The 240,575-nt window shown below is 46.0% G+C and overlaps 3 protein-coding genes, 1 long non-coding RNA gene and 1 pseudogene across 27 annotated transcripts; 4 read left to right on the plus strand and 1 right to left on the minus strand.

Moving 5' to 3' along the window:
• Positions 1-20,070: 20,070 nt before the first annotated feature.
• esyt2b (extended synaptotagmin-like protein 2b) lies at positions 20,071-52,822 on the plus strand. Of its 2 annotated transcripts, XM_023838710.2 has the most exons (23): positions 20,071-20,928; positions 27,264-27,305; positions 29,157-29,291; positions 29,985-30,061; positions 30,157-30,229; positions 32,742-32,831; positions 39,891-39,946; positions 42,808-42,928; positions 43,534-43,710; positions 43,831-43,913; positions 44,129-44,177; positions 44,485-44,574; positions 44,748-44,843; positions 46,211-46,273; positions 46,796-46,870; positions 47,789-47,875; positions 48,357-48,506; positions 48,923-49,434; positions 50,137-50,238; positions 50,607-50,738; positions 50,892-50,997; positions 51,104-51,153; positions 51,256-52,822. In XM_023838710.2, the coding sequence occupies exons 1-23, from the start codon at positions 20,575-20,577 to the stop codon at positions 51,299-51,301; spliced, it is 2,766 nt and encodes a 921-aa protein (XP_023694478.1). In that variant the 5' UTR covers positions 20,071-20,574; the 3' UTR covers positions 51,302-52,822. The 2 variants fall into 2 exon arrangements, with proteins under 2 accessions (XP_023694478.1, XP_023694479.1); XM_023838711.2 differs by lacking the exon at positions 46,211-46,273 and having other exon boundaries at positions 20,072-20,928.
• Positions 52,823-53,276: 454 nt separating this feature from the next.
• Positions 53,277-75,563, plus strand: ncapg2 (non-SMC condensin II complex, subunit G2). 2 transcript variants are annotated; one of them, XM_023838708.2, is made up of 29 exons: positions 53,277-53,365; positions 53,621-53,714; positions 59,074-59,265; positions 59,940-60,054; positions 60,926-61,083; positions 61,651-61,785; positions 61,941-62,035; positions 62,200-62,269; positions 62,795-62,881; positions 63,115-63,207; positions 63,475-63,600; positions 64,013-64,192; positions 64,738-64,890; positions 65,078-65,300; positions 65,702-65,805; positions 67,826-67,999; positions 68,655-68,725; positions 68,956-69,109; positions 69,606-69,779; positions 70,122-70,238; positions 70,592-70,717; positions 71,453-71,552; positions 71,644-71,834; positions 72,190-72,333; positions 72,507-72,610; positions 73,461-73,561; positions 73,953-74,055; positions 74,743-74,807; positions 75,111-75,563. In XM_023838708.2, exons 2-28 carry the CDS (start codon positions 53,637-53,639, stop codon positions 74,792-74,794), a joined length of 3,420 nt encoding a protein of 1,139 aa, XP_023694476.1. In that variant the 5' UTR covers positions 53,277-53,365; positions 53,621-53,636; the 3' UTR covers positions 74,795-74,807; positions 75,111-75,563. The 2 variants fall into 2 exon arrangements, with proteins under 2 accessions (XP_023694476.1, XP_023694477.1); XM_023838709.2 differs by having other exon boundaries at positions 53,293-53,714.
• Positions 75,564-76,064: 501 nt separating this feature from the next.
• Positions 76,065-217,431, plus strand: LOC111857641 (uncharacterized). Of its 19 annotated transcripts, none has more exons than XR_011989905.1 (10): positions 76,065-76,252; positions 107,222-107,391; positions 124,482-124,660; positions 151,977-152,017; positions 210,464-210,677; positions 213,423-213,477; positions 215,171-215,399; positions 215,484-215,530; positions 216,918-216,984; positions 217,187-217,431. XR_011989905.1 is itself a non-coding variant. In XM_023838731.2 (9 exons), the coding sequence occupies exons 3-9, from the start codon at positions 124,536-124,538 to the stop codon at positions 217,195-217,197; spliced, it is 645 nt and encodes a 214-aa protein (XP_023694499.1). In that variant the 5' UTR covers positions 76,065-76,252; positions 107,222-107,391; positions 124,482-124,535; the 3' UTR covers positions 217,198-217,431. The 19 variants fall into 19 exon arrangements, 8 of the variants coding, with proteins under 8 accessions (XP_023694499.1, XP_072566753.1, XP_072566754.1 ...); XR_011989906.1 differs by having other exon boundaries at positions 215,514-215,530; XR_011989901.1 differs by having other exon boundaries at positions 215,171-215,682; positions 216,888-216,984.
• On the plus strand, positions 114,649-114,794 carry LOC111857655 (U1 spliceosomal RNA; annotated as a pseudogene).
• LOC111857646 (uncharacterized) lies at positions 203,809-221,845 on the minus strand. 4 transcript variants are annotated; one of them, XR_011989907.1, is made up of 5 exons: positions 221,570-221,845; positions 220,576-220,642; positions 220,403-220,482; positions 219,845-219,944; positions 203,809-204,007 (listed from the first exon to the last, which is right to left on the minus strand). It is a non-coding gene; the product is annotated as an uncharacterized lncRNA (long non-coding RNA). The 4 variants fall into 4 exon arrangements; XR_002841409.2 differs by lacking the exon at positions 203,809-204,007 and adding an exon at positions 221,467-221,497 and having other exon boundaries at positions 219,756-219,944; XR_002841407.2 differs by lacking the exon at positions 203,809-204,007 and having other exon boundaries at positions 219,756-219,944.
• Positions 221,846-240,575: the final 18,730 nt, after the last annotated feature.

A 240,575-nucleotide genomic window follows, 5' to 3' on the forward strand; every position in this document is an offset into this window, starting at 1 on the left:
TTAAATGAGGTACATATAATGCATCTACGTATACTTTTATTTCTAATTAATACAATTACTCATACAAGACAACAAAATGGGGACCAAAAATGCACAGATTATATTATTCTGACATTGTACTATTCATAAAATTAAAACTGTTAATGCTACAAGAATGAAACTTTTATCATAGCAAAAGGGACACATTGTATCCCAGAAAAGTTCAGTATTGTTTGACTTGTACATTATTTAAACTCTGTGATTACCATGTACATGTCCCTAACAGGGTGGAAAATGTCTAGAGAAATATATACAAAAAACATCCCATAATTATAATATTTTCAACCCCTGAGCTTGGCAAACATGCATTCCTCATAGCTAAGTATGGTATAGTCCTGACAAAATGTTTAAACTATAAAATACAATCATTCCAATTTTCAGAAAACAGACAGCCAGATATGTGGTCCAAAACAGGAATCAGCCACATGTATATTCTTCATACTGCATTTAAAAACTAAATGTTTAATTTCCACATCTGACTGCTGCTGTAAATATTTTTATCAAATACATATTTGCTGTTGTGATAAATTGTCAGCCAGCAATAAATATTCATAGACAGAAATAGCTATAGGCTACAAAACATATTTGCACAAAAATGGCACAATGTGTATGTATTGGGTTGAAATGGAGTGCGCGTCCCTTTAAAGACGAGCCTGTCTGTGTGTAATAGCTGGTGATAATTGGGCGCCGCTCCGTTGAAGGTATGTATGTCTAAACGGGGATACCCTGTGATCGTACTTTGTGATCAGACGTTCTAAGTTTTCCCTGTGAGCTAGGGCGCAGTTTGGAGTGCTGCTTCGGAAGCATTCAGAGACTGTGTCCGGAATTAGAACGCTCTCGTGCTGAACAGCGAGTGTTGCGTGGCCTCGTTGTTATCTGCTGGTATGTAGCCTCCTAATCAATGTGATGTTTACGTTAATCGGGCCCTGATTGACTTCGTACTGCCTATACCAATAGGCTATCTTGTTTGGTCATTCCCCGTATGAGCGGAGGAATTCCTTCTTCCGGACTTGTGGCATGTGGCTACGTTAACTCCTTTTTCTAATTTTGTCGCTTTTTTGAAAACTAGTCGCCAGAGAGAACTAAAAACTCGCTAAATATAGCGACAAAGTCGCTAAGTTGGCAACACTGCTTGCTCGCTCGGCGTTAAAATAGTGCCAAAAGTCGAACCACGCGCGCAAGTGCGCTCGCGAGCTAAAAACCCATCCTCTCTACGCGCTCGCATCTGTACAGCCCTCGCTCGTTCGACAAGATGAATTTTGACACTTTGGAGGCGGGAACAGTGCCTAATATCTTCGCTCCTTTGATTGTTTTTTTAAAATATTGACTACGATTGGCTATTTGCTTTGGTAGAAAAGATGATCATAACTTGAATATAATGGGAAACAAAGGGGTGTTAAAATTCATCTTGTCGAGCGAGCGAGTGCTGTGCAGACGCGAGCGCGTAGAGAGGATGGGTTTTTAGCTCGCTGCGCTTGAGTTTTTGTACTAATTTAACGCCCTAAGCTTAACCTTTACAGTATTTATGTGTCTCTTGCACATTATATTTTTCCACAGGTTGTAAGCTGCCAGTTACTGATTAGACCTGCTTCCTGGGCACCGGTTGATGCTGTGCTGCTATTTTGTTTCGAGCATTCTGACGTTGTGCGCGTCGTCGCTCCTGTGCTCACTGGCTCGTGTGGCTCCGCGTGTGCGGCCCGGTCATCAGAGCGGAACTAACTCTGTGTGTCTTGTATTTTTCGTTTGGATCATTGGTTCGTTGCTTTTTATTGATTTTTTTTATGGTTGCGTTTTTTTTTCTTTGTAAACCACACCAGTGGCTAGTCTGCCGCAATGCGTGTACATGTATTACGATGTAACTTTGCCTTAACATTTCCTGTGCGTATTACTTGAGTGCCGTGTGTGTGTGTGTGTGTGTGTGTGTGTGTGTGTGCGCTGAGGAATTCCTGTGATTGGTGTGACTACAATACTACCTGTGAATTTATCTGTACCTGCCCGGCCTGAGTTACTGGCCAGACTGGTGTGTTTGTGTAGTATGTGGACCCATCCTGATAAGCCTCATTCTGGTTAATTATGTTAGGGGCAGTGTTCCACCCCCCAGTAGGAACCAGTAGTGGGTTTGCATTGGCCATTGAAAATGAAGTAAAGGAGCTATTTAGTTAGTTTATTTGTCATCCCTGTTGGGTACAGTGTGAAAATAATACATTTTATTAGTTTTTTAGAATCCTGTCTCTGCTTCATTGTGGCAATGAATCTGTGAGCCTCACCTGTGCATAGGGTGAAGGTAAAATGCGGACTGTTTACAAACAATGGATTTTATGTTTATTAACAGATGTGTCGCAAAAGACGCACGCCGCGTAGACCGTTCACATGGCATAGAAAGAAACCCATACGACGTTACCTGATCACGGGGTGTGTTCGAGGTGTGTCTGCAGCTGACGTGACGTGGACCGCATTGCTGAGCTCCTCGAAGGCTCTTTTGTTTACGTCCGGCGGAATCCGCATTTTACCCTCACCACTGTGCATATGTAGAGTATGTGTGTAGATAGTGCACTGAGTTAATTCCTATTTGGTAGCTGTCCCCTAGGTGGCGTAGTCGACATATTCCAGTCTTTACCCTTGTGCCACTACATGTATATTTATAATTCTTAATATTTGTTCCTTTTTCCTAATTGTGCGAGAGGCAAACTTGAGAGCGAACAAGAGTTGACTAAGCTTCATACAAAGCCCCTCCCACCAAGAGTGGGTGGATGGGATAAATGGACAGTTTTGGTTTCATCGCGTTTCACTGTGGAACTGACTGTCAGGAATCAAGATGGGCAGCTTCTCTGTGATCGCTGTGTTCCTGCTTCTTCTGCTGGTGGTGAGAGGACAGTCCACAACAGGTAAATTATGTCTTAGGGGACGGGGAAGAAAGAGAACTGATTGCTACTCCATGATAGAATAATGAACAGTCCTGAGACATTATTTGACTCACAATTGCTGTTGAAAAATTGACTGTGGTGCAGCTTAGACTGTAATTTACTTCTGTGGTTCTCAGTCCACTTCTTAGGCAAACTCATCTTAATTAGATAACTAGTTACTTGTGTCCCTTCCTGCCCACCATGTCCTCGTGACCCCCCTGTCTCCTCCCCAGCATGGCCCTAACAAGCCTTACCTGTTACTCATTTGTCTTGCCTCTCATTCCTAACCCTCATGTTAATCACCTTCAGCTGCCGCTCCTTAGCCTCCGTTTAGTTCCACGGCCTGTGATGCCGTCCATGTGGTCACAGCATCGTCCGTATAGGATTTATGTATCAGTTGTTGTTCTTGTAAATGGCTTAATTAGCCCATAGCTAATTGTGTATTCCTGACAGCTGAATTGGGTAAACCCATGACGAAAGTCAAGGACGGGGGTTTGCTGGTCTTAGGGGGTAATCATCCAGAAATACCCCTGGCGTAAGATTTGGATGTGGCTACATCTGCTGCGGTTTATTTAAAGGTTACATACCCGGTGGTATGTAATTTAAAACGTGTTTTACCGCATTTGTAGTTTGTATGGAACCACTGAATAGGGCGTCGTAAAATTATGTCTGTCTGTAAATATTGTGTAAGGAAGAGCCCTGAGCTATGTTCTGTCAAATTGTACGTAAGTCGCTGACAGGTGCAGGTTTTTTTTTCTGTTTTGTTTAACAGAGTTATTTTGTAAATCCTTATTAAACCAGAAGATTTCTTTGGGTACAAACAGACCAGAGCGGGTCCATGTCAGCATAGGTTTGGCTCAGGTACGGCTCATTTAATACATGGGAAACCGTCAGTTTGCCTTACAGCTTGGTTCTTGGTGGCAGTGGGAAAGCGGCATAGGTCAGAATATAACCTAAGTCATCCAGATTGTGCCGCCACACCCAGTTTGGCAAATTTTATCAGCAGTGGCATATTTTTGTTCATCAGAGGCAGTGGACCTGGGCTTTGTGTTGCTGATGGAATTTGGCCCAACTAGTTGAGGCCCCCTTACCTAAATGGATTATATTCTTATGTGATTGTACCTTACATCAGTGACACTAAAACGCTTGGCACATATCCAGCTCCGCCTCGTTTGACCTCAACTGGCCCAGTAAGAACTTCGCCTCCTTTGACTACAACTGGCCCAGTTCCAGCTCCGCCTTTTTTGACCTCAACTGGCGCAGTAACAACTCCGCCTCCTCTGGCTACAACTGGCGCAGTAACAACTCCGCCTCCTTTGGCTACAACTGGCCCAATTCCAACTCCATCTCAGCCTCCAGGTAAGCTGCAGACCTAATAACTCCTAATATATTGCATTACGGGCTTGTTTAAATAAAACAAACATCATACTTATGAATTCTAAGCAAAATTTGAAAAATACTTATTAATGCCATAACAGTGCCATTCAATTTTGCATCTCCAGGACTGGGGGCTTTGAATCCTCTCTCCCCTCTCTGTGTAGAGATAGCATGTTTTCCTGGTGTCATGTGGAAAATGCACACAACTCCACCAGCATTCAGGACAGAATAAGGGCAGAGAAATAGCGCCTCTCTTTTCCCGTTACAGGTGTAACGGTTAGGGTCAACTTGAATCTCAAGCTCCGGGCTCCAAGTACCACCAACATGTACGAAGTAGACAATGCGATTTACATGGTGAGTACTCGAGCGCTACCCCCCCCACAGACATACCAACTTAAACAAAGAACTGTCTGGCCAATGCAACATCCTCTCAGATGTGACTTTAAGCTCACAGGCAGACACTGACCTACCCAGGCTCAGGCCACTGTTTTGATGTTTGCAGAGACATTTTTGGAGTCAAAAGCTAATACCAGCAGGGTATCATTCAGATAAATACTGTGATGTGAGGGATGTGTCGGAATCACAGTGACCCCTGCTGATGCTACTATTTCTGCTACAGGGTGCTGCTCAACTTCAGCAATTCTTGCAGCTCTACTACAACGTCAGGAGCCTGAGGATCATCGACATGGAGGCGGAGGATCCTACAGAGATCTATTATTAATATCTCATTATATCACACAATGATTTCTTCCTTCTAAAGGCCAATTCGTACTTCACTTTTCCACGTGCGCTTTTGGTTGCGGACGACAGGGCATGACATGTATTTCACCATCAGGGGTTGGCAGCGGACAGCTGTGATCGCTGCACGTGTGGCCCAGATTTTTATGTGTAGTGGAAACTTTGCACATCCATGCACATGGACCGTGTGTGTGCATGATAATTGATTAGATGTTTCCAGTAGATGGCAGCACTGACTTTCACGCATCAGGGCTCAACGACAAAAGAGTAGAGGAAGAATAGCTGCTGTTGTAGCAGTTTTAGTGAGCAGTTCTATCAGGAGGGTTAGAGGTATCTGCATATCTAATTTTTCATACTGTCTAGACATTATACTGAGGTATACAGCATTTGAAAAAGCCACACTGCTCTGGCATTTTGAAATCTTGGCCATAAAATTCGCTGAGCCGGTGAGGGGGGTTGGGGTCCCAGCTAATTTTGTCATAAGGATTTCAAAATACCACAGTATGCCTTATCACTGTAATACCGCTCAATCTAGAGTAATAACTTTAACGTTTCCCCGTCTCGATATACTGCTTGTATTTGTGTTTGTTGGAATACATCTGCCCTCTCCTGGTGTGATGGAATATCACTGCTGTTTGCAGCACCGAACACGACCATCCGCATCCGCAGCCAAATATAGTATGAACACGAGCTGGTTACTAGCACGACCGTCCCCAGCTAGAAAGTGCACGATAGTGTGCGCAGAAAGGTGAAGTATGAACTAGGCTTTACTGCATGACTTTCACAAGCCCGTTTTGGGACTTCAATCAGCAGAAATAATAAAGAAAATAAATTAATATAATGAAGTATGAAATTTAAATAATTAGCTTATCTTTTACTATTGGAGTGTAGGTGAGCAGGGATTCAGAACTTTCTGTTAACTGTTATGTGTTAATTTGGTATGTTTATTTATTCACGTAAACACGTGGGCATTGGGCTCAGTGCAATAGGCGCACATTTGTGTATATTGTGAATGAAAGCGTTTAATAAATCAAGCTAACAATGGGTAAGTTTCTCCAAATAAGAAAACACGCATCAAGCAGACTCTCCCAGCTGCGCAGCAGCACTATAGGACGAAGCGGCCAAGTTATACAGATAAGTTAAATAATACAAACTACAAATGCGGTAAAACACGTTTTAAAGCGGACATTACAGGAAAATCAATGAATGCTGCTATGGAAGATGAAGTACGGGGAAGTTGTTCAGCTGATATTGTCACTACAGGTCAGGTGGTCAGGGGAAATGGATAGTGATGATGAAGATGAAATAGGTGTTACTCAAAAGAGAGAAATAAAACTGACAGCGAAAGCCGTGGCTGCAAAAGCGGAAAGTACGAAGGGATCTACGGACGAATGTCAATAAATCGAAAGGTGAAATGAGATCGACCACAATGATGAAACTGCACAAAGGGTGAAACTTTTATTTACAACTATTTGCAAAGGTTTCTGAAATACATAGTTTGGTTATTCCTTTATGGTCTGTCGAGGAGAAAGACAAACAAAATAAATGGTTTACAAGTGTTGAACAACAGTATGAAGGTTTTGGTGAAGATGTGGTGCAATGGTTAAATGAGTCTGGTAAAATGTATTTTTATTAATGAAAATAATGTGTCCGATATCAAATCAAAAATAACGCACAAGATGCGGTTAATCCTTTGACAGTGTTTCTAATACCAACAGTAAAGGTTCAAAGCGAAATTCAGCACCGTCCAAGCCGAGTCCGCTTTAATATCTCCCGTGACTCTTAAAGCAAAAGTCGAAATGGCAGCTCTTATGGCACAGCAGCGGTCGCTGAAGGAACAACCCGTTGGAAGAGGAGGGATGTTTAAAGAGAAGGGAACAACTTGACTTGGAAACTCAATAGCCATGAGCCAAGCTGTGATCCACTGAAGGGTTAAATTCATCCGCGTAGAGGTCACCGGAGGAAAAGTTTGTGAAGCAAAGGTTTCACCTACTGGTGAAAATGTGTTATTACAGGAGATGTCTGTTCGGTCTAATGGTGCGTTCCATTTGCCCTGGGAACTCGGATTCCGAGTTGGATTCCGAGTTTCAAAGCCGGAAGTGACGACATGCGCGCTCCCGTTTCTCGGAGATCCGAGAATGATCTCGGATAACGCAGAGGATCCCGAGTTCAGAATCGAAGATGGCTGCGCCCTTTATCAACAGAAGGGAAAGTTGTAGTTTTATCCTGTTTAAGCACTACTTCTCATTTCTGGCTCATTAAATCGGTCGCACACACTATACCGTCCAACTTATCTGTGGACGTGTTGCTACGGAGTTTTATACGTGAAGCACCGCGCGTAATGTGTTATCAAGTGATATGGCTAACAATGGCTACCAATTAACCGGTCTAGAATTGGATTTCATGATTAGTCGGATTATTTGTCGGATTTAAGGTAGTTCGGGCTAATTGTAAGTGAACGAAAATAAAGGCCATTTAAACTGAGGTACCTTAAATCCGACAAGTTGTCCGGCTAAGCAAAAAATCTTGCTTTTTCATATGGGTCGATGGTATTGCTACTTCTTTGGCAAATGGAACGTATCCAACTCGGTTTTTCCGAGTTTTTACCGGATGTGACGTAATCTCGGATTCCGAAAATCGGAATCCGAGGCAAATGGAATGCACGATAATGGTGCGTTCGTTTTCTCTCGGAACTCGGAAATTCCGAGTTGAGTGACATCACGTCCGACAATCTCCCGTTCGAGCTACCCACATCTCGGAACAAACATGGCTGCCTCCATGAACACGTTGCTGTGTGTTGTTGCTTTATATTTTAGCAGATTTGGAGTTTTCCAAATGAAGAAAATGGAGAAATTTAGATTTTTCCGAGAGACAAACAAGAAACACGAACTAGTCAAACCACATTAAAAGCTTTATAAAATATTTTAGTACATTCATAGCGATATTCTTTTTCGAACAGTAAATAAACTACAAACAAACCAAGTCGCCATGTTGAAATTACGTCACTTCAACGTCATAAAAGAGGCGTGTTTCCGACGGGAAGTGATGTTTTTCGTGACGTATAGTGACGTTTTCATCCGAGTTCCGACTTGGAGAGAAATAATCGAACGCACCATAATGCCCGTGCTGAAGGAGTTGAACCCCAAATCGATACGTAGTTGCATCTTATCTGGTGGCCTTTATTTCCTGGACATGTGTCTGCAGCTAGAGAACAAAGCTCACGCCCAGAAGATTAGCTTAGAGGAGAAAGGTGTCTCTTTTAGTAGTAAGGAATGTAAGGCACATTTTGCATGTAGGAAGTGCAATTTTATGCATCTACACATAGACTTAAAAAAAGACTGTTCTACACATAGATTTAAAAGTTAAAATCACAAGGCAACAAGAGGTTGTTGTTTTTGTGTGTGTTGGAGAACCCACTGAACAGTCTAGGGGACTTACTGGGGCCATATGGGAGTTTTGTGTGTTGTCCATAGTACCAGTTCAAGTCGGAACATCTAAGGGAAGTCTGTATTACTTACCTATGCTTTTTTTAGACCCTGGAAGCTCTGCTTCATTTTGAACAGACTCGCCATGGGCCGTTATCAAGTATTGCCAGAACACAGAATACCCAGAAGAGATAAAAGGTCTTCAGGAAGGTGACTGTGAAAAGGCGTAGTCACTTATGCAAGCTGAGCCCAGTACTGAAAGATGGCACATTGAGGGTTGGTGGTCATCTCAGCAAAGCATGCATGCCTGCAGAAGTTAACCATTGCGTGATACCCCCAAAACATCTTCATGTCTCTTCACTTATTCTTAAACACATTCATGAGGAAGTTCGACATGAAGGCTGCAGCTTTATGGTTTCCAAACTGAGAGAGCGGTATTGGATTCCTGGCGCAAGTCATACAATATGACGCATTTTGTTCAAGTGTGTGGTGTGTAGGAGACTGCGAGGAATTGTAGGTCATCAGTTGATGGCAAATTTGCCAAAACAGAGAATTACACAGGATAATCCACTGTTCACTAAAGTAGGAGTAGATCTTTCTGGCCCATTTCAAGTGAAACAGTGCAAAGTGTGATTAAAAAGGTGTCATCTTTATTTATTTACATATCAGAGCAATTCATATTGAAGCAGCAGTTTCATGGGACACAGATTCCTTTTTCATCGATTTAATGCAAAGACAAGTTTCAGGAATATGATCTGATAATGGAAGGAATTTAGGAAGTGCCTATTAAGGGCTGGAACAACTCCAAGATTCATAAAGTTTTGCTGCAAAGGGAAATTAGGTGGAATTTGTATCCACCAAGTGGATTTCATCATGTTGGAGCCTGAGAGAGACTCATTCACTCAATATGAAAAATACTTGGACCAATTCTCAATATGCAGAACTTGGAAGAAGAAGGTTTCTCTACAGTTCTATGTAAAGTAGAGGCTATAATTAACAGCCGTCCTATTACTAAGGCATCCTTGTAACCAAATGATCTGGAACCTCTTTCTCCAAATCATCTTTTATTGCTTAAAACCAAGCCTGGTCTTCCACCAGGAATATTTCTGAAGGAGGATCATTACATACAACATAGATTGAAGCAGGTGCAATATATAGATTTGTTATGGACACAGTGGACTAATGAATATCTACCATTACCACAAGAAAGACAAAAATTGATGTACAGAGGGCGTAAATTTGCTCCAGGTGATGTGATGATAGTGGACGATTCAGCTCCATGTGGTTAATGGATTTTGGCTAGAGTCATAGAAACTAGCAGTTTTGCAAGGTTTGGTTCGTCAAGTTAATGTGAAGAAAAAGGCAGGAGTCTTGGGTAGGTCTGTTACAAAAATATGTTTACTGTCTGAAGGTCAAGAGGCTGATTAGATGGAGAATGTATTGACTGATTGATTGATTATGTATGATGGAAATAAGTAAGGTACTACTTTTGTTTATGTAATTATGGTTCCATTGTCTATTGATTATGTCAGTATGGCTCCATTGTAATAGAAATTGTAATTATTGTAATTAGAGGCCAATATGTACAGTAGGAGCCATATTTGTGGGTCACATGATGTGTCACATGGGTGGGGTAAAGGGTAAATTACCTGTTCACAGGTGTACACTATTGGAATGTAGGTGAGCAGGGATTCAAAGCTTTCTGTTTACCATGTTATGTTATATGTGTTCTGTTATAACTGATTGTTTTAAGAATACACGGGAAGTATGGCTTCACCCATAAAGTTGCCAAAAGAATTGAGTTTGTCAGTGTATCAATGTAAACTCATTTTGTGATTATTTTGTTATTCAACTTACTAATTTAACCGTGATACTGATCGCTTTACAGAAATTGATTTCGACAACATGTATACGCATTCATTTTCCCTTTAAAACCAGTTTAAATACAGCCCATAGATGTGGCTCCGTGCTTCACTGGAAGTAAATGGAAGATTCATGCATGCTTTGGCTGTGTCCAATTTAAGGGGCTGCATCCTTCAAAGGACTCAGGCTACACCTTCATAGACTGCGTTCTTCAAAGGTTGAACAGAAAGTGTTGTCAAATAGGACGGTCTGGCCTATGGATAATTTCCTATTTGTGCCACCAGCTATTGCCTTGACTCATGAAGCACCACTTCCTTCGTCTAGCCGAAACACTCACTCTACCTTCACACAATGAATCTTGGGATATATTGGGCTGCGAAGGATCTATCAGATGGATCCATTTCTAGACAGCATTTGCAGGGACCTTCCAAACGGGACAGCTTTGTCGCGCCGCTGTGATGCATTCAGTCTTTGAATGCAGCCTTAGAAGTCTGCAGCCGCTGAATTGGGACACAGCCTATGGCTACATCCCAAAACCCTCATAGGTGCCAGCCATTGCTACTTTTCCTTCGCCCTGGAAGTTTTTCCAACTTCCAGATGATGAAGTGCTGTCCCAATACCTTAGGAAACGAGTTATCAAGGGCCAATTTTCGCTGAAATCACTCCTTCACCAGGGGCAAAGTGGAAGTCTAGTTGAGAGCACCATTAGCAGTAGAGGAATTCACCTTTAGTGACACCCACGCATGATGAATGCACTGGTTGCCTGTATTATGTTAATTACTCAGTTTAGGTCATTGTGTGTCCCATCCATCCATCCATTCATTCTACTGCTTATCTGGGGTTGGGTCGCAGGGACAGCAGACTAAGCAGGGATGCCCAGACCTTCCTCTCACCAGCCACCTCCTCCAGCTCCACCTGGGGAATACCAAGGTGGTTCCAGGCCAGCCGAAAGATATGATCTCTTCAGCATGTCCTAGGTCTGCCCCTGGGCCCCCTCCTGGTGGCCCTGCCCGAAACACCTCACCAGAGAGTCATCCAGGAGGCATCCTAGATATATGCCTGAACCACCTCAACTGGCACCTTTCGATGCAGAGGAGCCAAGTTTGTGCCCTGAACTCCTCCCCCTATATCTAAGGCTGAGCCCTGACACCCTGCAGAGGAAACTCATTTCTGCCGCTTGGATCTGCAATCTCATTCTTTCAGTCCCTACCCAAAGCTCATGACCATAGGTAAGGGTAGGAATGTAGATCAACTAGTACAGCGTTTCTCAAACTATGGGCCGCGGACCGGTGCCGGTCTATGAGAGGGTTCCTGCCGGAGCCTCGCTTCTGCACCAATCAAAATTCAGTCAGATCAGGTCTGATCTCAGCGCTGCTGTCACTGCGTGTCCCTCCCCACCCCCCCGACTTCACGGCCCGCCCCTTGTTTCAGCATTCTAGAATGTTCAGCGTTCCCTCCTTGTCTTATTCACTCCAAACTTTTCACAGACACACACGCGTTATGAGAGCTGTCAATAAATCATGGCGTGTTCAAAGCAAGCGAGTCTGGATTCTTTCTTTCGGAAGCGTCCATCAAATGATGCCGACTTACAGGATGAGCCAGAGGCAAAAAAGCATCGCCATTTACTCGAAATTACGACATTTCATACATTAAATTCGGTTTAATTTCTAGCGATAGTTCCCCCCCGAAACCAATCTGTGTCATCTGCCAAGCTATGCTAAGTAACGAGGCTATGAAACCATCAAAATTACGCCGGGATTTGGAAACAAAACATGCACCTCTAAAAGATAAATCAGATGACTTCTTCAAAAGAAAACGCGATAATAATACACATAATAATAAAGATATCCCACACGGAAATAACCTATATAAACATATATGTTTTAATATAGGTTTTGATATAGGTTTTTAATATATGTGACATACTGTATATAAAATTGGCTGTTTTCCTATATTATATGTACATATATGCACATATATGTTCACCTATATGTTCACCTATTATTAAATTATTATTACTAAAATTATTAAAATCCATAGCTGCTAGACAACATAAATAAAAGGCCAAAATGTAGAAATTTAAATTTTTTATTTACATTTAGCAAGTGTCTTGTCACACAACGACAGTCTGCACCTGCAGGAGCTGGGATTCAAACCCCCGACCTTCCGATCATGGGATGACCCGCTCTCCCATCTGTGCCACTGTTGCCATTAAATTGCTTTTTCTTTTTCCTCTATTTCTCCCTCTCCCTCCGAAGGTTGGTGTGAAAAAGAAATGTTCTTCTAAATACAACTGCATAGTAAATGTTTCAGGAAAACGTGTAGACATCATAGCTTTCCATCTCCTCTCACTTATTTGCCATAGTTAAATTCCATAACATGCCAATTACATGTGATACCAATTTCACGTGTTCGCACATAAGTTTTTTTTTTTTTTAGTTAGTTCTTAGTTATTGCCTTGATAATAGAAAATATGAGCTATAGGCATCATGTATGACAGTTGCCAAAGTGAGATATGAGCTAAAATGACCAGATCCTGCCATGAGCTATATAGGAGACATATCTTGTATGTACATATAGGGCTTATATGTGGATATAAAGAAGCAATACAGGAGACCTATATGGCCTGTATATGCACATATATGCACCTCAGTTTTGCCTATATGTGGCATATATACGCATATATGCAGCATATATATTATCATATATATGCATATATACTGCATATAGGTTTCATATATGCGCATATATCCTCATATAAGTTCTTTCCATGTGGGTAATAATAATAACAACAACAGCCTAATTAAAATATACCTGTATATTTACTTGGCAATAATATATTTATTTGGCAATAATCTCAAATTTAGCCAAAGCACTCCTGTTAGGTCATGGTTAATATTGTTTTTACATAGGCATAAGCCATAATAATACTAATAATAGTAAAAATAAGTTTGAGAAACGTTGAACTAGTATATTGAATCCCTGCTGTAAACAAGATGGGTAAAGCCCTGGTTGCCCCTCCAGAGTCACCTGATGATTTGCCAGAATCTGTTTGAGGCCACCAGAAAGTCCTTCTCCATGACCCCATTGAAACTCCCACACCTGAGTTTTTGCTTCAGTAATTGCCAAAGCTGTTTTCCGCATAGCTTTCCAGTACCTGTCAGCTGCTTCAGGAGTCCCACAAGCTAACTAAGCTCAGAAGGCCTCCTTCTTCAGCCTGACAGCTCCCTTTATTGCTGGTGTCCACCACCAGGTACCGGGATTTCCACCATGACAAGCACAAACAACCTGTACAAACGCCTCTGCAATGGAGTTCCATAACATAGCCCATTCAGGCTCCATGTCCCCTGACTCCCTTGAGTGAGAAGAGAAGTTCTACTGGAGGTGTGAGTTAAAGATCTCCTGGACTGGGGCCTCCACCAGATGCTCCCAGCACACTCACACTATGCATTTGGGTCTATCAGGTCTATCTGGTATCTTCCCCTGCCATTGGATCCAAATCACTCCCAGGCAGTGATCAGATGACAGCTCAGCTCCTTGTTTCATCAAAGTGTCCAGAACACATGGAAGCAGATCCGATGATACGATATAAAACTCAACCATGGGCAACTCCAGAGTGGAATAGAGTCCAGCCTCTCTCCAGGAGTTTGGTTCTAGAGCCCAAACCATGCGTTGAGGTGAGCCTTACTTCCCGCATCAGCTCAAGCATTTCACCTGCATCTAGAGCTCCTTTGACCGCATGTGGGTTTACAGCAAAATCTTTCAAATGCAAACACCACACCTGGAATCAACAGCAGACCTTTTTTTCTGCTTAATTGATGATGAAATAATGAAGTATTTGCCGACACCTGTCCATGAAATAGTTTTTAAGTCAATTGTCTAATTACTTTTTTGTCCCTTTAAAAAGAGGGTGGCACATATTAAAGAGCTGTAATTCCTGAACCCATCCTCCAATTTCGATATGGGTACCCTCAAATTAAAGCTGAGAGTCTGTACTTATGTCCTTGTTCATTATATATCTGTAATATGAGTATGTTTCAGTAAACAGGTAAAATAACAGAACTTGTCAGTGTTCAAATATGTATGGACCTAAATGTAAGCCATGAAAATGAGTCATTCCAGTGGCCCACACAACCCATAATCCGTCCCTGGTCCCGATACTGCTTTTTGTACGTACTACCTTCCTTGCTCACATACTCATTCCTTCCCTTGTCAGCTTCATGAACTTTAATTTAGACAGCGAGTCATCGAGGGAGGGAGCGAGGGAGCCATCAGAAAAGGTTTTGTATCTCATGAGAGCTTCATCATAGATTTTGCTTAGGCAACATTAATTGGACAGATAGACTTTCAGTCAGATATTTTAGACCTGCCTGGAAGCCAGGATTCTCTGCATGGAGACCGGGAGACATATCGACAAGACAGGATAAACTACCGATAACATTAATGCTCACAAATGACAGGTTTCACATGCTGTCGGCGGCTCGCAGTATTCTTTCATTCTGTTGCATGCTGGGGTGCAGAAGCATTTCGTTGCAACCTATAGTGGCAGCTAATTGTTCTGTATCTTTCATCAGTGACATTTGTAAATAAATTCATTATCTTTGAGTTTGATCATTGGTTAAATTTTTGGTGAAAGTTCAGTGATTTTTAGTAGACTAGTTTGGTAGTTTATTGATAGCTAATTATGTGTTTAAGATAAGATAATCTTGATTGTCATTGCCACTTGATAATGAAATTACGAAAGTGCAGACGACTCAATGTGAGACATGAGTAATAAAAGAATATATTACAAAATATACAAATTGCACTAACTATACATATTGCACTGGAGAAATATATGAATTGCACTTGTGAATATGAAAAATTAACAGTTCTGTTTAGAGTTTAAGTTTAAGGCCATGATTGCTTTTGGATAAAAACTGTTCTTTAGCCGGTTTGTCTTGGTTTTTATGGCTCTGTATCTTTTTCCTGATGGACAAAAGTTGACAGAGACAGTGACCGGGATGCGATGAGTCAAGTGAAATGTACATGGCTTTTTTCCAGCATCGGGAGGTGTAGATCTGTTCCATTAAAATGATCAGATCGATTGAGAAAGATCCTGCTGGAATGGCAGGGTAATAGATCATTTCTTGGGAAAAGGAAAGGAGAGCAGAATTTACATATAAGTAGCTGATGGACTAAAATAAGAAAAAAATACCTTTTTTTATTATACTGCCAACTCGACATTGTGATTCCCTCATTTTAAAAATTATCATCCGCCTCGGCTTCAGTCAGACATTCTGCGAGATGAAACAGCACTTTAAAAAACAGGCGATTTGTTTCATTTCATATCGAGATTTCAGGGGCTGGGGTGATAACAGCCCAGATATCAGCGAAGTAAAGAATTGCTGCGATAACATGATGCAAGTTATTCATCAATTAACATAATGTGTTCAAAATGTTACGTTCTGTATAAGCATCGGGATCCAGTGGTTAAAATCTGAAATGGATCAAATGGGGAGATAAAGGAAATAACCGAAGACGCTCACAGGTCACGCATTATCACCACAAAAAAGCGGTACACAGGCGCCCACTAGTGGCGAAAGTTTGGTAGCACTGGGTTCGGTCCTGCTCTGAAGTGTTATTGGGTCAATGACGGACACAGAGAAGGAATGCTGCAGAACTTCTTGTTTATTTCGTGTACACTAGAGCGCGCCATATCGACGTCCCTTTCTGTTATTACGTTTTACTTCAGCTCTATAACACATTACAGCATGCCCCCTTGTTTAACTTGAGTTCCGCTTAACTGATGCACTTTTGCAAACGCCACAAGCTTTAACAGAATGTACATTAAATAATATCAAGCAATAACCAAGACTCTCCACTCAACACTGTGTCTGTAAAGTACAGGTTTCTGCTTGAACATATTACATTTGTGCTCCATTCCTTATTGTATAATGCTATCTATTATAATCAACCATAATCCTTGTAGTGGGCTGGTTTTATTATAACTCTCCCAGATCTTGTGTCCATTACTGATGAACCTCTGGGGCCTGCTGTATAGGTGTTACCACCACAAGGTGGTACAGTGGAGGCTTCATTTTCTGTGGTTTTTCTGTTTCATTCTGAGTTTGTGGTTCAGCAGTGTGGATCCTCCTTCCGGTCGGTTGTTCTTGTGGGTTGTACGGCCCATGTAGGTGACATCTGTTGCGTCTGATCGTGTTACCAATTGGAGTTTGGACAATGTAACTCTGTGGCAGGACATGAGTACTTGTCTGCCCTTTAATATGACTCCTGCTTCCATTGCAAGTTCATCCTTGAAAGACCAGGATGTACGCAGGTTCCTGGGCAGGTCTTGTATCTCTCCTGACCATCCTTGGTGAATCAGCTCTTTCTATGCATTGAGCTTGGGATCCTCGGCTGCCTCTCTACATAGGGCAGTCTGTTTCCCATGGGAGAAAATTTATGATGGCAAGTTTGTTTACCTGGGTCCTCGATCTTGGCATCAATTCCATCTATACGGTCGTCTAGCTCGATGTCGCCATGGTTCTCTGGTTTTGGCAGTCGACTGAGAGTATCTGCTAAGACCATTTGTGGTCCAGGTCAGTACTGGACTTGGTAGTTGTACCCTCGCGTTTTGATCAGCATGCACTGGAGTTGTGGGGGAGCTGCACAGAGAGGCTTTGCACAGATGGTTACAGGTGGTTTATGATCTGTTATTACCGTGAATGATTTTCCATATAGGTAGGTGTGATATCATTGCATCCCTTAAACAATCGCAAGCGTTTCTCGTTCTATGTTGCTGTACCTTGTCACGATCACGGTAAACGGGCAGGCAGGAAGCGGGGAAGGATGAGGCAGGAAGGCGAAAATCCAATTGCAAACAGGTTTATTCAGACGAACAGGGCAGACGGCGACGAACATCAATGACTGATCTGGGGAATACTGACTCAGACGCGGACTAAATACACAGGATAGGCTGAACAGAACAGGCAACAGGTGATCACAATCGGGAATTAACATGAGGTAATGAGGGGGGCGTGGCACACAGGAGGATCAGACGGGCAGGTCATGACACCTGGCTTGGCAGTCTGTTAAAAGTTTTTTAACCAAATGCAGTGGGTTTGTGATCCTACCCCAGTGCACTGCCCTGCCCTTTCTGTGACACATCGACTTTAAGGGTTAGGGGTATGTTCGCATTGTAGTATTGTAAGCAGGCATCTTCAGCTACTGCTGTTTTTAAGTCTACAAAGCACTTCTGATGATCTGCTTTCCATGTCCATGGTATTTCATTCTTCAGTAGCCCTCTCAAAGTGTCAGCTTTCTCCACGAACCTCGGTATGTAGGTTGCTAAGCATGCCCATGAACCTACGTAGGTCATATTTGTTCTGGGTGGTCATCATTTTCTGGATGTGCTTTATTTTGGCGGGGTCAGGTTTGATGCCACTGTCTGTGTGCATGTTTCCGAAGAATGAGATGCAGTTTTGCTTTATTATTCATTTGTCACTGTTGAATACCAAGCCTGCTGCGGCTGCTCGTTCCATCAAGCCAATCAGGTTTCCGTCATGTTCTTCCTCGTCCTTGCCATGCACTGCAAGTGTATAACCAGGAGTGTGGTTAATCTGGTTAACCTTAAAACGTAGGCTCACATCCGAGGAGAGGCCTGGCTGTTGTACAGTAAGGTACTGAATGGCTCTGGTAAATGCTATCAACTTCAAGTCTCAGTCTTCCTGTTTTACCGAACCCCAACCTCTCTCATGAGTACTTTGGCTAAACCCTTTCAGCCAGAGTGGAAACCCCCACATTCGGCAGCAGGAGGCGCTGTTCTCCGGGTGGCTAATTATGTTTCCACAGCAATGAATTCCAGCAATCTATGAAAATATTTTACCTTTTCAGAACATATGTAGGATTGTTTTTTTTCCTGTTTGAAATCCCACGCCGTTTCCTGAGATGACTTAGATGCTGTATTTGCATCCATGCCACCTTGACGCCGAATATATGCACTACGCATGCGTTCTTTGTAGAAGCCAGGTTACCTGCGTTATGTCTTTTACAGACAGGATAAGTATGTCATGCAGGGGCGTAGCACCAAATTCTGGGCCCTATGCAAAACAGTGCCCATGCCCCCCCCCAAAAAAAAACAACCTAATCACACAAGACTTCACTGGAATTTGGTTTTATTTGTAGAATGGTTAAAAGCTATAACATAACATCATAGGCATGCATGAAAATTGAACACTTTTGAAACGGTTTCACCGCTGCGTTGTTCATCAAATTACCATGCGAATGCGATTTCAATACGCGGAAGTGCGGCTGTTTAGAATGTGAATAGCGATCTTCACGCGAAGGCGGTACTACACGCCCCCCATGCAGGTAAAACAAAGAAAGGTGACATGGTTTACTTTTTGCCGATTTAACCTAATTTTAAAAACTTTCAATACCTCCGATAATGGACGTTTTGAAAAGAAGACAGATTACAGATTTAGCCAGCGTTTTTTTCCATGATTCTACACGAACATTTCAGCGAGATATAAACTGAAATAGACGAGAAAGATACGCGGCATCGTGGAACCCAGGGGGTTAAATAAACAAAAAAAATATTTAGACTTATCTAGACTACATCATGTTAAGCTATGTGTAATTTCGCGGTGGTATTTAAGTGTTTAAAAATCACAGTTTATTTAATGTAGGCTATTTGCTTTCATATTTGGGCTCACCTTTCTTGGGAAAAAAGTTTGTAAGCAGTTGCTTTCCCTCATTTCTTTTTTTGTTTCTTTCCTGCCTCTTTTCTTTTTTGAAAACCGGATTTAACTTTCTTTGGCATCATCTTCCAGCCCGGATTCAGCTGTTTCAGCAGAATGACCGCTAAATTAAATGCGCCTATTTAAAAAGCCCGGTGAAGACTAAACCATTGCAAGGGGTGAGGGTGCTTGTCCTCAGGCACTGTAAGCTAGGACACAATTCAATCCGTCAACCGATTTATTTTCCCACAAAAATTACATTTACATTAGTTAGCAACATTTATTGTGATCTTTGAATAACATTAATATTTAAAGGAAAATAAAATTCCAGATTCCTTAGGGGCCCTCCCCCCACATGGGGCCCTGGTAACTCAGTCCCCTTTTTCCCCCCACTACGACGCCCCTGATGTCATGGCAGGAACATGTATGCAATTAAAAATCCTCTCCAAGAATGATGATTGTGGAAGCGTCAAAAAGCTGTTATGTCCTAAGATTTATGTTTGAAACATTTATGACAAGAGTATATGCAGGTTGGTACAAAATGATTATAATTTGAAGCAAGACTGATAGTTTTTAACTAGGTATGCGAACAACAATTCGGTTAGCTGCATACTAGGCCTACATTTTGTCATTTTGCACCGCATCTTATAATGCTCTAGGCAAAGTCAAATTGTATTAAACGCATGTAACATGATATATTGCCCTGCATTTGTTATATCAATTTATTGCGCTTTTTTCTAACTTTACAATGGACAACAAATCTTATCCCTTTAAAGTGCATACATCTTGTATCAAATTGGGCTCTAATGTCAGATATCTTTACTCATGTGTGGTATGTAAAGTTTTAATTACCCACATACGACTTTTTCAGTCACAGGATCGGTCTGCAGGGAATCCCAGCATTTTTAAATTACCGCCTGTGGTTTCCGGTTGAAGACGTGGGGTGGCGCACTTGAGCCGCGTCATGATCTCTTGCTCGGGGCCGACCCGTGAAGCTTGCTGTGGGGAATGGAGAGGGACTGAACCGGTGACCTGCGGGGAAGGAGTGGGAGTGTCGCTGGGGAGGCGCGCCGTCCCTGATGGGTGTGACAGGGAGACATGAAGGCGGACAGGTGTCGGGGAGCGAAGGATCGCGTCTCTAACAGACTCCTATGCGTGTGACAGCGAAGCGCACAGAATCTACATGGATTATTAATAACTCCGTGCACCTCGTAGGGCACAATCGCCAGTGGTATCCGGGTGATTTGCGTGCATAGATCACCGCGACGAGACTGTGCTGTCATTCCAGGATATTAGATGGATGCGTTTCGGACAAACAATCGTGGAAATGCTTCCGCAAGTTAATTCGCAACTTTTTTTACTCAGTCAAATGAAATTAACGATATGTTTTAAGTGTGTTATACTCGAGATCATCCGCGCAAAGTAATTTTAGCACGTCCAGAGGGGAAGGTGGAAGAGTGCGGCGCCTCTTCTCATATTCTTGACGGCAGGTTTTGTGAAACTTTGGAAATGACCAGCGTGGTGGATGATAAGGTCCGAGGAGCAACACCGGGATCCCCGAATCCGAAGGAGAAAGAGCGCAAAGTTGAACCGGCGCCGGAGCCGCAGTCCGTCATAAGCGACGCGGGGAAGACATGGATGCAGTTTGCGAAAAGCTTCGTGCTCATCCTCCCTGTCTATGCGATGGGCTTTTTGGGCTTCAGTTTCAGCTGGATTTTGATCGGGGTGCTGGCGCTCTTGTGGTGGCGAAGGAACAAGGGGGAGAAAAGCACGCGGTTTCACCGGGCTTTGGCTTTCCTGGCCGAGGAGGAGGAGGAGGTCGCCGTAAAATCGAGCCTGTCAGCTACCGAGCTGCCGTCCTGGGTGAGTGGGGAGATAACCAACCTGCCCGGATAGCCTGGACCAGCCTGTCTGTTTTGATCACAACACACGTTGTCATTTAGCACCCCGTGGCTGGGGCGTTACAGTCATCGTAGACTTTAAATTCTTATTCTAAACCCAGCAGCACAACACGCCTATGATACCCTCTGGATTGTATTTAATTTAACATATGAATCCTTCTATCTTGTATTTCGTTTAGTATTTACCTGACTTTATTTTGTTTCGAGTATGGCTGGAAGTCAGAGCGTACGAGGAGTCAAACGCGCTTCGTTTTTGCCAAATGACAAAAATGTTACGTCTAAGTAAGGAGAGCAGTAGGAGCGTTTTCGGCAATCCACGAAAGACACTGAAACGAAATCCTGAGGTGTTGCTGCATCTCAGGCTAATTATTAGGTAATCCATCTGCTTACTGCAGCGTGCACTCCCAGTAAAGAAAGTGATTCATTCCCCGAGCGCGGGGCAGGTGCGCAATATAAAAACGATATCTAAATGATCGTCAGCTAATATGCCTAAATAAATTAGGGGCTCTATTCCAATAAATTAAGCATCCACAGTCTCTGTCCTGGGGTACGGCTGATCTTTGTTTTTGGAAACATAGTGTTAAGTGTGCGAAACGTGATGTTCATAACATTACTGAGAAATATATTTGTCCAAACCTAAAGATCAAGAGTAGGGGATGTCGCGGTTTTCAAGGCACTTTCCAACTGATCACTAATAACGGAGAACCCCTGGCCCACCAGCTAAGTCTCTTTGTACAGTGTTTGGTGTCCGTGGTTTAGATGGAGCAGGACACGTCTTCGCAGCTTATTTCCAGCCTCTGTAATTACAGAGTAACTTCCTACACTAAGGTCGTACTTGTAATTGTGCGAAGGCTTCTTACCTTTTTCTGTTTTTATTTCTTTCTATTTTTATACAGCCACATAAGGGTGACACAGAGATACATTTCACTGCATGTTGTATGTATGTGACAGATAAATCTCTTGACTTGACTTGACTTGACATAGACTATACTGCGCGTACTCGTTTTCTCCAAGCAAGACAGGTCCAGCGGGAAATCTGAGTTGTAACATGACTCTTTCGTTTGCAGCGCAGAGAAACTGCAGCGAGCCCGATCCCTTCAATCGGCACAACCACTGGAAAAAGTACAATCCCGGGATAACACGTGGGTTATCCTGTCAAGCATATTAATTTGTCTTAGACTCTACGTTGGGCCCTGGGGTTATAAACAAAGATTAATATGCCCAAATGATGAATGATAGTAAAATTACACTGTTAACAAAAGTAATAGACCTATTTCAAAATCGTTGCTTCTCCTTGAGCTGTTTTGTCTCTGACTAGTGAATTTGTCAGACTTTGACTGTCATTTTGTCCCAAGTCGGGTGTGGAGGAGGGCTGGACTGGCCGTTTTCCCAGGTGTGGAGCATTGCAATTGAAGTGTGGAATTTAAGGTTTTTCATAAGCAGTCTGTATGTCTGGGGGTCTCCTGGCATCTGAGCTCACCATTTGTCCCTGTACTGTTATGCTTACTTGAAGTGCTCCTGGTCTTCATGCATCATTATTTTGTTTAAAGAGCAGAGGAGCAAAACCCCATTAAAATATTACTGGCTCAGCAGCAGCTGCTTTAATTCGGTTATCAACTCGCCATGTCTGGTTTCCGTTATTAAGGTGAACAAAGCCTTTTAACATTTTTATATTTTGCACACCAAGAGGGAGGTGCCCTTTGTAAAAGTGGACTCACGGAGTCTCATGGGTCTCCAGTTTTGCAATCCAGGTGCCTTAATTAAGCTTGGTAGTCCACTGTAGCGTTGCACTGCCTAGACATGCCTAGCTAGGGCCTGCCGAGGGGCGTGTAAGGAAATAGCTCAGTGCAGTGCAAAGATGCTCTGACCCTATTGGCTGTTGAATGCAGTGCCAGCCAGGGTCCAGACAGTCAAGGGCGCTATGACCCTTAGTCTTCAGAACTTGATCTTATTGCTGCCGGGCCTGGCGTGGGTCCAGGCCAGTGTCCTTGGTGCAGTGAGACTGTCTCCAGTAGTTATTTTTATTTTGATACAGTGTTGAGCATTTAGGACTCTCTTTTTTATATAGCATACTCAATCATATTCTCCTTTTCTCCCTATATTCTTTCTCTACAGAAAGCACTTAGTCGCCCTGCATCAGTTGGCTGGCAATACTAAACGACAGCTGTTTACTTACATTAACTTGAAGCTCTCTGTACTGTCTGAAGGGCACTCTTCATTTCAAACATCCTCATATTAACCTGATCTCAAATTACAACCCCCAAATCATATTTTTAGCCACATTAAATCTAAAATATCACTTAGTTTATATTTATAAGCTGCTGTTGTACGTAGTTTTTAAGAGGTTTGCTTCGACATGGTTTAAGCACTGTGTGATTCTGTGATGGCTTTGATCCATTCAAAACTCTCTTCACTTATTCCTATTTTGAGAAAAGTTAAATATTTTCAGGGGTGAGGAATTTGCTGGCTTCCATAAGGGAATTTGTTAGGTAACAGCAGGCAGGATGATAATCGAGAGCTCTTTCCGGTGTTCTGCAGCTCACATCCTAAGGACCTGTTTTGTAAAGAACGCCTTTGTCGGCGTGATGTTTGTAGTGGAGTCTCGTTCTCTGCCCTTCCCTGGCATAAACACCAGCAGCCGTAGGTGTCTCATGCTGTGGCAGACAGGAGCCTTTGGCCATATTTAGACTGTCCCGTGTGTGGGGAATGTGTAACCCTCTCATCATATGCGGGAACTGCTACGTGTCTGCCTTAAACTTAACTGTCCCTCTGAATTGTGTCTTGAACATGACCCAAAAGTGAGACGCTTGTGTTTGGGAGAATTTCGGTACCATAACAGACATGAATGCTGCTCTATTTTATAATAAAAGTAAAAGTTGGCTCTGTCCTGGTTTACTGTGGCCTTAAAACATGATGCACACTTCCTGAATGGTCAGTTATTTTTAGGTATGCCTCCTATCTCTTTAGGATAAAATGTGCACAGAATTCCAGTTATTGTTTTGGATGATGCCGTCTTGTTGTTCTGTAACGGCAAGCTGGGTTATCAGTCGTATCTGTGTTTCACGGTCTCAGTGATATCTGCAGCTGCAACCCCCCAGAACTCAAGCTTGTTTCTCATAACACTAATCCTGCAGGAAATATTAACACACGGGGATTGGGGGGTCGGATGATTCCCAGGGCCCATGATTGACAGGGGCTGTAAAAAATTTGGAAGACAATTGGATTGGTCTGGGTTAAAGGCCCAGTGTGATATGCTTTCATGGGGCTCAGAACCTCTAGTACTGCTCCTGATAACACATACAGTACAACTTGATTAATTCCAAGCCCTTAATTAGCAGCGTGGTATCAAAGGACATAAATATTTGAGAATTTTCAGGCTTGACCATAAATTAAGCAGCATGAGGGCTACATGGTCCTTTTAGCTTAAGAAAACAGCAATTTCCTTTGCCATTTCTGCAGTTGATCTTCTGGGGAAAAATCCACATTCTTCTCCTGGGGTGGTTTACTTATGGAACTGTTCTGTTCTTGCGGTGTTTTTTTTTTCACCCATGAAGTCCGAGTGGGGAATAGGTGATGATGTGCAAACTCATGGTATTTCAGAACTTCAGAAGGCTTGAAATTTTTGAAGCTTCTCCTTATCTCCTTACACTTGTGCATTTCTGCTCAACCATCTCCCTGGACTTAAGCTGTTTTGAAAATATCACTCATTGTTTACCACATATGTGTGTGCGGGGAGGGGTGTTTCCTGTGGTCACCAAAGGTGAAGAGGATTTCCCTCCTGTTACTGGGGTGGGGGAAAGATCACACAAGATAAAATTAAAATAGTTTTAATACTCAAATCAGGTTTCATCAGTGGTGAGTTTGTACTTGCGTTATGGAGTGTATGTTTGGATGGGGGTGAATCAAAGGTTCAGCAGCAGCGCCCGCCTGTTCGGGGCCCTGCTTCAGGATGCTTCCCCATTCTATCACTTTGCAGGGCTGCTTCCTGAGAGAGTTTGGGCAGAGCCGTCCAACAGGGTAGAACATAGAGCTGGGTCAGAGTTCACACAAGGGTGTGAATGGTATGACAGCTATGATGAGATGAGCAGCAGACTGTGCATCTTACTGACTGACACTTTTATCCAAAGCGACTTACAGTAGAGGGAAGGGTTTACAGGCATTCCTTGGGATTTGAACCCACAACCTATCCATTGTTAGTATAATGCTTTACATGTTGAGTTTCAGGAGCGATTGGTGAAACATACAGCAGTCATCCTCTTAGCAGACACATGTCTCCAGAAGCGACACCTGCTGTTCCCTAGAGAATAAGGCAAAGATTGAAAGAATCAAGGCCTGCTTAGTCCTTCGTTGGGTGGCGGGTATCTGCCAAGCCAATGGCTGTCTCCTCAAGAGTGTCATGTGATTCGCTGGTGCCGTGAGCCACACAGCAGCCTAATTTCACACCGCTGACCCAAAGCAGTGGCGTTTTCTCCTGATTTCAAACCTTACCTGTGGCTCGGTGTATTTATACAGGTGGATATTTGCACTTAAGTTTAATTCTGCCGTTTTCTAATTCCTCAACCACCACGTCCTCTGCTAGCTGCAATAATGGTTGATGGATGCTGAGGTTTGATGCCCCACCCATTCCTCCCCGGTGAGCCTGGCCCCTGGGGGCCCTGGGGAGAGCCGAGGCTCCACTGGCCGGCCCCCCGGAGAGAAATCTGCATCGCCTGAGACTCGGCCCTTCCTCAGGATATGTGGCATTAATGGGGAAAAGAAAACGGCGCCGGTTTCACCTGTGCGGCCTTTGTCTGTGGACCTGCGGGGAGTCTTTGGGCTCTCGCTGTCTCCTGGCAGCAGCCGACGTGTCCCAGCGCCTGCCTGGGCATCACCAACCCGATCGGACACGTTCTACCACTCAGACTGGTTCTTTGGTCAGGGAGTGGTTCCGGTTTTTGCTCTGAGCGGCGGCTGCCCGAAACGTCACCGTGGCATCGTACAGAAAGGGAAACCGTTTCCGGCTGTGTGAGCTTTTGTCGTGCGGAATGCCGCTGAAACTCGGATGGAATTCCCATATGTGAAACCGGCATGTCTGACTGCAGCAAACTATGTGGGTGGGAGATGTAATTGTTCCGCTGTTTGTCTGACACCCGGCGTTGCCGGTTCCCCCAGGACAGTGACCCCCCCCCCCCCCAGCAGTGCCATGCAGGCGCTCAAAGCCTTTGACAGGCATTAAAGTGGCACTCAGTGTCTTTTAATGAGAGGCACATTAAATAGTGTTGGCTAATGGATCCGGTGCTCAGGAGCCCCTAGCTGCCCCCCCAGCACGTGCCTGCTGCTTGGGGTCATGAGATCACTGTTACCTGAGCCGCCCTGAGCCTTGATCCGCCGCCGCAGGTCCATGTTACCTGGCCTTCTAGGTGCCAAGGCCCTGATGACACTGACTGGCCTCGCAGCCGGAGCATGTTTCTGTTTATGCCTGACTCATCTCTCTGCTTGTCAGCCACGCGTTGGGGCCTCGAGGCTCCGGGCTGGGGGCCAGGGATTCTGAGGGCCGGGGGCCAGGGATTCTGAAGGCTGGGGCCCTCGAGGCTCCGGGCTGGGGGCCAGGGATTCTGAGGGCTGGGGGCCAGTCCGGAAGGGTGCTACTAAGAGAAATGCGTTGATATAGTCATACAGAATCAGTAGTAAAGCGTATTGGTGCCGGGGAAAAAAATTGGAACATAATTGGATTGGCCTGTGCTGGGGGCCCAATACGTTCTCTTTTGATGCCCCTGGTCCAGTAAATGCAGGTTAATAGTGCATTAATAGAGCAGAAATAGCAGCATGAGACAGTAAGGATCAGCTATCAAGTCAGGTGGTCATACCATCCATATACATGTATACAGTCGCATGAAGTGAAGTTTCCCCCCAGGACCACGGTGCGACATACAGACAGGAAGTGACTAGGGGGGGTTTCCACAGCGATTCTCGTACAAAAACACAGGACAGTGTGAAACAGAGGGACTGGACCCAGTGTCTGTGTAAACAGTAATAGAGCAGCAGCATAACTGGGTGGAATAAACAAGCTGAGACATAAAGTCTGAAGTGCTGAGGGTGAAAACATCGACTCGCCAGTCGGTGGCGCTGCTCCTTGTCTGGCTGTTGTTTCATCGTCAAGGTGAAGCACACTATGTCTGGGCGGCTATTGTTCACTGTAACCCGAGGAATTGGCCCCCGCCCCCCTCCATCCCGCAGTGCTATTCTTTATCACCTTGATCACCGTGTTTCTCTGTCATTTCTTACTGAATCATGTTAACCCGCCGTTTTCTGTTTCAGGTTCAATTTCCCGACGTGGAGAGGGTGGAATGGTTAAACAAGGTAAAGATTATTCCTCCCCCGTGTGTGTGTGGGTCAGATATACATTATGTTGTGGGGTCTGAATGTCCCCACAGTGTGATAAACATCTGTCATTTTGACGTTGTGGGGGCCTTTTTTTCCCCACAGGGGGAAATTCAATTTCATAAAAGTCTGTGATTGCAATAAAAAAAAAAAAAAAAAAATGCCAAAAGGCTTGAATTTTGTTTGGTTACTTATGGTTAAGGTTAGGGCTGGGTAGGGGTTTAGGTTGTCATTTTTGTTATTAGGGTTTTGCCCATAGAAATGAATGGACGGTCCCCACAAAGATATGAGAACAGGTCTTTGTGTGTTTTCTCCCAGAGCCACAATGTCTCTGCGTATCCTGGTGTCTCCTTTGCCAGGAGGGGGCGGAGCCTCAGAGGTGTGGGTTATTAATAGCCAGCCCACGTGTGGACGTCTGCTTGCCAGGCTCTGTGGGCCTCTCTGGGGAACTGGGAGGTTGACTCGTTCGCGGTCCCACTGCAGCGTGAGCCAGATTTACACTGGCCATATGCCTTGCCTTATGGTGCAGTGTGTTCCCACTTCCCTGTGTTTCCTGTATAGTTGCAGTGTAATTCCAGTTCAGACACCGTACCACCTATATAGCTGCAGTGCAATCTCAGTCCAGACACCAAATCTCCTGTATAGCTACAGTGCAGTACCAGTCCAGACACCAAATCTCCTGTATAGCTGCAGTGCGGTCACAGTTCAGACACCATATCTCCTGCATAGCTGCAGTGCGGTCCCAGTCCAGACACCGAATCTCCTGTATAACTGCAGTGCTGTCCCAGTCTAGACACCATATCTCCTGTATAGCTGCAGTGCTATCTCAGTCTAGACACCATATCTCCTGCATAGCTGCAGTGCGGTCCCAGTCCAGACACCGAATCTCCTGTATAGCTGCAGTGCTGTCCCAGTCTAGACACCATATCTCCTGTATAGCTGCAGTGCTATCTCAGTCTAGACACCATATCTCCTGTATAGCTGCAGTGCTGTCCCAGTCTAGACACCATATCTCCTGCATAGTTGCAGTGCGGTCCCAGTCCAAACACCGAATCTCCTGTATAGCTGCAGTGTAGTCCCAGTCCAGACACCATATCTCTTGCATAGCTGCAGTGCTGTCCCAGTGCAGACACTATATCTCCTGTATAGCTGCAGTGCAGTCCCAGTTCAGACAGCATATCTCCTGTATAGCTGCAGTGCTATCTCAGTCCAGACACCATATCTCCTGCATAGCTGCAGTGCTGTCCCAGTCCAGACACCACATCTCCTGCATAGCTGCAGTGCAGTCCCAGTCCAGACACCATATCTCCTGCATAGCTGCAGTGCTGTCCCAGTCCAGACACCACATCTCCTGCATAGCTGCAGTGCAGTCCCAGTCCAGACACCACATCTCCTGCATAGCTGCAGTGCAGTCCCAGTCCAGACACCATATCTCCTGTATAGCTGCAGTGCAGTCCCAGTCCAAACACCATATCTCCTAGATTCTAGTTCAGACACCGTATCTCCCGGATAGCTGCAGTGTCAGTCTCGATAAGATATTGTATCTCCTGTATAGGTGTAGTGAAAGTGACGCAGCATGATCCCAGTCTCCTGTGTAACAATCCGGGGAGGTGACTTACTCTACAGTGACCTCCTTCTGGTTGTCAGCATGCCCCTTTACTACTCCGCCGTAGCTGGTGCCAGTAACACTAATGCAGTGTAGAGTTAGAGTAGGGGGAGCTGCCTCCGTGTTACATGCATGACATAGCAGGCCGCTTCTCTGCTGACATGAGGGTTCATCTGAAGCGGCGCTCACACTGACCCGCCTCTCTCTCCCGCTTTGCCTCTCAGACGGTCAAACAGATGTGGCCCTACATCTGTCAGTTTGTGGACAAGCTGTTTCGCGACACCATCGAGCCGGCAGTGAAGGACGCCAACGCACACCTTAGTACCTTCTGTTTCACTAAGATTGACTTGGGAGACAAAGTGAGTGACCCCCCCCAGCTTTCACACTGCCCCCTAGATACATATACAGGGTTCTTCTTTTCCCACAGCTACTTCTTTGTGTACCTCCTGATCATTACCATCTCCCTGTCCATCTCATCTCCCAGACATATAGCTCCTCGTCTTTCCTGTACTTCCTGTTCATGCACTCTAACCACATAGCCCCTCCCTCTTTCCAGCGTGTGCCTGTGATAGGAAGGTCGCCGGTTCGAGCCCGGCCTCAGCACATCGGCGGGTCCTTGAGCGAGGCCCTTAACCCCCCAGCTCCCTGGGTGCTGCTTTGGGTGGCTGCCCTTCACAGCCAGCTTGCTCTCGCCTACAGAGAACAAGTTGGGGGAGGCGTAAAGAGAATTTCCCCATGGGGATCAATAAAGTATCAATTATTACGCTACTTCCTGTTTATGCATACTAAACACATAGCTCCTCCCCTTTTCCCATAATTTTTTCCTGCTTGGTATACCTTCTAGACATCAGTGTATAATTTTGCATGTTTATTCTCATTTATGTAGCTCTGTGTTTAGCGGGTTTGTTCCCTGTTTCAAGCCAGTGATTGGTTCGGTCCTCCCGAGCATTGCTGCCACCTACACTTACAGCAATATCCACTGCCTCTGCGCGGCACCTATTGTACGTGTGACCCGTAACACGGAGACTCAGTACGGCCTCTCCCCTGTTTAGCCACTCAGGATCAACGGTGTGAAGGTGTACACCGAGAACGTGGACAAGCGGCAGGTGATCATGGACCTGCAGATCAGGTGACCCAAGAGCCTCCATTTGTTCCCGCGCTGTGATTGGCTGGCTGCCGAGCGAGGCCACTTCAGTGCTGTGTCTCCCCCCTCTTCTGCTGTAGCTTTGCGGGAAAGACGGAAATCAACGTGGACATCAAGCGATATTACTGCAGAGCAGGGATCAAGAGCATACAGGTTTGCGGGGGGGGGGGGGGGGGCGGGGTCTCAGTCCTCTGTAAACGGACGGGGTTCAGATTTAGTCCTGTACATGAGTGGTTCTCAAACAGTGGGTCGTGACCCTTCCTGGGGGGTTGGCAAATAATTGAGAGGGGTCGCAAAATATATTCTCAGTATGCTAAATAAAGATTTGAATCTTTTTCCTTTGCTCCACATCCTGCTTGGCAAAACTTATTGAAAGAGAATGTGAGAATTGTCCAATATTTTTTGGGGGGGGGGGGTCTCAGGACAAAAAGTTTGAGAACCAGTGCTGTATATTAGACACCCCTGATGTTCTGAGTCCTTTCTGGGTAGGGGATGGATGGATGGATGGATGGATGAGACTGATTTAGCAGCCATGATGGATCTTCAGCTGTCAGTGCTGTCTGGTACCTGAGCAATTGGGTTCCTGAAACTGGCCACTGATATTGACCTTTGTGACCTCGTAGCATCAGTGATTATAGGGTTGATTGCGTACCGTTTGTTACATCAAACGCTGCATACGTTCATTTCTCGGAATTCAGCTGTCATTCATTATTACTCTGATCTGTAGAAACTCCAGGCTTGTATGTATAATCATCAATCAATGATTGTAACCAGCTACGGTTGCAGGGTTTCTTGCTAAGCGAGATCACTAGTCGGATTTAAGGTAGTCTGGGATAAATGTAAGTGGGCAAAGATAAATTCATTTATACTGGGGGACCTTAAATCCGACGAATTATCTTGCTAAACTAAAAGTCCAGCTTTGTGACGCAGGCCCCTGCTGAAGGTCCAGGTGGGGGTCGGTTAGGGCGTACAGATACCATGACCCACACCGACCCCCTGGGCTCTGGTGCCAGGCCTCCCGTGTCCAACATGCCACCAGCGTGAGCGACAGCAAGCCCCGAATCCACCTTGGACGCTGTATCGATCCGCTGGCTGTGATGAGCTCCCGGGGCCAAGGGAGGATTTCATTACTGCATACACCATTCGGAGATCAGGGTTTCTCTTTTTTTTTAGTGCTCTGATGGGACTGCTTAGAGACAAGTGCAGAGTGCCTATGTCAGCACTTCAGGTCATAAAGCCGAACAAGCACAAGGCTCAGATGATGAAGGTTCGATTATAGCGTGTAGATGCTTTTTATTCAGCACTTTACCAAGCTGTCCCCAGGAGGCTGCGGGGTGTGGCTGTTTACTCATTAAACCATGATTGTTCCAGTGCTTCTTCCCCTATAAGATGTGGCCTTTGTTTGTTCATTGTTTAAGCTTTTTTTGTTTTTGTTTTAGTTGTGTCACTCTCCAGGAGTATTTCCAGGGGACTTAAATGAACGATGATAGCGTCGATCTAGGTTGAAGGAGAAGATTGAGTAAACTACACCACATTCCTCTGGCATGTCCGGAGTACATTTAAGAAGCATGACGCTGCATTAGATTGTTTCCAAATTAGGGCAGGTGAACGTGTGTCAAGCACTATGTTTCCGTGTGATTCGACCATGAATCAGTGACATTTCTGTGTCAGCTGCTTGATCTTAGCTGTAATGTGAGGCTTTAGGTGTTCCCCCCCCCCCATGTCAGGGATGCCCCCACATGTGTCCAGGGGTGTAATGCAGCATGGTCACTTCGCTCTGGCTACGTGACAACAGGCTCTCTGACATCATCAGAGCTCCTTCGAGGGGGAGGCTGATGGGCAGCGGCATTCGGTCATTGTCAGGAAGATGTGGACCACGGGGCGGGAAGCGAGTCGTTCTAATCCTGGACGTGTGTGTGTGTGTGTGTGTGTGTGTGTGTGTGTGTGTGTAGGTTTGCATAGATCACATTTGGGGACCAAAATGTCCCCAAAGTGTGGCAAAAACCTGAAACTTCCTTACTTTTGGGGACATTTTTCAGGTCCCCATCTGGGACTGTGCTGGCTTTTCTAGATGTTCAATCTATCCATTGTGTCCTTCAGCCTTATGGGTGGTTTGCACATTACGGTGAACCCTCTGTATTAAACTCAATTTAATAAAAATCCGTGAATGCAATCTAAAAGTAAAAATGCCAAAAAAACTTGTATTTTATTTGGTTATTCATGGTTTAAGTTAGGGCTGGGTAGGACTTAACGGTGCTATGATTGGGATTAAGGTTTTGCCCATGGAAATGAATGGAAGGTCCCCATTTAGATACTGTAGGTACACCAGCGTGTGTGTGCGCACGTGTGGGTCATGTAAACATTACATTGTAAGGACCTAATGTCCCCACAATGTGATAAAAACCTGCTATTCTGGTGTTGTGGGGACCATTTTCTGGTCTCCACGAAGGGAAACTCAGTTTTCTAATAATCTCTGAATGGAATCAAAAAACTAAAAATGTCATGTCTTGTGTTTTGTTTGGTTACTTATGCTTAAGGTTACAGCTGGGTAGGAGTTAAGGTTCGCATGGTTTGGATTAGGGTTATGCCCATAGAAATGAATGGAGAGTCCCCACAAAGATACAAATACCTGGTCAATGTGCGTGTGTGTGTTTGTGTGTTTCAGCTCAGTGGCATCATGAGGGTCGTCATGGAGCCGTTGCTAGGCGACATACCGCTGGTCGGCGCGCTCTCCCTTTTCTTCTTGAATAAGCCGGTGAGTCCATTCCCCCCCCCCCCCCCCCCCGCCCACATGTTCCTCATAACCCCCCCCCGGCTGCCCAGCAATGCAGCTGGGTGCATTTACAGGGGACACTGACCTCAAAGATACGACAGCAGCCCTCCTGACAGACTCTCCCTTCCTGCAATCCGCCCCAGTGCTGCAGACGGGCAGCAGGTGGCACTGGGCGATGGGGGGTCAGGACCCCTTGCCGCCTGCCTCAGCCATTGAGGTGCTGTTGCCATTGAGCACACATGCCTGCTGTTCCGTACATGGCCCCTGGGGGAGCTCTGTGTCCCGGGTGACTGGGGAAGGCTCCAAGCTGCTACTGTTCCAGGTGACTTATTGATGTCATTCTCCTGGACCAAGTTGTCAGATATTACTGCAGAGACGTACTGCACTTGCAAGCAGTATCAGGTGAGCTGAGTCCTTGTGAGGACCGATGTGAGATGCCCGCCCCTCCTCCATTTTCATGCCTCTTAAAATCCAAGCACGCCTCAAAGATCTCGAGACCTGCTGCCCAAATTGGGAAAATCACTGACTTGATCTGGTGTTTGTCCTCAGTAGAGGCGCTGTTTGACATGTAAAAACTGTGGTCTGTTAAGTAACTCTGTGTCGTCGTCCATCTTTTTTACGCCAGTATGCCGAAGGTAAATGTTGTGCTGCGGCAAATGTCCCAACCATTTGTTTGTAGGGAAATGCAGAGAAGGACCCAGCCAGGGCTCTGTCTCTGTGAGCGCGCTCTGCCCCACCACCATGCCCTACTCCGGCCCGTGTCTGTGAGGGCGCTCTGCCCCACCACCATGCCCTACATCGGCCCGTGTCTGTGAGGGCGCTCTGCCCCACCATCATGCCCTACTCCGGCCCGTGTCTGTGAGGGCGCTCTGCCCCACCACCATGCCCTACATCGGCCCGTGTCTGTGAGGGCGCTCTGCCCCACCACCATGCCCTACTCCGGCCTGTGTCTGTGAGGGCGCTCTGCCCCACCACCATGCCCTACTCCGGCCCGTGTCTGTGAGGGCGTTCTGCCCTGCCACCCTGCTCTGCTCCAGCCCATCTCTGAGCACACTCTGACCAGCCACCCTGCGCTCCTCTGGCCCATTTCTGTGCATCACAGTCATTTGGTCCATTTCATGACTCTTCAGTCTGGTGGTTCAGACTGTCTCTGTAGCTTGTGGTGGTTCGGTCCATGTATTTTTGCCATAGTTGTTCCACCGTCTCTGATCCCAGTGGTGCTTCAGTCCCTCTCTGTGCCCTGCGGTGGTTCAGTCCATCCCTGTTCCCTGCAGTGGTTCGGTCCAACCCTGTTCCCTGCGGTGGTTCGGCCCGTCCCTGTGTCCTGCAGTGGCTTTATCCATCTCTTTTTGCTGCAGTTTTTCACTGCAGTGGCTCAGTCCATCTGTGTTCACTGCAGTGGCTCGGGCAATCTCTTTTCACCCCTGTGGTTTGGTCCATCTTCTTTCACTGCAGTGGCTCAGGCCATATCTTTTTGCCGCAGTGGTCCATCTCATCTCTTTACCCCAACGTTAACAGCCAAGGGTGCTGAAAGGCACGCAGAAATCGATCTCCTTCGCAGAGCTGAGAAGAAACAAGAACCCCCCCCCCCAAGCACTGCAAAGTGAAATCAAGAAGTCAGATTGCAGATGCCCTGTCTTTCTGCCGGCATGTTTCGAGGTTCAGACGATGCAAACGGAGCAGCATTGTTTCTGTGCTGCCCACGAGAGGAATGTGACCGAAGCAGCTCTGGAATGGGCCTAAAAAGAATATGTAGGCTTCACCAGCATGCAAGGAATGCCAGCACCTTCACACAGCTTCCGTGTAAATGTGGCAGCTGCCCCCTGTCTTTAACCTCCAACACTTCAGCTATATTGATTTCACCTTTCTTTCATTCATTAAAAATTTTCTTTTACTTTTTTGCCCATGTGACCTGCTCACTTCTACACAATTACACAACCTGGAAGCTCTGCTGCTCCCAGCCAGGACACCTTGATCCTCGATCTCTCAGGCCTTTCTGTTGACACGTGGTTCACCGTGATTCACTAATTTAATTTGCACGGCTACCTGTTTCTCCCTGGGCCCAGCATGCCTGCATGACCGCTGGCTTTCTAATGGACCGTTATGCTATCTTGCCATTTGATCCCAGCTTTATTTGTTCATTGCAGGCAGGTGTGAAGGTATGAGGTAAATTTAAAAATCACTAGATATATAGGTGCGGGGGAGGTGGATTACCCAGATTCTTATATTCAGGAGTTGGAGAATGAGACTGAAACACTGGCTAAAATACTGCAGTATCACTGTAGTATTTGAAGTTTCACGCTTATGTACACGTGGTCTGGTGGCCGATCTTCACTGATTGCACATTAATCAGTAAGAGCAGAATGTGAAGGTTGAATTAGCAGAGGAATAGCACAAATATACATGAAATATTGCAATCCACACAACATAATGGGAGACATATCAGAGTTCCAAAGAGGACGCGTTGTTGGTGCACGTCTCGCTGGTGCATCTGAGACCAGGATAGCAAGTCTGGGTGGTGTTTCAAGAGCCACGGTATCCAGGTTAATGTCAGCCTACCACCACGAAGGAGGGACCACATCCAACAGGAGTACCTGGACGCAAGAGGAAGCCGTCTGAAAGGGCCATCCTGGTACTAACCTAGACTGGACCCTAAAAACATAAACCCAGAGCTGCCCAACTCACTGTAGAAATAAATACACACCTCGACTCTCCTGTTTCCACCAGGACTGTTCGTTGGGTGAATATTCATGGTCGGGCTGCTGTAGCCAAACCCTTGGTCACTCATGCCAATGCCAAATGTCGGTTTCAGTGGTGCCAGCAGCATAAATCTTGGGCTGTGGACAATGTGAAACATGTATTGTTCTCTGATGAGTCCAGTTACGGTGTGTAGAAGCCTCAAAGAGGCTTACCGCCCGGACCATTGTGTACCCAGAGTGCAGCACGGGCATGGATCAGTGACGGTTTGAGCTGCAATATCTTGGCATTCCCTAGACTCGATAGTCCTAGATGGGCATGTCACTGCCAAAGACTGCCGAACCATTCTGGAGGACCATGTTCACCCAGTGGTCCCAACATTGTATCCTGAAGGTGCTGCTGTGTATCAGTGTGATAATGCACCAATACACACAGCAAGACTGGTGATTGTGTGGTGTGATGAACATGAAAGTGAAGCTGAGCATCTCCCATGGCCTGCATGGTCACCAGATCTGAATGTCTTTTGAGCTACTTTGGGGTGTTTTGGAGGAGCGAGTCAGGGAACGTTTTTTTTTCCCCAGCAGCATCACGTAGTGGCCTGACCACTGTTCTGCAAGAGGAATGGCTCAGAATCCCTCTGGCCACTGTGCAGGACTCGTGTATCCGCCATTCCCAAGGCAAATTGATGCTGTATTGGCCACAAAAAGGAGGCCCTACACCATACTAAGAAATTATTGTGGTCTAAAACCAGCTGTTTCAGTTTCATTGTCCATCCCCTATTTATATGGTCGACATATTAGCTTACCGTTTTCATTTGGGTTCTCCGGTTTCCCCCCCAGTGTCCAAAACATGTTGAGTTTAATAGAAGTTGCTAAACTGTCAGTAGGTGTGACTCTGTGTGTGGATGCTGTGTGTGCTCTGCGATGGGTTGGCACCCCGTTCAGGGTTATTCACTTCCAGAATAGGCTTCGAACCCCTACAACCCTGAATAGGACAAGCGGGTAAAGGAGATGGATGGATGGATGGATGGATGGAAGGATGGATGGAAGGATGGATGGATAGCTTACTGTTATTTACTGATTTAACCTTAAAATGACTCCACCTTTCGGCCTCCAGGACTATATCCATCCCTGAGCCCCTCTTCCATTGGCCCGCCTTCTGCCCCAGTCTGGTCCCGCTCTCCATACCGAGGCCCCATGCAGACCCGCAGCCTGGTGTTCGGACTCGGGTTTGGCGGCAGGCTACTCTGGGTTGTGGGCAGCCGCCCTCTCTAGCTGCCCTCGCCATCTCCGCAACCATCAGCATCAGTGCACATGCGTGTCTCACTGAGCTTCTCTCTCTAAACAAGCTCGTGTTCAGCATCCTGTTCAGAGGTCCAACAGCAGTGCTCCGTCCGTGTGTCAGAGCTACTAGCAGTTAGCTTAGCATCTGCTCTGCTGGCATTACAGATGCACATTGATACTGACCCTGTTTCTCAACAATTTTGTATTTTATTTTGTTTATTTTAAGGTAGCTTTAAGGTAGCTTTTCTATCAGCTCTGGAAAAAGACTTAAAAGACCACTCTATATTTTTAAACAAATCTGCATTTTTAAATCTTGACTTAAGCCTGGTTCTGCTGGCAGACGGCCACACTGAACTGCAGGTTGCTTCCAGGCTCAAAGTTTCTAAGACGGCAGTGAAGGTGAAGCAGGAGACACCGGGAACGACCAGAAACCAGTCAGGTAAAGGGCGGAAGAGACATTCTAATGCCAGAGATGACCGTCAACTTATCTGACAGTTTTCCATGAATCGCAGGATACTATCGAGTGACCTTCAAAAGGAATGGGAAACATTAAGTGCAGGTGTGAAGTGCACTGCTAGGACAGTTTGTATCAGGATCCTAGAAGCAGGACTGAAGTCCCATAAAGCAAGGAAGAAGCCCTTCATTAATGAGAAGCAGGGAAGAACCAAGCTGCAAAAAATGCATACGTTACCCAGAAGCAAACCCATAAATTGAGAAATGAGTGAAACAGGAAATTATGCTGTGGTCTCTGGATTTTTTTCCCAGAGCTGTATGTAGAATCTTAAAATGCTGCTACACCTGTTATTCCCACATATAGGTGAATGCAGCGATACACACAGGTACGCACAGGTTTGCAGGTGCGTGTCCCATACCTGAGTGAGCGACAGGCCTTGGCAGGCGGGCAGGTGGGGGGGTGACGCTCAGCCTCGTGACTCACAGTGGGGAAATGTCAACAGGTGCACAAGCGAGACAGCGTTCCAGGAAAACAGCCAGAGGCTCACAGGTCCTGCTGGTAGAGCCCCGCCCCAGTGAATAGGCTTCAGGTGACATCGCCCTCTTCTGCCTGCTTGGGCTTCACTTCCCTGCACAGCACAGGGTTAATCCTAAACAGCCAGGAGATGCTGTAATTGGAGCAGGGGGCAGGCAGCATGCAAATTAAGAGCGTGTGTGTATATACACACACTGCTCTAACAGTGCTTTTATAGTGAAAGTCTAACTGGGCAAAGTGTAGCAACTACAGACTTTTATTTTGACGACAGAAATCTGCATGTGGTTTCATATTTGAGCCTCGTGTCTGGGCTGTGTAGTTCTGGGAGCGTCATGTGACTCATCCTGTCAGCTGATTGGGCAGGTGCAGCATGAAAAGGGCCAATGGCTAGAACTGGGCCTGCCGGACAGTGCCAGTCATTTATGAGGCTGCGTTGTGATTGTGCCAGTAAAGTGGGAATCATGACGGATCAACCCCAGCAGGCGTGTAAACGACTAGGCCCATCAGGCATGTGCGGGGGGGCATTTAGCCAGAACTATTTAATGTGAACTTGTGCATCGGCTTTAAAATTACTCGGTGCTTTCTTAACTTCCGAGTACCTGTCCCTCAAAAAGTCTCGCCGCAGCCCCGAGGCCCATGTTCCGTAAATTACCCCCCCCCCCGACCTCCCCTGCAGGCGGAGCAGAGGCCAAAAGGCTTTTTCGTTGCTTTTTTTTTTTTTAAACACCCTCCTCAGCGTTTCCCACAGAAATTCCGTCCACAGCCCGCTCTTCCAGTCCATAAAACGTTTCTTTTCACTGTCCTTTATTCTTTCATTACTTTTGGTTGAACCCTATACTGTTTCTGAAGCCAAAGGCGCAGCGACAGGAGAGGCAGGGCGGGGAAGGACGGCCAGTTACACAGCACAATGCCATGACAAATCTGTGTTATAGCTGTATTCTTTTTTTCACAAAAGTGAAAAATGAGTTTATTAAATTCTTACTTGATATTATAAATTTACACTTCACAGTAAATGAAGGTACTACATGTTACCATGCTGGGGGAGGGGGAGTTGAGGGGGCCCATGGAGATTTTGCCTAAGCCCCCCCAGAGTCCCTAGAATCTGTCTGTTCCATACTATATCTGTACCAGGCTTCCAGAGAAGCTACAATTTCTCTTTATCTTATGTTTTGCAGTATGACAATAAATCTTATTTAAATCTAAAAAAATCTTTACAGACAGCTGTTAGCTTTTAGCCAGGTGGTAACTGAATGTTTCGGCTCACTTCGTTATTCCTGCTCAGGTGTGCTGGGACAGGGAGAAATGTACGAAGGTCCTCATTACAACTGAGAGTATTCCAGAGTGTGATTATGAGGGACACAGATTTACCTTGGACATACCTGTATTCTTTCTTCTCACGGCTTTCTTCTCTATGGCCTTTTTAAATTAGCATATTTATTTACCTTTTCGGACAGTTGTCCTGCTGTGTACCGGACACTTACTGCATCTAGAGCTACTAGCTTACTGGGGAAACCTGTGACAGAAAGACGGCAGTGTGGTCTGAACGGGACTTCTGATTGGACGAGGCGTCTGATTGGATGGGAGGTATTCCCCAGGAGTGTCACCTGACACCCTTTCGACCCTGCCCTCCACTGGTGCAGGTGGAGCCCATAGCTCTGTTGGGTGGTTCCTGAAACCAGAAACCCTGCTGAATATATAAGTATTTTTTTTCTTCCAAAGCATGGAATGTGCTGTCACTGAAGTGACCATCTGCATCATGGAAGGAGGTGTGGAGCATTTGGAGCTCTAGGGAGGGACACTAAAAAAGTCACCCTGTTTCTGGCTGATGTTTACTTGTAAGCATGGAGCCTCTGCCCTTGATTAGCTGTCACTTTGTGCCCCTTGACCAAGCCGTTCGGCTCGCCGGTACAGCGTGGCGTGCTCCATATTGGCATAGACCCCAGCGCGTGAGTTACAGGGATGCTGCTGTCCGTCCTCATTAGTCTGTCTTAAGGAAAACTGCATTATTGATTATTGGGCTAAAAGATCCCATGGGAAGGACTAAAGTGTGTTTTCTCTCTCCCTTTCATTCAGTTACTAGACATCAACTGGACAGGCCTTACAAACATGCTGGATATTCCTGGGATAAAGTAAGTTAGTTTCATTTTTACCTGTTTTCCTGTTAATTTACCTATGTAGACATGCCTCAAACACAGTGTAAATGTCAATGACCCTCACAGAACTGCTAGGCTCATTAAAGCAGTCATGATGCTTAAAGGTTAGTGTTTGCACTTAGCTTCAGGTGTATATCTGCCATAGTGTCAGTCACATCAGGGGCTGCCATTGGGTTGACCATAAACCTGCCTGAGCCTGATTGGTCAAGGGCGACTATAAGAGTGATCAAGCTTCTGCCTGCATCTGATTTGTCAGGCTGCTATCGGAGTGACCGAGTGCCCGCCTGGGCCTGATTTGTCAGAGGCTGCCGTTGGGATGACCGAGCTCCCGCCTGCACCCTATTGGTCAGGGGCTGCTGTCAGATGACCAAACACCTGTTCACACTTGATTGGTCAAAGGGTGCAGATGAGGAGACTGAGCTCCTGTCTGCATGTAATTGGTCAAGTTGCCATCGGAGTAACTGAGATGCTGCCTATGCCTGATTGGTCAGACTTCCGTACTGACTGAGGTCCTTCTTGCACTTTTTTTTCCATCTGAAGGACTCTAAATACATTTCATGTTTCCTAGATTTTACCAAAAAGAATTCTTTACCCAGTTCTTTTTGCAAACCTTTGTTTTGCTGTGCAGTGACACGGACCTTTGGCCTGCTAATCTTGCCCCGTGGCCGTGAGTGACTGCATCTGCAGAAAAGCCAAGTTTCGGCTTCATGCGTGGGGGCGAGGGGGGAGGGGGGGCAGTCCACAAACCTGTCGGCCCCACCCACTGCTCAGCCTTCTGTGTTTCATGCTTGGGAGGGAGCTCTGTGCCCTGGTTCACGCAGGACTGTACCCTGTTCAGCTTGGCTCAGTCCACTTTGGAAAGGCGCTCTTCCCTTTCTCGCAGCTCAATAGCCCCTTCATTCCGGCTTGTAGTGAAAACGTTCACGAGAGGTGAGTCAAGGGAAAATAGCGCAGACCCGCATGAAAAAGGAAACAAGGAGTGATTTACATTCCATTTGCTTTGCAGATGCTTGTACACAAAGCTACTTTTATGTAGCATCTACTCTTTTCATGAAATGATTTACTAGAGCAGATCGTCTCTCAGCAGCGTGTTTGACCTTGTGATTCATGCCAGACCGCTTTCTGCACTTGCTGTGGATCTCAGTCCTTTGGCCCACGATCCGACCTGCTGTAGTAAAGTGCTGTGTGGAGGGTACTATGTCTATACATTCTGCTTCCCCCTAATGGCCAATGGGAGTACTTTTATGTTATTGAAATTCGCACAGGCAGGTTGGCTTATTTGGGGCCCCAGCTGAGAGCAAAATAAACCAAGTGATGGAAATCATTGTGGCTGCTACAGCTTGGTCAATATGATATAGATTATAACTGTGATGAAGGAAAATAACTAACCAATCACTGTCAGTCTATAGCGTGACCTTTCTGATTAGCTAGCGCCAAATAGTGGTGTGGTCACGTTAGCCTAGGCTATGTGATCACATGTCCAAGACAGGATTTACACTAAGTGCATTTCCAGTGTATATTTAGTAGGGGTGTAGTGGTGCATAAAATTCAGTACAGTACGAACCTCGGTTTTGGATTCACGGTTCGGTGAAATTTCGGTACAGCATAGAATAGAATTTGGGAATTATTTATTATTGAAACTGCACACAAACAATTAGGTACAGTTGCAATCCAACGGCAGTATGTTTGTCAACACGCCTGAATAACAACCCTAACGTAGAATTGTTCCCAAACCGCCGATTATGACTGACTGTAACCAGCATCCATAACCAACTCACAGCCACGATTAGTATAACATTTCTGTGTTGATCATCCAACTGTGAATTTAGGTCCCACCCATGTAAAAAAATGCAGTAATTTGTTTCATTATGCGTACCAAACAGAAAATTATTTACGAAACGGTTCACAATGAATACGTATATCCAGGGGTACTGCTAGAGATTTTGGACCCCATGAAAGCCTATCACATTGCCCCCCCCCCCCCCCCAACTGAGACCAATACAGTTATGTTCCTCAAAACCATCCTAGCTTTTCCCCTTTTAAGGCTCCCTGCATGTTTCGTTACAGCCCTAACGTTTAACAAAATGACACATTCAGATGAAATGTGGCTGCATATTGTGTACAATAAATGGAAAAAAAAAATGTATTTATCCTATCATTATCATGGGAAGTTTCTATTTTTAGCGGGGGCCCGTAGTGGGCGGGGCCCCGTAGTGGGCGGGGCCCATTGCGGCCACACTAGTTGCACCGGCCTAAAGATGACTCTGGCTCCGGCCAATGGCGGCGCACCATTGCTGCCAGAGATGCGGCTAAGGTGCTAGGAGACAGATGGACAATTTGGAAGGATGACCTCACCTCCGCCCCTCCCCCCCACACTCTCAGCCTGTCCCGCCACATGCTGCTGACACAGTATTACTCATTATTTAACTGGGGGGGGGAGATTTTTTGGCATGACTTGTAATAGAAAGAAAGCAAGAAATGCCTTAGATGGATTACCCGCTCTCAGTTATGCAACACACTGCTTGGGAGATTTGCTGAAATGTGTTAAATACCCGGATGTAAGGTGCCACACTGGTCCCAGTTATTCCAACAGACGCTGTACTGGTTTGTACTGGGGCCTTGGGGGCTCTGGTCCCCTCAAGGCTGTCGGCTCAGGTCCGAAAGTTAATGCTGTCCAGGCTGTTTACTGTGGCCTGTGTGTGTGTGATGTGTGTTTTCTGCAAATTCCTCTCCCGTCTGTCAGTTCAGTAGCCCTTCCACCCCGTGCACAGCTGTTTCCCTCAGCGGACGTGTCCCCCTAGATGGGATGCTAATCCTTGTTCTGTAATCCCCTCCAGTGGCCTGTGTGACGGCGTGATCCAGGACATCATCTACAGCAACCTGGTGCTGCCCAACCGCATCACCGTCCCCCTGGTGGGCAAAGACGAGCTGAACCAGCTGCGCTTCCCCATGCCTAAGGTGGGTGGGAGGTGGTGTGTGTTCCCTCAATGCAGGTGCTCTGTAACTGAAAATCACTCACAGATAGACTCTGTGATATACGTGGAAATATGCAGAGGCGTAGTGGTGTGGCATTTTTATAGAAAGAGATAGATACAGACCAGTTGACAGACGGATATTGATCTCAGCGGGAAATTCAACAAAAACGATTTACTGCTACAAATGAAAATTACTGTAAAATTTAATATGTCAATGTTTCAAGAACTGTGATAAGAATTTGTCTTTGATGAAGATCTTTTATTTGTTTATTTTAAGGGGAAAAACATTACTGTTCATTAGGGGTATAATGGTAATTATACAAGGGAATAATGTAACTAGTGTTCATTGTAACCATCTCACAGTCACAATTAACATAATAGTTTCTGCATTGAACTTCTACTTGTGAATTTAGGTTCCTCCAATGTGAAACAATGTATTCATTTGTTTCATTGTACATATTGAACTGGAAATGGTGTAACTGAATGGTACATGATGAATCTGTGGCCCTACTGTAATCATCTATGTGTAAAACATTATATTGATATTCGTTAAGCTCAAAATGATTGATCCCTTGGATGTCTGCTCAGGGTGTCCTGAGAATCCATTTTGTGGAGGCCCAGGACCTGGAGGGGAAGGACACGTACCTGGGGGGGCTCATCAAGGGGAAGTCAGACCCCTACGGGGTCATCCGGATCGGAAACCAGCTCTTCCAGAGCAAGACCATCAAGGAGAACCTCAACCCCAAGTGGAACGAGATCTATGAGGTAGGAAGTTACTCCGACATGGTCAGTTAAGCTTGGCTGAGCAGTTAGGACCTGATGTTTGGGACCCTGGGGGGGGAGGCAGATTTTATCATGGTTTGTTGTGTGTACGGTTACCTTCAGGTCTTGGTGTACGACCAGTCGGGTCAGAACATAGACATCGAGCTGTATGACGAAGACCCGGACAAGGATGACTTCCTGGGGAGGTGCGTGTCCTCAGCTTGGGTCCAAGACTGGGTTTGAGCCCCCCCATGCGGATCGTCTAGAGCTACGTGGGGGCCCTAGGTTCCCCTTTTTTTGAAGTTCACACAGGATGTGACATAAGCTGTCGTAAATATGGGGGAGTGGTAATTGTTTCAGACCCTCTGAAGGACGTGTGGACCATATCCAGCCTGCTTGCTCTTTGTGTCTGTTATTACAGCCTGATGATTGACATAGACGAGGTGCAGAAGGAAGGAAAAGTGGACGAGGTAGGGCCCGCTGATTGTGGACGTGGCTATCCGGCTCAGCTGACATTATCCATCCAGAGTCAATTCAGGGCCCAGCAGCCTCGAGGCTACGAGCCCAGCATTTACCCCTACAATCTTCTTCATTCTTTACTTTCTTACTGAAACTGTTCCCTAGGGATTAACCTGCGTAGGTACGGAAACGTTTATATATAAGGACACGCCTTCCTGGCATTGGAAACTTTAGGACAGGGATAGGAAAGTCTGATCAGTTGCTGAAAAACAGCCTGGGCGCCCGATTCTGATTCGGCTCTGTGATGTCGCCCCCTAGTGGTTCGCGCTGGAAGAGGTCATCACTGGGAAGCTGCACCTGAAACTGGAGTGGCTGTCCCTGCTGTCCTCCCCTGAGAAGCTGGATCAGGTGGGAGATAGAGGAGCTCTTCCTCTGTTTGTTCTCATGCTTGTTTCGTATTCTTCATTTCTTAAAATACTGTACCCCCCTACTAAGTTTCAGTAGTTCAGCTAATCGCATTCAAGTACTAGTGCTGTAATTAAGCCTAACCAGCCATGTTGCCTGTATCTGTATCTCCAAAGGTCCTGACCAGTGTGAAAGCGGATCGGACCCAGTCCACCGAGGGCCTCTCGTCTTGTCTGCTGGTGACATACCTGGACTCGGCCAGGAAGCTTCCGGTATGTTCTGCCCGCCGAGTCTCGCCTCCCAACGATAATAATATTAATGATGACTGCAAAGCACGTCTGTCAAAGAAGGCATTATTTATGTTAAACCAGAGGGAGTTTCACTGCACGATCACTGCTCAGGTCACATAATAGAGGTGTTTTTGCTGTGAAACAAAGTGTGAAGGACAAAAAGCTCACGCAGGCTGGGAGAGCTCATAGGAAACAATAGTGAAATTATGCTAGAGCAGCAGCGTTAGCCTAAGGGCTCAACAGCAGTGCCCAGGGTGGGATTTGAGCGGTGAGGCCCCTCCTGCTCCTCTGCCGTCATCCTTCCCCATTGCTGTCCCACTTCTGCTAAAACATGAACCTTTCAGGCACAGCAGGCCCTGGGAATAAATGCCCACCCTTCATCATCATCACAGTGTTTCCCCTTTCAAAATACGCCCCCCCCCCTCCCCAATGTCTCATCCCAAAACAGGAAGCGAACATACGACAAATGTTAGTCATTTTCATTAGCTCCTCCTACCACTTCACTATGAATGAAATCTAACGCAAGTGCAGAGGAGCCACGCATCTCCTTCCTGCTGATATTTGCTCTCAATCCTGACTTCATTGCATGCATGCGGTCGTCGTGTCCGGGGCTGGATGTAGGGGGGTGGTGGGGTCATTGTTGGGGCCCTACCTACATCATAAAATGCTGCTGGGTCATTATAAGTCTGGCAGAGAATTTCTCCTTTGTCTTGCAAGGAAGGCCACTTTGAACTGGAATTTTACCATGAGAAAGTGCTGTCCAACGTGCCTTGGCTGAGCCTGTACCTGTAATAGTTAAAAAAAAGAACATTAAAGCTCATAAGAAAACATTCTGAATTATCTTCTTTTGCTAACTCGGAGTACAGAAAATGCATTATATCTTAAGGCGAGTTTATTTCAAATGAGCATGAAAGACTTCTGAGCTCTGGAAGGGTTGTGTAATCCACACGTCAAATTTCATCAATATCAAAAATGGTGGTAACAAAGCTATTTTTTGAATTTTTGTAACAACCAGGGAAAAAACATGCCCCCCCCCCCTCTACAACGCGCAGCCTCAGACTCTGTCCCGTTTAAAAACCATTGTCAAAATTGGAAGGTCTTGCCAGCCACATCTCCAGAGCCCTTCACTGTGGCGATGAGGTCATTAGCAGGCAGTCAGCTGTCCATCAGTGAAGTTCATGGGAGCTCAGCTCCTGGGACAGTGGAGAGCCGACGTTGGCTCCCAATTTCCAGGAGAGGAGGCCAAGAGTAAGAGTGTTCCAGCAACTGTGGGAAGCAGCGAGGCCACGTTCCTGTGCACACTTCTGTCTCGAGTAACCCGCCATGTCCGTTCTCTCCTGTCCAACAAGCGGAACCCGCTAGAGTTTAACCCCGATGGGCTGCAGCCGGTTGTCGTGCACAAGGCCCTAAAGGTAACGCGCTCGCCACGTGTCCGGCCCGCGTCCTCAGAGAGCCCGCCCACTGCATGCCCCGACTCCCGTCTGATTGGCGTGCTGCATGCTCTCCTCGCTTTCTCATTGGCCTGCTGTGTGGAGTGACATGAGCCCCACTTTACGCCCATTTTCTGTCACGTTGACAACATACCCAGCATGCCATGCACTAAAACGTCAGATTTCTGCTTCGAAATACTAGACAGGATTCTTTTAAACGTCAGGCAGGTAAGGAGTACATAACCTGATTAACTTTCCTGAGTCACGTCAGCATGCATGCAGTGCGACTGGAACAGAACAGCGGCCCCCAGCATCACCCCTGCTGCGGTTCTAGGTGTGGCCTAGAGCGCCTATTTGGGTACTCCACCGCTCCAACTGGCCAAGCACATCCATGCACTCACTCGCACGGGCCACTCGCTGCACGCAAGCCTCCGCCTCCCCCCCCCCATCCCCCACCAGGCCTCACTCACCTCTCCCCCCCATCTTTCTGTTCGATCCCCTCAGCTGGGCAAGAAGGCGCACAGCGAGCCGAGCCCCTATGTGCAGTTCTCCGTTGGCAAGAAGAAGTATGAGAGCAAGGTGAGCAGGCCGGCCTGGTCATACACGAGCCTCTGGGTCAGCTCTGGTTCTGGAGCCCCTTCTGGGCCTCTGTTGGACTCAGCACCATACTCACCCTTAAAGAAATAAAGTGTCTGAATCAGAATTATAATAAGTGCAAGATAATTTGTGTGAATCAAGTTTTTTAGACTTAGTGGGGTTTCATGTCCGTCGATCGTACTGTCACTGATTGTCCCACAGATCTGTGTGCAGGGAAGATGGAAGCAGCTCCTAGGCCTCCCTTTATATGTTAGACCTGTAGTCGATGGATGAGGATATTTGTAGGAGAAGGAGGCCATTACACCGCCATGTAATTGTGGCCAGCACTGCGCTAATGGATAATGAAGAGCTCGTGTTTAGCTGCCGCTCGGGTGTGCCTCTGAAGCGCTCGTGTTTACCTGCCGCGCGGGTGTGCCTCTGAAGCGCTCGTGTTTACCTGCCGCTCGGGTGTGCCTCTGAAGAGCTCGTGTTCAGCTGCCGCTCGGGTGTGCCTCTGAAGCGCTCTTGTTTAGCTGCCGCTCGGGTGTGCCTCTGAAGCGCTCGTGTTTACCTGCCGCGCGGGTGTGCCTCTGAAGCGCTCGTGTTTACCTGCCGCTCGGGTGTGCCTCTGAAGCGCTCGTGTTTACCTGCCGCGCGGGTGTGCCTCTGAAGCGCTCGTGTTTACCTGCCGCTCGGGTGTGCCTCTGAAGCGCTCGTGTTTAGCTGCCGCTCGGGTGTGCCTCTGAAGAGCTCGTGTTCAGCTGCCGCTCGGGTGTGCCTCTGAAGCGCTCTTGTTTAGCTGCTGCTCGGGTGTGCCTCTGAAGAGCTCGTGTTCAGCTGCCGCTCGGGTGTGCCTCTGAAGCGCTCGTGTTCAGCTGCCGCTCGGGTGTGCCTCTGAAGCGCTTATGTCTGCCTCCACAGATCCGCTACAAGACCAGCGAACCGGTCTGGGAGGAGTCCTTTTCCTTCCTCGTCCACAACCCTCACATTCAGGAGCTCAAGGTCGAGGTAGGTTCCTGTCGCACGATCGCCACCACAAGCCTGAGGTGGCATGCACTGCACCACACCAACTTCCAGTCCTGGGTTCCCCAAATCCAGTCCTGGAGGGCCAGAATTCAACACAGTTTGCAGATTTTTCTGTTCATAGGCACCTACTAAACGTAATTAGCTGATTAAGATGTGTTTGAATAGGAGAATCGGCAAACTGTGTTGGATTCTGGCCCTCTAGGATCAGAACTGGGGAACCATGCCCTACATTGACAGGCCCACGGCGACCCCTAGTGAAACATGCTGACCGACTCTGTGCCATATCGACATGCGCTCTGCCATTGTCCTCTGCTATGACCCACAGTGTCCTTTATTAGTCACCATTCTCCTCCACTGAGCCGCACTGACACGCACACTAGCTCAGAGCATCTCCATTACCCTCAATGCCCTTACCCTCCACGTGAATGCAGAGTCACTGTGACCTCTCCGGCCCCTTCCCCAGGTAAGAGATGACAAGCACAAATCCTCCCTGGGTACAATGACGATGCCCCTGACCGAGCTGCTGCAGGCTGAGGACATGCTGTTGGATCAGTCCTTCCCACTGAAGAACTCCGGGCCCAACAGCACCCTCAAGCTGAAGATAGCGCTGAAGGTGAGGCCTGCTGTAGCACCATAGCCCTGCTAATACCAGAGATGACCATAACACCCATCCAGTACAGGGTCCTGGGGGTGCAAGGCAGGCCTGCACCTAGGAAGGCATGACATAGAAACCAATAATTACTGTATTACCAACTAGTCAATAGATTTTTACTATTAAGTATCTCGGTAGAAACCTGATGATGGTCAGAAGGGTTATTGGTCCTGAGATTAAATTAGGACTACAGGAAGCGGGGAGGTGGTACATGGGGTTTGAAGGGCTTCAGGCTGCATCTCGGGATGTGAAACCACAACCTCCAGGTGCAAGGTCTGCTGGAGTCAGATCATCAGTGCTCCAGGCTCCCTGGGCTCCTGCAGACGGTATCTTCTGACTGTGAGTGTCTGTATGTCTCATATATCTGTGCCTGACAGGTCCTGGCCCTGGAGAAGGACAGTCTCCCAGACCATCCTTCCTCCGTGCAGGTGAAGAAGACCAGTGCCGGGGGACCTGCCAGCCCCACCCACAAGGGCGTGCCCAATGCCACAACCCCAGGCCCCGCCCCTAAGGGTGTCTCCAATGCCGCCGCCCAAGGCCCCGCCCCCAAGGGCATACCCAATACCGTATCCCCAGGCCCCGCCCCTGAGAGCGTGCCCAGTGCCGCATCCCTAGGCCCCGCCCCCAAGAGCATGCCCAGTGCTGCACCTCCAGGCCCTGCCCCCATGTCGACCCCCGAGCTGCCAGTGCCATTGCCAGTGCTGGCGCCAGCCCCCCACATGGAGCCCCCCAGCCACGGGAGCTTTTCCCAACTCAGCCGTGGGGGCCTAAGCACCTCAAACCTGACCCTCTCAAGACACTACAAGGGCTCCTCAGCCAGCATCGCGTCCGATGTCTCCCTGCCCGTCGCCGCACAGGAGCTCAAGCGACGGCTGTACCAACTGCAGAAGTGAGTGCACCACCAGGAGGCGCTGTTACCCCCCAACTCATATACAGTACCTGTCAATAGTCTGGACACACCTGTTTTAATGCATTTGTCTTTATTTACTTTATTCACCTCATAGTAAAAGGCCTCGAGGTAATAAAATAATACGCATCACATAATGAAATGACTGAGAGGAACGTTAAACATCTCAAAATTTTCTCAGATTTTTGACTCTTCAAAACAGCCCCCTTTTGCTTCAATGACAGCATTGCAAACTCTTACCATTCTTCCAACCAGCTTCCAGATGTAGCCACCAGGAATGCTTCTCCAACAGTCCTGAAGGAGTTTCCACAAGTTCTGGGCACCAGTTGGCCACCTTGCTCTTACTTGTCAATCCAGCTCATCCCAAAGAGCTCTATAGGGTTTAGGTCGAGGGATTGTGGGGGGCAGGTGGTCTGTCACATCACTCCATCTGGGTCCTTTCATAACCTTGAGATGTGCGTAGGGATTCTATCTTGCTGAAAAACAAATGATTTTCAGTTGGTGTGTCTAGATTTTTGACTGATGCTGTATATAGTAATAATTTTCAGTGACATTTTTTAGTTCCTTTGTGATATTTTATCAGTTTAACAGTTATAAAGCTGAATGATTTTCAGAAGCTCAGTCATGAGATTGGGTTTAGTTCCTTTTCGAGCCCGGTCTGCTGACTCTTCGTTGTCCCCACAGTGGCGGTGTTGACCTTGGTGACACCCCGCTGGGCCAGGTTCAGCTGACGCTCAGGCACAGCTCGCAAAGAAACCAGCTCATAGTGGTGCTGCACTGCTGCCGGTCAGTCACATCATCCACCATGTGATCCATTTCAACCAATCAGTATCCACCTCTGAATTCACTTTAGCTCAGGTTATGAGCAGGCGTGGAAATTCCAGCACTTCTGTATTAATCAGTATTTTAGCACCTATCCAAAGTCAAGTTGAGTGCTAGGCGCTTACACACACACACACACACACATACAAACACAGACTACTGGAACTGTAATCTCAAAAACATCCCTGAAGATTCATACTCCCTCAACTGGAGTTGAGCTGTCAAACTACACAGACTAATTCCCTACATCGATCCGTATTTTATTTGTTAACACTGTTCTTGAGATCGTGGGTCTTGCTCAGGTCTCTGACTTCCTGCGTTCCCGATGACAGGAACCTCATCCCATTCAACAAAGATGGGTCAGACCCTTACATACGGCTCTACCTGCTGCCAAACAAAAGCAGGTCCGGGAGAAGGAAGACCAGGACCATGAAGAAGACCCAGAACCCCGTGTACGACCAAACGTGAGTCACACCAGCCCGGCTCCGTTTCAGTGTTGCACGACATTAGGTGCCTCGGACCGTGGGGGTGGAGTCCGTAGAGTACTCTCTCTGTGCTGGGACGGGAGTAGGGACACTGTGCCATCCAGTACTCAAGGCTGTGCCTTGTGCCAGCAGGTTCGAGTTTAACGTTCCCCAGACGGAGCTGCACAGGAGGATCCTGGATGTGACTGTGAAGAACGGGGGGGGCATCCTGCCCAAACATAAAGGTCTTCTGGGGAAGGTTTGTCCTGGTTCATCCAATGATCATAAACTCCACCTCCCCCTCCCCCACCTTAGACTAAGACCTCAGCTAAAAAGTTATAACCCACACCTTGTTCCACTGGCAGGTGCTGGTAGAACTGACATCAAAGGACATACTTGTTGGATATACACAGTGGTAAGCAGACCTTTGGGGCCACATCACGTCTGGTTCTGAGTCTCCTGTAGTCACAGATTCTGGCTGGTAGCCAACCCGAATGTTTCCCACCTCTCCTGACAGGTACGATCTCTCTGAGGACGGCTACGGGACATCGGGACTGGTCTAGCACACACAGAAGGACCGAGAAGTGACATCACCGGCCATTGGCCAAGCTACACAGTCATTACACTAATTAATATTGTTGTAGTGTTATTTTACTGAATATGCACACCACATTTCTCTCAGATTCCCCATCTTTTTGGTTTATTGTCCTCAGAGACTGTAGTTAAGCTGCTATTTGACAAGTGCATTCAGTTATTTTCTAAAGGACTGAAACTTAAGGGAGAGTCCTTAGTTGGGCACAGTGAACATGTCTGTGCTTGTCCTCGTGCCTTGAAAATCCGAAGTGTGGTGTGCCTAAAACAAAGCCTTTCTTTTTTTTTTTTCTTTTCTTTTTTTTTATTATTATTTTCAGATACTTCTTCATCCATTTCTTGAAATGTAAAATTTATTTTGGTTTATGTATAGTTTTTAAGTGGACCAAAACGAAGGACGAGCGGGTAGCATCAGATGACTTCCAAGAGATGAATGACGTATTTAGTGTGAGTAAAACTACAGCAGAATTCCCCGACTATATTTACCACGTGGGCCAAATACTATCCGCAACATAAAGCCAAGATCCACTGCGTCCGAAAAAAATGCCGTCCGGATTCAATTGTGTTTCGGTCCGGAGTCGGCCGGTTGGCGACCACTGCTGTAGAGTGTGTAAGAGTGGTATGTGTCCTACAGTGCGTACTGTAGGTGATGTAAATACGAACCAATGAATGTTTGCCTGATAGCAGTATGCTGGGGGAGGGGAGGGGGGGGGGGTTTCATATATGAATATTCTCTGCACTTTGTCGAAATATTTTTCACAACAATGTAATAATAATAATAATAATAATACAGATTATTTTATCAGTGGCATTGCTTAAAGCAGTCGTTTTTATGTCGTGGAACCAAAGAAATTATTACATTTTAAAGAAATCTTTATAAATTTCGCTTTCGCAAACTTTTGAAAACTGTATATATTGTTAGCAAATCTATTAAATTTTAAATTAATAACACGTACACGACATCCCTGCCACAGCAGGTAAAGCAATATGCTGTGGCAGCTCAAATGCTCATATAATGCCCATATAAATATAAAACAGATGTTTTCATAATGCATGACTTCATAATGCATGACATATCCCTCGCGGTGTCGTTTTCTTTCGTCTCCCCACCAGGTATGATTCATGGAATATTTCTTTCATCTCCATACACGATAGGTGCTAGAAATGGGAAGTGGTTTCTAGCGCGACCTTAAGTTTGTGATCGCTTTCACGGTTTACTCTGAAAATGAATTTGTTAAATCATGACCTTGTGCCATATTTGAGCGTCTGCTTTTCTGCTTTTCTTTTGATAATCATAAACTATACTTAAAGACAGCGATGTATGTGTTATCTTGTGTGTGCACTGCAAGAATTGTATTTATCTTGTGCCTTTAAAACGTGACATGCAGAGTTTTAAACGATTTAACTTCTTGGCATGAGACTGATTTTAGGGATTCCGTGTTTGGGAATGTTTACCTGACTATGTTTTAATTAATAAAGAGCTATTGCTTATACATATTGGTTGTGTGAGTCTACGGATAACATCAAGGCCATAATGTTATATACAGTGACATCCCCCCAGCATTCAGATGTGCTTACAATGTTCCCCCCAATACGTATTGTTAGGGCCTTGGTCCTCCACCCCCCCGCCAATGTTGACTCCATGGCTACAGGTAACATAAACAATAGTGTTCCTTTACAAATAAGCATTCGAAAAATATCGGTTTTATTCGTATTACTGTTTACTTGTACGGTATCAAATCAATTAGTACAACACTGTAAAATGATTACTAATAGTGATATTACTTGCATAACGTGTATTCCACTAAGGCTTTAAAATAACTAACAAATAAGATTTGTATATGGAATTATCTGAATACATGGTACAAACACGCCCCCTGCTGGCTATTACGTGCCGTGGCATGCGCGCGTCTGTGTTATTGCTTTCCGGAAGCGGGATACAGGGGCGTGCAAAGCGCGAGAACGCTGAGCGGATGACGTCAGCGCGTTTAAGTTTGCGCGGGAGTTGGCTCACTCTTCGGAGATACAGCGAAACGGTAAATAAGCTATTAATATAGTGACATAGCCTAATTATTTCATAATGGCCCAGTAAACCAAGATTAATTTAGTTTCCAGAGTTGGACGCATTATATGTTGGAATTTTTCACAGATGGGAACTTGTTTTGCGTTGCTGTTTTGACAGATAGTTTGCTAGTTAGCCCGGGTGACGGTAAACAGGGCTCTGTGCGAACGCCGGGTCGTTAACCTTCCCGACTGGATATCGTCCGTCCCCTTTCGGTCTCACGCCGTAGGTCGGACGACTGCAGCATGACCAAGAGGGACTCTTTCCTACGGTCTGTCAGCCGGGAGCATTTGGCCGACTTCCTGGGCTTCATTCGGCAGCATGTAAGTGCGACGCGGCTTCACTCAGTCTTGTTTCTTCATGTCCAATAAATGCGGTTTCGTTCTTTTTTTTAATTCCCTTATTACGTTCCTTACATGTTCATATATTGCACTTCTGGTTACGGAATAGTCTTATTAGGTTCTTTTGTTATAAGATGTTGTGTAGCTCCTGCTCCATTGCTTGCTTTTGTACCTGAGCATTCATCGGAAGCTTACCTTATCAACGTTTCTGTCTAGATGACTCCTCGAGAGCCGTATGTTTGTAGTGAGCTATTTGCCACACTCGGTCGTCGCTTTGAACAAAAGCGTTTGCTAAATGTATTACCGCCCCAGCGCATGCCACTGTCACGTAGGACAAACCACGGAGTAATGACTGTCATGTACCACTAGGGGTTCTAGCGTGCCACTGCACATATGTAATACCAAAAACACTTTATGTATAATCGCTTTTAATTTAGATCGGTCAGACTTTTTATAAATCAAAGACTAAATTTATACAGGGCCTTTAGCGATTACGGGGCGGCACAATATCCGTGGTTTATCCATTGTCGCGTATGGGAAACCAGGTGGCAATGACTGTCATGTACCGCCATGGGAGAGGAGTTCTGTGCCATCGTCGTGGGCCAATAGATTACCCACTGTCACGTAGAGTAAACCACATTGTAATGACTGTCATGTACCACAGAGGGTCTAGAGTAGAGTTTAGATTCTCTGCCCGAGCCCGAGCCCAGACCCGACCCGACCCGACCCGGCCGGGCCGGGCCGGGCTGGGCGGGGCCATGATCAAGCATTTGTGTGTGTTTTTTTTTTTTTAAATCATTACTTAATTAGCCTAATTGGGTGGAGAGCTATGCCATAATTATAAATGTAGCTCCCTCCCGTAAGACACGAGCACAAGAGTCCTTTGCATTTAACTGAGCCGACGGTTTATTCGAAAGACAGTGGCTTCGTTATTATCACCATCATGGCAGACGTGAGAACTAAATACAGATACGGAAACACAAAATCAAGCACATTTACTTACAATATTAGCTAACAAACATTGAAATTCAAATGAAATATAAACATAAATAACAATAAAGACAGCTTAGAGAATTCATATACAGTTAACACGAACCTCAGTTAGCATTTACATTTACATGGCTAAATACAACAAACTTAACTAAAACTTAATTAACACATACCTCGTTGGCTGCTTACGGAAGGATTTAACCTTTTTCTTAACCCTTTACTTAAAGTTCGATGCCGAGCACACAAACTGGTTCCAGCAGCAAGCGAACTGGATAAGTGAAAGCGTGCTTTTCTTCTAAACGTGTCTCAAAAATCCATTCTGAATAAACAAACAATGCAGTTTACATGCTTCGTCCTTGTTGCATTTTTCATTAAGATAAATCTAAACTAATTTCTGTAGTTCAAACAACTTAGAATTGTAGTTGAGAACGTCTGTTACAACGGCTCACGTATTAAAAAATAGTCGGGTTTAAATCGGGCTCGGGCTCATAATTACAGTTAATGTGTCGGACCGGGTCGGGCTCGGACACAAGGTGCACGGGCTCGGGTAGGGTCGGGTTTAATTTTTTGGGCCCGATCTAAGCTCTAGTCTAGAGTGCCACTGTCATCCAGCGCATGCCAAAGTCACGTAGGACAAACTACGTTGTAATGACTGTCATGTACCACTAGGGCATACCTGTCAAGTATCCCGTTTTGGCCGGGAAAGTCCCGTAATTTACCCTTCTTTCCCGCCGTCCTCCCGTATTACTATTTTCCCGTAAATCTCCCGTATTTAATAACCTGCGTTATTAAAAAAAAAAACAAAAAAAAACATCCCCCCCAAAAAAATCTGAGCTCTGTCACTAGCCTCGCGATAACTGCCACCTGCAGTAGCCTACTACAGGTCCTACAGCTACTACAGGTCCTACAGCTACTACAGGTACTACAGCTACTACAGGTACTGTAGGTGTCAGTTGTCGCGAGGTTAGTGTGTGAGGTCAGATGATGAGTTGATGAGTGACGACGCGGGGGAAAAAAAGAAGAAAAATCAGACAGATGATGGACCCCAGGACAGAGAAGGAAGGCACTCCTTCCAAAACAGTCTTAAAGAATGCAAAGTCTGCAACAAATGAGTACAATAAGTCACTAAAAGAGTAAAGAAAAGTTATGTGAAATGAAAAGAAAAACTGTACAAAAAAGCAATATGAAATGAATGAGTGTGTGAATGTGAAAAGAATGTGGAATGAAAATGAAATAAAGACAAGCAATGTTAAATGAACAGAAAATATGCAAATAAGCCTTTAAATAAATGCTCTTCATATATACCCTTTTGCGTTTTCATTTAGGCTATGAATGTTCACAGCATGTCAATATCAACAAAGGTAGGCCTATCATTGGCTTTATGCACAGCTGCACTACTTCCTGAACTTCAGGCAGCTCCTTTGTTTCCTGTCTGCCATTATTGGACAAACTGATCACCTGGATTAATCAGTTTGTCCAGTAATGGCAGACAGGAAACAAAGGAGCTGCCTGAAGTTCAGGAAGTAGTGCAGCTGTGCATAAAGCCAATTGTAGTTTATAAGTGGTTGACAAGTGGTGATTAGCTTTCTTGTCACCTGTCTTAAAATGTAAGGGATACTGGAGCTTGGTTGGGGTGGAGGGGTGGCTCGCGGCGGGCGCCGGAAAATTTCCCTTATTTTCAAATCCAAAACTTGACAGGTATGCACTAGGGGCTTTAGCGTGCCACTGTCATGCAGCACATGCCAATGTCCTGTTCCACTACATTACAGTCAAAGCGCTGTCACGTGCCACGGTCTTTACGTGCATGACACTGCCATGTAATAACGTAACAGTACAGTACACTTGAAGCTGGAACCGCTTCTGAAAGACTAGCGATCGCGCATAGGAAACAGGTGATTTATAGTCATATCTATGAAGTACAGGATGCATTTAAATACAGTTTCTTATTTTCCCATAATGCATAGACAAGCCTTAGATCATCTGAAAGACAAGGTCCCAGGCTATTACCAGACAAAATTTGGTCAACGTTTACTGTACCTTTTTCAAGAAAAGGTACTTTGATTTTCCATGGTTTTATGCACATTTAGTTATATGAGAAAAGTTTGACAGGCCATATCAGAATTTTCCCATAATGTATAAACAAGTATACCATCCGAATTGCAAGGTCCCAGTGCATTTCCAGGCAAAATCTGGTCAACTTTTACTGCACCATTTTCAAGAAAAGGCACTTTGAAATCCCTGTTTTTTTAAGGCAGGTTTTACAGTCCTTAACTTGCAATTTTCCCATTATGTATCTACAAATATTCTTGTGAAAAATATATTTTTGGTGGTAGAAATCAATAATATATGTTATTACAAGTAACCAGCATAGGGGTGTTTTTTTTTTTGCAGCTCTAGCCACTCACCAATTTATCCAAGCAGGAGCGTTGGAGGGGCAATGGATACCATGGCAAATTCAGGGGACCCCAAAATTACCCCCCCCCCCCCCCCCCAGCAAAATCAACTGGCCAATTTAAAGTGCCAACCCAAGGGGGGGCAAGGTCACATTTTCTCAGGGGGCCTGGGATGTCTAGTTACTTCCTTATATCTAAGCTACCTCATGTATATATTAATTTTGTATGTAATCCATAATCGCTGAAGTGTTGTACAGCATAGTTTGTGGATTGTGATGCTCCCTGCCGCAGATTCTCTGATGTCTTTGCATCTTGCTCATGAGAACCACAGTTTTTTCCTTTTTTGGAATGTAAAGGTGTTCATGATTGATGGTGATGAAAACGATTGATCTGATAGGATTAGGTTTGGAATGTCTGGAAGATAAAGTGGGGTTATTGCTTCTAAAGTGGGGTTATTGTTGCTTTACAGACAGTCTCCTCACCTGCATTGCTTCCTAGTCTGGCATACCCAAACACCACCAGTGTAATGCAGTGTGTTGGGGGTGAGGGTCACAAAATGTGCTTGAAAAACATTTGTCCTCTAAAATGCCCTTTAAAGAAAATGAGACCTTGAATCTCAGGTTGAAAAAACTTGTTTTTTCAAAATTTGTTTAAAAATGACCTAGAACTCGATCTGAATCTCAGAAGTTGAACCATGAACGCTGACCTAAGAACTTGTATGCGCGGGGAAATGAGTCACGCGGCACGTCTCTCAGCGGAAACAAAGGGTAACGCTTCAGTCTCAGCCTCGCATTCGCTGTGATAGCATCGTGCATGTTTACACTAGCTGAATACATATATTTAGACAGTAAAAATACATTTAGACAATGATAGACTGAAACTCGGACGAAATTCAGAGGACTAATGACAACAACCAGATACAGCTGATCACACGGGGATTCCAAACGGGGTTAACGAGGGAGCCGTGCAGCACACGGAAGGAGCGGACAATCAGGGCAGGACACATTGGGTTTTTTTTTTTAACCTTTCATTTCGTTTGGATACTTTTATCTTCTTACTTTACAAATTACTGCTTTGATAAATGTGCTCAGATGTGTTTAGTAAAGTATATGTTCTTGTGTTATCCTGTTCATTTTGTGTTTAAATGCTAAAAAAAAAAAAAATCATATTTCGGTTAAATTTTTTTGGGCCCCGGAACCAATTAATTGGTTTTCCATTATTTCATGTGGGGAAAATTCTATCAGAACTCAAATTTTTTAGTTCTGAACGGATTAAGTTCGAGTTCTGAGGTACCACTGTATATGCTTTTCTTGTTTTGTCCGGTTCATTTTCTGTTTAGATGCTAAAAAAAACATATTTCAGTGTAATTTTTTGGGGCCGGGAGACCAATTAATTGTGCAAAATCAATAACTCCTGAATATTGTTGTATCTAGGTATATGTCGTGCAAGTCATTGTGTTATTTGTAGGGTTGTCACTTTTTAACCAATATTTAAACATTCCTTTGAACACAACGTAAAAAATGCGTATTTGAGCTGTAATTAACCCATTTGAATTTTCAATTGTCACTGAAGCCCATTAGAACCTTTGTTTTGATTTTGTTGTTTGCCGTCTACGGAGCACTTAGAAGGTCAGTGTGGGAAAATATTTGTTGAAATACTTTTGCCTTCCCTTGCAATACTTTTCTTATCCTGCTACAGTTGCCCACTTGCTATTCGCCACAATGTGACAGCAAGGATAAACCTAAATGATACAGGTATCCTGTAAAGTGTGCTTTAAGCACTAAACTATGGTGGACAATATACACCATGTACCTTAATATTATTATTATTAAGGTAATATGGATTTGTATATGTAAAAATGTATAATGACAATAAAAGGCATTCTATTCTATTCTATTCTATTAACAATTGACACAATTACCCTCCTTTCATATGATCTCATCTCACCCCATGCCCAGGCGGACCGCACTGACCCATTCGACTTGGAGGAGGTGCTGCAGGAAATGCATGGGGACCAGCGGAGGGCGCTGTGGGAGAACCTGTCAGCTCTCTTAGCTGAGTCACTGCTGGCGTATCCCGTGGAGCGATGGGACGGGGGCATGGCTGGTGACAGCGAGGACGAGGTGGAGGTGGAGGTTTCCCCTGACCTGGTGAAGCAGCACTTCTTCTCTCCCTGAGTCACTAGAAATGTTTTTATTTTCTATGATGTAACAATCGTTATGTTAAACTTCAGCTCAAACCACTTTCTGGAAAGGAAGCTGCCGTAATGACGCAGAAGTTCACTGATGAAATAGTCTTTGTTGTTTAGTCTGCCTTGTTGCGCTGATCCATGCTGCAGATATGACCAGCCAAGTCAGAGATCTTTTATATATCATAAAACATCTTTTGGGGGGAAAAGTAGCAACACGATTTTGGTAATAAAATTAAAATAATAAACATTTTGATTCTTATTATTATTATTACTACCACTGCTACTACTATTAATAGTAATAATAATAATCATCATAATGGTCTTTCTGGACTTTCATATCAAAGTGAACATATATATATATTTTTTAATAGTTTTAGGGAAATTACCTATTTGCATGTTATTTAGTCAGCAGATGCTTTTGTCCGAAGCAGCACACATTTTTGTGAAAGCAGGGCCTGCCGGTCCCTGGAACAGTTGGGGGTTAAGGATGTTGCTCAGGGGCCCGATGACCAGCAAGCTTCTCATAACAGCACAGCATTCTAAGCAGATGAGCCACTCGCTGCCCCCCTTAAAGCATGACATGGCTGTTAACTAACACCCCTGATTTCACGCCTCTGTTGTTTCCCTGTGTAGAAGTCCACGATGTCGGTGATCGATGGCGTCACTGCCGTGGCCTCTGCGTCCGTGGCAGTCATCCAGGAGGACGACGCTTACTCTGCCTTGCTGGAATGCACCAACATCTTAAACGGTAGGTCGCCACAGAAGGTCACCGGTGGCCTCGGGGTTTGTAGGCAGCCACTCATTTCTGAAGAGCTTCTACGAAGTTCACAGTCCTGCAATGAATCCCCTGGTTTCCTGAAATCCCTAATCGGTCGCACAGACAGTTGTACACCGTGCATCTATGTAGCGGAATGTCTTTCCACTTGCTTACAGGATTGTGGTTGAAAGGAAACATGTAACATTCATAAGAAAGACAAGTTAGTCACCCCTTCACAGTCTCGATAGTGAGGGGCGGCAAATCCCCGTGAATGTGGCAATTTGCAAAGAACACTTAGAGCCCCCAGACCTCAACCCCTAAGTCTGCTAGCCAGAATGATAACATAAAATGTGTTTATAACCAGTAGTACTGTGCTGTACACTTTGCATTTCAAAACTGGTCATTTCCTATCAAAACATTCTTATGTAATATCAAAACCATCTAAATAATGTCCCTGTATGTACAAATTTACTGCTATACTCTCTTGGAGCACTGCGTTATGGACTTAACAAAATTAGGTACTGAAAAAAGTTTACTGCAAGTAACTGCAAGAAAGGTGAGATTTTTTTTTAATATGAAATAGTATAATAGTATGCACTTACACTAACAAATATCATATGACTTTGATATCTATATATCATATAATTACATGTGATCCAAATCATTTTCAGTATTGCTCTTATATTCTTGGCTCTTATATGTCCTCCAAAAATATTCCCGTTCAATTGTTCACGGGCAATTTGCGAATAACTGAAACCATAAATGACAAATTTGTGAATTAAGAAGATGTCTATTTTGCAATAATTTTTATTTTACATTAACAATAGACAATAAGGGTGTTAAAGGTGTCCTTTCTCTGCAGGCATCCGGGCTGCCCTGCCGCCCTCGGAGGCCCCCCTGCAGCTGGCCGTGGGGCGGCTGTGCGAGGTCTGGTGGCGGGCCGGCCTGGAGGGCCGGGAGCCCCTGGGCCACTCGGCCTTCCTGCAGTGCCTGGAGAGGACTCTGGTGCTGAAGAACCCCGTAAGTGGCCCTTTGGGAGCGTCGTTTAGGGCCCAGCGTGCCGTCTGCCTGGTTCAGCGGCTGGATGGGAAATAAGAACTCATTATGAAAGGGAACTTTTTTTCTCCTCCTTCTTCTGAAGACATGTTACGTAAACATACTTTTGCTTCGTATCAACTTCTATTGTTGCATGTGTTCTGAAGAACACAGTGAAGTTCTTCACAGTTTGCTGGGGCGGAGACAGATGCACGGGGGGGGGGGGGGCAACATGACAAGAAGACAATGCATATGTGTAAAAACGCTTAAAAAAACAGGAGAGAGGGAGATGCAGCTTGTAGTATCGCCATGGGTCAGTGCCATCTTTGATCTCCCTGTTTCCTCCAGCAGACCAGCTTTGGCTTTCTGGACGCTTCATTTCCCGACAACTAAGCTTGTGTGGCTGACTGCAGCCGTTCGCTCTAATATCGTTAATGATTAACTTTCGTTGTAATGAAAGCGGCGTGACTGCCAGTGCCAGCTGCCCTGAGGGGCTCCCCGGGGTGTCTGGGGCGACCTGAGCACCTCTTGGCGTCTGTCTGTCATGCTCAGGGCCCAGAGATCCAGCGCCTCTGGAGCCTGCACGCCGTGCTGCAGGGCGTCCCCTTCGAGGCGGAGCACAGCCAGGAGCTGACGGACCCCCTGCTCCAGTGCTTCATGAGCGTGGCCCACATCAGGCGTGAAGAGGTGGAGTGTGGGGCCTTGTGCCCATTATGCCGCCTCTAAGTAGCCCTTTAGTAGCCCTTTAGTAGCCCTGGCCCGAAAGGGAGGCCTTGTAGATGTTCTGATCCTGTTGCGCGTCATGGCTTTAGCAGAACTGCGGTCTCTCTCTCACCCGGCAGGGGAGACGCTTTTTGACTTTCCTCTTCGGCTGGGACGCCGGCTTCATACGAATGATTCACGGGACCATCAAAAACCAGCTTCAGTTCTTCCCCAAGTAAGTGTCGGGTTTGAGACGTGGGCATCCGCCACCCTGTGGCATAATAACATACCTGCCCATGTCCCCCCACCCCACAGCAGCATACTCAACTACCTGATTAAGGCTTGGCATGTTCAGAATCTTCTAGAGTGTCTGGAGTAAACACCAGCACTTCTTCTCAGGTCTATCACTGATGACGTGGCTGACATGTACTTTCGAGCCTGGAAGGCAGCTTCCGGAATCGTCTTGGAGGTGCGTAGGTATTGGTCTTGTACGCTATCGAGTATTTTTCTTACTTATTTTTTTTGGTGTGTTGGACATTGAAATGGTGGTAAGGTGGCACTGTTGCCCCACACCTCTGGGACCAGGGTTCGAGTCTTGGCCCCAGCGCTATGTGTGTGGAGTTTGCATCTTCTCCCTGTGTTGTCATGGGGTTTCCTCCACAGTCTGAAAACATGAACTGGAGTATCCAAATTGCCCATAGCTATGAATGTGTGTGTGAATGGTGTCTGTGCTCTGCGATGGGTTGGCTTCCCATCTTGGTTTCTTCCCAGTCTTAAACCCGTAGCTTCCTGCATAGGTTCCAGACCCGCCCAGCCCTGCAGAAACTGGATGGACGTCAATACCCTTTTTGTTTATTAAATATGACAGTGAATAGTACCATGTTGATCAGGTAGATCTGCTGATTGTCACACCCTTGGATCGGCCCATCTGAGGCTGAACTTCATCCACGCATGCTAAGCTCTTACTCTCACTGTTGTTTCCCAAACCTGCTAGGAGATTGAAACCACTTGTATTCAGGACTTCATGCAGCATGCGGTTCTGCTGCGCCGGAGCTCGCCCGTCCATGCCAAAGTCCGGCAGGTGAGTGTCGGCGTGTCAGCCGGTCAGCAGTAATTAAGAAGGTGTGATGTGTGAGTTTGCGTACAGCACTGTCCCTGTCAAAAGCTGCGGGTTCATGCTAAGAAAAAGATGTAGGGGTTTGAGTAAACTGATATGGAGCTGAATGAAATAAGCTGTTTGACACCCGTAAGACGCAGGGCAGAGTTGTGATGTTTAAGCAGCCTGCATGCTGACCGGCAAGCTCTCGTCCCCAGATACTCGGCTACTTTCACAAGCAGAAGCTGCGTCAGGGAGTGGATGAGATGCTGTCGCGACTCTATAAGCCCATCCTGTGGAGAGGACTCAAGGTGCGGCCCCTGAAACAAGGGCGTCCCCTTATTACCTGTGACGTTTTTCATTTCAAGTTTGATTCGTGTATGATGCGTTTATAATGCAGTCCAATGTGAGTCAAATTTGACGTAAGGTCCTAGAAAAATGGGGTAAAGTGAGATTAGAATTTCTAACCACCTGGTTACAATTCCTGCCCTTTATTGGTCAAAGGTGTTCTTCATTTGCATGCATCCCATGATGCTTTTCTGTGAGCTGAAGTATCCCCCTTTTTTGTGCCCGGGCAGGCGACGAACTCTGAGGTGCGTGCTAATGCCGCCCTGCTGTTCACAGAAGCCTTCCCCATCCAGGACCCCGGGCTGAGCAGTGAGAAGCTAGATGAGGCTGTTCAGAAGCAGCTGGACATGCTGTTTGTGAGCAATGGCGCCCCCTGCTGTCACTTATCATATAACACACAATAGTATACAGCCGAAAGTTTTGAGAATGACAGAAATATTAATTTTCACAAAGTCTGCTGCCTCAGTTTTTGTGATGCCAATTTTCATGTACTCTAGAATGATATGAAGAGTGATCAGATAAATTACTTAATGTATAAAAGCCTTTGATACTTATGAAATGCTTGTAATTATACTTCAGTATACCATAGAAACATCTGAGTAAAAGATCTACAAACACTGAAGCAGCAAACTTTGTGAAAACCAATACTTGTGTTATTCTCAAAACTTTTGGATGACTGTATGTTTGTGTAGTATATGTACAAATAAGGGGTGGGGCGTACCATGTTCGTAAAGAACGTTTGTTTTTTCGGTTTGTGTCCATTGCCAGGCGCTGCTGGAGGACCCTCACCCCATGGTCCGATCCACAGCCGTGCTGGGAGTGTGCAAGATTGTGGCCAAGTACTGGGAAGTCATCCCACCCTCTATCCTCGCCGACTTCCTTAAGAAGCTAGTGACGGAACTGGCCGCTGACATCAACTCTGCCGACGTGCGCTGCTCCGTCTTCAAGGTAGCACTTTTCCTGGCCCGATGTGTGGGGAGGGGGTCAGGACTTTTGGGTTTTTTTTCCCCCGGACGCGACCACCAGTGATCCGTTTGCTGTGGCGAGATTCTGTTTTAAGAGCAGTTCGAGTTCCCCTGGGAGATGCTCATTGCCGCGTGGATGCGAGGGTGGTGGTTTAAACCCCTCATTAGGGACACCAGCCAGCAGGCGTGTTAACATTCAGAGCGGCGTTGCTGAGCTTAGAATCGGCCTGTTAAATAGTTCATAGCTTTTAAGGTTTTTAGGTGGGCTGCTGATGGAATGTACATATGAACTGGCGGTCTTGGGGGTTCAATAGATGCGCTTATGCCGCCTTTATCAGAGCCCAGAGGCTTCTGGGTAAGTAACAGGAGTCCGTTGTGGCCCCGTTCTTCGTAACTTTGATGTTTAGGAATTTTTGCCGTCGTTGAATCAGGCTGTCATAAAACACCGACCCTGCCTTGCAGTAGATATCGGTCTTGTTGCGTGGCAATTCTGGTAATTGTGATGCCGTTGACTGGTTTAACTGGCAGTGCATGACTCTCATCCTGGACAACAACCTGAGCCACCCGCTCTTGGAGCAGCTGCTCCCGGCCCTGAAGAACGGCCTCCACGACAACTCGGAGAAGGTACGCGTGGCCTTCGTGGACATGCTGCTGAAGATCAAGGCAGTGAAGGCGGCCAAGGTGAGAGCAGCGTGGGGGCAGGGGGACCTGCCACCTGGGGGCTTCGGGGCCTGAGGAAGTTCTTCATGTTAATAGGCTCTATTACATCTATTACCTCTGAGACGTTTTGGAGCGAAAAATCTCTTGATACACTGAAATGAAAAGAGGCAAAATACTGGAATTGTATTGCTTTTCCTTTCCCGCACAGTTCTGGAAGGTGTGCTCCATGGAGCACCTGCTGGCCCGGCTGGAGGTGGACTCGCGGCCCGTCTCCCGCCGCATCGCCGGGCTCCTCTTCAACTCCTTCGTGCCCGTCGACCTGCCCGAGGTGGTCTGGTGCGAACGCTGCGTCACGCTCATCCAGATGAATCCTGTGGCGGCCAGAAAGTTTTACCAGTTCGCCCACATGTACACTGCGCCAACCAACATCGGTGAGGCCTGTCGACTCGACGTCTCCCCCCCCCCCCCCGGGATCAAAAGCAGCCATTAAATGTCCTTGCTTACTTTTAGCGCTTTAAGTCACATGACACTGGTCTCTCTTAACCTCTTATGATGGCTGGGACTTTCCTGACTGAACTAATTGCTTATAAGTTATTTTAAGTTTGGGTCATATTGTACTGATCACACTATTTTGAGCCTTGCAACCCGAATCGTGGCGTGTGCCTGCACTCAAGTCATGAGACGCATGTAGATGTGGTGGGGTGGGGGGGGACTAAGGTCTTTAATCTTCACTGTTCTGAAATTTGGGTGCCAGGCCCCCCAGCTCAAATAATGCCCTAAATTATCTTGTCTTCTCCCGGTTGCCACCCCCCCCTGCTCTGGTTCACCACAGCCAAGCTGATGCTAATGATTCGTCGGTGCCTGAATGCCTGCATCCAGAGGGGTGAAGGCGATGACATGAATGAGACGGCTGCCAGCAATAAGGAGAACTGTACCGTAAGCGCACCCCACCTCTTACCTCACGTCCTGTTAGCGCGGCTGCCAGCTGTAAGGAGAACTGTACCGTAAGCGCGCCCCACCTCTTACCTCACGTCCTGTTAGCGCGGCTGCCAGCTGTAAGGAGAACTGTACCGTAAGCGCGCCCCACCTCTTACCTCACGTCCTGTTAGCGCGGCTGCCTGCTGTAAGGAGAACTGTACCGTAAGCGCGCCCCACCTCTTACCTCACGTCCTGTTAGCGCGGCTGCCAGCTGTAAGGAGAACTGTACCGTAAGCGCGCCCCACCTCTTACCTCACGTCCTGTTAGCGCGGCTGCCTGCTGTAAGGAGAACTGTACCGTAAGCGCGCCCCACCTCTTACCTCACGTCCTGTTAGCGCGGCTGCCTGCTGTAAGGAGAACTGTACCGTAAGCGCGCCCCACCTCTTACCTCACGTCCTGTTAACGTGGCTGCCAGCTGTAAGGAGAACTGTACCGTAAGCGCGCCCCAGCTCTTACCTCACGTCCTGTTAGCGCGGCTGCCAGCAGTAAGGAGATCTGTACCGTAAGCGCGCCCCAGCTCTTACCTCACGTCCTGTTAGCGCGGCTGCCAGCTGTAAGGAGAACTGTACCGTAAGCGCGCCCCACCTCTTACCTCACGTCCTGTTAGCGCGGCTGCCAGCAGTAAGGAGAACTGTACCGTAAGCGCGCCCCACCTCTTACCTCACGTCCTGTTAGCGCGGCTGCCAGCAATAAGGAGAACTGTACCGTAAGCGCGCCCCACCTCTTACCTCACGTCCTGTTAGCGCGGCTGCCAGCTGTAAGGAGAACTGTACCGTAAGCGCGCCCCACCTCTTACCTCACGTCCTGTTAGCGCGGCTGCCAGCTGTAAGGAGAACTGTACCGTAAGCGCGCCCCACCTCTTACCTCACGTCCTGTTAGTGCGGCTGCCAGCTACTACCAGCATTGTTACTTATGCTCAGTATTAATCCGTTGTACTTTTTTCCCCTTTTGCAATTTTTCTGAATTGCTAAAACACTAAAGCTCATTCTTGGAACCTTTGATATAGTATAGAAAACTCAGGCTGCAAAAGTTAAGCACAGCCAGCGCACAAAGGTCAGCATTTGAACACAAATGTTCAAAACTGCTCACACATGTTTCTAAGCATGAGAAGAAGCTGAAGAGTGAGTAGAACACGCAATATGTGCCGGATGAGAGTGCAGGTACCGTAGGGGAGTTGAATTTTGACGTTGAGGTACAAATGGGTCACACAGAGGATTCTTCCCGCATCACCCTGCAAGGGAGAGAACTTCCTGTGATCCAGACAAAGTTCTTTGTCCTGACCCAGCCCTGAAACATGGTGATGAGGCAGAATGAGTATTCTTCCTTGGCCCTGTCTTGGCAGTTACACAACATTTTACTGTAATGTGCCTCTCATTCGCATTTTTTGCTTTGTCCTTTACAGAAACTTCTTTGAAGTACTGAATACTGCAAACATTGTATATAATTATACTAAAGCAAAATGCAAACATTTTTGGTAGACAGCAATTTTTTTTTTTGTCTTGTGATTTCCAGTTTTGCAGCTGAACATTCGAAAGATCACATCCACAGTAAATATCTGTCTACATGCCAGCTGCAGTTTTGACTGGTGTTGTCAGTTTTTCGTTACAATGTGTAATGACTGCTCAGTAGTGTTTATTTAACCGACTGGCTTGATGCGTGAGCTGAAAGCAGTGTTTGCTTTTGAGCAAAGATAATGTAGTTTTGAGAAGATTGATTTTGCAAGACGAGTCAAAGGTTTTGTGTAGCTTGAATTTTAGGGTTTATGCTTTAGTGTTTTGAGAAAAGGAGAGGAGATTTTAGGAAATGCGTTTTAGCAATTCAGAAAAACTGTAATGACATTTATCTCATCTTGTAAACAGATTAGGGACACAGCACTTGAACAGTTAGATTCCTTAACGCTTTGGTGGGTGTTACATTGTCTGTGGGTGGGCTGCAAGCCTGGAGGTGGGGACTTGGCCTGACTCAGCCCTCTCCCCAGGTGCTGGAGGATGTGCTCTCCTCCCAGGACACAGCCACCATGGCCAGCCTGCTGGAGGTGGTGGTGATCCTGTGGAGGAGCATCCGCAAGTCGCTGGAGCTGAACCAGGAGGCGGCGCAGTACACCACCTGCAAGTTTGCCCAGGTTCTGCCAGAGTACTTTCGCGTCTTTCAGGTACGATGGTCGCCTGACCCTTTCGGACAGTCACATGGGAGGCTCCAGCTCCTTGTTCAGCACGTCAGGCAGCAGGACGCTGTAGAAATGGGCTCTTTCGGAGGCAGGGCTTGCAGGAACACACAAAGCTTTGCTCCTCTTCTGGGATAGGCTGCATGCCCTTACATGTGATTGAGAGTCTGTGCACAAATCTGTAGTATGAATAGAAGTCTGAGCTATTCACTTTAATTCCATTTGCTTATATTGTGCCTTTCAATTCCACAGTTGCAATTAACACGATGGTGTGATAGTATATTTTTAGTACATAAATGGTTCACGATTGCATAATTATTGGGAGTGGTGTGGGTGCCGTGTGGCTGAGTGGGGTATGACAATGTGCCTGTGATCAGACGTTCGCTGGGTCACGTGATTTTCTCTATTGGGCTCTGAGCAAAGCCCTTAACCCCCCAGTCGCTCCAGGGACTGGCTGACTCTGCTTTGAGTTGTACGTGTTTTTACATAAAAGCATCTGCTAGGTAAATGGAAAAAGTGCTAGAAATGTAATTTTAAATGATGAAATATATGCAGATACAAAAATACCATCCCTGGTAGACTTTCTGGTGTTTTGATACTGGAAAAGGCGTTTTGTTTTGATGCACGTGTGCGTCCCCTGCAGGACGAACGCTGTACGGCCCCCCTGATCCTCATCGCTTCCTTCATGCCGGCTGCGGCTGTGCCCACCTTCAGGTGAGTGTGACCAGCGGTTTGATGCTTTCAGACCCCTATACAGCAAGAAAGATGGCCTCCTTACCCGTGTCCTGCCATGGTTAAAACAGCAGTGCCCCTCTTAAACCTGGACAGGTAAAAAACAAAAAAAAAAAAAAAAAAACCCAAAACTGGGTAGATGGTGGGAAGGATAGGGGACTTGGCGGTTGCCGTGGTGACAGGGCAGGTGACGTGGGGTTTGTCTCCCACAGCTGTGGTGTGCTTTCCAAGCTTCGGCGGCTGGAGCTGGGGGCCCAGGAGTCCCAGTACGGCGCCCTCATCGACTGCCTCTGCAGCTGGGGACAGGCTGGGCACGTCACGGAGCTCATCGCCGATTGGCTGACGGAGGCCCTGCCCCGAAAGACGGTAAGTTGGGTCCGATTCAGCTCTTCTCCTGCCGGGTATGAAAGCGTGCCAGAACCAAAACTCCCCAAAGAGAGAGTGTGTAAAGCGAAGCGTGAGAGCAGCAGGTGTGAGAATGCGTGCTGTTTCGGGGGGGGGGGGGGCGGGTCTGGCAGAACATCTCCCAGCAGCTACCTTTACATGTCAGTCTTATTTAACAAGTTCGTTTAACAATCATCTTGATTGCTTTGCGTCCTTGGGGGTGATCTGCCTTCCAGCATGTGGTAATTGAGGGTGACTTAATGCTGGAGACCCAAAGGACGGCCCTGTTCAGAATATTAATCAGTGGAACTGTCTGTGTAGGTTAAATAATAGCCAAGTGGTCATTTGTGGATACTTCTTAGACGAAAACCCAGCTTGTTCGTACCTCTTAAATTTAAGTGTTTTTCTAAAGCAGAGTTCCAGCTAGGGCTCATGTTTTGTTTCCTCGATATACCATCTACCGCCCCCTACTGGTCAGAACAAGCAGGGCTCTGAGCGGCGGGTCCGCATCCAGGAGGCGGTGGACACCAAGCCAGACCTGGGCCTGGACTTTCTGGTGTACTTGATGTCCAGCAGGTCCAGACAGGCCCACTTGTTGGGAATCCAGCAGAACCACCTCAGACAGCTGCTCAAATCTCTCTGGGCCTGGAAGGTAACTTTGTTATCATGCTATCCAGCCATCCATCATTTCGCCTATTTACTGGCCTTTGGGGGGTACTTAACATGGCCTAATATGATAGCTGTAATTATGAGATTCAGTCTCGTCTTGCTATGAAACGACACAGAAGAGCTTGCCGTATTTTATGTTGTCCAAAAGCCTCAGCCTTGCCAGCCATTGTGCCGCTTCACATGCTTGCGCCACCCTACAGCTCGTCAGGTGGAGGGGCGGGAGAGCTCCCCCTCCAGGCTGAGCTCGCCCATGCCTGTGTGGACCGAAGCGTTCGGGTTGTACAGACCTGCTGACCTCGAGGCTCCCTGCTGTCTGTCTTTGCAGTCTGAGTTGTACGCCAGCCTGGGATTGACGGAGGCGGAGCCTGGCTTGTCTCGGGTGGAGACCGCCCTCAGGGCGTTCAGCGTACATGGCCGGCTGAGTGCCCTCCTTCAGAACAAAGTGAGTCTGCCCCCCCACCCCCAGTGTCTGGGCACCGGAAGGTCTTCCCTCACCTGTCGAGGTTCCGTCTCGTCTCAGGCTGTGACCGGCAGGGGTGGAAGCCTCTCTTCACCTTATTTAGCTGCATGGCTGACTGAGAGAGAGCGAGACCAAGAGTTAGAAGTTGGTGTTGGAGGGGATTTGCCATAAGCAGACAACCCCAACCACCCTCCAAAGCAGGGGTAGAGGAGCGACATTGTTGTTATTTTTCTCACCCTCTGACTCAGACTCATGTTGTCCACCCATCGTCACGTCTGGCGTTAACCTGACAGTCCTATCTGTGTAACCCAAACATCCTTCTGTCTCTGCTGCAGTTCCCAGAGGGGCGACCCTACCTCGAGGGCCTGGAGCATTCAGTAGCCTGGGTAGCTGAGCGGGTCCTTCCCTTCCTGGCGGCCCCCAGCCCCCAGCAGCAGGCCCTGGCTAAGCAGGTCGTTGAGGTGGGTCGTGGGTATCGGCTCGGCGGTGGCTACCTCACAATGATTAGGTCTGTGGGATGTTAAATAGGGGTGTTGTGCCTTTAAGAGAGGGCTTGGGATTTTTTCTTCATTGGAAACATCTGGGCTGTTTGAGGTTCTGCTTTCAGCTCCGACAAACTACATTGGTGTACTCGTATTGACAGGAAAAAATGTTTTCTGTTCTGTTAACTGGGCCCATTCATTACTGCATGGCAGGTAGAGAACGGTACCATTCCGCTTTATTAGGGCTTATTAAACATTCCTGTAGTGCGTCGCTCAAGGCCTAGTAACAGCTCAGCAGAGGTGAATTCGTTTATGGTGTTTTAATTAAGGTCTTATTAATTTATTGCCGAGTGAGTAGGATTGTTGTATAAATGTCTTTATCCATAATGGAGAATCCAAGGTTGAGTCAGTGCCAAAATCAGTCCAGTCTAAAATAATCCAGAGCCAGAAAACAAATCAGACCTGGTCCCAGCTGTATGTTCAGGATACATGGTTTCTGGAAACTTAGACATTCAGCTTAAAGGCGGCTTTAAAGGCCAGTTCCTCTGCAAATTGTTCCTCTGTTTAAGATGCTGGCCGTCCTATGGTGATGGTAGTTTGTGTGAGCGCCAATAACTCCCCCTGCTTAGTCTTTGGCACCACCTGCTGGTCTTGATGTGCAGTGACCTGCTTGTGTGCGAGTGATGGGAGAGGTCTCTGGTTTTCTGTGGGCAGGCCTGTCTGACAGTGTGCCGGGACGTGACCATGGTAGGCCTCGCGGACGAGGAATTCAGAAAGCATCTGCTAGACCTGTGCTCTGTCCTCCTCATGTCGGGTGAGTGGCCGAAACTGGCGGCAAGTTTCTGGCCAATGGGTGGCCCTCGCTTGTTGTCATGGCAATGTGCTGGGTTGTTCCCATTGTACAGAGGGAGGCCAACAGTGCATCGTGCCGCTCCTGTCTCTGCTGAGGGAGGTGGCCCTGGAGTGCCTGACCCAGAGCTCCCGCGCCCGTAGCCACCAGCTGGACCAGCTACTCGGTGTTGCGGCCAACATCTTCCAGAAGGTTCTGGAGGTCATGGCACGCAAGCTGCGCAAGCAGCCGGACGAGGGCCTGCAGGTGAGCGTGCGTGGGGTCGGTGGAGGCTGGTCACACCAGAACGGGTGTCCCACCGTGATCCTCAAGGCCTGTGGTCCTGTACGTTTTTAGAGAGCACGTCTTAATTGGTGCCTGGCGATCACCTATATGCAGATATGGTGGGTGGGGAGGGGATGCGACCAACGTCCTTCTGAAACATGGTATCGGCAGCCAAACTTGAAAGAGAAGCTGCATTATAATCAATGATGATCCACAAGAAAAACGCCTTACAAGATCAGATCGTCCTCTGTGGCCCCGGAGTTTAGAATAATGTGACGAAAACGTGAGGTTCTCCCTAAAGGGGTGGAGATGTCTCTCAGCGCCTATCCTCCCACAGCTGTGTCAGGAGACCGCGGCTGACCTTGGCCAGTTCCTCTGCACCGTCCAGGACTGGAAGGACGTGAACCTAGAGGCTGTCGGCGGCGTGTTCTCCACCGTCTTCGCCGCCGTGATCGTGGAGGTCCGCCACTTGCTTCTCAAGGTGAGCTGTCCTCTCTGCTTCAAATAAAATCAGTGGTATAAATTCATAAGGCCCTGGGTCCATTTCTGATGGTTTTATTTTGGTCTGCCTCCTGGATTTAGGTTAAATAGGGCCATCTGGTGGGTGTCTATCCGTTGTGCCTTTGAGAATTATTCTGGGTGTCCCGTTCTCAGGCCTCCTGTCCGGAGGAGTTGGTGACCCCCGAGTCCATCCAGGACCTGCCGCCGCTCTCTGCCTGCTTGCTTGAGACCATCCTCAAAGCCCCCAAGGTCACCAGGTAACCAAGACAGTAAGGCTACGTTCACACTGCCATGCTGAAGTGACTCAAAATGGATTCTTTTGCCTTAATGTGACACAGATCTGATCTTTTCAGGGCTGTGTGGACACGCAAATCTGATCTTTTCAAATCGGATTTGTGCCACTTTCATATGTGGTACTAAATGAGATACGTATCCGATTAGCGGCCATGCGACCTGAATGTGACGCTCAGATCAGAATTCATGTGGCTTTTTGCTGATGCGCATGCGCTGACATCATGAGCCTGCACCGGCAGCGCAGGAAGGTAAAAATGGAGGAGAGCTGCGATAACAGTCAGTGGAAGGATGGAGAAGTTGGGGATTTAATTGATATTTGGGGAAATGAATCTGTTCAAGCTAAACTGGAAGGAACCTATCGTAATAGAGTAGTATTTGAAATAATTGCCAAAGAAATGGCACAGCGCGGACACGAACGTGGCTACAATGCCAACTAAAAAATAAAGAGCCTGAAGTAAAAGTTTAAAGAGGCAAAAGACTCGAATCAGCGCAGCGGTCATGGCCGCACAACGTGCCAATTTTACGACCAGCTTTTTACCCGTGTAAAGACGTATCAATGTGCGCATGCGTGACGTTTCAGAGGACCGATGCGTTCACATTACAGTCAGATACAGGTCACTTGTACTTATGAATGTGAACCGTCAAGATAAACAAATCCGATCTGAGCAAAAAATCGGAATTGAACGATGTGGCTGGCAGTGTGAACGTAGCCTAAATTGACATTGTACAGATCTAGCCTGATGTTGAGTTTAATGGGCAGGCAGGCTGTGCTCTTCGTCTCATATATTTTAATTATCTTACTATGTCCTCCAGGTCTTTGCTGAGTGAAACGGCCACGTCCATCGAATTGGGGGCCATCGAGGACGTCACTGGGCTGGCTGCTGTCCTACATATTTTGGCAGTGGTGGGACATTGTGAGTAAATATCATTGTTGTGTATGAAAGCACTATTAGTTTGGGCAACAGCTGTATGTTAATGGATTAATGGATTAATTAATGGATTTGAAATGATGCATTTATCCCTTTTTTGAATAACTTATTTGTGGGTTCTGGTTTTAAAGGTGTGAGGTGACTGTCACAGTTATTGCAGCTTTTTTTATTTTTTATATTTTCATTTGAAATCGTTTAGTTTTTGCTTTTAGTGTGGTTTTATTAGTTTTTGTAGACTCGGGATAGACAGTCGTTTTATGTTTGATCTTGATTTTCATATTTTATTTGTTTACAAAAATGTATTATAGTTCTGGTTGTCCTGGATGATGGTAACCCTGGTCACACTATGACTTTAGCGGGTCTCCTCTCCCTGTAGCCGGCCGATTCAAGGCGGAGCTCAAAGGCATCGCTGTCACCATCCAGCATCAGCTCCATAAACACCAGGCTGTCACAGCCGAGGACAGCGGGAGCACAGCTAGGTAACAGCTTCATACCCTCATGGTGGCTATCAGCATCCTCTTTTGGTAGCTGGGCCCTCGGGGGACTGACAGAAGCGTGTCTGTAGTTCTCAAGTGTCAGAGCTGAAGAAATCCCCCTCAAGTGGAGGGGAATCTGCTAGCCAAGTTAAGTCCAAAGTCGGTGGATTTAACTTACCGGCCCCAAACATGGAGGCTGCCTCCTAACTAGTCAGATGGCTCATGTCAGTCCAAGTGTTTACCCTAAAAGCAGGTGTGGCTTGTACCAGTTTGCTTCCCCCAGGCCCTGCTGGTAAAGGCTGGTCTTTTCTTACCACCTTTCTCGACGGCCCATGAGAGTGCCCCCCTCCCTTCCAGTGGGGCTTCATCTTACCCTGCTAAATAGCATATTCTGTGGATGTTACTGGGTGCTAACGGCCAGAAGGAATGCCGGCTCTCCGCTGATGGCCCTCTGGAGTGTCGGTCCCAGCCAGGCGTGTCCTCGTAATGGGCAGAGCACCATCGAAGGGCCATTTGCTTCCATTTTTACGCTTCCCTGGCATTTATTTCTGCGCCGTTTGTTTTGATTGGCTGTCCCTTTGAACTGGGCCGTTCTCTTGCTCTTGATTGCCGTCTCCGTATATAAAAGGCACTCAAAGAAACAATCAGGGTTGTCTGTCTTTAAGTTTATCATCCTGTCTTCCCTTGCAGAATCATTTATGAGTCGGCTGTGAAGAATTTGAACGCAGTTTTGATGGTGTGATAGCGTATGTGTGGTAAGGTCACACTCTTGCCTCCTTTACCCCAACTCTGTCTGTTAATTTATAAAAAAAATTTAAATGTACATCATTCATTAATTACCATAAAGTGAGAGCCAGTGGGAAAATCTATTGTAATTACACCCCATTTGTCAGTTAACATAAAGCATGCAGTATATGTGTGTACAGTATGTGCCATATTTTTGGGTTTTTGAATAACGGCTCAGTGCTCTTTGACTATCAGTCTGGTCTGGGTCTGGCCTGAGCTGGAGTGTTGACCTGACTTTAAAAATCTGATCTGGCTCAATGTTCCCTTCACAGATGGCATTTTCCAGACCAGCTGGGGCTCCTGTCTTCGCAACACTGGAGCCCACATGTAACGCAGAAGCGTGTGTGTGTCACAGTGTGACACATCTCTCTCTGTCTCACTTTTTCATCCCCCCCCTCCCAGCAAGTGTCACATGTAAATTTCATTGTATATAGCTATATCTGCTTTTTTCCGGTGTTGTACACACAAATGCATGAACTAAAATATATGTATTTTAATTGCCAGTGTATCTTTGTATAACTGCTTTGCCAACTGTATCCTAATGTTGAAGCTGGTATGCCCACCCTGTCCATGACTAAGGGCACAGCGGCAGGGCAGGCAGTGGCCTGGGGCCATGAGCTGGGAGGGGGCCCCCGTGGGCGGCTGATTACATAGTACAATGCAGTGACAAATCTGTTTTTTTTTTCTTCTTTTCATAAAAGTGAAAATAAAGTTCTTGTGTTAAATTCTTTGTTGATATTATAAATTTACACTTCACAGTAAATTAAGGTAATAAATGTTACCATGCTGCAGGAGGGGGAGTTGAGGGGCCCCATGGAGTTTTTTGCCTAAGCCCCCCCAGAGTCCCTAGAATCGCCTCTGTCTATGACTAACATCACATTTGTACGTTGAAGGCCTTTGGGATGGCTAGCACTTAATTAGAATAGAATAGAAGGCCTTTATTGTCATTGTAAAATTTATCACGAAATTATCAACACTACTTTAGCTGGGTACTTTTCTTCTTCCTCAAAAAAGCATAGTATTAGGTTATATTTGGCTACGCCCCTTTTACAGGCTCCCTGAGCACAAACGCCACCTTACGACCCGTTAATCTTGCGCTTCTTGCGCATGAATGTTCGCCGCTGGATTACCCTGTCCGTTTCACCAGGTAATCGCGGTTCTCTAGTAAATATAACGGGAGACTGGTGGGGGCGTGGTCACGATTACGTAGTACTGGGGGTGGAGCCTGGGCGGCGGTCGCTGTTCTCAGTGCTGATAGCTGTCAGCCGGAGAGCTGGCGCCGCTCGGATCAGCTGCGCTTTTCCCGGCCCGTTACCCACTCTGCTGCACTGACCCGCTGTAGAATGACTCCCATTTTCTTCGCCCCTTTCTGTCTTCTCGTGTCGGTGTGGCCGGCTGCCTTGCACTAAACCGAGTAAGTCTTCCTTGCCGTCACTTCACTCTAAAATTGTCTGATAGAAAACGAGTGAGAGAAACTATTTGGAATGTAGGATGGCCGGTAAGAAACACGTATAAGCTACCATATTTGCTTGTTGTAAATTATTTTCTTTTCTTAATCTTTCCATTACATGTAAGTGCGAAATTATGAAGTAAAGTCGTTAGAAAAACTTCTAAAACAGCGTCTAAATATACGTACACGGAAGGGGTCGCGCGGGATTCGCGAGGCGCGCTTCAGCGCGAGGAGCATCGTGCATCGTTGAGTCGCGCAGGTATTGCTCCTGGTATCCGTACACCCGTCGCAAGCTCAGTGGTTGTTGTTATTTATTTGTGTCCGGTTCTCTTTCATGGGCTTTGGCTCCGGTCGCAGGCATGGAATGCGAGCCGCGCGCAGCATTGTTTCTGCCAGTCCACTCTCAGGTTCCCCAAGTCATTTACCTTTCAGGCCCTCATTGTGCCGGGATATGGAGCCCACGCTTGCGTTACTAATCCCAGCAATTTGCCGCTTTTTGTTATGCGTAATCCATTTTTATTTTATTTTATTTTATTTATTTATTTTTTTTTTTTTTGCATATTCTTGTGTGCATATGTATGCGTATGGGTTTCATTCCAGTTTAATTGTTGTATGAAAAAAATCATATGTGTCAATAGAGGTTTGTCTCTAAAGTAAAGTATACATACACTCATTTAGATTAAGTTTGATAAGCATGGTTTGCTCCCACTTAAAAAGCATTGAACAGTAACGGCAAAGTAACACTGTCGGCATATTTGGGTACCACGTGTCAGCCCATCGATCGGTTGGCCAGAATTATGGGCTGCCTTTGTTGCATCCCGCACACTCTGCTTTCGGTGATAAATTCCCAACTGTCCCAGGGAGGGTGCGTTTCCCAGACTGTGGAGTCGGGGCAGAGACCATCCGATCCCGATGTGTCGCTCGACAGCAGGCTGTCCGGGGCTGCTGCACAGCTGGCAGCCGAGGGGGAGTGGCCACTGTCAAGTGTTTACCGTTTGCCTCAGTTCAGGCAGCGTTAGGTAACTGGCAGACTTACTAGGTCTGACCAGAAACGCCAACCACCGCAGTGCACGTATACACAGCACGGAAATCTATGGGATTTTTATCAGCCTCCCCCCAGCCTCTTTATTTTGTCCTATTTGTCATCTGTCTATCTGTCATTAACCCCCCCCCCATAGCAGAAGAGGCAGGGGACTGGTGGGGCGATTGCCCTAAGCCCTATTATGGCAGCCCCCTCCTCCGGTCAGCAAATTGACGACAGGCTATATCACACGAAACTCGCAACAATTTACAGAGAACCCTCCCCCAGCCTATTCTAACGCTAACTCGTTGACAGTGAATCACATACTTCTTATAGTCACCCTTAAAAAAAATCGTAAGCAGCCCATAATAATACTTTATAATAGATGTTGGTGAGCTAATTCGACTCCCTGCAATTGCTTTGTTTAAAGGTTCTTAGAGGTGGCATCCATTAGTAAGGAAATACATGTTGTTTTGTTTCAGTGGGTCGTTTATGGGATTTCACCTCCAAATGGATTAGAGGAGCACCTTATTAGAGTCACAGCGTCTGCTCCACTTACCCTAGCCTGCTGCCTTCGTGTTTTTCTGCTCTTTTGCCTAATAAGAGGAGGACGGGCCGGTGTTGTAGCCACCAGCACTATAAATAAATATCCAGGGGCAGAGGGCAGAATGCAGAATGCAGAATGCAGTGAATGAACCTAGTGTCTGATTTGCTGTGACTTACGGTGTGTCCTGTTCCTGCATGGCGAGCCCCTGTTTTAATCCTAACTTCATGTTAAAATTGCCCTTTGTTGCCTTCTTCAAAGGTCCCCATGCTTGCTACCCTCGTTTATGCCTGCCCCAAAATGACTGGGAACATTTACTTTTACTTTTTTTTGGCTCCTGCTTGCGAATGTGCTTGGAGTTCCCAATCTTGTACGTTTGCAGAACAGCAAGATGAGACTGACCCCACCAGCGCCCAGAGAACATTGTTACGGGCGGCAGAATTAAGGTGGTAGTCAGTGGGATGGTTAATGTTATGCTTCTGGCTCCAGCGGGTCGCCAGCGAACCGGCTGGATTTCACACTTACATTTTACGATTGGCTTGGCACCTGCTGTGTACGGTTCAGGCATTGGGCAACCAAGGTCCCACTGGCTGTGATAAAGCATTTGTGCTTCATCATTTGACTTTCTGTCTCCCTGCAGTGTTTAGAGTTACTGCCCGTTTTATCTCTGCCTGTTTCTGTTAGGACTTTTTTTCCCTACAGTAGTGACGGTTTTAGGAAACATTGGGAAGGCAAAGACCCCACCGAGAGTAGTGGTTTTAAAAAATAAAAAAAAAAAAACTTGTACATGCCATGACAGATAGTGAAGTTGGCTGGAGTGTGTTGCATTAATTGTGGATGTTGCATTTTACTTTTAAAATATTTTTTTCCATTCATGAATCTTTATGTGTACCGAAGCGGGGTTGTCCGTAAAATATGAAGATAGTCTCTCCGGAGGGCCTGTACTTACGGAGTGGATTTTAGTTCAGACACACATGAGGATGGAGTACAGGGAGGCTTGATGTCAGCAGCCTGTGCTTTACTGGAGGCGAGATACTGTTGAGCACATCCTGTCTCTGGCAGTGAGGACAAGCTGCTTCCCAAGTGTCAGAATCACAACCCCCCCCCTCCCCCCGCCATTAGCACAAGTGGATGGGGATCGACACACTGATGTCAACAAGCTTTCGAGCATGCACGTCTGGCCCAAATGCGAGATTTTAACGATCCAAGCATTTCAGACAGGCATGCCTAGTACTAGTGTTCCAACAGAAGTCCTTCAGGGGGAAGTTTGCAGACATTTGTAAATTGAAACCCAGGAAAGGATTTACTTCTATTCATCAGACACTTTTGTCCAAAGGGCCGTACAAGTGAGGCGAATAGCATGTTATAAATATCCATGTCTTGGAGTAAACTGGGCATAAGTGCAGTAGGCTGAGCTTCCAGTAAATGTCCAGATACAAGTGTAAGCAATATTGGAGCAGGAGTTAGACAAGCACAAGTATCCATCACTATTTGTCCTGTCGAGTAACATTCGATCTCATTTACAACCAAGGTCCATAGAAAATAATATACACTAATTGAAAGACACCTAAAAGCAGATGTAGCAGGGTGTTATAGCACTATATTACCCAGTGTAACAGGTGCAGGAAAATAGGCAGTGCTGCCAGCCGTATAATGACCCACCATCATAATGCAGTATGCATACAGTAATGTGTATGTGATGCAGATAGAGTATCTGTGCTGTGATATTTTGTTATATAAAATGAAACTTCAAAATGAAACGAAGTTTCAGGCTCCTTCATCTTTGCCATTGTTTGATCTTTTGATTTTATTGTGCAATTCCTGCCTTTTTTCTGAAACTTATGTGCAGTATCTTTTTATTATAAAGTGTTGTGATTTTATATTTACATTATTATTTGCTGTAGAGTACTGTGCAGAGGTGGGAAGTAACGAAGTACAAATACTCCGTTACTGTACTTAAGTAGATTTTTCGAGTATCTGTACTTTACTTGACTATTTATTTTTTTCTGTAAACTTTTAACTTTTACTATGTACATTTTAGCACGAATATCTGTACTTTCTACTCCTTACATTTTCAAATCAGGCTCGTTACTCTTGTTTTGTTTAATTGTTTAATTTGTTTAATGATGTTTATTAGGGCATTTTGCCAAGCATTTTATCTATTCCGACTCAATAGTGCACGCGATCCAGACAACTTGACTGATTGGTTGAGGCCTAAAACGTTTGTAAATAACAAGAGAAAAGTCAATCCCATTGGTGTATTCGTCTTTGCACTTGACGCACAACACGATAGACCCGATAAAGCGAGAGAGAGAGCAAGAGACTAAAACCAGGAGGCAACTGGGTGGGTAAAGATATCGTGATTGCAGTCAATGCAGTGGAAGAAAGAAGCTTGAAAAGAAAGTAGCTTGACGAAATGTCTAATAAAACTGGAGAGTGTTAGCGGAGTCTCTCCCGACAGTATTCAACCTGTCATTGAGGCTTAACACTCCACCACCAGCCTCAGCTGCATGCGAGAGACTGTCCAGCACAGCCGGACTGATATTCACACCGAAAAGGGCATGTGTTAATTCCAAGAACTTTGAAAATCAGCGTCTTTTGAAGCTAAACAGAGGTTTCTGGTAGTCTTATGGTGCGTGCCTGAGTTCTTCTGGCTTACACAAACACGTAATATATTTGCATACAAGTAAAGTTTTTTGAACACCATGCACATTGAGTTCGTAATCCCTGTCTTTTACAGTACTATGATATTTTTTCATGATGTGTTTAGGAAAAAGGCAATCGTCATGTATAATGATGTTAATGGCCAATGGAGCTTTAAGTATTTATGTGGCGTTATTTTTCTTTGCCTGCGTTCTACATAATGCTTAGACATGATGGAGTCCAGTCAGCTCTGCCCTAAAATGGTGGTTTTGTTCTTTGCAAGGGTGCTTTATACTTTTATACTTTAAGTATGTTTTAGAATCTGTACTTTTCACTTTAACTTGAGTAAAAAGTCAATACTTCAACTTTTACTAGACTATTTTTTAAAACATGTATCTATGCTTCTACTTGAGTAAAGAATGTGTGTACTTTTGACACCTCTGGTACTGTGTGTATATTTCAGTACTGTACTTAATGTTTTGCCTGTTCCCAATAATTATCTAGTTACTTCCAAATTCACTTGCGTCAGTGGTCCTGGTCCCAAATGCAAGCACAAGTACAACCAGGCCAACTCATTGTTTTTCCTATAATTGAGGGTAATTGTTGGAGTACAATCGACAGACAATGTTTCTCAAGGAAATGGTGACTAGGATGATATTGACATCTGAGAAGACATTACCAACCTTTTTCCATAAACGACTGTGGGATGTTCCTCTAGGAATCAAAGTTTGTATTTCTTATTGTGGAGGCTGCAGGCCGATTGATTGCTAAAGTACTGAAACAGCTGATGTTAATTATATCTTTATATGGTTTGATGTAACTGGTGGAGGAGGTTGGGCACTGTAATTGTTTTCAAAGTGAATTGTCTTCTATACTGCCTTGTGAAAATCCATAGCTGTGGTTAGTGTTCCAGCACATCAAATGCACAGAGTTCAGAGCTAACGCCTAATATGGTTTCTAATAAAATTCTAGTAACGCCTGTCTCACTGAGCTGCTGATTAAGTGTCAATGGTAATGAAACACTGCCAACTGATCACTCTAACCTTCCATATGTACAGCAGGCAAATGACTTCTTGCTGTGAAACACATCTCTCGCCATGGTGATATGGTGCTGTTGTATGTGTGGGTGTGCATGTCCCAGCAAGAACACACTAAAGCTTTGGCCTTGCTAGACTTCTTTCTGCCGCAGTGTAGGGAAAATAGACACTTGAAACGATCAGTTTACGAGCTCTTTTGTGGTGTCTGTTCCCATTTCAATAGGTATTAACATCTTTAATTCATTCTGACACTTTTGTGGCCTCACACCGTGAACCATAGCGGACAGAGGCTAACCTTGACTATGCTGAGCTAGCAGGACCCTAATCTATGAAGGCGAGTGCATAAATAAATACTCTGAGCTCATTTTGTTTGCTGTAGTAGTTTGAATGACCAAAATCGTCTCATTTCACTGGTATTTTGTCCATATCAAACACATCCACAGAGTTTACATAATGTCCTCATACATAAACCTTATTCATGCAGTCTTGACCGGGATGGATGGTTGATTGATTATCAAACATTTTTTACTGAAGTAGTTTAATGTAAATACTGTGGTTAAATGTAGTATACCAAGGGATTTGGAATATGAAATTAGCCTGAACTACACAATTTTGAGGCATGAGAAGCAGCCTCTCTTGATGATGATGATGATGATGATGATAACAGTAATGGAGACCATTTGGAACTCATTGATTTATATGAATGCATATCTTTCCTCACCGAGCATCAAGCTGTATGAGTGAGATGCTCGTCTGTCTTGGTCAAACTCCTACTACTGAATGGAATGTGTATTTAGTTTAAGACCCAGGAAGTGGCATACAAGGTGGATGGAGAAATAGTACCATTTTACTGTCTGCAACCCAGGGAAGTCCCAACAGAACTTCTGTCAGCTCCATGTCTGAAAGGCTGGAAGTTAAAATCCTGTCATTTTGCTTTTATGTATGCAGGAGTCCCTCTCTGGACTCCTGCATACTCCTGAGTCCTTTAATGTTTCACCGCTTCCCTGTCGTGTCACACAGACATGACTGAAATGAAGTGCACCTTTGAGAAATCAAAGCGCCATGAGCCGTATTGACTGGATACAGTTATTTTCCCGCCTTGGACACTAAATCTTGCTGAGGTGTGGAGACATGATGCCTCTGCTTTCTGAAGGTCTGTTATATAATAAGCTGTCTCACTGACCAACACTGTCATGTGCAAATTCCTGTGAATGTAATTAACATTGTGCCAAACACTCAGCACTGTGGTCAGGGCAGAAGGAATCTGACTACATCGAAGATCAGGACATAGAATCGATGCCTTTCTGCTCTTGATTCAGATATTTTTTAGTCCTTTCCCTGGCCCGTAACATTGCAGTTTCTGAAAGGAAGTGTGAGTGGTCATACTCAGTGGTTCATCTTAGACAGAGTTGTAAGGTTTAATCGAATGTGACCACTGTGTTGCTTTTTTCAATGTCAGATAGTGCAGAATGCCAGAAGTAGTAACTTTCTTATTAAAATGTGAAAGGGAACAGCTATTGTGCAGACAAATTAATAAGTACACTAGTTCGAAATTTATGATTTTTGAACCTTTCAAGCCTACAGGGAGCAGATGACAATGGGGGTATGAAAGGGAATATATTCATTGCAGCAGGGACAGTTTCAGCTGAAAACGCGAATGTTTTGCTGTTTATTAAAGCGTTGTTTCAAGAAGATTGTGTACACGTACGTGTTGTTTTGACCTTAGAAATGTGAGCGGGAAAGACAGACACAAGAGTTTCTCATGAAGTAAACGTCTGAGTCTCCCTGACCCACGATGCACAGCATTTCAAGACCCTAACAAGATAAAGCAGTGTGATTGAGATCCTCCTCCCAGCCTCTGATAAAGCAGTGCGATTGAGATCCTCCTCCCAGCCTCTGATGGCGCTTGCTCGGCATATTGTACGTATATGGTCAGTGGCTCTGAAGCGGAATCTATTAGCAGAACTCTGCCCTAAATTGCTTCTAAAAATATCCAGTGGACGGCTGTGTGTTGTGTAAAACCGTGCGCTTTATGAGTTACTCTGGGCAAGTGTGTATGCTGAATAAATACTCGTTTTTTTCTGCATCTCCAACCAGTTTCAAGATACAGATGCTCTTTGCTTTACGGTGGTTCGACTTGGTGGTTGACTATGAGTGATACAAATTCAGTAGTCATGAAATTTTGAATATTGATCTGTTCCTGGGCCAGCGATATACTGTTCGATCCTTTCTACTGATAATAGCTTATGGCAGCATCCACACAGCCCCTCTTCCAGTCTCTGTAGCGATCGTAAGGATAAATACTTTTCAGCCTTAGGTGGATTAATCTGGACGTAACTTCATCGTAAATCGAGGAAAATCTGTATTACATATTTAAATATTCGTACACATGCATGAAAGGTTGCCCTAGGTGTTATAGAACACTTCATTCAAAAATGCTATACCAGAACATGTACAATAAGATATTATTGTAGCCATCAGTACCATAAAAAGCTTTCTGTTTCTTGGTTTATTGTTTTGTTAGAGGACCTGTACAGGCCGATACCCTGGTATCATGAGCCAGGCTAATCTCTTTCTGAATGCCACACCTACCTGGAACAGCAGGGGGCGCATAGCGCAGGTGTGCTGTTACTAATTGAAAACCAACCCATCTGTTCCAGTGAACTGTGCAGGAGATGAACAGAGCCTCTTGCCTGCCGGCCCATTTGCGCCAAGCGGAGTAATGGCCTCCAGGGCCGCAGGACGCGCCTCCCCACAATAGTAGCGCCAGGCTACTCCGGAGTCCGTGTCGGCCGTGACATTGGCCTACTTAATATCTCGTGACCCTAAAATGAGTAACTCGGTCACCACTCCAGGGCACGTGGGGGAAAATGTTCATGCAGCTTCACTTCCCAGTATCCCAGGGATGCTGCCACATTGGCAACATCTGTGAGAGAAAGTTTCCCCAGGCTTGAGGTTTGGCCCACAGGAGCTGCCAGCTCTCAAAGGCACCGGCCACGTCTGTGTTTGGAAAGGGGGTGGCCTCACCATCCTGTTCCAGCCGGCGGATTCTGGGAGTGATTGTGGTTGTGGACCAGCTGGTGCTCAGCCCTGGGCTTGAGAGACGCACCTCGGTCCATGGAAGAACAACTCCCTGTGCCAGTAGTGGCGGGACATCAGGAGCCTTAGGGCTGGGACATATGCTAGAGCTGCACAATGTGCAATGTTAATATCAACATTGCATTCTATGCACATGGAACTATCGCATTGCATCAGACAGCTGGATTAAGACAGTGCGTTATGCTAAAACGTTTTTTTTTCAGTTGTAGGAATTGCTTTGCAGTTTTAATGATGGTTCCTTTTCAAGATCTTCTAATATACATGCAAGAATAGAAGAAAACATCAGCATACAAGAAAAATCAGTCTAAAGTTTGGCAGGTGTTTCATTCAGACCCATTGCCACAGGTGTGTAAAATCACACACCTAACCATGCAGTCAGGTTTACAAACATTTGTTAAAGAATGGGTCATTCTGAAGAGCTCAGTGAATTTAAGTATGGTACTGTCATAGGATGCTACTTTACCATAAGTTAATTTGTGAAACTTCTTTCCTGCTAGATATTTAACAGTCATCTGTAAGTGGTATTATTGCAAAGTGGAAGCATTTAGGAACAACCGAAACTCAGCCATGAAGTGGCAGACCACATGGCTACAAAGAGGGGTCGCCAAGAGTGCTGAGGTGCATAGTGTGTGAAAGTCGCTCTCTTGACTCAGTAATTGCAGAGTTACAAACTTCCTCTGGCATTAACCCCAGCACAAAAACTGTGCCAGGAGCTACATGGAATGGGCTTCTGTGGCTGAGCAGCTGCATACAAGCATCACATCACCAAGCGCAAGGCCAAGTATCGGATAAAGTGGTGCCACCAATGGACTTTGGAGCAGTGGGAACGTAACAAATCACACTTCTTTGTCTGACAGTCTGATGGTGGATGTCAGGAGAACGTTACCTGCCTGACTGCATTCTGCCAACTGGTGGTGAAGGAGAGATAATGGTGTGGGGTTGCTTTTCAGGGGGTGGGCTAGGCTTTTTCATTCCAGTGAAGGGAACTCTTAATGCTTCTGCACATCATGACATTTTGAACAACTGAATGCTTCCAAATTTGTGGGAGCACTTTGGGGAAGGCACTTTTCTGGTCCAGCATGACTGTGCCCCAGTGCACAAAGCAAGGTCCATAAAGACATGATTGGATGAGTTTGGTGTGGAAGAACTTGTCTGCCCTGCACAGAACCCTGACCTCAGTCCCATCGAAAACCTTTTGGATGAAATCAAACAAAGATTGAGAGCCAGACGTTCACGTACCTGACCAACACAAATGGACTTCTGGATGAACGGGCAAAAATTCCCACAGACACACTCCAGACTCTTGTAGAAAGTTTTCTCATACATGTGGCAGCTGTTATAGCTGCAAAGAGAGGACCAACTCCAAATTGATGTCTTTCGATTTAGAATGGAATGTCATTCAATTTTCTGTAGGTGAAATGACCCAAAACTTTTGTCCATATAGTATATATAACACTTTTGAAGTTAAAGAATAGATAACGGGTAAAGGATAGTTGGAGTAAAAGGGATAAAGGGTTAAAGGATAGATGGGGTAAAATTAAACTCTTTAATGGCTGATTATTATTATTTATTACACGGCTCTCTGGAATACTTGATTCTGATTGGTCAGTTGAGACATTTGCAGGTTCGTTCTTTTCAAATAATAACCGCTCCAAAGTAATAACGCATAGCCGGTACTACTTGTATGTTTAAAATCCCTCCGCGCCAACAAAGATTACCGCTTCGCGTCGGGTCCTGATCACACTGTCGAGGCTTATTTCTGCGATAACTACCGGCTGCCTGTACATTATCCCTTACACAATGAATCCAGGTTATGTATGCAGCTCGATTTAATGTATGCTGATCAAGCTTAAACACCCAGTTCAAGGTTATACACCCCCATTTACATTATGTACCCCACTTGTGAAAATGTACCCTATTCAAGGTCATGCACCCTGGTTTTGGATATATATTTTGTTCAGTGCTGTATAGCTAGTCTAAGATTGTATATCCTGCTCCTGGTTATGTACAATTTTATGTAAGCCTCTGTGCCTGTGATTGGAAGGTCACTAGTTAGAGCCCGGCCTCAGCAGATATAGTCACATTTTTGGGCGCTTGAGCAAGGCCCTTAACCCCCAGATTCATGGGCACTGCTGCAGGTGGCTGTCCTTCCCTGACAAGCTTCCTCTTACCTATATATGTGTTTGTGTGTCACGGAGAGCAAGATGAGGTAGGCGATATGAGAATTTCCCTACAAGGGATCAATTAAGTGCCCTCCTCCTTCTCTTCATCCTCCTCCTCCTTCTTCTTCTTCTTCTTCTTCTTCTTCCTAAATATATAAGGTGTTTCTCAATACCAAGAAACCAAAGATCTTACTTGTGCTCTTGGCTAAACCGTTCTTGCTAACCTGACTCCCAAGAACCAACTTCAGGAGCAATAAATCGCGGGATCCTTGGCAAGGATACAACCTGTCCTCCGTACTTTTGTTATTAGTATTGGAACTGGTCTTTCGCAATGGACAATGACGTAAAACAGGTATGCGAGAACACAAGTGAGGTCAAGTACACATATTGAGAAAAGCCTCTAGGCACATGTCGTTCCAACATGGCAGTTGAATGGGAAGGATCAGTACGCGTACAGAACGACTCAAATAAGGTCACCACGTCACAGTTATTTTTGTGGCAAATGCACTAGATTCTGTGGGATTCTCAGTGAGTTCCTCTATAAGAGGGTTCAGGAGCCAGTGCTGGAGCAGAAGGGGGGGGGGATAGGCTGACATGAGCAAACAAGGGTGACTGATGTTTTCCCTCGCAGAAGTTCATGAACAGGGCTTAAAAAACACCCGACGACTCTCTGAAGTCAACGTAGATCCTGTGGATGTTTAATTTAATTTTCCATCCTTGCCTGAAGGGGTCGTAACTAAGCAACGGACCATTTTCAACTTGTGTATCAATAATGGTCCCACATGCAAGCGGCATCTGTTTGGCTATTAGCAGACGATAAAAGCCAAAACATCCAAAATAATTCAAACAGGAAATACACGGCATTGATCTGCCTTGCTTGTTGTTATCATTTACTGAAAAAAAGAGCATTTTGCATCAGAAATGTAGTATATTCTTGAGACTGGTACTGCAGGGTTTGTCTCAAGCCTGAACTTGATCCAGCAACCTTCTAGCCACAGTTCCTGGTCTTTAATCTGCTTTTTGAACATGGTATCTTCTCTCTCTAGGCAATGGCATCGGCTCTCTGTAGCTGTCGTCCTGGATGCAGTGGAGTCCGGCCAGACCTGTAAGAGTGAACTGGCAGGATGTTGACATTGATTTGGACTTGCTATGGATCGGGCTTTTACGCCTTGTGTGTTTGGGACTGCCAGGACCAGTCTGTCGGCAGATTACCTGGCTATGAGACTGTATAACTCTAGTGGCCAGCCAACCAGAAAGGTGAGGCTGGAGTGAGCTGGCTGAAGGACAGGACCACCGTCAAGCTCTTGACCTTCATTCAGCTCGCTTTTCCCAAGGCGCTTTGGGTGGAGGAGCTTGTCTGCTGGGACATGACCCTGCCCCCAGCTGCTTACACTGTGGTGCTCCCACACCCCCTGCTGTACCTGTGGAGAGTCATGGGTATTAAATAGAAACAGGTGTCTCAGTCCCCAGATCCTTGGCATTCAGGCGTTAGCTGGTTGCTAAAGACAACAAGCAGACAGTGATTCATTCAAGGGCTGGCAACTGACACTGCATCATAAGAGGCTTTTTAAAGCCTCTTTATAACCAACCTCTTTTTTAGCTGCTCTAATCATAAGTGATGAACAGATGGCTCCACCTCTTTAACATTAAGGTCCAAGAGGACGGTCTCACTGGCGCTTAAAGTAGGCCCAGGACCACTGATCTGGAGGGCTGGAGACTCACTGGACTCCAGCCGGCATGTCGACTCTTAAAGGGATGACGCTACTCTGTTAATGTGGCAACACTGTTAATTAATTTTTTTTTTCCAGGGATGGGACTTTTAATGTGAAAAGCATTGAAACGTGCTGCACTTTTATTAGATCGGCAGAGAAACACTTGTCCCAGAGAAGGAGGAATCAGAGCAAACAAGCGCAGATGCACAACTTCTGAAAGTGTTACTTAGAAATCCCACCCACCCCCCGACTCTAGGCTGAGCGACGCGGTCTGATTGCTTTGCAGGTCTCAGCAAGGCGTCTCACCTCCCCCCAGCTCTGAAACCCCGCTTTTTAAATGGAAATGGAGACTAGCAAAAGAGCTTTCAACAGATTTGAAGCTGCATGAGTCATGGTTTTGATAACTTCGAAAATACAGGGAGAAAAGAGAGAACTAAATGCCAAATTCTCCATAAAACCTTTCCATTTCTTTAAAAGCCTTTCCAGCTTATATGAAATGTTAATTCTTATTGTTATGCAAGCAGTATGGTTTTAACTATTGGACAAACTGGCCTACTTAAATCTTGTCTACTCAGTGCAATATCTTTATCAGAGTGGGTTTGTTCAGCATCTTTACTAAAAAATCTGTGTGATCTAAATCAGGGCAAACAACTGAAATCTGCTTTAATGCTGGTTGGGTGTTCACTGGGCCGCATGGTTGAGACAGATTAGTCTCAGCATAGTTATGTGGACACTTGGCATTTAGAAGTGAATTTCCATGGTAACATTTTTTAAACGTGCCCTAGAAAGAGGAGCACAACTTGGAGTGAAAGTATATCAAATGCAGGATTGTCTGCGTAAATGCTTTGCTCCAGACTGCACAAGAAGTTCAGCAAAGCCAGCTGGCCTTATTTTTCCTATTTTTCCACCTTCTGCCTGTGGCGTGATTAAAATTCTTGTCGCAACCCACCGATACAATCCCCATTCCCCCCGCCCACACAACACACAGCAGCAATGCATCCTCCACTCAGGGCCAGCTGTCCTCATCACCAAGAGAGTCTGAGGAGCGCAGGGCATGATGTGGGGCCTGGGCGCCGAGATAAATTACTGTCCTGAAGGGTGAGCATGATAGCTTCAGCCCTCTGGGTGTTGATGTTTCACAGATCCTCTGAGTAAATGCCCTTCCCAGGCTCATCGACATGCACTCTCCCTTAACTGTGGGAAGAGTAGATAATTCAACATATACACTGCTCAGCATAAATGAGTACACCCCCTTTCAGAAGTAAGATTTTAATCAAAATCTCAATGAACACAAGAACAATTTCCAAAATTCCCTTAGTAATATTTTGTATCTAGTATTTTGTACGACCCCCATGATTTTTAAGGACAGCAACAAGTCTTCTAGGCATGGAATGAACAAGTTGGCGATATATTGCAACATCTATCTTTTTCCAGTCTTCAAGAATAACTTCTTTTAGATCCTCGATGCTGGATGGAGAGTGTCGCTCTTCAGAATTCCCCATAGACATCCAGTTGGGTTCAGATCAGGAGACATACTTGGCCACTGAATCACTTTCATAAATGCAACAGTGGCCTTAGCTGCGTGTTTTGGATCATTGTCATGTCAGAAAAGTGCACAATGACCAAGGGCATGGAGTGATGGTAGCATCTTCTCTTTCAATATAGAGCAGTACCTCTGTGAATTCATGACACCATCAATGAAATGCAGCTCCCTGACAGCAGCAGCGCTCATGCAGCCCCGCATAAGGACCCTGCCGCCACCATGTTTCACTGTAGGCACCATGCATTCTTCTTTGTACTCCTCACCTTTGCGACGCCATACAGTTTTGAAGCCATCAGTTCCAGAAACATTAACAAATCTTGTTTGCAATCAACGGCCCACATCTGTGGGAGTATTTTGTAGTATAATATCCCATAGATAATGTTGATTCTGAAAGGAAACTAAAGGTTTTCTGACAAATCTGTTGGGGTGTACTCATTTATGCGGAGCCCTGTATAAACAAAACAGAACGATTGCATTAGACTGTTTGTTTGGTTTCTTCAGATATTGGCAGATTTTAAGAATTATGATCTGTATTGTGTATCAGTTTTATTGCTATGGTTTCCTACTATGTCATGACTATTCTTCTCAAAAAATTAAGTAATGAGCGGAAAGGTCTTCAGGGATTGTTTTGCCTTCAGTGTTTGCCAATGAAGCATGACGTTGGTGTGTCTGCCTTAGGAGTCTACACTGTGGTTTAGCTTCTAAATGACGCTTTAGATTTCCATATTTCTGCAGGGAGACGGTCACAGCTGGCCCGGGGTTCAGGGACTCTGGATGTTACATGAGGATTGCACTGGGCTGCGTTTCAAGGCTGCCTTTGCCTGTGGAACACCACGTTTCACAGGCATCACGTACTTCACCTCCGTTATCTCTGCCTGCGGGGGTACAAGGACACTCCTGTATCCTGGAATAAATCTCCATGTGCATTAACAGAGTCTGAGGGTTTGCCAGAGTAATCTTCCAATACCTTTGTCTGCCGAGAGCTGAAATGCACTCCAAAAACACCCCCCCCCCAGTAATCGAGCTGAGCGATGATTGAATCATGACGTAGCTTGATAGTTCACTATAGCAACGTTTAAGCTAAAATCTGGCACAGGGCAGCCTTGTTTCCAAACAGGCTACTTTAAACCCAGCTTCATTTTGAGAGGCTCTCTAAGTCTTGTGGATGCCATATAAAACAAACAAAAACTCAAATGAGTGACTAAATGAATATCGCTGGAGTCTGGCAAGTCATGAAGAGTGAGCCTCAGTAGCAGCTAGGAGGAGGGAGCAGTTCAAAGACTGCGGCTGGGTGTGGCAGCGGGGGAAGCCACAGAGGGATTCACAGCCGAGATACGAGCCGGAACACCAGCAGGGGGTAGGGTCTGGGGAGACAGTACTGTGAGAAATGGTAAAAATGTCAATTGCTTTGGTGTCTTAGAGTGCTTTGGTGATGCATGCAAAACTTTACACTTAATATGCTCGGCTGTGCTGATCCTGCAGCACGTCACTTGGGGAACTTAAAGTGCAGCCGGATACACAGTGCCATCTACCTTCCTGGTGCTCTGCATTTATTGTGAAAACCCAGACTGCGTGTCAATGTGAGGAGACGGTGAGATCCCAGAGTGCTGGTCTTTAGCCTTTACTGGGCTGATCAACAAGGTCCAGAGTAGGTCAGAACATGGGCTGCTGCTCTTGCTGAAGGAGCCCTGACTTCTGCTCTGGGTGACTGACTCACGGGGAATGGCTTTTGGAGCCTGTGGGGATGCTGAGTGATTGTCACAGTACAGGAGATGGGCGTCGCCAGTGTCTGGTCCTCCCTCCACAGTGCATCATGTAGATGTGGAGTTCGGTCGCTGTCCATGGTGCTGATCTGAACCAGACGCACTGTTTACCTGCAGCAGGCTCTGTTTCAACTTGTGACAAAATATTTTATTTCAGCTATACTCGGTTTTGAATAAGCACTCTATCATTGACCTGCCTACTACATAATCAAAAAATCTTAAGCCCTTCTCAATTTCAGTGCGAGTATAGTTACTGTGTTTTGCCTTCGTGGAGCAGCACAGTGATTCCATGTTATATGAAAGTAAGACATTTATATGTGATAAACTGTACATGCAGAGTACTTGTGTAAATTTTTATCATGCAGATACACCGAAGAGAGTATGATACACTGTATAAATATTCTGAGCAATTTACAAATATGTAAAAGCATATATTGGAGTACACCACAGTCACAAATGTTTATGAGAACTTAATGAAACAAGGGAAGAGGCTTGGAAGCGACCACCAATAGCCAAAATACCAACAAGTACCAAATTTCATAACCAGCATTAGCGAAACATGCGCTTTTGTCCAAAATGACACGCAAGTGAGGATTGTAGAGAGAGCCGGAACAGCAATTAGGGGTTAAGGGCCTTACTCAGGAGCCCAATGCTGAAGTCATTCTGCCAGCTGTGATTTTATCATCGCAGGCACAGAGTGTGGAGCCATACACTGCCTCCATGTGGTTGTTAATTGAAGTGCATCTATTTCACATCAATTTCCAGCATCTTTCAAAGCCTTTTTCAATCGTAAAGGATCAAATGAGACGGGGGACACTGATGCCTGGTTATGCTGGTGACGCTCACAGAAATTTAGCACCTTGCCAGAACCTAACTGAGCACCAAGTGCCCGTCAGCCGTCCCGCCTGCTTACCTTCCACTTAAGGAATCTACAAGTGATTGACACTCAGTAAACATAACATCTATCCATCCTTCCATTTTACCTGCCTACTTGTTCTATGCAGGGTCGCAGGGATCCAGAGACTATAAAATAACATTTCTCACATTAAAAAGGCATTTACAGTCAATATGTATTCTGCTTTTCAAGTCCAGCTATTGTCTTTGTACAACCAGCCTTAATATTGATGTTTTTTCGTAATATATCCAATGACCATAACCATGCTGTTATTATTTTTAGGGCAAAGGCAATGATTCCAGTTCTGCAGATATTTGAAATATTTCCCTGGGGTTGTATTTCTTGACACATTTTTTTGGGGGGTGCCGCAGCTTTGGGATGTTTCTGTAATTGTAGCAGGACAACTACTGTAGCTGCTAGGTGGTTGCCGGCATCAACTGAGCCTGATGACCAATATAACTGAAACCAGTACAGCTGAAATGTAACCAATTCAACCAGCAGTATGAATTCCTCCCTGACCAGGATCATAGCAAAATCCACACTACACTTGCCAGGCAGCTGTCCCAGGGGATCTCTGCGTTCCCAGTGGGAATTCCTTGCCTGCCTTAATAGCCTCTCCTCTGTGTTTAACACCTTTTTGCGCTGCACGGATCCCCTGGGAGCTGCATGTTAGCTGCTGGGGGGGGAGGGGGCTATATTTGCCGAGGCGGAACAGTCCTCCTGTTCGCATCAGCCTGGCTCACCCTGGAGGCTGAGATGCAGACGTTTCACCCCCGATTCCTAGCAGCCTGTACATTCGGTTTCCCCCAGACAGGCGCTTCCTGCACGTTCGGCTTCCCCCAGACAGGCGCTTCCTGCACGTTCGGCTTCCCCCAGACAGGCGCTTCCTGCACGTTCGGCTTCCCCCAGACAGGCGCTTCCTGCACGTTCGGCTTCCCCCAGACAGGCGCTTCCTGCACGTTCGGCTTCCCCTAGACAGGCGCTTCCTGCACGTTCGGCTTCCCCCAGACAGGCGCTTCCTGCACGTTCGGCTTCCCCCAGACAGGCGCTTCCTGTACTGTATGTTCGGCTTCTATCAGGCACACGCTTCCTGCAGATTCTGCTTTCCCCAAACAGATGCTTCCTGTGTGTTCGGTTTCCCCCAGACAGACACTGACTGCATGTTCAGGATCCCCTAGACCCCCCAGACAAGCACTTCCTGCGTATTCAGCTTCCCCCAGACAGGCACTTTCTGCACATTCAGCTTCCCCCAGACAGGCGCTTTCTGCACATTCTGCTTCCACCCAGACTGATACTTCCTGCGCATTCAGTTTCCCCCAGACAGCTGACTGAACTCCTATTTTACCTGTTAATTATGTCCCGGAGTGTCTCTCTGAAGGATGCTTCAGGAGAAATATGGTCCAGAATAGAATAGAGAAAAAGCTGCCAGCTTTTATAGTCCTAATCTTAGGTCTTGAGCCTCTGTGGTTCTTTCTGCCTCAGAAAGAGTATGGTATGGCAGTTCACATGTATCTCTTATCTGGCTGTTTTTGGCCGACAAATGCCTTGTCCCCCCGGGGTTCCTGGCACTGCTGAGGGCACTCCACAAATGAGATTTTAATACCACTGGAGCATCTCTCAGAGCCCGACTGACAGTGTGGAGCTGCACCCTGACACAGTGTCTGGGAGATTGATGTGCCCTCCCACCCGTCACCAGTGGGACTTGCCCGCCTTTAGAGCCTCGCTCCATTATTCGGCCCTTTGGTGAGAGATATTACACCACTAGTTTCCTATCAGACAGAGATGAATATCAAGACAGTTCCCCGGTGCTGAAAGCGAAGATGATTCTGGCAAGTGGGAGAGAGGGCTGTGCTGTTGTACCCTTCGGTAGGGAGCTTAAACTGATTAGTGCCAGGATGCCAGGTCATGTCGGGCAAAAGATGTGATATGGCGATATGCATTGGCCTAGGCTGCGGCACTGTGGCCCAGTGGCCAACACTTTTGCTGGAGTACAACATGTGGAGTTTGCTGCCCTCCCCATGTCATACTGGAGTTTCTGCCAGATTTCCCCTCCTCAGTCCAAAAGCATGCTAAGGTGAAATAGGGTTTCAAAACTGTCCAAATGTGTGAATGGTGAATGTGTGTGTGAATGGTGAATGTGTGTGTGAATGGTGTGTGTGAGTGTGCCCTGCCTTGTGCCTGTAGATTCCAGGATAGGCTCTGGACTCCCGTGACCAAGAATAGGACAAGCAGGTCTAGAAAATGAATGGACCCATATTTGACCCATTTCTTCAAAGCGCAGGAACTCTTGCGTGTACTTCAGAAGCCGCCTGTCTCCCCCTTATGGCGAGGTATGTTTATGGCAGAATCAAACCGATTTAATAGGGTTGCGTGTTTTGGCAAAATAATAATGAATAATAAACACAAACTGGCATTATATGTCCAAAAACAGAACTAGGTTAACTGTATTCTGGACATTAAGTAACTTCAGTGAAGCACAATATAAAAAGCTTTATTCTGTGACTTTGAGGTTGGACTCTTGCCGAGAATCAGGCAAGTTTCTCTTCTAACCTTTGTCACCTTGTGCCAAATTTTTTATAAATTTTTTTCTCCATGACTGACATTTAAGAAAACGACCCCTGATCTGAACGCCAAGCGTCTAATAAGCCCCATGCCACTCTTCTGTCCCATCAGCCTCCTCCAGAAATATGTTCAGGGCATTCAAGAGTGAAATTAAAGTGCCGTTTTAGTTAAAAAATACATGAAAACCAATCTGCCATGTGTATTCCCGGCAAAGAAGATGGATGCCACTTTGCTTCTCTCTGCAAAAAGTTTTTTGCTAGGTGTCGTGGCAGTGTCTGTCAAAGATGGATTCGGGCAGATGGAAATTCGCATTAATGAACTTCTATTGGATATTCGTGCAAAGGTTTGCCTGGAAGAGTCCACGCTATCTTCTATTTTTCAGCCGGTTAGTGTAGCACCCCCTGCAGCAGAAGGATGGACAGTTGCCAGCAGGGGCGTTGGTGGGACGTGGATACCCTGGCAGATTCAGGGGACCAAGCACTGCATTGGAGCCCCAGGATCTATCATCGGGGGCCCCCCTGCTTGGTGAAATCTACCGAGGGGGGCCTCTCACCCGGTCGGCGAAATATACCGAGGGGGGCCTCTCACCCGGTCGGCGAAATCTACGGAGGGGGGCCTCTCACCCGGTCGGCGAAATCTACCGAGGGGGGCCTCTCACCCGGTCGGCGAAATCTACCGAGGGGGGTCTCTCACCCGGTCGGCGAAATATACCGAGGGGGGCCTCTCACCCGGTCGGCGAAATCTACGGAGGGGGGCCTCTCACCCGGTCGGCGAAATCTACCGAGGGGGGCCTCTCACCCGGTCGGCGAAATATACCGAGGGGGGTCTCTCACCCGGTCGGCGAAATCTACCGAGGGGGGCCTCTCACCCGGTCGGCGAAATATACCGAGGGGGGTCTCTCACCCGGTCGGCGAAATATACCGAGGGGGGCCTCTCACCCGGTCGGCGAAATATACCGAGGGGGGCCTCTCACCCGGTCGGCGAAATATACCGAGGGGGGTCTCTCACCCGGTCAGCGAAATCTGCCGAGGGGGGTCTCTCACCCGGTCAGCGAAATCTACCGAGGGGGTCCCACTCACCCGGTCAGCGAAATCTACCGAGGGGGTCCCACTCACCCGGTCAGCGAAATCTACCGAGGGGGGCCTCTCACCCGGTCAGCGAAATCTACCGAGGGGGGTCTCTCACCCGGTCAGCGAAATCTACCGAGGGGGTCCCACTCACCCGGTCAGCGAAATCTACCGAGGGGGGCCTCTCACCCGGTCAGCGAAATCTACCGAGGGGGTCCCACTCACCCGGTCGGCGAAATATGCCGAGGGGGGCCTCTCACCCGGTCAGCGAAATCTACCGAGGGGGGTCTCTCACCCGGTCAGCGAAATCTACCGAGGGGGTCCCACTCACCCGGTCGGCGAAATCTATCGAGGGGGTCCCACTCACCCGTCACCCGGTCGGCGAAATCTATCGAGGGGGTCCCACTCACCCGGTCGGCGAAATATACCGAGGGGGGCCTCTCACCCGGTCGGCGAAATCTACCGAAGGGGGCCAAGGTGAAATTTTAACACCACGTTAGCTCTTTTATCCAAATAGGTACTAACTGTCTGCATGCGATCAGCTGGTGGCAGGTGGGGCAACCTTAGGTTAAATACAACAGCCAGGAACTTGCCACAGACAACCAGCTTGGCACTGGGATTAGACTGGAGAGATGCTGAGTCATTCAACGTAATTAATTACTTAAATGGCTAATTACTTTGCTGTGTTTCCTTGCTCAGTAAATCGTGGAAACTGAAGTGCCTGGGAAGGTGTGAAGATCATGGTTACTGTGGGAGGATCAGGTGTCACGGTCGCGGTTAGTGTGATATTAACGGCACTGTCGTTAAGCACTACCACTCCTAGTCATTACGAGGACCTGCCACCATAATGGGCATGTGAGCCATTCGTGGAGACAGGCAAATGAATAGCATTTGTTCAGTTCTGTATATGGAGTGACACTTGTGAGTTTTCACGTTACATGTGTTCCTCAACTTATAGTGTAAAAGAAAGTAAAAAAAAAAAGTCACAAAAAAAACACGATAAGAGATGTTTACGCTTGTGATCGCCTCAGAGATTGGATGTGTGGATGTTGCCTCGCCCAGTATCTGTAGAAAGAATCTTACAGTACATCACTGGCCTGGGAATCGATCGCAATTCAAAATGTGATGACTATTGAATGTGTATCGCTATTAAACTATATAAAGTTGAAAACTGTAAGCCGAATCATCGTAAAACGGGTAGCACCACAAACATAATTAATTTTAAATGTTGCATTTATCTAATTCACTGGTTATGGGGAACAGTAATTTATCTTTTTTTGTCGTGTCCCATAGTGGAGGCTCACTGTTAAATGGTGAATGCATAACCTTCCGATCAGCTCTACGTTTAAGCCATTAAGGCCAAAGAAGAGCAGAAACATCAGCACTGCAGAGATAATCACCAGTGGATGAGGGCTGACCACGTCAAATGGGAGGGGTGCATCACACACAAAGATGTTGCCATGGGAACCCCAGGGACGGCAAGACGCCGGCCGAGCCTTGGGGGCAGGGGGATTTTCGCCCGTCGCCCTTCGGCTGCTCTTCTCCACGTGGGCTGACTGAAGCCATGAGGATGAGTCAGTGTCCTGCCGTGGGTGCGGATGGCCTTCAGCCTCGGGGAAGCGCGGCCCGTAGGACGCGCAGCTGTGCGGACTGGGTGGCCATGTGGGGGTGTGAATATGGCTGGCTGCACTGTGTCCATTAGCCAAATGCTACTGCTACCAGCCATCATCATCAGAGAACCAAAGAATGAGAACAGACGCACACATAGAGGCTTCTGTGGGGATTTCACATCCATACTCACTTTATTGCGATATAAGTGTATATGTAGGGGAGTAGGAAGGGGGGGACAACATGTACCCCCCAGTATTTAATTTGACAGTTGCCCCCCCCCCCCCCCATAAAGTAGACTTTTGCATTTAAATTATTAAGTTATATTAAAAATATCTCGTACACCCTGGATGTGTGTAGCTTTTGAATTAATAAAGCTGATTAAGAAGGAGGCTTTTTCCCTTGTGGAGACTTTCCCACAAGGTCTAGTTTTCTGGCTATATGATCCTCGTGGAGATGTTTTTTGGGGAAGTTTAGGAAATCGTGTACAGAGAGAGAGAGCATCTAATTGCCTCTCGCGCAGAGAGTTTTGTCACACTCGCTGTTGCTGATAGCTGATTAACTTCCTCGCGGTGCGCTGGCTCTCCGCCACGCTGCCTGAATCTCCCTGTGAACCTGCTGTTGTGTCAACTCCGCGGGGCTTAACGAGCGCTGGCAGTTAGCAGGGGAAAGATTTGTCACGGTGGAAGGACAACATAACCCCCCCCCCACACACACACACATACACACACACATCTTATCTGTTCACTGTCAATCTGATAGAATTGTTAAGGATTTTAGAAATTAGTCTGAAATGCTCTGAGCATGGAGGAGGATAAGCTGGACCTTCCTTCAACAGGATTTGGAGCTGATTAACTGGCAGGCTGTGTGTGTGTGTGTGTGTGTGTGTTTGTGTGAGTCAAACGTTTGGACACACCTGCTTTAAATGCATTTGTCTCTATTTTAGCTGTATTATACTAAAAGGCAGTAGTGCCAAGCATTTCAAATGTTGCTATGATCAAGAGAAATTTTCAACATCTGAAAATATTCTCGAATGTTAGACTTTTCAAAACAGCCCCCTTTTGCTTCAATGACAGCATTGCATACACTTACCATTCTTTCAACCAGCTTCCAGATGTAGCCACCAGGAATGTTTTTCCAACAGTCCTGAAGAAGTTTCCACAAGTTCTGGGCACAAGTTGGCTACCTTGCTCTTACTCGTCAATCCTACTCATCCCAAAGAGCTCTATAGGGTTTAGGTTGGGGGATTGTGGTGGGCAGGTCGTCTGTAACATCACTCCGTCTCTTTTCTGGTTCACAGGATAATACAGTACTGACATAACCTCCAGGTGTGCTTAGAGTTGTTATCTTCTTGAAAAACAAATGATTTTCCAGACTTTTCTCTGGTATTGTGTGTGTGTGAGCGGGTATACCTTACCTTATAGGGACACAATGTCCTCACATAAGTAAAAAAAAATGTAATAAAAAGTTATTCATTGTTAGAGAACTGAAGACTTCATCAAAAAAAGACTGTATGCGGTTTCTGGTTTGTTCCCAGCATCAACTGATGAGAGCATGACACCAAGAAAAGGAAAAAGAAAAGATGTTTTTAGATTTTTAAAATGAACGTTCTTGATCTGAAGGCTGGGTGGAAGGATTTCCAATTCTAGACTGGAATGTTACAAGTGAACATTCCAGAACCTCAGTGCTTGAAGTGGGCCAGTACATGGCACCTCTTGTGTTTTTCTCTTCAGAGTACCAGGAAGGTTTCTTGCGTACCGGCACCTGTCATAATCTGCAGGTACTGAATAACAAGGGCACTACTGGCACCTGCTTTTTCCCATGTCAAGCACTATAGACCCTTGACTAGAATGAAAAATAGAACATTCTGGAGTTTTATTTGGAGTGCTCCTGAAGGGTTACATGGTGCATTACAGGTCCTGATTCTGTCAAATGTGGCTTGTCCCTCAGATTGTGTATATAATTTGTTTCTGCCATGCAAAAAGCCTCTTGTTACATGCACAGCAATCTGAGCTACACTAAAAATGTTATTTAAACTGACTGTTTCAATGGAAAATTGCCTACCTTGGCTGTCATGCTTCTAAATCACTGAATGGTTGGCCTGGTTTCCAGTCTGTCACTTTCTAATTTTTAAACTCAGATTATGTCATTTTCTGTAATTTTCTGTAACCACTGGTGAACAGCAAAGACCATTGTTGCTTTCGCTGTCTGTGAATGTCATCTCCTGACCTGAAGTGTCACTTGAATACAGACACCCTGCAGGGATGTCTGTCCTGCTGTTTAAGTCCAGCACATTTTATTTTCAGTGTGTGGCATCAAGAAAGATTCTTAAACAGCAAGAGCTGACTTGGGACAGTTATCTGGTCAGGGCTGCTAACAGTACCCCGCGTAACCTTGATGGCGGTGGCCCTGTTTGCTCTGCTGTCGAGACAGCCTCGCAATAATGAGGCGGACGGTAGCCTCGGCCAGGTTGCCTAGCAACGGGGATTGCACAGGGGCCCGGCTTGCCTCACGTAGCAGACCTACAGCCGCAACCACATGTTCACATGAAGGCTGATTGACAGCAGCTGCTGCTGTACAGGGACATCGAGTGGCTGCTGGTGAATACGACTGTTTGGCGAAGAGATCTGAGGGAAACAAAGTCTTTTGACTCTATTCTTATGGCAGTGGGTGCCCTGCTTGTCTTTGCATTGTACATGTGTTTAAAGGGGTTATTTAAAATGTAATTGTGACTGAACTCCACCAGGGGGCAGCCTGTGGCCACTCTTAATGACAATTCTACCCTGTGTCACCCATAGACCAAAGTGTTGAAAGGCTGTTGAATGGGTGGATGATGAACAGATAGGTAGATGCATGATGGATGATGGACAGATGGGTGGATGGATTGATGGATGGATGGACATGCAGATGGAGGGAGAGATGTTAATACAGGTGCATGCATTACCAATGCTGTGAGTTAGACTGGTGAATCATGCTTTCACACATGTTGAGTATATCCATTTGTCCATCTTCCTTGGGGGGGCGGTGTGACATCACATTGGGTGCCTCAGTCCAGCCCCATCACTGACAGCACGTCTGCTTGTGCTCATTAGCCAGCTGAAAGAGGCCCAGGGCTTTTTCGCCAGGCACCCATCAAATATTCTCGGATCGCAGGGATCCTCCAGAGAGAATTTGTTTGCAACAAATGTTTTTTTTCCTAGTGTACCTTCAAGGTACAGTAACTGTCCGAGGCACTACATGTGAAGAGTGCATCCAATTTTGCTGTGGCTGGGTTGCCCCCATTCTATAGCTTTTTAATTGCACAAGTCCAACCATGTATCAGCAGTGCAGAGTGTGCATCTTAGATAACAGCATGCATCTAACATCTAAATTTGGAACAAAAATAACAAAAATTTCATCTATCCATTTCGCATAGTACTTCTGCAGGGTTAATGTGTCCTAGGATGCATAGGGCATGAGGTGCACTGGATGTTAAGCCATCACAGGGCACATGCTCACACACACACATACACATTATGGCCAACCTAGAAATGTCAGTGTACCACCTGGATGCCATTGAACATAAATGCACATAAAAACGGGGATAATGTGCTTTCATGACTTCACACACGTAGAATCAAATCCATAATCCTGTTGATGTGAGGCTACGGTGCCACCCACTGCACCAGGGATGTGGACATGCAGTAAGATAATGGGTTTGGATCCCCACCCCCACCCAACACCACTGAGCAGCCACATCTACCAAAGGGGACCTATTGATTTTTTTTTTCTGGCTACGGGCCTGCACTGTACACACTGCCATCATACCACCAGTACAGGATTAGGGTTCAGTAAACAGAGATTAGAGTGACCACTGTTGACCAAATAACAAGCAATGAAAATCCAGCGAAAGTCACTGCAGAAGGAAAAAAAATCATGCATGGGCCGAATGCCGCACTAACACTGGCTCTGCCAGTGTCACACTGCGGCAAGCTCTACGTCAAATCAACCCACGAGCCAGCTGAGGAACAGAAAGGAAGCTGTTTGTTATATAAAGGTTCTGCTTTGAGCACAGCTGGGTCCCATTCTGCTCAAACTGAAACACAGACATTCCCCTGAATCATTCATACACCTGAATTATGTATCACATTTATATTAAGACACTGTTTCATTTAGGATGCAGCATGTCTTCTGTCACACTACGTACTTTCGTGTATTGATTTGAATTATTACAGGTTTTCTTGTTATTAGCATGTGTGAAATTGATGTTAAAAAAGCCTTCTGATCAATAAATTACATTTCATTCACTGTAGTTGCTACGAATGGCTGCTAGGGGGCAGCAAATACCTTCCACTGCTTTCATCAAACGTTTCCCTCCTAATAATCAGCTACAAAGTAGATTGATCTCATACAAGAAGTGCAATTTCTGGTTGAAAAAAATGGAACGATCAACAGCCGATGGTCAGGAAACAGTCGGCGCGGTAATTTTTTTTTTTTTACTGTGATTTTATTTTAATTATGTCCTGTAAGAAAATACAGTTTGTAGAAGCAAGACAAAATATCAATTTTCTTCCCTTCCATTTCACTTTTTCTTCAGAAGATTTACGGAGACTTAAGGTGCTTGCCACCCCTCACGTTAAGCTGAATGATAGACATTTAGCAGGTCCACTATCGTCATCGTATTTTATCACCCAGAATCCGTGGTGACAGGAAGTGATAAACCGATAGTTGACTTATCTGTGTTCTCTTTTTTTCACGTTTTTTTCCCCCCTCCTCCAGCTGGTGAATAATCATTTGCTTTCAAAATGTCGCCTCTGTGATGTCAGGGTCCTCTCCGTAGACAGGAAGACAGAATGAGGAACGGGGGGGGGCTCTGTGGCGTAGTGACAGGCAGGCGGGCAGACAGACGTCGATGCTCATTGATCCGTGTCTCTCTCTATCTTGCGTCCGAGGAGACGCAGAAATTGTGCAATTTGTACCCAGCGCACCTTCAGTGTTAGTGGATCAATAACGCCAATCCTACAGAGCGTTTTCCTGCCCCCCCTCCTCTGGCATGTAGCTGTAGGAGCAGCGTGTGATCTCAGGTGACTTCATTATTGGCCTGGGCTGGAACATATATTTGCTGTTAGTGTTCATAAACATAGCATTACTGACTGCAAACGTAGATTGATTCTGAGCTCTCTAGCAACTGGACATTGTTTTAGTGATTGCTGACATAGTGTTTGTACTATTACTATTCTGTCTTTTGTCCATTTAAATGGCTGGACATCTTTTGGTAATTATCTTGAGCAGATATTATTAGACACGTTTTTTACGTATTAGATGCTCTCCACCCCCAACATGTATACTTTAAAGACCCCCCCCCCTCCCATTATGCCTGTAGCTGGCTATGTACTGTAAGGATGCGTGAAATCGATGCAATGCCAGAATAACTGAGCGCCAGACAGAGAAGTGGAACTCATCAACATCAATGGTCTGGGCAGGCCTTTCCTGCTGTGAACGTTTGGGCATCAGCGAGGTACTTTCGAGCTGCATCTGACTCCAAACGAACGTGGCCCTGGGTCGATAACTTCAGCTGATGTCCCGCATCAGATGAACATTTGTTTGTGAGGAGTCTTTCTGGTTTATTCAACGGTATCCAGACATTTTCTTTTCTGGGAATGCAGCAAAACAGATGCATGAGCAAATTAGCACAAAGATTTTGTCTGCATGTCCAGAATTAGATTATGTTTGATTTGTTTGCATTTTGTTGCAAGTTTGTTATTATGAGGACAAGACAAAGACAAGAAAAAAACAAACAGACTAGGGTCTTGCTCTTTGGGCCTTGTTTAGGTTTAAATATTCAGCTTAAACTCTGTTTGCTGTGAAATTACGTCAGTCGGTTTAAAATGAACGAGTCGTTGACCTCACAGAAGGTTTAGTAACGTGTTTGTTATTGGAGTCAGGGGTGAGGAAGCCGGATTGTGTTATTGGCTGGATGTGGTTTTGCGTTGAGCCGTCGGTGTGTTTCATTAGCAGGTCGTTACTGCACCGGCGCTCTGTCTGCTTAATGCCGTTCCCTCCCCTCGGGTTGCCCGCCACCATGCCCCTGATCAGAATGCCTGCCGGGCAGATAAATGCCAGCATGTGATGTCACCCCCCCGACTCCTGCGGCCTTGCCCGAAGCACGTACCCCTCCATGCCCCCATGGCTCCTGTGGGGTACAATAATGCACTGTGACAGATTCATTAACGTGGCACGTGCGGCCGGCGGTGCGGGTAGGCTGGCTCGGCGACCGCAAACAAACCGAACGTGGCCTCGGTGGCGATCAATTCCACGAGTCAGCAGGGTGCCTCACTACAGTGAGTACAAGGTCCAGCGATTCTGGATAAAGGCTGTGTGCACCTCTAATGAGGCCAGGGTCTCTCACACACACCCATAGGCACTCAAGGCACGGAAACCATCTGAGAGATGTTCTGCTCTTCCACGATCAATAATCGCCAGGCGTAAAACCTGGGAAGGTTCACACCTTGTCAGAGTGATATTCATGCCGCCCAACCTGGCTGCGACCTCCCTGCCCCATCCCATTGCTTACTAAACTGTCGGAATTAACACATAATCACTGTTGAAGTGTTAAACATTTTACATTGCAGTTAAACACTAAACATTTTGCTCATGAGTGAAATTGCGAGGGCCAGTCTGTGATCTCAGTCTGTAATGATTCCCAGTAGTGAATGTGTGGTAGGTTAGGGTGTTCTCTCCTGGTCAGTGTTCAGCAGACCCATTAATACACCTATTAACACAGCATCGTGTTTTACCTTTACGTTTTGTCCAAAGCAACGTAGAGGTGAGGCAAACAACACTTTGAAAACATACGCGTACATGCCATGTCAAGGAGTCAACCTGGCAAAGTGCAGCTAGGCTGGGCTTCCAGTGAATTCCCAGGTACAAGTTAAGCAGTATTGGAGCAGGAGCTATACAATAACTTCTACCAAGAACCTAATAAGACTATTCAAGGGCCAGAAGTGCTATAAGAACATCCAGTGACAATTGAGGCATTTCATGAAGGTGGAGAGATGACTGGACATGGTTTTGCAGCTCATTCCATCATCAGGGAACCACAGGAGAACTGTCATCTCTTTTTGATTGGTAATGTAAGTTTGTGATGGGTGACCAACACAAATTGTTTTTTCTCCAGAACAGTGGAAGCTGCTCCATGGATCTGATGTGGTGCAGGATAAGAGCACGGTCTTGTGCTTTTCACAAGTGGCTACGATCCTCCTCCATCTTGCATACAAGGTCCAATAACCACTGACTCCAAAGAAGAGTTTTTTCAGGCACTGCCAGGCATATTCCCACACCAGAACCAGAACTGGAATTGGACGGGTGTCTTTAAATGGCAGCGGGTTCCTCTTGATCTCACAGCTGCGCCCAGCATGCAGAAAGAGGAAAACAGTGATTTCAGCAAAGGTCTGTCATTAACTCAGTTCTACAGCAGATACCCAGGGTACGAGACACCTCCGTAACCCTTTACATTTAACTTCTAGCATTTTTCTTGATTTGTTTCATAATTACGGACTGAGTTTGATATATGTTCTTTTAGCAGGTGTGTATGAGCTCATGCCCTGTAGAATCCATATATGTGAAGCTAACTTAACATAGTTGCCGGTATATGCTGCCATTAAGGTTAAGAGGATCGCAAGTCATCTCGAGTGCCCTGTCAGTGAGCCTCAGCTTTCGGCAGAGCCGGAGCCCGTAGTGACAGCGTGACACAAAGGAACAAAAGAACGTGGCTTATTTCAAACAGCGACACCAGCAGCCGTGGCACAATGACAGTGACTAATATGTCACGCCTGGTAATCCGAATTGGGCTGGAAACACGGCGGCTGCTTTGTCTCGGCAGATTGTGGTGACATTTAAACAAACCCCCGCTGTTCGTCACATCTAAGGAGGTCTAACCTCCATCGTCGTTTATCATAACGCACGCTCTGAGCTGGCTTGACACAGGGGCCGTGTGGAAAGACAAGGGGATCCAACGGGAGCGTAAGACCAACCCTTCACCCCTCCCCCCCAAAAAAAGTAAAGAAATGAAACTTCGTTGGTAGATGTTGTGTAGCTCTTGCTCCAATACTGCTTATACCTGTACCCAGTGGTGTAGGAGAGAGGTTGATATTGGGGGGGGTGGGTATAAGTTAGTAATTAAAATGTAAAAGTCTATTTGATTGGGTGGGACAGAAGAAGCCTCTGGTTCTTACGCCCTTGCTTGTACCTCTGCATTCATTGGAAGCTCAGCATAGTTGCATTTATGCGTCGCCGACTCCTTGGCAACACGCACATTTACAAAAGTGTCTGCAATATAAATGTACATGTAAGTGAATTCAGTGTCTGTGAAGTTTCTACGGCTAAACAGCTGCAAGAAAGTGTTCCCTATCACTGAGGGCAGCGCTGCACTTTACACCGTAACAGACGCCCTGACTGCTTCCCTCAGCATGCGTTCAGTGAGCAGACAGACATGTATCGCGTATGTGTGCCGGTATACTGACACGGACGGGCCGTTTTTATCTAAGCGTTACACCGCCCCCCCTCTCTTCATTTGTCTTTATTATGCACAGACCACTGAAGTGACACTTACCAGTTCTATTAATTGGATAGAAATTCATTGTTCACCCCAACTCCAGCTCCCTCTAACATCAACAGGAAGACAAACCAAAAAGTGTGAGGGTGGGTATGTGTGTGTGTGTGGGGGGGGGGGTGAATTGGGGGTCTGCATTTCATAAGGATGGGAGGAAACCAAGTGGAGACCTAATGGGATCCGAATATTTGGGCGAGGAGACCAGACGGGCAGAAACATCTCCCCGACTCTGCAGCCTCTAATTAACGGGAGAGCTTCACCAGAGAAAGGGCCCGCAGTCTTAACAAGCCAGGCCCCCTGTGTGCCGAGGTGGATGCTGCCCTTTCGCTGAGGAGATCTTCCTTTTAAAAAGCCTTTTTCTTGATATTAAACCTCTGTTGGTGGCGGACCAATCTACTTCCACCCCCCACACACACCCCCATGTCACTAGGCAAGGTCCTTCCTGGTGCTGGGCCAGCACTGTAATCAGATTCCCTTTGAAGGGAGTTTATGTTGGACCAAAGAGAAATGCTCTTCACCTCAATGACATTCCAAAAAATAGCAATGTAACGTTATGTGAGGCCCTACTCCCTAACAGAGATCCCATAGCTGGAGTGTTAACAGAGAGCTCAGCGTCATGATTGGCTTGCTGAGAAGTGGGGATGCTAATTCATCCACTCACCTGAGTCTTTTCCCCCTCCCCGACAGTCAGAAGCCATCATTCCTGGTCACCACTCTATAGTGACGCAGGCAGCCCACTTTGTAGCCTGGACTGTACGCCTTGGTCCCACAGGATGCTGGGAGGTGGAGCTGGGAGTCCTCTGACGGTAGGAGGATTGGCCTCTAAGGGACCCCTCCCCTTGGCCGCACCCTGAAAGGTAAGCCCTCATCTCATTCTTAATTTTAGCCAGCTTAACGTCTGGCTAAAATGCTCAAATAGAACTTGATAACAGAATACCCTGATAAAGGGAAGCATATCCATCCATCATCACCCAGAATCACACTGTTTAGGGGATGGTGGGGAGGGGGGGGGGGGTTTAGTAGCAGGGGTTTTATCTCCAGTCTAATAAACCTGAGCAACATAAGGATTTGGAGAGCATTTGTAGTGCATTCTGGGAAGGCTGCTTGCAAATGGTATTATTTTAAATTCCAACCTGTGGACTGTGGTTTTGAAAATGAGATGAAATATTCTTCTTCTGTTGTGAAGCATAGATATGGTTTCTCTCTTGACCTGTATATTTTAATACAATCTTTCATAACAATAACATTGTTTATATACTTCACTATGTCATAAATTATGTACACATGGTACACATGATGACCCATTCCTTTTTCTGTTTCATAATATGGAATTAGAATTAGAATGAACTTTACTGATCCCTGAGGGAAATAGTAGTGCATACAGCAGCGAGTTTGTTGAGCACAGACAAACATGCATTCAGTGCAAAAGATGCAAGACAGTACACATAATACAAACGAAAAAAGTAACACAGTGCAAACAAATTTAAAGGTACACGGTACACAAATAAAATATCTTCAAAAACTGGATAATATAAAATATTAATTAAATAAATATCAAGAGGGAAAAAAGCAATAAATACATATATTAGTGGAGGTAATGTGCTATTAAAAAAAGCATTAATAAATGTATAATTTTTGTAAATATTAATATATTAAGTAAACAAATGGCTGACTGTGAAGCAATGAATGTGAAAGTGGGGGTACAGACCATGAGAGAAGGCCTTTACCTGAGGGGGGGTCCTAGAAACCATATCCATGTGCATCCTTTGCTTTTTGCTTTTGATCATTTCCTGCACCGAGCGCTGGGACAGCTCATGGACACCCAGTGCAGTATTGTCAGTGAGATAATGGGGGCCTGTACTCAGCATTGGGTAAAATGGCCACCGGGAAATCTACCTCCCCCGGGCAAAGAAGAGTTACAGGTCAGTTAGGCAGCTGGGGTGACTTTTTTGTGTCAAACTTTATTGCCAAAATTTGTTATTGACAGTCAGAGTCCATGATTGTTTATATAAACAGCAGTGTGTTGCTGTATTATTATGGGGCTCGGTGCCTTCTTCACCATTGAACAGTGAGGTAAACCTGTCTCTTATATTCTCTGCTAAAGGGTTAAATGGCAAAGTAAGAGAGGAACATGACCAGAGGCTCCAGGTCTATTATAAATTAGAGTTGTCAGAAACCCCCTATTATTTTCTTCGATGGAGTAGCTGTCGACCAGGAGGGGCTCTTTTGAGGTCGCTTTTCTTTGCGGAGGTCCCTGGGCTTCAATCCGGTGAAGCCCGTACATTAAAGTACTCCTGGTGCTGTGATAAATGAAACATCCTGAGACTTGATGCTTCACTGTCACTGCGTGATCGAAATCCCAAAAAAAATATTTTGGTGACTGCAATTATGTGCGTATCAGTCAGGCCGGTGCGGAACAAAGACCATGGCCGGAGAAGGTGAAGGGAGCTGCTCTTCCACCGGGTCTAGGCGGGAAGGCGGGTGAGAACCCCAGCTCCGCTCTCGCTTCAGTAAGCAAGCCGCTCCTGGTGTTTGCAGTCATGTGACCCCTGACCCAAAGACTTTAAAAAAAAAACTTCTACAATCTCAGACTTGCTGAATTTCTCCAAAAATGGAGGTTTTTTCTTGCCTCCATATAAGACCAGCTGCTTAGGTTTTGGGTTTATTTGTGATGAAATGAATAAAAGAAGAGGAAAACTGAGACTTTAGTCGATTTGGATGCTGCTCAGGCTCTCTATCATGGGCACCTCCTGTGGGATGGCGCTGGTATATTTGTTTGCTTTGAAATACATCCCAACAGACTTGAAGCTCTCAAGCCGAAGGAGGAGAGCGATCTTCTCTGCGCTGTGGGGTGCCAGCATATGTACCGGGTGTGTGTGGGGGGGGGGGTCATGTGACAGCTTCCACCTGTATGCACGAAACCCCCCAGGGTGAAGGGCCCCTGAAAACCTGCAAAATGCAGTCGTCACGTCTCCCAGAAATCCCATTTGCGCCTCTAGCTTCCCCTCATCGGCGGAACACGTGTCGAGCAATTTGGCCCCAGAAGTGCCCCCACACGCCCCCAGCCTGCGACGGCCCTGCAAAAACTCGGCACCCATTGATTGTTGCGGCTCCTTTTCCCAAAATGGCATCCATCCTGAGGTCGCAGTACAAAGCTCTCCAGCTGCCACTCTTCCAGCTTCTGGAACGTCAAACTTCAGCAGCGGTCGGGGGGGGGGGGGGCGATTGTGCTGCCGAAAGCTGCCTCAGGGCATGAGCAAAGGCCTAGCTGTTGCCCAGCAGCCGAGAGAAGATCCTCACAAGCAAATATCACCTTCAGAGAAGTTCAGGATACATTTCATACTCCCATCCACCTGACTTGGCCAGGAAAAGTGTGCTGAAGTTGACAGAAATCTCAGCCGGTTCTGCTCCAGAATCGCTCGAAAGTTCAGGGATGTGCGAGCAGAGCATCGAGAGTGATGGTGACCGTCGTTTGACACCTTGGCGTCTCATGCAAGTGGACTTCAAGGGGCCCAGTCCCGTCCTCAGCCTGTAGTTCTGGGCCTGATCCCTTGGCTGCATTTCAGCCTGGCCCATGGTGAACACACCCCCACTGGTTCTTCTGAGGAGGGGTTATAGAGTCAGTAGGTTGTCATTACCTAATGAGGGTGGGTTTTTAAGCCCCCTTCTAGGTATTAGAAGACGTGGGAGTCAGTAGCCCTAGAACCCTGAACGCACTTAGGCTTCCTCAGCACTCCTGCCGAAACCCAAACAATTGAGTGGCGTTGGAGTCGATAATTATTCTGCGACACGCTGAGTGGCGCTGATTACATGTTAATCTGCAGCGTCATTCTGCAACTCGGGCCCATTGCGGGTGTCCTCCACACCGAGGCGAGCCTCTCTGACAGACACATCCTGCAAAGACAGATTTGCTTGTTTAGGTCTCCATAGTGTTTCTTAAATCCCTCCATCCATCCTTCTTCCAGCCACTTATCTAGTGCATGGTCGCAGAGGGGGCCTTGCCTATCTCAGACAGCACCGGGCACAGGGGGCACCCTGGATGGGCAGACAGCACCGGGCACAGGGGACACCCTGGATGGGGCTCCTGTTTGCAAGACTTTATTATATGTTGTTAGCAGAGGTTATTTTTTTATTTCACAGTTACTGGGTTATTGTCAGTGTTACGTTATTACGCTGATAATGTGCATCAGTTCAATTTCCCTCTGTGATTATCACTGTCTGCTTGTAACGATACAGTTTATCAGGTTTAGCATTGCTGTATAATTAAAATGCAAATGCATCATATAATCACAAATGGAATTACCTATACTAGGCATTTTTTTTCTATATACCAAGTGGCAAAGGGAAGAGAGAAATGCATACTGTATGTGTGTATTTTTTTTAACAGACATGCCCCTCAAACTGAGATTTGTTTTGTTTTGCTTTGGTTTTTATAAACAGAATTTATCTCAGCACGGTCCCCAAAAAACAAAACATTGACCTGCTGCCCTGCATGGGTCTCGCACTGGTACAGCAATTTTCTTATCTAGGGCTGGTGGTTGGGAGGTGGCGGGTGGTTGGGAGGGATTGCTGTGGATTGGGAAGCCGTACCCAGGCTAGAAAAACCGCTTCGGTGCTCTGGAGAGTTAAGGCTTAATGTCATGTTCGTTGGTGTCGAAACAAGCCATCAGGTCAGTCAGACTGTGATGGGGCCCCGAAGATGTCACCGTCGGGGAGTGATGTCTGAATTTGGCCCATCAATGTCTGAATCAAGTGCCTAAAAGGCACAGCATCTGGGAAGGAAATGAAATGCTCTGGTAATTGTATTCTGTCCATTCTTTGCAGATTAAAAACCACACCATTTGCATTTCTGCGCAATTTGTTGTGACATTAGCGTTTTCTCATTCCCTCAACCTGCCAATAGGGGGCACAGTGCATCCACACTCAAGGTGCGTGAGTGTCAGATGTGACTTACCCGGCTGGCTTTGCTTCACAGGGGATTAAAGCATCAGGTGGCATGCTCTCTCCTATTAGTTGCCACAGAACACTGACTCCCCCCCCCCCCCTCCATTGCAGTCCACACATGGACACACTAATGACATGACATGGTCCATTCAGAACATGTTAGAATGGCTGAAATGCATCGGAATTCCGGACCTTCAATAGCAGCCTAAATAAGCGACCATTTGAGTTATACATATACTGTAATCTATTGCTATTACTTATGTAGACATAGTATAAAAGACAGATAAAGAAACACGATACAACTATAACGACTCCATATAATAATTATAACCAGATTACTGGACTTTGAATTTGACTTCAGATGGATTGATGTCACTCATATAAGTGAGTAAAAACCTATTAAGGGATATAAGATAGTAATGCTACTGTGTATTGGGGATATATTATGGGTTTGGTTGCTGTCGCTGTGAAACAAGCAGACAGTTAATCACGGAGATGAGTGCAGGGGGAGCCAGCCCATGTGCGTTCGCGTGCCTTTCTCCCAGTTCCCGCATGCAGAGGTCCGCAGCAGTGGCGCTCTGGGAGCTGCAGGCTCGGAGGCAGTGTCACGACGGCTCAACACGGCCCTCTAACTCACACCATCGAGCTATGCATGCGGCGGGGGGGAAGGCTGAACCTTGTGAAAGGGTAATGGCTGAGCGGCTCTCATTTTCTGGAGGCCAGGAGCTCGGTGAATAGCATCCATGCCCCCCGGATTCCTACTGGGTTAGCCTCTGAAGGCTCCCAGGGGAGAGTGGGCAGTGCAGTGCTCATGAGCCTCTCCTGCCCTCCCCCTTTCTTTCTTTCTCACTCACTCTGTCTATCTGTCTCTTTCTCTCTATCCCTCCCCTCCTCTCTCCCTTACCCCATGTCCTCCTGTCTACCTCTGTCAGTCCTATGCCTTTGCGTTAAATGTAAAAACAATGCAAAAATGTTGGAGCAAAACACTGCACGTCTACGAGTAGCTGTCGAGTTGTTTTTGGCACGAATATCGGCCGCTGCTACTTCCCAGGGACGGTCTGGGGCCGCCGTTGACCATTGACCCAACTTTGAAGTAGATGCTCGCCTCTGAACGCCGCAGTTCATGATCAGCGAACTCGGGCTCAGTGATCGGCCGTCAGTAAGTGCTGCAATAATGAAATACGAGTCCCAAGACCCAGTCATTTGTTTGTTTCCACAGTGATTGGTCTAGTGGGACATTCAAGCTGTCAGCGCAACATGAAAAGCGTTTTGTGTATAAAGCTAGCCTCGGGATTAAATTTGTAAATTAAAAGTCCTGTGCATTTTATCAGAGTTGTGCATGGGGAATAGGCTGGTCAGGCTATTTTTAATCTGTAAACTTCCACTGATCGTAAACTGCTGTTTCCAATTGGATGCCAAGCTGGGCATTAAGTGGGCTGCACCTGTGACTGCTGCTTTGTACAGAGCATGTGCAGGTCAGGTCCTGTCACTGATTCTAATGGTATAAATGCAGAATCCAGCCCAGGTCAGTCCGGCTTCATCGCTCTCGGATACAGGTGGTAAGATTCACTGATTTGCATCAGTGCACCAACATAAAAGTTCACGATGCGATTGTCCCGTTTAAGAAAGTGTGCAACAGATACAATTTGGGATGAACTCAGGATGAACTGTAACATCTTTGCACTGGTAAAATCAAATTTATTAATATATTTATTCATATTTATTATTTAGAAATATGACCAATAATTTTTGACCTATTATTTTATATTTATATTATTCTCCCACTCTACTGTATATTGGTGTATAGGGGAGAATCATATCGTATCACATTAGTAGTTGCTTCATATCTATCTTTAATGTACCAGATTGTTGGCAATTCATTGAGATGTACATTGGCCTCAGTGATACATCCCTACTCTTGGAGGTATCCATTCGTCCTTAATGGAGAACGGTCGTTTTCAGCTGACCTTGCTGCCACGCTCTCCGAGTCGCAAGAAAGTGTGAATCTCATCCCCTCCGAGGAATCCGAGGAGCAAAGCTTGGGCCTGATTCTCACCCCTGCCCCCAACTCGCTCACCCACCCCCAGCTACCACCTCCCACACGAGATCAGGTCTCAGATAGATGGAGGAGAATGTCTGTGTATGTCTGTGTCTAAATCTATCAAAGGGGCCTGTGCAGACCATGAATATATGTTGATCTGGTAACAGCTATAATTGGTGATGGGATACTAGCAAGAAGTTGGGAAGACCAGCAAGGGGAGAGATTGACATGCATTGTACTGTATGCTGTGCCTGTTAACGATGTTTCTGTGTAAGCCTCTGCGTATGGAATCTGGCGCAGGGTCATTTTCCCAGCATCATTGCCTTTAGTTAACCAGGAGGGATCTGGTGAGAGCTAGTTAGCTTTCGCACTGGCTGTCAGGCTATACCCGACAAGTTGTGGATAGACGTCAGATTGCCTGGAGGTCCACAGCAACGTGGGGTAAATGTGTCTGGATGGAACACATCCCGATGGCGAGCCCCAGTACCACGCTGGGGCGTGATGTTACCCACGATGCTCGCCCAAGCATACACATCTAGCCGTGACCTCTGACTCGTCAGCCTCGCTGGGGAGAGGATGACCCCGGTTGAGGCACTCTAGACAGTCGTAGGGTTTAATGCATGGAACCTGGAGCTTCTCTTCTTTCCGAGCCTGTGGTTCACCGTATATCTGAGAACAGGCATCTTAATGACATGTGAACTGCCCTGCAGGGGGGCAAAGAGGATTTTTAAGGTGCAGTGCGGCTCTTTCATGTTGTCTCGTCTTGGAGCAAATAAGGAGTAAAGAAACAGAACATACAGAAATCAAAGAGAGGCCATTAAGCAGCTGAGGTCCATCTTGTGTATGTCTGGACTCATCCTTACTTCCTGTTTGGGGCTTTCAGAGTGTCCATGCCCCAGCCTTCAAAGCATCTCCCCACCTGAGGGTGATCAGTGTGACCACCAGGGCAGCACTAAATCCCGCCTTTCTGCAGCCTGCAGTAGGGGGGATATATGCACCTGAGAGCTGTGTGCGCACGATTGTACCGGAGGAGGGCATTTTCTCTGGAATGAAGTTTTAATGCAGTTTCATAAACATGTATTATGTACTGACGAATAATCATTTTTCTGTATTTTACATTCATGCTTATATATTACATGGCAGGGGAGATACCATGATCAGGAAGGTGGTTCACCGAGGATGAGACTCTTCCACTGCAGTGAGGCTGTACAGGCCCCTGCGAATCTCAACTGCATAATTTCTGGCAGTGGGGGACTGTGTTCATGCTCTCCCCTGACTTTATTTTTTTGGAGGCAGCGTGTGGCTCAGCAGGCTAAGCCTCTGTGCCTGTGATTAGATGGTTGCCTGTTCGAGCCCAATTTCAGCAGAATATCACGTCTGTGGGTTTTTGGGCAAGGTCCTTAACCCCCAGCTCCATGGGAGCCTCTGCAGGTGGCTGCCCTTCACTGCCAAGCTTGCTCTCACCTATTTATGTATCTGTGTGTCATTATTATTATTGTTATATATACAGCATAGAAGGGACACTTCGGGATTCAAAGGTTTATTGTTATTCCTACACATTGACACTCTGTACAATGTAATGGAACAAAATGTGTCCTGGTGTGCAGTACAAATAATAGAAGATATTTAAGTTAAAAGAATAGAATTCAAAATAATAAAGATATTTAAATAATACAGTAAGTATAACATATACTGTAAATAGAAAGTACCTGAAAAGTGACAGTGGACTGCAATGACGTGCCCAATGTGGAAGGTGTGCATAGTACTCAGTAGGTATGTTGTGTGGTGGGTTTATCTGCACATAATGGCGATGTTCGTGTTCATGTTGGGGGGGGGGGGGGGGGGGGGTTGTGGGGTCAGACAGGCAGAGTTTGTCAGTCTGACACCATCAGGGAAGAAGCTGTTCCTCAGCCTGGAGGTTCTAGTCTTGATGCTGCGTAGCCTCCCGCCGGATGGTAGGGGGACAAGCAGAGCATGGGTGGGGGGGATCTCGTCATGCAGGAGGCCTAACCCTGAGCCTAACCCTCCCGCCGGATGGTAGGGGGACAAGCAGAGCATGGGCGGGGGGGGATCTCGTCACGCAGGAGGCCTAACCCTGAGCCTAACCCTCCCGCCGGATGGTAGGGGGACAAGCAGAGCATGAGCGGGGGGGGATCTCGTCATGCAGGAGGCCTAACCCTGAGCCTAACCCTCCTGCCGGATGGTAGGGGGACAAGCAGAGCATGGGTGGGGGGGATCTCGTCATGCAGGAGGCCTAACCCTCCCGCCGGATGGTAGGGGGACAAGCAGAGCATGGGCGGGGGGGGATCTCATCATGCAGGAGGCCTAACCCTCCCGCCGGATGGTAGGGGGACAAGCAGAGCATGGGTGGGGGGGATCTCGTCATGCAGGAGGCCTAACCCTCCCGCCGGATGGTAGGGGGACAAGCAGAGCATGGGTGGGGGGGATCTCGTCATGCAGGAGGCCTAACCCTGAGCCTAACCCTCCCGCCGGATGGTAGGGGGACAAGCAGAGCATGGGCGGGGCGGGATCTCATCATGCAGGAGGCCTAACCCTGAGCCTAACCCTCCCGCCGGATGGTAGGGGGACAAGCAGAGCATGGGCGGGGGGGGATCTCGTCATGCATGTGGCCTAACCCTCCCGCCGGATGGTAGGGGGACAAGCAGAGCATGGGTGGGGGGGATCTCGTCATGCAGGAGGCCTAACCCTCCCGCCGGATGGTAGGGGGACAAGCAGAGCATGGGCGGGGGGGGATCTCGTCATGCATGTGGCCTAACCCTCCAGCCGGATGGTAGGGGGACAAGCAGAGCATGGGCGGGGGGGGATCTCGTCATGCATGTGGCCTAACCCTCCCGCCGGATGGTAGGGGGACAAGCAGAGCATGGGTGGGGGGGATCTCATCATGCAGGCGGCCTAACCCTATCCACAGCGCTCCTACCAGCCTTCTTCCTGCATCTGCTGACACTATAATGGAAAAGCAGGGAGTAAGTTGTGGAATTGGAGATCGTATAGAAATGTATTTCAAATACATACTAGAAAACCAGAGTAGAATTATGATGTTATCACTGTACCCAGCCTGATACCCTCTGCCTTCCCAATGACCCTGTACTGGATAAGCGGTTGGAAGATGAAGCGATGAATATCATCTCCAAACTCCCCCCCCCCCCCCCCATCCTTACAACCCACAGCTCAACCAGGAAACAGAAGATCACGGCATAGTCCCACGTTGATTCTGTCCAATCAAGTGAGCACCTCCAGTTTCCTCTGTGAACTCTCTTGAAGTACTGTTCGGATTTGATTCCAAAGGAAAGGGACTGAAAGAGCTGCACTACCTGATACGTTTTGCACCTTCCGATCTCAGCTCATCCAGGAAGGGGGATACAAGTGGCCAATGGGTCCTCTCACATTTGCACAAAAGTGCACAGCAAAACTAGTGTGGCTCAGCTGAAGGGAGACTCGCCGCCACCCCCGCCAAATGCCACTCAGGCGCATGATGAATTGAGTTTTGATCAAGCTCATACATCCGCCCCGAAGTTTAATTTTGTCCCCCCGCAAACGGGAAAATGAGGAGCTGTCAGGACGGAGCCCGTGTGGATATATGCAAATAAGAATTCAGCGGCGGCGCTAAATTGAAATGTATTGTTGGAGGAGAACATTTGACACCTGGGGAAGGCCAGCCTAGTGCCTCAGAAGCTGCAAGGCATGCTGGGAGGCGCCACCTCTCCTTCTTTGCTGGGGAACGTGGTGACAGGGAGCCGCTCCACTTAATCCTGCCAAAAGACAGGCTGCCGGGAATTCAAACCACAGGGAAGAGGAGCGGGAGAGTTCTCTGGGAAAAAAAGAGCTAAACAATCGGCGTAAAATAGCCCAGTGACGCGGTGATGGCTCAGGCAGGGGTGTTTCATGCTAATATGGCCGCAGCTTTGTGAGTCGTATTGCTGGACGGCAAAGAGATACCTGGGTTCTGGTTGGACTCAATGGCTGGGAACTGTTCAGTCGCCCTCCTTGTTATGCATTGAAGTATTCAGACTTAAACTAAGGCATCAAAACTCATGCAAAAACATTGCATGGTCTACGGGGGATAGGCAGCACACTGACATCTCTTATTTCGGAGATTTTTTTTTTTTGATACGTTTTAATCCCACAGGTGTCAGCTATCGTTTGGATAGTGGGATGGTTTTTCCTCCATGCAAAGGATCTCCCAGGGTAAGAGGCGGCCTGCAGATTCCCGCTCTTCAGCCAGCGTGAGAGTGCCGGGATTTTATTTAGTTGCAGTGTGTTCCTTCCAGACGCTGCTGGAGAGACCTTTGACAGATACTGTACATCTGAGAAAAAGTATGGTGTCCAGAAATGTCCTCCTTCTTACTTACTCTTCCGCCATCACAGAACTGCCTGTCTTGGGGTCGATTCTTAGAAGGTTTTTCTCCATACTAAAAAGTGTAGGACTGTTACGCTGATATAACGACTGGGTTCCTCTTTCAGAAGGACACTTCTGAAAGGATGCGAGGTTGTCTGGTTGTTGGGCACCTTGCTAAGAGTGCTGTATCAGGATCCCGATCATTGCCAGCAAATATGAACTTGGAGACCCTAGATGTGAAGGAACCCCACATTGACAAATGATATGATATGGGGTTCTGGGACACTAAGAAACCTGCTCTCATTGGTCATTTTAAAGACGTATGTGCCCCATACTATTTAAGGAAAAATAGTTTGTGGGATTGCTTTATTACCTAATGTATGAGACAGCCTGTTGGCATGTCATGGCCAGATGAAAACTTACTGTACTCTTTCTAGCCCAGTGTGAAATAAGCATTTTGCTGGAATATTCTACAGTAGATTGGAGCCATACAGAGGGGTATCTGGAAATCAATTCCCCCCCCATCCCAGTAGAAGTAACATGGTCCTCTTGCATCCCGCTTGTTCAATATTTTGATGGTTATAGTTTCCTTTGCATGTCTGAAGCTTGTCACAAGGAAGAAGATTATCGTAAACATTCCGAAGTAGCGCAGTGACATTCAGTAAACAAGCGTTGTCAAAAAGATATTTAAAAAATAATGAGCTCTTTTTTCAGCTAGGCTTGCCACTGCAAACGAGCAAACCCATCAGCTGAGCTGCAATCCTAAATTGAGTAAAAATGGCCTGTGTCCATCAGCCCCATCCTCTGTGATACCAGCACAGGACTGAAATCTGTCTATTAAAGATAGATCTGAGATGGCTTCCTGAAGAGCTGTTCTTCTGGTTGATGTTCCTCTAAGATTTCTCTTAACTGAATGGGGAAGGGGCTTCCATTAACGATGGACTAGCATTGGATCAGCAATGGGAAGTGGTAATGGGAATTGGCATTTGGTCATTTTTACACCTTTTTCAGGGCCTTCTGGCACCTTTCTTCCTACTGTGTGACACACATTTCCACCAGCACAGTTCAGTAGGAGGAATTTTTAAACATGCATTTTTAAGTCAGGCTTGTGGAAACGTATGCATGGTTTGGGACATTTCTGCAGCACAGTCCCCAGAGAGGTCATGTCAGTCATCCCCCCCCCACATAAAGGAAGCAATGGGGCAACTTGAAGAAAGCTGTGTAGAGTTAACATTGGATCTGTGAGCCACATGTGTTCCTTTTCAGCTTTGATTTGGGATGGGGCAAGTGAAGTAGTTTGATGGATGGATGGATGGATGGATGGATGGATGGATGATGGTATTCTGAATTCATTTTCTTAGCTTGACTGCAGTCTAGCTGTTTTCCTGTTCCCTAAGGCTGCTGCTCCTTGGGGAGAGGGGGTGGGGGGCAGGTTATATTAGGTGGAAGAGAGGTGGAGTGGTTGGGGGCCAAAGGGCAGTTCATGGCTCCAATGAACACACAGCCCTCTGAACCTTTTGGCTGTGCGATTCATGCACCTGCAGAGTTGACACTACCCACAGTAGATTATTTTCAAAGTGCCCCCTATAAGACAGGAGTAAGGAAAGTACTTTTTTTATTTTATGAGTTTTGCTTATAGCTCCCATAAAAAACGAAATGTTTTACTGCCTAAAACCCACATGCCCAACTTGTTAGACTGGGTGCTCCTAAGTGCGAGACGCACAGTACATAAAAAGGACTAAACGTTCTCTCTGTGCTAAGAGTGCTTTTATAAATGGGAATAGTAATGAGGACATTGTCATAAGAACATTGTTCATGTTGAGCCGGAATCAATCAACCCCCGTTCATTCCTCTGCCTGCTCTCTCATGTTTATTTGAATCACTTGTATTTATCTAATATAATTTCGGAGCATTCTTCTGAAGGAAACAAGACTCTGTGACACTCATATATATTTCATGAGTGTTCATGTTTAAGCAGACAGTGTTTCTCGCACTGGGTTGGCAGCACGCACCGTTACATCATGTCGTGTGAGTTTGCCTGCTTTCACTGAAATGGTTCATATCTCTATGATAGCAGGAGACACAGAGGGCCTCACGCAACCCCTTGAATCTTCACAGAATCAGCACAGCCTGCCTGTAGAAATTACTTAAAGACTTGTCACAAAGTGAATTCAGGCTTCTCCGCTTCATCGGGAATATGGAACTTCCATCCCCCTATGGGGGAGGGGGGTACGTTACTGTTTGGAGATGAGTGATAGGAGGGAGGGTGTGGTGCAGGTGTGGAGTGTCCCAAGGGAGTCTGAATGCAGAGTGTCTCTCACACACACCCCAGGCTGTTGTCTGATGCGCCTGCTGATATTGCTCTGAAAATAAATGAAAATATAGGAATAGCATATAAAGTCTTTTATATATTCCTCTAATAGGCATGTGGTAGATTATGATGTGTGCTGATATCTCTCATTATGGCATCAATCCCACAGCAGTAATTAAGATGTGTGCTGATATCTCTCATTATGATATCCCTCCCACAGCAGTAATTAAGATGTGTGCTGATATCTCTCATTATGATATCCCTCCCACAGCAGTAATTAAGATGTGTGCTGATATCTCTCATTATGATATCCCTCCCACAGCAGTAATTAAGATGTGTACTGATATCTCTCATTACGATATTGCTCTCACAGCAGTAATTCACACTGCAGGAACTTCTTTCAAGAACCAGAACCTTTTCCTGAACCAAAGACTTTTGTTACATTTACACTGCAGGAACTCTGCCTGACTATAGTCCCTTGAAGGAAGTTCTGAACTCTTTCTTAGTACCTACTCTTGATGAGGTACTTTTGTCCTCACACAAACTACTGCGGAGGAGCTTACAGCAATAGCTTGCCGATTGGTTGTCCACGAGCACCGGATGGAATTATTCTTGTACTTGAGGTACATTTACAAAGTACATTTTTTTACTTACATTTCTGCATCTGAAAATTAGATCGATAACCAGTATACTTTTGTCTAATATTGCCAGTGCCGGCGGTGAAGCTTGCCAGCACTTATTAGCGATTGCATAATTCTTTATTATATGAAACCAAAAGATCGATCTGCCGGCCAGATTTAATAATGAAATATAAATAAGTCGTGGGTTATATGAATAAAATAGATATAATAGGCTGTGTCCCGTTTCGATCACAATTGCTCCCCCTCCCCCCGATAACTAAAGAATAACGTAACAAAACAACTTGTTCAGCCTCAATTGTTTTGGGGTAGCGGTGTAGTTTTGAAGTTTAACCTAGAAGCTTTTTGTGTCTCCCATGCTTATTTAGCATAAAGTGAATGAAATGATCCCACCAGCCCAGCTGCTTAAACTGAGATCGCAGCAGCTCCTTCTAGGGGCTCAGCTATATAACAGCATGACCTGTAGCAGCAGCACGTGGGTGAATCTCCACTGACCGTCATGGCTGAGCATGTTGACCACAGTCAGATAAACTGTTGGAGATGAGGCTGTTTGGTTGCGGCATCTTACAGGATTGATTTTGTCCTGCAGGTATTCAGCGGGGGGGGGGGGGGGGGGGGGGGGGGTTCCCATTCTGTGGGCAGTTTCAGAATTTGACAGGAGGTGGGGTTGGACTCCACTAAGGTAGAATTACTTTACCCATCTAATGAAAGTCCGATTAGGCTTGAAGGTAATCAGTTAGCTTTCATTCCTGGATGTGGGGCTCTGTTTCTCTGTCTTCCGTATTCTGCCTTCTGATTCACTTTCATCGGCCGTCAGACATGTCAGGCGATCCAGCCTAAGGGTGAAGGACAGCATTATCCGCTCCGCTGTTCCACTGTCACGGTCCAGAGAGGAGTGCGTCGCCTCGACTAAATTCAGGGACCCTTAAACGAAGGTGGAGGATTCTACACGCCGTCTTATTGACACGTCTCCATCTCACGCTCTCCGCCCCGTGCGTTTATCGGCCTCCTGCCCGGCTGGCTTCCTCACGTCTGACGCCTTATTTTCCACGCCACAGCGAGCCGTCTTTCTGCACCAGTGAGCACGCCAATCGACCAGCAGCCTCTCTTTCTCTCACCCCAATCCCATACATTGTGGGGACCACATGGTGAAAAACCTGTTACTTTTTAGCTTGTGGGGACAAGTCCCCACAATGTAATCCTAAAATTTATTAAAAAATCTGTGAATACGATCAAAAAATTTAAATTGTCAAAAGTCTTTTATTTTGTTTGGTTACTTATTGGTAGGGTTAGGTTGAGGTAAGGGATAGGGTTATCATAGTTAGAATTAGGGTTATGCCTATAGAAATTAATGGAGAGTCCCCACAATGATATGATATATCAAGTGCGTGTATGTGCGTTGGTCTGTGTGCCTGTGGCAAACTGGCCAATCAATACCAGTCAAACCGAGACGCTTTGAACCACAACAACAGATACATCAGCAGAGATTTGAAAGCAGGTCAACAGATGTAACAGAAAACCAGCAAATCTAATCACTAAATTCTAAAAATTCTAAATTCAAATCGACCAGCAAATAAACAGAGCAGTTAAGCAACGATGTTGCTGCCTATGAGCTAATTGCCTCTTAACATTACATTAGTAAGTATTATTACTCCACAGACGTAAATATTACCCAGTGACTGCACAAACTTTTTTGCAGGGGAGATGCCCGAACAGGGGGGCGTGGCAAACTGGCCACCGGTACTTTGAACTTTTTGCCAGCTGGGGGGAGTCCCTCTTGGGAGATTTTGTGTGGTCGTCGCACATCGAAAAAGGTCACTTGGGACATCTGCTGATCTATAGAATGTGCAAGGGTAACATGCTTTAGATGAAACACAAAGGAACAGAGAGTGCAACAGTGCACATGTTATATTTATATAAGGTGAAAGGAAATGTCTTAATGTTCTTTTTTCTTTGCTCATTGCAACACATAACTGCTACATTAGTCATTAAATCTTGTCACGCCATGTTATCCCACTGAATAAAGCCAATCACAATGCAACCAACCGATGGATGGACCACGGTTGATTTTATTAGTAATTACTCTAGTAAATCTCAAACGCCCCCACACACGGTTCCCTGTACCTGCTCTGTTTGATCTGACGTCTGTTGACCTCCCACCCCTTGCCATTTGGAAACTCAGGTCCTGAAGACGATACCTCCTTACCGTTTCTGGTTGTCTTTATTCATTTCCCAGTTTCCTACAGCATTCTACATTGTCATTTGGGAATACAGGGTGTAGGCAGGAATGTATGACATATAACTTCCACTTCATCTCCTCTTGGGCACTAGGGAGGTCTTTGGGTAACGTGGGCCCTTTGCCCATGGCCTCACCACCAAGAATCCCCACCAACTTCACAGGTGTAAGTGGCCAGGAACTACTAAAGTTCCACGTCGAGACGGCCCAGGAACTAGGTTCATAAATTTCAATGGGAAGGTGAGTTTAAGGAGTTATAAGGAGTTTATCTACAAACACAGGCTGTCAGCTTTGGATGCAAAATTCTTAATGTGTAACTATGTTGTATTGCACATTGTTTCCTGAGTGCATTGGACAAGCGTGGGATTCTGATGCCCTTTTGCTGTAGCTGATTCCTTCTCTGAGGCTTGAACATCAGATTCCCTGTGAATATTTCAGTGCAATATTAGGGTGGACAAAGCTATAGCCAGCCAGCATCTTTAATGAGGGTGATATCTAGGCCAGCAGAAAACATCACCTGCATGAGACTGGTGGCAGAACTGCTGAAATTGAACCGTTCGTGGCATTCAAAACCTATCTGGGAAAAGATGATGAAGGACGAGGACATTGTGATGTTCATGAAATGTCAGAAAAGGTCCTTGAATGAAAACCAATGCCTGTAATATCACAGTTGATCAACAGGTGGCATAATGGCTAAAATGTTTTACTGTCACTGTCTGTAGGTGTAGAGGAGTCATCTTATGCAAGTCAGCTGACTCAGTGGAGAGTAGCAAACATATGCCTGAAATATCAGACAAGTTTCTTGAATAAAAACCAGTGTCTTTGATGTCAGAATCGAACAACAGGTGGCATAATTGCTAAGGATCATTTTATTGCAACTGTCTCTACATGAAAACTGTCATCCTATATGAATCAGCTGAACAAATCTGTGCAATAGATACATCTCAATAAGCTGTGCTTATTAATGCTACTGAGATAGCAAGTAACATGCACAGTCAAGCCTGTGCATCCAACTCAACGCTTCACCAAAACTTTTGCTGAAATTCTACATGCTACCTGCCAATTTCACTCTCCATCCATCCATCCATCCATTCATTTTCCATAGTTGCTTATCCAGTGTGGAGTTGTGGTAAATCTGGGATCTATCCCAGGATGCACAGGCCACAAAGGACACATGCTCGCACACGCAAAGGAAGTTGGAGACATCAGTGCACCTGCAGGAAAGCCAGAGTACCATAGAGGCAACCATCACAAACATAGGGAGAACATGCAAGCTCCATACTTTAAGTGCTGTTGACATGACATGAGAAGTTTCACTTGTTTACTTGGATCTCACAAAAGAAGCAGCTGCTTTGAGACTGTACCAGCAATGTTCGTCCAATGATCTGAACCCAAAACCCCCCTTCCGAACACCACCTAGGTCCCTGATCACAGCAGCTCAGCTTGCCTGAGAGAAACGGAGGTGAGAGAAGACATGAGGAAGACGAGGTGCAGTGCGGCAGTGCGAGGGCACTTTGAGCGACCTCCTCCTGCAGCAAGCTGCTCCATCGGTGCCGCTCTCGAAACCCGAGATGGTGACTTCGAGCATAGAAGCGAGCGGTGAGGGAAAAACAAGAATGCCGACAACAAAAGCATTTCTTGATGTGTCTGGGTGTTTGTGGGGGGGTGTTTTCGACATGAGAGAAAATCACGGCTCTACTTGTATCGCCTGAGGCCCAGGTGCATATCAGGAACACTGCTGTTCACCTCCTTCCCGGGCTGATAGCGTTAACTTCGGCATCTAATTAACAATGATCTCTAAAATGAAATATGAGGCAACCATGTTTTTTAGGCCCTTCTTAACACCTGCGCCATTGACACACTGGTACGAATCACCTTTTTCGTTCTTGTATTTTTTTTTTTGCTTTGTTTTGATGCAAATTCTAAAGTATATTAGCATTCAGTGAACTAGCGGCACTGGCAGAAGGTGCAACTACAGATCAGTCATAGATTCATCTGTAACTCACATATTTCTACCTTATGTAAGTTTAGCATGCCTGGGGGGTTGGGGGGCAGCTTGGCCATCCAGCTGGCCTTGAAACCCCAGAAGTTTTCTTTCATCTCTTATAACAGCCACAGGAGTTTTTCTCTCCGCTCCTACGCCTGGCTTATTCCCACTCCGATCTGTACCATTGTATAACATTAGCTGCCGTAACCTTCGTCTGCAATGCCCCCTCTGTTGAGTGCTTCGGGGGTGTCTGCGCAAGGAAGGGCGCTATATAAAAATAAATCGACTTGATAAAAATGCCGCAGAGGTACCGTAGAGCCCGGAAACCATTCACCGTGAGATTTGTCCAACGTATTCCGCCGTGGGACTTTTGAGCCAGCCTGGAAATTTTTCCCTTGACCCCACCTCAGTCCAACAACTACAGGTCAAATGGAAAATGAATCCCAGGCCGGTCCATCAGAATCTCTGGTGGCTGATTGAGAACGTCACCTTTCCAGCATCACTTGAAGAAAGCCATGATCTCTCAGTGATGACCTTGTCTATTGTAAAAAGAAAAGAAAAGAAAAAAGTAATTTTTGTGCTATTTATCTGTTAAAATGAAAACATGCCCCACAGTGGTTAGATTGAGCCAAGCTTTCAGTCTTGTGTGTCTAGACACTTTTATTTACAGGTACAGCGTAACAGCTGCCCCTTGACCCATTTGTACAGCTCTGTACAACAGTCCCACCATATCTGCAGGTGATACATTCCAAGACCTACCGGATAACAGCAAACTATTTGCGGACCCCATGTGTAAAGTGCATGCTTATGGCACAGCTTAATTGATAATTTACGCACAGTCAGACATTACCAATATTAAATATAATAATAATGAAGTACATTGTACATTATTATACAGTACTGTACTCTCTCTCCCTTGAATAAAAGGGATTCTGACATTTTAGCCTTAATCTCTAGAGACAATAGAGCAATGAAAAAAATATGTTTCAAGGGATGACAGAGCAATGTGAATCATGCTTTCTATACATTTTTGTAACATGGACACTGCAATAACGTGGCAATGAATGATCAGTGAGAATGCTAGAGGCAGACTGGATGAGGGTTCTGTGGGGAAACGTGGATATGGAGAGAAAGGGAGAAGAGCCATGAAATGGGCACTAATGGGTTGGCAGATTTCACCATGTTACGTCCTGTACTCACTTGGTGCACGGTTTGAAACTTATGAACCATTTATTTCTGGAGTTTTCTCCATTTCTTTTTTGGAAACCGTAGACATGGGAATTCTACTGTATTTTTATTACCCAAACCTCTCATCTTGCTCCAAGATGCCCTTCAGGACGCGAACCAGGTTGCACGCCGGTGTTGTTAAACAATACGCTTCCTGTCTTTCTTCCTGAAAGCAAGAGTCAGAGATGTGTCTGCTGTGAATAATTACATGGTTTCCTTTTTTTCCAGTCATTTCAGATTTGTAACATCATTTACAATTTTTCCCTTGACTCATTCGGTAATAACAAAGTATGTGAAGGTGATGGACTCCAGGTTTCTTTTCAGACTGGTGTGGGGGTGCTCATTGGTACTGCAGGGAAGAGGCATCCCAAACACTGGTTGCCATAGCAATGGGGGGGGGGTCAGATGGCGAACAGAAGCCACACCTGAAGCTGCATAGCGGTTAGATACCCATTTGAAGCTGAGACTGGCCAGGTCAGAAGCTTCACACCAGACAGATATTCATTCTGAACGGATGTCCAATCTAGCGATGCCGCATCCATGACAACACTCAAGTAATCCAAGGCACATTATTTGGGCTAGACCGTGACGGGGGGGGGGGGGGGGGGTTCTCCCAGAATGCCCACAGCTTCGGGGAGTGCCCCCCAGTGGGCTCTGTCGTGTCTTTGAATGCCGGCCCCTCCCAAGGAAGGAAGGCTTTTTCTCGCATAGCTGCCCATTTGTAAACGTCGCATCCGTGCATCAAATCTCACCATGGCATGTTATATTGTCTCAGCCACCCCACCCCCCACCTCCCCCACACACGTCTGAACAGGAAGTGTGTCTCTTCCCCCTAAAATCACCACCCCCTCCAGTCCGAGGGGGCTGTACGTGATCGGCCCGGGCAGCCAATCGCGGGTCCCGGTTACTCTGGTCCCGGAGTCGGGTCCCCGTGGGGGTGGGGGGGGGGGGAGTGCTCGATGTGGCCTGGCATTGTAGCCCCTGAAAGCGGCAGCTGGCCCTGCCACTGCGCTCACGCATTATGAGTGCGGGACAAAGGCGGGCAGGCAGGCAGGGCGGGCAACTTCAAAGCAGGCGTCTGACATTCAGGGCACTCTATCTTCAAAGCGGCGCTCGCGTCTCTGTTCCTCTTCGGCTATAATTAATTTTTTTATACAGAGGATTATAGCTGGATTAAAACACGGCTTCGCAGCTCCTCGCAGTTTCATTAGACAATAAAAAAAGATGCACATTTCGCTTCTTTTAACTCTTTATTCCGACGCACCATCGACACGCTTCAGATGTCCCATCTGAGGCCGAGACAAAAGGGTCCGTGCGACGGTGCAGCCCGGCTGAATATTTATAGGCTCCGTGCCGTGTAAATAAAACCCACGGCCCAGTCGGGCCGCTCCGCTCTGATTGAGTTTCAAGCGATTTGACCTCATAAATATGGAGGAGTCACTCTGGGCACCACTTACAGAATGTCACTCGTGGCGTGACGGCCGGGCCCATTTCAGTAGTGGGTTCTCCGCACATCGCACCAGAAGCAGACTTCGCCCGCACTGGCAGAGCGCTGCCAGTTTGGGGCCGTGTCCTGATTGACCTCCTTATTTTTGTCCTGTCTTAGAGAAGTCCATTCAGGACAGTTTGCAGTCTTTCATTTTCACCCTGATCCACCCATATGAAGTTCACTATTTTTATAAATAATTATTTTCTATTAGGTGGCACAGTGGTCAACATCCCTGGAGACCTGGGTTTGAGTCTCTGCTCGCGTGGAGTTCGCATGTTCTCCCGTGGAGTTTGCATGTTCTCCCGTGGAGTTTGCATGTTCTCCCGTGTTGTCGCGGGGTTTCCTATGGGTATTTCAGTTTCCCCCCACAGTTCAAAAACATGCTGAGGTGATTAGAGTTACCAAATTATCTGTCGGTGTGACTTAGTGTGTGAATGGTGTGTGAGCCCTACGATTGGTTGGCGCCCCGTCCTGCGTTTTTCCCTGCCTTTTACCCATAGCTTCCAGAATAGACTCTGGACCCCCACGCAGCCCTGAATAGGACAAACTGGTACGAAAAATGGATGGCTGGATATTTTCTATAGCTAAAGGCTTTGTTTCATTCCCAGGACTCCAACATGTCACCTTTTGGTTTCAGAATCGAAGTCTTTACCTGTGGCGCCCCCTGCTGACTGCGTTCCTCACCACTTTCGCGTGTCACAGTCCAGCGTCGGCCTTACAGGTGCCAGTCGTGTCGCCGGCATATTCCGCCCCGTCCTCGTTGCTGTTAAAAAGTCGCACTCACCGGGCTGGCCTCATTCCCATGCGAGGGGTGAGTGTCTCAGAGCGGGGATGACGGCTGCTTGTTTTATTATTCATCAGTCTGCTGGCGATGTCATTGCATTGCGCCAGTCGGAGTCAGGGGCGGACAGAGCGAGGAGTCCTCACAGTGGGCCGTGACTAGTGGTGGTGTTGCTTAGCAAAAGATTGCATTGGAAGTGATTTTCTCGGACATTGCTGCGTGTCCACATAGCAGGATGGCTTTAAGGGCTATTATCTGCCTGGAGATAAAGGAGGTACCTCCTGGTGGAGAGACGAGTTTCCTAACCACTGCAACACCTAATGTCTGGCCTGCAGAACTGCAGGGACCTTCTACCAATGTAGCCTGTATCTAAAAAGTCTGGTTTTAAAAGGGGAGGGTGTCACAGAGAGAGCTAACTGATTTGTAGACAGCACAGGTCTGGCTTCAAATAGGGGGGGGGGGTTCTAGAGACAAAGCTGGTTAACCCTTAGCATCACAGACAAGGAGGAGGGAGAGGCATGGAGTGCGGGGACGGGGGTCGTCAACACGATAAACAGCCATTACTTGATTTAGTGCGTCATGACAGTCGGAAGTATCTCGTTTGTAGGAGAAAAACACATCCCACGAGCATGAGTCCGGCGTTTGTGCCAGTCACGTCATGACATCATTCTCTGTTTGATCTGCAGGGCCATATCCAGATATAGGCAAATTAGGCAGCTGCTGAGGGCAATAAGTCAGTCCGTGAAATTTCTTCCCTGCTAGATATTACATGGTCAACTGTATGTGGCATTATTACGAAGTGGATGCATTTTGGAACAACAGAATGTAAAGGAACAGAGCGGGGAAGCAAATATCTGATCAGCCAATCAAATGTCAGCAGCACAATGTATAAAATCAGGCAGATACAGATCTGGAGCTTCAGCTAATGTTCATATCAAACATCATAAAGGGGAAGAAAGGTGATTGAAGTGACTTTGATGGTGGCATTGTTGATGATACCAGATGGGCTGGTATGAGTATCAGATCCGAATCTGCTGATCTGCTGGGATTTTCACACACAACCATCTTTAGGGTTTACAGAGAATGGGCCTAAAAAGAAAACATCCAGTGAGCGGCGGCGCTCTGGGTGAAATGCTGTGTTTATGGCAGAGGACAGAGAAGAATGACCTGATTGGCTTAAGCTGACAGGATGGCAACAGTTTCTCCAATAACCACTTATCATAAGGTGGTACGAGAAGATCATCTCTGAATGCACCACACATTGAGCCTTGAAGCAGATGGGCTACAGCAGCAGAAGACCACATCACATGCCACCCCTGACAGCTAAGAACAGGAAAGTAAGGCTGCAGTGGGCACGGACTCACCAGAATTGGACAATGGAATAATGTTGCCTGGTCGGAAGAGTCTTGATTTCTGCTGTGATATTCAGACGGAAGGGTCAGAATTTGCTGTAAACAAAATGAACGTATGGCTCCATCCTATGTTGTATTATCAGGTCAGGCTTCTGGTGGTGGTGTAATGGTTTGGGGGATATTTCCTTGGCACACTTTAGGCCCCATACCACCAACTGAGCATCGTTTAAATGCCACAGTCTACCTGAGTATTGTTGCTGACCATGTCCATCCCTTTGTGACCATAGTGTACCCAGCTTGTTATAGCTACTTCTAAGAGGATAACACACCATGTCACAAAGCTCATATCATCTCAGACTGATTCCTGAACATGACAATAACTTCACTGTCCTCAAATGGCCTCCATAGTTACCAGATCTGGATCCAGTAGAGCAGCTATGGGATGTGGTAGAACAGGAGATTCATATCATGGAGGTGTAGCCAACAGATCTCAGTAACTGCATGTCTCCGAGGAATGTTTGAAGCACCTTGTCGTCTGTGTCACAACAAATTAAAGAAGAAAGAATCACAAAGAATCATCACCTGACTGCTTCACACCAGAGTTTCCCTGTCTGCACATATGAGACAAATGCCCCACCGCAGGTGGCATCCAGCTGCAGGTGCCCCATTTGCACCCTGAGGCGTCGCAGCACTGATGCAACACCCCCCCACCCCACCGGGAGATGTTCCCACAGATACCTCTCTGTTTTTCTGTCATGCCAGAAAAAAAAAAACCACAACAAACAGATTTTTTTGTCGTCGACAGACCTTCTGTTGTCCATAGAGGGGCTGTCTGTTAATATCTTATTTTCTCCTGGGCTTCCTGCTTCTTCTTCTGCTTCTATGTGCAGGTTCGATCCCCCCTCAGACGTGCTTGTTGTACAGTGGTACATTTACAAAGCCCCCAAAATGCTGCCCATGCATCACAGAAAATGCCAGTGCTCGATTTCGCAGGTTATCCATCAGAAATCGACTCCCTCCCGACATTCATCGGAAACGCGCCGTTCCCTATGAAAGCTTAAGCTTCTGTGGTGCTATTAGTGGCCCACCTCCGACAATCCGGGCCCCCGCTGCCTCGCAGCCCTGCAGCCTCGCAGCCCCGCTGCTTTCACGGGCTCCGGGTCGGGGGCCGTCACACGGCTGCTGACATTTCCTCCACCGCACGGCTCCAACCCACCCAGCATGATTTATTCATCCCATTATCGATTGTTTTTTTTTTCCTGTCTTTTTTTTTTTCTTGATGCTGTTGGAGAAGTTTCCTTGCTCCCCTGTCCGGCCCACAGGCCTCCAATCTGTTTGCTTAACGGTTCTACCCTTGAACGATGGTGGGTTGGATCTCTGCGGCTCCAGGTTAGATGCCAGCTCGACTCGTGCAGTCACCATGTCCACAATCCGGGTGTTAAAAACTACTGAGGTGTGTTAATGGGTCACACTGGTATTGAGAGGTTCTTAAGATATGCAGTCAATATCATGATGGATAATCAATGGTTATGGGGCGAAAAGCAAAGGCTTTGGAGGTGTTTCTGATTCCTCACAATGAAAGAGCTGATTGGTGGGTTGCCCGGTGGTGGACTGATATAATAAAAGGTAAAGATGTAATATAAGGGATGGGCTATAGGGCAGGACGTGATTATTAGCAGGATAGGCTATGAGGCAAGGTGTGAAAATTAGTGGGATAGACTATGGGGCATGATGCAATTATTAGGAGAATGAGCTATGGGGCAGGAAATGAATTATAGCGGGATAGACTATGAAGCAGGGTGTGAATGTTAGTGGGATGTGCTATAGGGCAGGATGTGATTATTGGCGGGATAGACTATGAGGCAGGATGTGAATATCAGTGGGATGTGCTATGGGATAAGATGTGATTATTAGCGGGATAGGCTACGAGACAGGATATGGTTATTACAAGGGTAGGCTGTGGTTCAGGATGTGATTATTAGCAGGATAGGCTATGAGACAGGACATGGTTATTAGCAGGATAGGCTATGGGGCAGGGTGTGACTATTAACAGGACAGACGGTAAAGAGGAATGAGGACAGGTATAGCACAAATCAGCATATATACTGGATAACATATAACTAGTCAGTCTATAACAACTGGTAGCTTTTATGGCAGAAAATATCACATGACACTATATTACAGGACCATCTGTAGCATATATTAGTCTGTATTACAGGACAGTCTATGAAGGTGTATTAGAAGACAATTCATAACATGTCAGAGCCTATATACAGTACAGCCTATGACACAAGACAGTCTAAATGCAACACTATAATATATTAAGGTCTGTGTCACATGACGTCTGCATCACAGGACAGTTGGTAGCAGTTCTTAACACATGAAAGTCTTTCTTTACTGTCAATAACAAAGAAAAATGCATTCACAGACATGCCTTCCACTGCCCCCCACTGTTTGCTGCACATATAAATTGACTCCTGTTTTTGTTCAGTCCCTTATGATCATATGGGGGGGTGGCTGCCTTGAGTCCAGTGGGCTTTGCAGCAATTTCCCGTCGCATCCACACCCCTCCCGTCTCGCTTCCACACTGCGGGAACCCCGAATCCAGTGACACCAGGGGACGACAACAGCAGCAGAATGGAGGCGCACCGTAGGCTGCGTCTGCGCAGGCTGTCCACTCGCATCCTGCTATGCTTATTACACCTGCAAAGAGGGCATAAATGAAATCTCATATATCCTAATCTGACACCCACATCTTCACGGTGCTGGCATGCAGAGCCCAGCTTCCTGCTGCCTTATATATGGCGCTGGCCTCCCCTGTTCACCAAGGGACAGATAAGAGCGCGTGTGAGGAGTTTCATAACGGGAGCTGCTGGGCAGAGGGATGGCGCCTGGTCCTGACAGGAAGAGAGACTCTCCGTGGATGTGTGTGGATTAGTCCAGGGCTGGGAATCGCTCAAGGGTGCAGGCTCTGTAATATATATATATATATATACACACACATACACACACATATTATTAGTATTTAATCGCTTAGATGAGATGCTATTGTGAGCATCGTAGCCTGCGGTTTTTGTAGCTTAAACGTCTGAAGTTTTACAAAAGCGATTTTAGGCTGAGGTTCGAGCCAGAAACTACTGCTGGGGCTTCTCCTGAGCTCCTAGGTCCATGCGGTCGGCTCTCACTCTGCAGGATTCAAGGTCCCCTTTGTGTGAGACTCGCGCCGAGACTCATTCCGTTTGCCGCAGCCAAAGGAATCACTCGGCATTGGGATGGGAGACATTGGGTAGGAACAGGAATGTTGTTTGGGTACAATTCAACAAAAGTGGTTATGGTTTCAGCACATGGGACATGCACAAGCATGGGTCTGATCTAGGAAACGGCAACAACTGGCATCAGCCAGTGAGGTCTCAGTGTGTGGTCTAGGGGCTGAGAAACAGAAGTCTGTCCATCCCTTGCTTTTTCACTGTAGGTATAGTGTCAGTGACCCCAGGAAGCCCACTGGTATGGCAATCGATTGCAGAAAAACACAAGTTAATTTCGTATTAATTATAATGATAGTAAGGCACAGGTACTGGTCATGTGACTTTGCCCCATGTTGTGGTGTCCATACCTCTCTTGGTCTGTTGTGACCCAGTAGAGGGTCTCCCTTCTCGCCCTGACTGTCATTAAAAACAGCAACACATTGTGCAGATGCCGCAGTGTCTCCCCACTGTGGCTCCCCATCCGCGTGACTGTGCTCCGCCGTGGACGTCTGCCAGATGCCCCAGCAAGGCACCCGGTCCGCCGGGGAACCATAGCATTCACGAGCCGCTGACGAGGCCGCATATATGTCTGACTGGGGTGTCGACCAATGGCCTTGCGAGCAGAACTTTGGTTCTGTAACCCCCAAAGAATGTGGGTTTTAAAATACAATACAATGCACACAAAAGCTGTGGGTAATCAGGTACACAGCGTAATGTGATCCCATTCGCAGCCACATAACCCCCACAGTGGTGTAATTTGCAGGTGTGATGAGTGCTAGACATGATGCTTAAATGGGCCACAGTAGCCCAAGCTAGGCTGTGTCCCTGTAATTCCTATCATCTGCTCTGGCCTCAGCTTCACCTACTGACGCCCCCTCCTGGCTGACAAGACATCAACACCCAGGATTGCCTGCCAGTTTTGATTTTTTACTATAATGCTTGCCAGTGTTTTTGCAAAGCTTTCTGTGGCTTCTTTAGGAGGATTTAAAGCATGAATGTGCTTTATTTAGCAGATGCTTTAATCCAAAATAATGTTCGTACAAGCAGGGTCAGCCAGTCCTTGGAGCAATCAGGGGTTAAGGGTCTTGCTCAAGGGCCCGACTGAGATTTGACTCGACAGAGTTTGGGATTTGAACTGGCAACCTTCTGATCACAGGTCCTAACCCTCTGAGCTACATGCCGCCTGGCGATTCAGAAAAAAGTGTGGCTTTCTGTAACCCGAGTCGAGAGACTTTACACTGAGAGTTGCTTCGGGGATGTAGGAAGGGACAGGAAATGGGTTTGATTAAAGCAGGAACCATGCTGGGATCCAGAAAGGGGGAAACAGGAGAACAGAGGTGATGGGATGCTGGATGAAGGGGAGCTGGGCACGGGGCCAGGCTTTAGGGTCCGGGCTCTTAGGCTGAAAGCAAACTCAGTCTTACAGAGCAAAGATAAATGGATGATATATAGGGGTTATGTAGAGTGAATGGGTGATTCTTACCTGCCCCATATCCACACCCCCATCTTTCAGAAACTGGTGGGGGGAGGGTTGACAGCCCCTCAACAGCGCTACCAGGACTACAAATAGATGGCGTCACATGATTCAGGTAGCAAATGCTCATACTATCCTATAGGCTATATAAACAGGTTCTGATCCCACGGGTTGTTCAATTAATCACCCAAGTTTCCCTCTTCTTTGGGCCCAGTCTGTCTCATATCTTACAGACTGCTGTTCCTTGGCCCAGTCCACTCTGCTACAGGCCTCTGACCCCTGAGCAGTAAGCCCAAGCCCAGCATCACCTCTTACCGTGATTATTGTTATTGTTTTTCTTAGGATTATTATTATTATTATTATTATTAAAAATAATAATAATAATACTTATAATAATAAGGATAACTATCCTCTTAGATTAAATTTGGCTTCCAAATGTTACAGACGGGCATGGTGATGGATGGAAAATACAATGGGAAATTATTAAATTAAAAAAACACACATGAAACCAAAAGTATCACGAGGAGTAAAAATCAAAGCAAGTAAACGACAAAAACAAAGGCTGGAAGCAGCACAGGAATAACCATAGCAGACTAGCAGTAAACATGGGGCACCAACAGCTGCAAACACACAATGACCAGTTAAGGAACAGAAAGAGGGCAAGCACTTAAATATACAGACTACATGAAGGGCAAGTGCAAACCAAACCAATACAATTAACCAAACTCAAGACACAGATGAGGGTTATAACCAATACTTAGGGGTTCAAACACTAGGTAAAACCAGATTAACAAGACTTGCAAAACTGGGGCACAAGCAGGAATTAAACAAAGGTACAAAACAAGGAACCACACCAAAATACATCAGTACACAACAGGAATAATACAAGAACCAAAAATAAGAAAAACAGACAAACATGATGACAAAAGGGGAGTCTATACAACAGCTTAGCCAATTAAGCCACACGGCGGCCTGGGGAACCGGGAAACACTAGGAGCTAAGGACACAGGATGGCCAGCAACAACTACTGGCCAAAGAAGGAACAGATATACAGAAGGGGCAGGACAGGGATCGATGCTGACACGAAGCCCTTGCTGTGATGATATTAGATGCCATCCTTCAACCTTTGGAGAGCCAAGCCTCATATCTTTAGTGTAGGGCTGTTATCTTGCCATGAGGTATTAAGCAGTAATGCGCCCCACCCCTAGAATCACAAGTGAAACGAACATGGTGTTAACATTTCTTCTGTCAGCCGGTTAAAAGCAGATTCAGCTGATTCAAGAGCCAGTGAGCTTGCTACTTGTATTCCGTATGAGAATCCTGGGAAATTGACATTGCATATTTTTTATTTTTAAGTAATAGGCATATATTATGCATAAAATGTATATAATAGATATTTATTTCCTCCACAGAGAAAAAAAATTATGTTATAATTCTGGAACATAATAAATATTCATGGATACTAACTATTATACGCCAGTATACAATAATCAGTAACATTGTTACACAAGCTGAATTGCTAAAATATATGACGATATCTGTTCTCCTGGGGCTGACATGGGAGAACGATCCCAGAACCACCAAGTCACCTGCTGGCCAGGCCAATCGGGCCAAATGCTGATGGCTTCGTAATATCCAGGCTTCCTCCACCAGCTATAAACAAAAGGTTGGCTGTGGGCTGCTCTTATTGGACAATGGCCTGTCCGGTGACATGAGGCCATGCGTTTCTTATTAGCTAGTGTCTATGTGAGATGGCATCGATTGAGCGATGCAAATCAGGGCGACTTAATCGCAGGCTTTGCTCTGCCTGATGGACTTCAGCAAGCTTGCATGATGCATTTGAAGATGCACCCTTGGCTTGGTTAAGGCCGTTCCAGGAGAGCCATGGCGACAGTCACCTGGTATCCAGTAACGGCAGCAGGGTTCTGGCTGCCCACCTTCCCAGCTCTTCGACGTCCCTCCTGCATCTGTCCACCAGTGGCTCTGAGTGACAGCGCGTAACATTCTGACTGGCAGCTGGAACAAATCCCTGTAATGAGGTCACCTTGGGCTTGCATCCCAGTTGGGTGTCCGCCCCCCCACGCCACCCCACCACAGAGAGTTAAAACGCTTTTCCAGACAGGAGGTCATGGGTGAAATTGCCATGTCACATGTGATATCTTCTGTACCTAAAGCCTCTCCTCTCATCTTGGGAATCAAAAGATATTTCCAATGATTTTCTTCATCAAACACAGGCATTTAGTTGATATTTGCATAGAACCCATCTGTTGGTTATGAGACCTTACATGTTCTTATCCAGAAAAGAAAAAAAACCTTGGTACCTTTCCTGTTAAACACCTCAATTTCAGACCACATTTCTGTGATTGTACCTTGATTCAGAGCAGGGAATCACTGCGCCGGAGTCAAACCGGGCCTTGAACAGAACCACATCCTACTCTTGAATGAGCCCCTTAACCCAAAAATAATTTCTATAGGAATTTAATGTGAGAGCATTGTCATACGTTGAGAGTAACACTAGAATAGCCCTACAGAGAAATATCTTATACATCTTTTGTAGAGTGCTATTCATGTCCATGCTCTGTGTGTAAGGCTTACTTTGAATCTTAATTCAGTTTAATTTTATATAGCAGCTTTCACAACAGAGTCGCCCCAAAGCTCTTTACATGGGTGTGTTGTGATACATTCTTGCATCATTTACACAGTATAATTCAAAAACAGGGAAAAGGGAAGACAAAGAAAGTGAAGAAGGAAAGCCAGAAGGTAATAAAGGAGAGGAGCCAAAATCTCCCAAGTAGGGTGGGAAAAAAAGAAACCTCTGGGGGTCCAGGGTTAACTGGCTGCTTGTTAAAGGCAAGGTGTAAACCAGGGCTATTCAATTCAGGCCCTCCAATCCAAATCCAGGCCTTGTTTTCAGTTCTCCCAGGTAGTTAGTTTAATATTTACTGATTCTGATTGGTCAGAGGCTTCACACCTGGCTCCCTTGAGGACCGTGAGTTGAATAGCCCTGATGTAAACTGTGGTCAGGGTCAAGGTCAAAGTGCATCAATGAGTCTGTTCTCCATGCTGGTCTATGTAGGGTGGCAGTTTAAGTGACCTTCAATGTTTGACTGTGTGTCACAAACTCATGTGGCATTTTATTTTTAAATACTAGTGGTGGTAATTACAGCACCAAAAAGACAATGATATAACTTAGACCGTGTATTTCAAATACATCTCATTGTAGTTAACATTTCTTTCAGCTAGCTGGTGAACTTTATTTTAAATAAGAAATTTCCCCCCCCCAGCTCACTGACATCCAGCAGAAAGTGCACAAAATGTATAAGATACTGCTAGAGGACCCCCCCCCCCCCCATCTCTATCACTCATCTGTCCACGGAGAGGGACAGGGAGAAAAACAGCTTTTATAGGTGCAGTGTCAGCATGCAGGGAACTGTAGCGGGAAAATATACACAGGTCGTCTAGTGAGGGCCTAGGGGGTGGGGGGGGGGGGGGGGAGTGACAGAGTGATATTTATTTATGTGTGTTTATATATGTGTATGAAAGATGGGGGCATTTCAGCTAGAGCCTGGGTGAGGAGACACATGAGTCCAGAGTCAGGTTATCCTGCCCAGTTTCACTGCAGAAACTCCAGAAAGTATTAATATTAGCAAAGCTAGTAAAGGAAGGAATTCATAATTCATAGTGGATCCATAGCAGCCCCTTTACCTCTATCCCTAAAACAAAAGGTTGGGTGTTCTTAGATCTGGGATGAAACCTTCAAATCGTGCCTCTAGTCTCTGTTTGTGGAGATTTTATATTCTAACCATATTATGGAAGGTTAGTTCTGATTAGTTAGTTTTGAGCCTACCCTTAGAAAGACAAAGCACAGTCATCACATAAAAAGCATCTTTTGGTTTAGCTTGCCTTGGCAAAAAAAAGTAATCTGGCTCTTTGTCATAAAATTGCCAAAGTAGTGAAAAATCCTGCTTTTTAATGCACTTCGGTTAATTGGGGCATCAGTGGAATGTGCATACAGTCTGGAGTAAATACTGATTTTGGATCATAGATATATAGTTCACTTGCACATGAAAGGACCCAGGTCCATCCCGGTCTGGTGCCAAGACTTGGCACCACTTAATTGCAATGCAGTTTTCAACATTACTGTGGTCTTTAGAACTCTCTGCCACACAGGCAATTACAAAAAAGGAACCCAAACAATTCAAGAAGATCAGTGTTTGCTGAGCACCCAAGGGTCATGAGTTTGGGTTTTCCTCTCTATGCGATCAAAGGATTTTTGGTGACTTCTCATTTCTGTTCCTGCCAGAGCCCTTGACTTTCATGAGCGACCCCTGGATGGCTTAAGTTACATGTACCATGTGTATGCAATGTTGAATCACTTGTTTATCCACTTAAGTCATAAGCGCTTTGACAGTGGAGGTAGCATTTGATTATGTGTAAAAACGTGCTGCGCTGTCACAGTGCTTATCTCAGACATCCATAAAAGGAGTCAATTTCATCAATTCTAGGCATGAACTTTACTAAAGGCTTTACCATTTTGTCAAGTCAATTATTTACCTTCTCAGACAGTTATGTGACTCGCAAGTGAAAAGTGCCCCTGCAGTCGCCCCACCTTCCTCCTGCCTTGAAGAGCTCAGCGCTCATTTCCAGAGCAGAACGGTCTTTGACATGCCTGAGTAAATGTTTGTTGTGTCCCCACATCTTATTGGGGAGGCTCCACCGCAGACCTACAGCTGAGGCATCCTGTCTTTGTGAAGATGCATTGCTTTGATCCAGATCAATTTGCATCGCTCAAGGTCTATACAACAGAACACTTGTGAAAATAAATGACTATATGGAGGTTCCAGGATTTTGGTCAGAAAGGGAATTTCAGGACAAGCAAAGGTTTCGTGAAAAGCATAGGGGATAATTTTAATCTCAGCGTTTTGGTAGAGAAATGATGGAAGAATTTCTTTATCCCCTCCCTTTGCCTGCCTCCCCCATGTAATGACGCAACCTCTTTGATGAACTGGCACCAAAAGATGCAGCTCTGCTTCCTTGCCCTTTGGAGAGTTTGCTGGGTTTGGACGACGTAAAAGGCATCCTTGGCTGGAAGACAAGAAAATGTGTTTGAATGGTGCTGAGAATTATTATTCATGTTTATATCTGTTTTGTTCCAGAACTTATTAGAGATGAGATGAGAGAGGTCAGTGATACAAATGCTCTGGGAATCTGTAGACCAGTTAAATCTACTTTTCTTTCAGTTGAATATATACAGCCCACAATTCAGTCCAAACAGCATTTGAAGTAGCAGTGCATTCAGGAAATAAGATTTTGGCTTATTTGTTGAATTAATTTTGTTTTTTGAGTATTCAAAAAATAAAAATCCCAGTATGACAACAAGGAAGTCATACATCCACAAGGATAGATACCATAATTTGTGCCAGGGTTAATGTATGGGTCAGCTAAAAGAAATGCAACAGGTGAGCATGATAATCAATGGAGTACCACAGGGTTCAGTTCCGAGGCCAACCCTCTGTATAAATAACACAGGATCCTTTATGTGTTTATTAATCTGGTTAATGATGCTTAAGACACTGCATTGTTTTCCATGCACTGGGCATGTAGAAAAAGACTCAAATTCAATAAGAATCTCCCAGGAAGCAGGAATTCACCATATGGGCCTTATGAAGGTATCCATTGTGGCTCCTGGCCATGTACAGTAACAAGGCAGCAGAGAAGTTTAGATAAATCCAAAAGCGTGTAAAATTTCCAGTCCAACGATGTTGTGCTGAGCCTGAAGATTGCAGTAGCGGGACCTGACCTGCAGGGCTGTAAACAGCTCAGGGTGCCTTACTTTGGAAAAAGGATTTTTGCCATATTAGTTTGAGTTCAGTGAAGAGTGACAATAAGAATCTGTCTTGAAGGTCTGATGTACAAGGACAGGTATGAAGCACCAAACCGCTTCAGTGCCAAGTGACAAAATTGAGGACAGCTAAGATCTGGGTGTATGAATCCATACGCTCGCTCACAAGCAGAGTATGCCAAGAGGGCTACTTTAATGTTAGCGCTGATTTAAGAACATAAAAGGGAACTATGGACGACTGGGTAATGAGAATTTCTTATATTTGAGGGAGTGAACTTGGGAGTTTTGGGTGTCAGTTTAGTTAGATGACATCAACTTGATACACAATAATAATAATAATTGGGTGTAATTAAAATTTAAAATATAATCATTTGTAATTGCTGTAACTCCCTTGCTAAGCAATGCAGGTTTTAGGACTCCTGTTTGTTGCATCGCATCTCCATGTTGCCACTTGAGCCCATTCATCGCATTGATATTCTGCATTATCGTCATGGCAATGCGCTGGCCACCTTATCTGAATTCCCGTGGCTTTCTTGATGGATTTATGGTACAGTGGCCATCTCAGAGTTGTCGTTTCGGTGAGCGATGTCCTCCTTCCACTCTCGCCGGCACCGCATCTCATGAGAGCCATGGGCTCGGGTCACGCTCAGGAACGCTGATGTTTCCATGCGATCTGGACCTGCCGAGCTCTGTGAATAATTGGCACTGATGTCTATCGGACAAGAGTGCCGATTGTACACAGAGTGTCACAAGAACCATAATCTATCTATCAGGCGGAAGAGCTTAGGCTGTTCGGTATTCAGGGTGGCACTTTCCAGGCATGACCGCGCTTGATAGTTTGCTGTCTGGAAAAGGGCTTTATAAATGTACCATTCCACATTTGGTTGGGGAAGTCGTGGCTGGTCACATAATACTGACTGCAGGCAGGGAAGGTACCTCAGCTTGTGAAGGAAGGAGATTGTGTAAACATCCCAAATGATTGGCCCACCCATTGGATCAGATTGCCACGCCCATAATTTCAGTCTGCATAGCTCATGAGGTATGGAATGACAGGTCATCACAAGGCCTGAAACAGAAATGTCCCCAGAGAGGGACAGGTGTCCAGGATGCCCACCACATGTGACACTTAGTCAGTCGCAGGGTAACCAATCATAGCATGTCAGTCAGTCGGGGGTGAGTCCCGTGGCTCCTGCCCTGTACATCCTGGAATAAACTTCAGGGGCACTGCAAGCTTGTACTGGATCAGTAGCTAGAAGAATCAATCAATGGATGGATGGTACAGTGTAAATTCATTTGCCAGTTTACTATGTGCGCCAAGTTCACAGCGTGCTGCGTAAAAAATGTCACCACGCTGAAATTAACAGAGTAATTCAGTTGCCAATTTAGAGGTCAGTGGAGCCCCAGAACATTAACCATGGCATTCTTGGTTTCCAAGGTAGTGATAAAAAATGAGTGAAATGCAGCTATATTCTGCTAGAAATTACATGGAATTTGATTGTTACTGTTATTGTACTTCTTTCTCCATGTTCCCTGAACAAAACACAAAAACTGTTTTCCAATTTCCCTCTTTCCAAAGCGAGAAATGAATGATTACTCTGATTCTGCTGTGTGGTTTCAGACCATTGTGCTACTAGTTAAACGCTCCATGTCTGACCGACCCAGCCAACGAAAAATGAGTTTTGTCCGTCACAGACCAGACCTGCTTTGGTGTATAATGTTCACATGCTTGTTAAAAATGCATATCTGGTTAGAAGACTATCATGTTAAAGTCTATAGTTATCTAGACTGACTAAAAAGGTATAACTCGAGTCTTGGACAGTGGGATCTTTTTTTATAATCTTAGGTAATATTTTTTGCAAAAAGGAGATTCTGTCAGGCTTTTGGAGGGTGACTTCGTTTATATTTAAAACGCTAAAGCCTGCTTACGTGATTGTTTTTCATTTTAATTTGACTGCAAGTGATATACATTCACAAGACCAATGTTTTAATAAAATCAGATTTTAATAAACGTGCGGTTTCAATAAAAGTAATAAAAGTACAGCAGCGTGTCGTGCCCCCCTCCCCAACCAGTTCTTTGAAAAGAACATATGATTCATTTAAACGGACAGTTTGGTAGAATTGGTTCTGTAAGTTGAAATGAACTTCCTATCATTAATGTTAACTCACAGAGTGGCTTACACAGACACATTTCCCCAGTCAGGCATTTTACTCTTTCTGTGTTGAAAAAATGAAGGCCGTTTAACTTACTGTAATATCTGTTGTTATAGTTATTTAGAAAAAGAATTATCCCATACAGTACATCTCTCCATTTGGGGGAGCGTGTGGCTCAGCTGGCTAACCCTCTGTGCCTATGATCTGAAGGTTGTCTATTCAAGTCTGCCTTCCATACAATAGTCACATGTCATGGGTCCTTGAGCAATTCCCTTTCAACCCTCAGCCCCATGGGTACTGCACTAGGTGGCTGTCCTTCACTGCCAAGCTTGCGCTCACCTACATATGTGTGTGTCATGGAGAGCAAGATGAGGTAGGTGAAAAGAGACTTTCCCTGTGGGGATCAATACAGAGTCACTTTCTTTATATTATTGTCTCTATCCGCTTGTCCTATTTAGGGTTGTGGGGGTCTGCAGGCTATCCCTGCAACTATGGGCACTATACTATATTATCTAACATATCATCCAGGTAAATATTTTAATGACTCAAGTATATGATGAGTACAATCTTTGAATTATCCATTGTTACACACTGAAAGTGTCTATTATGATTCTCCGGTAAAATGTACATTGTGACGGTGGCCTTGTTTACTCACTCAGTGTGGGAGTGAGAGTGACCAGCTGCTAGTCCACACTCTCTTGTCACTGGAGACAGCTGAAGGGGGACTGATTAAAAGAGAGAGACAGGTTTTACGGGTCCATACTGGATGGGGTGAACAGCGGCTCGGGGGGGAGGAGGGTTGGGGGGTATGCATGTTTGATTGTCTCTGCGAGATGTGGACATTTTTTCTCTCCAGAATCAGAATCATCAAGTTCTGGATCTGCTCCGTTTTTATTGACCAAGTGTCGACCCTGAGATAGAAGGCTCAGGAATATCCAAGCCTGTTTATTTTCCACTGTAGCCACAATATTTACATTACAGTCATGCATAACATTTCAGTTATGGACCACATATGTGATGGTGGTCCTTTAATATTGTAATGGAGCTGACATTGCCTATTGATGTCATAGCACAACGCATTACTCACGTGTTTGTGGTGATGCTGGTGCAAACAACTCAATTTCAGTTCAATTCAGTTTTATTTGTATAGCGTATTTTCACAACATTACATTGTCTCAACATTATCCCTGCCCAAAACCCCCCAGTGAGCAAGCCAGAGGCAACACTAGCAAGGAAAATCTCCCTAGAAGGAAGAAACCTTGGGAGGAACCAAACTCAAAGGGGGAGCCCATCCTCCAGGGGGCGGCAGAGGAAGTCAAAAACAAACCTAATGCACTGGCAGCTGTGCAAATGTATAGCATGTACAATTATATACATTACATAATAGTTGATAATTATAATAAACAACATGTTACTGGTTTATGTATTTATTATTTTTATTTTTATTATTGATTTTTATTGTTATTTAGGCTATACCATATGAATGGTGGCGTAGTCAGCTATACCCTTTAGGTTTGTGTAAATACATTCTATGATGTTCACACAACAACAAAATCGTCTAACAACATTTCTCAGAATGTATCCTCATTGTTAAATGATGCATGACTGTATTATTACTTCATTTCTCAGAGGTCAAGTGGTGGCCATTTCCTGTTTGTGAGTATTTCACAATTATTTCTCTAAGAATGACACATTGATTGAAATGGTAAAATGATGTCTGTATTTAATGCCACGTTTTTCCGCATGGAGGCTTGTTCATCTTAAACTAGCATGGTTTTGCTGTTTGTCATTGGTTCCTGGTTACCAGTAGTGGTTTGACGGCGTGTGTCAAGCATCTCCAGTACAGTGTATAATGAAAAGAATATAATGGAAGCCAAAAAAATGACCCTTTGTGTAGCTGGGGGCCTCTTCTTCTACCGTTTATCTAGAGCTTTATCCCTGAACACAGACCGGCACATTTCATATTCAAATGAAGGATCTTAGTAGTTGGTGATGGACGGCAGAATTTTGGCTGGGGAGTGCAGATTGAGGCTTTCAAGCAGACCTCGGCTTTCCTTTGGTGGTCTTGGTTAGTTCTTAGCATTTAAATATGTTGCAAGGAAATATCAGTTGTTATTCATATTTAACCCCAGCGGGTAGGTCAAATGGCAGCGGTCATAGATTTAAGGCTCAGGTGTGATAAGGTGCATTTCCCAGATGTGGTCTGCAGCCGTTTATAGTCGCAGCTCCTGTCTGGCTAGTGCCAGACCCTCCCAGCCTGGGGTCTGGGTTTGGCCTGGGGGGGCAGCTTGAATAAAACTGTGTAATCTGGGGGGATTGGAGGGCAAAACGTTGATATCAGCAATTAAATTAGTGCGAGGGGAGATTGAAACAGTATGTAATTAAAATTGTTTGGGGAGGGAAATAACCTGAAAATAGGTTGTGACTGCTCTGCTTACACAGGCTGTCAGAAATATTACTGCGCGTCGGAATTCCCAGAAAGGGGGACAAATAAGGGAAAAATGGATGATGCTCCTATCTAAAATACCACCCCCTTGATAATTTCAGTGTTGTCAATGGCATTGTGTTGTTGGAATTTATAGTGGAAACACTGCTCTGCGCACGGTTAAATTTGATGTATTGTCATATTGTTTCATTTTCATGGGAAAGGGTGATATTAAGACGCAGTGATCTGATTATGTCAGCATATTGTGTCATTAGAAACCTGCGCACGTTTCCAGCTCTGTGTTTTGATGCATTTTGTTTTTGGTCTAGTTTTTCTCCATCACCACTCCACGGCGTGTATGGGAGAGGTCCGTAACACGGAAGCCATTACCTGCCTCCTCTCATCAGCCCGGAGCAAGACCAGTCGCTGCTTACCAGAGCAGACGAACAAGGTCTTTTTCGAGATGCAGCAAGCTAGTCCACCCTCAGGGTCTCCGTGACAACGCAGTTAAAATACAAATGCAGGCGAGAGGGCAGATGGAATCCCGTGTTCTTTGAGACGATGCTTTGGGGCCTGGAGGTCGTCTGTGAGAAATGCCATCCCCCCCCCCCCCTCGCTGTGAGCAACCAGGCAAAAGAGAAAATGAACCCAGAAACCCTATACAGTCATTTTTTAATGTTTGTTTTTCACCACTCATTGAATTGTGGCAGAGCTTGAGAAATCACACGTTCACTTTGAACCCAGGAGTGGTTGATGAGAGTGAGAGCCCTGGTCGGCCCTGCTCTGTGTGGGCATGATGAATCACATGAGGTCCAGGCTCAGCTGAGGCCTTCAGGGCTGATCCAGCGCCAGCATTGTTGACAGAAGCTAAATTACATTTTGAGTTTGCAGCTTCTGCAATCAAATAATGAAAGAAACATTTAAAGCTCAGGCATTGTAAAAGTTGTAAGTTTAATATTCTAATTATGTTGTGTAATCAATAATAATGAGGTAATAGTACTTACTGCTGCCTGCCATTTATTTATGTGTATACAGTACAAAGTTTAGATATTACGAGAAAACCATTATTAGTAGGGCTGGGAATAAAAAAAATATACTGAATTAATTGCACAGTTTTCTGTGATCAATTGTGATTAATTGCACCTAACATTCAAACCATAAACATTTATGCATTGGATCCCCAAATTAATGTATTATTAACAAAAAGGGGAGTTCATGGGTCATTGTCACAAACTCATTACTATAACATATCAATTTTCTCTCATTTTAAAAAATTATTTGAAGACTCGAATTATACAACTTCATTGTCTAAACTGTCAGTTTTGCCTTTTTGGTAATCAATTTTGTTATGTTACTATGTACTTACGTAATAAAGGAATTTTATCAAATCCAGGGCAAAAGTTACATGATGGAAAAAATGACAAAACTAATTTTAAAAAGTGTGGAAAAGTATGCATCTTATCGTACAAATTAATTTAATTAGAAAGTAAATCACTGTATTTCACCATACCCATTTATTTTTAATTTTTTTAAAAATTTTCAAGTTTGACAGAATGACCCATATTTTAATATTTGTCTAATGGTTTAACTTAAACTTGTGAAGTACAATTTATTAATTTGTAACAGAAATACTGCTTGCAAGCAAGTGTAAGCTGAATTTCAAAGCTTTCAAAAAGGGTTGAACAGATGGCAAAAAGAAAAGAGAGGGTATTGTATTATAAATAGGGATGTTAAGCATTATTTTTTAAAATTATACACCTTGGCGATTGATGGCGTTTACCACATGTACATATAGTCACACGGAGGCCTACTCAACAGACAGATCAAAACACTATTTAATCCTGACCATGTATTTCATCTAAAATCTTAAATCAGTTTGGCAAATGGCCTTAAAAAGAGGTCTGACAGCAACTCAAAGTACACTTTATTACAAGAAAGACCTTTAATATATAAGCCGTCAGTAAAATAAATATCGCAAATAATATTTTTATCTTATGTATGCCTCCATCTGGCATTTCTTAAATGAATTAAACCAGGTATCTTCTTCCCTGAGATGCTAACTTTTTTGTGTCAGGGTCTGTACCCTGTCCTTTCCACTTTGTCCTTCGCCCTTGGGTGTTTTCCCTGTTTTTTCAGCTGCCGTGTAGCTTAGGGGGTTGAGTGTGTGGCTGAGAATCCATGGGGTTTGTGGCCATGGGTTTGAGACTGGCTGAAGCCAGTTTCATCTGTCATTTTGTCTTTATTGATTTGTTCACTAATGTTTTCTGTTTTCCTTTTTAAGTTTTCCCGTTCTAGGTTTGCCTTCCTTGTGCTTTGGTTGTATTTTGTTTTCTTGTTTCTTTTTCTAGTGTACTACCTCCTTGTTTTCTCAGTTTTATTTTGTGTAGGTTTCTTAGTTCTGTGCTCATTAGTATTAGTTATTTCGCCTGTGCCTTGTCTGTTTCTCCAGTGCCTGTGTTAATTGCCCATCTGTTGCTCGTTGTCCTGCACCTTCAGTGATTGGTTGATTGTCTTATGTTCTGCACCTGTCCATCCTTGTTAGTTCCAGTCATCAGTGTATTTTAGTCCTTGCCTTCGTTTTGCTTTTTTTTTGTCAGTCATTGTATTAGGTGCCTATGCTGATGTTTATCTATTTGGTCTTCCTAGTCCTCCCTAGTTGTTTTGAGTTATGGTTTCTTTAGTTCAGGGTTATTCAAATCACGGTCCTCGAGGTCCGAGCACTGCTGGTTTTCCAACCTTCCTTTACCGGTCAGTCAGGTGTGAAGCCTCTGACCAATCAGAATCAGTAATTATTAAACCAACTACCTGGGAGAACTGAAAACAAGGCCTGGATTTGGAATCGAGGTCCAGATTTAAAGAGCCCTGTTTTAGTTTGTTCATCTGTGGTTTTTCCTGTTTTTGTTTTGATCCCTTGTGGTCTGTTTGTTTTGACATATTTTCCCCTTTGTGTTTTTAACTGTATTAAATAAACCCCTGTTTTTTTCGTGAGCCGCAAATGGATCATCACCCTCATCTCTGCCTGTGTCATGCCCCGCCCCATAGCAGTTTTGATTTTAGTACTGAATTCTGGGATTCTATGCAACATCATGACCTAAACTCTCACATTGTTTAAACCCAGGAAAGAATATTATCAGTCTGTATTAAAATCTTTGCTCATACTATTCTCTCTATTGGGTAACAAAATACTCCTGGCATAAATGCAGTCAAAGAAATGGTATTGCATTATGACTATAAAACTAACACAACCACTTAAGGCAGTAAATTCCCCAGCCATAATTATTAGAAATCATGACACTTTTCCATAAATGCCCTGTCCATAAGAATCTATGAATACATTCATAACACATTATAATGCATTCTTAAAGCATTATAAATATGGTTATAAATACAGTGGTACCTCAGAACTCGAACTTAATCCGTTCAGAACTCGGGTTAGAATCCTGATCAAGAGTTCTGATCAAATTTTCCCCCTAAGAAGTAATGTAAAACCAATTATTTGGTTCCCGGCCCCAAAAAATTACACCTGAATATGTTTATTTTTTTAGCGTTTAAACACAAAATGAACAGGATAAAACAACAAGAGCACGTTTTTCTTAATGGCTTCCAAAACGATAAAGAATGTACCCCAAAACTACCCCTGTCCTGCCCCAATTGTCCACTCCTTCTGTGTGCCATGCCCCCTCATTTACCTCGTGTGGAATCCCTGTGTGATCAGCTGTTTTTGGTTATTGTCATTAGTCCTCTGTATTTAGTCCGCATTTCAGTTTGTATCCCCAGTTCGGTCATTGTAACGTCATTGGGTTGTTCTCCCTGTTCTCAATTAAACCCAGTGTTTCCCGATCGCTTCAGTCCTGTCCCTGCGTTACCCTTTGTTTCCGCTGAGAGAAGTGCCGTGTGACTCATTTCCCCCGCGTACAAGTTATCTTAGGTTGATGTTCACAGTTCGACTTCTGAGATTCAGATCGAATTGTAGGTCATTTTTTTTTTTAACTGGTTGAAATTCGAGTTCTAATGAGTTCAAGAACTGAGGTACCACTGTATTTATAAAAAGACAAAACACATTGTAGCCATGTTTATTATGCATTATGAATGCTTTATGAAGCTCTCGTCTATAATGCATTAAAGATATCTTCATATTGAAATTCAAAAAGCATCCTTAATTTATATACCAACCATTATAATACATTATAGAGAAGAGCTTCATTTGAGCTTATGAAGCACTATAATGCCTTATGCCTGTCAGGAGAAGATGCTGAAATGCTTTCATAATTGTTATACCAACCATTATAATGCCTTATAAAGGTATCTATAGTGCACTATAGATGACAGTTTTAAGTAAAGTGTTACTGAAATCACCTGCCTACTTCGTTCCCTGCTGTTCGGTACTAACTAGGCATATGTTTTTTCCTTAATAAATCAGCTCTGACTTTGACCAATAAATTACTTGAAAAGTGTTTCATCTGGTAAGAAAATAACTTATGAAAGGCATCTTGCATAGCAGGCTTTTCCCCCCATTTACCAGCCCTTTAGCTTCTCCTGCGAGTGTGTGACTGTAATTACCCCCCTTGAGTTTTAAGGTGCCGTCTTTTTTGTGACAAATTCATTTCCTCTGCTCACCGTGTCAGTAACAACTCTTAATGACTCTAAATGTGTGTGTCGTCATCCTGAAAGGGCTGAGAAACATGAAATATTCCATCTTACGGATTATTAATTGCATGTGTACTGCAAAGCACTTGTTCAAAGGTAAATCTGCACTGTATAGGTATTTGCTGGTTGCCCATGTATGCTTCAGTTCTCCCTGGTTTGTTGGCATGTGCCCGTTCTGCGGAGGCATCCTCTTTAAGATAGAACCACAGCCACCAGCCTGTGGAGGGACACCCCCTCTTTAAGCTGGGCTCCTGCTGACAGCACTGCCACAGCCCCCCTTTAAAATAAACAACTCCGGCAGAAAGTCGATGTTCTGGGAGGGGCTGAGGTTGTGTGAAGAGACCCCTCTAATGGCTCTGTTTAGCTCCTGCCTTGATTATGTCTTTGGAGCTTGTGTCCTTCCAGACATCGGGATCATCCCAGGATACTTTTTGTTGCTCTGGTTTCGGGTCCTCAAGAGGCGAATTTGACCTTGAATACCAGTGATTTGGTTTTCACTTGTTTTTGTTTATTTACTTGAGGCTGATTGGACAAGAGGGCTAGGGGGAGTGGGCTTCTCTGCCCCTCTGTGCCTGTAAGAGTAGCAATTAAGACCTGGAACTCATTATGGACTTATGCACCATTAACTTGTTGATCAGTTTACTTGAATTACTTAAAATGTCGGATGTGGTATGAAACTTACATAGCAAGCGTTGCAACATTTGCCTCTTATCCCACCTAAACGAGGAGTGAGTTTTTAATCAGTCTGAATTACTTAGCTTGTTTTCGAACCCCATCCTCGTGCCAGTTCAGGGTCCACAGACTAAACCTTTTGGTGTGAAGGCCAGGTTGCAGCTAGAAATGTTAGGCCCAATAAAAGCCTACCTTATTTGGCCCCCAACCCAGACCAATTCAATGATAACCTACATTTTTTAGGGCCCTTGTCGCTTTGGGGCCCTTGGATTCATCCTTACCTAGCCATACGTCCAGGCTGTGTATGCACCCAGTTGCTTTATGAGAGATCGTACAGAGGTCCGAGTGCACTGGGCACTCCACCAGCAAAGCTTCAGAGGGAATGGGGATAAAAGGGTGGGCAAAAACCTGGCCAGCGATTCTGCTGACCACGTCGTGTTTGGAGAATCAGCAGCAGACTCTTTCCTGAGGGTGAGGGGCATCTAGTGGTGGGTCCTACAAGGTCCGTTCCCTGAGCTCCGTTCTCCACATGTTGCTAAGCTGCACGTTATTCAGGGTATGCCAGACCAGGTGAGGCAGTTTTATTTGAAAAGATTATTTTAAATATCACAAACGTTGACGTTGGAATCACAAAGGATTCGCTTTGTTAATGTTTTAAATGGTTACAGGTCACAAAATTAACATTACTAATTAGGGATGCTCCTTTTGACCGTTTAACCGTTAACCGAAATAATTAATTTTGACCGAATATTACTATCAGTTAAACGGTTTAAAATGTTTTTATATATATTTTAATTATTAGTAGTAGTATGAAGTTTTGTGGCATCTCAGCTGAAGATCGCTTTTCACGTTCTAAATACACTGGGTTTGAATCGGCGACTGTGATTACAGGCACACAGGCTTAGCCCACTGAGCCATGAACACAGGTACGAGCTTTGCTGCTGAAAATGGAAACATTGGCGCAAAGCTTCAGAGGCAGAGACGTATCCGTGTGCTATATTGTAGCCGATCGGTGTAAACACTACCCAGACATGTGCTCTTGTTTTATTTCGGTTACAATGGGCGTATTCACATATTTCTTTATCCAATACTAACTGTCGGATTATCATGTTGTTATCATGCGAATAGCGCAATTTGCAAGTGGGATGGCGATCAGAGCTGCTTCGAGACGCAGACGCTTAAGTCAGTCACTCTTGTTCTTTCTATTCGTATCACGAAGCTATAAAAATATATTTAGTTTCTACCTATATATATATTTGAAAAGTAGACCGTCCAAGGTTTCTGAGGGTGTTTTTTAAATGTGTATATGATAAAACCTCGCAGAGTTATTTAAATGGTTTGGCGAAATTTCTGTCAGATCCCGCCGGCGGGACCGCCGACCCCAGAGGAATTTAATATTCTAATCTAATCAGTTAACGGTTAATGTTCGGTTAACGAACGCCGGTTGTCGGTTGGGAAAATTAATCGAAATGAGCATCCCTATTACTAATGACTGAATGCGCTTTGCAGTGAGGTATTACACAGTGTGTGGCACTTTTCTCTGAGGACATTTAAGTTGCATCTAGGCAAGTCCCCATATTGCTGAGGTGTACCATTCATACCCTTGCCCATCTCTCTTTGCAGATGGACCAAGGCTGGATGCAGAAGATGGCCCGACCTGGTAGGTAAGTCTGGTAGTTTGTGGATTACCTGCTAATTTGCGGGGAGCAGGACTAATAGACCTAACAATAATAGTTGCAATAGCAGTATTAGTAATAGTAGTAACGAAGGATGCACTGATTGATCAGCTAGTGACCGGAAATGGCCAATTTTCTCTCTGATTGGCACTGACCAACAATTGACTAATCAGTGTAAATATGGTCAATTTTACGAGCTGATCAAGTAGTTCAGTGGTCCTCGACCGAGCACCCCCTGTGTCCAGGGTAACACGTTTGGCCCCCGCTACAGAGGTTATGATACTCTTTCTCTTGTATGCATTCTACAATGATGACATACATTACCAATGTTTATTAATTTAAAAATATTTTAATTTGGTTGGACTGCCAAACAATGTAATTAATTTTGAATATGACTCACAAGGTTTCACTCCACTATGTCCAGCAGGACTCTTTTTTTCAGTTTATGATATTGCTCTCAAAACAGAATGATTGTTTATGAACAAAAAATAAACTAATACCTATTTGTCAAGTAGCTCCAAAAAGCCTGAGAACCATTAAACATGTGCTTAACAACTAAAAAAACCCTCATATTAAGGTATTAGCCTTCAACAAAATAAAACTTATATTGCAAATTACAATATTTTTTAGCAATGTTTTAAAACAAAATGAACTTGTTAAAATGATTAGTTGATGGCTCCTCCATGAGCTTCCCCATAACAAACTGAATGGTTTGATTGTGGCTGGGAATTCTGGGATTCTGTGTAACATCACAACCAAAGCTCTCACGCTGCTTACAACCAAGAAGAAATGCTATTGGTTTCTGTTAAGAATCTTTAAAAGAGCCCTAATATTAACAGAAAACTAAAGTAAATGGAGATTAACACTATTGTTTCACTCTGTATTTTCTATTGAAAAAAATATCAACTGTAAAAATTCGATATAAGCTACCGCCAGCCCTAGTCTTTTACAATGTTGTCATTTTTTCTACGCTAAAATGAGCTTCGATTGAATGCCCAGGTACAAATGCACTACTTTACCCTATTGTTATAATAACAGAACAGACCAGCAAGCGCCTATCTCATGATGCTTGCATGTTTAGGTGGTGCAGTGGTTAACACTGGTGCCTCACACCTTTGGGACCTGGGTTCGAGTCTTCCATGGCTCCATGTGTGTGGAGCCTGCATGTTCGCCACGTGCTATTTGTGGGGCTTCTTCAACAGTCCAGAAATATTCTGAGGTTAAATAGAGTTACCAGGTTGCCTATAGGGGTGTGTGAACATCCCTCCAATAGGTTGGTGCCCCATCCTGAGTTGTTCCCTGCCTTGTGCCCATAGACTCCCCCCCCCCAACACTGAATAGGATAAGTGGTTACAAAAGATGAATGGACAACATCACAGTATTGTCTGTACATTTCACTTCTTGGTCAATTACCTGTCTCAGTCAATTTGTGCCTAGATCTTGAACGAAAAATCCAATTGATAATTTTTAAGCAGTTAGCTAACTTAGTGGAAAAACAAACACTGTGTACCATCAAACTCCTAAAAATATTGTACTTGTGACACATGGTAAAAAACACACGGCCCATGTACAAGTCGGTTACGCTGTCGAATAAATGGAATGTGCGGCAATGGCTGATGAGAATGAACTGGTTCAAAAAAGGTCTAATTGTGTGAGAATGGTTTGTGTTTGTGAAAAACAATTTGCAAATTATCTACTGTAATTTCCAAACTTTGCAAAGATGCTGGTCGTACAACCAACAGCAACGCAGGTTTTTAACCACTTTAGCACCCACAAGCAAACACACGAAATGTCTGGCTATGCATACATGTGTGAGCTCATTCTCCTCAGCCACACACTCTGAAGTAACCAAACGCTTTTGACTGACGCAAAAATTCATTATTTGTTCAATAATGGAGTTCAGACGTTTGCAGTTATTGACCAGTGATAAATTTTCCTTTGTACGAAAAACATTTGGAAAAGTCCCAAGTCCCAACTTACTTTGCATCCGCAGTCCTGTCCCCTGCCCCTCACCTTCCCTATCCCCACTAATGTTGTGTGATGGGTGAGGTCAAATACTTATGGGAAACATGCCTGTTGTTTGGAGATTCTTTACAGTGTGAGACAAAGACATTAAGTGTGCAGTGTGTAAGATGTGAATCAAAACATTTGTAATGACCATTTTAATTTGAAACTTGCAGAGCCATTTTTATTTGAAAAGATTATTTAAAAATATTTTGTTTGCAGAAAGCTAAGTTCATTAAAGTCTGCTAATTATTAGAAAAAATATTATTATTATTATTATTATTATTATAAGAAAATCTGAATTAGCTAGGATCGGTATCAGTAGCTCAGGCTTTAAAAAAATCAGCAATCAGGATCTGCCTAGGAAATTGTAAATGATGCATCCCTGATAGTAATAATGAAATTCATTTTTCTATATGACCTGTGATTTAATGACAACATTTTCGCATTGCAATTGCCTCATTGATTTTACACAACATTGTAGTTATATAATATATCAAAGGGACCGTGTGTTTTTATTTTAACAAATGGTAGAATTGTCTGAAGACTCTGCGGTCACTTCAGTGTCAGCCTCTCAAAACCTGCTGACAGTTCGTTGGAATATTGTCTTTTGTTTTGCTGTGTTTTTTTGTGCCCTGGGGAGGCAGCGTGGGTTCGATCAAAAGCCTGGGGTAATAAACATGAGAAGGCAATAATAGCAGTTTATGCAAATGAAATGCTTGCTGTTCTGTGCTGCGCTCAGACTTGAAAGAAACGTCTGGGTACTTTTTTTTTGTTTTTTTTCCATGAGAATCAGTAATGTTGTTGCATCCATCAGAGATCCTCAAACGGCCAGTACGGCCAAGACCATTACCGATTCGATTATGAAAGTAGCTCGCAGATGAAGAAAGGTAGTCATACAATAAAAACAGCACGTCGCAAAGCTCTTTAAGGTTAGGAGCACTTATCTTCCTTTGATGATGATTTAAAAGTAAAATGGGGGGGGGGGGTGGTCAACAGTAGCTCTTAGCAGGTCCTGCCAGTAAACAACATCAACCTGCCAATGGAAGAAGGATCGCATCATTCGTTTCATTTTTCATTTTTTCCTTCTCTGAAACAGACTGATTCAACAGTCATTTTGTCTGCAGCCATGTGCCAAGAGTGAGCAGTCAATCAAAAAAAAAAAAAAACCCATGTGGATGATGAGTCACATGCAAAAAGACCCCAGCACAGCTAAAAGCACACGTGTGAGCATAGAGCGGTACATGGACATGGAGACGGTCTCCGGGTCAACAGCATGAGACGTCAGACGTTGCTGCTGTTCTCTTTGCCCTCGGAGTTCCAAAGAGTCGAACCCCTTTGCCAGTCTCAAACGTATGTGGCAGATAATGCAGGAAATGCATACCTGATCACTGTTTTCACATCCAGGGCACAGTAGGGGCATGGAAACCATAGCAGATTCTGGGGCCCTTAAATACAAAACGTGATACAATGTAAGTTTTAACTGTTTGGCGGGTGACATTTTGCCAGGGGGCCTAAAATTTGTGGCCGTACCCCTGCTTGTATCGATCATTTTTTGCTGGATATCATAGCATATTTTGAAATATATAATCCATATGTTGACATTTAGTGAACTATGCAGGATGGTCTCCACGTGTTTCATATGCAGTTTTCGTGATTTTGTCGGTGCATTTTAAGTGCATGAACAGTGTCTTTGGGGACAGTATGCGAAATTTATGATAGAGCTGTACAGCACAATATTCAAATATATTCCCTGGCATAATGGTGTTAAATGTAAGACATTCGCCATGAGGTTGTCACTGATTGACTTCCTGCTTCCAAAATGCGCCCTGCTTCTGTGCTGGGATGATGCATTCAAGAGCAGCAACTCACTGAATTGAGCGCTCAAGTTCTCACAGGCTTTGATTGCATGTGTCTGGGGTGTTTTAGTCAAAATGAGATGAAATTAAGTAAATCAGGATGTAAATGTGCTGTGTAATCCCTCTCAGCGCACACCTACCATGTTCTTAACCCAAGGTAAACAGTGGAACATTGCTTTAATTTCAGGAACAAAGCGAGTTGTGGCTGCTGGCTTGTTCTGTGCCTCTCTCCGTTTTCCCACTCTGGTGAGTCAGCCTGGCTGAGTGGCATCGCAATTAACATCAAGTTTAATTAAGGGGCGAGGATGGCAACCCCAAGAAAGGGGGAGGGGATCCGGCTTGGGGTGTCGGGGATGAATCAGAAGTCATCAGGGCGTCAAGTTTCATTTGCCGGTCTGACTGTATCTCTTCCTGAAGGCCGCAGATGGCCGTCCGAGTTGAAGCTGACCCAACCCATTTGAGGCAGCAGGGGAATCCACAGACTGGACTGCCTGTGAGGTCAGCAGAGGGGGCGAGCCCAGATCAACACGCAGCATTGGACCTTGCGAGCTCTGGGAGGGTCAGCGAGTGTCCTGTTGGCACATAGAAACACTATAGCTGCCTTCAGGGGGGTGTTCTTCGTACGTGGATTAATGAGTTATCCGGATTTAGCTGTTGGCGATTTGACAACATCCAGGACAACATTTTTGGTTCTTCGGAACTCTTGTTGGATTGGTTGTCACAGCAACCAATCTGTTAGCTCAAACCTGCTCAGAGCTAGTTAATTCAATGTAAACAAGATTAGGCCACAGATATAACCAGAGCTCTGTCCACTCAGGAAGCCTGTCCAAGCATGGCCGTGCCTTTCTTACGAGAGGAACTCAGTGTGACCATATTAAGAAGAGGGCATTTCCTTCTTCAATAGAACTGTATTGCATAATGCTAGACTTCAAATACAAACAATTTAATACCAGGGACACATAAACATGAAAAATACAAAGAAAAATACTATATAAGACAAAAAACAGAACTCCATCAAGAAAACATTAGTCCTTGGATAAAATAAGAGTTATACAAATGAATTACATTTTCCAAATAAAACCCTTCATAAAGTAGCAATTTAAATGTCTACACTTCATCAATGTTAATTCCTATTCCTATATTGCATTATACTTTGTAGTAATATTGATTGCAGTTGCACCACCTGCCTTTTCATTTCAAATTAAACAGACGTCTGCCTGGACACCTGCACAATTTTTCCTTTTGTCCTTGATATCAAGTTTATATATACAATTTTAAAAGCAAAAAGTATTATCATATTCATATTACAATGTTTTGATGGTTTTTCATTGGTTGTACCACCTGGTGTGCAAGTGTGCAAAAGGTTTCAAATACAGAACTATACCAAACTAAATTATTTTTTTTAGTCACTTAAATACTAATTATAATAGGTTTCTTACTCTGCTCATTTATTCAGACAGATACATGACCTGACGTTTTTAGACTTTGTGATACAAAGAGTTTTGAAAATATATTCACATTAAAGAGGTTTCGTACAATACTGTTAGGCATGCTATGTATTTATTAAATGATTACAAAAATAGTGATGGATGCAGACAAAACATATGCATGTCCTTCACCTGCGTATCATAATTCTCCACGACAACAGGTCTTGCTCTGCTGAGAGTGAAGGACTGTGCTCTCGTTTTTGTCATTTTCGGTAGCCAATCATACACTTGCTGATCGTTGTTCTGACTTTCAATTCATATATATATATATATATATATATATATATATATAAAAAAAAAAATTGTAGTTAGTGTCCATTGGAGCGCACAGATTTCCTGGATGATTTAATCCAGCTTGACTAGTCTGGTTCTCTAATGGCTTTGAAGAACCGAAAAACAGGATAACTGTATCCATTATTGGACAACCCTGGTTGAGTCGTTTGATCTCGGATGTTTATATAAAGAATATAAACATATAAGCATAGCGTGTGAAGGGTCCTGTGAAAAAAGATGGCTTTGAGAGTATGGTTGTCAGGGATGATGCAGGTGCCGATGACCTGAAGTAGCCAGATTCTTATGAATCAATGATCAGAATTACGAAAAAGGAAAAAAAAGAAAGTTACAGTCAAATTGTGTTTGTTTCTCTATGTAAAGCAATGGACACCATCAGCTTCTTAAGTAAATTAAAATTATTTCATTTGTTTGTCATTTGCACTTAATTCATTTTTTAAACCTTTCTTCCCAAATGGGTAGTCAAAAAACTCATTATCGTAGAGTTCATTATCGTATCGTAGATCGTATTTTTTAGATCAGATAATGCAAAACTAGATAAAACATTTTAAAATCTGTAAACAATAAATAATCAATATGAATGATAAGATATACTTTGCTCTTTTTTTTAGTTTTACCATTTTATCTCTGTAACTCTTACCCTGGTTTTGATTAAATACTTTTACTAATTTTGAAATACTTCTACAAATTAAAAAAATCTGAATAAAATTGATGTGTTATGATAGTGAGTCTATGAGAATGACCCAGCTGCTACCCTGTTGAGGCTGCGATGGGGGTGATCAACAGTGCCCTGGATGCGAAAACAGTGATCAGATTGAGGATTAAAGAAGTGCTCATTGTTATATCACTGAATCATATCTGTCACAGGATTTTATTAGTAAATATACGCTGATGGCCAAAATTGTGAAAACGCTTCCAGTTTTTTGAGATTCAATTGTTGCTTCAGTTAGTATTTCATGTTTTTTTGGGACTTATTCCCTACACAGGGTGTTCATCTTGTACCCAATTGCTCATGAGTGAGTTTGGTGATCAGTAGAATGATGTAACATATAGGGATGATTCCTCAGTTTTGGCCCAAGTTTTCCCACGAGATCTGAGTCCTTTGGGCCTCCAGAGATTTAATCCCAGCAACACACTCAGCATTGTTTTATTTATTTTTTTGCTGGAGGTCTCGCGTCCAAGTATTAATTAATCCAGACCTGCTTAGCTTTAGCTGTTTGGCAAGCCGTGCTGGCAGGACGCTGCGTGATGAATTATGTATATGTGTCGTTAGGTAATAGGATGAACATCGTTGCGTCCGATTTCCATTTCGTCTGCTTCGCGGCCAGTAGCTGGCAGGCCCAGACGGGTCTGGTGTGTGCTCTGGCATCGCATCAGATGCTGCTTTGCCTTCTCCTGGCATAAAGGAATTATGGGAGTCCAGAAGAGAAGCCTTGTCGTGTGAATATCACAAAGTACAGGAGTTATCGAGACAAGCTGGGGGCCGTAGGCTGGCAGAAGTCATGCGGAGATATTTGCAGTGGCTGTTGGTGTCCCACTGCATTGCAGGTGCATGTTGCTCCTTACACTTCTATCATTAGCTGAGCAGAGATCAGTCTAATGGTGACTGCCAAGGAGCCCAGAATCAGACTGACCAGAAAGGATCTTAGCATATGATTTTTGCTTCAGATGCATGTCAGGAAAAAATACTTTCTTCACTTTTTTTTCCCCAAGGTGCCCCTTAAACCTTTTCCTGTGAATTATTTTTTAAGGCTAACTGTTCCTGTTAGCTTTGAAGGAAGAATAGTTATATTGGAACATACTTTCCTCATCAATCTGTTTTTTTCTGTGTATATCAAGACTATTCAATTATTTTGGAATCACAAGTTTGTTCCCTCAGTAGGAGAATAATACCTGTTGGAATTGCGTCAGTTCCACTGGCAAACTCTATAATAGTAATTGGGTTTTTGCGTGTTTTTTCTTTTTTCTTTTAAAAGATGCTACATGCAGTTAAATTTGAGAATCGTCCAACTCCCCACATTCACAGATTGGGTGAGCTGCAAGGAATAGGTCAGCTGTGTAATTTGGATGTGTGTGCAGTATTGGCAGCCACTGCCTAATGAGCCTCCTTCTTTTTGATGAATTTTGTCCCAGTTCAAACTAAAACGACCCTTAGCGTAGGGGGGGTCTCACTGATTAGGGGGTTAGGAAGTTCTGTGCGGTAGGAGTTTCCCTTAGGGGGTGTAGGTGGTGAGTGATGTTTTTTTTTGATGCTATCGCCTCCTACTGGTCACCACACTGCGCTTCATGCTGTTTTCCGAAATGATGTTTCTTTTGCCATCTCCTGCTCTTTGCTTTTTTTTTCCCCAAAAAGGGGTGGTTGATGTCAGAGGCTATTATCACTTTGTGTCTGTGTGTTTTCAGTACCCACAAGGAAAAGCAAAGTTCTATAAATATCTGTGCCTGGAATCGAAATAAGTCTTGTATTTTGTTTGTTTACTTATGGTTAAGGTTAGGGCTGGGTAGGGGTTAAGGTTGTCATTGTTGAGATTAGGGTTTTGGTCATAGAAATGAGTGGAAGGTCCCCTGATATGAATACAAATGTGTGTGTGTGTGTGTCTGTCAGTGGGGCCCAACGCTCATCTCACTCCCCGGGAGCTGTCTGTCAGTGGGGCCCAACGCTCATCTCACTCCCCGGGAGCTGTCTGTCAGTGGGGCCCAACGCTGATCTCACTCCCCGGGAGCTGTCTGTCAGTGGGGCCCAACGCTGATCTCACTCCCCGGGAGCTGTCTGTCAGTGGGGCCCAACGCTGATCTCACTCCCCGGGAGCTGTCTGTCAGTGGGGCCCAACGCTCATCTCACTCCCCGGGAGCTGTCTGTCAGTGGGGCCCAACGCTCATCTCACTCCCCGGGAGCTGTCTGTCAGTGGGGCCCAACGCTCATCTCACTCCCCGGGAGCTGTCTGTCAGTGGGGCCCAACGCTCATCTCACTCCCCGGGAGCTGTCTGTCAGTGGGGCCCAACGCTCATCTCACTCCCCGGGAGCTGTCTGTCAGTGGGGCCCAACGCTCATCTCACTCCCCGGGAGCTGTCTGTCAGTGGGGCCCAACGCTCATCTCACTCCCCGGGAGCTGTCTGTCAGTGGGGCCCAACGCTCATCTCACTCCCCGGGAGCTGTCTGTCAGTGGGGCCCAACGCTCATCTCACTCCCCGGGAGCTGTCTGTCAGTGGGGCCCAACGCTCATCTCACTCCCCGGGAGCTGTCTGTCAGTGGGGCCCAACGCTCATCTCACTCCCCGGGAGCTGTCTGTCTCACTTACCGACACACCTGCCGCCGTGTACAACGCACTGGCAGCATGTGGATGGGATATGTGTCTCAGCCAAGAATCCGCTTGCTCCCCCCTCCCCCAGTGCTGTCTTTCTCAGTCACTGACACACCTGTGATCGTGGTGCGTGGTGAGCAGCTGCCTCTGAGCCCATCCACTCTCCGTGCTGAGGCTGATGAGGGCACTGCCAGCCGCCGCAGCTTCGCGGGGCGTCTACCGCACTTTTCAGAAGCTGTTGGACTATCGGGCATCAATCCCGTCCCTCCACAGGATGCACTGCTTTACACTGGAATCCATGTTCAGGCTCATAGCCGGTGGTCCTGAGGAGTTCCTGTATCTTCTCGCGCTGTCTGTGGGCTTTGGGTAAAGCTTTAAGCAAGAATCTGTTCTTTGAGTAAACCTGAATGTGCAGGGAGATGAAGTCGATCGTCTTGTTCAGTGATTTGTTTTGAAGAATGTCATGGTTATTTTTCATCTGCAGAAGAGGAAAATCTGGCGTTTGAATCTGCTTTGTGAGCCACAAGCCACCAGCTTGGAGGTAGCCAGTCATCCTCACATTCATTTGGTTTGTGGGAAACATCGGTTTGGTTTGGGGGAGGCTTCTGTTCTGTTTGTTGACCGTATTGGATCTCAGGGGCGATTCTCATGAAAATGAGCGCGGGAAATCTCATCGGTATTCAGAGTGGGTGACCAAGCCCACCATCCTTGAAACCTGCCCACCTGTTTGTTTCTCTTTGGGGGGGGGTGGCTTGCGTGATGAGAACACCCTCCCACCACCACCACCTCCCGATCTAGTGATTGTTCATGAAATGGGGCTCTCAGTGTCGTCACTTAAAAGAAATGCGCTTTGGAGCGGAATTGGGAGAGTGTAAATTAAGCGTAAAGAAGCACAGAGATCCTGTATAGCCTGCCGATTGATTTCTCAAACTTTTCACAGCGTGATGCAGGTTGCACCATATATGTGTAAAGAGAGGCATCATTTGTTATATCAAAGTATTTTTTATGCTTCGTTGGTCTCCATAGCAACACGCTAGTGGCTCCCCCCCACTGGCAGGAAATGGGTGGTCTGTGGTCTGTAACACCATGCTCTCTCTCTCTCAACAGAAGGGGAGAAGGAGGCTGTATGACCCGGGGCTGAGGGGGTGGACAGTTTGGGATGGTACAGGATGGGCGTTTCTAAGCTCACCTACTTGGCAGGGGGGGGGGGGGTTATTGATGTTCGCGGAGGTGTAGCCTTGTGGACAGGAAGGTCTGCTTGCTGATGCTCATTAGGCGTTCTGTTCACGTCGGGGGCCGGGGGGTGGGGGTGGGGGGGGGTTAGGTGTTAGCAGCATCAGCACAGCAATGGAGATGCAGAGAGCAGGAGACAAATGATCATGACAGACACAGACACTGTACATGGAAATCAATATGGAAACAGTGCTTGTACAAACAGGCAAATGGCGGACATATTTCTGTCTAATGTATGTTATCTTTGTGCATTCTGGTTCACATTGCCCCTCCCCCAGTATTTTTGTGGCTGAAGCTGCCAGTTGTCCGGGTGGAATAATAACATGTCAGAAACAGACCTCCAGTCAAGCCAGTGCTTGAAGTGACCTTCAGGGGGTGCTGCAGACAGCATGCAGTCCCCCTGTCTCCATGGATACACCGATTGCGTTCCTGTGAAGCCACCGCGGTCCTCAGCCCCAGCGGTCATTGTCTCGCCTCCTCGGGGCCGGTGAGTGGGTGTCGCCTGGCTGTGTGACGCAGCACTTCAGTGCTGAAGCGCCAAAGGCAGAGAATAAGCTCCATTCTCCTGAGAGCTGCTTTTTCCTGTTTATTGTAGCACAGCCCCTGAATACGTCAAAGGCCGTTTCTTAACCATTCACATGCTGCATGGCCTGAGTGCTGGTACCTTCATACCCCCACCATCTCCTGAACAACAGCTCAAACGTGCCCACGCCGCATTGGACCTCTTTCCCAGAAGCACCTTCTCCATGGCCCACCTGCAAGAAGTAGCAGGAGAGCCATGTTCTGCTCAACGAGGGTGTTGGCCTTGCATTCAAAAGCTTGCCTGACCGCCCCCTCCCCAGCGTGACTTGAATTCTGTCTGGAGGCCTCACTTCTGCTTCATTTCTGACGTTGTTGGCTTTTATCTGCTGATTGCATGTGAAGAGATGCCATAATTTCTTTGGAGAGGCAGATATTGGTCGATCCTTCAACCACAAATGCGTCTCTCACCCTGAAAGGTCAGAACTTAATGAGGTCTCTGAAGGGCAGATCGCATTTTGGTGCCTGGTGCGGCCCTAACAAATCAGGGTCAGCCATGTTTGTTATGTTCGTCTGCAGGATTTTTCATGCAGGACTGTTTGTAGATAAACTCTACTCCCTGCACCAGCTGCAGCTGTCGGTTGCATTTCTATATGCGTCATTTGGTGCAGGGCTGGTCTGGGATCAAAATTCAGCCCCGGACATTGGGGGCCCCATTGCCCCGCAGTAACTTTTGCTGAGCCAGGGGCGCAGGGCATGATAAGTTTTGGTGGCCCACATACTTATTGCCCCACCAGGAAAATGCTGGATAAGCCACTTGGCCAATCTAGCCATGGTTTGGAGCCTGTTGATCCTGCAGAGAAGAATTTCAGGGTGACCAGTGACCACCTCCATTCCTGTCCCGTCTATCTCTCTTGAGCTCTTGTTCAATACAGAACCTGTGAAGAACTTTTAGCTTATGATTGGCAGTGTAAAGATTTGGGGCCAGGGGGGATCTTGGCATGGAAATCCCTAAGCCAGCAGTGGCCCCAGTCCAACCTGCCATTCGTGATGATCCAGTGTGAGAGCGGAGTGCTCGAACCCCACCCCTCAACTCCTATCCCATCTTGAGCCGATGAATCATTAGTCCTTCCTCATGCAGTGAAGATATCAGCTATTGGGAAGCTCTCCCACCCCTTTTGAGGTAGGAGGGACTGCTGGTGTCCAGCTTGTTATTATTAAGATGATAATCTTGTTTTCCTGTTTCTTGGGGGGGGGGCAGGCGTTGTCATGGCAGCAAGGAATGTGAGGGATCCCTGTGGATCTGTGTGCAAGACCGAGTCTGGAGTAGGAGAGTAATGGAGCCACTCCCACTTCCTGTTACCCACCTTTAATCGCTGAAATGCTCCTGTCTACCATCTGGACTAACCTCCCGGAAGCTTCCAACTTTCTGGGCAGCTTTTTTTCTCCATAAAACTGGACATGACCAGCTCAGTTTCTTTGCCCTGTTGGTGTGACAGACTGAGCAGACTTGGCAGGATGTGGAGATCTAAGGGCGTTGAAGAGGTGGTGCATGATATGGAGCTATTTGGTTGGTACCTACCACTGCAGACATTGAGCCTGACACATAGGACAGACCAGCCCCTTCAAGGGACTGTAAGTGCCCCACCTTTCCCAGAATTCAGTGTTCCTATCCATCTTTAAGAGAAATACCTCAAGGGAAAAAACAAAGGCACCCGGCATAAAAATTTCAGCAGGGCCAAGAAAGACTTTAGCTGTTCAAAACTCTCCAAAATGCCAAGTTCACTGTCGGGTATTTATTAACTATATCGGCATTACTATGGAACCCCCACCACACCACCGCCCCCAGCTGGGAGGTCGATGGAAGTGCAGAGTGGATCGCCATGGTAACCCTGGTGAGGCCATTTTGGGGCATCACTGATTCTCACCAGCAGTTCTCCTTGCTTATCAGTTTGAGGTCCTGAGAGTGGTTGCACTCTCATAGCGTAGTGGGTGGGGGCCCACTGCTGAGGTCCTGAGGGCTGGGTGGACTATGGCTACCCTTATGCCCTGCCCCACAAAGAAGTAAGAATTATGAACTCACAAGAGGTAGACAGAGTGTTTTTTATTTGAACCATGCTTGTTTCATTTGCCCTAATTTCACACAAACCTTAATTTCAGCCAGAGTTTAAAGTCGTTTAAAAACAACATCAGGTAAGTCATGAACTGGATGATAGGTCTGTTTGTAGACTCAAATCCCCAATCAGGCAAAACAAAACAGGGGACAATGCTTATGAAGACCAATATGTCCCACATATAGTTAACGTCCATCACTTCCTCGATCGATATGTGTGATATATGGGTCCAAACACCGTATGGAGAGCAACGCAGGGACAGCAGTGTAATGAAGTCCTAAGGTAGTAGCTTGCATTGATTTCCTGTCTCCGTCCAGGGCGAGAGTGTTGCTGGAGGTAAAGGGAAAATGGGAAGTTAATCTTCAAATTAATCACAACCCATTTCTAATGCGCCTGTGCATTTCTAAGGTCCGTCTTCCGGTAATATGGCGAGTGAGCACTCCGTGCTGTGCCTTCTGAGTTTGAACTGTCAGGGCCAGGGCAGAAGGATCGTTTGATTCTATTTTTGTTCAAATCTCATTGTCGATATTTTTCCACCGAGACTTTCTGAGTAGGTGCCTCAATCAGGCATCTGGAGACACCCTTCCCAGGAGATTCGTGACGGGCCCGGTCGGCTTTATCCGGCGTGAAGGTCCGTCGCGGGACGGACTTTAAATGAGCCAAGTCAATCGCTTATCCAATGTTGGCGTGGCAGTCGTGGTAGAAACTGGGTAAAAGAGGCTGGATGTGAGCTGATGTCGCCCTGGTCAGGGTGTCCTCGTGGGGGGTAATGGGGACTGTTTCAGAAAGGTGTCACGGGGACCCTTAGTGTCCCTTAAATGGGTGGGTGTCAATTTCCCCAGGACAAAGACACAAACGTAAATCTCGACTGGAGCCTGGAGCATGGCTCTGGCTTTAAGGTAAGGTGCGTGTGACGGCAACTTAGCAAGGCCAAGGGGAAAAAAATCAGCTTCTTAGTTCAGAGGGATCCTCTTTGCTGTCAATTCCCTGCAATTAAGGAGCCATGAGCCGGAAGCTTTGAAAAGTCCTATGAAGCCCCGACGGCCCTCGCTGTCCTGCCCTTGTCGGCCCCAGACTGAGCGTCACCGCATTAGCATTGGCTGTCTCTCCTCAGATTAGCAGCAATTAAACTGTGAAATCGGAGTGATTGTCCTAAGCTCAGATACCCTATCGGGCTGTCAAGTGGAATCCAGCGGGGGGAGCAGGGAAGGGCCTTGGCAGCAGGCCGCCCACCCCTACACTCGGGACAAGGAACGTAGACACACCCACTGGTCGCTGGCCCTTCAGGCCACCCGTCTGTCACGAGAGGAGGTTTTGGAGGCATCGCCATGGTGACAGCATTGGAGAAGCCCCTGCCCCTCCCTACTGCCTGCTCGCCCCATGTTGGCTACGGTTGATTTAGCTGATTGTGATGGCATGCAGGGTCGTCGCTGCATTTGCTCACTGCCTCTTGCCGCTGGTATTGTGGCTGTTTTTCATTTCCTTCCTGTTTTTAGTAAGTGATCACTCACTTGTTCAATTTTGTTGTAACTGAACTCTGTCTTTCCAAGAACCAACGTTTCTCCACCTGCCCAACAGAAGTCTGTTCTAAGCCCCTACCACCACCAAAGAGGATGTTTGACTGGCCCCTACAGGCTTCTCTTTGGAATAAAACGGCTAAATATGGCAGCTAATCCAAATTTTATCAGTGAGGAGGAGTGTGTAGTCAAGGGTATTTGCATTTGCATGTTACATATTTTGCAGACACTTTATTCCAAAGTGTTGTACAAGTGAGGCGAATAGCAAACATACATGCTGTCAAGGAGTCACCCAGGCGTAAGTGCAACTAGGCTAGACATGTAGGCAGTATTGGAGCTGGAACTACACAACAACTATGCAACAGCTAAATATCATCTTTTAACAAAGTAACAACCTAATAAAAGTATTGAAAGGCTAGAAGTGCAACATAAGAGTTTTAAATTCATGGAACCGATGCGTCTCAAGGTGTTTCCTGAAGGTGGAGAGGAACTCTGAAGACCGGATGTGCTTAGAACAGACTGGAATTCTCACGTGACGGACGGATCTCCAAGCGTTTTGGTTTGATGACCAATGGGGTCAAGATGGGACAAAGGGACAAAGGTCATGGGGGGCATTTTGATGGAGATGGGTGCCTGCAAATTGATGACCAAGAGCATCTACAGTACAGGGTTCTTTATCTCTTTCTCCTCCATCTATAGAGTAGTGAATGGGGGGTAGGGAGGTGTGTTAACTTTGGGCCAAAATAGTGCTATTATTTGCTGACTTGGTTTTTAATTATGCTGCCTTAATGCAAGACATCACCGTGTCAGTATTTTCCCGCAGGATGCAGTAGAGTAACATGTTGGCAGTTTTTGACAGCATATGAAATGTAAGGTTATCTTAAGCATCTTAATGGTGCTGCTCAGAACGAGACTTAATGCAGGTCTCACGCCATCCGCACTGTCCGTGATTCGTTATTAATGAGATGTGGCTTTAAGATTTCCCCCAGAAGTCCTGACTTCTCTGAGAAGGAGATGACCTGTGACCTGGGCCTTCCTGTTAAATTGTGGTTTAAATGTATAAGTTGAAAATGAAGCCATTTGGAACGTCATGCTCCAATAGGGCTGACACTCACCTGAATGCAGAGCAGGGTTCTCATTAGATCGCTAAATATAAACCTTTTCGGTGTGACGCTGGACGAGGAAGACGCAGCTTAATCTGAGCTGACAGTGCACTGTAAAACGGGTACCTTGGCAGACGGCCATTTACTTGACTCTGTTGGCCCGTGGGGGCCATGCAGAGTAATCGTTTCCGTGGCAGTGGATCAAGCACGGGGGGGTGTAACTTCCAGCACTTGTGACGTGTTTGGTGGAAGGATCCGCTTGGCCTTTGCCTCAGTCTGGCAGAGACGCTTGATGGGTTCTGGTTTGACATCTGGGCCGCCGGTTTCTGACTGACTGGGGATCTCTGGACCCACCACCGCCGTCAGGTCAGGGGTGACACCTGCACTTCCGCACTGGGGCCAGCAGTGTCCAGGCTGGGCCAAGGATTTTTCATGGAGGTAAATCTCATTAAATGGTACCAAAAAAATGGTACGACAACAGGTTCCGGGGATTGGACCTCTGAGAGGATGTTGTTCTTTTTTATTTAGTTAGTTATTTTATGTAGATTTTGTAACATTTTATGATTCTGCAGGTGTGCGATTCAGTCCCTCGTAATTCCATCAGCTTAAGTCTTCGCTAATGACTTGATGCTCCATAATGAAATGTCCGCCTTAAATATTATCTGTCTCTTGCTGTGTTGTACTCAGTTATTAGTGCCCCCCCCCCCCCCTACAGCATGAACAGCATAAATGTAATAAAAATATCAAGGTGGTACTCTGTCAATCCTGGCAGGGGTCTCCTGGGTCATGTGGCCCAAATGGAGTTTGCTCCTCTTCCGTATGAAAGCCGTCGATCAAGCGGGTGTCCTGAGTTCTCATCGGGGGGCCCTAATCGTGTTACACCCCCTTGGAATGAATGGCAGGGTGCAGGTTTGAGCACGTCCCTGCACAAACTGACTCAGATAACCAAGTCAACAAGGTAGGTCTTGCTCACTGTCCTCTAGTAATTGGGGGGGGCATGGGTAATGGCACCAGTACATCCTGTGGGTGACAGGGAGGCCAGTCTGGCATTCGGGAAAAACGGTGTTACATTAAAAACTGAGTTAAATGGCTGAAACGCCAATATATGGATTCCTGATTGGGGTAAGATCAGTACCACTCTTCCAAAAAGCAGCTCTTTGTCCATCCAAGCAGTTTAATCGTAAATAGATTACGGTTTGTTTGGATTAATCCTTTCAGTGAATTTTATAAGCAGATATCAGAGTTATATTGAGAGGATGCTAATTTACCCTGGTATGGGGAAAAAAATAAACCTAAAATTCAAATTCAGTTCTGTATCAGTTGGTTTGGATGTGAAACTTGCTGTAAAAATACATCAAGTAAACATGCATGTAAATATACAATGCTATATGTGAAAGTCTTAGGTAGTCAAAGAAAATTTTGAATGATCTTCATGTTGGTGTAAGACTATAGCATTATGTTTGTCACCCCAGTATGTGCAGCTACCACCCAATACAACTATGTGTTTATTGACTTGACCACTAATTTGCTTCATGTGGCTAATCAATGCCTAGTCATTTAACTAATTAAGCTAATTAATTAATTAATTGAGCTGGTGGTGATATTTAAGATGTACATGGAATACCTAGAGTGCCCCTAAGGAGAGCTTTGAGAACTGAAGTGGTGTTCATCCAGCCATCCAACCAGATATCACTGACTTGTTTAAGAAATTCTTGTCAGTTTTTATTGTTACAGTTAATTTGCATGTGTTCTAATGTTAAACTGTGTTTTTCTTCTGAATATACACTTATTACTCAGGGTTGGCATTCCCAAAATTTTCGTAACGCTAACTGTTTGTTATCTAGTACTTAAGATCGATCATTAATTAGCGAGAGTTTTCTGAAACCCTTCGTGACTAAAGCAGTTCGTTATCTTGTTCGTAGATTTACGAATGCTTCTGTCACAAGCTGGGGAAACATACTTAAACGCAGACTTAAATACACTGTACTAATGACCACAACAAAAACAGCTGGTAAACATGGGGAATCCACATGGGGTAAATGAGGGGGCGTGGCACACAGGAGGATCTGATGAGCGGGGCATGACAGAACCCCCCCCCCCCCAAAGGCACGAACTCCGGGCGCAAGGAACAAGACCAGGGACACGACGAAACCTGGGGAAACAAAAGTAAGAACATTAACGCACAACGTGGAACAGCATGGACACGCAGAACAGGCACAAAGAGACCAACTTGGACAACAAACGACAAACCACAGGGAACGCAGACAGACACAGGAGGCACGAAGGGACCGGAAGGGAACAAAGGCACAGAGGGACCGGGCGCAAACACAGGGGGCCAACGGAGGGACCAACGGAGGAGGCAAGGAGGAAGATGAAGGGGACCACAGGCGACTGCTGAGCCGAAGCCGGAGGACCCGCAGGCAACTACCGAGCCACAGCCAGGGGGACCGAGGGCGAGGCAGGGGGCAGGGCGGGCCGGACCCAACCCCTGCACAGATGTCCCCTCCCTTTCCGGGAGACCAATAGGCGGGGGCCTGGCCGGGATCTGCCATGCTGGGGCGATGGTGACGTGGGAGTCTCTGGGGATGACAGGTTAATCCCAGAGGAGTCCCATTCAAGCTTCTCCTCCAACTCCGCTAAGGAGGGAGGAGCGGTGGTCTGGCAATCAGGGACCTCCTCGGGGACCGGGACTGGGGCCATGGGAGCAGGGGGCACGGGAGCAGGGGGCACGGGAGCAGGGTCCGGGGATATGGGACCTCCCCAGGGGCAGGGACTGGGACCAGGAGGAGCAGGAGGAATGGGCGGAGCAGGAGCCTCCAGGGGTGGAGCAGGAGGAACGGGCAGAGCAAGAGCCTCCGGGGGCAGGGCAGGAGGAACAGGCGGAGCAGGAGCCGCTGGGCCAGGAACCTTGGGCAGCGGTGCAGGAACCTTGGGCAATGGCGGCACAGGAACCATTGGGCCAGGAACCACAAGGGGCGGCCTAGGAACCGCCGGGTCAGGAGCCACGGGGGGAGCTGCTGGGGTTTGCACCTTGGCAGTGGGCGCTGCCCATTTAAGGAACTTGGGGACCCGCAGGATGGCATCACCAATGGACCTCGCCCCTTTAAGAGCCAGGCGTGTTCCAAAAAATGGGCGAGCTGCCAGCATTGGCAGCGAAGCGGCGAACGGACAAGCTTTGGGCGTCTGTTCGGGCGGGGCGATGGCAGCATCCCCGAACACCGCCGGATTCAGAATTGGGAGGAGTTCCTCCTGACACGCAGCAGGGCAGGTGGCAGAGACCGAGACGGCCCCTAAGAAGAGCTCCGGCGTCTCCCGTCTTCGTTTCTTCCGCCTTTTCTTCTTCCCTGCTGTCTGGGGCACTTCGGGCAGCTCAGACAGCGAACCGTAGGGGAGTCCGCCATCCATGGCCACTTGGCTCATCTTGATGAGGGGGCGTGGCTCACGGGAGGATCGGACGAGCGGGCCATGACAGCTCCGACCCACTCGTTATTTTCTACGTCATTCTTTGTTTGAATTTTTGCCTACTGTCCTGTCACAGACACAGGCAAAAAACAGATAACAAAAACACATTGATGATGCATTTTTGCTGATATTGCAAAATAAAACTATAGTGTTAACTATAAATTAGCACAAATGGGGCTCGTTGTTGTAACACCTGTATGCCATTTGAGTACATAACAGGGATATGCACCACTCATAAGTGACTTGAGAATGACCTTGAACATCAAATTCAATTCAGAAACCGGTTGAAAACATGTTGCAGAATTGCAATTCGACTTTCAATATAAGGAAGTAGAATTAAAATGGAATTGATTTCACATAAATTCAAATACATAGTGTACCACACAAATCAGAAAGTTCCCCAACCAGAAGCCCTGGATTAACAGTCAGGTACGACACATGCTGCATACTCACTCTCTTGCATTTAGATCAGGCAATGAGATGGGTACAAGGCTGCGAAGTACGGACTGAGGAAAGCCATCACTGCGGCTAAGAGGCAGTACAGAGAGAAGCTGGATGGCTTCTATTCTTCTGCTGACCCCGGGCGGATGTGGCAAGGCCTGCGGCACATCACAGAGTACAGGGCCACCACCAGCACCATCAGCTTTGTAGGCAGCCTGCTGGATGATCTCAACACCTTCTACACCCGCTTTGAGACCCCCAGCCACAGCACAGAGAGGAGGCATGGATATACCCAGACCTCCCATACCACCCGACCGCCCTCCCCCTTCCAACAATCTCAACAGACCAGGTACAAAAAGCACTGAGGAAGATCAACCCCCGCAAAGCAACAGGACCAGACAACATCCCTGGGCGGACCCTCAAAGTATGTGCCAACGATCTGGCTGATGTTCTCACCTCAATCTTCAACCTTTCCCTCAGCCAGAGCACTGTTCCCACCTGCTTCAAGACCACAACCATTGTCCCCCTCCCCAAGAAAAGCACAGTCACCTACATGAATGACTATAGACCAGTAACACTCACTCTAAACATCGCTAAGAGAGAGCGGTGCTGGCCCACATCCAGAGCGACATCCCAGACACTCTGGACCCCCTGCAGTTTGCCTGCCGGCCCAACAGGTCCACATCAGATGCCATCGCTGCTGCCCTTCACTATTCCCTCTCCTGCCTAGAAAACAAAGACTCCTACATCAGGATGCTCTTTGTCGATTACAGCTCCGCCTTCAACATGGTCATCCTCCACAAACTCTCCCACAAACTGACCACAATCGGCCTGCACCCCACCCTCTGTGACTGTCTCCTGGACTTTTTGACTGGCAGACTTCAGTCTGTCAGGATCGGTAACAGGACTTCAGCCAGCATCACCACAAACACTGGCATCCCACAGGGTTGTGTTCTCAGCCCCATCCTCTACAACCTGTTCACCCATGACTGTGTCGCCTCCCACAAAGACATCATCATCCTGAAGTTCGCAGATGACACCACAGTGATCGGTCGCATCACTGGAGGGGACAAAGCGGCCTACAGGAGAGAGGTGGCCGGTCTGGTGTCATGGTGGGTAGACAACAACCTCACCCTCAACACGGACAAGACAAAGAGGATGATAGTGGACATGAGGAAGAGGAGGCCTCATCAGCCACTGTTCATCTGGGAGCTTGAAGTGGAGTGGATGAGCAGCTTTAAGTACCTGGGCGTCCATCAGTGTTAATTTTGACAGCAGATTTCAATTTAGTTTTAGTCATAGTCTTTTGACTAAAATGCAATTTTAGTTTTAGTCATATTTTAGTCATCTGTTTTGTTTTAGTTTTAGTCTAGTTTTAGTCGACTAAAAAGCATAAGATTTTAGTCGACTAAATCTACTGTAGATTTAGTTGACTAAAATATATTGGGTTTAATTTAAATGTAATTTAGTTAAACCGTGGTAATATACAAAATATTCTAACTTAAAATTAAATAAAGCCAAGTCTCATTAAATATGTGGAATATCGTCTTTCCATAAAAACCAAAAATTAGATATGCATTGTTTAGAACTTGCATATGACATTCTTCATTCTGTAAAGCAAAAGTGCAACTCCAAATTATTTAAAAGAAAAACTGTATTTGGCAGTAATGCCATTGCAAATACTGCATGACCTGAAAAAATTACCTTGCAGATGTCGCTTTAGATTTGTTGTATTTTTACCAGCGATTTCCGCTCCACACGGTTTACACAAGGTCTTGTTTGTCTTGACATCAAACGTGAAATTATTCCATATATCTTCTCTTCTTTTTCTCCCAGCCATTGCCATGTCATTTTAGTTTAAGTCAGACAGACACCCACCAATGTATGCAAGATGTACTGTCGCATCTCGCGTCGCAAGGTGAATCAGTATCTTAATTTTCCAAATGTGCGTGTGCGTCTCACCGCGCCACGCACCAAGATTAATTCTGATTGGATCATTTCCAAAAACGTCCCTCACTCACATTTTCGTCTCGTTTTTATTAGTTAACGAAAATGTCAATATATTTTTATTATAGTTTTCGTCATCATCACTTAATTTTTATTTAGTTATCGTCTCGTTTTCGTCAGTGAAAATTTGTCATTGACGAAAATTATAACGAAAATATTTCGGCAACGAAATTATCACTGGCGTCCATTTTACCCCCAACACAGACTGTTCACATTTCTGCCCTCAGGACGGAGGTACAGAAGTGTGAAATCTAGAACCTCCCAGCCAACAGGGGTATGATAATGGGCATCATCACCTACCTAATTCTGTAATTTTTGCACATTAAGCTCTTTTGCACATCTCCTTCATTTGCACAAATGAACAGTTAATATTTCTCACCTGCACATTACACTTCAAAGTATTTATTTACTATTTTTTCTATTATATTGTACCTCAGCATTTTGTGTGGACAGCAAAGCAAGAATTTCATTGCACAGAGTAATACATTTTTCTACTGTACATATGACAATAAACGCTTTGAATTGAATTAGACCTGGCATTGTAGGTGCAGTTGAATGTACCCTAACCCTGTTCATATTTGCAACCCCTTGTAACTCACTTGGACCTGTTGAAAAGAGTTCTTGTCACTTAGCCTAAATGTCCATCAATGACATTTTACAGACACATGATGCTTATATTTGGTCCAGCTTTTGAGTGTGTCAGATGGCAAAGGATGGTGTGTTTGCTGGTGGCTGGTTATTGGGAGACAGCTGGTATCCTCGTAGCAGATACCTGCTGACTCTAATGTTGAATCCCCAAACCATTGCTGTAGGTAATTGTACCTTTTAAGGTACAGAAATGCAGTAATTATTTTATTAAAATATTTGATTTTTATATCCAGCCATCCATCCATTTTCTGAAACTGCTTATAATTTTCAGGATCGTGGTGGGTCCGGAGCCTATCCCAGAAGCTACGGGCACAGGGGGGGGGGGAACAACCCAGGATGGAGATGATTTTTAAATGATACATGATTTCGACCACCTACTTGATAAGCTGTTTTAAGGCTTCTTTTGAGAAGTATAACTTCTCCTTTTCTTATTGCTGTCCACCATTTCAGTCCTTTTCTTATTGCTGTCCACCATTTCAGTCCTTTTCTTATTGCTGTCCACCATTTCAGTCCTTTTCTTATTGCTGTCCACCATTTCAGTCCTTTTCTTATTGCTGTCCACCATTTCAGTCCTTTTCTTATTGCTGTCCACCATTTCAGTCCTTTTCTTATTGCTGTCCACCATTTCAGTCCCTTTCTTATTGCTGTCCACCATTGCGGTTTACGGTTTGTGTACAAGGAAGCAGCATCACATTTTTAGCCTATTTTTATATTTTCAATAAATCGATTGTTTCATTGTGGTTTTAATTATGGTTGCTTTGGTATGTTTTTATTGATTTCCTAATTAGTTTATGCTTTTGCAGTATTTTGCAACACAGTATTTTCATTTGCCTGGTGTGACAATATGGTATGATGTGTTTGAAATACGTGGAATCAATGTTCCTGTTATCGACAGTATGTGCTTTTCTGACGCGGAGGCTGGGGAGGAGCCAACAAAATACTACTTAAAGTTAGTTTGTTAATTCTGAGATAACGAAGGGTTTTGGGAAACGCACGTAGACCTCACTCGTGCTTTACCAACGTCGTTCTTCATCTTGTTCGTTATTCGCTAAGATCGATCGCTTTCGGGAAAGCCACCCCAGATAAATAGCTTGAAACATTTTCTTTGACTTCCTTAGACTTTCGCACAGAACTGTACGTCGATACACACTCCATACCCGCCATTTCTGAATTGGTCAGAATCCGCTGTCCGGACGTCATCGATTCACCAGGATGGGGAGGGAGATTTCCTGATTTGCCTCCTTTCCCATTTGAGGCCTAAACCTTTTTAAACTCCCCTTTAAAAAATCGTTACAACTGTCAGCGTCATCGGCTTTTCATTTGCTACCCAAAAAGATAAATCTTACGAAAGGGTGTGGCGGATTACCGAGGGGTGGGGGGGGGGGTTGACAGGCATGCTTTAAACCTCTGTCAGGAGCACACTCCAAAGAGGCTTCTATAGTGACAGCAGGCCGGGGGGGGGGGGGGGCGGAAGGGGGGGGGCTTTTATTTTAAAAAATAAAGCGGTGGCATTACTACGATGAGCACATCCCCAGTAAGCGATCACCCCCACTTGGCAGGATTCCTCAGAGCAGGACACCTCCACCCCGCTTCTCCCTCGTCTCTGGAATTCACCGGATGCATATTCTTCCCTAGACGGTTATGTAAATCAGCTGGCTTGTGGGGTCACTGACCTCCCTCCCCAGCACTGCCCAGGGCCCTATTTCTGCAGGCTACGGATTCCCTCTGACCTTTTCTGAGACGATTACATCACTCGTGCCCAGCCCAGGTCCCCCCGTGGGCGTTGAACCCACGACCTTCCAGTGACACCAGCAGACCTCCACAGAAGTGACAGTATTACACGGCATCTCATTACTTTTTTGGGAATTCCGGACACATCGCGGGCACGCATCATTCCGACGTCCTTCACATGGATGTTTTACCTTTCTGTGGCCATTTCTGTAGCAGGTATGTGTGCTTCCAGTTCGCGTGCAGGTCACCATCCTGAGCACTGTATCTCACCCAATATTTGTTTCCACCACCAGTCGGTAGCATTTCAGTATCTCTGCCTGGCAGCCCCAGGCCTCCCGTCGAATGCGGTTATGAGCGAGGCTATCGCAGGAGCTCCTCAGCCCTAGTTCAACACAGCTGACCACTGTTTCATTCTTCAGCCTTGCAGCTTTAGTTGATTGTTTAGTTTTTTTCTTTCAAATTAAAAGTCACCTCATATAATATGCTGAGTGAATATTCTTCCTGCTACCCCCAAAACCGAACAGTTCTGGTGAATGAGATCTGAGCGATGCTAGCTGTATTTATATTTCATTCCGTTTCTTTTACGTTCTGTTTTATTCATTCCCTGTATGAGGCAAATAGGTGACCTTGTCTGCTGTCTATGGCCTCTGCCGTGTCACTGTTCTCCTTTAGGCACTTTCAGCCTTTCCTCTCTAACTGCTGTGATCCACAGGATGCAGAACCATAGCAACACTTATAGCGCCTGTATATGCATTTATATAGGTTGATTACAGTGTCCAAAAAATATGCCTTCTGGGATTTAGTCCTGCAACCTGTACGTTTGAAGTTTATCTTCTTACTCAGTGGGACCGTGCACTTAATCCTGATACACACACAGCATTTACCTTCATATTTACATTAATATTTACACTTTTCCTCATCCGAAGCAACTTGGCACGTTATATTCTCCGGTGTGCTGAGATGTATTACTTGCCAGTATGAATATATACCATGTTTAGGCTTTAAATATATGAAAACATGACTGAATAAACCACACAGTTAGGAAACGGGGGTTTTGCTATTCTGGGGGGGGGCTTGTGAGCTTGTGTCCTACCTCCATCCCCGCGGTGGCGATCTGTGGCCCGCCTGTAACGTCATCACTGTTCCGTTTCTCATTATTTACCCATGACTCATGTGCGGGTACCACCCAGCCAGTTGGACGTGTGGCTCTGGGAGCACCTGATCACTCCTGCTGTCCAGCATTGATTTTAGAAGCTCATTGTCTTCAGCTGGAACATGTTGGCAGTGCTAATGCATTCCTGCGGTTTATGGTTCAAACATCGTGGATGCAGCCCTCAGTCTGCCAACTCACACAGGCCGGTACGGAGAGCCAACCCATTGATGGACTTCGGCTTTGACCCTGACCAAAGTTTACACCTTGTTTTAGCAAGCAAACCCATTCCTTCTTTCTCTATAATGTTAGTGCCCAGGGGGGGTTGGGCAGCCAGCTGACCTTCAACCCCCAGAGGTTTTCTTTTTTCTCCCTTTTTGGGAGCTTTTGGTTCCTCTCCTTCATTGACGTCATTCTTTCTTCCAGTGTGTATTCTGTATGAATGATGTAATGATGTATTACAACACACCCATGTGAAGGCCTTGGGGTGATTGTTGTGAAAGGCACTATAGAAAAATTAATTCAGTTCAGTTCAATTCTGCTGCTTGTAATCTTGTGTAGAAAGTCAAGGGTGTTCCACAAAATCCAAGCCTGGCCTTTGTGTGCATTACCGCTTGTTGTGTGTGAATTCGTTCACATGGGTCCTGACGTCACATGGAGACACGCAGCTCCATAATTTATACCTAGCGCTGTAGACCACCTCCAGCTTGCCATCTGGACCCAGGGTTCTGCTGTGTGGGTTTCCGGAACGAGCCAAGCATTGACTCAGCAAAGGTAAACCTCTAGCAGTGTATAGCAGTACTCATCCTGGATTTAAGAGCATTCAGGTTTTTCCAGGTTCAGATATACAAAATATACTGTTTACTAACAGCTGCAGCCTGAGTGATGCTCCAGCAAGTGAGGCTCCGTTCAAAACATGGTAGAGCTTAGAATAAATCCTTCCTCCCTTCACTCCTGTTGTGAGGACTAGTCTGGTTTCCTGGAACAGTTGTTCCTCAGCAAACAGCTTGTGTAAGACAGTATGAGTGCTGTGTGATCTTCATGCCCACCAGGTCACGCTTCTGGTCGGGCTCCTGACAAGGCTACTCTCTGTCAGCTGGAGCTGACTGCGGCGCCGTCTGCATGTAATCTAGCTGATGGCTGAGAGAAAGATAAGCAAGCCGTCCGATCCTTATTGGAAATCGGGCCCTGGTGGAGACCAGGTGCAGCATGTGTTAGAGCGATGGATGAACGGGGAAAGACTGGATTATCACCTTAATAATAGGGTGGAGAGCCTCAATTCACGCCTTTACTGAAATCGTAAGGCTTTCTCTCATCTTGCTTAGTGCCTTTAAGGTGGTTCTTGTGGTTGATGTCTGGGTTCTCCAAGGTGAATCTAATACTCAGTCCTGTTCTGGACCACAGAAGTGCCAGGTTGTACAACAAGTACCACAGAAAATTTCATTAGACTACATGCTTCTTTCTTGAAGTGTTTGCTTGTTATAGACTAGCACAGGGTATGATGACCTAGGCAACGTCAGAATCCTGTTTCTTTAACATGAATTCCTTTACAAATCTTACATTTGCGTTGGAAGGGATGGTACAGAGCGCCGAGCATGAATCTTAATTTCCTTAGCATTTGGAAGATCCTTTTGGCAAGAAGAATGTGTCATCTGTGCCTTTTATAGCTTGCGTTTTCAGCGCCTTTAAAAAGGAGATGGCTCTCACCAGCTCAGAGATTTGACTTTTCTTCTCAATTGTGGCTGCTTTTCGTGTCGGTCTGAGGACCCCAAGTGTGCTACTTTTAAATGATTCAGTGTTTTTTTTATTATTATTATTCTATAAGGCTTACTTGTGTGCTCGTTTACAGTGTTTGCATGGTGCGGAATTAAAAATCAGTGTATTAATATTCCTGCTTGTTTCATAGTCTCCCCTTGCATGAAATGCTCTGACAGAGGATTTTGCTGTGACAGACCATCAGTAATCAGCCATCTTGTATTTGGGAAAAAGCATCTTAAAGTACTTTTGCAAATATATATTTATATACGCATGATGTTCCTGAGGCTCGCATTTGGTTCCAGGAACCTCCTGTCTGCCAAATGCGGTACATTTAAATAGACTCTCTGGGGCTTTCTTTGCTGAAAATGACAAAATAACGACGAAAAACAACCAATGGTGAACTATTTTGCTTGATAGACTAATTGTATACGTACATTCATACACACTGGGATATGTTTTGCCTCCATTCCCTAAGGAAAATCGGCACCTTTGCAGTACTCTAAAGAAGTTCCCCACTCTTTATGAGGAGGTGCAGGTTACTGTGCTTTTACTCTTTTAAAAAATCTCTGGAGTCCATTGACACCATGTGCACCTCTTAGCGCCATTGTGAAGGTTGCAGTAACCCATGGAAGTCACACAGTTGATGGGTGACATTGCTTAGCCCTTGTTAGCCTCAGGTATGTCTGGCAGCATAGGAAGTACGTGGATGTGATCGAGAAGTTAATAAATATTGGGTCCTTTGTTGGTAGCCATGTATAGATACTAATATTACGTATGTTACTGAGTGTGTGCCTGATAACCTGGTTAAGTGGTCGTTAACGAAATCTGCTGCTTGATTATTTTGGAGACAAAATTATACAGCATCGATTGGTGAATCAAATCCCATTAGTGGTGATCAGTAATAAAGGCACAGGATTTTCAAAAGATTAGGCATGTGTGAGTTGCACACTGAATGGTGGGTCACGTGTGATGTTAAGGAGACCCATTTGGATCCAAATGAAAAACATTATTATGGTTGTCAAACCGGAACTGGGCCAAATGCATATCGTTTTAAAGGACATGAATATACCCCCATTACCTGTACGTGCGCATAAATATTTACATTAAACAATCATTTAAAATTACCTCATTTATACATATTTCCAGAAGTATAGGCCTAGGTTTTTATTATCCACGCAACTTTAATAGGATTAGCCTAATTACAACACAAAGGTAAATGTCCTTGTTTTTATGGTTTAATAACTCAACGTAGGCTACAGTATATACATTGGTATAAAAACTGGACCGACAGGATATGCTTATCATTTACACTTATTTGTCTGTACATAATGCGATGCGCAAGGCGAACGCCGGTTGAGGGGAGCTGCACTTGCGCGCCGAAAAGGCCACCCTGCCTCCGCCAGGCCCGTTGCTTCCCAGTCAAAGGGGTCCGGGATTTTTCTTTCTTTCTTTCCTCCGATCGGGCCCGCCAACTACAGCTGCCGTGCGGGGGAAAAATCGCCGGGCTCTGAGAGGAGAGCTTTTCAATAGACAGATAAATTAAAGAGGCCTCCCGGGATTCGTCATCTGCATCTGACAGGGTCTCTTGCTTACATCCCTCAGCCCCCCCCCCCCTCCCCAAAAAAAACTCTCTCTCTTTTCCCGTTTTTCTTTAATCCCAGTCTCTGTCTGTTGCAGCTGTTACTCCCAGTGTTACCCAAACTGTTACCGTGAATGGTAATGTTAATCGATTTGTTTCTGTCTTCACTCGAAAAACAAAAAAAAAAAACTAACTTCGTTGTTATTTTTAACGACGCGTGTTTTAAAAACGCGGTTCCTCTGGTTTGGAAAAAATAGAGCCGTGTAGGTTTCCTTTGCACAACAGTTTATAGCCGTGCTGGCGGGTCGCGGGCAAGCGGTGGATGTTCAGATGAGGCTCTGCCGCCGCGGTTGGAGTGATGCGCGCATATGAAATCATGATAGGGTTCATTTGATGTAGTATTTTTATTTTATCCATATTTTTCATTCTTTTGCCAAGACCAAACGGTGTGAAACAGTATTTAAAAATAATAAATCCATCAAAAAGGGGGGATGGAGCCGCCCCACAAAAAAGTGATAGACCCAATGTACTTCCCCCACCCCTTAAAACCCACTAACTAAAACCTATTAGAGGACAGGCCTCTTTAAGCGATCGATGTCGGCAGCATGTGGGGGCATTACTATAGCAACCGGTGGATGTGACATGTGGATGCGACAGGGACTCCGGAGCTGGCCGAATATAAGGAGGAGCGCGGACCTCATCCCGGCCGCCGGCGGAGGCGCGGAAAGGAGATTCACTCCGCGCGATTTCTGTAAGACTTATGCCACAAGGCGGGTTTCTTTTTTCCCCCTCTCCCTTACCCAAACCCAGCACCCCTCCGCCCCATTCACACCACCGCCCCCGATCCTTCTCCCTTTACTTTCCCCCCGCTGAAATCATGGCAAAGTCGGCTTCTGCGTGCGGTGCAGCCGAGACGGATGCAACGTTGGTAACTTTCAGCCGGAGGATTGAAAGGAGGTTTTTGGGGGGCAACATGAGCAGGTGCACCGGCGCTGGCGTCTGGAATTGGTACCCCACTCCCCAGCACAGAAAGCAGGCGGAAAGCATGCTGCAGTATTCGTTTGGATGGATGGAGGTAAACAAATGACCGGGCATGTGTGCAGTGATTTTTTTCTGTTTTATTTCTCCCTTATTCCAAGTGTGACTGCTGCCTTCAGTCATGGTGTAATGTGAAAATATGGACACGGCACGTTCCAAGAGCTGTAAATTTTGTAATGGGAATGGGATCTATAGGGTCTGGGTATCGTTTCTAGTTTTATATGAATGTAACGACTTATTCAATCGATAAAGGGCGATGCTGTTTGTTCACATGTGACAAACATTATGTGACATATTTGCGGTCATTAACTGGCTGTTTGACGCTCTAAAATACGGCTTCGTGGAGCGGTTACTGCTTTGTAAGATTTATGTTGGGTTTTTCTGACATTAGTGCAGCGTGGTCATGTCTAAAATCATCGCCCATGTCTAAGCAAAAGTGGTGTTTTCGGATTACTACGCCATTCATTAGGAGCAATTTGCACATGTGCTAAGTTTGTGTGCTGTGGCCGGTTAATATACACGAACTACAAAAGTTTAGTGGATTATCGGGCCGACGTAAAATATGTAGAAATTCATATTTGTGGCGGGCTTCATAATGTTGCGGTATTTTTTGAAGATTATTTTTAAAGCGGAAAATAGGCGTATTTGCTCATTGTAATGACTATAAATCGGTCATTTATAACAGAAGTGGCTTGGAGCGGCACATGCGTTTCAGCGCAAATTAAGTTGCAGGATATTTTTATTTACAGCATTTATGCATGTGTATTTATGAACGTCTGTGTATTGGAAAATAATTAGGCCTAAATGATGATTTACAATGTGAAATTAGTGTGGATAAATAAATTTCAAAATTGTCTACTGGTGTCCGGAATGATGATATAGACTAATGGAACTGGCAATAAATGTGAAGAGAGCAGTCAGATTTAAAATTGCTCTTAAAAGCATATAGTAGTGTTTTAGTGATGTTCCTGGTAAAACTTTGTTATCCTAACAATGCACATGCTAGTTATCCTGAATATTTAACGTTTTATCCTTGCTGTCATGTTCAAACGCAGGTCCCTGTCACAAGGCGAAACTTGATGGAATTAAAACCACGCTTGTACACACTGTTGCAATTTCTATTTTCACGCAGTATGCAACCTGTGCAAGCGCCAAGAACAGAATCATTTTATATTGGCACGATAAATAGTGTTTGGCATGCGTTTCCCTGTCAATAGGAATCAGATGAGATGGGGTAATATTTGTGGGAAAGGCAAAGTCCCGGGGTGTCAGAGTTCGCGATTGGTGAAATGGCAATAATAATAATAATAATAATAATTCTTTTCCGAGAATATTTGTAGGTCGTATGGTAACCGTTTTGTCCTCCAAAATAGGCCTATGGTTTTTTGAACATTTAAAAATATATTTAGTAATGAAATGACACGACGTACAGCGTGTTCTTTAAAAGGGGTGTCGGACGGTACGTGGAGCGGTCAGTCGGCCGAACGGGCGCCTTGGTGCCGCGCCTTCGTGCCCGGAGTGAGCGCGAGCACCTCTCGCCCTTACTTGCTCCCAGCTCGCGCTTCATCCCTTGCATCACGTATATCCGACCATGCAGACGGCTATGTGTCAAACCTCGACAGATAAATATTTAAAGTAACAATAATAATAATTACCTAGGGAAAAAAAAATTAAAATCCAAGCGGTAGGTCGCTGCCTTGTTTAAGAAGTTTTTGGAAGAAAGTAGTTATCATGCTTTAAATTTAATTACATTTTTAAAAAGAATTGGCATTATGGAATTATTATGGTTCATATATTTTTCCAGCTTCATAATTATATGGACATTTTATGGTAATTCTGTACCTACCTTTTTTTGCATTTCGGAATAAGGAATTAAATTACAAGTGCTTGTAAAAAAAAAAAAAGATAAATGTTTTGTTTGAGATGTTTGGGCGTGTGTGTGATTACTTAATGTATTTAAAGAATTTTTGCTTGCAGAAAGAGAAGCAAATTGACACAAAGGTAATGTTTTTGTTAACATTGTTATACCATGAGTTATTTTTTCTTGCAAAATGTAGCTACTGTAGTTAAAACGGCTACATGAAAAGCTGTGTGTGTGTGCGTGTGTGTGTGTGTCAGTGTACGTTTGACTGTGTGAATTGGAAATTCTCAAGTACAATTGTATCTGGACAGATGAACAAAAGTCTCACTTGGCATTAGAAAGGGGCTTTTTCACTCCCCCCACACTGAAGACAATGGGCAACCGCTTTTTGGGGGGCTTTTTCTTGAAGACATCTGAAAAGGACTCATTATGTGAGGAATCTATAAATGATTATATTTGTGATGAGCAGTTTCTGAGTGTACAGCAGCAAAAACCCTATCCGCCATTCTGTTCTGTTCTTATTTCGTTCAATTCTCTGTTGTGTTTTAAATGTGCGTTTATAGCCTGGTAGTAAAACGTGAAACATATGTTTGAGTAAAATTATTTGATGGTTTTATGGCATGTGAGGATTTTTAACAATTACCCAGTAGAGACTAAAAGGAATCATAAAGTCAGAGTTTCAGTTTTCATTCTCACCTGCATTTGTGCTGAATTATCTAGCTTAAATAATACTGTTTCAGTTGTGCCTTAAGCACTGAATTTTTGGAATATAACTGTAGGCAATAATTTCCATTAATGCACCGAAATGTCTGTAATCTGCCTTCTTCCTCTTCTCCCGGAGTGTGTCTTTGGTGACGCGGTCGATGCCTGTAAAATCTGCAGCACAGCGTATTTCATGTTGATAAATTTTATCGATACGCTAATACACAACGGCCTCTTAGGTCACAACAGGCCATCCCTGTCTCTCACCCAACCCCCCACCGCCATTTTCATTATCCTTCTTCGCTCCTCAAGGATCCGATGCCAGAATTTCTGCATATATTTGGGGGCTTAGTTGTGGGGTTTTTTTTTTTTTTTTTTTTTTTTTTTTTTAGTTTTCTTGAACACCCCTGTAAGGACCCTGAAAGCGCTCATTGTGCTTGGCCCGTAATTGATTGCGGACGTTATTTCGCACTAACCTCGATCTCCTATTCATCGAGATCTTTTCATGTAATTCGTTTGAAAATGCTAAGCCTCCTCAGCTGGATGGGGGGGGGGGGGGTAGCATGGGGGGGTTGTTAAGAAAAAAAAAAAACCTGCTGTTGGCTGTCTGCCTGCTCCCCGTTTCTGAAATCAGCGTGATTAGGGCTGCTGTGGTCGCGAGACTGCCCGCGTGCTCGCCGGGGACCTGCTCGGGGCTGCACATCTCCCAGCGGTTTTCCGGAGTGTTCTTACACCGGCGACCAGTGAACCCCTAAGTGACAGGATCACGGCCCCCACCAGAGGCGTCCACCTCGCCACCAGTGCTGGCTGCTCTTACCGGGCCACACCTTCCCGACTGATTCGGCCGTGAGGGGATGGGTTCCATGGTGACGACTCTCAAGTACGCTCGTGTGCTTCGTTTACTCAGTTTTTGCTAATTTGAATTTGGACGTAGCTACTGTTTCGCGGATATTTAGTGGAGAAACAGTTAAATACCAGACAAAACCATCGTGGAAAAATATCACGAAAAAACGCTTGACCATATGTCTGGTATGGATTAGCGTGTGAGGTGCTGTGTCTTTTTACGGTGTTAAGGCAAGGCAGCCTCGCGGTCATTTACGAACACTGTCACCCCCGCGAGCCATGAGTTTTTAATCAACGTCTTTGAGTGGTGGTGGGGGGGGGGGGGCACAATGCAGATGTGCATCTGGCCCCTGGCTCCAGCCCCCCCTTAGCCCCCCACTCTCCAGCCATTGAGCGTTTCTTCTTCTGGGGCCTTTCATTTCCTCAGGGGCCACGGAGAATGGGGAGGGGGGGCCTGTCCCAAACACCCTGGAAACAGAATATTCAGCCGGCCCAGCTATTGGGGGAAGACAATGCATGTGGCTATTCTCCACAGCTTTGGTGCTGGTCTGTCACTCTCCACACCCCCCCCCCCCCCCCAGCCACCCGCCCCCTGCCCTTTCTTAAAAACACAGCACCCCTCACGGGGGTTGGGGGGTAACAAGCCCCAGCACCAAGCACAGTAGACCATCCCCAAGTTCCCTTTTGGACCTCATTTCTATTAACATGGGCATGGGCTAATCCAGCAGTCTGTAGGCAAGGAGGCTAATTAGCGAAAAGCCTGTGTCTCCCTCCCCCCCCCCCCCCCCTTATTTTTTTTTTAAAGCTGACAATAATTGTCCAGTGGCCTTTTATGATGCGAGATGAGAAGGAAGCGGGAGCCTGAGTTGGAGAAGTAGACAGAATGCAGAGAATAAAATGACGGTTACAACATGATAATGAACGACCCACACAATGTCTGTAATGGGGGGTGGCAGGAGCACCCCATAAACTGGCAGCTGTATTATTCCCCACCCCCCCGTAATGTCGGTGGTCCGGCCCAGTGGGTCCAAGTGACCCCCCCCATTAGCAGTCCTTACGCCCGGCCGCTTGCCTTGGTCACCCATCCTATAGTAAAGTATATCTTTGGGGTGGGGGATCGTTTTATGGGCTTCGTGAAGTTGGAAAAAGTAACTTTCCTATCTTGATGTGTTGAAGTACCAGGAGTCTGATTGTTTATTGGCTTATTTGACTGAGGCAGTGGATATCACCAGTAGGGTACATATGCCGTTGTTCCTGGGTTCTTCTCTTAGATGAGTGTATATGAGGATAAAACCATTCTCAGTACAATAAAATACTGCCCTGACAAAAGTCATGGAACCTTGTAGTCTGGAGAAGAGGTGATATTATGGTCTGTTTTCTGGGAAGGGGGATATTTCAGTATGAATATAGACAAACCGTAGCATGTGCCAGACAAGCAACAATCCCATAATGCTTCTGGCAACTCCTAGACCGTGCCTCTCTGGGGCAGCTGTCAATCCCCTGTCAGCTTGACATCCCGTCTCCTGCCCCTTCCCCTCCACAGACTCCATCAGGATGGGGGCCGGATGGCTCTCGGGTCTGACCGCGACGGGAGGGGGCCCTCACCGGACGCTGTGGCCGATTTCGCCTCCGTGTATCAGGTGAGACGATGCCCTCATCAAGCTTCTGTTCCCTGGCTGAGTTTGTTTACTTATTGATCAGCTGGAGTCTTTCAGCGGCACAGGAGTATCACCAAAGAACGTGTTTTAGCTACTGTGGTGCAGATTTGAGAATAAATACTGGAGCTGAAGCGGTTTTTGACGCACTGACAACGATGAAATCTGCTACTAAATATGATATTTGCCTTGCAGGTTCAGTCCAGTCAGTTCTGGAATTTTTAAAAAGTGTTTTATTGCAGTGTTTCTCATTTTCAGTGGAAATAGGGATTGGCATTGGCAATTATTGCACTTTTTGGATTTAAAGTTGAAATCAGAAGCTTGTTAGTACTCATAATTTTATATTATGCATATTATATTATGCTTTGCTTGTATTTTTAGGAATGGTTAAATTGTTTAGTTGTTTGCATCTGCATAATTGTTGAAGTTTGTTGGGGGATTTGTTCAATTTTTATAGTTTTAAATAACCTAGTTTTATGTTTTCTTGTTGTGAAATTTGCTGCATTACATTGCCAAAGCTGATTTGTCTTTCAGTGCTACACAGCAATCCAATCTATAGTTGTCTATCATCGCTGTTATATTGATGTATTATTTTTGCATAAATCACCTTAATTGCTATGTTTCTGTAGTCTCATCATAATATAGAAGAGTTTATTCAACGTAAAAAGGTCCATTTTATAATTTTAACATATTAAGAGAAGTTTTTTTACATTTTAGCCACAGCCGTAATTCACATCTGCAGTGCCTATGAAACTTGTAATACCTTCAAGGTGGCCTTTAATTTTTGAAACTGGTCCTTATTCACCCCCACCCTTCTCATATATTTCTTGGGGGGGAAAATGATGCCCATCACACCCCTCCTCGTGCAGAATACACCCTTCCTCATGCACATCACACCCCTCCTCGTGCAGAATACACCCTTCCTCATGCACATCACACCCCTCCTCGTGCAGAATACACCCTTCCTCATGCACATCACACCCCTCCTCGTGCAGAATACACCCTTCCTCATGCACATCACACCCCTCCTCGTGCAGAATACACCCTTCCTTATGCACATCACACCCCTCCTCGTGCAGAATACGCCCCTCCTCATGACTGTGTGCGCCTGTAGCTAACGATGACTCCCTGCATCCAGTGCCCCTGCTTGTCTTCCTCCCGTTTCCGTGTTGTATTTGGTTTTGTTCTGGGGGGGTAGGGGGCGCGTTCTTCCTGTTCTCCAGCTTGACCCTGGGCTGCCTCCATACTGCTTGCAACACCCCCCCTATAAACAGCCAGACTCAAGCGTGACATTGCCATCCAAATGCTGGTGAATTAGCTGTGCAGTGAATTTGTCTATTGTGCAGTAAAACACCAGCCAGAACATGGATATAATATCAGTATAATGTTTAGTTTCTTATTGCTATAGATTTATTGTTAAGTGAAAGCCAGTGTAAGTGAAGGGCCCCGTTGCATTCTGGGAAGGAGGCTCTACGTTTATCTCTGACAGCTGTACAGTCAGCAGTGTCGCCTGGCTGTGAGTCGCTCTAAGCGTTGAGGTTCTGCTGCCCCCCTGGTCATGTGATCATGGGATGTTTATGTGTCTCATTCGGATCCTGAGTTTGTGTAAATCGCCCTGAGCCTAGTGCCACATGTAAATCCCACGTTCCCTGTTCCACGTTCTCGCCCGGAGAACCCCTCCCCCAATTCTTTTCATAAACACGCAACTTATCGATGTTTTGTGGGGGGTGGGGGGGTCTGTGTCACTGTCTCATTGGGTTCTAATCGTTGTTCCTCTGTTTTGTTCTGTGTGTTTTATCCTCCCCCCCTCGGTTATGGTGTGCTGTGTGCTCCGTCATCCTGGGATTTCCATGGGGGGGTCTCGCCATTTTATTGGCCACTTGTTTATTGCCGTTCCATTTTAATGACTCGCCATTACATCTCCGTCGCATGTGCTGAGATGGGGCCTCTACTCCTCGTCTGACAACTGCAAAGGGATCAGGCGCAGCTCTCTGATGTTTTCGGGTTCTCTCCTGGCCCCCCCGGTTCGCTTCAGTGAAGCGCGGGTTTCCTTGGCGACAGTTCCATTCCGAGGCTGGTGTTCTCCGACCCAGCCGTCAGGGTCGACATGCAGCCCAGTCACGGTGGCGACCGTCACTCTCCCTTCATCCCCCGTCCCTTGGCCTTCCCACCCCCGGCGGTCTTTATCAGAGGGGCGCCGCAGTGATGGTAGAGATCTCTCACAGTGTAAAGACACTGGCGCCACCCAGGGAGTGCAGTGCCACTCACTGCACGCAACGTCATCAGCGGCTCATTTTTTTGTTTCCAGTGTTTTTACTTAGGATTAAAATAGCAGAAAGTCACGCTTGTCCCCCCTCCCCCAGAGCATGACACTGGTGTGAGCAGGGAGAAAAGATGAGTAGTCATGATACTGGCTGCTTTTGGGGGAGGGGGGTGGTCCCAAGCCCCAGGCTCCAGCTCCTAAACCCGAATGTCGCCCTGGTGAAAATGCAGCAACATCATCGTTGTCTTGTGGTGCTTCTAATGGGCTAAGTGTGTGTGTATGAGGTTCTGTGGAGGGGGAGATTGTAAATTTCCACGGAGTAACTTTGAGGGAGTGCAGCCGCACTCCTAAAAGCTTTAATTAAAGCGGGTGCTGGGTATTAACATCTCCATGGCGATAAATTGTTCTTCTGGGCCTAATGTGGAGTCTCTTTATTACAGGGGCTTGAGTAACTGCGACGGCACCGTCCTCCGCTTTTACAGAAACCTGGAGGTTTTAGCTTCGGGGAGCGGATTTAATTATCGACAGAGGAAACCGAGACGAGATTCTGTATTTTCTGTCGAACCTCCTCCTCTCCACCCTAAAAAAAAAAAAAAACTCAGAGCAACAAAATTGATGTCCGGACAGAAGATCTCAGGATGGCTTTGGAGCTCGAAAGTCACCAGAAACTGGTGTTTTTTATTAAACTGGAGAGAGGGGGGGGGGGGGGTGGAAAGTTTTCGATGGCAATTGAATTTCTGTGGGTCTTTACGTTTCCCAGGGTCTACAAAGTCCCTCCAAAGTGACAACACAGTATTTATTACAGTTATAAACTCCCGAGTCTCCCTGTTGAGCAGAAGATGGCTGGTTGCTTTGCTGTGTCTCTGTATTCTTTAAATGTTTTATCATGTTTTTTTTTTTTTTATTCCAGGCTTGAAATCATCACCGCAGTACTGTAGCCCAGTGCCAGCGTGAGTGTAATCGACTAATTAAAGCATGTGAATAAATCGATATTCCAGGAATGTGATTTAACACGGCGGCCGGCGAGTCGGCTGGGTGTATGCGGTGCGAGTGTGAGTGTGAGCGGGAGCGTGCAGCTGGCACTCCTCAGCCGCGGCTGATGTAATGTTTGCGACGTCCGCTGCAATGTGGATGCGTTTATGCAGAGTGCAGGCTGCGAGAGCGCGCCTGTTCTTAAAGGGCGTCGTTTCGTATCGTGCCACTGTGTTAGTCTTCCCCTCCGTCGCTTGTGCCCATCTCCTCCTGTTCAGGTATTACAGGCCCTGCAAACGTACGCAAAAATAAACAATGGGGAGTTTTCTCAATGATCGCTCAGAGCAAAGGTCATCCCACTCTTTAGCATAACAAAGAGCCAACTGCCTCTTTCCAGGCTAATGTTTCAAGAGTGTTTCGAGCCTCGATCGATTTTGAAACAACTTTCTTTTGTGATCCCCTTCCTCCCATTAAGTTCGCTAGGCCATGCGTGTTTCTGGTAAAATCCAGAATGCAAATGTAGAACGATTCTAGTTTCAGGATCAAACGCAAGTATGTGATGCCAGTTCCAAGCACCTTTCACCACCCCCCACCATTTTACCAGAAAGGTGGAACAGAACTAAACGCCGCCGTAGCCTTGGCTGCCGCTTGTAGACCTTGCCGCTCTTAATGAAAATGCACATTTTCCATGCGGGTGCAGTGTGAAGGTTATGCGGCCCCATTTACCTATTTAAACGCGCCATGGGAGGATCTGCTGCTAAACAGCTTGCTTGTTCTCTATTTTTCTTCATATTTTATCGCATTGTTTCCCTTTTTCCCCATGAAGGACAGCATAATCTTGCTGAGCCCTTCATCTGCGTTAATATGTGAATGTTTGTGGCATGATGCAGACTCTGTACTGAAGTTTACAAGCGAAAGAACAGCAGGAGCACCCCAGATGTCTTACAGAAACCCTGTACTGATTTATCACATACACCCGGAGATCAATAGACCACCACATGAAGATTAATCTTCTTGCTTCTGCCGTGTTTGGTAAACTGAAGTCCAAAAATATTCACCATCTGATGCGACTTTGACTCCCGATGAGGCGAGGCCTTCTCTAGATTCCCATTCCCCATCACCTCCCCAGGAATCCTGGCCTTGCCGGAAGTGACGTTCACGTGTCTTCACTTCAGGTTTCGTATTTTTCTTGTCACGTGTTCAGAGGATCACGGTGAGATCCTTATGGTATGGTTTGTAGGGTAGGACACTGCTGAAGCCTGATCTCACATCTCCCATATGAGGAAAGCAATGGTGCTGTTCCCTCTGTGATTCTTTTTTTTTTTTTTTGGGGGGGGGGGGGTTAATTTAGTCAGGACCTTTGTGGTGCTTCTTGTCTCATGAATATGCATGAGCTGGCAGACGCGGAGCTTATCCTGGACTAGAATGGCTGACGGCTGCTTTGATCCTGAGCACTCTGCGGTTAGTTAGACCGGGAACCAAATAATTTGCGGCATTTGCAGCACAGGGAGGTAATTAGCGTTCGACGCAGACTTTGGAGCCGCCCGGCGCATTGTCGCAGCTGCTGAGGCATATTGGCCTCCACGCCCCTGCGGATTACGGCACGTGTTTGACATTAGCCCTGGATGGCGTGATCGTCGCCCCCTGAAGGGGGCGCTGGCTTTCTCCCCCATGTTACCCTGGAACTGCCCCTTTTCACAGCTCATTACCCCTTAACTTACCTTACTCTGTGTCGCCTCTTAGGCAAATGTTGCATTTGTCGTGTAACACACAGAATATGACAACGCGAGAAATATTAAAGTCTATACTATACCTAGAATTAAAACACAAAAATTCTTCCAAGACATATTTAAAATTTTTTGTAATTGAAGAACTTTCCTGCAGGTAATACACACACACACGTATACAGAGTGCCAGCAATGAGATGACACACACGAGAATCACTGGTGATGTGACGGTACTGGTTTTATGCGGATGCTGTTGATGAAGGATGACAGGGAGCAGGCTTCTTGAATTCAGTACTGAGGTGTTTGACTGCGTTCCTCTACAGCAGGCGGATTTCCGTCTGTTTGTGTGCTGTTATTTTCCCCCTGAACTGTCTTAAACGATGGCACATTAATGTTAGCACATTTGCACAATAGCCGGGCACCCACATCGCCTTGAACCCCCGCAGGTTTCTCTGTGCCGGGATGGATGCACTGTGAAGGTACAGTGAATTTAACTGAAGTGTGGGTTTATTTTTTTGTGAATGAATTTATCGGAGACGCTCGCCGTCTGGGTACAACTTTCCAGGGAAAACACCTGTTATGGTTAATCTGTCGCTAATTCATCTTAGCGTGAATTTCACTGATGGTGTCAGCATTGGCTTTTGACCCATAGTTAGCTTTTCTTTGAGCCTGCAGAACACACAAGTTCCCAGACACCTGCGTTTTGCAAACTACAGCCCTCGATATATTTCTGCTTTTGGCAGTTTTTTAGTAAATTAACACATTTTATTTTGATCTGTTGTAGTATTACGAATTTGGCAGTAAATAGAGTAACAGAGTTGGTCTGTAAAGCACACTTAAACCTCCTGTAGATCCCGCTCTCCAGAACATTAAGCATTTTAATACTCGTGGAATCGTTCTTCCGAAGAAAATTAACGTAACATCGGATATCATCAGATGTTTTAAATCCTTGGATTCCACATTGCCTTTTAGTTATAAAAATAACATTTCTGCCCTGGCCAATAATTCAGCCTCCTATCGTATTTTCGTTAAAGAAACGTATTTTATTTTTAAATAAACTTCTTTTTTTAACGGTGGACCTTGATGTGTTCTTTTCATTGTATTTGAGACTTTGCAAAAGCGAGGAACAGCAGAGGTTGACTTGCCCTTACCCCATAAAAGTAAATGCTATAATAAAACATCCATTATCAGTTTAAATAAAGCTACCGCTGTCGTTGCTCACCCTCCGTCACGGAAAGCTCCTTTCTTGCTTCTAATCTCTCCTTTCTGGCCCAAATATTCCTTTATCTGTAGCCATTACCCACAATAACAGATGTTTGCGAACTGCCAGCACCACCGTTCTCAATCGGCCACTATAAAAGTGTTTCATTTAATGACTCAAAATGACATTATTTGCTAACGCTATAGTTTAAGATCTGCTGCTTAACTATTAATAAGCTATTTCTAATCATTTGATAATACAGTATATTAATAAATAAAGAGATTCACTTAGCCACATTTGCAGATGTATTGCAATCATAATCATATCTTGCTCCTGAAATTTACAATACCGCCAATAAATCGCTTGCAAATATGAAACAGAAATGAAAGAAATGAGTTATAATTGAACATTTACAAGCTCTTCAGTACATACTTTGTGAGACAGTAGTAAGATATCTTAGTACTACATTTATAAATTTGATTGCAAGTGAGTCTTTTTATTTACTAATATATTATCAAATTATTAGTAAGTAACTTACTAATTCGTTTTTGAGTTGGAAGTGATTTACATGCTCTTCAGTAAAAGTGTTCCCGATTATGTCTTTTTATGAAATCTCCGGTCCTCTGTCTTTCAAACAAGCCGTGTCTCTGCATTATACCCTTCATACACTTTAAGGAAACTGGCAAAGGTCTCTGGCATAATAATAAAACGTTAGAGTTTAATGGTTATGCTTCGCACAACCAGATTGCAGATTATAAATCATATTATGTTTCTGTTGTCGGAATCTGGCTTTATAGGTAATTTAATTGAAATAAACATTAAAAAATAATTTTGATATGATAAGATGAGAGCCAAGTGAGGCATAAATAACCAGTACAGTCCAGTACAGTTGTTACTGGTTTGTTCCTCCCATGAAACAGAGGCATGGTGCATTAACACAAATCCATTTCCAGCCTGTGATGATTATTAGGGTTCCCAGCACCAGCGACGGCGGATAGCTCATGTTTTTGTGTTTGTTTTTTTCTTTTTACCCTAGTAAAACACCTTGTTTGCCCAGCTGAAGCACTGCAGATCCCTCTTAAAAGCCAGAGCCCACAATGTTTAGATGAGTGGGCGGCCCTTAATTGCGACAGCAGTGTGTGTCCCTAATTTCCGAGAGGGAGGATTTGGACAGGCGCACACAGTCGCACAATTCGTCAGTGCTAGAGGAAAGTGCGTATTGAGCATGTAGGAGATAGGGATGGCATTAAAAAATAGCAATATTTCTGATGAAGCTCTCCACTTGTGATTGGAGCTGTAGTTTGGTGAGGTTTGAAACAATTTCAATGCCTGGCAGAAACTGTCTGAAGATTTTCACCCAAACATCCCGTAACCTTTTTACAACATAAGTAAAAGCAGGTGATAAATTGACATTAGATGGAACACAACTCAGCTGTTCTGTCTTTCTGTTTGAAATTAGCATATTTTTCTCTTTGCTCTGCAAAACGCCCAATGCGTGCTGATCACGATGTCCGCAGTCCTTCAGCTCCCAGGCACAGATACTGTTTGGAAATCGGACTTACATTCATTCCATTCCGGCTGCTGCAATATATTTGCATTTTAAGCTATTTTTCTCAGCTTTTAAAATATTTCTCCATATGTAAAACGCACGGTGACCCTTGTGGTTTCGTTAGCTGTGTTTTATCTTAAGCTTGTTATTGTAAGTGCCTCAGCTTCAGTCAGCTTGCATGTTGGGGTCTCAGAGTTCACTGTCATTTCCCCGGCTGACGGGACGAGGTTATGGGTTTGCAGACTCTGCCATATGGACTCTGGTTACAAACAGCAGTGTATGGTGTTGCTGGACACGACTGAGAGCCCTGTACTGCTGGTTCAATGTCATGGACGGCGTTAATGTTTACCACCCAGAATCATATGATTTTCCTCCATACTTTGTAGCTCAGATGAAAGATGTCAGCAGATCCCAGTAATCTGATTGGAGGTGAAGAAACCATTACGTCTGTGGTATTGTATTTTTTGGTATTATATCATGCACCTGAAGCTGTCTGAGGCTGCACCTGATATTTCATTAGATGATGATGATGGTGATGATGATGACGATGATGCGCTTGTCACACCCCCCCTCAACCGGTTGCCTCCCCCTCCACTTAGAAATCTCCCCGGATTTCTGGCCTTCGTGGTGAAATGAAAAAACGACGGATCGGAACATACCGCTGCCGCTGCCCGGGCCCGCGAGCGATTACGGATCTGCAGTAATAACCCAATTAGGGGAGGTGATCACTCTCTGCCGGTGTGTGTCATGTCTGTCAGCCCGTGGCCAGTTTGTATAGTCTGTGTATCGATTGTTACACAAAATGAATCCAGACAAATATACTCATCTGGCTTGTTCTGATTGCTTTATGTCAGTTTATTTGCTTTGGTCTATAGTGGCATTTTGCTGTCTAATGTAACAAATTATCATATAAATAACACAAGAAGTATGTTGATTAATTATTGCTCAGTTAATGGATGTATCTGTCCTGACCTTTTTGCCTGAGGACCTTGTAAACAATCCACAATCAGAAGTGTGAACAGTGAGTGTTGAGTGTTCCTGCGTGTGCATGTGCGTGCACTGAGCAAAGTACTGGACATAGAGTTGGGTAAATAGAGAGGTTGATGGGACAGGTGTAATGTGGGTGAATGGGAAGAGTGTTCAGCATACATTTACCCTTTCTAAATGACTCCTCTCTGGTCTCTGCCAGTTGTTACGTGTCTCTCAGTACTGTCCAGGGTCACTTCCTATCTGCCTGTCTCTCTCTCTGTCTCTCTGTTTAAAGGACCGACCCCCCGTGACATGTCCTGTCTGCCTCTTTATGTCTGACTCCATTTCAAAGGCAGAACCACCCGCCCCCTCACATCTTGTCTGCTTCTCTCTCTGTCTCTCCGTTTAGGGGCAGAACCCCCATGTCACAACCTGTCTGCCTCTCTGTCTTGGTCTCTCTAAAGGAAACAAGCCCCCCCCGTGTTACCACCTGTCTCTCTGTCTCTCCATTTAAAGGGCAGAACCCCCCCATGTCACTTTCTCTCTGCCAGTCTGTATTTCCATTTCACGCAGATTTAAAGCGGGCACCATTTGAAGGGCAGAAGGCGGTCGCAGTGTTTCCAAAGACCAGCACAAAAATTAATAAATAAGTGAGGCCCGGACACAGGCTGAAATACAGTCTCTCTCCTTTATTCGGTCCTGCTTATCTGCTGATCTCTCTCACTGTTTGCCTGCGTCACACATTCTCTAGCATCTGTGCCTGAAATTTTGACAGCGTGTGACATCGCCTGCGTTGTTTTCGTCGCTCACTTTCGTTCGAATTCATATAAAAGAAAATAATCAAAGTTCCTTTGACCGAGTGCCTGGCACTGGCATGTGTGAGGCAATTAGCATATTAATCATAACCAGCAATTAGTAAACACGCAATTTAAGCAACAGAGAGGAGATTCTTTGAGGGTAAGACGTGGCCCAGACAAAGCACTGTCAGAGGGTTCCACCCCTTTTTTTCCGTCTTTCTGTCTGTCAGTCGATCTCTCCCTCATTTTGTTTATCTTTGTTTTTCATTTCCATTCCTCTCTGCCTCCCTCGCTCCCTCAATCCTTATCACCATCATTCTCTCCTCCCCCCTTATCTGTCTTTAACCCCCCCCGACACTAAATGAAGACTGATGCTGCTTTCCGTGATGAGACCCGTCCGGAATGAAATATCAGTCCCTAGCCAACCAGTGTCATGCAGAGCTCCCACTGCCTCCTTTCCCGTTTTTGGGGGGAGTTTATCCTTTTTTATTAAGCCGGCAGCGTCAGATACAATGGACTGCTTTAATTTGGCAGTGCTCCAGCTTTATTCGTTAGAGACGAACTTAAGGACGAGGTTACCTCGTACCTTCCAGTGTGCGTTTTATTACAGCAGAGTAATTTATTTCACTCCCGACAGTGCAAACGGTGCAGTATGTCGTATTTGATTTCAATTTCATTCATTCCAGTGTCGGCGATCACTTTGCAGTTGCTGACTGTGACTGCATATCTCTCTCATCCCCGGAGCCCTGCTGCCCTCTTCCTGTCGCTCTCACTCCCATCCGTCTCCATTTCCTTCTGCGGCTAAATGCTCAGACGGGTGTATTTATAACAGCGTGGCTGGATAGCGCAGTCCAGCAGGAGGCAGTGTGTCATAACCTCAAGGAATCGGGGTCAGCCGTCGGGAGACCGCTACGTCTGGTCAGCAGGGATAACTGAACCTTTTGATCCGTCTGGGCTCTTTGTCTGGGTTTGTCAGTGTCCGAGGAAGACAGCTGCTGTTTGTTGTTCTATGCCAGCCAGAAAACCACAAACGCGGACTGGGAGCGTGACTGTGTGGCTCAAAACCGTCGGTCACACCCATGTGCTCACAGAGGCTGACGTTAAGCCAGTCTCAGGTGTTCACAGGCACATTCCATATGTCTGAAAAAAGCCCTGCCTGAAACTCATTTTTACACTCAGAAATTATGCACTTTTGCATACTGGTACAATGCAATACAAGTGCATGTTTTTCTCAAGTCATTTACTTCTGGTGCCTTTCTGAAGGGTACAAGATCAGGCCCCTGTCAGATCCTTGGCCCTCGGCCTGCCTCCTTGGCAGTTCTGCCGATTCCTGTTTTTCTGAGTGTCTGATATGTAATATTAAATCTGTCTTTGCGCTCGCCACGTTTTTCTGTGATGCTTTCCGTCTCTCCGCCGGTGTGATCAGGCTTCAGCACCATGGACAGCTACAGTCAGAAAAGTCAGACAAGTCAGATTGTGAGAGCAGGTGTAAATGAGAGACCGGGTTGTACGAGTTCATCAGCGAGCCGTGCTGATGAGGCCCCATGCCTTCGGAAATGACCTCAGGGCTGGAGCAGTGCTCCCCGGGGGCACAGTAGCTAAACACCAAACAATATGTTTGTTATTGGAACTTCTGCCACAATATTTGGCAATAGAGAGGTTGCCCTGACAACAGCAGCAGGTCACAGTCTCGTCTCCATATGCCGTTCAAATCTCCGTCAGCCTACCGCCGATCCCATCTGATGGACTAGCAAGCGCCCTTTTCTTCTTGATTGGCTGGCGGTAATCCTCCTACACGAAGGGTTCTCCAGTGGTGGCATCGATCGAAAGCCTTCTAGACCACCCCGGTGGGGGGGGGGGGGGGGGGGTTAGAATTTAGGCAGGGGCGGCTTACTAGTTTCAGAGAAAAAGAAAAAAATAAAAAGATGTAATCTATGATCTGCTGGAGGTTTAAAATCCGTTGAGAGCCAATTTGAGAGGCAAAACCAAAATTGGTCGAGCAGTGTCATTACACTGTCATTTTCAGCTGACGATTGGCTCCGTGGGGAGGAGGGCCTGCGGCCTGTCAAGCCCCACAGCAATGTAGCGCTTAGGGAGGAAGTGTGAGTTCTGCTAAGGCGCCTGTTCCTCAGAATGCGGGGCTCCATTATGACATCACAGAGCACTGAGCTTCAAAGGGGCCTTCGTCTCCCTCACTTCAGGAATGCCAACGAGGGAAATGGGGACCGTCAAGTACTTGAAAATGAAGGCGCAGTGATGGTGCACTCGGATCTCTCTGGCTCTCCTTGGCTTCGATGGTCCTGACGGCAAACTCCAGCCTTGGCCATCCGCATAACCTTAGCCTCTGCTCAAAGGATTAAATTGCCATGGTTACCAGGCAGTTGGGTCGTGCCCTTTGTGCAAATCCCTCCAAACTTTCCAGTCCCATGTTGTTAATCTGCTTGCTCAAGGTTGCCGTTGTGTGCCAGCTGTGTGTGGGAACCCCCCCCCCCCCTCTCGGTGTGTGAGCCCCACGCAGCTCTCCCTTTGTCAGAGGCCTGGTAGATCGCCGTCCTGGGGTTCTGGGTCACCCTGGAGCATGTGCCGTATCAGGGATACCCCCAGCAGCACGCAGAGCTCCCTTATCTATTCTTTATGTCTCGCTTTGTTCCCGAAAACCCCACGTGAGCAGCCAGGTGCCACTGGACCGAGTCACGCCATGATGCCGGGGCCTCCTGGATGGCTTTTCCGGCACTCTCCGACCGGGATGGCGGGTGTGCATACGGCCGGCTGTCTTCTGAGCGCTTCCTTCATTAATTGGATGTTTTATGGGCGGCTAGGAGGAGTTTGGCCCCTCCTTTGCAGACAGTCCCCATGCCATTACCCTAATCTTGTTAAAGCAGATTTTCTCACCATGGCTGGGCTACCACTCGGCCCCTCGCGTTGAGCCGGGTCCCTGGAGCTGCACCCCACCCCAGGCTCAGTCTGGCGAGGGCAGCAGACAGACTTGGCTGCGATCCGGGTCCCTGATCATGGCTGTTGTCTTGGGGGGGGGGGGGGGGGGTCCACATTATTGGCGTTTCATGTAATTGGGGTTGTGGCTTCATAGTTATGCCGCGATGCAGAGTCACTCTGAGTAATTTCTGGTGGGTGGGGGTTGAAGTGACTTTTATAATCAAATCTGCTTCGGGCAGGAGGTTACGACTTCTGATACATTCTATGGCTTTTAAATGCCGTGGCACTAGACGGCGTCGGTCTGTTTAAGTACCTTAAAAGGAGGTTACAGCTTACAAAATAAGCTTTTCAGTTGTGTCCCTCAGAAAGACACTTCAAATGACCTTAAACCGCTTCACTCCTCCTGTGACGTGCTATTACTGCTGTGTTAATACTTAAGTCAGCAAAAGTACATTAAATGCATTTGTTAAATGAAAAGGAATACAAATGTAATAATTAAGTTTTAGTAAGTGTGGTGGACTTCACTGTACATACACTGGCAGTTGTGTGTACAGTGCTACTAAAGCAGAGCACTGCGGGTCATGACTCTCCCACATTCCCACCACCCTCTCCTGTCTCTTTCCTGCGTCTTTCCAAGTGCTATCTGCCTTATGGCTTTCCTTTCAAGATCAGTTGATTTCCGTAACAAGGACATTTAACGTTCTTTTTACGTGATTTTTCTCTCTTCTTTTTGAAGTCTTGAAGGGGAAACTGCACCCTAAAAAAGGTCATTTCTTTTCTCCGTCTCCTGACTGTCGTAAGCTCCCAGCACAAAGAGAATCAGCCTCCGTCTTGGGTTTTGATGCTCAGATTTTATTCTCTACCTGAAGAGCACATTGCTGGCAGTGAGAGCAGGCTCAGACTGTCTGGATCTCGTTTGGAGCCCCCCCCAGCCCCCACCCTGCTCTTTCTCCTCCGCTTTGCTTTGTCTCTGGTTAATTAAGTTCCAGCACCTCAGAAAGGATTCGGGGAGGGTTCTTGCGCAATCAACGTGATCCTCGGCTTTGTCCAAGGCCAAACACCGGAAGCGGACTCACTCCTCAGCCTTTCGAAACCCTGCTCAGAGGTGAGGGAACTGATCGATGGTACTGCTGATCCCTTGTGGCAGTAACCCCCACCCCACCTCACTTAAGGGGGCGGGGCCACTTCACTTAAGGGGGCGGGGCCACCTCACTTAAGGGGGTGGGGCCACCTCACTTAAGGGGGCGGGGCCTTTTACGGTATGCCAACGCAGGAACGCGTCCATGTTGCTAACATGCATCCAGAGGTGCATGTGTGTGTGTTTACACCGTACACTGTTTCTTCATTCTGTGTCCCCTCTGGGATTGGAGCAAAACATACGATTAAGGGGAAAAAGAAAAGCTTCATGACCCCCAAGCTGCCTATTCTTTGTATGTGTAAAAAACATCACAGGTGGATCTGTCCTTTTGTTGTTTATTTTATTTTATATTTTTTTTAATGTGTGGCTCTGGACTGAACTGTCATGAGTCACTGTGTAAATTTTGTTTTTGGGGTCCAGGTAGTGGAGGCTATGCTCGACTAGGGGGCGCCGTAAACTTAAGTTGCACGTTAACTATGGCACGTACCTTATGCGGCACAGAGACAACAGCCTGGTCAAATGTTTTTGAACCTGACTGCCGGTGCTTTTTCCGCATTGGCTGTCTTACTTTGGTTTGATTAGGTTTGGTTGGAATGTTCTTCATTTTTTATCATTGTTGAGGTGAATATACTTTGGGAACAGTGTACTGACTGGCTGAAACAGAGCAGTCCATGACAGAAAGGTCTTTGTGAGAATGAGATTTAGCTGAAAAGATTAGCATTATAAGCCCCTAAAAATAGGCACCATTGGGAAGGAGAACTCATCTGCTTATCATCCAAGTATGGCTGGAGTTGAGTCTCCATGACGTTCAGGCTCAGTGCCTTCTACTTTGCCATCCCCGCAGACGTGTTTGAGATGGGAGTGGGAGCCGTACAGTGGCCTGGTCCAGCCCCCCCACACACAGTAAGCCACAGGTTTTCTACCATACTTGCCCTTAGCTACCAGTCGACAATGCAGCCACAGCCAGGATGAGCCCTGAGCAGCGCCCCCCCCCTTCACCACAGAGGATGGGCGTCCCATCAGGAGGCTGCAGCCTCTCGCAGCAAGGCTGGCTGGTTCTCCCAGAGACAAGGGACCTCCAGCAGTGACTCAGCTGCATGGCAGGAACGGAGGAAGCTGGTGGATGGGATACTGCTGGAGGGAGACTGGGGAATGATTCCTGAGTCCAGGGCATGGTCACAGTGGCAGGGGGTGTGGCTACAACCCTGTGATGGAAAAGGAGAGAGGAGCACTCCTGTCACAATTTCAAGCCTCATGAAGATGTTACCTCCGCACTGGAAAAGGAGAGAAAATTCTTTACCGAAATCTGAAGTCTCAAATCGCACTTTGCAAATGGACCTCCATAGCTATCGAAAACCTAAAACTGATGGCCAATGTACCGGGTGTCCATTACAGTGCCCAGCTCAGCTTGACGGCCAGTGTAGCGGGTGTCCATTACAGTGCCCCACTCAGCTTGGCGGCCAGTGTAGCGGGTGTCCATTACAGTGCCCCTCTCAGCTTGACGGCCAGTGTAGCGGGTGTCCATTACAGTGCCCAGCTCAGCTTGACGGCCAGTGTAGCGGGTGTCCATTACAGTGCCCCGCTCAGCATGACGGCCAGTGTAGAGGGTGTCCATTACAGTGCCCCGCTCAGCATGACGGCCAGTGTAGCGGGTGTCCATTACAGTGCCCCGCTCAGCTTGGCGGCCAGTGTAGCGGGTGTCCATTACAGTGCCCCTCTCAGCTTGACGGCCAGTGTAGCGGGTGTCCATTACAGTGCCCCGCTCAGCTTGACGGCCAGTGTAGCGGGTGTCCATTACAGTGCCCCGCTCAGCTTGACGGCCAGTGTAGCGGGTGTCCATTACAGTGCCCCGCTCAGCTTGACGGCCAGTGTAGCGGGTGTCCATTACAGTGCCCCGCTCAACTTGACGGCCGTCAGTACAATTGTGCAAACCCTCCAGAAAAGAGGCGCACTTGGATATTAATCAAACACTGAGAAGCCCCTACAGAACAGTCAGTGTGGTTTGTGTCATTTCCTGTGGAATATTTGCGCCATGGCTCATTTTCATTACCCCAAACTATCGCCTTTCTCTTATGGTAACATTGTAAAAATCCCCTTTTTCACAATATAAGATTAACAGGGTGCTGCAAATTATATTAAGACTGTTATAATCTAATGTCAAGTTTATATGCAATTTAGGCTGCGTTTGTCGGTATCTTTAAAGTGTGGGAAAATATAACCTGTTAAATTTCCCATCAAATGACTTGGGGGCTTATAAACATAAACTTTAAATGAGATATTTTTTTATTAAATGGCTTAACCATGGCCCCATTTTCTGATATCTGTTACATTTATGCACCATTACTCCATTTCATGTCCATTAATTAGCTAAATACCTGCTTGTCCCTCAGTCTAACTCACTGTAAAATTAAAAATCAGGATGTGGATGCTGGTTTTTTTCAGTGCACTAATATAAGTAATGTCTGCTGCCTGGTATATGCACACTGTTTAATCACAAACACAAATCAACATGACAGTCTTCTTCCAGACTGTTGTGAGGTGATTAATTGATTTGTATCTTTCTGAGTGATTGTATGCCATGCATGTTATTAGCTGCCTTAAGATCTCTTTTATATGGAATATTCCAGTGTAAGTGCGTAATAGGTGTGTGTTATTCCTGAAAGGCTAATTGTCCGTCCATCTACAGTCCCCCTCTCCTGTGGGCACCGTGGCCTTAATTGATGTATGTATATTTTTTAATTATGAGCTGATTTTGACAAAAGGTGCAGGAGGGTTCAAACCAATTAACTGCTGGATTTCATTGATTTTTTTTCCCTTCCATAATTCACCTGCCCTCCTAAGGTTGATAAGAAATAGGACAGATTCCTGCTTTCCAGGTTCTGAGCACTCAGTCAAACTGACAGGCAGCACAAAGCTGCACCATAGAAAGTTTTTGTAATCAGAAAAATTTTGATTTTGTTTTTACTGGGGCCGGTAGGTGGTGTAGCAGTTTCAATGATGGGGGGGCTGATTAAGGCCTTCTTTTCCGGAATTGTTTTGTCCTTGAATAGGGTACAATATCAGGTTTCCCAGTTTTCCCACTTCCATGGCCCTGATACTGGGTCACGAGCAGCCGGGAGCCAGACAGGGATCGCACCAATACTGCCTTGCTGAAATACCCAGGAGCATAAATGGGTGAAGTCTTAATTGCATGCTATTTAATTCACTTTAGACGTATGGGTTGTAGGTTATTCATTACAGTTAGCGTGCTAATGCTGTTATTTGTCACATGTAAAAAAAGATTATTTTTTTTTTAGTCATGCAAGCTGTACATAGATCTTTTTGATTCTGATTGATTTACAGCTTTTGATTCTGCGGATGCTCTTGACGGATGCTACATCCCGTTTCTTTTTGCGGAAATAAGTCTGGTATGTACTGTTGTGAGCATAAAGCAAGTGCCCAGTCTTACACTGATCCCCGGGGCTGGTGGCAGTCTTTTTATGTCTTGTTACACCTTTTACATCTGGAGTCTAATGCATGTTCGCTTTATATAAATTGCACTCGACTCCTGAACCGAAGGCCGCTACATCCAAAGCCTGCCTGCAGTCTGACCCGCAGGTTGGCCTCCCCTCTTTCATAGAGTAAAATAGCGGCACGATTCGGCCGCTAAAACGTTTCTCATCAGTAGCGTGAGATGTCAGCAGGACCTCGGCTGTCTGCGGCGTTCCCCTTCTCCGTATTTCCTGCACATTTCATCAGATCCACGCAGCTCTGAGGTGCAGTCGTGTCATGAAGGTCCCTCTTTTCCATCAGCTAAACTTAAAGCTACGCTTTTATTTATTTCTCTTCTTTTTTTGTATTTCATCGTCAAGGCAGGTCTTCATGAAACAAAATCTGTCAGTGACTGCAAATAATGTGTATTACTTGTTGACCAGCTAGAATAATATTCATTTTAAGTCTATACATGTCTTTTAAAAGGTCTTATCTTAGGTTGTTTCCTCTACATTCTTACCTTAAAATGAGCACAGTCCTTCACATCCTCAAAATCAAGCTTTTCTGGAAGGGTAAAAGCAAACCTTAAATGAGGCTCAGACGGATTTCGGTCCGGCAGCGGGGCCTGCATGTGCTGGCCTCTCAATGGGGATCTGGAGGGAAAAAAAATTAAGGTTCAATCTCCCGGCCTGATGAGCACAGAGAGGGTCCGTTCAGGCGCCGATCCGTGCCTGCTTCAGATCATGGCACCGCAATAGCTCTGGAGGAGGAAAGTGAGAGGGCCACTTCAGATTGCATCAAGGCCGGCTTCGGCCCGAGCTTCTGTCCGCATACAAAATGGCCTCCCTCTTCAAAAGGCGGGGGCGCCGAGCCTGTGTAAAGCGCATCCTCCTTTTATTGCATGCCATTTTACATTCTTCAGGCTTCTGGGGCCTGTATCACGAAGCTACATGTTTGGGGTAGCTGGATAACTTGTCAGATTTAAGGTAGTCTGGGCTATATGTAAGTGAACAAAGATAAAGTCCCTTTAACCTGGGGTACCTTAAATCTGGCAAGCTATCTAGCTAACCAACAAATCCCGATTTGTGATACAAGCCACTAGTCTGTTTTCAGACCCGGTGAGAAGCAGCTAGCCTCGACTCCTGTCATCCTGGGCTGGACTCAGCCCCAACTCGTTTGTCGCTGCCCATGTCCCAAGTACATTTGCCTGTGTGCTGAAAAACAAACTCAGAAAAAAAAAGAAAAATCAGAGAAACGCATCACGGAACGCTTCCGTTCCAGCTTTCTGTTTGTTTTCCTTTTTTTTTTTTTTTAACGTTGAAAATAAATGCAATTTATGATTTCCCCCGGGGCTGATAGAGAGGAAATCCATTAAAAGAACAGAAAACTATGCATTTCAAATATGAAGATCGCAGAGACGGGCTGGGATTCAATACCGAGCCGCACCTTCCAGTCCCTATTTTGTTTTTTTTAAACACCAAAAGTGTGAAACGCCTGATGAAATAAATTGTACTTCTTCTTATACCATTAATATAAATACCAGGAATCAGATGTGGATTACCTGGGGTTGGATGTGCGCGGTGAAGTTAAATAAAATCGTTTATGTTGCCACCGTGGGCGTTTAGTCTGCCTGACCGGATCTTGGGGCCAGCAATGGGCGTGTCGACAGTGGGTTATGATGGAACTCCTGGCTGGTTATCTGACATGGAAAAAGGCAAATCGGGATTCTGTAGATGCTGGTACCGGCCCGTAGGCTGTCCTAATCCGGTTGGGAGGGGGTTTAGGGGCCCCTTTTGTCCCGCCATTCGCGATGCGCCCGGCATGTGTCCCGCAAGACGTGTGCGCGTCGATATTCTTTGGCACCGTTAAGATGAAACAAAGAAATAACAGACCCCCCCCCACCCCCACCCCCGTGCCGCCAATATTAATAGCAGACAGGATAAAGAGCAGCCATGACGGAGGCAGGAGCAGGCGGATGAAAAGGTCGGTAATTACTGCACCAGGAGCCGCTGCCTGCCTGCCTGCACACAGCTACATTTCCATAATTATGTCTGTCAACGTTTGTTCTCGCTCTTCATTATGTCTCAAGATAATCATCCTGAAGTAAATAGTCTCTCCCCAGCCCTCCCCCCTGAATTTTTGGGGGTCGGGGGGGGGGGGGGGTTGTGTGAAGGACGCCTCCACTTTCTGTGTCAGAGGATTGGGGGCTGGAGAGAGGCAGATCTGGGGGGAAGGATAGCTCAGAGATGGGCTGTGCTTGCTGCTTTCTGGAACACTAGGTCAGGTGTGTTGGGCTCAGGCTGATGCTTGACTGCGTAGGCATCAGACAGAGTGGTCTTTCGTAAGGTCATGAAGCTTTGGTGAAATACGTGACTCTTCTCTGTGAAATCTTCTTGCAGTAGCATATTGCTAGTGACCTAGTCATCAGATCTCCAAACCAGCCAGCGGGATCAGGCTTAGCTTCCTGCAGAAGTACCTACCTCAGCCATCAACTTGTCATTACATTGGAACTTGTCGATGAGGCTCAACCAGTGGCTTGATGGTCAAGTGACCAGTGCTTTTGACCAAAAGACTTCAAGCTCAAATCTCAGGAGAGAGTAATTTTAGCCCCCAGTTATTATAGTATTACTCTGTTTGAATCTGTGTAGAGTCACCGTTGATGGCATTACCCAGCATGCAGATAAATGAGCAGAATTAAGCCGGGAAGAGGTTGAAGTTAGACACATTCGCTTGTGTGATTCACCCCCGTGGGCTGTGCGTATCGCACCGGAGGCCATCTTTATCCGCAGGACTTGTGTAACTATCCATACTGCTCTCCTTCTTGCAGCCCGGCTCTGCCGAGAAGCGTTTTATGATGATTTCAGTGTCGCCGGGATGAAATCAACTCCCTCTGCGGGGGATCCTCAGCCAGGTCCAGCTGCAGAATTCCGAGCTCCGGAGATTCCGGGCCACCACTGTTCAGAAAACTTCCGTTATTATCGTTACTCTTTGAGCCCCGGCTGTGTAAAGCCCTGACCACTTCTGCAGCCCTGCTGCATTCTCGGTATTCACAGAGCGATTCTTGATCATTTGCATCCTTGCTGCCTGCGTCCTTGAGCCATTCTACGCCACAGGATAGTGGCTACAGGCTAGCCCCCACCACCAGCGTCCCTGAGGAAAAAGCAGCACCCCCCCGGGGAGGGGCAAAAGTACAGAAGCGTGACCTTGAGTGTGGCCCTGGGGCTTTATCAAGCCGGTTGAAGAGGCGCATTGAGCGGCAGTAATAACTCCCATCAGGCTTTGCTCCTGTTTATCAATTGTGGGCCGTCCCCGTGGGTTGGCAGACTTAGCCGCCAGCCCGGGCGACCGCGTGCCCACTGCTGCTCCCGAAAGCGATTACACCTTTTAACTCTCGGCTAATCTTCTGTCTAAGCCAGAGCTAATTTAAGCTTTTTAATATTTCAGTTCATTAAAGAAAGGGGGGACTATTAAAGGCAATTTTATGTGCACAAGCCAATGATTTATCTGTCTCTCCCTTATAATTGCCTTGAGTTGAATTGGTTTGGGCAATAATTAGTGTTTCTGAACAATGGCGTCCATTTACATTGTAATAAGTATAAATGTCATTCACTTTCTGCGCTGCACTTGGTGTTGCTCTGCTGCCCGTAAAACAGAACCACCAATTCAAACCCTAATGGATCTATGCGTCACGAGACTGGCGACGGTAATTTGTTACCCTTCAAAACAGGTCATTTTTTTTCTCCTCCTACAGCCTGGCACCATTTTATCTGGTAATATATAAACCAAACCTACAGTACAGACTGAAAGTAGAGTCGGTTTGGGGGATTCAGCCAGCGATCATCTGTATGCGAGTCTGAGCCCTTAATCACTGTCGCCCCTGCTGCACAGGTCAGCCTAACACTACAAATGGTTGTTAACATTTTTCCAGTACCTTGACCAGTCCCTCGCTTGGTTAATCGTGTGCGTGGTGGCCCTGCGTGAGCATGCAAGTGTCCTCTGTGTCGCCAGCCTGCCACATGTGGCAGGGGGCTGATTGGACGTACCCACACAGCAAGCGCACTGCGGGCCGGCCGGCCAGCTTCTGAGCACTGTAATTCTCAATCTCGTTAACCCTGTTCGGATCCCAGGGTCTGTCTCACAGCTTATTAGAATTCCACTTCCTCACGACGCAAATGAAGAAAGCAGCTCGCTGAAGTAATGGAAGGGAAGGTGAAGCGGCGCTTCACTTGTTTGACTCCCGACGGGAAGGATCCCCAACTGCCACCTTTTGATGGTGATGATTCACTGCATGGCCCCAGGAAAATCTGGTCGTCAAGGAGATGCAGCCGATCGCCTGACATCCATTCACAGCATTACCTCTCAGATGGTCACATTTGCCCTAAGGCTGCTGTGAAGCAATTGGATGACTGGACTTTTAGGGTTTGGGGGATTTCCCAGCATGCACCATGTGGCATTCACCATGCCAGTCATGTGCCTTTTCACCAAGGTATCTCCTCCTGACTTATTCATCAAGGAGAAAAAAGAATGCTGGTGTTACTCCTGGGTGGGGCCCCTGTCTCATATTAGTGGCCGGGGGCCCCTGTCTCATATTAGTGGCCGGGGGCCCCTGTCTCATATTAGTGGCCGGGAGCCCCTGTCTTTCATGCACCCAGCTGTGAAAACCTGTGAGCCATATGTGGTTTGAGGAGTCTGAAACACAACTACAGTGAAAGCTCATCAGTTGGGGGTACTGTGTACCTCCATGCATTAGGGAACGGTCTGTGCCCAGTAGGTTGTGAGTTTGAAATGATCCTGTTACTGTTGGGCCCTTAAGAAAAGCCCTAAACCGCAAGTGCTTCAGCAGTGCTGGGTGATGGCAGACCCTGCTGCCCGACCCCACGCTTTCCTCACTTTGGATGCTTTGGACAGAAGCGTCTGTTGCAATGAGCGACCCAAGAATCGGGGTGAGCGATTGTGAGGTGGGTAGCCAGTCTTTACAGCTCCTTGGACACACTCAAAATGCATCTTCTGAGAGAGTTTGAGGAGAGCTGCTCGTTTTAATGCCAACCTTTTGCCCAGGTGCTAACAGCTCAGTTAGGACCACTGAATACCGATATGTAAAGTATATTTACAGTCGCACTGGTGAGTGTGAATCTCGTGTACCTGTGTAAACATTTAAATCCATAGTGCCTGTATTACAGAAGGATTCTCGGACTGCTGTTAAGTCACATGACGTTCTTGATTGACAGCTGTTCATGACCCCTTCCAAGTTGTTAGGGGTCCAGTGTAAATGCCAACATGGGACCTTCTTGTCAGCTTTCCCTTTGAAATCAATACAAAGGGACACAAAGAACGCTTCAGGGGACTCTCCACAACCTTTGTCCTTGGTGAGTTTTTCAGGAGTTTGGGTTGGAGGAGGAGCCTTGGCGTCTTGTTGAAATGTACGACAGTGGCCGTTTGAGTCAAAGGAAATTGGAACAAAGCCGGTTTGAAGCTGCATGTAAGAAGGGCCACAGTTGGGGGGGGTGTTTAACTGAAAGGGGGTCACATGACTTAACCACGCCTATCAGCGCCCATTTTGCTTCATTCGGTCTGATTTATAAGCCGTCATACTTTCAAATTCGCTGTGGATTCGCTCACTGCTTCAGTCCTGCATGCTGGACCTGGATGGTCATTTGGGCCGATTGCTTTAGATTTCTAGGCAATGAATGCATTGTCTGCTGGAAACAAAAGGGAGTTCATTCCAAGGCTGTGCGTATGAATGTTTTAACGTTGAATAATGGAAACGTGGACAGATGATCTCTGTATCGCACATTATCAGTGCAGGCTTCCGAAATTCATCGAGGGGAGGGATGTTTTTAAAGGATGTAAGGACGATCCACCGCAAAGCCCGTCTCCACCACCGCCAGGCATCTGTTGCATTCTGGGAAGGCTTCTGTGATACACCACCCCCCCCAACACACACAGCATTACATCATCCTCCATCCCTTCTCTTGTTCCCCCCACCTTTTTATTCTCATACACTGACTGTGTGGTCCCCTTTCAGCGGTTAATTACAGTATTACATTTTTACATTCATTTCAATATGAAAAAGCCTTCGACTGCAATCAAAAACAATCGGGGCGAACCGTGGTATTTTATAATGATCGTCAGTTGCGTTAAGTGTTGGTCAAACAACAATAAATTAAAGGTGCTTAAAAAAGTTTCTCACTTAATAAGGTATAGAACTTTTATTTTGAAGGTGTCCTTGTTTTTCCGCATGGGAAACGGACGATGTCTGTGTCCATGTTAGGCGGATGCCGTGGGGTTAGACATCAGTGGGAACGATCAGCACACTTTTCAACGTGTTAGAGTGATAGTACTGAAAGTGGTCAGTTTATAAAGAGGCTATTAATCAAACACTGTGATCATGTTTTAAAAAAAAAAAACTGTCAGAAGTAAAAATACATTAAGGAAATTATTTCGGCGAAACATTTGTCGAAGTTCCATTTAATTATGCCGTCTCCCAGGAACGTTCAGTTACCTATTTTCCCCCATTTTTGGATCTAGGATCCGTGAGGCGGCAGTACAGGCAGGCTCTGTTACTCTCGTCGGCGTCCACGTTCCACTCCACTCACGACACGCGCCGCCCGTAATTTTCCCGCTAGATAGAGTCCTAAGAGCCGACATGATTAGTTTATGGCGAAGGCCATTGCGTTTTTATTGCCGTCGTAAAGCGAGTATTATTCTTCATTTCGGTAACGACCTCAGCGGGCCACCGCCTCCCCCATGCGCCACGCGCAGTTTGGGGATTAAATGGACTGGGGCGTTGCGGGTATTTTGCGGAGGGAACAATGGGTTCAGTGCCACCTGGGTGGGAACTGTCATGGGGAGGGAGGATGTACGGGTAGAAAGAAGTGAAATTTCCGGAAGAGTCTCGTGGACAGTGACTTGACTTTTTATTGATTATTTGTTTATTCGTTAGTTAATATGTTTCTGATGGCATTTAAATGTGTCTGCATTCCAGGATGGTTTAAAATCTCTATGGTTGCCTCCCCATTGTGTTACCTTTGCCCGCTAGCTGCATCCCACACAGCCGTGGGGAATGAATGCCCTAAGAGCAGCTCGTCTCTCTCCCCCCATCCCTGCAGGAGGCAATGTTGCGATGGTCACAGCTCTGCTGGAGAATCCGGGCAGCAGGACGTCCTCCAAGACAGACCTCTCTGGGGTACGTTTGCTGCGAGGACTGCTGCAGAGCTGCTACACAAACCCACCTGCGGACCAATGGAACAGGCGCTATTACTTAGCGCTGCAGTTCAACCAGAACATGTCGGAAAGTTCCGGAACCCACCTACAATTCCACCAGTAAGGGTGCTAGCTGTTGTTTTGTGAGGCCACCAGTGTGTTGGGTTTGAGCTTCTTACGGATCAGGTTGTCCATTGGTGTGTTTTTTCATTTGACAAATGGGATGTGTGTCTGTGTATGTGTGTCTGTCTGTCTGTGTATGCGTGTTTGTGTGTCTGTGTGTGTGTCTCTGTCTATGTGTGTATGTGTGTCTGTCTGTCTATGTGTGTCTGTCTGTCTATGTGTGTGTATATGTCTGTCTGTCTATGTGTGTGTATGTGTGTGTATCTGTCTGTCTGTCTATGTGTGTGTATGTGTGTGTGTCTGTCTGTCTATGTGTGTGTATGTGTGTCTGTCTATGTGTGTCTGTCTGTCTATGTGTGTGTATGTGTGTCTGTCTGTCTGTCTATGTGGGTGTATGTGTGTCTGTCTGCTTGTCTATGTGTGTGTATGTGTGTCTGTCTGTCTGTCTATGTGTGTCTGTCTATCTGTCTATGTGTGTGTATGTGTGTCTGTCTGTCTATGTGGGTGTATGTGTGTCTGTCTGTCTGTCTATGTGGGTGTATGTGTGTCTGTCTGTCTGTGTGTGTGTATGTGTGTCTGTCTGTCTGCCTTTGTGTGTATGTGTATGTGTGTGTCTGTCTGTCTATGTGTGTTTAATGAGCCCTGGGGCTGCTAAAAATCCTCCCCTCCCGACTCTCATCCCTGTCAGACTACAGAGCAAATTAACTGTCCGCGCTGCTAGACAGCCCTTAACACAGGCATCTAATTAGAAATAAAACGCTCCTTCATGCAAACTCTCTGTGATGCAAAGGTAGAGCAGACCCTCAGGGGGAGGGGGGAGGGTTCGTTTTGGTGCACGCTTGTCCAAAGGCTACAGTGGGCCTTCTGGGAAAATTGAGTGGAAGTAAATTCAAATAATTTTTTTCCAAAATTAAACATGGCATGTAGTTAACAAAGCTATTCCAGCCCCCTGCCATTATTTTGAAAACCAAATGAATGAGTTTTCAGCCACCCCCGCTCAATATTTTCCTTTCATTTAAGCTGGAAAAAAAAAGTTGAAAACACGGTGACAAACTTGGCCGTCTGTCATTCATACGCGCGTCCAACGGACGGCGAGCTCTTTGAGGGCTGTCCTTGTGAGGAGGCCACCCCTGACAGATGAATCGCCGGGGATGTGCATGTGCTCCTGGGTGATGATGAGGAGCATGCGTAAGGAGGCCTTGGAGCTCAGGGGTATGGGGGAGGGGCCTGCTCCTCTTTGGCTCTGAGCAGTACCCTCTGCTCCTCTTTGGCTCTGAGCAGCTTAAAGTACCCTCTGCTCCTCTTCTCCGTCGTATTTTTTCCTCTTATTCCTGTTTGGTTGTTGACTTTAGCACTATGTGTCACCCAGTCCCCCCACACCCCGACACCCAGACGCACACGAGGATCACCGGCTTCCGGAGAGCCATTTCTCCTCCGATTTTCATGTCGATGCATCTAATCAGCTGGTTTTCCGAGGCAGCACAACAACATTCGTCTATAAAGAGAGACCGCCAAGCTAGCGGTTGATTAGAGCGGGACGTGACACCGTTTAGAGCACGACCCGCATCCTCAGCTCGCGCCGTACACACCGTGTTTACCGACACCAGCCACAGCCGAGGGAGCCTGCCAGCTCACTTTTTCCTTTCCCTCCTTTTTTTGTTTGTTTTTTTTTTGGCCTGCTAATCAGCAGTTGCCAGTGTCATTTTTGTGATATTGCAGCTAGTAATATGCGCCCAGTTGCATAGTCACAAAAGTGATCATTGGAGACTGTGACTTTGCAGCCCAGGCCTTGTGTGGACACCCCCCCCCCTTCTGTGGTCTGTCACGACCTTCTACCTACAACTTGCACGATGACCCCACTTCCCTTTTGTTAATCCCAGTGAGCTAAACTGCCCAGTGGCTGGTTTTACCTGACAGCTGCAATTGCATTGCTCCCTCTTTTTCCCCTCTTTTTCACACTCGTTTACATGAAAGCCCATCACCTTCTCAGCATTTTATGTTTAGCCCTTAAAAATTAAAATCTGATTATTTAGAAGGTGATGTACAGCAGTTGGAGTCTTATTGCTGTAAATTATTTGAGGTTCCCTTTTAATAAATGAGCAGGTGCAGGAGTGGTGCCGTAACAAAGCTGTTTAGCAGCCTCATTTCTATTCTAACCACATGTTTCACGTTCAGGTTCAGCCAAGCGGTTTTACCATGAATACACAGTATTTCTCTGTATCTCCTAAATGTTTAACCGCAGTTATTATTTTTCTTCCAAAAACACGACGGATGCATTACTTGTAATATTGTGATATAGTGGTTTCCTTGGTAACAAAATGTTAATTGAGTCCAAAATATTTTTATCCCCCCCCTCCCCCAAAAAAAAAACCTTCTCATCATTTTTGGCCAAGAACATGCCTAACTGTACAAGGTTAATGCACACGCAGACTGAGCCCCCCCCCCCATCAGTCATGCAGCCGTAACGAGCAGCTACGTGTTGTCTGTGAGAGGGCTTTACGTATTTTAATTGTATGTCTGCGGTGCTGTCTAGCAGCCCAGATTGACGAGGGAATCGTCCCTGAACTGTACAGACTTAGAGGGGCCCTGTGCAATGTGAGAAAATCAGCCGAGCAGTACTGGGGGGAGCGCTGATAGCTTCCTAATCTTTGGGGTGCGTCTTGGGGAATCAAGTCTGCATTTTAAGTTTCTAATATTTCCCCCATTGTAATATTTTTGTTTTTATTTCCCTTGTTCATACAGAAAGACTTTTCAAGCTCTTAGGAGGTTCATCTTGTCCCACCATAGGCCACAGCAGGTAAGTATAAATGAAAACTTCCAACATCATCCCTACCTTTGCAAATAACCCGTCCCCGTTACGTACCCATTACCCGGCATATGTGAATTCCCCAGACCCACCACCCAGCATGCGTGCCCAAACGCCAGGCCCCGTTACGTACCCACCGCGTGGCGTCCGTGCCGGAATGCCCCGGCCCGTTAAGTACCCATTACTCGGCGTCCGTGCCAAAATGCTCCAGCCCTGTAGTCGCCTGCCTGCTGCCTGTTCTTCAGTGGTTTATAGCGTGTCGTTAGGAAGTCCGCATAAAAATTCAGTAAGCCAAATGTGGTTTCCAGTATTATTTCAAATGGGCGTGGATGAGCAGTCCGTGAGCGGACAAGTAAATGTGAGGTGCTGGCTGAAATCACCTACCATACAGCTTGGCTTTGAGAGAAGTAAAAAAAATATTGTTGATATTTTAATTGGGTACTTAGGAACAGAACTGAGTTTGACCTTATCCTGTGTTCACCAAACGAGCTCGAGATTGCCTATGATGAGATTCTTTATATAGCAGACTTTTTACACAGCAATGGACGTTAAGCATGGGCTTTGGTGTGAATGCATAACCTTTCCATCACTATACAATATATTTTTGAAACCACCCCCCCCCCAAAAAGGAAACAGTAGCAAGGAACACATACTTGTGATCACAAGCACTCCTGACTTTTCATTCCTAAACCTTAGAACAGGGTTGTTCAATTAAGGCCCTCGATTCCGAATCCAGGCCTTGTTTTCAGTTCTCCCAGGTAGTTAGTTTAATAATTACTGATTCTGATTGGTCAGAGGTTTCACACCTGGCTCACAGGTGAAGGAAGGCTGGAAAACCAGCAGGGCTCAGACCTCAAGGACCATGATTTGAATAACCCTGCCTTAGAATATGAAGGATTAGTGTGAAAACCAGGGGTGTAACGAGATCTCGTGTCACGTAGTGAAAAGCGATCTCGCGAAGGCACTGCAAATCACCTGCTGTAAGCATGTCGGCATCTGACAAACTTACCATAGTAGATGCCCCAGACACTTTTAAATCTTTTGCGAGGCAGCATTTTGGGGACCCGGCGGAAAATATAAATGGCGAAAGGGTGACAGACAAAGCACTGTAGGAAAATAATGCCGTACACAGCGACTAACGCTACTACTATGCAAAGCTATTTGCAGCACCGTCAGAGCTCTTTACTTAAATCCACTGCACCGGTGAAGAAAACATTAAAAAAAAAAGTTATATTTTTTAATTTATATTATTTTATATTTATATTCTATTTTATGTTCAATTGGGAAGTCAAATAGGAGAGAAGCCTGTCATTTGAGTTTGTGGTGAAATATTTTATAGTGCTAGATATTTCTTCTGTTCTGATGATGGTGATTATTTAACATATTTCACCATACATCTGCATTATTTAGCATGTCTTTCAAATTAATCAAATAAAAGGCTGCTTTCCAGTAATATATTTCCTCTTTGAAGTTTTCCTTAAAATATTGTTAAAATATCGTCTTGTCTCGTTCTCCTGAACCCAATATCGTGTCTCATCTCATCTCGTGGGCTGAGTATATCTTGGGCTTCATCTCGTCAGGGACGGATCAGTCTGGACCTGCAGGGCCGCATCGTGACCGGCCTCTAGGATCCTTCAGGCCCATCCGATCACTCATTCTCCCTTTATTTCACTTGTCCCCACAGATAATCACTTCCAAAGCAGTGGCATCAGGCCGCCTCGGTGATGCTGATCCGGGGCTCGAGAGGAACGGCAGCTGGGTGACCTCACTGCGCATGAGAAGGCAGATCGATGGCTCATCTGAACGCCTCCCGTCAGTAAGGAGCGCATCGCCTCATCTGTACGCCTCCCGTCACTAAGGAGCGCATCGCCTCACAGGAGCCGTCCCAAGCAGCAGCCATATTGAAATTTTAAGTCAGCAGTTTTCTTTTCATTTTTTTGTTTTTGTTTTGCTTTTGTTTAATCCTCCATCCTCCCCTAATGGCATTTTTCTTTTCTTACATTGTATGTTCTTCCTGACATGGGCAGTAGTCACAGAGCTTAAGGTGGGTGGCAAAAGCCCAGCCGCCCCAGTCTTTGTCAGTGTGGAGGCGATAGCTGAGATTTGATATTCAGCCAGGACCCCCACATGCTCCCAGAGGGTGACTGATGGCCCCTGAACACTTGGAGGGGGCTACTTCATGCAAGGAGGCACAAGGCAAGCAGCATACTGACTGTACTTGCACATGTAGTTTACGTCTATCTGGAGGATTAAAGGACATGACCACCAGGGGGCAATGCGAGAAAACCATCTTGATCGACTTTTCGCACGAGGTTGTGACATGAAATGATGCACGCTCACTCTCTCCACCGCGATCGCGTTGCTAATTTTTTTATATTGCTGCAGCATTCTCTGTATTCTAACCACTGCTCCACTGCCACATATTACTTTACCACCGCATGTTGAATGTCGCATTACATGTCGTTAGATACCTCGTACTAGTTAGTATTTCGTAATTCGGCTGCAGGACACCAGAAAATAATTTCTGTAAGTATTGCAGTATTTATAAAGAAAAAAGTTAAAAATAATCAATTTCCCACAAACATCAATTTATAAGTGATTTAAACAGTAAGGATGAAAATGATTAGGAATGGCGTGCAGCGCATCCAGAGCTCATGCAAAAGTAGCGGCGGTGAATTTTAAACTCAGCTTGCTAAGTTTTGTTTCCTATGCCAATATAAATGTTCTAGCAAAACATAAAACCCAACATTTATAAATATTGGAAATGCATGCTTATGAAAGTAGGCACGTCAGAATTTCAAGTTACAGTTTCATTGTACTTCATACACGACACTGCTTCCTTAGAAACTCAAACTGCCATTAAATTTTGAAGACGTTGTACACGGAGGCACACAATGGTGCTCAGAATATTTTCTCTCATGCCTCTGAAAATATGCAGCGCTTCCGGCCGCTCATTCTTAACAAAACAGATGTTACTTTAATACTAACTACCGAATATAAACACATAGTCCCATGACAAAAGGTGAGCGTACTGCCACCCCAATTTTTTGGTGATACTGCATCTCACGTACGCATCGTGTTAACTCCTCGCGTAGGTGCACGCGTGGCGGCCATTATGCGTACACGTATGAGTGTCAAGTATAAATCAGCCCTAAGAGGTGCAAACAGCGATGATTATTCACTCAGGGGGGGGGGCATTGGCAGGAAGACCGCCTGATTCAACGTCACACGTATCTTTGGAGGGGGGCGTTTGGCATCTCCTACTTTTCATGGGCATTAATGACTTTAAATGGCAAGGCTCTCTCCTTGGGTGCTTATTTTTAAAAATAAGCTGGGAGGGGGGTCCTTGGAGGAACTTACAAGGCCATGAAGTTATACGTTTGTGACTCTTATCCTCTCAGCAGTGCAGGCCTTTCCCCGCCTCTCTACAGGAGCCGTTTGAGCTGACTGTAAATGGCCCAAGCTGGGTTCAGCTGGCAGTGCAGGTGCCCCAGAAGGGTAAGTGAGCCAAGCCTGCTGGTGGCGGGGGGGGGGTTCGTCTGTGCTGAAGTGTGGCAGGCTGATCAGGGGCTCCCAGTGGTCCTGGAGACAAGCTCACCCTCCATGGCCTGTTTGGGAGGGGGGACCGATAGGGAGGTCGAGTGTAAATTACATAGCTCCACTGCAGTAGATGAATCGTACTTCTCTCCTCTTTGCCCAGGGATCTGCTGACTCTCATCGCTCCCCCAGCTCGCTGTATGAAATTCCACAACCGATGGCCACCAGTACTGCTGAGCCTCCCACCAGAAACCCAATTCCGTCAGTGATGTTAAAAGGACAATCTGGAACAGACTGGTGCCACACTGCCTTTTGGGCAATAAAGGGGTGCGGTTGGGTGAATGTGCCCTGTACCCTGTAGCCCTCTGTTGGAATGTTGTTCATGTAATAAAACATACATACACTAAAGCAATTTGGGTACCAGTGATTTAAAAAATTCCCTGTTATTTCCCCCACCCAAAAAAACTCAACACTGTTTTACAGGATGTGCCGTGGGTGGGCAGATGTTTGATCGGCTGCGTGTTCACTTCCGCACAGCGGTTTGCGTGTCACTGGTATCTGACTGTGGACACAAAGGCTCACACCCGACACGTATCGAACATCAGCGTCCAGCTGGCGTATCCAGCTGCCACCTCTCTGGCTCCTCGGTCTTGCACGGCGTCGGAAACGCTACTGCAGGGATGTGCCGGCCACACAACTAAAGGGAGCCTCTGGAGCTGAACCTGACGACCAGTGTATTAACAAGCTAGAACTCCTGGCTAGGTAACTGCGCATGGAGCAGCCATCTGTGAGTTAGCTCTAAGTGCACCGTCCTGCATTCAGCTGGTATGACTCTCACTACTCCTCAGTGCACCTGGAACAGCATAAAATCAGGTACAGAGCATTTACAAGAGACTACAGACAAACCATACGGTATTCTACAGCTACAGGTAAGATTTAATACGCACCTTCAGGAATATTCAATTCAGCTCATCTTGTTCACATTTTGGGCACAGAATTTGCCTTCATTTTGAAAATAGAAGACAACACTCAGTTCCTCATTTTAGAAACTCATCCTCACTATTTCACGCACACGCACGCACAGCCAGTAACTTGCTTTGAGGTCCAAGGTGCAGAGCATGAGAATCCGTACTCATGGACCAGTGAGAGCTGAATGATTGACAGGGGATCAACCTCAGGCTCAGCCCTGGGTCTATGTGCTGACGGGGATCGATACTGAGGTGAGGGAAATCCCAGGCTATGAGTGTCCAAAGATGGCACTGCTGAGGGGGAACCAAGTCCTCGCATGACGAACACGTCACTCCCCGTTTCGGCTGAAAAAGGGCAGGGGAGCAGTCTGATTGGCCAGCTGCCAACTCGTTTGAAAAACTACTTACTGGAGTAAAAGTGAGGCAGGCTGAGGTTTCAGCACTACTAGAGGAACCTATCAGGACTAAGATCAGAATCCGCGCTGAAAGCTCAGAGCAGAGCAGAAAATCTCACTGTTAGACTCTTAGTCTTGTGAATCCTTTTAAAACAGGAGGTTACAGGTATAACAGCACAGTGCATTAAGCAGCATTAAAAACATTTTATTCTGAAAGGTGACAAACTAGACTCTGCATCTCCAACCCCAGCCTCACCCCCCTCTGCTCCTGACCCCAAGGCAGTTTGGAATGGGTGAGGTAATTTGCCTAAGTATCCGATTCATTTATGCCATGTGGCCAGTCTGGAGTACCTGATTACAGGGTGGCATCAGCACCCCCCCACAAGGGGTACAAGTTCCTGACGACAGGCAGCAAACAGGGTCACTTACGGGCAGGTGCCCAGAGCCCAGTGCTACACACTCTCATCTGACCAAGCTTTGGCTAAAGGAGGTAGGTTTCCTGCTCAACTGCCAACACTCTTGTGCAGGTCTGTAAATGAAAGGTTTCCATTATCCCAAGAGTCACAACTGTTGCCAATGGGAATCTGAGTTTAAATATGACGTTTACTGAAAACACTTTCTGGAACGTTACTAAACATTGATAAGATAGAGCATCACTAACCCAGTGGCCACCAGCTGGTGAAACACGATCGACAGATTGATTGCCAAGACCGATAAGCAACATATACCGAGGTATCATCCGGAGGGGTGGGGGGGGGGGGGGCGAACGCACACACACCCCGTTGCAGTGCTACATCACCATCACTACACTAATCTACTCAATACTAGTGCACCAGTGATGTGCAACCAATTGTAAAAGGCGAAGAAGCTTGTTTTAAAACCTGGTGGTTTGGAATTTTGTCTCCCCCTTGTGGTTACATAGGAAGTGTTTATTGACCGATACTGCAATAATTAAAAAATAATAATAATTAAATAATGATAAAAAATTAAAATCTTGTATAACACAATACACCACAAGCTCTAAACAAGCATGATCACACACCTCTCTGCTTATACCTACCATTTACCTTCACAGACCTTACGGCCCGACATTGACCGAAATAACTGATTAAGTTGCTTGAAGTCCACAATGGCATATACCGTGGTGACATCTACCCTGTGCTGCAGCCTCACATCGACATCCAGGGGCGTCAGAGGGCCATGGACCACCCCCCCAGCAGATTCAGGGGGCCCTGCACTTTACATTGGCCGCTGGATATGAAATAATGTGCTTGGAACATAATACCCCAGTTCTGCAAGTTTCACCGTGGGGGACCCGCATTTCTTCCGATTGAAAGTGGCAGTCCTAGTGGCAGTGCCCCCCCCAGGTGACACTTTGTCAGGGGGCCCAGAATTTCTACCTATATTTCTGTCAGAATCCATCCACTTAACTGGGAGTTTTTCCCTAAGGAAAATTACCAGGATCAGGGCATATCACACGAGTGGTAAAGCCGCGAGATCACGTGACCTCGTCACAGCTCCGTCATGTAAGCGGCGATATCCCGGCACTCAGCTCTGCCTGTGTGGAGAGGAAGTGAATCAATTAAACTGCATAATGTCCTGAATCATCCCTCAAGCCTAATTAGTTTAATGCATCTACCTTAATCCAAACATTTCTAATTCGCTGTTAACCAAGGCAGAAACATCTAATTATTTTAAAGTAGCCTACAGATTTATTTTTTCTATTTTAATATATGAAATTAAACGTCGGACAGTGACCCATCGATCTGTGTCAGCCCCCGCAGTGGCAAGAGGGGGACTATGCCTCAAGTTGAATTAGGAGCGGGAGCCCAGCAAGACCGAGGGGGGGGGTTTGATACCTCGCCCCTCCCAACCAACATCACCTTTTCCCATAATCACTACCCTGCTGTGAGCACAGCACACTTATGAATGGCCTAGAAAGCCTGCCCCCCTCCCCCCCAGAATAAATTCCAGCACTGCAAGATGGTGCATTATTTTCCTTTACGTTTTACTCACAGTGACTTCAGTTCCCAAGCTGTGTCTCCAGAGGTCCAACAGCAGCCCCTGATCTTTGGTTCTCCATTTCTCCATGGGCTCTGCCACAGATTGACATGTCCAGCAAAAGATCAGACTCATTACACAAGAGGTTTCTGAAGATATTTGTCATACTCTATCCTCCAGCCACTTACCCAGCAGACGGCCTCAGGGGGTTTGGAGCCAATCCGAGGCAACACAGCACATGAGGCAGCGGAAACCCTGGAAGGAAGCAACCAACATGCATTATGAAATTTGTAAATCACTAATCTGCATATCTTTGCAGTTTGCATGTTCTGCCCCTGTCTTATGGGTTTGCCCACATACATAGCGCAGGGGCAGGATTCGAACCCCCAGCACTGCAGGTATGGTTGACCATCCATTAGGGGTTATAAGTAAAAAATAACAAGCAAATGTTTTGGGTGCATCTGTGTCCCTAAATCAGACTCAGGCATCTGTATGCTATTTATGACCCTAGAAGAGGTTTGATAGAGGTGGAGTCCGTTAGCATTTTGCTTGACAAATGGCTACTTGCACATCGCTCACGTTCAAGTCGTCTGAGCAACGATTGGCAGCTTCTAGCCAGAGAAAATCAGACACCTTTGAGTGGCACTCATGCCGATACTGGAACATCAGACACACCCAACATAGTTCAGCAGAAACTCACATTAAGGTGTTTAAAGCAGATAAATAAAATTATGAACCTTGGCATATTTTTGGCAATTCATCGGATGCTACAGAATTTGCTTCATTTGTGGCATTTACACAGAAGATACCACTTCCAAGTTTCTGTAAGGAAGCCATGTCCCAAGAAAATAAAACTAAGCTGCTTCCATGAGGAAAGCAAAAGTTTCAATATGCCAGTGACGTCTCACCACGGATTTCTGCAATTACAGCAGCTAGGAAACTACTACATGGCCAACAAGAGGTTGCTCCGATTTGCAACATCCTCTCACAGCGAGAACAAAACAGTTTATCTTATTGATGCATATCACAGCTAGATAACTTAGAGTTTAGGCATTTTCTGAATAATTCATATTACGTACCTTTATCAAGGTCACAGCAGTGTGGCCCGTCCTGATAATCAAACCAACAGCCTTCAGTTCACAGGCCCTTAACATCAAACTAAGCAGAAGTTAGTCAGCTTACCTCAGCGCCTCAATGACCGAACTGCTGGAGCCTCCAAATTACTAGATGCCAATCACACGGCTGTCAGCCAGTACACTCTCTGTTCCCAGTCTCTCCCCCCACCCAGGGGAAAGGAGGGGGCTGCTCAGTTGTACGGGTGATGAATACATTTAGCAGGAATCCTGCAGAAACAAAAATAAAGTCCTCAGGCATAATGCTATTGAGTCATGTGGTCTCTGGACACCCTGGCCGCAGACTGCCTCACCCCTCCACGCCACTAGGCCGCATGTCATGTGGTCTCTGGACACCCTGGCCGCAGACTGCCTCACCCCTCCACGCCGCTAGGCCGCATGTCATGTGGTCTCTGGACACCCTGGCCCGCAGACTGCCTCACCCCTCCACGCCGCTAGGCCGCATGTCATGTGGTCTCTGGACACCCTGGCCCGCAGACTGCCTCACCCCTCCACGCCGCTAGGCCGCATGTCATGTGGTCTCTGGACACCCTGGCCCGCAGACTGCCTCACCCCTCCACGCCGCTAGGCCGCATGTCATGTGGTCTCTGGACACCCTGGCCCGCAGACTGCCTCACCCCTCCACGCCGCTAGGCCGCATGTCATGTGGTCTCTGGACACCCTGGCCCGCAGACTGCCTCACCCCTCCACGCCGCTAGGCCGCATGTCATGTGGTCTCTGGACACCCTGCCCGCAGACTGCCTCACCCCTCCACGCCCCTAGGCGCATCACTCCCTGGGAGTGTGGAACGTCTAAACTCACTGTGATTGGCTCTCGCTCTCATACAGGGCAAAGTCACCATTAGAGAAACAATGATGTGTCCTGCCTGGGAGAAAGAAATTCTTCCTTACAAAAAAAAAAAAAGTTTTACAGGATTAGCTGATAGAGGTCTGAACACTTCAGTGAAATGTGAGGCTTGTTTATCAATGTCTCCACCGGAGGCACCACATGGTATCTCACCAACAACTCAAAAAGAAATTAAAATAAAAGCTTAAACTTAAAGTGCTTCCTTAAATAAAGTACGACAAACCATCAACCAAGAAGAGCCTGGTTCTAGATGGGCTCTTAATAAAATCATAAACATGCTAGGAGCAATACATCTTCATTTTTGGTTAACCTGACCTTTGACAATATTAACCACTAATAAAACCAAGAATCTGATTGGCCATCGGCTCCCTGTCTCCACCCCCAGTGGATCCAATCAGCCTACCAAAGGAAGAGTAAACATTGTATAAATTTCTGTCAGCGCAGTCATCGGCTGATGAACAACGACAGTGCCTGTAATTAGATGCTGAACTAGTAATCAACCAGGGAAAGCAAGTTTATTAGAGAATTATTAATCGTTAATTACCTCCAATCCAGTGTGGTATCATTTGAAAAACCTGTCACTTGACATTGCATCACAGAACACATTAGCACATCCTCAAATGATTCCATACAGCAGGAATAGAAAAGTTACTTTTCATGACTGATTTAACTCAAACTGATTTGTAAGTTAAGAGCAGATTTTTAACCAAAGTCCTGTGAGCAGCAGATGAACTTCAGAAGGACAGACAGAGTGTTAACGTCAGCAAAGAAATCTCACAGTATTCAAAAAGAATGGAACGGTTTAGCATGACCTACACACTTCTGCATTAGATGGTTTATCACACAGGACCCGATTAAACAGATCTCATTATGCATAGTTAATTCACAAAGAGATTAACAAAACATCTGTAGGACACTGACTCGGGCAATACACTTGGCTGAGTAAACCCACGAAGTACCACAAACTAATGTCAAAGAATCAGATATTCTAAAAATGACCCTCAAGCTCAGTTTTATAGACCACGTTTGTTAGACTCATTGAGTGACTGAATACTCTGAGACTGACAGATACCTACTTGTCAAATCTCCCCAAGGCAATTTTCCAGACTGGTTAGACACCCGTTATAACCTGTTAGGAACCATGACAACATAACACTTCACACAAGCATGTGACCCTGTTACATTCATAAGAGACCTTCAAAAGGCACATTGCTACGGTTATGCTTCAAAGACAACCAAGCAGTGTTACTGGACATGAGTGCAGCATGAATAGGAAAGACAGGCACCACTGTACCAGTGTCCTTTCAGCAAGAGATGTGACCACCATGATGGCCACTTATCTTATGCCCCAAGGACACCCGGTGTGACACGTCCAGCTTTCATTCGCCCATCCTCCTGACTCCCTGGGCCAATCACATTCACAAGAATTTCTGGAGAACAAGTAAACTAAAATAGTCACAGCAGTCACAGTAATCTAGAGCTATGTTACCATAGCAGTATGTTACCATTACCCCACTCTCCCTCTGTCGTACTCCAATCAAACTGATGGCTCAGTCAAAACCAGAACAGACCTCAGGGACAGCTTCTACCCAAGAGGAGTTACAGCCATATCCCCGCCACCTCCCAAGAGCCGTTACCGCCGTAACCCCGCCACCTCCCAAGAGCCGTTACCGCCGTAACCCCGCCACCTCCCAAGAGCCTTTACCGCCGTAACCCCGCCACCTCCCAAGAGCCGTTACCGCCGTAACCCCGCCACCGCCCAAGAGCCGTTACCGCCGTAACCCCGCCACCTCCCAAGAGCCGTTACCGCCGTAACCCCGCCACCGCCCAAGAGCCGTTACCGCCGTAACCCCGCCACCGCCCAAGAGCCGTTACCGCCGTAACCCCGCCACCTCCCAAGAGCCGTTACCGCCGTAACCCCGCCACCGCCCAAGAGCCGTTACCGCCGTAACCCCGCCACCGCCCAAGAGCCGTTACCGCCGTAACCCCGCCACCGCCCAAGAGCCGTTACCGCCGTAACCCCGCCACCGCCCAAGAGCCGTTACCGCCGTAACCCCGCCACCTCCCAAGAGCCGTTACCGCCGTAACCCCGCCACCGCCCAAGAGCCGTTACCGCCGTAACCCCGCCACCTCCCAAGAGCCGTTACCGCCGTAACCCCGCCACCTCCCAAGAGCCGTTACCGCCGTAACCCCGCCACCGCCCAAGAGCCGTTACCGCCGTAACCCCGCCACCTCCCAAGAGCCGTTACCGGCGTAACCCCGCCACCGCCCAAGAGCCGTTACCGCCGTAACCCCGCCACTGTCTAAGACTGATGGGGAAGGCGTGGCTCACTCAGGACTAATATTCACTGTTGTACTATGTTGTGTATTTTACTATTTCAGTTTGTTAGTTGTCTTTTATATGCTTATTCTATTTATATACATTTTGTACATTAGTCTGCCTGGGAGAAAGTGCCAAACAAAATTTAATTGTTTAATTACAATGACAAAGATATCGATCCACCTACCAAACCATCAGTGGCAGCTGAAGTATTAGCCAGCAGATTTCACCATCTGGCTCCTTGTGACAAATATCACAGCCAGTGATAATGAGGACTACAGCATGTTCAGAGGTGCCCACAACTTCAGTGCTAGGTCGCGGACCTGTATCTGACTAGGAGGGGTGCAGGTGCAAGGTGAGCAAAAGATATGAGGATATCTATGGCTCTGAAGCATTGAAGTGAGTTTACCTGGGGGGAGGGGAGGGACAGAGATTCAAACTATATCTACAGCAAATCCTCCATATTTTCTCACTCTTGCTTTGTGATGGCTTCATAGAAGAGCAGTCAAAGCATCCAGCAACTGTGTGGACAAAGGTGTAATGGTTCATTTCACAAAAGCTTACTACAGTTTAGTGTGACACCGTGGAACATAATTCACAGCTTTGTCCTTTTAAAAAACAGTTATAGGGTCACAACACAGAAATTGTTGACAGGACACAGATTATCAGCGAGACCGTGTGCTTTAGTGGCCCATCATACCCAGCATACTGCTACCATCCATTTCTGCCTGTGGTAATACCAGGATTTACACCCACAATTTGTCCCGGCTTCCTGCTTCATTCTCCCAATACTGCTGTGACTCAGGTTTCCAAATTGAGAGCCAGTTCTAACAGCAAAGCCCTGGTCCCTGGCATGGAGGAGGAAAACTGCCTAGAGTGACCCAACCGGACAAAGCAAACGTCGGAACCCCACCCACACAATACAGCACTTGCATAAACATGCATACAAAAATCACAGACATGCACACAAAATGTACATCCCAATAAACAACCAACACTCACACCTACGATTTGAATGTGCAACATCACCCCTACACACACACACACATATATATCCAGCAAAAAAATAATAATAAATAAATCACAAAAACCCACCTCTGGGCAACGGAAACCTGACTCAGCATAACAGTGGGGGGGCATTTCAGAACAGGAATAAAAACTTTCCATCATAGAGATGCCTTGTTCTGCTGGGTCCGTATTATTCAGCTCATGGTCCGTATTATTCAGCTTATGTAAACTGCAGCTAAAACACATAGTATGTTTGGGGAAATGGGCATGTACTCATTACAGGAGGCAAAACAAGAGAGGAGACTGAGGGAGTCTGAAATCATTATATTATATTGCTGTTGCCAATATTCATTGTTAATCAAAAGCAATCACAACATTGTTATGCCCTGTCAAAAACTATGAATGACAGTATTAAAGCTTATTGTAATTTATACAATTCATTAACCATAGGTAAAGCCTGGGGAACACAAATGCGTGTTACTGCACGTATGTTTAATTGTGTTCATTATCTAGGTTGTGTATCCACATAAAAGGGATTTTTGAGATTATATTATGCCTCTAGCATATACCAGTCCCCACTCTGTAATGTAACCTTAACAGTATGTAATCTCATCTGCTTTGGGTCCGAAAAGCAGATCCCACCAGGGTCTTGCAGTGACATTTTGTCATTTTCACGCTAATATCTCAGGATGTGATTCGACCACTGCACTATAAATACAAATTGTGACTTCAGCCTAAAAGTCGTCACAAGCCCAACTGCCCTTTTACATCTCTGGCCTTTTCCTTTCAGCCCCCTTCCCCCCCCCCCCATTAAATCACGTGCCCACAGCCTCTCCCCATAGTACCAGTTTCATTCAGCATCTTGGTCCAACCACCACCACATACGTTTATGTTTACTGCTTGCATTCATCATCTCCACACTCCATGTTAACAGTAATTTAACAAAGACACTTTTACAAAGACTGAGAAAGGAAATTTCCCAGAGGAAGCGAATGATATTAAAATTTCACTGAGGGGCAAAAACTTTCAGAAAACCAAACCTTTCACTGGATCACTGGATAGATATGGCTGTACATTGGTTTCCCATAGCAAGAGAACAACCCCTCGTAATCAATCCTTCAATATTCCATCTAATAAACAGCAACCTGACAAATGGAGACCAGCGTACGTACTTTGAAAGTGAGTGAGGAAATCCCGTCTTAATTACTAGGAGTCACTGCAAACGTCTTGGGTTTTCAGCTGGACAGCCTGTCTGGGAGCAGGATGGATTTCAGGGATGCGAGGCACAAGGGGAAGCCTTCTCACTCGATTCCTACCTGCAGGAAGCCCACTTTGACCCGGAAAGCGGCACCACGAAAAACGCCCTCGATGGACCAGATCATCTCCACGACAGCTGGGGTATCGGCCGGGTCATTTCACACGGAACACGGTTAATAGAGAGGAAGCATTAAACCCCAACGACCCCAAGCTGCTAAGGAAAACCCTCAGAGACTCTCACACTAGCGGAGACCTCAGCTACAGCCTCCCACTAATGGGTCAGGGCTGTAAAAGATGCGCGTTTGGACGACACGGGATGTGACTGACAGCGTGAGCCGGCCCAATGTGCAAAAGAGGCCGAGCTTCGATAGTGTGGGGATGTCACGTCACTCACGAGAGCAAAGCCACAATGAAAGCTGCCACTGTCACAAATGATAATGATGAAATACATTCATGGCAATTTCAATAATAAACAGATCAGTATTCAACTAAAGGCTCCATCTGATATACTTAATCCTATTTATGGCAACGTGTCATGAGAAGGTCATCGGGGTGACTCAATTAGCAGAGTAGCCTCATGCCTTGGGGGCTGTGGGTTAATTCCTGCCCTCTATGTACATTAGATATGCACACACACATTTAATGTTCTCCTCCCTCATTCCAGAACCGTGTAAGTTCAGTAATTGTGGCGTCTAATTTACCCTTTGCGGGCACGGGTCCTGTGATGGACTGGCATTTTCCCCAGGGGGGGTCCTGTGCTTCTGGAAAGAGGCTCCAGGCTGAATGGGCTCCTGTAGTGGATAAACTGTAACAGAGTTAATAAAATGGATGTGAAAGGGCATTTGAGTGTCAAGCCCCCGCTTTTCACACGCTCCGAGCTTGCTGTTCAGGTGGATTTCCACCCCCGCCAACTCCCACACAACCCTGCAACCCCCCCCCCCCAGCCCAAGGGAGTCTCTGGCCACCTCCACACATTTGTCACAGCTCACCACCAATTCGGATTTGCCAACCCAAGGGCTTAAAGGTCAACTGATTGGCTGAATCAGGTGTTCCAGTGTGCAGAATAGATCAAACATACCAAATGGGGGGTGGGGAGGGGGGGGGTTGAGAGGTAGATGAATGACAGGACTGACCCCCTTACCAACACCACCCCCCTCACCAAAATAACAGGATGAACCTCTGATTTTAAGTAATGACGAAAAATGAAGCAACAAAGGCTTTAATCTCGTGATTAATGGAACCATGTATATTCGGCAGTTAGAACAACAAAACCCAGCAAGACCTCCTTCTACATTAAACCACTGATCCAGATGTGTGTGGTGGCCCAGAGACTAGCATCCAGACAAGACTGGTGCGGGGTGGGGGGGCAGAGACAAGATGGGAGTCACGGGACACAGCAGGGACTGCTGAGAGAGCACGCGCACACACACGCACACACACACACACACACACACACGTAGGGTAAACATATCCTTATGGGGACCGCTCATTCATTTCAATGGGAAAAAAGCTAACGCTAACTATGACAACCTTAACCCCTACCCTGCCCTAACCATAACCATAAGTAACATAACAAAATTCAAGAGTTTTTGCATTTTTAGTTTTTTCATAGCAGTCACCGATTTTTATAAAATAGTTTTCTGGTCCACATAAGGGAACATTATGTCCTCATAAGTATAGGTAAACCTGCTCGCACGCACAGACGGACACACACACACACAGACACACACACCCTTGGGGTAATAATTCAGCAAGCAACCTGAACTTCAGAGGAAAAAGCTGGACTAGTGTTATGCAACGTTCAACAAAAAACAGCCATTTTGAGTGCATTTGTAAAATACAGCCATGGCCAAAAGTTTTGAGAATGACTCACGTATTGGTTTACACAAAGTGTTGCTTCAGTGTTTGTAGATCTTTTTGTCAGATGTTTCTATGGTATAGTGAAGTATAATTACAAGCATTTCATAAGTGTAAAAGGCTTTTATTGACAAATACATTAAGTTTATGCTAAGAGTCAATATTTGTTGGTCCTTCTTTTTCAAGACCTCTGCAATTCGCTCTGGCCTGCTGTCAATCAACTTCTGGGTCAAATCCTGACTGATAGCAGCCCATTCTTGCATAATCAATGCTTGGAGTTCATCAGAATTTGTGGGTTTTTGTTTGTCCACCCACCTCTTGAGGATTGACCATAAGTTCTCAATGGGATTAAGGTCTGGGGAGTTTCCTGGCCATGGACCCAAAATGTCGATGTTTTGTTCCCCGAGGCACTTAGTTATCACTTTTTCCATATGGCACGGTGCTCCATCATGCTGGAAAAGGTATTGTTCGTCACCAACTTGTTCTTGGATAGTTGGGAGAAGTTGCTCTCGGAGGATGTTTTGGTACATTTGTGAGTGAGCCCACTCCCTTGGCTGAGAAGCAAACCAACACATGAATGGTCTCAGGATGCTTTACTGTGGCATGACACAGGACTGATGGTAGTGCTCACCTTTTCTTCTCTGGACAACCTTTTTTCTCCAAACAATCGGAAAGGGGATTCATCAGAGAAAATGACTACCCCCGTCCTCAACAGTCAAATCCCTGTACCTTGTGAAGAATATCAGTCTGCCCCTGATGTTTTCCTTGGAGAGAAGTGGCTTCTTCTTGACACCAGGCCATCCTCCAAAAGTCTTTGCCTCACTTGCATGAACATGCACTCACACCAGCCTGCTGCCATTCCTGAGCAAGCTCTGCACTGGTGGTGCCCTGGTTCCACAGCTGAATCAAATTTAGGAGATGCTTGCTGGACTTTCTTGGACGCCCTTCTTCACAACAATTGAACCTCTCTCCTTGAAATTCTTGATGACCTAATAAATGGTTTACCCTCATTTGAAAGCATCCAGTCTCCAACCAGCATGACAGAATGATCTCCACCCTTGTCCCCATCAACAATCTCACCTGTGTTAAGGAGAGAATCACTGAAATTATGTCAGAGGGTTCTTTTGTTCATTTTCATGGCAAAGCGGGATTAATTGCAATTAATTTCAATTCATCTGATAACTCTTCATAACATTCTGGAGTACAGACACTCCTCTACTTACAAACTTTCAACTTACTAACTTTCATATATATGAACAAAGAGGACTGTAAGTCCAAATTGTGTTCATTGGGCTCCCGTTTCCTGTCCGCAACATCAATTTTTTTTTCCTGCACGCCAATTCCGCCTAGTATGACTTCTGGCCGCTACTCCCGCTTACGAACATACGAACGACTTATGAACATTTCAAGTTATGAACGGCCTTTCGGAACGTATCTCGTTCATAAGTAGAGGAGCGTCTGTATATGCAAATTGCCATCATAAAAACTGAGGCAGCAGACTTTGTGAAAATTAATATTTGTGTCATTCTCAAAACTTTTGGCCACGGCTGTAAAGACTACAGGATAATGCTCATAAAAATTAATTAGCTGTAATTGCCGTTGTTTGCAAATCAGCTGCTCTAATAGCCTTTGGTCCAGTTCCTTCATGTTACACCACCACAGCACATGCTACTCACACCTTTGCAAAGTTAAAAAAATAATAATATTAAATAAAAACATCCTAGACTGTAAAGCCCAGACCCCCAATAAATGCAGCTCATCAATTCTGCCCCTGGGGGTCAAATGTGTGCTTCTCAGATTCTGTTTTATGCCGAGAGGGTCTTTGTGTGCAATGCCGTCCGGCACGCTGCGAAAGTGTATAACAGTCACATAAAAGGGATTTTTAAAAGGTCACAGAGCGTCCGGGCAGGAGGGAGGGAGGGAGGGGGAGAGAGAGAGAGAGAGAAAGAGAGAGAGAGAGCAGGAATGTTTTTTTAAAACCCGGACAACATCTGGATTGGGAAGAAAGCAAGCTGTCTATCACGACACGACCCCCCCCCCGCTTAGTTATTCATAGAGAGACAGCTCCACACTGACATTTTATGCTGTTTCATCCCATCATGCACTGGGGGGGGCACTTCTGGCATTTAGCAGATCATTTTCATCAGCGTCTTCAGCAGATTGAGCGCCGCGACCCCAATCCGGCTCGCCGTCACTCACCGCCAAGCGGGTTTATCAGCACGCATCTCATCACGGCGCACCGCACTCTGCCACATTTTAACCGCCAGTGTGCCACGGATGCTGCTCTCCGGGGCCTGGGGGGGGGGGGGGGGGGGGGGAACGAGCACACACACCCACACATACAATTAATTTAGAGAAGCTCGGAGTGTAAATTAAGTTCTGTCTGGCCACAGAATCTTCCTCTACACCACGTATCCGTGACCCAGTCATGGACCTGGAATCCCTTTAAAACTTGAAATGCAGGAATGTTCAATAATCTCCAAGACCATAAAAGTGATGGTCCTCCAAGCAAGGAATTAGGATGGGGGGGGGGGAATATGTCTCCATTAATCCTGTGTGCATAATTATAAAATCCCCCCAGCACACAGTTTAGCAACCTTTCTGACAAACGCACCTCCTCTGGTCTCTGTCACTAATTAATTACTACTTTCACACTTTTTCCCTACACCCCCCGCCAATCCCCCCCCCCCCCCCCCCCCCCGCCGCCCCATCAATGGTTTAGCTCTACGGCACAAGTGACAACGTTCCCAAGTGATCGATTTAAAAAATGTTTCATGAGAAACAGTTGCGCCCCCCTAGACCTTAAAACCTCAGAGCAGGAGGTGACCGCTGTGGTCTCAGGGCGTCCACATTGACCTGGCCAGTGTCCACCATACCAAAGATTCAATAAGATGTTATTAAAAACGCTAGGAGCCACTGTAACCCCCCCCCAAGGATGCACAGAGCGGTCGGCATGCTAATGAGCTACTCTGGCGCGTTGAAAACAAAAACACCCCGAGTGGAACAATATACAGCCACTCAATTTCAATATTTACACACTTACGCTTGTCACATAACCAAGGGGCCTTTTCTCTGCCGAGAACGAGCCACACGTCTGGATTTAAGCACTTTAAATATCACAAGGCTGCTAACATAATATAGATGAAGCAACAAAGGGGGCAACCAAACAAGCATCATAAGATAAGCCCCAAACACTGCAGGCCTACTGAGAGCAGACATCTCACTTCCTTCCTCATGATGGTCTACAGACGCACCATGGTTGCACCAGTAATGTCCACGGTGGGTAATGAAACACGAGGGAGGGTCACTCACAGCCAGTGGGGGGGGGGGGCGGGGTGTATTTTGCATGACCGGCGGTCGGGTGAATAGCATCTGTGAAGCAGAGAAACCAGCCGGAGACGTGACCGGAAACTTCTGGAAGGCATTCATGACCCTTTATCGCCTGTAGCTATGGCAGCCAGAGGATGGTCAAAAAAAAAAAAGAAAAGAGAAAAAACACACAAAACCCAACCAACACACACACACGCACCACGCATCTCATGCTTATGAAGAGTTTTCACTGGTCCGATATGCAGACTAATTAGGTTCCACACAACTGGGATTTTCTTTTCCATTTTGTTCACAGTTTTCTGTCTTTAACAGGGGAAGATGTCAAGAAATCCCCAAACGTCAGCATGAGCAAACACTCCTGTCGAGTGGCGGCACACGTAGACGGAGGACAGTCAACTGGAACGGCAGCCATTTATATTTCCATCATCTGACTGCATCTTTTTCTAAACAAGTCCTAAAAGGATTTAAACGTACAACACACTGCAATTCCCCATAGAGGGGACAGGCAGATTTAACTAGATTTTCCCTCTCCAAACCGGAACAACACCACCATTACAAGTTAAATTCCTCATTTGCTTCGCTCTTTTACAGATAAAGACTAAAATATCTTCCTTAACAGTATATTAAAAATTTGCTAGCATGATTATCTGGGAGAGAGGGCTTACACACATGCTACCAAACCAATCAGAGTGTTTCTTAATAAGCTGACCAATGGGGGGGGGGGACTATGATCACTCAAACCGGCCTATCAGAAAGGGAGCTAAATCAAAATTGTAAGTTCAACTTTATAAGACTTGACTCAACTGTGTCTAAGTGGCAGACAGACACTGGAAACTGGGAAGCCGCCAAAATGCAGGACTTCTAAGCAGCTCCTTTAAGACCAGACCGTAGCAGCAAACCCATCAAGCACCTGCTGAGCAATTTAAACAGGAGTGTCAGGAATGACAAACACTGACCGTGTAAACAAGCCACCGCCATTGTCTTCTGCTCACATGGACCCAAAAATCAGATGCTCAACTATCACTGGCAACTACGACTTACAGCACTCAGCCAAAAATAATGCCAGAGGTCAGAGGGTGGACCATTACCCCCCCCCCCCCGCAGCCCCCGAAGGCCACACCCCACCATGATCCTGTGCAAAACACAGTTATGGACCTGTGACACCATTTTGCATTAGAATTGACATTGGTTTTCTAAAGTCACCACCACACCACAAACGCAGGCTCTGGGTTTGAAATTTCAGATATTTTAATGAAACCAGCAGATTTGGGGGTGGGGGGAGGCACTCATCTGCATTACAGATTAGGGGGCTTTAAGGAAAAGGGGGAAAAAAACCCATCCATAATTCATTACATGTTTCATCTGGAGCCGGGAGACTGCAGCAACCCTAGCAACTGGATCCTGGCAACAGCAACAACCCCCCCCCCCTCCCACCACCACCTTGTTTTCTTTATCCCCAGCCTATCAGAAGCCAGGGTCCCCGATTTCACCCAGCCAATCAAAAAAAAAATGGGATGAAGAGACAGAAAATTGAGGGGGATTCCTCACAGCAGCAACCAAGATCTATCTGAGCACAGTCTGATCTGCAGCATCACTTATGGGGCTCTTGTCACATCCAGAAATTCCACTATGCACGTCGTATGAAAATGATGGATGACTGATACTCCCCGTCAGGAAAGCAGGAAATTCAGCCTATGAATAGAACTGTAGAGTGAAACATGCCAGAAGTAGGACAGTATATAATCTATAATTGCAAAATGAGTTGCTACACTTACTGCACATTGATAAACCTAAAGCAGCCTAACATTACAATACTGCAGTTGCCACTGATGCTTATGTTTCAAGGGTACAACGGAAGTTCCCACATCAGAAAATGCTGGTCTGATTCCAGGAATAGCTCTTCCTCCCAACATGGTAATCATATTCTGATTTAACTGAACATGCCATTATCACGGCTGGAAGGAGACCGCGGGCGTAGAACAGGGAGCAGCCTAGTGTGTGTGTGTGTGTGTGTGTGTGTGTGTGTGTGTGTGTGTGAAGCAGCAATTCAGGACTGTGTCCCAGGCACACACAAAGCCGTATTGATTGGCTGGGGTGTCGGCCCCCTCCCTCACCCACCGGGCCTCCGCTACCATTGTTAGGGGAGGTAAGCTCCCTAATGCCGCCCCCACCACCTCACTCCTGCATGTGTCAGGAGAACAGAGACCTGATACGATCGCTCTTTTCAGGCTGCGGTGTCCAAAGCCCTTATTTGGGAGCGTGGGCTTGGCTGCCTGGCCAGGGGGCTTCAGCGTCACCCCCCCTGCACTGGCTTAACTTTGCTGCTAATTCAACACCTGCATCTTTCTGTCCTTTGTTAAATGTCAACACCTCATTTCCTGTCCATTCACCCAATCCACCTCCCTCCTCCATCTAGCAGTTTTAAAGTGTCTCTCCCTCTCAGCCTCCTTTGATGACTTATGTCCATCCTCTGTGCATTTCTCCTCTCATTTATCGAGCAGACGCTTTTACCCAAGGCCACATGCAGTTGCATAAGCGAGGTCAGCCAGTCCCTGGAGCACTTGGGATTAAGGGCCCTGCTCTGGGGTTTGAACTGGCGACCCTCTGGTCACAGGCAGAGCATCTATCCTGCTAAACACAGACTGCCCCCAGGACAGCAAACCCTCCCCAGACCTTCACGGAACCTGGCCAATCAAGCCCAACCGCTGCCAGGAGTTCCTCCCTGTCTAACCTGATGGCTCTGTTAGTGTCCTCGAAGCATTAACTGGGAACCTCAAAGTCTTCGGGGGGGGGGGCTTTAGGACCATGTGGAACTTCAACATGGATCCTGACCGACATGCAAGTATAGGGCATGTATCACACCACTGATTCACTATGGAACAGCAGACTAAACAGCCAACTCTACAGTATCAAAAACCCTGGCAAGGAGGAAGAATAGAGTTTGGGGGAGGGGGTATATCTGGGTGCGCCACCTGGTGGCGAGACGCTCACCAGCAAAAAAAATGAAAAATCCAGTACAGAACAAGATATGCCAGAATATTGACTTTCTGCTCTAGAACCCAGGTCTCCAGGTGTCAGAGCCAAAGTCAACGCTGAAATGAGGGGACCGATATCATCACCATAACAACGCGGTCACAGATCGTGCATCAGAGCTCACTGTCAATCAGTGTCATCAAGGACGAGGACATCACAGATCAGCCAAAGATCGATACCCAAGTCGAGAGCTTTCAGTCTTGAATGTGGAGGTTCACTAAAAACATTAGGGACGTGATCACAATGTACCCCTGCCTGTCCTGAGCTGTCTGGAACCGACCCCCACCCCGCAGTGATTCTGTTCTGCAGTGCCACCCCCCAGTGATTCTGTTCTGCAGTGCTTCCCCAATCCCGTCACTGAGGACCGATAGATTAATGGGAGGGAGCAAAACACTGTCTGTGGGTCCCTGAGGACCAGATTGGGAATCACTGCTGTACTGGATAAAGTTAGATAGATGGATGGATGGATGGATGGATCAATGGATGAGCATCCAACTACTTGCTTGGATGCTCTTGTCAGGAGCCATCGTGCCAGCTTACACTTCCACATAGCTAAAGGCTAATTACAGCATGACAGGTGAGAGACTGAGCACAGCGGAATTCACACCAGGCAGCAAGAGCGGCGGCTTTGCGGCTGCGGCTCTTAATCACCGCAGCTCCATCCATCCCACAAATTACAGTGTCGCCCCACGGAAATGGCCTGCGACCTCGGAGGGCACACTAGGAAAACCAATCAGAAGGCACCATCCAAAAAATAAAAAATACATGGTCCCCACAATGTAATATACACATAACCCACACACACAGCACTCAGACCTGCATTGCCCATCCCCTACAGGAGAGGGTGATGCCCGCACACACCAGGCCCGCTGGATTAGAGCCCATCAGACACCCCTGACTGAGGACCCAGAACACACAGTCCGGACTCCCCGGTTCTCCAAACTGGAAGCCATAACCCATCAAGCAGCTGCTTTGAGCTGAACAGCTTATTTCATGTGTGGATGCATCTACTCACACACTGCTAGCCCAGCCTGGAGGAATCCCCCCGGGAGTGAGGTGGGGGCTCTACCAAGGCGCTGCAAATTAGGATTCGGCAGGCGTGGGCTGGAATGAACCAGCGCGTGTGGGCAGCGGGCTCGTTAAGAGCCGAGATCGGGCTCCTCCTTCGCACAGGGTGACACCTCGTTAATGTGGACCGCTACTGGAGCGCGACGGGCTAGTCATGTGACTCGGAAAAATAAATCCCTTAAATTTAAGCCAGGGCAGATCAGACCCAGGCTGAGTCCGCATCACCGACACCAGGTTTATACGGGTAACTGGTCGTGGCAGCAGCTTGGCACCATGCCATCCGCTGGTCATTAGGGTGCCGCCTCAAGCATACAAACAGCAACGTGGCTGACGACTGAGGCCACCCGCGTGCAGTGGCTGCCTTGCCACTTTCCTTTACTTTATCGGGATCTTTAGCCTAAAGCAGCAGACATGTGAGGCAGAGAGCAAATGAGAAGCACATGTGCAGCTAGGCTCAGCTTCCAGTGAATAACCAGCTTCCTTTCGAACTGCAATTAATGATGATGGCGTCTCATTCAATTCAATGTTAACAGGGCTGGATGAAGCCCATGTGGCTCCGTAGGTAAGCTTCAGTGCCGGTGTTCTGAAAAACATCCTACTTTATCAAAACATCCTACCGTAGTGCTAATCGATAGCCCTAACCCTAACTCTTACCCTTACCCTAACCCTAACACCCCAAAAACCCTTACCTTAACCCTAACCCCTAAAACCTAACCCTAACCCCTAAAACCTAACCCTAATCCCAAAACGGTGGAACTGCACATGCACAGAAAGGCTCGATAGCACGTCTCGATAGGTAGGATGTTTTGTCAGAACACCGGCACCAGCCAAACGCTTTCTACAGGGGTAACAAAGGGATATCCCACAATGCAACACAGTCTCCCAAAACTCAAAAAAAATAAAACATCATCACTACCTTGTCAACCCCATGGAGCTAATCATTTTCCACACACATATGCATATGTAACAAGTTAACAGCCCCCCAAAAATTTGCTTTAGGTTAAAGATTTCATTTCAGCATGTCAGTTGATTTCCTCAGTGGCGTTCGGCTCATTGAACGCCCGGAGTGCTTAAGCAGTGACACCCAAAAATAGACCATGCCATTTGTAGACATGCCCCACACCTTCCAAATAAGTCACTTGCAAACATCCGCCACACCACCATTAACTTCATAGAAGCTTCTGTTCATCCAGGACTCACAGTCAGGAACATACATCCCTCGCCACGGTTGAAGATCCTCCACCTGAAGAGCTGCTTGGGTGAGTCTGTGCCTTCAGGTGTCTGTGTTAGTCTGGAAGAATGTACCATGTGATCTACTTCCAGACACCTCAATCACATGGTACAGCACACCTGTCTGGACCCCCGCCTCCCCCCACCCTTTTCAATAAATTCAGTCAGTCCTGCAACATGAGAGACACATTAAGTTGTGAAAAGTTTTACCTTTTTTCCTGGGGTGCCAAATCAGTCTGATCGGAAGCAATTAAAAATCCAATTAAAATGCTCATTTTGATAAGCGTGTGCACCTCTTGTTTCAACTCGCCGCAACATTTCAGTCGGAACAGAGGCTCAGCCAATTACAGTGACACAGAACGGGTGCTTAATCCTTTCTGTGATAAATCTCAGACACCCCCCCCCCACCACCACCATCCACCACTGCCATTAATGCGATGTCTGTAACAGAAGCCATTCCCACCCTTCAAAAATGACTCTGAAAAACCCTTTAAGAGACGCCCTGTCTGACCGTGATGTCACCTCTACAAGAAGTCAGACTGCAGCCTCTGTGGAGCTCGAACGGAAACCTTAAACAAAAGGAAGCATCTCCTGAAATCAGCAGGAATAACCAGCTTAGGAATACAAGCAGAAGTTTGTGCCAAGGCACATGAAAGTAGACATTACACAAAAACACACACACACACACAAAACCATCATGCAAACAGGGACTTTAATATACAAGCTAGAATATTGTGCAGATTCATACATGGCATGAGTACACACGCACACACACAACTATACAGCCTCAGGAGTGCAAAATGGCAGCAGTGGGGAAGCATTACAGATAGACGCAACACACAGGAAGGTTATGAACAATCGGTGCCCAGCAATCGCTACTCAGGGGCAGACATTTACAGGAGACCCAGTATGACAAAAACGAAATTAGGCGAATTATTGAGTTTTTGGTATTATTTCCGAAAAATCCGGACAGCGGACATGACTTGTTCCCAATTAGCAGTATTACATTATTCTTCATAGCGGGGGAGGTCTGCGCTCATGCATTTAGATGGATATTTCTGATTTATTACCCACCTGCCCACCTCAGTCCACCTCAAACCACATCGCAGTTGGCTCCCACTAAGTCTGAGTTTCATGTATGTCTTATTATTGTCTCAGCAAAGCGGCCAAAAGGCGATGCCAAGCCTTCATTCTGGATTCACAAAACCCTGTAGTAAATTATGCAGGCGGGTCCAGGCTGCCGGCAGCACACCGCTTAAGATCAGGCGAACACCAGATCAGAGACTTGGGTTCAGACAGGCTACCATATTTATCATGTACCAAAAAGGGGTTCATCAAAAATACAAATAGCACGATTAATCTTAATAATATGACGGTCTACTTTCGATTAAGAAATTTAATTCGACTCACAATTATACCTGAAGTGAATTATGAACGAGGGCGGAGAATAAAAAAGGACAAAATATTCTTCATGCGTGTTTGTCAGAAGTACAGGAATTGACACATTAACACATTTTAGTATTTGAACATCGTTTATTACTGAAACTAGTAATTATTTAAAACACATCATTTGCACATCAGGTCAAAACAAGCCTTTTGAATGGCACTCTAATCCGGGTCACCCCATGGCAATTCGGCGACTGAACAAAAGCTCCACTCCATCAAAGACGATAGCAAGTTTACGTTTAATGCGCCTCACTTAAGATCTCATTAGCGGCTGATAGACAGATCGACCACTGAACCAGATTAATACGCCTCTTCCTGCACGGCTGTCTGTCCGATCGCTGATTAACGCAGCGTTGATGTATGGCGCCACCTAGCGTTAGCATCCCTTGGGGGGGGGGGGGGGGGGGGGGCAGGGTAAAATGAAACCCGCAAAAATCTCAATGCTGCGGAACCTCCTCCCTCACCGGTTTAACTCTTATACAAATGGTGCATGTAGTTTATGAAACGTTAATAGGCCTACTGGTTTTTCAAAGCACAACCAAACACTTACTCATTACTAAAGATCCTACTACTGTGGTTTTACCAACACACCTTTTCCAAAAGGCACTAAAATAGCCTATCAGGTCAGTTGGGTGCTCGAAAACTTTTTAGCAGCCTGACAGACTAGCCTATATTTTAAAGAACATTGTGATCGGGGTCCAGTGCTTCGGATTTCCAGCACTATGGCCGGACTTAGGGCGTCTTTAAACCACTTCAGACGGAGCCCCGGGGAGACAGAGCCGTCAGAGATTTAAAAAAAAAAAAAAAAAAAAAAAAAACTCCGAAGCCCTTCAGACTGGGGGGGCCTGGTTATGAACTCATTTACCCATCCAGCCGCTTAATGGGCTGTGCCCATGACGGGCGTGAAGCCGGGGTGCGCCGGGGGGGGGGGGGGCGTATCACCAGGGGCAATCGGAAGTGAAGAATGTAATTAAAACACTTCATGCAGGATTTCTACACACACACATTTTTACAAAGTGTGTTGCAAAACAATGCACACATCAGTGAAACAGTTGTCCCGTAAAAGCTGATAAATTAAGGAGTGTTGCCTGAATACGACGAAAAAATCAATTAAATAACCAGTAGTGCCCTCTTTTCTACGTGCAACATTTATATTAGTTTTATATAAAGTTTTTGACTAAGATATGTTACATTTGTTGGTTTGACCGTTTTACGGACGTCTAACAGCAAAAAAAAGCATATAAGTAAGAATGTTGGAAGATACATGTCCGCTATACACTTGTATGAGGTTCCGCGGGGTCTTCGGCTTTATGCTTTATTGCTTCGTTCTTGCGATGGAGGTTCAGGGCCCAATAGCTATATACTACATCTTCATTATATAATGTGGAAATATGAGTTTTAACCGCAAAGAGTAAAATGCATAAACGGCTACCGAGATCTTGAGTTTATCTGACGTTCTCAGATGGGCTCGTTTAATTAAAGCCTCAGAGACCCGCACCCAGAAATCTCGAGTCAAATTACAGCCTGGCTCTCCTACACGCTTTAAACCGTATGAATTATACAACGTACCGTTTTTAAATAAATGGCAAATGTCACAGTTTTAAGCTACATGCGCTTGGGGTGCTCTTCTCGAAACTTTATTAAGGTGTGCGGGCAAAAT

The sequence above is a fragment of the Paramormyrops kingsleyae genome, chromosome 4, assembly GCF_048594095.1.
Source record: "Paramormyrops kingsleyae isolate MSU_618 chromosome 4, PKINGS_0.4, whole genome shotgun sequence".
NCBI classification, from domain to species: Eukaryota; Metazoa; Chordata; class Actinopteri; order Osteoglossiformes; family Mormyridae; genus Paramormyrops; species Paramormyrops kingsleyae.

What these genes read in the sequence shown, in the direction of transcription:
- ncapg2 (XM_023838708.2), top strand. Translation starts at nt 53,637, where the DNA reads ATGACCAAGAGGGACTCTTTCCTACGGTCTGTCAGCCGGGAGCATTTG. An exon ending in CCCACATCAGGCGTGAAGAG is followed by an intron (nt 61,786 to 61,940) that starts GTGGAGTGTGGG and finishes CTCACCCGGCAG; the next exon opens with GGGAGACGCTTTTTGACTTT. An exon ending in CTTCCGGAATCGTCTTGGAG is followed by an intron (nt 62,270 to 62,794) that starts GTGCGTAGGTAT and finishes CAAACCTGCTAG; the next exon opens with GAGATTGAAACCACTTGTAT.
- LOC111857641 (XM_023838731.2), top strand. Translation starts at nt 124,536, where the DNA reads ATGAGGAAGACGAGGTGCAGTGCGGCAGTGCGAGGGCACTTTGAGCGA. An exon ending in TTCGAGCATAGAAGCGAGCG is followed by an intron (nt 124,661 to 151,976) that starts GTGAGGGAAAAA and finishes CTCTCTTTGCAG; the next exon opens with ATGGACCAAGGCTGGATGCA. An exon ending in CCCACCATAGGCCACAGCAG is followed by an intron (nt 213,478 to 215,170) that starts GTAAGTATAAAT and finishes TTGTCCCCACAG; the next exon opens with ATAATCACTTCCAAAGCAGT.
- esyt2b (XM_023838710.2), top strand. Translation starts at nt 20,575, where the DNA reads ATGACCAGCGTGGTGGATGATAAGGTCCGAGGAGCAACACCGGGATCC. An exon ending in AGGAAGGAAAAGTGGACGAG is followed by an intron (nt 44,178 to 44,484) that starts GTAGGGCCCGCT and finishes GTCGCCCCCTAG; the next exon opens with TGGTTCGCGCTGGAAGAGGT. An exon ending in ATAAAGGTCTTCTGGGGAAG is followed by an intron (nt 50,998 to 51,103) that starts GTTTGTCCTGGT and finishes TTCCACTGGCAG; the next exon opens with GTGCTGGTAGAACTGACATC.